Source organism: Mastacembelus armatus, chromosome 19 (genome assembly GCF_900324485.2).
Source record: "Mastacembelus armatus chromosome 19, fMasArm1.2, whole genome shotgun sequence".
NCBI lineage: Eukaryota > Metazoa > Chordata > Actinopteri > Synbranchiformes > Mastacembelidae > Mastacembelus > Mastacembelus armatus.
Window position 1 is genome coordinate 15,708,519 of NC_046651.1, and position 269,663 is coordinate 15,978,181.

At 39.9% G+C, this 269,663-nt stretch overlaps 2 protein-coding genes across 3 annotated transcripts; both read left to right on the forward strand.

The window, feature by feature from the left end:
- The first annotated feature begins 31,406 nt into the window (after positions 1–31,406).
- Positions 31,407–242,424, forward strand: sdk2b (sidekick cell adhesion molecule 2b). The gene is made up of 46 exons (XM_026316388.1): positions 31,407–32,367; positions 175,078–175,237; positions 187,508–187,614; positions 189,586–189,733; positions 197,985–198,118; positions 200,442–200,553; positions 200,815–201,005; positions 202,262–202,345; positions 202,524–202,718; positions 204,056–204,172; positions 204,558–204,725; positions 205,133–205,235; positions 206,951–207,127; positions 208,160–208,296; positions 208,582–208,729; positions 209,611–209,751; positions 210,590–210,771; positions 211,383–211,498; positions 212,632–212,827; positions 213,222–213,320; positions 214,434–214,625; positions 216,469–216,590; positions 216,746–216,855; positions 217,663–217,813; positions 217,924–218,161; positions 219,217–219,332; positions 219,542–219,731; positions 220,089–220,187; positions 220,423–220,617; positions 221,274–221,475; positions 221,902–222,005; positions 222,540–222,610; positions 223,190–223,322; positions 223,892–223,948; positions 224,451–224,552; positions 224,879–224,994; positions 225,321–225,507; positions 226,213–226,350; positions 226,736–226,945; positions 227,029–227,154; positions 228,097–228,261; positions 228,411–228,551; positions 230,288–230,426; positions 234,524–234,653; positions 239,632–239,688; positions 240,241–242,424. Exons 1-46 carry the CDS (start codon positions 32,280–32,282, stop codon positions 240,661–240,663), a joined length of 6,717 nt encoding a protein of 2,238 aa, XP_026172173.1. The 5' UTR covers positions 31,407–32,279; the 3' UTR covers positions 240,664–242,424.
- Positions 242,425–245,650: 3,226 nt separating this feature from the next.
- cdc42ep4b (CDC42 effector protein (Rho GTPase binding) 4b) lies at positions 245,651–263,511 on the forward strand. 2 transcript variants are annotated; one of them, XM_026316182.1, is made up of 2 exons: positions 245,651–245,838; positions 258,073–263,511. In XM_026316182.1, exon 2 carries the CDS (start codon positions 258,256–258,258, stop codon positions 259,258–259,260), a length of 1,005 nt encoding a protein of 334 aa, XP_026171967.1. In that variant the 5' UTR covers positions 245,651–245,838; positions 258,073–258,255; the 3' UTR covers positions 259,261–263,511. The 2 variants fall into 2 exon arrangements, with proteins under 2 accessions (XP_026171967.1, XP_026171968.1); XM_026316183.1 differs by lacking the exon at positions 245,651–245,838 and adding an exon at positions 250,311–250,446.
- Positions 263,512–269,663: the final 6,152 nt, after the last annotated feature.

Sequence of the window (269,663 nt, forward strand, 5' to 3'; positions counted from 1 at the left end):
TCTGTGGCTTGGAGTCATGCTGCTAATAATGCATGCACACCTACCCCATGGTTTAAAACATTTGGGTTGCTTTTTATTTCAAGGCCATTTCTAAGTCTAATTGATGCATGCATCTATGCACTGTTTGGTTAGCAGAGCAGAGAAATGTGATTTAATGGTCTCCTTGGGGCAGAAAAGTCAGTTAGAGCTCTGAAATCACTGTAATTATTAAAGTAAGTGAAGGTCACCAGGAATGTTCCCTTACCAGAACAATAAAAAACATGTTTTTAAGGTACTAAAAATGAGTGGTGACATTGATCTGACCAGAGACGCTCAGAAACAATTATATGGTGCAGTGTGGAAGACTGTCCACCTTTTAATTTTTTTTGCAGATTAGGGTCAATGATTTTATATGTCAATATTTTATTACACTTATCAGTTTGATTGTTCACGTAAAAATCAAAACATGGGTTTTTCTTGGCCCACAGACATTTGCTGAGTTGCAGCACTGACAGACAGTGGGACACTCAGCTCAGATTGTGCAACTTTCCAGTTAGTGTGTAATTGTTCAAGTTGCTCATGGGGAAGTTTTAGTCACGTTGTCTGCCACCACTCACTACATTAGACCTTAAAAGTTTCCACAGACAGTCAAGTGCAGAAAAACAACTTGACAGCTATTCAGTTACATATCAATGATAGTGATTTTACTGTTAATATATGATCATTGTTACTTTAATAAGCTATTCATCCTGACCAGCTTCTAAATACTCAGTGAGAGGAGAAGGAACAAAGCACCATTACATTACCTTTTAATTGCATTAGTTTAATTTAGCCTTTGAAAACTAACAGTATTTAGCAGCATACACTTCTTTCATGAATCGGTCTATTTTTTTTTTTCTTTTTAAGTGTGTTGATTGATTTGTTGTTCTCATCAGCAACTGCCTCTCCAATGAATGGGGTCAGTTGAGGGGGTGATCATTAAAAATCCATTGTCTGAGAGAACGCGCAACTTCAAAAGCTTGGCAAGACTGCGGGCCCCGTTCCCAACGAGTGCAATTAATGCTCCCAATGGCTCCTAATAATAACAGAGTGTTGTGCAGCAAATGAAAGTGTAGATTCAGAGAGAATCAAATCTTCGGCATGGGACCAGGGAGGGAGAGGGAAATTGCTCTTTATGGATTCCACTGTAATTGACTGCCTTATTATGAGTGATTTACAGCAGCCTTTTGGGAAAATCTTCCTGCAGTGCTTTATAAAGACCAAAGTTTGATTGCCTAAAGGGTCAAGAACCACAAGTGACATTAGTCCCAACGCCTGGATGTCTGTTAAGCTAAATAGGCAAATAAAGAAAGAAACTGCTATTTTGTACTTACAACTAGATGCCCGGGACTGAAGATGAAGCTCTGTTTGCTAATGTAACTGAAACACTGTTTTAAATGTCAGACTGAAATGTTTTGCTAATGGTTCGCTTCATCCAGTCAGAACCACAGGTCAGTCTTCTCAGGCAGGGGTCACAGGCACTGACCCAACTAAACTTTCCAGTGTTACTGTCTATGTGATGTTGCTTTCATTTTGAAATTTAATGAATGAATGAGCTCTGCGGGTAATACAAACCAGAAATTAAATTGTCTTGTGATGTGCAGTCATGTAGAACAGAAATAACACATGGAATGTAAAACATTTTAAATGCCAGTGCTATTGGAGGTTCCACAAATTATACAAAACAATTTGTTTGTCTGAATACAAAATCAATTTTACTCCACTGTCACATCTGACACATCCCCCACCACCACTACCAGATGTTGATGAGGAGGTGGTTCAGAGCTGGGCTGGGCAGAGGCACCCAGAGGACACGGGCATCCTCTTTAGTGAAGTATCTTTACATCTGCACTAAGACCAGTGAAAAGTAGAGTGATGATAAGCAGTAGGACAGGGTGGTCAGGAGAGCAGGCTGTGTGGATGGCTCGGAGCTGGACTCTGTCGTGTCAGCAGCAGAGAGGGCTGTTGTTTATTAACAACCATCCTGTGCACAGAGCCATCTCCTTTGTTCTCTGTAAGCTGTCAGATGCCTCAAATTTCCCCTTGGGGAATGATAAAGTAAATCTAATGAAGTCACTGAAACCATTTGCACACTTTGTTTCAGGACACGTATAAGCCCAAAGAAAACTAAATAAGGGATATGTGCCACTTTCTGATCAAGCAGACTATAAAATATATAAACGTAATAGCTTCTTACAGTTATAGTTACACATTTTATAAGTTTTAATGGATTGGGAAGGAGCTTCATTCACTCCCTCATCAAGCAGGTAATATGCTCTTTTATTAGTTTGGCTTAGTTTGAGATTTGTCTTTAATTATGTAATATGTAATTTCTGTCCACATATTGGTTCTGGTTTTCTTGATTTAGGATGTTATTATTCATATTTTTGCTCCATCATTTTTGCTTTTTCTTATCAGAGCTCTTGTGACTTTACACACATGAATGTTTCTAATGAAGACAAAGGGTTAAAAAATGTCATCATTCAAAATGCAGCACACCATCTAAATGGCAATCTAAAGGCTGTTCTTACTAATGCCTCCTTATGGATCTACAATAAATAACCTGTTAAATAATTTAGAATCTATAAACTATACGTTATTATAAAGTCTAGGTATATAAGGTGTCTGAGGTACAAGGCATAGGGTGGAGGGGGACAGGTCTGTAGAGACAGGATCAGGATGTATAGGTCAGTGAGAATACATATGTATAAGTGATTATTTGTCCAGGTGGACTGGTTTGCACAAATTAATTGGCTGAATTAACAAGATGCTTTGCAGGCAGGAGGGGAAATTCTGTAAAAGGTAAATAACACCTGAGGCATAACCGCAGGGATAAATGATGAGCACAAATGACTGGAATAATTGGTGCATAGTGACACATTCACTTAAGCAATAACACTAGTACTCCCTGATGACTCAAAACCAAAGTGAGCAATTCATTTTTTGGGAAAATCCTTGTATCTGTGACTTCTGTAACTATTGCAGGAAATTGGCACAGTGAGACATTTCACTGAGTGCTGCTCAAAAGAATGAACTGACTTTGTCATGTACCTCACTGTCGTTCATTATTGAACCCATTGTTTGCTCTTTGCCTCAGGGGTCAAGCTTTCTGTGCCTTTAATAACCTTTGGGCTGCTGCTCCAGGTCTCGCTGTTGTTTTGTTTTATCTAGTGGTGGAATCATGGTGGGAATGAACAAATGAAATGGAGCCCTGGCTGTTCTTCTCATTCCTGCACATTCCTCCAGATCTGGTCTAGTCCTGAGTGACTGATGGGGAAACGTATGAAAGAACAGAACAGGTAAAGGAATATAGAGATGAAGCTAGGAAGGAGCCATGAATGGAAGGAGAGAAGAGGATGAGAAAAAGAAGGACAGAGAAGAAATCCTTGTATTCCCATCTCTTTGTTCCTCTCTTCATCCTCTCAGGAACAGGGAAGCTGTGGTGATAATCTGTGCTCCCTTGGCTGAAGCATCCAGTACTAAATAGAACCTCTGCAAGGGGCCATTTGTTTTATACAGCCATTGTCTTTGCTCCCTGTCAGCTAATGTGGGATCACTGGCATCTTAGCACTGCTAATGCCAGGTTAGCTGTGTGAACTGTTAGCTTAGCAGCCCAGTATGTAAGTACAACAAGTGATTATTTGTAATAGTGCAGTTGTGGGTTAATGTAAGACAGCACTTATTTGTTTAGTCCATAAAATGTAAAAAATAAAATAATTCATTAGCCCAGGGTGATGTACTCATGCTGTATTTTTTTTCTTGGTGAACTAAGTATTGATTTTATGAAATGAAACAGAAAAAGCAGCACATGCTTGGGAGGCTTAACCCAGTAAATATTTGTTTTCTTGTTTGAAAAATGATGTAAAAATGGCTAAAAAATAGTTTGTGAAAAATATTCTGTCATCTGTCTCAGTTAATCAGTGAATCAGCTAATCACCTCTGTTAGTCCCTTTCATGTATAACAGAAAGACCCTCACACATTTTATCTGATCTGTTGTGTTTTACAGCATCAACAGACACACAAACAGCACTCCACCCGCACTCCTTCGTCTTTTCACCCTTCCTCAGTTGATGTTTATGGAAAACTGGGTGAACAGGCAGGAGGGACCCCATGGTGTGGAGACCAGCACTGGCTGCACCGATGCTCACTAAAACCAGCAGGTTAAACAAAGTCACCCGATGCGACTGTATTGCTTCGCTATAAATGTGGCCATGTTTTTTCACCTTTAGTTCATGTTTCGAAGCACAAACTGAACATTTTAAAGGGGTAGGAATAGCCCACAAATAAACCAGTCTTCAGAGAATGTTAAGAATGCAAGAGAGACACAAAGAACATTTTTAATAGAAAAATGTGCAAAAGTAAAGCGAACTCTGCTCTTTCAATGTATTTTTAAAGGTATTTGGTGTGTACAGGTTCTCAGAAAGAGAGGATCAGACAGTAAATGCTCAGTCATTCAGTTCCACTAAGTTCCATTTATCTTCTCATGATCAGGGGAATAATCAGAAAAGTGTTAGCTGGAAGGGCACTTTTGGAGCGTTTCATTTTAATTCACAGATGAGGCAATGAAAAAAGCGTGCACACAAAAAAGAGGCAGCTGCAAAACATTATGGTCTATTTTCATCATGATGATGGACATAATTGTGATAAGAAAATAGGATACAGCTGAAAAATCAGTATTCATTGGATTCTTAACATAAATGAATAATGTTATAGCTGCAACATTCTTAATAAATTTGCACAAAGGTTTTGTTTTGGTTCTGCCAAAAGCATAAATCTAGTTTTTTTTTTTTTTTATCACTTTCTTTTATACATGCCACAAATCAGTTACTTCACCTGCCCAGGGTTTAATAACACCTGTCCTTCAGTGTGATTCCATTCTGTGCCCCATTTCTCTTCTCACTCCTCTTCTCAGGTAAACTGGGTTGTCTTAAGGAACAGTAAGCATGCATTTATTTATATTCTGAGCAGCTGACATAGTATAAACATCTGTATGACTGTGTGTTTGCATGAAGAGTGACTCCTGTCTGGTGTACTAGCTATTCTCCAAACGCTCCATTTGTAGCCTGCATGAAAACGTCAGGCACAGTGGAGATAGACAAAGTGAGCTGTGTCCTTCAGAGGTTGTCTAATTAATGATAGACCTACTGCATGAGACACACCACTGCGTTTTGTGCCTTCACTTATGAAAAAAATGGAAATTAAGAGGATCATTAGGCTTAATGCATCATTAATGAAAGCGTTTTGTTGCGCTTATGCAAAACACCTATAAAAACAGAGCTGAGGTAAGCCCGAGGGCAAAAAAGAAGAGAAGAAGGGGCAGTGGGCTATTATTCACCCCGTCCTGCTATTTAACTATACACTGTTGTTTCTATGTGTTCCTTCTTACATAATACGAAACAGGTATTCTTTGAAGGGCTGTATACATTTCATAAAACAAGCTCTAGCTGAATGGTTATTAAAGAATTACATTTCAACATGAAAACGATTTGTGATTGCACTGCCTCAGGTGATCCCATATTATTTGTTTCTCAGAGGTTTTTTTACATTACATTTCTTGCTTCTATCGCACCACAGTAAGACCAGTAGGTCAGCACCACATCCATTTATAAAGGCTTCATCTCACTGAAGCTATTCTGCTTATAAAGTGTATATAGCAGAAGATGAATGCAGAACAGGGCTGCGACCACAAAAATCTTGTATTAAAACAATTCTATTCTGATTCTTCCCATGAAGGACAACGCTGTTTTTTGGTTTCTATGCCAACTGTACAGAAAACTTTTTCCTCATTGAGGAAACATCTTCTGGTAAACACTGCATGACAGCAGCCATGACAAACATTATGGTTTTATTGTAATTAGTAGCTTTCCAATGTTACAGGATGTAATTAGATTAAGAATAGCGTTGTCATTTTTACAAAGTAGGGTCATGTTTATAAAGTACTTGAAAGCACATTTTTGTGTCAGAAATTACAGAAGCTGTTCACAAGGTTTCCAGTTTGGTTCCATTAAACATCAGTGAGTGGGGGAGTCATGTCTTTGAAACAGTTGCTGCTTTAGTGAAGGAGAACATAGAAGGAAAAGACAAGATCACAGGCCCACAGACTTCTTTAATATTGCTTAACAAAATCACACTTTCCTGGAAAGTGATTAATAGATTTTCAGGAAACACTCAAACCTAAATCTAAACCTAAAGTCTATGCTGTTTAACACCTGGCTAGCAAATAGCAGTTTGAAACCTATGTCACTGGAGCATATGGAGAACAATAGTCTCATATCAAGCTTCATATCAAGACTAAGGCAAGGATGAGGTTGTGGGTTCAGTACTGTGGTTTGTGTGCTGCTGGAAGACAGTAAATCAGATTGCAGAAATATTTTTATTCGTGAGAAGGAGAGGGCCAAGAAGAGGTGAGCCACTGTCATAGACCCCTCTGTATCACAGCTGTCACAGACACCAGTGGTGGTGATTAATGAGATCCGGTGCGCAAATATGTTTAAGAGAAATAGTGTGCGGGTGTCTGTGTATGTGTGTGTAAGCATGGGCAATATATACATTCATATAAAATATACAATCAGAGACTATTATGCATGTTTTGTTGAATATGTTGTTGAATATGTGAAAGTTTTTGCTCATAGTGTCGAACTCACAGAGTATCTCTGGACTCCGCGGTTTCTGCTGAACATTTTAGTAAGTTTTTTGTTTTGGCTTTTTGGATTTCTGTACTGCTGGTTCGCTGCTCTCATCACTGTTGTTTCCAGATTCTGCAGGCAACTGTTTCATTGAAAAGTCACTAAAAACTCCAAGAACTCTAAGATTAGCAGCTTAATTGTCAGATCCTTTTCCATTTTGCAGAGTTAAAACAGAGCAAAAAGTTGAGTAAATATTAGACTTACATTTGCAGTCAACAGAAACATGTCTCCAAATGAATGCTAATGTTGTTCTGCTTCTGCTGGACACAACAAGGCAATTCTATTTTTTTCTAACAAGCTAACTAACAAGATAATGGTTGCATTTGCAGCTTGTTTTTATTGTCCCAAAGAGGGCAAAAAGACATTATTGAGCCATTATTTTGTAATATACATCAGGCAGACTTCTGCTAACATTAAGGAGCTTGGTCGAGAGAAAATGTAATGGCCTGCATCGTCTAAAAAATAAGGATGTTTTCACTGTAGTTGATGGGACTGAGAAGAGTTTTTCAGTGGTGATTATTGACAGTGATTATAATTTTTATATTTGTTGCATTGCTTTATAGCTTTCCACTTAAAGAACCAATAACTGGGAACAGAATGATTTAGGGACATGGTACAGATAAAGACACTGAGGCTGGTTTTCAAAATGTGGGTGATACTTGGGGACATAGTAATGGGTTTCAAACCCTGTGGAAAATACTTTTCAAATGCTTTATCTAATGCAGGTACAGGATGTACCTGGACTTCTTTTTTAAAGCTGAAGCTTCCAAACATATCTGCTACCACACTTTATGATGACTACATTCAAGAGAAGCTATTCAGCTGATGATTCACATTTGTGAACCGGTGGTCAGCTTGTAATCAAATGTTGCATGCCATTCTGTGATCACAATTCAGAATACTCTATTTTATGCTTGTGTGCATCTAGAGGTGTGTATTGTTACATTTAGTATGATAAAAATTCTGCTAAATCTGTTTATGCAGACTATTTACATTTCGAGCAGTTAAGCAATGATTTTGCATGTGTGTGAATCTGTATAATCACTGCCAGAGCCCCTGTTTAGCTTTGAAATGGTCTGATTTACTCGTACACTTTGCTCTGTTGCACTGCCAGATTATGTGTCGGAGGTGGTTTATTGGTACTTAGACAATCATTTTCACAAGCCTCCTGTATCTTCCTGCTATTAATGTAGCATCACTCATGCCTCACATTTGTTTTTATCATCTTGGTATTTTCTTGCGTCTGCAGCGAACCAGCTGAACAAATGTGAACACAAAGAAAGGAGAAAGACACAAATGAAAGTATGCATTTATCTTCCACACAAGGCCTCTTGGCATTGCTGCAGTTTCACACAGTTAAATCACTTTAGCCTCAGTGGCTTAAAAAAAAACAATAGGAACCATTAGCAATATTTTCACTATGTATGTTTACAATCTGATCATTCTAATAAACAAACAATAGTAAGTCCATAGGGGATCTTTTATAGCAATTGCTTTAATGTATGAAGCAACCTAATATCATAATTACCATAATACTAAACATAACCACTTGTGGTAATTAGATCATTACTTTGTTAATTAACAAATGTTTTCACTTAAAATATGTAATAAAACTATATACTATGTTTTTACAATTTAGCCATTCAAGATAAATCAGTCAGACTTACTAACCTTTGCCCCCACCCTATTTGTTGTTTGTATACGGGATATACATACAGTACCCAATACACTTTAACCCAGAATCCACTGGCACTGAAAATGAAGGCTAACCTTCTTCACAGAGAGGTGATGCTGTTCTGTCAGTCCCTGTGTCATTGTAGGAGTTGACACGCACCTGCCAGGTGTGATCAGCATAATGAGAACCTGCCTCTTGAGGGGCAAAGCTTTGTATGGGTTGGTGACAGGAACTCAATGTATGCACAGACACAGAAACATCTATACCATCAATTAGCATCAGACCTGTTTATCTTTATCAGTACTTCTCCAGACCTGTCTCTAGTGCTCCCCAAATCGTGCCATTAATTCATCTCACATCAACAGCAATCATATTATATTTTTTCATCCTAATCAAACTCCAAAGACTTTACAATAAGCTTCACGATTAAAAGAGACAATGAAACTAAACATGATATTAACATGATGCCTCAAACGTCAATAAAAAGAATCATAATGTTCAAGTTGTGTCAGACGTCACATGTTTTCCACTTCCAGTAGTGAAGGACTTCTGGTTGTTGTGTAAGGACTGCTATAAGTCCAAGTTTTGTTTTCAGAAAGTGCTAAGTGGAAATCTGGTGACACTTCTTAATAGATAGAGAAGTTCTTGATGCCCAGCCCTAACAATGAGAAGGCGTATTTGTGCAGTGGCTTCTTGTTGTTTTCTGCTTTTAGGTTTATTTTTCACCTTTTCACCCTTATTTCATTTTTGCTGGGTCTCCTTATTTTTCACTCTCTCCATCTTGCCTGACTTCCCCCTCATCTTTTGTTCTATTCCTCACACACTCTCTATCCATCTACATCGTTACCTTTATCTTCCTCACACTGCCTGTTCTATTTTTTTCACTCAAAGTGTACATTCCTGATGCAGATAAATGTAATGGTCCACTGGCTGCAGCTGAGACTTAGCAGACATTTTTCATATTGTATAAATCCTCCAGTCTTCTTTCCTTTTGCCTTTTCCCTTCATGCAGCTGTAGGATACAAATTCACAGGAGAATGGTCACCATCCACTGTGGCTCTATAAGTTTGAGTGACAGCTGTGGACCTGTAGGTTAGACTTTGATGAGAGGTAAGAGACTCAGACTGTCTCAGCCCCAGTGTCAAATATATAGAGACAGGATGTTTGAACAGAAAGTTGGAAATAGAAGGAAGTTATACTCAGTTTAAGGCTAAAACATCAGTGTCTCAGGCAGTTCCTGTATGGGCCTTACTGAGTTTTAAATTCAGTGTATGCGTGATATTTTGTTGGACTCCAATGTCCAATATTTTTTAGGTAATAACATCAGCAAGATGCAATTTCTTCTTCTTCTGCCTTGTTTATGAAATTAATTTAATCATTTATTTTTTATAAACTTGGCACCACCACTGTCACCTTTATGGACTTTTCATGAAGTGAGTAGGAGTAGTTCATATTGATCTTTAGCAGCCGATCGCTAGTGGGTGTGCACTGATAGCTGGCACCACACTTTATCTTAGTCTGCGACTGTCATGGCAAAAGAGTAGGAGGCACATTGGATACATCTATGTCCTCTTATTGACCTATAGGCTGCCAATGAAAATGCTCCTCATTACTTAATGCACATTGGTGGGGTGTAAATGTTCCTTTTACAATGCAGTTTTTATGCTGCAGCTTTTCTATGGTTTTTATTTAGTAAGAATAGATATAGTGCTGTTTAGCTGTATGAGAAGGTCCACATTATGGTCTACATTACCCCCAATTCAATGGGTCTGAGCTTTAACCAAAGTAAAAAAAAAAAACTTGCATAAAAACACTATTATAAGAGTCTCTCCTGTTTAAGTGCACAAGCATGACAAGTATTTAAAATCATTTCACACAGTTTATTATAAATTGACAGACACACACCCTTAATCAGCTGTTGCAGACCAGTGGTTCCATGTGCTTTGCCAGACATTTGATCTGTCTATAAAAAAGTCTAAGTGCAGTTTTTCTTTCTCAGCAGACAACACAGGAAAACCACTGTTTAGAAAGAATCAAGTATCCCAATAAGCTAAGGTAGTAAGTGAGCATAATACCAGCACCCTGAAACTGAAACACCTAAATGAAATGCAACAATTATTCATGCTACTAATTAGATTTGTCTTTTTCCTGCTGCACCAATCAAAAGGTGTGCTATGAAAATGGCCTATTGTGCCACATCAACCAGAGCAGCTATTTATAACATCTACTGCACATCAGTTACTCAGCACCTATACCTGTAAAGCAATATTGACTATGATATCGCGAGTCATCATTAAACATTAGAAAAATAATCAATTCTTTACTTTTACTTACTACAGATTTAACAAGGCACATCACAATAAAGGATCAAATGAGAAGAGCAACAACAGATGTCAGATGCCTCTTATATAAATAAAAAGAATGATAAAGTTATAAAAAATTCCTCAAGGAACTACTTTCCAGGGCTCAAAAAGAGGGAATAGAGTAACTTTGAAAGATACCAACTGGAAATAGTTTAGTGGCACAGCCAAAACTTCACTTGAGTCTCACATTAACTTTTTTTATGATTTCTTTGCACAGAAACACTAAGTTTCTTCTAGTCTACATCTTTTTGGAGCTTGATCACATCCAGCATTTATTAATTATTAAAGTCAAAAACAAGTATCTTATCACAAATTCTGCAAACTACATTTGTATTTAATCGAAAAACACTGACACTGAACAGATGGCAAATTAAGAAATTTGGAAGCAGAAGCAGTAGCATATGTAAGAAAAGCCATTAAATTTGAGCCTTATGCTGCAGTCACCCTGTAAGTGACCCCTCCTCTCACTGCCTCCCTTTCATCACACTCACCCAATCATAGTTATCACCTCGAATGATTTATTCCTGTCACCATGCCCAATAAATACAACAACAAAAGCACAAAGTGGCTTTGTTCCAGTAAATGAAATGTCTCGTTGATAGGAGGAAGAGAATCAATTGCTGTTAGTTTTACTGTGCGTAGGCATTGTGGAGACACTGTGACTGTGGCCATGGAAGAGCTATCAGCGTATGCTTCAGATCAATAGCACCGGGATTCAGACGAGCACTCCATCAGTGACAGACTGTAGATGGAATGGGAGCACGTGTCTTTGGGCATGTGTGTATGGTTGTGCCCGGGTGAACAAGATTTCTCATGATCTGCCTCCCAAAAGCACTTAGAGATGAGGTATGGCATTTTGTCTGTAGATGCTCAAGAATCTGTTTGTTTTTTTCTCTTTCCCTCTTTTTATATATCCTGAAATCTTGGTTTTATTTGCATTTAATTTTATTTGGTGAGGAAATTAGCTTCATGTGCCAACACAAGCTTTAGTCGTTTATCCCATGACCTTTAGGCTCTTTATCGACAAGCTGGTGAACTGAAACCCCATAGTGTTTGCATTTATATGTCAGCGTGGGACTTATCAAAACTGAAGTGTGCTGTGTGCATGTTTAGATTCACAGAAATGTGTGCACCCTGCTGATGATGCTGATAGAGATGTGACTTGAATCTTAGTTTGCCACTTTACATTCACATTATGCAGGATTTTCTGGGGCTCTTACACCCAGTTACTGCATCACTCTTTCAAATAAACATGTGGTGTCATGCATGAAAACACAGAAATCAAATGCAAGGCCAGCTTCTAAAAACAAGTGTTTTAAAAGCTCTTAAGGACAGGCACATGTGTGCATATACAAATGCACGTACACACACGCACAAAACTACATTTTAATTCTCAGTAGTTGAATATTTTACTAAACATGCTTCCTTTCCGCTCGCTGTTACTCCCAATTCCTCAAATGTTCTGCCCCACAGCACTTCAGCAGCTTCGCATCGTTCTGCTCCGCTCTGTCTACACCATTCATGCTTTAGTAGAATTAATAGAAGTCTCCCAGGCTCATCATGGTGAAATGGGTGCCATGTGCTGTGCTGTCTGCCAACCTGTAATTCATGTAAAATGCATCCTGTCTTCCCCTCGCTCTTATTCAGCAAAGGTGAAGAGGATGCCAAGTCTGGCTACACAGCAGAGATGCAGGGTTGGTCAGTTGGGGTGAGGCACATAATGTAGACTAAGAAAATGAAAAAGAAGTAGAAAGGAAAGATAGACGAGGATGAGGCAAACAACAGAGAATAATGTGGACTAAATATGAGAAGTCAAAAAAGCATATTAAGAGCTGAAATAAACAAAAAAACACTGAAAATGAGGGTTTTCTATGAGAACAAATTAAGTAAAAATATAAGGGGTAAAAAGTACATTTACTCATGTACTGAATTTAATAAACCTGGAGTACTTGTACTTTCATTGAGTATTTCTGTTAAAAGCTGGATTATTTTATATTTTTTATGTTATTGTATTTTAGTAATGGATTAAAGAACCATGAGTAATGTGAAAAAGAGAATTATCACTCAGTTGTCAGTGGTTTTACAAGGAGCTTTAGCACCTTTAGTTTAAGTTTTGCTTCATTCACATTTTTCTGTCCCTTTTGCAGCAAGTGCTTGTTTTGTTCCCAAGTCACCAAAACAAACAATCAAGCAAAAAAAAAAAAAATTAATGTGTAGTGAGCCCAATGTTTGTTAACAATTAAAAGAAGGGGAAATGCTTAAACATACCATACAGCAGCAAAGGGACTCTAAAAGTCTGTTATAAAAATATCTGTGTTCAGTTTGTTAAGTGTGGCTAGCATTAGTCATACCAGCCAAGGTAAGGTTGCAACCAACAAAACCCCGCAGCATGTTGAATTCAGCAGGGTTATGTTTTATTTCTTTAGAAATTGTCTGAAAAGGAAAGGTTATAAAGCCTCACAGTTTCAGTCACATTCCCCCTTCACATTTTGAGCATGAGACGTGTGAGTGAGCTGCTTATCATTTCACTAACCTAAACTATACCAACTAACCTACAGTCAGTGTTTCTGAAACCAAGTCGGCAGCAGTTTTGGCTGGAGGTTTGCTGTCTACAGAAGAACACAGTCACTGCCAGACAAGGATATTGTCAACTCCTCTGCACAGTCTGACCCTTACAAATGGTCTGTTCACACTGCAAAAACAGCACAGGTCCCAGGTGAATGCACACATGCAGCATGATATTTAATCCTTTGTTCTTAGTGTTTGTAAACACAGTATATTTTTCTGTTTGAGTAGACAACATTCAGAAACAGAAAGGATTGTTTGTGAGGGGAAGAATAAAAGGTCTATTGCATATATTAATAAAGTACAATGTTGATGTCAGTCCGGGGTCAAAGACTTGTTCTATCCAGATTGTTCAGCTTTGTCTGCTTTCACAAAGAGAATGGTACATGCTCCTATGTAATAATAATAAGAATAATTCAGCTAAATGACTATAATTATTCAGCAGTTAATCCACATAGAAATGAGTAAGACTGGTTTGTTTTGCCTGTATATGTAGGTGTATTGTGTATATGCTCTCTATATTTAATTGGACTAAAGAAACTCATGTTTCCACATGTCCAACACTGGACATTTAGCCTGAAGATGAACGTGCCTCATCAAAATGATGCAGTAATAAATTAGCTTTGGCAAATTAACATCACAGTCCATAGCAGCTACATCAGATCATTGCTGGTGATTTTACCCACACCAGTATTTTAAATTTTTTGAACACATCCTTCACACCCTGAAGACAGCCTCTGGTTTTTATTGATTTCAGGCACAATCGATGGCAGTTAGCAGCATGCTTGATTCTTAGACAATTATTCTATTAGTGCAGATGAAAATGTTTTTTTAGAGTTGGCGTATTCAAGTGCTTTTGTGTAATAGCACCCTCTCTTCACTACAAACACCCGTGGAATTTGAAATCCTGAAGGAAAAGTAATGAGCAGTACATGAACAATACAGAGGTTAAGCTATTTGTTTTACCTCTTACTTCCTCAGTACAGCTTAGACTCCAAAAGGAAGATTCTTTGGTAGTTTTACTTATAATGTCAGTTAAATGTACCTGTACATAAACATATAAGTTATCTTGATAAACTCCCAGTGATGGCAAACCCAGCAGAGTAGCCCCAAGCTATTGGATTGCAGAGCATCTAAACTCTTGGAGATTTTTGTGACCACCTTCATGTAAAATCAATAATTCTTGACTGTACGTCTACCAAAATTATTTTTTTTTTGCAACACATAGCTCACTTCAGCAGATGGCGCATGTAAACAGAAAACTGAAAATGTTGTTTTTTAGAAGAATGATTTTAATAAAGCAAGTCTCCTGTAATCACTTGTCTCAGGTGCCAATTAAAAAGAATTTCATTAGAGAAGACTTTCTGCCAAATAATTCTCCATGGTTTGGAGAAATCAATAACCCCAAGCAGTAATACTTCTTTCTTTTTTCTCCTCATTGTTTTGAAACCCTTAATGAAACCTTTCTTCAGAGGAGGGTGGTTTATGTGGCTGCCCATGTCTAAGTCGCACTCCATCTATAATTCCTAACAATTACAGTCTGTTTTCTGTGTCTCATTACAGAGTCAGGAGACGAGTTAGGTGGAAAAAGGCAGGAGTCTGAAGGTGCAGTGTGACTGGCCAATTTGATACAGACACTTCTGTAGCTGCGGCCTTTTCATGGCCTTCTCAGGGCATCAAATGTTTGTTTTCTATTTTTGCTCCTGTTATAATTTGCTGCAAGAGTTTGTCCTCCCATGTTAGAGAGAATCCAACCTTTAAGTTTCATTTCTCAGTTTCTCTGTTTCCCTTGTTAAAGGAATGCCAATTTCAGCCAATGCATTTCAACAATTTCATTTTATTAAGCCTCTAAAACACGTTTCTTGTTTATTCTTGTCCTTGAGTTAATTTATTATTCAACTTTGCACTTCTGAATTCACATTATTTGTTACTGGTAGACCCTGATTATATTAGATCACTAGATAAACCCATTCTCTTCAGTTTCTTCTTCCTACTCACCTCTCCTACTGCTGTTGTTGTTATCCCAAACTTTCCTCTATCTGGGGGTTTTCAGTCCTGTTTTGAGCAGCTCCACCACATTCCCCTGTCCACCGAGGAACGTCCTCCTTTTTCATCCTGTCTTTCCTCTTAGCTACTTTTAAGTGAGTATATTCCCTTCAGAGTATGTCAGCCTCCAACATGCATCTTCAACAAACTGTAGAAAAAAAACGACCATTATCTTGTCCTGAATTTACTTCAGCACTTTTCTCCCTAGATGTTCTTTCTTTCACCAAGATATATATCAAGGTAGCCCACGGTAGAGATTGTTTTTCAAATGATTTATGCGGTGGACTCTTTTTTTTTTTTTACAATACAGTCCTGATTGCAGCCTTGATAGAAAAGCAAAGGGACAGCTACAGTACATTGATTTTACCAAGCGTGTGTTCAATCTTAACGCAAAAAAAAGGAAAATGTTGCTTGACGTTTTGAAGTACCTGTGATTCCTGTATAGAAACTCGTGTCCTCATTGATTTCCACAGCATTTCATGTACAATTCTACATTTGGTGAATATTTTATATGTGGCATTGTCTCTACATGTTACTCTAACAGATAGATAGGCGTAAAGAATTAGGTGTGTAAACTGAGAGTGTGTAATTTGCCAGTAGCGGGGAATTATAATGGGAAATGTGAATAGAGTGTATATGAACCTACAGTATCAATGGAGGTGGACAAATTACTCCCACAGAATCCAATTTATTCCACCATGGAATAAATAATCAACCCAACAAAATCTCAAGAGGTGTGACGAAAGTGTCACATATCTACTCTGCCGAGCTCGGCTCTGAAATGTTGCAGAACTTTGTGGCCACAAGCAACAGATTTTAGCCCAAAGCAATGCTGTGACAAAGTATAGTCTCAGAGAGACGCTAGTGTTGTAGCTGTTTAACCTTTTTTTCCCTTAACACAAATCATAAATGTGAAAAAAGCACCTTTTCTAAGATATTCCAATATAAAAGCTACATGGGCATAGAGATGTGGTTGCACCTTGGTGAATTTTAAAATGACTCTTAGTTCTGCTCATTTAAAATGTTCAGTGTTTCTCAGATACTCATGTGTTGGCTCTTGTGCTGTGGTGAAACCCAAACATATATTGTCCATATAATTCCTGTCAGCCTTCTGCCAAATAAGGAGTAAGTGTGTATTGGAAGTGGATGCTTTATTCATGGTGTACAAAGGTTTCAGGGGATAGGTTCTTCAATACAAGGCTCTAGTGGTAATATTTGAAAAAGCTCTCTATAGTTTTGTCATTCACAGTTGTTTTTAACAGTACAGCTTAATGTCGTCTAGTCATACACACCGAAGTAAAGGGTTTAAAAGCACTTTTTAAACTTATACTGTTTTGATCACCCTGTGTGTTTTATAGAAACAATAATGTAAATTCGTGTAAAGAGAAAAACGAACTCCCGGCTCTGTCAGAATGTGTTTGCTGCAGGAGAAAACGGTACGTTCACGAGTTCCTCGTCTGTTTTCATCATCACCACCTTTCCTAACAAATTTACGTGCAGATCAACAGCAAATTTTTATCAGAGAGAAATACACAGAAGCTTGTGTTCTAATCAACTCGAGACATTAGCTGGGTAAACGTTTGTTGGCGGTGAATTAATTAGCATCCCTGGGAAAGTTTATGCTGACCTTGAGGTGTTTAAACTTCACAGCACACACCTACACGCGTATACACACACGGACATCCATACCCTGGCTGGCAGAAGTTACTTCTTTTCATATCCCTGTCATACAAATTCAAACGCTATTACTTAATCAGTTCCAGTGAGCATCTTGACTCAAACCTATGAAAAACTCAGGTTACAAAGTTCTTTATGAAGTGTCATTAACTGTACAAAACAAAACAAAGTAAAAGAAGAACTCAAGGTAGCAGCAAAAACAAGACCTTAAAACATCTCACAGAAGTGGGGCATGTCTGTTTTTCCAGTGGTGGTAGGAGAACAGACTCAGAGGAAACAATAACAGGGAAGAAACAACTGGGAAGTTATGGTGAGACAGTTTGGAGGTAGAAGATTTTGACACCTGAAGTCTATTTATTCTGCAATTGCAAGAGCAGAATTAGCTGAATGGAACACATCCACATCCAGCCATGTTTTTGTCAAGCAAGAAAAAAAGTCCATTTTAGTATATATTGCTTCTCTGTAAGACACAAGTGACTACAAAACTATGTCTTTTTACATATTTTTTGGTTGAATGCTTTATCATCTTGCCTGAAGTTTCACGTATTGTGTGGATTTGAGCTGTAGATTATAATTCAGTCAAATTCTGTCTATTCAAACAGGTACATACATTTTTCCTTTCTGTTTCCTGATTTGTTCTCAAAGGAGGTCCAAGCAGTTTAAATGTATGAAACCTGCACAGCCTAAATGACAATGTGAGCCTGTCTGTGTTCCTGTTGGGAGTCCAGCTGCTGCATTTTTGAACAAGCTGGACAGTTTTATGATGTGTACAGATATAAATGTTTCCATGGGAATGTTTCAGCTCAAAGCACAAAATAGAAATTGTTTTCTTTAGTTGTAGAAAGTTTAGATGACACTCCTGTTAGGAAGGTTAAGGTACATGTCATTGTATAAAATACAGTATATTGTGAATGTTTCTGGATGAATCAAGAACAAATAGGAAAATGTCAACAGTTGAGTTTTCCTCTGTTTTCCTGAAATGAAATCCAAAACAGAAATGAAAAGAAAAGGCGGATCAGAGAAGAAGAAAATAATAGTTGAACTTAAGGTTGAAGAAAAACCACCATTATCAAAAATAATATCAGCTGGTAATTATGAGGACGCCAGTGTTCTACTCACACAACTTGGGACAACTTGGGCAAATTGTTTCACACCCACACAGATAAGCAAACATTTACTGCTGGACTTCTCATCACATCTGTTTATATTAGAAATAACTAGTGATTAAAGGAAAGCCACATCGATTCAATTGTGATTCACCATTGTTTGAGAATGAAACTGCAATAATTGCACAAAAGAGACTGGACTGTTAAAAGTGATAAAAAATATGTATATATGTATATATCTGATTTCACAATCTGACTCTGCTGGTTGGAGTCCATCAGTGACTTACACCATCAGTCCAGCAGCTGCTTCTGGTTTTCTACACACACCAGGTGTTATTTAATGCATCTGCAGCAATATTCCTTTTTTAAAACTAAGAAGACATGGACTGAGAGCCGTCCTCCGACAGTCCAAACACATGCAGTTTGGGGTTAGGTTAATTGGCAACTCTAAATTTCCTGCAGGTGTGAATGTGTTTGTTACTATGTGTCTCTGACAGACTGGTGATCGGTCCAAAGTGTACCCTGCCCCTTGCCCAATGTCAGCTGTGTCCCTCGTGACCCTGGATGTTCCAGGATAAGGGCTGGATGATGGATGGACCATCACACAAGAGTGTGAGAGGGTGAATTCAGTCCCTCTGAACTTACTGTATCTTTACACCGTTTTTGTGAACAGGCCACCACAGAATCACTTTCACACACCTCGGCTAGTTCCCTAAAAAACTTTTGTTTAAACTGCGTGTGCGTTTGCTTCCCTGTCTTCTTTCACTTGAATTCTGTCTCTCATTTTCCTAACTGGTCATGTTATTGATGTCTGTAGCAATACACAAAAATGAATACATGTTTGAAGCTTATTCAAGAAATGGAAACATTTCATAGACCATAGACACTTGTCTCCAGAAGGTGCACTTCACTGTCAAAAAAAAAAAAAATCTCGGTGTGCCATCCTTAATTGAAAAGCTCTTTGCTAGAAATGATTTCTGCAAAATTCATGAATTATTGAAATGACTGAAGCGAAGAGATGGAAGTAAAGTGGGCCTAAATGTCACACATTTGATACTAGCAAAAACAAAAAAGACTAACATCACTTTGCAGTGGTTCAGAACTGAATGCACTCCTTTTCTCACTGTCAAGAAGTGGAAAAATACATCTAATAGGTGTTTTATTTCATTAAGCTTTGAGCCAAATGAACATCTCATATTGAAACCAGTTCACCTTGCGCCGATTCTCGTCATTCTCATCACTGCTAGTTTGCTGGCTTACCCAAGCAACTTGGCTACCGCACTGTGTCACGAGGGCCTCAGAGTCAGGTAATTGTGGATTACATTTAGCAGCTTGGAAACATTCAGCATCTTAGTACTTTCAGTTCCAGCAGCTCCTCCAGACAAAGGAAGTTGGAGCAGAGCGCTGGAGCAGAGAAGTGCAGGTGATGTGTTGTCAGATGGACCTATAACATGGCTATGGCAGATCAGAAGTGGAGAGGCAAGGAGGGAGAGGTAGCAGCAGAAGGAGGGTATGTCATGCACAGCACGGAGCCTTTTCTTCTCCTGTTGTCAATTAAAGCAGGCGGCTCTGCACCTGCATGTGGATGCCAGGCCGGCGCTTTTAGCCAGCATTCACCTCGGCACTGGGCCCGCTGTCCAACCAGCTCTTAATGAAGGGCTTTGTGTGGATAAAGGGGGCTGGCGCAGATACTCAGGCACCCATACATGGCAATTAGAGTGAACCATCAAGGACTCTTGCCTCTTTCCCCCTCTATCTCTCTTGCTTACTTTTCATGCCTTCCTTAAATAAGACTGATGGACAGACGTGTAGATATGGGATTGCGGGATATTTAAATGCGTGGGTTTGGAAATGACTAACTCTAATCCTCACAGAATGAATCATAGCTGATGTCTTCCTTATTGGAAATGTTAAAGCAAAATCCATTTGACTTTGGAATTTGCATATCATTTGTCATCAAAAGACAAAACTTTGAGCAGCATATTTAAACAGTTTCTAGGCCCACTTTGTCTTGACAGTTATGGGATTCAGCACTTTTATTAGGATGCATTTTACATCTGCACAACAGTGAAAAACATTTGGATCTCAAGGCCCAAACAAACATTGTAGGTGTTGATGAAATGAATTGGCAATAACTTGACAGTTGAGGCTGCGCCAAGATTTAAACTTGAGAAACCTTGACTATTTGATGTAAAGCTTTAGAGACAAGTACTGGGCACAAATGAAGACATATATAGTATTTAATGGGCTGTCATAAATTATAGTAAAATCAAATTTAGTTTAAGTGAGGCTTTTCTCTTCAAGCAGTATGCCACCCAAAAAAAATCTTATTTTGTTTCTTTCTACTGAACTTATTTAGTTTCAATAAGTTCAGTAAGGTGTGTGTTAGATATACTGGATTATGTGGAACAGAAAAGTCAAGGGTAACGTTCAGTGGTAAAGCTGACAAATGCAACCACAGGGAGTTTTTTTGTCATGAGATTAGCATTGAGTTCCCTTAACAAGGCTTCATATATCTTTATGTGAGTGTCTCTGCAGCTGGAGAAATGCAACAATAACTTTGTAGTTTTGGCAGTATTGGAAAGTGACAAGAACAGAGAGAGCCAGCGCTAAACTCTTTATATGAAGCAAAGATTTTGCTTTTCAACAGGTTTGAGGACAGTGCTTTGTGAGCACACACACTTGAAGAGAGTGTTGAAGAGAGCAGGAAAAGAACGTGTCACTGTGAAGTTACAGGGAAATTTTACGGAAAACTTTGAAAGATGAGTTTGCTCATCATTCACAGCTGAGTTGGAGGAGAGCTGGATAAAACTTTGTGTTTTAAAAGGAAATTTTTCTAGCTCAGGATATTTAGTTTCTTCATGTTTAAAGATCCTTTAGTACCGCTAAAGGGATTTTCTAAATTCATTCCTGAGATGTAGAAAAGTCAAACTAGATGTTTTATGTAAATGTGTCAGCTGCTGCTGAAAGCATCCCCCTTTACAGGATGGATTGTTTTAACATGCATACACTGTAATGTACAATATGTTTAAATCAGCTTTGCCCTATCTGCCAGGCTACAAAATAATGCCAGACATGTCTAATTAAGTGAGTGAAGTTAATCCATCACTGTGATTGAGAAGGTAACAAGCACATTTTGCCAAGTTGCATTAGAACACATAGTGTACTGGTGCCCAGCTTGTGGTTATCATGTTTCTAACCAGGCACGTAATGTGTGGCTGCTGCCAAGCTGCAATGACAAAGTCCTTTTTGCTCCTTCATTTCCTTCTTTCATGTAGGTTCATAGTATATGAAGATACGCTTCATGGCTCTTCTTGTGTCTAAATAGGCCCTAATTGTTACAATGGTTGTATCTATAGAAGAAAAAACATTTCTACAGTTATTAGTATTTGACAAAGATTTGCTGTGTTCAGAATTGATATGCCACGACACTCATGCTTCCACCCTATTTAGGGCTGGTAGTATTAGTATAATACTCCTGTATTGTTACCTTGATGAGCAAGGTCTAGTATGCTCCGGTGGTAGGGACAAAAGACCAACAGCATATAAGGGTGGAGGGCTTGTTGGTCTAGACTTCATTAGGAGCAGAGCAGTTCATGAGTTTCAAAGTCCAATTCTGGGCCACAAATAAAATCTTCAAGGTTGAGTCCAACCTAACATATCTATTCCAAGAGCATTTTGTCCTGTTAAATTTTGTCCAGTGTTTTAAGTGATTAGGGTTTATAGTTTAGGAAGCACATGGATTTCTTATCATTTCAGAATCCAAATATGTAGAATAAGATCAAATAAATTCTGTGATTTGGTCTTTGTTTAGAATACACAATGTCTTTGTTTAAAATACACATAATTACTGCATTTACCTACGAACAGCAAGGTGGAATCATGCAAGGGCACATAACAAAAATGCAATTATAAACTCAAATGTATTTTGGCATGAAGTCAAACACCATCTTATGTAAAATTAAAGCTTGGAGACAATAACAAATGTGAAAAATTAAACATAATGGAGGCACTCTGCAACTGCTGGGAGTACTTTAACTTCATTAGTGCCAACAATTGAAAAAAAGCATCATCTAATTTGTATTCATATCTTTCAAACTGTAAATCCCAGTTCCAGCACAAACTTTTTTCAGCTTAAAAGAGGTGTGGCATTATTTCGACAAGATATTTTTATATGAGCTTCATTCAACAGTTCTGTTGCATTTTAAGAGCATCGAATCTGAAAGTGTCTTTGCACTCAGTCTTCCATAATGTGGACACATGATTATTCCCCCATGACCAAATAGACTCTCAGCTGGTTCCAAGAATGCCCAAGACCCTCATGGCCATGTGACACATCTGTGGAAAATCCTTCAGCTGGCTCTTCAAAACTCTACAGTTCATCTCATCTGTCTCAGTTTCAGATGCTGCTTTGATGTAGGTATTTAGTTTTGAGAGCCCACTGGTGCCCACACACTTCCTCCCCTCACTTTTTTGTGTGTAGCTGTGATATCTTTAGGCTGAGCTCTTTCTTGTCTTTGCTGTTTCTCTCCATGTTGTATGATCTTAAAGAAGGTTTGACTGAAGATTCATAGACAGCAGATTAGATTCTGTGTTATATAAATTTGGTTAGATTCAAGTGTTCAATTAGATTATCATGTAATTTTAATTACAACTGTGCTGCAGAGGGCTATAACTTTATTATAGAATAATTATTAGGCCTGAGGAAAACTGTGTGATTTTCCAAAAGAAATGGCAGCTTCCACAAGTCGTAACGTCAAACTGAATCTGACTGACTTTGCTGAGGGGATACTATAGCTGGCACCAGGCCCTGCCTCAAAAACTTCTTTCATCATACAGGTGGAGAGAAGCAGACTGCAGAATAGTGACTTTAGCCATTGGGCTGTTCAGTGTGTTTTTCTTTTAGCCCATTATTATTTCATAATTATCACAGATGTGTTCAGGTTTATCACTTATTCCCTTACCAGTGTGAGATCAGGTGAATCTGTTACAGCTTGAGTTGAATTTTCTCTCATCATTGTAAAAGGAGCTGTTGTGAAAGTTTGGAAGAGACAAGGACAGGGGAAGGCTGCAAATAATGACGTGCTCTGCCACTATTACAGCTTTTTGCCTTGCATTACTCACGCTGTAAATCTGAACATTTTCGCCCCGTGCTGCCACACACCCTAACTTTGTATTTGTTGAATTCTGTGAACCTGTAGATAAATATTGAAACTAAATGAAAGTACAGTTACTTCCAGTGCAAACTTGAGGCAAACAGTACAAAACTGTTAGAAATGTCTCTTGGCCTTTTACAACCATCTGATACGACAGTGGTTAATTCTGCATCTTTTGATTAAATAACCTCGAACTAGAGGCAAGATGACCAAGAAAAGACTAGGTCTAGCTCAGTGTGGAGGATTGCAGAGAATATGTGGATCTGTGCCTTTGAAGACGGTGAAGGACGGTCACTACGTGAAAGGTCTCCATGTCCCTGACATTCAAAACATCAGTGTTGATGTCATGGCAGTTCATGGCTGCCAACAGGAAAATGATATCTGCACATCAGCACTATGAGCTTGACACACACTCACACTGGGTGGGTGGAAATGGATTTGTTTGCCTCAAATTGGAATAGTGACTGTAGCTCTCCTTCAGTCACCTCAATCCATCCCTGGATGGAAACATGGTGCTCATGCAACATAGCTAAATAAGGCTACATAATGTGCTTCTTTTCAGTTTGTCCACAACACAGTTAGTCTGTCACTGTAAGTAAAATGTAAAGTAGTGTAGAACAGATGCAGACGGAGGAAGGTGACGTGTATAGGAACACCAATATATTAGTAGATTTTAAATACATCAGGATTTATAGGATTGTCAGTTTTACAGTGACTGTACAACTTCTTTACACTCTTCTTCCAGTCATGCTGCAAATCAACGTATTCTCTCAAGCTAAAGTTTCATCCCGTGGAATTCATTGTTGTTATCATATTCTCCTTTAGAAAGAATTAATGCATCGTTTTCAGTAACCTGCAAGATGTCTAACAGAAAACAATCATTTCTTACCAGATTTTGATGAGCTGTTTCCAAAGAAACTGAAAGATTTGGTGACATTTAAGACCATTTAAGAAATATTGTGAATGAAGGTTAATTTAGAAATATTTTTACTGAATGGCAAGATGATCGACAAAACTCTATGGGCTAGAACATAATATACCAAAACCATACAAGGACAGATAGGATTGGAATAGTATTCCAAACTGAATGACGTGCCATGTGTACTAATGCACAAGTTCAGCACAGTCAGAAAATTCTAGAGGATGACACAAAAAAAAAGTAAATTTTTAAGAAAGCTCTCTGGCTAAAGGTGGCAACAGGTAGAATGGCTGGATACAGAAGTTCAACACTGAATCCATCATGTGTCCTTGTGCCTCCACGTCCTGACAGAGTGCCGTAATTTCCACTGAGGTGGACAGAAGAAAAAAAATCTTTGCACAAGTGATTCATTAGATATGACAGGGGCAGGTCTGAGGAGGAATTTGAAAAGATAATAGCTGTTTCTATGTGTAAGAGCTGACATGGATTGAGTATGTTGTGCAGACTTTATGTTCTTGATGAACAGATCCATAGAGGAGCTTATAGGATCACATTAGATATGGTTATCAACCATAATCAACAACCAATCAATAAGCAACCAAAAAGTTCAATTCCTAAGAGAGTAAAGAGCTTGGACCACCTGCTGACCACTCAACTGCTCACAGGTTTGAGCCGTGACAGTAAACAACAGAATTGGAAACGTCAAATGTTTATCAGCGGAATGCTAAGAGATAAAATACCTCTTTAAAATATTCCACCATCAGACAATCTCCAGCAGCTTAGCACCTTCCTGCGTCCTTCAACACAGCGGGGTCATGAAAGTCAGGACTTCAATATGGAGGCCGGAGTAGCATATTGCCATTGTAGCAGCAAGTTGAGCAGTGAATGCCTATTCTGGCTCCAGGCTCAATGACACATCCATTGACCTAAATGCACATCAGTGGGTGGAGGAACATTAATGCCTCATCTGATGTAGGTGCCCAAGGTTTTATGTTTCCACAAATTACAGCTCTATGTTGACTGACGTTTGATCTAAGGTGCCCCAAAGAAACGAACCCCATGGAGGCTGAGTATGTCCATGTTATTTATAGTCATTCTGGTGCACATGCCCTCATTTCCATTTGTAGATGACTTAATGTGTGTGTGCTGTATTCATATGCATGTATATTCAAGTGTCCATATAGTATACCAAAGGCAGAGCTCTAATGGCTTGCAAATGAGGGTCACAGTGGAACTACTACTAAATCAGATGATGTCAGCGTTTGGCATCTTTTCAGCACCAAGCAGGTTATAGAGCCACACAGAGTGACAGTTCAGATCTGTCAGTTGGGCTTATGGCCCACAGCTAAAAGAATAGAGCTCTATTTCAGCTCTGACATGGCCTTATATTCATTTTCCCTAACCAGTAATAAAAATGAAGGAAGTGGTGGCTGTGCCTCTGCAGGTAATCTCAGTGGCTGTCATGGTTTGTTTTTCCACATGTTTGTGTGAAACATGTGTGTACATCTGTTAATGCTCCAGTGTGTTGTACAGATATTTATCCATACCCTTCAAATATTTTTTATTTTCAAACTTCTTTGCCTTAAGCTGTTGCTAAGTTTGGATGATTTTCTAGTATTGACTTGGATGGTACCACCGAATCTCATACATCTTATATCTATATTAATGCCCCAGTTATCTGCAATAATGAATAACAAGTTATTCATAGATGGACTGTAAAAGCCAAGAGTAAAGCCATCATACAGTACCAGCTATAATTCAGATCTGATGGAGAAATGTATATGTGGTCTCAAAAAGGCCAAATCAGCCACTCACATTAAGTTATACTGTATGGTACATGTCGCCTGCATATATATTATGTACACACTATTTTTAGCACACACTGTGTCAGCATTTCTCCACTAGTCATTAAAATGCTGCCATAGTGTGAATGGCATCTTCAAATTATTGCACTGAAACATGACAACAAAAATAAAAGGTTCCTGCAACATGACATGTAGTTGTTACAAAAACAAAGACGCTAACACCTACAACAGAAACAAACTCTGCTTGAAATCTGGGAAAAGGTTTGGGAAACCGTTTTTCTACTTGTGTGCAGAAAACTGTGACTCAAAATAATTTGTCCAGGGATTTTTTAAATTACCCTCTTACCTTAAACTTAGCACATACTTTATACACACATCTCTTAATAAGACTTGTACACTACACTTTCAGTGGATAGTTTGGCCCACCTGAGAGAACTGGGTGGGTGCCTGGTGGGTGCCAACTAAGAGTTTAAGCTCTTGTCATAGTTGCTCAACATTCTTGTTGATATTACATAGATTTTGGCTCATGGTGGAGGAGCCCTGCTGTGTGATGCTGGGCAGCATGTTTCTCTCCAGAATCTTCTGAAATTTTTCACTCTGCCCTGAACAGATTCAAGACCTATGGTGCCAGATGCAGCAAAGCAAACCCAGAACATAATGGAGCCTCCTTCATGTTTGAAACCGCAGCTGGGGTTCTTTGTAAGCTTCATTGTTGCTTCTGAGAACAGAATTAATGTCATTTACCAGCAAACTCTCATTTGTTATTTCCAGAGGATATTCTCCCAGAAGCACTTTGACTTGTTGACATGCAGTTTAGCAAACTCCAATCAATTTTTATATTTATCTTTCCAAAACTAGAGTCTTCCATGGAGCCTGCTTCCATTTAAAAATCATTGCATGAGGTGACTGGAGGCACCTTGATATTGGAGGTGAGCTTTTATGTTTTTTCCTTCTGTTCTGTTTCGACCATTCCAACTATCATTTTGTTCAAGAGGGGGTCAAATGTCCTCCCTGCCACATCCATGGAGACTGACTATGGTCCTTCAGCTTCTTAGTACTAGCAGCTATGATCATAGGAAGAAATGACTTCAGGATGGTCTTTTAGCCTTTACCTTGACCATGCTTGGCAAACATTTCTTTCCCTCCAATATCTCCCTTATTTTGTTTCTATTGACCATAGTCAGTGTTGTCCGCACACTGATACCAGCACGTTTCTCCCTTTAAATAAGCCAAATCACACCAGTGATGCTAACTGAAGGCAATCGTTTGCTTGAAATACCACTCACATTTAGCAGTTTTAGTCTCTTTAAGGAAACTGTGTAAATTGTAAATCATTTTATAAATGTTATTCTTCAATATTGTGACTACATACAGTTTCCTTTAGCTCCATTGTTTTGGAATAGCAGCATCTCAAAGAAAACTCAAACTATCTGCATGGTGAAATACCACTTAGTAGTAAAATATCTGTTTGGGAACTTTGGGTGAACCGGCCCTTTAGGCAAAACTCTGATGTTGTTCAAAGCTTCATGATTTATTTGCGGTCTCTTGAATGTGTGAGAGAAGGAACGAGGTGCAAATGTGATTCAGAGGGAGTGATGCAGTCGGATGCAATTGATGCTCAGGTGCTGGATGATCATCTTCATGCTCTCAGCATTCATAAAAACATTGGGCATTTTAGCATAGATGTGTGTAAAGTGGGGCAAGTGGGAAATTTGGAACAGAGCTGTGAAATTGATTTATAGGCAAATCCAAAACAGCAAACAGAATGATGAGTTGTTAGTGCAATTCCCCTCTTTCTTGTGTTGCATTTCTAACCACTTTACTCTCTGAAACTGTTTTATTTTTCTCTTTCTTTCCAACACCTACACTTACCCTCTTTACCTTCCTTTCTGCATTATAGGGTCTCCTTTGCTAAGGATGGCACAAGTCTGCTTAACATATTTCTTTTCTGTTTTGACCATCTGTCTCACTTAAACAAACTGTTCTGCTCCTCTTTCCTCTCTCTGCCTTTTGACTAATCTCTCTCTCTCTCTCTGATGAATAATATTGGATTTTTCTTTACTTATCTCCATCTGTCAAAACGTCTATTATTAAAGATTTTTACATAAATTAGGCTGTCTATAAAATGTCACTTTTACAACTTAATGAAATTTAGTCTCTGTTATAAATATGACTGCAAAGTAAAATGACCTTGAATGATCTTTACCAAAGAAAACATTCCTCAAGGGTACCCAGTTTAGTTGTTAAGCACAGAGCCTTGGATGTCCTTATTTTGTGACCTGCGATTAAACCTTTATAGCTTGACTAGAAGGTTTTTTAAACTGAGTGGTCAATATGTGTTTTGCAGAATTTGCTGTAGTATATTTCAGTCTTTTTGTAAATATCAAACCTCCTATTTTATTTTCAGAGGGTGAAAACTAAAGTAGAAATAAGGTTCAAGAACAGATTGCTCCGAGTGAGCCCTGCTCATACCAATGCACTTATAAACTCCTGGCTTGTAATCAGACAATGCTGCACAAATATCCCACTAAATAAAGCTGTTTTCAAATGAATGTGTTTGTATTGACTGAGGTTGTGTAGATGGTCAGCAAAGCCCCATGGGAGACTATGCCTCTTTCTCTATCAGTGGGTGGCTATGACAGATCTTTATTGAAATTGGCCTTGGAAGTAATGAGCAATGCTCATCACCCCATCGGCCTCCCACTGAGCTCCCATTCCCACTATCCCCTGTTCGTTTCGATTCATTAAACCTTCACTGAGATTGGCCAGACCAGTGGAATAGAGAATGGAGAATTCATTTTGGTTAAAAGGATCCCTGTTCTTTTGATGCCTCTCCCTAACTGGAGACTAATTGACAGAGAAATGTTAATGGTGTGAGTAATGTTTGATAAATAGTGGTGAGCCTTTCATCTAATGACAAGACGTGTCTTCGTCTCCTCTACTTCTTCAGCTTTCTAAGGCAGATCATGACCATGCTGTCCTGTAATAAAATATAATTGGAGGTCAATGCAACCACCATTTCTCTTAAATTATCACTGGGGTCAGCTGTACAATGGGAGATGAGAGTGATGGGTGTGAGGAGGAGGAAGTGGTCCACAGATTTGTCTGATGCACTTGATCCCTTCTTGTGGTTTATCCTCCTGTTGGAGTTCTGACCTCTGTTAACACTGATTATTATTTCCATCTGACCAACTATTGTTCATGTTTGTTGTTATATCCACTCAGTCACTGAATATGTCACTGTAGGGACATGATAGACCCCACATAGATAATACAGTCTTCAGGCTAAGAATGAGTACTTTCACACTCCATCAAAGTCCACTGTTCATCTGTACACACTGCTATGGCAGCCAGTTACTGGACCACTGTCTGTTTGTGATCATACCTTATCTCAGGTAACAACCTCACAAGCAAACACTAGTGAAGGTCCAAGCTGTTGACTGAGACTTTGGTGATTTCATACACCGATGCCCTTTGTTGTTCAAAGACGCCTTTCTTCTCTTCCTATATGTTCCCCCGCTTGAGATCTCAGAGAACGCACAGGGAGTTTTACCTCTCCGAGTCTCTTTGACACTCACTGATAGAAATGAATTGAGAGCTGACTTTTGTTGTCAGTGCTGCACTTGATGTTATCCGATTCATTGAGTAAGGAGAGTCTCAATGAAAATGATGGTGTTTGGAAAGGTATGGATGAGCATTTATATTGGAAAGGCTAGTAGATGGCTTTTAGAGCCAGTACATTGGTTGCAAAATGTCACATTGTTTGCTTGAGGCACCATGTTAGCTTTTTTTTTTTTTTCACGTTTCTGCCAATTTATTCCAAACTGTGTGTACTTTAAATCACATCTAATCATTCTGCAAACCATGGCATTGTTTTAGAAACCTACAGCTCTCACCTGTTGATTTCTACTCGACCTGTGTAATGTTGGTCAGGAATAATGAGAAAAACGAACCTGTCTGAAATGCATTAGAAAACCAAGAGCAAAATAAAGTTATTTGAAGTTAGAGAGCTATAATAGTGCACCAAATCTGGTATGGTTATTTATGTGAGAAAGTACATATGTTTTTTCCAATTACTTTCACATTTCCTTGCCCTCCTTTCTGTCTCCTCTGCTCTGCCAAAAATGTGATCCAGTAGTCTGTTTTAAGGTGTTAAATATGGATGCTCAGGGCAAATGCTAGAATAACTTGAAGTAATTGCAGTCTGGTGCAGATAACTCAGTCATCGTTACCAGTTGGGCGGTTAATTCTAGGGCTGAATAAAGAGTGTGTTACAGGCTGAGGTGAACACAGTTCGCTGTACACCTGTGATCACAGCTAGCCATTGCTCAACAACACCAAGTGCTAACACCTGGTGGTGTTGGCACTCGCTTCGGAAAGGGTTTGGGAAACCGTTTTTCCACTTGTGTGCAGAAAGCTGTGACTCAAAATACTTTGTCCAGGGATTTTCTAAATTACCCTCTTGCTGAGTTCAGTCACAGTAAGTACTTTGAAAAATCATAATCGGGTCCCTGAGCAACCCTGGGGGTGGCCAAGAAAGCACTCTGTCTTAGTTTTCCTGATGTTAACTCTCCTGTTATTAACTTTTGTGCAAGGTATCACATTTTGGATAGAGGGAAGCTATTACCATGGTGCATTATTTCTTTGCTGCCCTGTGGTGGCTTAGATGAGACTTGTCATTCGCAAAAACATTACAAACATTAAGCACTGCTACTTTCTCCTGGCAAGGGACTGTCATTTTCAAGACAGGAACATTTGCTCACTCATGCTCTCTCATTCTCTCCCTCGGTCTCTACTTTAGTGATACTGTCATTTTGGAAATAGCATTTGTTCAGTCACTATCACCCTATCCTCTCTCTTTTTCTCTCTTCTTCCTTCCATCCCGCACTTATTCATTTCTCGGCCTCTCCTCCTCCCTGCCCTCCCTCTTCTCCAACAGAACACAGGCAAGATAGCATGCTGCAGTTTCAGTCCTGTCTGTGTAAAGATTTAGCCATTGTGCCAAAATCATTTGTGTCTTTGGGCTCATGCACCTTCAACAGCTTTGGGGAATTACACAGCCTCAAATAATAATAATAAAAACTAAACCAAAGAAAACAACCATGTATAGAAGGGTGTTACACAAACACACACTATGATTCCTGAAAGTATTAATAGGCAGCCAAAATATAAATCCCCATAATGTTGCCATGGGGGATAAAAAAATACTAGAAGGTCAATAAATACAGACACATTATAAATTCCCACATAATATATTATTACAGTGATTTTCCCTGAGCACCACTCCTCTCCAAATCCTTAAATCATTTTAACAAAGGACTATATTCCTTCTACCTTATTGTGGTGTGGAAAGCGATCAAATCCTCTCTTTAAAATCTTGTGCTTGGCTGTACTGTATTGTAATAGCGTGTGTTTTTGCGCTTGGCCGCATGGTGGCAACCTGCGCTGCGCTGCCACCACATCAAATCCTAATGTTTGCTCATGAAGAACCTGGGACTCGTCCTCATCCGACGCACACCGGCAGCCGGGCTCTCCTCCACGACAGGCTCCTATCATGGCTGTGTGACTCCGCGTTAAGTTTCCCTCCCCCTGTCGCTCTTCTCCTCTGCACTCCGAGGTGCTAAACTTCTTCCCGGTGCTCCTGCCAAACTGAACTGCCGACCTTGACAATGCGTTGTGGATAGGAACTTTACGGGCAGTGTGCTCCGTATCTGGCTGTCCTTTCCAAAGGGGATTCGAGGAAAAGTCCGGCCGCTGCTTTGGGAAAAGCTGGAAGTACCGGGTTGCTGGCAGGGATCAGGAAGCTTAAGTTTAAAGAAGAAAATCTCAAGGACAGAAGAAGTGTCGAAAAAGTATGAGGAGCCTCCTGCCTTCTTACAGGTGCAGCGAGAAATTGACTGTATTTGGACTTAACCTGGATTCATTTGACTGAGTTCAATCCAAAATTAAAATAAAGCGACTGAATCTGATTCGGCATTTATAGGGCCGTACATAACCGGGGCTTGTGGAACTAGATCTAATCTTAAGTGAGACAACTAAAGACCATTGTATCCGATTCTCTCCGGCCGCCACAGGCTGCAGCAGCGGCTCGGTGTTTGCGCTCCCCGGCCGGTGCGCACTGGCTGACTGGAGCCGCTTCAGCTTCCCGGACAGAGAGAGCCGACACCTGAGAGACAACAGCAGAACCACACCGGGACTCGGACACTGTAGCATCCTTCAGCCTCACCGGGCACTTGTTGTCCAGTCTGTTCGGTTTGGGACCATGTCTGAGGACTCCTGGAGCAGAGCGATGACGCACGCCATATGGATTTTATTTTTTTCCTTACTCATCCACTCCACACACGCTCAAGGTAAGAGGGGCAGCAGCTCGGCACGGTGCCGACCGCTCACCACACAGGACAACTGGTCTCTGTAGTTTGTGGCTGTGTTGATGTTGAAGCGTTTTCCCCTCTGGTATCGCATCCGTGATGTGTTCATTACTCTTTGCCTTTTGCACTCACAGTAGCCCTGACACACACACTCTTAATTGCAGGCTAGTGACACGCTCACACGTCCTCACTTGTTTTCACTAGTGTGTTCATTATAGCCCGAACTTCACCTACAACTGAACTTTAAGTTCCCATCATGTTTAAGGTCTCTGTAGTCAGTGTGTTATATTTTTAGCTTCTCGGGTTTTATTGCTGGTTATTATGATGATCCAGCTGGAGAAACATGAGAATATTCCAGTTAGACCATATGCATTGAACGTGTCATTTAGTACAGCTGTTTAAATGTTAAAGTGTATAAATATGTGCTAATTACACAATCAGCCCTCTTTTTCATAGAAATGAAACTTTGCCGGCTGTAAATAAATAGATACATATCGATATGCAGGAGTTAGTCCCAGCACATTGAGCATTAAATGCTGAAAATGAATTGGCTCTTGGAGAATTATGTTTCTGTTTCCCCCCGAGTATGAGGGGAGCAACAGGAAAATGTGACACAGAGGCAATGACAGTTTTCTGTTTCATGAGGAGTAGTCTGAGCCGGAGTACAACAAGAGTCCACACTGCAAAAATCCCACAAGATCTCTGTAATATTCCTGTGGAGACTGTGAGTGTGTCTCTGGTGCCCAGCAGAGAGTCTGCTATAACCTCAGGCCTTCTTCCATTTATTTTTACTTAACTATCATGTCCCTGGAGGATATTCGTTTTTTATGTGATATCTGTACAATAGTCTATTTCTTTCAAAGTGCTTTAACTAATGTCGGTTTATTTTTGTAAGTGAACAGCCAGTTGGTCTGGGGAGTGACTGTGTTGAAGGCATTATAAAATACATATAAAAGACACAAAGTGCTATATATTTCAACCCAAGCGTTGTGTAGAGTTAACACCATGGCTCCTAGAGGATGCTCCCTGGACTCCTCACCTGTATGCCCATTGCTTAATTGCTGCTTGAGTTGAAGTGAGGCAGTGAAAAATAATTGAAGAATGATCATCCTGATCAAAGGTTGTCCTCTGTGTAGTCTTCAGGCATTTATCATGGGGGGGTGCAACGTTGAATTCGTACGTGCTTCAGAGGTTTAAAATCTTCTAATTTAGACATATTCATATGTACAAACCTTGGAATTTATACATATTAAGATACCTAGTTTGAGATTTGCATGGTGAAATGTGGTTAAAAAAACACACTTGCTCTTTACTTTCCTCTGGGGTACCCTTTCCACTCAGGTAATTGGGATGCAGGTATTGCTGCCACAGTAAGGAGGGAGTATTACCTCTGAAGATAGATTCTAAGCCCATGGTGGCGCTCACTCAATAATAAAGTGTAGAGAGGGTGAAAAAAAACAAACAAAGCAGATATCCATCATTCATGAGGCCATATCCTCATGCCTGACATTTACAGGAGATTGATAACTCATGTGTCCTAGGGATTAGGAATCCTTACATTGCTGCTGCCTCTATCTATAACTGTATCTTTCCCTCCTGTCTGTATCTGATTCTGGATGCCTGGTTTCAGTTGTCCTTCTTTCCCTCTGAATTCTAATTTAACCAACCAAGTTAAACAAGAACGCATTATTTACAGAAGTGGACAGGAGAATGCTTAGCCTGTTTTTCATTTCTTTATTTTTGGATGTGCATGGCTGCATAAAGAGGTATGCATGTATTCATACAACTGTGCATGTGTGGAAGGGATATAGTCTGCCCATCACTCTCGCTGTATTTCTGCTCAGTCCATCCAGCATGGCCCTCAGATTTCATTATGTAGTCACTACTGGGTCAGAAAATGTCACATTTAATTGGACTCTCTTCAGACCGATCAGAGCACTGCTCGTTGTAAGTGACCCAAGTGTGGGCTGCTCTCTTTCCATCTGATGATTAAAGAACATGATGAGGCGAGTAGCTTCTGGATGGACATGTCTGCCATTGCTTTGCCACATTTTAACGACCAGTCTACTGAAATGGCTTTTTAACGATGGGAGAACAGCCTTCATCAGACCAAAGTGCTATGAAATCTTGCTTTAGGGCTTGCTGAGCAGCAAGAGATCATCTTCAGTTCTTGTGTTTTGTGTATGTCATTCATCATCATTGTGTAAAGCAGAAAAAAGAACCAAGTTTTAATATTAATAAATGTAGTTAACTCACTACATTTTACATTTAGTCTGCCAGTAGTTTTTTTTTTTTAGTGTTGTTATCAAACACTGAAGCATTGTGTACTTCAAACAAAGGCCCTCTAATGCTTAAACACCCTGTTTTTGGTGGCTGACATATACGCATCCTCTTGGTTCTTCCTTAAATCACGTAAAAACAGGCCATCCTCCCAACTCACCCTGGATATTTTGTTTAAAGTGACAGTTACAGAAGCTGTCTGATCTGGCCCACTGTTCACTGTCATTCATCTACTGAGGTCATGTTGAGACAATGCTTGGCTTGCCTGCTGGTTTTGTCATTTCTAACATGTCTATTTTGGAGTTTGGAGCAGTGGGGGAGGATTCTATTGGAATGTCATAGTTGGCATACATACGTCTGCATCACTCAAAGTCTGCAGATTAGTCTGAGTGGCTACAGCTCGACTTTAGGAGCTTTAGAGGGAGTAGAGGACTTCATTCTGTCAGAGTCATGGCACTCAGATTAACATCCATAAGGATGGATCTGACAGCATGGGGGTGCTGCTGGCACACTGCTGGCATAGGAATCAGCTACTTCATGCTGTTGGTTGGCAAGGATTCACAACATTTTTAGAGGGTTGGGGTCTGTTGTTACCTTTACTTTACTGGACATGCACCAGTAAAGTAAAGGTAACAGCACCATGCCTTGCACCATGCCCCATCAAGGATATCATCTCTGTTTTAAATCTGTTAGGACATTGGATTAAAATGGTATGTCTGGATATGAAATCGAGGATGTTTGGGAGCACCCCTTGACTGCTTCAGAATGGAGTTAAATTGGATGCATTCTTATCACAGGCAACAAAGTAGGACACAAAATCATACTGAGGTGCAGCAGAAAATTTTGGTGAGCTAGTCAATGGCTTTCAAAGGAAGATGTGTAAGCTGCAGTTGCACTCTACAGTAACAAACTGTTGTAATTTCAGAGATTTCATCCTTTGTTTCCTTGATGAGTGCCCTCTTCTCCAGTCAGTGGTCAGACACTTGTGTCCATAAGGTGTTGTGTGTTTTATATGTTTGTGTGAGCAGGCGTATTTATGTATATTCCTGAGACCTTGAGAAGCAAATCTTCAGTCCCATGAAGGTGTAACAGACAGCTGATATTTGAAGCACTGTATTCATTTAAAGGGATGTTTTTTATTTTAATCAAATGATTTGATCAGTGTTTGTTGTGGTACAAAACCACCTCAACACTTTTATTATTTGAAATTTACATGATGGATGTGGGCAAAGCTGCTGAAGAACTGATTGAGATTAGAGTGTGAGTGACTCATGAAGACAGTGGGGTTGAGAGAATATCTCCAGACTACAAATTCCTCTTGATTTGTCAGTCATTTTAATTGACAGACTGGGGATCTGTTTCCATGTAGCAGCTGTGCCCTGTGAAATGATTTATAAAAAAAAAAAAACTGTCCTAGATCCCTGCAGCCAGCACTTTGGCAAAAGGTCACAACATACTGCCTTTAGTATTCAGGGCTAGTGAGAAAACTCATGGTCAAAGTCCAGTGATAGATTTCTCAGAGGGATGTCTGGAGTCTCACTGTGCTACATTCAATAAAACAAAACTTCCCACCCAAGGTCTCTCGTAGTGGCAAGTCCAAGAAAGAGGTGTAACTGAGAGACTTTTTGTTTTTTTTCCTCCCTCTGGAAAACACCGCCAGACACCAGAGCTCTTCATAGTCAGGCTGTTTTCATTGATCTGGTCCGTTTCCTAATTCCAGTCAGGTGCAGAGGTTAAAATTGTTGCTGAGTGGGACCACGTTAGTGTTCTTAAGTTTTTACATACACATACACAAAAAAAAACATTAGTGAGCCAATGCTAAGGGCTTAAATATTAAAACACTAAATGCAAATAAAAATCCATCCACACTACACACTGTCAGTCTGGTAAAAAGTAATGTTACCTAAATAAGACTGAACACGTATTACAGCTGCTGTTTTTCAGAAGGAATAAGAACTGTCACGTAACAAGAGTGTCAGTCTTCTTTGTATATGTATGTAACCACACTGCTAATCTAAATTGTGTATTTTGTCTGGCTGTGGCAGAAGGTGAAGCACATTTACAGCTCAGCACTTTCCGCACTCCATACAGACCTACTGAATACAGTACACTAACAGGAACACTCTGCCTGTTGTTACTACAGGTACATTCTGTTATTATCACCCCCCCCCCCCCCCAACCTCACCAAAAAAAAAAAAAAAAGCCAGAGAAGAATGGCACTGTGCATGAATAGCATCATTTTTATTTGCATAAAGTCTCCTTTGTTCATTATTAATATGAGGATATGTGACAAGACTTTGTCGTCATTGCATCTTTTGAGCTTCACCACTTTGTCAGGGCCTGCTGTGTCCTCATTTTCACTGTGTGAATATGCTCGCTTTCATGTAAATCTGTGAAGAGGGAAGGGAGGCAAGTATAGAGATGTGTGAATATGTGTTGGGCATCTTTGTCTCAGGCTTTATCAAGGTTTAATCTACATTGCAACATGCTGCCAAAGTCTGTCTGATTTTTCTGTATTTATAACGCCGTCTGACATCATCTAAGCTGTCTAATTATATTGGCTAATGTATTTAAGGCACCTTGTTGCATGCCTAAATTCTGCTATAATTAAAGCTACCTCGCACTGCATTATAAGCATAAAGGATTCTTGGCTCTGACCCTTCTACCAAAACCTGCGAGTGCGGCAGGTTGCATAAAAAAAGACAACCCTCTCCTTGTCGTCATCACTAGGCAGTTTTTTGGTGTCTTAGAGCCATTCAGGTTCGTGACCTTGCTAAGGGACTATCATGTCTCAGCAGTACCTGAAGCAGCACAACCCTCTGACCCTCACTGATGCTGCTCCTTGCATTTGCTAATGTTGGGCTAATTTTGGTGTGAACACCTGCTACGTTAGTAGCTAACATCCTACCACTACTGGTTGTCCACTACATAATCAGTTTGATGCAGTGACAAGCAGCAGATTATACCCCTGTACCTACATATGACTCCAGATCTACACAAATCAGAAAGCAAATAATGTGCATCCACACCATGTATAAGATTGTGCCTTCATATGGATGAACATACAAGGCTAAAAAAATGCCACTGTAGGATGTGCATGCATTTTGGGAGACTATGAATTTTGTAACTCTAAAACTCCAAAATCCCAGCCTGGCTTTAATACTTTATCACAGCAGAAGATAAGGTCAGTCTAACTTGGGGCGAGATGACATAAAAATGGTGCCACCAGCAAAGATTCACTCCTCAAAGGTTGCTTCTGGCATAATCAATGCCATTTCACAGCTGTCTGTTCACAGAGTGCATCTGTTTCCAAATTCTCTCATTGGCATGCCAGCGACTTTTTATTTTTCTCATCTCATGGCGTACATTTGAAACTTTAATCCTAAAATTTCAGCCAGACCTGCTCTTTGAAATATCAGTTATGTAACTTTACCAATAAGACTTTTGGTTTGAAAAGAAAATGATTTAGGATTCTATTATTTCTTTTGAGACTAGACGTGTTCACCAGCACAAGAACTGAGGCAAAGATGCAGCAGTTTTACTCACAAATAGTCTCTTTTTAAGCCCCTGTCATCTTGCCCACTGTCTGGAACATGGCACAAAGGATGCTGGTTAGTGTTTGCCAGGGCTGTCCTATTTGTCTTTTTATGGTTATTAATTCGGGTTCTGTTCACAGTACTGGGTGGACGGGAAAAAGAGGCCACCCAGGCCAGCTGGGATTTGTCACTCTACGCTGAGTAAGACCAGGGTCAGTGTTGAATGACCTGTGAGAGAGAAAACTGTTGAGAGTTCTTGTCACTAAAAACAGAGGGCCCACTTGTCTATTGGCTTTAGTAGTGATTGGCTGGTGATTGTTGTTGATCCATATATCCCCTATTGCTAATTGTGGTTTTGAATGAGGTGGATCAAACTGGTGATTGTCTTTTTTCTCTGACATAGTTTCATTAGTTTCATTACTCCATATCTGGCTTGCTGTCTTGTGTTTTCATGTACAGTAGCTCTTACATGTATGGTGGTGGTTTGAAAAATGAAAGACAAAGCATTTTTGTTTCACCTTTATGTACCTTAGATGTACAGTAAGAAAAACGCTAATAGCTTACATGTGTATTGTACTTGGTTTTTCAGTAAAAGAATGACACCATTTTTCTTTTGAAGCTGCTGTTCCTTTTATTCTACTGTGTGTGAGTCAACAATAAAGCTTTGGACTGAACAAGGCTTTTGTATTAACAATGGATTGAAGGATTTATGGTTGGGCATTTCACCTTTTTTCACTGTGGTAAAAGTGTATCCTGTGTTTCTATAATTGCTGAGCCAAGCTATCCCACGGTTCTGCGCCTTTTAAATTAGCATCTGGCGGCCTCCTGCACGTTCACACCCCACATTAGATTCAGCTGCACAATATGCAGTAGTGAGTGATCTGCTCCAGCGCGTGTCCTTCAAGATGGGCTCCAAAATAACCTCTAAATAAAATAAGCCAGAGGTACGAATGTGATTATGGACTTGAACTTTTCCCTTGCTCTTTAAGAGGGCCATTATGCATGCGGTGAGAGGCAGAGGGGAGCCACAGTCAAGGCTTGTTTACCAGCATCATCACTTGTCTGGCTAGATGGAAATGAGCATGGACCTTAGAGTGACACTGGCTTCAGGTGACCCCCACGCTGAACTCACTTGTGCAGATCTTTGTGTGTTTATAATAGAAATGTGCTCAGATTGGCTGGGGGCTTAGGAAACCACCTCTTTAAGCCTGCAATTTCCTTTCCCTGGGGAAAAGTATTTTTGTGAGTGAGTGTCTGTATGTCTGGATGTATGTGTGTGTACAGTACAAATGGTGGACGGTCTCTGCCTACAGACCAGAGAGTGGTTCTTGACATGACACCACACACTGGGCTCTTCTGGGGCTTTAACGATCTCCCCGCAGTGCAAGATGAACAAAAAGTGGGGGAAAATCTGCTCTATTTCATTGATATTATAAAGGAACATTAAATTGGGAATGGCCAGAACCACATATTTTGTAAATGAAAATGGATATAGCCTAAATGGTTTTTAGTTTAGTTTTGTACCACTGTTATGTTTTTTTCTTGAAGAAGTCGGATGACAAACAAATCAATTTAACACCTTAGATAGGGACGGTAGAAGGCCTGATCGATTCTGACAATCATGCCATCTTTAACAGACATCTCATCAAAGGCCCATTCCCTTTTTGCCATCCCATTACCCATCTATCCAGCACTTGGATCTGATGCCTATTTACCCATCCTCTGTTGGAATGATGGGGCCTTCACCCCCAGTTGGATTAATCAGCCATAACCATATGCTACCGTGTGCAATTACACTGCAATTTTGACCAAGGGAAACAGCTGTTGCCATTTGAAAGGGTGGAATAAGATTGTAATTGCCTTAACTTTGATTTGTGAGATGCTTTGATTTGATGAGAGAACACATTTTTATGCTTTACATAATAATAATAATGAAGGGAACTATTAGAACATGAGACTTTTTCCGCTTCCAGCTTCCAGATGCAATCTGAGGATAACCTTGCTGTTATGAGTTGTTACTCACACATTATAGAAGGAATGAGTATGTTTATTCATTTGGGTTTGAATGGGCTTTCTATTTTCAGAGGCTATGTTTTAAATTCAATCATCCTAATTCCATTTGAATATGTTTATGCAGGGGGGAACCTTAAGGTTTCAATGCAGGAGGCTCTCACCCTCATCCTCCATATAAGGCAGTCACAAGGCACCTTAGTGCTGTTTGTTGGAGTCCTTTACATCTGGGCATCATAGGCATGTTACTGTTACTTTAACAGTTGGCTTCATTAAGTGGCAAAATCTACATACTGTCCTAAAATGTACCTTTAGGGTCTGTGATGCATTTGTGATCATGCACACTGTACAAGACATCTTTCACAAGACTGAGATGTTTGACCTGTCACTGTGTTTAGTGCAAATGATTTTGGGTGGTTTGGCAGTTTCTCTCATCTGGGCCTCCATTTTAGCTGTTAGAAACAAGAATTTCTAAGAGTCATGTAATAAAGTTATTGATAGACCTGTATTGATTTGGACTTACAGATGTATTGTCTTTGTGTCGCCTACATAGTCACTGAATGTTATGGCTCTGCTAACACTGATGGTTCTGTTTTCTTCAAGTTGGTATTTGTTTTAGAACAATTAGTCAAAACTTTTTTTCACCTGAACTCATTGCAGTTTTGTAGATTAATTGCCCAACAGACCATCCATAGCTGAAGTAAGATGAAGATGAAGGAAAGACATACTATTTATAATGCTAAATAAAATGTTCTGCCATTTCACTGGCATCGAGAAATGCAGCGTGAGACATGAAAAGATACAGTGAATTTAATTAAACAGTGATCAGACAGAATCACATTCATAGCTGAGGAGACAGCACATGAGGCCCGTGTGAATTTTTTTTATACGACTGACAATTACTGTGTTTCTTTTCTGGATGTTTTAAAGAAGAATATAATAAATAATAGAGTCCTTTCTCTGCAGTTGTTAGATTTTACATTTCTTTGTGTAATTAGCGAAATAATGAACTTTGCAGTGATTGAAAGCAACAAAGTCAGAATATAATAAGATCTCTACTCAACTGTACAAGGCCAATATCTGCTCTTCTTTTAACAATGCAGTAAATGACTGCTCCTTGGCACTGCTTTGAGAATTACTCATTCAAATTTCTGAAACATGTTCATATTTTTTTTTCTTTCTCCTTGTTTGAAGCTCAAGGGCCAGTCTTGAGGGATTTAGGGCATGGTTTCCTCAATAGAGAGTATTTCATATCTCCAAAAAAAGACTCTTCTCTGCTGGTTTTTGAGCAGTGATCATGGACGCCTATGATTTTGTTTTTGAAGAGTTCTTTTAGGACTCCTGCCAAATACCATGTACACAAAGCACTGTTCAAATGAATATTTTTGTAAGCAGATGTATCTAAGAATTGTCTTATGTGAGGAGGCAGACACACAGAGACGGAGTGAGGTAGAAAAAAAGAAAGGTGATAGCAGCATGACCAATTAACTGGAGACCAATCAGAAACTGTACTTGAAATTTTTGGAAGTGTCTGATGTTTTTGTCACTTGAAGACTGACAAGTTACCTGATTGTTTCAGCTTCTTCTCTATCACCACATCTAGTTTGACTAATATCTGCTTTGACATTATAGATCCCATATCACCTGCCAATAGAGATGCCTACTTCATCCCTGACTCTGGTGTGAACCTTCCTAAATTCATATATTCTCAGCTGTTCTTTACATTTTACACTTACAGTTTCTTAAAGATAGATTTGTTAGATTAACATCTTGATTAGCTTTTGCTTGGAAGCTCTTCACATATGACCAAGTCACCTGACATAGTTTAACCAACCATCTTCCCCAACAGTCAACTTAATGGGAATGACCTGATGATAATGGAAGGTGACAGAGTGAGATAGATGTTTGAACACAAGGGCTTTCATCCCCAGCATTTCTTGCACTTAACCTCAACAAAGCACACTAATTGGTGGCCGTGCCGACACACATGCCTGCATGCTACACTTACTCACACGAGCATGTATACCTTTGCATTTCTGCCCCTTGTGTGTGTTAGTCACACAAAGATAATCGCTCTCTCAGAGCTGAGCAGAACAGGCAGGAAGTGCTCCATCCATCTTGATTTGCCAATAGTTACAATTTTAATTACACCTGAGTGCTGTCAGCCTGCCAAGCTGGGCGGGGAATATTGATTTGCTCAGACTAATTGATTAATTGCTGTATTCAAGGGGGCAGTTTTTCCTACACCCCCATCTCTTATTGTGCCACACTCTTCATTTTCTCTTTCTGGATACTGTGTTTATGGAGTATTACGCACAGTACTGTAGTGTGGAATAAGTGGGGAGCATGTAAAGACAACCCACTGTATTTTAGCCTAGTGGGAGAGTGGCATAATAAGGAGAAGGCCTGCTCTTACTTCAGAGCAATAGGTAACAATTGAGAACAGGACAGACGATGCAGTACATCACTGCAACCATTATGTGACAGTTAAACGGGGGAAGAGATTTGGAGACACAGCTGCCAGAGACCTTTTACTAAAAACTGTATCTTAAATTTGTGTGGCTGTTTTTCACACCACTCAGCTGTCTGGTGGAGTGGGCTGCTACCTTTTTAATGTCATTTCAGAAGACAATATACACCAGTGATCAAAAAGTGTGGCAAGACCAGCGAATTGGTGTGCACCACATCCTTCTCTAAATATTCTTTTCTTCCTGGCAGGAGTTTTTAAGCTTCTCATAAAATGATAGAAGTCTGGAGCTGCTGTGTATCACAGCCAACCATACTACCTCTGCCTACCTCTCCTACATGAAATGGACCCACTTGAAAGGCCAATTTTACAATTGCTTGTTGATGAATCCTGAGAGAATTTTCTAAAAGTCTAAAACTGCAAACTTTAATTGTAGTGGTTTAATGTTAGTTGACACCATAAAAGAGCTGAATTCAGTTTGATCAACTCTTTTTGTTAGACTTTAAAGCACGCATGCTATATAATTTTGTATGTGACAAGCCTTATGAAAGATTTATTGACATTTGTTAAAAAAAGCTGAAAAGTCTGGTTATGGAAGTTGTACAGAACTAACCTCAGTGACTATATAATATGACTGTGTGTATGGTCATCTTGTAAATTTGAGCTTTAAATATTTATAGTCAGTGTGTGGTCTGTGTTTAAAGGGAAAAGTTAATGACTGTTTTGACAGTGTTTGTTTCTTCTACCCAGTGGGTGGGGCTTGTGTGGTTACAGCAAACGTGATGACTAATAGTGAGACTGGAAGTTATAGACAGTCAACCAGTCATGAGTCTTGAAGCATCACATGGTATACAAAGTCACAAACACATATTAGACCCTAACTAAATCTCTTTACCCTGCACAGATGTTGACTTTCTTTGTTAAAAGATGTGAGTCCATAGTGAGTAGTTATAAAACCTTGACTTCATTGGTTGTTTTTGCTTGGTTGACCCTCCATTAGTTCCCACTTTTAGTCGTTTTGAGTTTCTTTTTCTTTAGACATCCAGATTTTCTACCCAGATTCACCCGAATGGGTGCGCTTGATCTCCGACAGAAGCATGTTGATTCTTCGCATGGCATAGTTCAGAGATGTTGGGTTTTGTAACATGGCGTACATCTCACTGTAGACATCATACCAAGCCCATACTACAGGCTTTCAAATTTTGGATGTAAATTTCCAAATCCTATTATAACCTTTGTCAAACAATGGTTTTCTGAATGAATGTGACATGAATAATCACATCCGTCATGTGTAGTCAGAAGGAGATAACAAAGAGCACTTGTAGAGATTGACATTTTATAGCAGATAGAGAGATTATGTGGTAGCAGTGTGGAGTGATTGACTCAGGGCAAGCTGTAGGGGGCTTCATGGATGTATGTTTTTTGGAATAGCTAGGTAAGTTTAAACATTATGCAGGCAGTTTCTATGAAAAAATAACAAAACCGCAATAACATCAGTAGTAGAGTAGAGAAAATGTAAATTGTGCTCAGTTCCTGTTTGCACAGTGGTAATAAAATACAAAGTGGTGAAGAGATGTTTGTGATTGCAACAATGAAGAAAAGGTTTTCTGTGATGGCTAATTATTTACTTTCTTTTAACAATTCTGGAAGTCGCATGACACAACCTATGCACGTTTGTTATCCCTTGGTCCGTCGTGGTTCTCACTCAGGTCAATAAAACTCACACTTGTGCAAACACATACCCTCTCGCATGAAAAATGGCATTTTACACCATGGGGCTTATTCTTGTAAACACTATCTGAAAAAAAACACATACACAAAGACAGACTGCTGCATGCCTCAGACCCCCTTCGCATACACCCATCACACACACACACACACACACACACAGTTCCCTTATGGACCTCAGCACAGACGAGCAGCACTGTTTCATTCTGCATCTGTTTCTTTTCTTCTCCTGCGGGATCTGGTAAATGATAGTCTGACAAAGACCACTACAGTCTTTACGGGGGCAGAGAAAACTGAGAAACACAGAAAAAGCTGTTTCTCTGAGTTGTCAGCAAAGCTGAAAGTGTATAACTTGAGCTGCCTGGTGTCACACTCTTTCTGTTTGATTGTTTTTTGTATGCCTTAAATGAGTACTCTAAAATTTTGGGAAATAGATTTTTTTTTAAAATTAATTTATTTATTTTTGCCATTTTACAAACAGACAGATGAGAAGATTGAGATCTAGCACAGAGGGTTGGGTTTGTTACATAAATGTCCTACATAGACAAGGTGTTGTCTTCTGAAACATCACTGATATCTTTATATATTTAATAGAACTGAATAATTTAGAATCTATTTCTAATACAAAAGAAGCCAAACAGTGAGATGGAAACTAATTAGACTTTAAAGCAAAATCCTGTTGTCCAGTAAGTGATGTACACAACACTCTGCCTGACAGTGAGACTGTGTAACTTCAAAAATCAGAAGAGGACATTCTTCTCAGATGTGTAAAACTGAGTAATGCAGTACACAATTTCTCAATTCAGCTGTTTTGCTGCCACAGCCCTATTTGTTCTACTAGACCCAGTAGCTTATCACAAAAATGGGTGATTGATGTTACACCAGCTTTAGTAAACTAAAAAAAAAATAATATTCAAACGAAAGATGAAATAACATATCTAAAATTTGTTATGCAAAAATGATTATTTTAGTCAGAACTTTTGCCCTGGCTTCCTGTCTTTGTGCAATGTTACTGAAAACACCTTCGTGACAGACGAAGATAAAACTGGTAATAATCTTCTCATCTTATTTTGGCTTAGATCGCTAAAAGAATTGTCTCCTTGTTGTTTTAAGGTGACATTGTATAACTGCTGTCCCAAGAAGCTGTCTTTATTTTTGGATCATAACTATTTTTTATCTGCTCTTTTCAAACAATGCTGCTTATAGCTTTGTTCCTATGGTGAAAGGAGATTGAATTTTATTATGTTGTAGAAAAATATCTTTCAACCTCCATACTGAATATTTTTCACTGAACAGTGATTCCGTCTTCATAGTGCGTTCAGTACTTTGTATAGGTTTAGATGCTGTGTCCTGGTCAGATTTTCTCACAGTTTCTCTCAGCTGTCATCCCTTTGCCAGGTACCACCTTGCCTCTGGGTGCTGATAAACCAGGCCTTGATCTTTTGACCCACAAAGCCTGGTCAGATCCCCTAAAATAGACCTGTTCTCCCAATCCGTCATGACGAGTAAAGTCTAACGTGTTTGCCAGGCCGGAAGACACCGTCACGCCAAGGGATATGGTAGTTTGCTGTGGTGATGTACCAAGTCAGAAACACAAACAAGCTGTTTGATGTTGTACTAACAGAGCTCTTAGGGGACTTCTCTGTTTCATGGCGTTTTCTCCATGTCTGATTGACACTGCTTTCCTCTGTTATCACTGGGAGAGGAGGCTTTGAAATTTGATTGACAGCTGTGATCAGAAACTACCTCTTGGAGTCTGTTATGTGAGGAGGCAGATGTGGGTGATGTGCAGGGTTAATGCTGCCAGCTAGCAGTTGGACTGGCAGAGCAGACAGACACACTGTATTGTCTCTGGCTGCTCAGAAAGACAGTTTGACTGTGACGGCATCTACAGCCAAATCCAGCCGTGCTGTTCAGCGAGAGCTTGAAGGGCAGCTGTGAGAGCAGTGCACTGTCAACCATCCATTGCCTCCTCTGCAGGTACAGTCAGGCAGGAAGTGTAGTTTAGTAGTATGATTAGTAATATTTTTTGCTTGGAGACCTTCTCTCTCATTCCCTTTTTCTTGGTTTTTAATGGGGTGATGGCAATTCTTCCTTTCTCATTCTTTCTCTCCGTCTTTCCTGTTCTCTTACTGCACTGCTCAGCTTTTTTCTTTTTGGAAACAGGCTTTGAGTGACGAGGAGGGAAAGAGGGAAGATCAAAGGAAACCCACACACTCTGCCCTCCAATATCATTAGGCTATGTCTGATGGTATTATTAGAGTTTCTGCCGTGTGTGTGTGTATTTCTTTTTGTGTTTGCTTGAATGGTTGTGTGTTTTTGTGCCTGTATCTTGTGTGTGTGTGTGCACATGTATGTACTGTAGCAATTAGTTGCCTTGCCTTCCTCTGGCATGGGGCCCAGTGCTGCTGTTGGGCCACCCTGACATCAGGCTCTCCATACTGAGCAAGGCATCCAAGCTCCCCTCCAGTGCAGTGCATGAGGGAGCTACCCTCTGTTTGATGTCACTTCTGGTTTGCTGTGATGTTTCTCCACCAAAGCCTCACACAAGTGCAGTCATACACAGTGACTGAGATAATGCTGAAGCACAATAACAAAACAAAACCATTTAGCAAATGAAGGAAAAAGGTCTCAAATCACCTCCTCAATCAAAGCTCACTTCTGCTGCCTTTTCAGCCCCACTAAACATATATATTTTCTGCATTTAGGTATTTCATTATATTCATAGGGACCAGAATCAACAATGAATGTACCATATAATTACTTGTGAACCAGAAAACCTCCCTTAAAAACCGTTTTGACATACATTTCTTTGTTTTGATGAATTCAGCACTGATGCTTGCAGTGTCTGCCTTATGCACAGGTACTCTTTTGAGTTTTTCAAAATATAAGTACCTTGTCAGTAATAATAAAAATATGAAATAATGCAAGTATTATGTTTTCAATCAATTCAGGTAGCTTCTACCTCGTCAAAATCATCTGTTCGCATGCTTGTAAATGTTTGTTCGTATCCAAGTTACTATGCATCTACAGTACACTGTATATGCATGACCGAATCTGTCAGATGTCTAACCTTGCTTTGTGAGACTTTCACAATTTTGTATGAATTAAAATAAAAAGCCAGTATATTCAGGTGAACGTCATACGTGGTATTTTACTGAACTTGCGTGCTGGTGCTCGTGTGCTCCCCTTTTGATAACTGATGCTGAGTCTTCTTAGGAACATGCTGAGCCGTCACTTCCGCCCACACACAAGTGGGTTGTTCAGTGGTAGAGGAAGAGAGTAAGTTGCAAGATGGAGTACTGGTAGATGCCATATAAGGCAAATACTGGCAATAGCTGTCGGTAGGGCTACTGGTCCACACTTGAATGTTTAAATTGCTACTGAAGGTCCATTTTGCCAGAAACTGAATGTCCCTGCTGTGTGATTCTGGTCTTCTAGTTCATCATACATCGTCTGTTCTATTGCTCGTTTGGCCTGCAGTGGGTCCCAACTGAAAAGAGACTCATAAGATGTGTGCAGTTTGTCCAATGTATGTGTGTGCATGTACGTCTGAAATGCACAGCTGCTGCAACCCTGCAAGCACCACATAACTGGACTGTGTGAGAAAGGTGACCAAGCATGTAAGATGGAGGAATTGAAAGATTGAGAGGGACAGGATGAAAAGGGCAAAGGGAGATGGAGCCTGCACAGTTTCTGAATCCATAAAGGATGAAAAGGCCTTGGCAGGAGTCTTAAGGGGCTAATAAAATAAAGTTCTCTCAGATTAGTTAGCTAATAGAGCTGTAACATAGTGTTGCGTCTTAATGCTGCGGGGAACATGGCCTCCTGTGTGCTGCCTGTGATATAGGGGGAGTGATGAGGCAAGAGAGGGAGGGAGGGAGTGGGGGGTTAGGCATTAACAGAGCACATGCTGTGAAGAAGCCCTGTGGGTCTGGCTTTTCAGTCGGGGGTGAGCAAGGAGACAAGGAGAGGAGCAGAATCCTACCTGGCATGAAATTAGTCTCCCAGCAGCTTTAGCACTTGCGATCTATGCATAGACCATAGTAACTACATGTGTTTCTGTAAGCTCAAGAAAATGAATGCTGTCTCTAAGGCAGTCTGCTCTGTCACTGGGGCTCAAATTTCCAAGCTGGAAAGTTACATAATAATGTGTTAATATAAATATTAATGAATAATATTAAATATTATTTATTTATTTATTTTTGATGTGAGACATGTGACTGATTTATACAGAAGCAGCCTGGTGTCAAGACTGTTGCAGCTTCAGATCTATGGAGGCCATCCATCCATCCACCCACCCACCCATCCATCCACCCACCCACCCCCAGCCATCCATCCATCCACCCACCCATCCATCCCACCACCATCCATCCATCCATCCCACCCATCCATCACCCACCCACCCATCCATCAATCCACCCACCCATAATCATCCATCCATCCACCCACCACATCCATCCATCACCACCAAACCTCCAACCCCACCACATCCATCCATCCATCCACCCACCATCCATCCACCCCCACCTCATCACAAATCATCCATCCATCCATCCACCCACCCATCATCCATCCATCCATCCACCCACCATTCCATCCATCCATCCCACCCATCAGCCATCCCTCCATCCACCCCACCCTCATCCATCCATCCATCCACCCACCATCCATCCCTCCATCCACCCATCCATCCTCCATCCCCACCCACCCATCCATCCATCCATCACACCCACCACCTCATCCATCATCCATCACCCACCCATCCATCCATCCATCCACCACCACCCATCATCCAATCCATCCCCCACCCAACATCCCCTCCATCCATCAATCCATCCATCCATCCATCATCCATCCATCCATCCATCCCATCCATTCACCCATCCATCCATCCACCCACCCGCCATCCATCCATCCATCCACCCACCCATCCATCCATCCCACCCACCATCCATCCACCCACCCATCCATCCATCCATCCATCCACCCACCCATCATCCATCCATCCACCCACCCACCCATCCATCCATCCATCCATTCACCCATCCATCCACCCACCCAGCCATCCATCCATCCATCCATCCATCCATCCATCCATCCATCCATCCATCCACCCACCCATCCATCCATCCACCCACCCACCCATCCATCCATCCATCCATCCATCCATCCATTCACCCATCCATCCATCCACCCACCCAGCCATCCATCCATCCATCCACCCACCCATCCATCCATCCATCCACCCACCCATCCATCCACCCACCCATCCATCCATCCATCCACCCACCCATCCATCCATCCATCCACCCACCCATCCATCCATCCATCCATCCACCCATCCATCCATCCATCCATCCACCCACCCAGCCATCCATCCATCCATCCATCCATCCATCCATCCATTCAGATTTTACAATTAATGTGCCATATGTTGCATTATGTGTTGCACACTGTATGTATCAGTTATGACAATGATGTCAATGTCTACCTGAGACAAAGGTACTCAGGTACTGCAGAGATTAAGAATAAAATAACATAGTATGTTAAATAAAAACATAATCTAATACTGGTTTTATGTTTTGACAGTGCATTAATTCAGGTACCATGCATACACTGTAACTACCTTCTGAATGTGTACTTTTTGCTGAAGACTGCAGCTCTCTGTGGGTGATGTCCTAAGTTATTAAGAGTAACCATAGGAGGGACAGTAGCAGTTTAAGGTGGCCTTGCTCTTGAAAAATAAGTAGAGAGAGTGAAACATAGAGGAATATGAAGTTCTCTTCAGAGACTGAGGTATGGACAAAGAAAGTTGTAGAGATGTGCAGAGAGGAAAGCCCCTTGTCTCTAATAACAGAGTTTTAGTACAGCAGCTTCCTCAGTGCTGTCATTATCACGGGAATAGTTAACGAGAGGCCTCTCAGAGTGGAGACTGATTGAGTGCATCATCTTCATTCTCATCTCACCCCCTGCCTTACAGGTTCCCGTAGCCTAAACCCGTTTACTTCTTTCTCACATCTCAGTCTCTCCACATCTCCTCTGCCTTTTGATTTAAAAAAAAAAACCCTCATTGCTTTTACATTGATTTTACTAGTGTAAAACCGAGCCAGTTATCACTAGAGAAGCAGGACCATGTGTGTACTTGGTCAGATTGTGCATCAATGTATAGTATGTGCATGTATTTTGTGACTATAGAAGTGTTTGTGTTTGCAGGTATAGTACTTTACATATTCATTCTTTTGTGGTAATGAGAAAATGTATACAAATTTCCTAATCTCTATTCATGCACTGCAAAACCTTTAAGTGTGTATTTATATGTTTTGTATGATCATGCAGATCTGATTCACTGTTACTCAAAATCAACTTATGTTCCTTCAATGGGATCCACTTTTTTATATTAAGTGTACAACTTCTTGTATATGTCTTGCTCAATTTTCAGTAGCTGGACTTTTTATGCATAGCTTTGAGAGAGATGAAGTCTTTTCTCTGTACTGGAGGTGACTGCCGGGTCTTGACTGGAGACCAAATTAATCGATTAAACAGATAATGTAATTAAATCTAGGTGTATTACAGGGGCTATAGATCCTAGTTGAACTACTGCTGAAGCCATTCCTTGGGTTAAAAGTATGGCTAGAAGAATTCAACATCCTCTAAACTGCAGTGTTGTTCAAAAACACTACAAAATGATGTCCAAATTAGTGAAAGAGTTCAAAAGACACAGCACTGTGTTTTCCTACAGTTATAAGAATACTTCAGCTTTTCAAGGTCCTGAGCATTATTGCAAATCCCTGGTGCTATCAGAGGGACAGGCAGCTAAGAGCCACTCAATGGTTACGAACTCTTAGCAGAAACAGTAGCAGTTGTTTTATGTACCACACACACACACACACACACAAGTATTGTATGAGTGAAACAGCAGCAATTTCATCTCCACGCTCAAATCATTTTGTAATCACTCTGCTTCAGGCCACTCCTGGTTTTCTATTTTCCACTTCCCAATCGTCCTGTGTTCACAGTAAGAGGAGGCCCACTCTAGTTCACTCCATAGCAAATATGATAAATGTTGTCCCTTAGTTGAATTATACAACACAAAATAAAATTTGAAAAAAAGTGTGGTGGCGTACAAAGTCGGTGGAAAGCTATGAACGAAGGTGAGCAGACGCATATTTGCCCCAGGCAGCAAAGACGTGTTGGGCTTGGGTTGAAGATGTTTCAAAGTGAGTAAAGAAATTTTCTGTTATCTCCATGTTTTTTAATGTACAGAGACAGTCACAAAAAGTGCCTGCAGGAAAATCAGTAGTACCAACTGAGTAAAACCAGATCTTTTTCAGTTTATTTGGAGAGCTGCGGCCTCTGAAACACTACAGCAGTGCATATATTATATGATGTGGAAAGTAACTCAGGATAAAGTTACCAAATTCAATGCAAAGTATTTATTTAGGTGTTATTTTATTGTAGTCAGTAGAGCCCTGCGTGACCTGTCCAGGCTGTACCACTGCCTTTCACCCAAAGAGAGCTGAGATAGGCTCCAGCAGATCCCTGTGACACGGCTTCATTATAATGAGTTACTGAGCAAGTACATTCCCAAGACATTTGAAATTTCCTTATATTTAACTAATTCCTTATCTGAGAGATTGAGAGTGATATGGTTTTACTATAGTGGATTACCTGATGGCTGATTTGCAGCTCTAAAGCTGTTTTGTGCTTATTAAAATGGAGTTAATTGAGAGCATTTGAGTTCGGCAGTAGTCACTGTATTAGTCACCTGGGCTTAATTTACACCTCCTGGGTTATTCTGGAGATCACTTGTTTGCACTTAGTGCCTCTGGATTTCGACCTTTGCCATTTCGCAGCACTGCAGCTTGACCAGAAGTAGAAGGAGTTAAAGTGGGGTGCAATTAATAAAGATTAAAGCCATAAGCTGGTGCTATAGCTGATGCTGTAATGATTAATGAAGACCGGTCTTTAGCATCAGTAGTGGTATCTCTGTTGAATAGGCACTGATTACGCCTTGCTGGGTCACGCATGACTAATGGCTTTTCGGCCTAATTCATCCTTACTTGAGCCAGGCCACGTAGAATAACTACTGGATATAACTATCTGAGTTTGATTTGATGTCGAATATAAGAACTGGCATGTATATGTATTTACATGAATTTACACAATAAATATATCCTCCCTGTAATTTTATTTCCCTGATGATGGCTCCCATGCCCCATGAGGGTGCACCACTTCTCCATAATTAAGATTTCTCCATTATTTTTTTTTTGTTTTTTTTACTGTGGTGCCTTTTTAACTACAATATATTTCCTTTCCCTAAGGGCTGTTTTTTTTCCATTATGAGTTCATGAAATGGCTTTTTGTTTACTCATTATTGTTTGGTTTTCATGGCTGCATTGTAATTTGTTTGTCTTAGTAGGAAGAAAGATGCAGGGGCTGGTTGTATGACACTGTCGGAGATTATTGTCATGCACTCTGCCCTCAAATAGGCTCAAGAAATTGATTTACGAAGGTACATATAATGCTCAGGAAGGTAATCTGCACAGTGACTTTCACTATGCTACAGTGCATCTACCTCTGGTGATAATGGGACTCACACTGGCAGATTGATTTATTGGCTTGACTAGTTACCTGATGCTATGGGTGTGAAAACCTGAGCGGTGGACTTTTGTGCATGGAAACCATGGTGTGGGTTAAGTTTAGAAAAAATCATGGTTATGAGAATCCTATTGTTAAGGTTTGGTTATGGTTAGGCAGCTGAATTATACATTCAAGATTATGGGATGTTCTATTGAAACCTTTTAGCTTCTCTTTTGGGGTATATTAGTGTTGCTAAAACAAATCCTTCCTTCAAACTTAGCTAATATGACTAGTATACTGAGGTCATGTTTGTGTAAACTAGGGTTTCAGCTTTTTGCTTAACTTCAAACCAACAGACAATATTACTGTTTCATTACCCAGTGATCACCCACTCTCAGGCCTGTTGACTTGTCATTTTGGCTTCACTAGTCACCATTCTGCTTCATTTCGTGTGCTGCAGTCACTCTGTCAGTGTCTGAGATGGTGTTAAGCTGTGGCTCATTGCGCCATGGCTGTGCTTGCTGGGCACGAGCCATGTGGAAGCAGTGGGCATGCTTCTCAGGCCGGAGGGAGGCAGTGGCAGGGCGAAAGGAAGCAGTATGGAGAGTAGAGCCAGTGAAGGGATCCTTTACACTTCTTAACCCTGTATTTTTCCACTCAGGCAGACTTGTTGTTTACTGCTCAGCAGTGGCAGAATGGTTCTCTACTGGGATAATTTGTCACCCCATAAAACCAGGACAGCACAGGTACACACAGACAGTCATTGAGCTTGTTATGTTACAAGGATGGGGAAGTTAAGAGGGAAGAGAAAGATAGGCAGATATGTAGAAAGAAGGAAGAATCTGCAAATAACAGGTTTGTGCAACAAAAGACAAAAATGTAAGCCAAAAACAAAAGGAGATTAAGGATTTTAGAAGAAGTACTAGTGAATGGATGCCTGCATATCATGCTGGGAGATTAAAATGTTAAGATAGGAAACATTTATATGTATGTATGTATATGGATAAAAGAGTGGCTCTTCTTTTTTCATCTTCTTCTCTGCTGTAGTATTCAAGACTAAGCTTGCTTGCTATTTTGAGGGTCTGCTGCTCATTAGGGGCCCTGCACCCTTCTAACAGGGTGTGCTGTGCTGACCCGGATGACTGCCCGTGTGACAATGCATTCCAAAATATGCTACTGTCACTCTGTGATGAAATCGTCATAATGATGATATGCAACCATCTAAACATACCAAAACACAAAGTATTTTCTTTTTATCTGTTATCCTCTTTCTGTTTTTTGTTCTTTCCTCCTATACAGTGTGTTTTCAACTTTTACTTCCTCCATCCCCTTCCCTCTGTTTGCTTGGGTCAGTAATGAGCCGGTTTGGTTTCTTTTTCCTGCCACAGGCATATTTTTCTTCCCATCTCCATCATCCCCACATACCTTCCCAAGCATTCTCCAGGTTGCCTTTTCTGTTTTTCTCGTCTCCTCTACATTCACATTTGTTTTCCCTTCCAGTTTAATGAACATTAATTATATTCTCGTGGTACGGGGGAATGTAACCCCGAGTTGTCTACAGAAGTTGCTCATGCTCGGCCCATGTGGTCCTCATCTGTCTTGCAGGTGTGAAAAATGTATGAGAACTTGTATCATTGCCCTCAGGCTAGACATAGACAGTATCACCCACGGGTCTGTGGAGGAATGTTTAAATGAGAGGCATTCCCTCACACATGGGAGCGAAGGAGCAGGTATATAGGCCTAAATTCACTGTAGCATGGAAAGTTTCTGTTTGAGGAAGAAACATCTGGCCATGAGAGCATTTAGTTTGAGGTTGAATAAAGTATTGCCTCTGTCAGGCAAGGTGAGCTGTACTTGACACCTAAAAACGTTTCCTGATTTCACAATGAGATGAGATTACACTTAATTTCCTCTACTCTCTTGTCTTGAGGAAAAACCCCTCTGTTTTTAATGAGTTTGTAGTTGAGTGTATCTGGCACAGTTTTGCGTGAATATCATGAAACACCTAAAATTCTTGTTCTCAGGGGAAATACAGGAGAGTCTGTACAGTACAGTAGATTCACATCAAAGCTCTGCCTTTGGCCTTAAGACTAACATATTTTATTGTAACCTTTAACAAGCCTCTTCTCAACCACTAATGGAAAAATGACAGGTTTAAAAGAAATAGAACAGATAGATGGAGAACACAGGGAAATTAGATCAAATGACATGAGGGAGATGACTTTGGAAAATTGAAAGAAGAAGATAGACTTCCCATTAATCAATTCTTGCTCTTTTAACAATTGGGGCAAAGTGGCGAGAAGCTATGGCTTTACAGAGATACTTTTGGATAGACCCCCTCCTGCTAATTGAAACAAGAGCTGGGTAAAAGCTACGCCAGGGATATAGAGACAGTGTTATAATTCATGCCTCTTCACCCCAATCAAACTGAAGCTCTCCTCTCACTGTCATGCCCCTAGAAGATTCTCTCAAATCCTTTTAGTTTCCTAGTCTGATTCTGGCAGTGGTGGTTTGAAGTGACCCTGAGAAGTGCTTGCTCAAGAGAGGGGTTTGTACAATCCCCACACTGTGTGATTAAACCCTTGTTCTATGTTATATTGGAGTCAGATAAATTCATTTGCATGGTGGATGTGTCCGCAGTCAAAGATTTAGGGATGGTATTGTGTTGAATTGATAGAGGGGTCAGGTGAGCTAGCTGCATTTGTTCAGTATGCAGTGCAGAGGAACAAAGCCCTTACTGATTAACATTGTTATTCATTCATGAGAAGGAGCCCATCGAAGCAGAGCCATTTGTCTTAGATACATTTAACAAATGCAAAACCAGTGGGGAAGAAAAGAAACACAAATCTCCTTACGAGAAACAATTGAATAATTATGCCCCTTCAGCTCAAACCAGACCAGTGGAGTTCTAAAGCTGTCATCACCTTTTGTTTATATATAACCTTTTATTATGGCAGGATCAAGTTTAAGGGATTTTGGTGTAAATACTGTCGACCTGTTAGCCATACAACGTCTCAGAAGAATAGACAAGAATATATGTTTTTGTACATAAAAAACAGGTTGCCTATATATGTCAACAAGGGCCAGTTAAAGAGATGTATATGTCAATTGATCAATAACATCATTAAGCAAGGCAATCAATAAGACCTAGCAGACCGTCATCCAGGGGGACAGAGCAAAAGATGCATGGATTTGTAATGGGCTGTAATTATCACAGTATTTTTTCAGTATTGATGTATTACAGTATTCACCAACCTATTCAGCGTTACAGCATTTAAAAGGTCTTATATTCATCACATTAGGTCAGATGTTTTCATGGTAATTGGCTTTAACAAGTTTATTCCTTCATTTAGATATGAGAACTGACATGATAAAACTATATTAATTAATATTTTTAAAGTATATGAACTATGCTATAAAATTATCTTCCACATTGAAATTTTAATGTTGTAACTTCTGTAACTGTATATTCAGGCCAATAACATCCTGGAGTGCGCTTCTTAGATTAGTATGCATGTTTTCACCTGGGTCATTAGTATTGTAGTCATCAGATCTTTTTTTGGTGTCACTTAACTGTCTCCTTTTCTTAGTGTTTCACATCTAAACAGACTATCGCAAATAGCTCTGTGGACGTCCTGTTTTGTCTGTGTCCCTGGAGTTAAATAAACACTTGATAATAGATGGTCACCAAGCCCTGGACCACAGCGCTGTGTTTGCGGCTGGGGAATGTACACATGAAGTCCTCAGGATGGGGAGGGAAGTGGGAGGTTACACCATTGGTTTTGGTTCTGTTTTGTTTGGATGTTGTCAGTAATGTCCATTTCAGTTATTTTAACTCTGTTCAAGGTTCATTTCACTGAGGAGCATTGCCTTCTTTGTCTAAACCCTTTAAAACCTTACCACTCCATTGCAGTTTAGTACAATCAAACATGCACTGTTTTTATGCTGGAGCTATACATATATATATATATATATATATATATATATATATATATATAAAGTTTTCCATGTTACTGGTACTTTTACTGTTGAGTTTGGATAATTTCAAAGTTTTAGTATGTTATGTTAAATAGAATTTGAATCAGCAGGGATGGTGAATCTATCTAGCCTATAATGATAGGGACTCTAACCTGAGGCTTATTTGGAGTTGGATATTACCCTACTGGGTCAATGAGATGCATTGCCATGTATGGCATATTTGCAGGGCTTGGCACCTGTTCTGTCTGGGTGTGTTCTGCAGTTCTGCTGCCCCAGCCAGCCCCTTAATGAGAGCAGAGGAACAGCAGAAGCAGATGGAATTGCCTGTGGGATTGTGGGAAGACTTAGGAAGGGCTAGGACGACGGTTGTGGGAGGAAACTAGTGCCATGTGGTGGCGTGCCCACTCTGCCCTCTGGTCATATCTGCTAGTCTTTCTTGGTGGTCATCCAGGCACACATTGGCCTGCCAATTAAAGACGGGCCCACAGTCAACCCTGAAGGTTCCTTCAAGCCCATAGGCCCCTCTCTTCCTTCCTTCATCTTTTCTCTCTCCACTTCTCTTCGTAACAGTCTCCAGCCCACACCCTGCTGCACATTTTGCTTTGTTCTAGCTTTCTTACTCAAGGCGACTCACTACACAGGATTCATTAGGCTCTTTTCTCACCTTTCCTCCTCATCCAGACAACATACTTCCACTGAGGTGGCAGGTGCCTATGCTGTGATCTGTTCAACCATGAGATATAACAATGAAGAAATCCTCTTTGGCTCCGACATGCTTGCAGCACTGCATTAAAAGCAGAATTCAGATGCAGATGAGGATGAATGTAAGTTGGGCTCACCGGCAATATGACCCATCTTGTGCTCTGAAGAGTAGTTTTTCCACAGGAGGCTTATAATTCTTCACCCTGGGGTTTAAACAGTCCAGAGGTCACTGGTCTTGCTGGCTTCGTGTAAGTTTATAACTTCTGATAAAGAGATCCTAACGTAGAGAAGATAGAATACACAGAAATCAGCACAGTACAGCAGTTTGGCTGTCAGCAGAGCAAAGAAAAAAGCTCTGCTGAGGACAAAAGTGGGATGACAGGGATTAGTTAGGCTTGTTAGCAAGTTCTAGAGGTCTAACCTCGCCATCTACATGTACCACTACCTTGGGTCTGATATCTGTCTCTAAACTCGTATGTAGAACTTGGCTTATAAATTGTCCTGTCACACTCAGTAAAAAAGATATTTGTCTTTTCAACTACTGCTAAACATAAACTAAAAGGTGCAGCACCTTCCTCACTCTGCCACCACTTTCTGTCAGCTGAAGCAGGGTTGTACTCTTGTACTTTGCATAATGTCCGCAGAGACTTCAGATGGCAGAGAAATTCTCTGACTTCCATATGGAGTGGACAGATGTGAGAACCACATCGAGCATCTCCATGTTTTATTTTACAGGACGATTCCTCTCGGATCCTTTAGTTTCTGCAGTGCCTTTTCATTCTACCTTTACCAATTTGTTTTTATCCCTTAATGGAGGAGTGGCAAAGGACCACAGACTGAATGTCTGTTTCCAACATCGCAGGTATTGCAAAGTTCTCAAGCTTCAACTAGTAAACACAGTCTCCTTTGTGAGACGATGCTGAATTTTTTAGGTAATCAATGCAGCAGTGAAATAAAACTATCCAGTCTTTCAGCTCCATTTCAGGGGTCAAATATATTGATGTGGTGATGTTTGAATTACAGTGCCAGTCTTGAATAGTAGAAAAACTCTAGCAAAGACTTTTACAAATTTGGAAAACATAAAGTGTTTTTTTTTTTTTTTTTAAATCTGTTACTCATTGTAAGTTTGTTTGGTAAACAAGTGCTGTTTGTTCATTGATCATAGCCTAAAGATTTTCCTTGTATCAGGAGTGCTTATCACTAATCATCAACTACTGTCATTCTGTTATAAAAATGGTAAATCATATATATAATAGCAAACATCTAAAGCTTCTCTTTGGTAACATGTATCATTTTTCTGTACCTACTTTATTGTCAAAGCTTAGTTTGCTGCTGTAGAAAGACATAATGGTTTGATGGAGCAAACCCCTCACTCCAGAACACAGGTAGCAGCCACCTTCATAAAACTAGCTCTAGTCGTTCTCTGTATCCCTTTCCACCCCACGAGGTTATCTCATAGCAGAAACGATAAATGGCAGAGAACATATTCTTCAAATTAATGCAGCATGTTTGCTCTGTAATGTAGTAGTTCAGACAGTGGAAACATCCTCTGTCTGCGATTGTGCCATTTATATATGTCTGTTTCTCACTAAATCAGCAGAAATGTAGAGTATGTGACAAATGAACACACAGGGTGAGTTGGTATTCTGGCAAAGGTAATTAGGAATGGACCATATAATATTTCTCATGGCATATCACATAGTTTGGGATAAGTTGTCATTGAAAAATGTGTCAATTGACTTTCCTTTCAGTGGTAAATCTTTGGACCAGTGACAGAACTTTGGATGACTTTGGTTTTATGGCAAGTATTAGAATATGCAGTTTGATTTTAAACTCTAGCTTTATTTCTGATAAGTGTATAAACATTTATTTTGTCCTGTGTAAGTGAGGACCATCGTTACTACAAGACAATTCCATATGTGTTCCCTTACCCCGTCCCTAACCCAATCTTACCTATCACAACTATATGCCACATTCTAACCCTGAACCTAACTTAAGCCCAAAATCCAAATAGCCCTTTGAAAAAGTTAGGACAGAACTGAATTTGGTTCTCACAGAGACAGAAATACAACAAAATATCTCTTTTTGTGTGGGACCTTCTGATGTCATTCACGCTGACAAATATGTCTCACTGGAGCTGCCTTGAATCAAACGACATTTCATCATTTGTGAACCAGTGGGTGTAGGATGGATGGTTGTCAATAATGAGCTTGAGTGTCTGACATTTTAGTCAGAAAAATCAAAGGCCAGTCTAAAGCTGACAGAACAAGAAAATCCTTTTGAATGGTTCAGACCTCTGTAAACCTGATCAAACATGCTTGTGCAGTCAAACATTGTTTTCTAATTTTTTGGAAACCTCAGTTCTGACATATTTGCTTTTTCTGTCTCTATTGCAGAATCTAAATAATTACAAGTAGATTTGTGAAAGCACCCAACCTGTTTTTGCGCTTGATTAGAAATAGTTACTGCAAACAGTGATCCCTAGAACAGTGTTTTAAATGTAGCAAAGAATTGTATGTACTTAAGGCTCTTTTTAAACCTCACTTGTACAGCATGTGGGAGCAAACGCGCATTTTGAAAGTGAGAAAAGAAAGGGATTGTTCTCTGGAGACCATCTGAAGATCAGGCCTTTGATGCGATCTTCTCCCATTGTGCTCTGCACTCCAGCAGTTTCCCCTCACAAGACACTGATGCATCTTAAACTGGAGCACATATTTGTTTATGGATGAGGGGCCCAACATCATAGAGCAGCCTCTTAGCCAATCAGAAGGCACTCTGGCTTTCCTCCTCTGTCAAAAGTTCCTGTCATCTTAACTTGGTGCAGCTTTTTCTCCTGCAGCACTGTTGCCATGGTTAGAGCTGGTGTTTCGGTTCTAGTGTCATGCAGAATGACTGATTGATCTTGCAATGTCTTAAACTCAGTGAGATATCAGCAAAAAACATCTGTGCTAGTTGTCACAAAAGCAACCGCTATTGTTTCATCACAGTGAAGGTGACAAAACATTTTGAGAGCTAATTCAAGTTGTCAGGAGGATAAATTAAAATTAATGAATAACAAGCTCCCAGCTACTGATACTGCAGTTTTTAGGCCACATAACAACTCTTGGGATTTTCTTTCTACCATGTGGAAAATCTTTACATCTGCCGCTAACACTTCATTTGGTGAAACCATCCACCAGCATAGTAAAACCTTCTGTACCTGAGTACAGAGGTAGGTTGTGGTCCTGTGAACATGACATAAATAGACTGAAAACACTGGTGTGGGGGAAGGGGAAAGAAAATACCTGCATGTGCTTGTGCTAATGTGTTAATTTGCTATATATGTGAATATGAATTGCACAGGGTTGTGATGATAGAGCATCATGTAGCAGCGGCAGGGTATTGGCTGTAGCTGTAGATGCATTGAATGTAAAGAAAATCAATTTACTTGAACCGTTCAGGTCTCTGTGGTAGGTCATGCCCCTACAGATCACGCTAGGCTCCTGCAGTGTTGTCCCAGTAGCTGGCAGGATTTGTACACAAAACTTGAGATGCATTAAAGCAGGATTGAGGGAGTATCAGGAATGTGGTCTACTTGTGGACTCCTAAGCTGCAGTGGAGGTGCTGAGACTTCGGAAGAGGCTTTAAACTCAGAACAGTTTAATTAAAATGCAAACAAGATTATTCCACTGAAGAATGGGCAAGGTTGGATTTAATCCTGTAAATAAAAGGATATGGTATCATGATGATAGAGGGGCAAGCCCTTAACTTGTAAAACAGAGTGTGAGACAGTGGAAACAAATAACAATCTAAAATATTAATAAGAGAAGGCTTTTTTGCAGACCTAAAAGTTTGTATCAAATCATGAGGGGTGTATAATCCTTCAACTCAATCCCAGTTCATAGTTATATATGCCGTCACATTATTTTACCCTTATTTATCTTCTTCCTTTAAACCGAAGTTGCTCTCTTCATCCTTTTTACAGACCATGACCTTTGTTGACATAATACATGGGGTGAATGTCTCTCAATGCTCCATTTGTTTGTTACAGTTTTGAATATATCTGCCACCTCGCAAAGTTACCTGAAGATCGAGGATGGTTGCATATGGACAGTGGCATTTGATTTGAGGGACTGATTCATTGCAGCTATTAAATCCTGCACCTCCCTACACTCTTGTTGTCTTGACATCAGGTAGAGCACATGGAGGAGGTATTTCCAGCCCTCCAGTGCTAAACCAGTCAGCATTAAACCATATCTTTCAATTAGTGACTCTGCATCCGACGTAGTGATGATGGGACAGCTTCACACCCCAACAGCTGCAGTGATGAGCGATTAAGCACTGAGCTGGAATAAAAACTAGTGGACCTTGTAACATGAAAACAGTGTTACTGCATCTTACTTACTGCAACAGTGTTTGACAGAGGTGTGTAATGTATGTGTCAGATATTGTGTGTGGGCGATACTGTGTCTATGTTAGAGAGATGGTCAGAATAAGTGAAAAAAGACTGAGGAAGAGAGTGAGAACAAGTGTACCTTACTCAATATCTTGCTAAGTGGCTCTATTGATCTCAGATCCTCACCAAGGTGGTTTTATTGAATTGGGGAAGGGAAGAAGTGATTTTTTTTTCCTGGATTCTTGCATATGCTGTAAATTTTTAAATTAAACATATAACCTTATTTTCAAGAAGACAACTGTGATATTAAAACAGTGCTGTGGTTTTGTTAATTATGTGAAACCTCAGTGTCTGGAGGTTTTAATGACATTTCAGAGGCTAAAAAAACAAAGTATATCTCTTAATGGTGACCCATTGCTGTATCCTTTTATCCTGTTGCATGACATGACATGATATGTCCTGCTAACTGTACCATATCTTTACATTACCCACAAATAACTTCACAGAGTCACAATATTATGATTTATGTGGGCACATACTGGGTGATCAATTACATTTTCTCATGCTCTAAGAAACAGTTTATGAGCAAGGCGAATCTTTTGTTTCTGGTTGTATTTTAAACTGACAACAGTCCTCCATCTCTGTGTGGGCTGTGCTGCTATGCTATTCTGGAACAGTGTGAGAGCCCATTACTCAAATTGGAGGCACAGACAAAGACCCGCGCCACCGGTCCAGATGTCAAAGGCATTTATGAAAATCCCTAATGTGATTCAACCTGATCCAACCAACAAAGACCTGTTGTATTTCACACAAACACAATCGGAGTCTCTGTGATTGCGGCTGCGTAGCCCCTCATTATTGATAGATAAACAGCAGAGAGAAAATGCTGACTGCAGTGCGATTATCACAAAATGCCTTGTGATAAGTATCAGAAAACTGTGCTTTATAACTTGCGGTGTAGGCATAGTTCAGTCAAATGTACATGGTTGTTCAGTTGTGTTTTGGGTTTTTTTTTTATTTGTTTGCATGGGGGCTCTTAATGATCGGTGTAATCTCTCTCAGAGCTCAGAGTGTATCTTATTCTGGCTTGTAAAATTTAAGCTTTTTGTTAATGGAGGCTGACACAATGGTGACTTAGTGCATGGGGGGGTCGGGAGGCAGTTAAACTATCTTCCCTGGTGCGACCTTCAGGCTTGCACACATATTTCTGTGCCAAACTACCACTGTCCCATAAGGTATTTTTTAGACTGCAAGTGGGATGCTGACCATATGTAGTTATTTTTGTGTAGAACAATGTTTTGGCATCCCTTCACCTTTTGTTTCCCTTACAGCCCCTGACTGCTTCACCCATCATCTGCCTGGTAGAACCCAACCTTCTAACTATAGTGACAAATGCAAACACAGGACAGCACTTAGCACAGAACCAGCTGTAGAGCAAAATGAGGGCCATTCATCACTGAAAACTGATTTAAGGAGCTGAATGTATATGCTGACGTAGCTGATCTGCAGATTATCTTAGTAATACCTAATAACACTACAGCCCCTTTACTGAAACTTCTTTTATAGTTGTGATTTTGAAGGAATAGTATTAGGATTTTTTCATGTTGCAAATGGCTGTTAGTGTGCCTGTATAAAATATAAAAGATATTAAAAAAAAGTCATTGAGGAGTAGAACGTTGAAATGTGTCAGCCTCTAAGTATAGCACAAAACCCCTTCATTCCTGGTTTTTGATTCATTTTGCATTGTTGCGTTGTTCTGGACTATAATTATCTTGACTCAGAGGAAGTGGCTTTTACAAGCTGTTTTAAGGTTTCTGTTGGTTTTGAGGCTTCGGCCCCGAAGGCCTTACAAGGGGGTAAAGGCTCAACCCTACTATTTTATCTCCATATATAGTCAGGCAGCTAAACCACAAAGTCAGGGCAGACTGCCTGTCTGGCTCTGGACTGGGTGTGGCCCACCCTGCTAGCACACAGAGGGCAGAAAGAAAGATGGAGAGTGCTTCACGCTGCTGCACTTTCTCTTGTGTAAACTTTCATTGCTGCTTATTTGAAATGTCTTTGGAGCATGAACTTAACATGGAAATACATGAACATTTCAAACCCTCTCCACATGCCCAGACATTCATTTTATAACCTAGATGTTGTAGTATTACAATTCACTCTGTAGAATATCAAACAGCATTTTGTCAAACTCCCTGCTGTTTGTATTTTACAACCAGCCAATACAGCAGATTTGCAGCACACATCTGCTTAGATGCTCTTGCTGCATGTCATTGGCCCTGATTCTGCGACTGCCTGGTCAAAGGTATTTAAAGGAAGGAATTTAAGTACAACAGTTTATCAAAGAAAAGCAAGCTCCCCCTTGCTGGAAGTAGATAAGGAGTGACAGCCGCATTTGCTAGGCTCTGTTGAAGAGAGCAGGGGAGAGGGCAGAGCACATCCCCAGAGACTTGAAGCTCTTTGGGGCACATGAGATGTTTCAGTATATTTGCTGTATGAACGTACATGCGCATAAACCTGGCTCTCATCTCTTACCAATTATTTGCTTGCACAGAATCCATAAGATACACACAAACACAGTTGCATGCGAAACATTACACATACATACGCAGGCACCCAGTGGTGTACCAACTGCTCATCAGTGTGAGAGCATCACAGGGAATGCAAAGAGGAGGAAGAAAGAGAAAGATGGAGGGAACACATGAAAGTGACAGGTCAAGAAAAAACATTCTGAAGAGAAGTCAGAGAGATTGATGATGCAAAAAGAGAATTAAGCAGCATTTTCTCCAGCATGCTTATCCTAAACACTGCTTGACGTGAACTTCATTTTGCCTCTTTTTTTGACCCACCCTCTAGGGGCCTTTAGAAGTGAAGGCTCTGCGAAGACGGGTGTACACACAGCACCCAACAGGGAAGACAACTTTTCTAAACTAAGAAGAATTACTGTGTCGACTTTCTCTAGGCCACTGCTGATAGAAGTCTCTCATACTGTAACTTGACTTGTAAATACCATCCAGTTCCAAAAGTGGATTAACCGTGCTGACTTTAGGCATGTTTTGAAAGGAGAAAGAGGAACTGGCAGAGAGTGGTGGTTGTGTTGGGTGCGTGTGAGAAAAGGATAGGTAAAGATAGACTCTGTCTGCAGGAGGGTAGTACAGGCTGAAATTGGCTCAGTTATTTTCTCCTCACAGTCTTGACATCTAGAGGTGTACATGAAATGCATTATGAATTCGCTGGCTCCAGGGAGCCAAATGAGCACCCGTCACCTGGAATTTACACGAGACAGAAATCACTTATTCTCAGTGTATTCTTTTTCTGTGGCACTTCTATGATAGGTTGCCATTTCTTTCTGTGCCTGGTCCTTCTCTTCAGCTACCTTACTCCCGTGTAATCTTCTCCAATGGAGCACGATTTCTTTGGCAGCTTACCCACACATTTATTTAAGAAGTCCATATCCTCACTTTATTCAAAATTCAGTTTTTCTCTGCTGTCCTTTTCCTAAGTGAGTTGACTGTCTCTCCATTCAAATACCAGGGTTTGTACTGTAATAGAAGGCACTCAGATGGGGATGTGTCCGTAATTTTGGTGAAACAGTCTGAGCAGTTGGACCTCTGGGGACCTCACTGGCCCATTTTACGAGAGTCAACATTTGGCCTCATGTGGCATCAGTGCCAGCTGGGTATTAACACTGGATGGATGGCCTTGGGGTGGGATGGCGCCCTGCGAGAGGCACCATACAGACTTATCCGTCTCTGGCATGTTGTCAGGGCCAACTTGGAGCCCAGAGCAGCCTATGCACATCATCAACAGCCTATTCCTGTCACGACAGCTGGGGGCATTATTGTGGCTCTTATGTGTCTGACCTGCCCCCCTCCCCCAAGTGATCCCATAAGCCCAGTCACAACGGCCTTCTCATTTTACTTATAGTCTATATGACTTGTTTAATAGGCAAAAAATTCCAGACTCATGGCTGTCATCAGAAGCATGTAGTCCTTCCATTATACCAACAATCCATACTCAACATTAACCCAGTCATTCATTCCTCTGTTCTAATGTTCATTCCTCCATGGCTTCTTACTATTCCTCTTGTGCATTCTCTCCATCCTTTCATTCCTTTACACTTCAGTCACTTGATACCCTTGATGGAGGTTTTCCCTCAGGCCAAACAGCTCTCCACAAAGTCCCAAGGTCCTGTTAGCACCACATGGCCCTGAGATCCCGGCTGCACCACTGGGGCTGTGGACCTTCATGTTCGGGAGGTCATACCCACTGACACAGATGCTTCCTCTTGGTACATTAATGTTTTCTCTTCAAATATAGCTAATCCCTAAAGTACCTTCTCCTCTTGCAGGGTTCTTCTTTACCAAATTTACTCAGGTGTTCCTTCAGTTTATTCATTTACTGTGTGGAATGCAGCTGAAATCCCACCTTAGCACAGTGGCTGCATTTCATGAGGAAACAGCAAAGCTAGATTTCAGCTTAGATTGCTTTTTTTTTTGAGCCTCAGGGTTAAACATGGTTTGAAGAGACATGCTTAAGAAATGTAAAGCGCTGTGCTACTGCTGCCTGGGCACTGAGATGTGTACAAGTAAAAGCAATAATCAAGAAGGTCCCACTGTCTTGGGTGGAGATATAAATCAGCTGCTTCTGACTTTGTCCTGACCGGTGTAATTGGTTTGTTAAACCCACAAATGGAGAGACAAAGCCTAATGGTTTTCAACAATAGCAAGATAAATTATAATTTAAAGAACAATTAAATAACATTCAGAAACTGTTGGAGATTTCTTTGGCTTTATTAGACCTGCATGCGGCATTGTTAGGAATAGTTACACTAGTTTGACAGCAATAAAACACACAAGCTGTCAATAGCATTGACTGAAACAGTTCAAAACAGGTCTTACTGATACTCACTAATATGTATAATTTGAAACACTACAAAGCAGCTACTAATTACTCCTAACTGTCCATAAAAGAACATATTTATTTATACACAGTTTGATTTTGTTATTCAGTGTTTATAACCAATTGTTAATGTGTTTGTTTTGCCTCAGCTGTACTTTCAGTAAATATATTTCTCATCAACATTTCAGTTTTTTTTTTTTTTTTCCTCAGGTTACAGGGCTTTCATAATTGATGTGCTTAAGCCTGGATGATGAATCTATTAATATCCTCATGTAAATTACTCTTGTGTCAAGCAAGCCACATATATTTATCACGCTGACGCTTTTTTTAATGAGAGAAGTTAAATTAAAACATTTTATCAGTCAAAAATTGGGACGACATAGTTTTTATGTGAGCTGTCGCTTGTTGTCATTTCTCTGCTTTACTTGTGTAAACACATAAAATTTAAAAAAGTAAGGCACACAAAGAAACACAAAGAAAAATATTGTTTAATCATGTAAAGACTCAGAAAGGAATGAAATGAAATATCTGGGACAAATGAAAAAAATCAATCACAAAAGCTGTCAGTGGAGATGTTTGAGTATTTCCACAGTCGTTTTAAGACTTTGTAATCCACTTCAAATAGAGACCTCTGATCCACTCAAAGCGGTTGGAAACATACCCTCCATTTGGCTAATTTTTAGTCGAAGCAAAACGTGTAGTACCATTTTAAGGTTCCAATTACAACTACAAACCATCCTCTAGCACTGTGATGAGAGCGAGGTTTATTGGTTTTATACAGAACATCATGCATGAAAAAATTACAAGTTCTTAACAAACTGGCAGAATTGTAATGCCTTTTATAGTCATGTTAAATGATGTGTCACAGGAAGGTGTTTTTAGGAACTATTTTTTTTTACAAATTCTTTGTTCATGCAACTTTGTGGTTTATATATAGTCTGTCATTTACAGTTATTGATTCCTTTCTCAGGACGGTATGTGATCAGTGTGTATGTTTCATGTGGGCACCACCCTGAAAGTTTGACCCAGACCTTTTTATTAGGGATGTCTGACTTGCCTGTCCATGGGATTGCACAGGAATGTTGCTACTCTGGCCTCAACCCAATCAATTCCCAGCTGGAGCCCTCTTGACCTGCACTGCTCTTCAACCTCCACCTGAGAATCCCAACAGTTCATGTTGATATTGAGAAATTACATGCTGCTATTTAGCCTAGTATCATACTCCTAGTTATTATGCCTGTCTGTTCAATGTGTGTGTGGATGTAGGCATATGTATTTTAGGATCCAGGGCACTCAGATAACAGTATAATACTAGTTGCCTTTCAGTACATATAGTATGGCCCCAGTGTTAAAAACAGAAAGGTTTCTGTGTTTGGATGAGGATAATTCTTTTATCACATCAGCTTTAGGTAATCATTTTAACCAGCCTGATAATCCACTTAAACTTACAGCTTCCTACTAGGCTGTGAAGCTGACCACAATGTATGGGAGAAATTATACCCTTCATTAATTTTGTTCTTTGCTTAATTAACCAGAAAACACTGAACCACCAACTTTTCACTTCTGTATTCTTTTTTTTTTTTTTGCTTTCAATTAGACGCTTCACATGAAAAAAAGAGAAAGAAGTACGATAAGGAAGAAGCATAACTTTGGACACTTGGCTGGTTTAAACGCAGGTTTAAAACGTGTGCAGTTAGACACATAGTAATTACTCAGGGCTCTGCCATGTACAGCATCGGCAGTTTTGAACACGGATGCCTCAGGTTACTGTTGAGTATGACAGCAACACTATGAATATTAATTAGTACACCATATGTAATATAATACATAGCAGGATTCTTTAGGTGATTAGGCCCAAAAAGAAGCAAAACCTGGTTTGGGTCCAGCTTTACGGTGATTATGGCATGTTGTTAAGGGTCTAGGCAGGAAGATCTCTGTTAAGGGTGGCACATAAAAACTACTGTTCTGGCATGATATCTGAGTCTATGGGATATTTCTGGCATCCTTGGTCAATCTGTTTGGCAAGACATAAAGAACCAGAGGCAACAGAAAGAACAGGGAAAGCTTCAATCAAGTGCAGACCTCTGTGCCAAGGTCTAATAACCTCCCCAGGTACAGTAGCTGTTACTTTTATGGTCAACACTGAACTGGGTAGATGATAGGATAGTTATGTAAGGGGCAAGTTTGAGGTGACTGTGGCTGTGTGGGGAAGGGTGGCTGAAAATCAATAGGTTCTTTGTGAAGTTAGCACAGAAAATGTATGTAAATCCAGCCATTAGTTATCCACACTGGCTGGTCACAAACAAACAGAGTGACTCAGAGGGAGGTGGTAGAAAAACTTCAGTGAATTAGAAGAGAACGGAAAGAAGATACAGAGTCATAGAAAAATAGACACTGGTGAAAGATGAAAGAGAGACATGATCAATGCGAGAGGGAGACATTCAAAGAGAAACATCGCCAACACAAATCTGAGAGAAGGACACAATAGGAGTGAAGGAAGCAGTAAAAGAAGTGCCGATGGCTGTGCGGTGGGAACAAGAGCAACAGATGTGCTTTAAATTAGCCCGGCTCGAGGAATGCAGCCTGTGAAAGAGGCCAGAGATAGTGACCCTCAGCCTTGCAACCTGATCCCCCATGGCACAAGCATCTCTTTTGTAGGCTCTTTCCCCCCACCTTTCTACTTCTAGCCTCAACACAATGAGCTTGCTGGGTGCTTCAGACCACTCCAATCAGACCAGAATAGCAGGCGGCAGGATTGTGTCTGCCCTTGCTCACAGAAATCCTCAGTAAAGACTAGCTCAGCTCCCCAGTGCTCTGCTCTCTGCCCCAGTTCGCCCTTCATTAGCCAAGGCCTGCTAATGATCACTGTTTCCCCTTTCTTACTTTTCTTCCATCAGCTCAAGTACAGTGGTTCTGCTCTCTGCTAGCTGAAACTGGATGACCATGACTCTTTTTTACTTTTTCTTTACCTCCTGTCTCACCTTTTCTTTTATTCTGCATGGACTAATCATTCCACTCATATGTCTTTCATTCTGCATTAATTCACTTTAGTTTTAGTTTTAGTTCTTTTTTAAACACTCTCATATAGACCACATTCTTCATTAGTTACAGTCATGCAGCTGTTGTCTGTCCTTGTACTTTGCACCTGTTCTGTCTCTGGGGTCCCTTCTGTTCCCTCATCATGATCTCATCTCCTCACAGTGCTGTGGTTGTAGCTTAGTGGTGCTTAGTCTCCATGTTGGAGTTTCTGTCTTGCTGTCTGTTACGGGTTAGGCAGGTATGGCCCACATCCCCTCTTGAGCATGTTTGATGATCTGTGCTATGCAGTCACAATTTTACCCTTTTGTTCTCTTCAGTAAGAATGTCTCAGAACAGGGACACTAAAGCATTTGAGTTAAAATGTCCCTGCCACTCATCCACACATCCCTGTGCCTCAGCCCTGCTTGGCAAGGATGTGTTGCACACTGTTTAGCATAATGGTGAAGTGCAGAAATGTTCCAGGTAATTCAATCTATATGTAAAACACTGTTGCTGGTGAGGCAGGGGGCATGACAGCTCAGCTAACCCACGCTGCCTAGAGCACCTGTGTCGCCATAATTATATCCTGCAATCAGACTTAGTCCACAACCAAAAATCACACAGCGACGAGCTATTGATAATCTGTTGTGTTCTGCAATTGTCACCTTTCTAAACAGTCCGATTGGGTTACCTTAAGACATCAGCAAACAGTCAAAGTCTGCTCTACCCTGTTAGTAGACCTTTTCTTTTTTACCATGGTGATCAATTTAATGGATTCTGAAAAAGCTGAGATTACAGTACTGAGCCACAGTAGGTATTACTTCCTGTATTGTGCTATATAGAGGCAAGACATTGTGGCAGAGTGGATGGACAACCAACTGCTGGCCTACAAGTGTCCCTCAGTGTTCCTGACACACTCACATGCAGGCAATTTTACACACTAACACCATCTCTCTCACTTTTATTTTTTTGTTTGCCAATCACATTATCATCCTGTAACACTGCACTGACTGCTGATCCGTCATGCATGCAAGCCGTCCCCATAATGTTATCATTATAATAAGCCTTCTATTCATCCATGAATGACAGCCGACTCAATTTGAATTGACTGATTCATTCTGATTTGCCAAGTTCACGAGCTTCCACAAAACAGAAGCAACCCTGCCTGTTACAGAACATTTATTTCTTACTCCCTTTTTTCCATTTACAGTCCATTGTTTTATTTTCAACCCATTTTTTCCTCTTATTTGCCATCGTCTTCTTCCTCTCCCACTTCCTCTTTATGAATAATTCATTAAGTCATACATAATTTAGGGGAAGCAGCCAGAGATTTACACAGCTCTTTGTGTCACAGAGTTTTGTTTGGTGGCATATTCAATAATTGTTTAATATATCAAATTGACTGGGAGTTGGGAGCCCAGGCACCGGTGCATGCAGGCCCTGATATGTCTGATCACGGCAGGGTTGAGTGTCAAATACTTTCCAAGAGTAGGGAACTCCACATGACTGCCAGGGGAACTTCCTTCTTGCCTTCAACAACCATACTTCTTCATTTTCTCCCTGGCTGTAATGTTTCTTGGAATACTTCGCAGTGTGAAGTCTACACTAATGAAGTACAGTCAGTTTATTGTCAGTCACTGTGTAAAGGATTCTGCATTCACGCCATAATATGTCTGCTTCAGATTAGTGCCGCTGTGTGGTGTTTGTCTGCCAATGGGACTGGGAATGTCCTATCTAGTTCTATTATTCCGTACATTTGTATGTATGAAAGGAAAATTCCAATCTTAGAAAGATTGCTAACATGAATCATTTCTATCTCACTGAGGACCAGTTGGAGTTGCTGGAAGCTGATTTTTGCACCACTTCCATCATGTATTTCAAAAGGTTTAATACATGCTGTTTAATTTGTGAAGCAAGTTATTTTCTCTAATAAATCTGACTTTCAGAAGGTGTATTATTTTTGTTTTATTTGTCTGAGTAACGATTGCTTGAGATAATCCTGTATTTGGGCTTCTGGCGCTACATCTCCAACAACATTAACAACAATGACACATGCAGAAAAAAAAACAATGCAATAAAATCTGATCTTCCAGCAGCTTTACCTAACATCCAAACATCTATTGTTGTAACTCTTGGCTGTGTCTTTATGACTGAAGAGAATGTCTTTGCTAAATCCTGTTTAATGAACCACTCCTCTCAAGCAGTTCCCCTCTTTCATAAAGTGACGTGTCAGTTCAATGTGTAATTTTCCTGTGGAAGCAAACTTTTTTTATTTTGATTATTCGCTTGGGAATTGTACCGTTAATCTCCCTCCTCACAGTCGTATTGACACTCTGGATTGTTTTTTAAATTAAATTTCATAAAATGAATTTAGATGAGGACTGGGTCAATGACTTTCAAGTGGCCTGAGATTACAACTGAATACAGTGTAGTGACTGTGGAGCTTATCTGGTCTTTTCACTAATCTTTGAGTCTGGAGCTGTGCACTCACTCCTGGAAATCAGTGAGGGCCCAAAGGGACCCAGAGAAGCATTTCATGTCATTTGTTGCCAACCAATGATCCTTTCAGCTTTCTCTTAGTCCTAGTAGACTGATTGACAATCACCCAGGGTTTACACTTTAATATGTTGTATATATGCACATACATATGTTAATCTTTCATTTGGAACCACTTAAGAAAGAACTGAGGCTTAGATTCTACACTGATGTGAGTCTGATCCTTCCTCTGAACACAGAACCGTTTTTTGATCTTGAGCGGGGATCAGGCTACCAGGTCGTGCATTGTACTGACTTGGCCCCAAAGCCATGATGAGCGGCAGTGTTTATGTATCATTTTTATTGTGTTCAATTGATGCAGTACATGTAGGTAGGACCCTAATGAGCTTAATGCAGTTTAATGTCATTATTTCATCCTATATACAAGTATATAAGAAATCAAAGCAATGTTAGATCATGAGATTTAAATGCAGAAATTGATTATTAAATGAAACCAGTATTGACTATTTTGTTAGCCTGCTAACAGTTTGGCACACAGTGCGTGTGTCACACCACTGATAATTGTGCTTGTTCATTATTTTAGTCAGAAGTCTGTCTTTAAACTTTGCACTAATTACGATCTGATAAGATTGTTGGAGTTTCTTCCCCACTGCTCTGTAATAGGGCTTGTTTTCATTTCTACTGATGATGTGGAGATGAAGTATAGCTGTCTCTCCCATTTTACTCTTATGGTAATATTGTATGTATTCGGAGTAATCCAGAGGGAAAAAAACATACCAGATTTGATATCAGCTGCCCTTCGTAAGAAACGTCACAAGACATATCACTGTCAGCTGCCAGTGATATACCTCATACAGAAATATTATTTCTTCCCAAAAGTGTCATTCAACATCTGCTATTAGAAATCAAAATGAGAATTCATTGCTACAAGAAAATGCCATCCCTTGTTAGTTGCATGCTGCCGTCTTGAGTTCTTAAGCGACACGTTGCGAGCCAAGGCAGACGACACTACTCCGGTTCCAGGCGCCACAAGACAAATTGGACCCCAGGAGGAGCATGAAACACTTGGCCCAGGAAAACACTCGGACATTTGGAGACGTCTGCTGCTTCTTTGCTGTGTAACATTGGCGTAGGCAACTTCTGAGGGAAGGAGACAGGTGGAGGGATGGAGAACAGGGATGTGGATGGATCTTTCAAGCAGAAAACGCAGCAGGTGTGCAAACATGTCATTTTAGAAAGAGAGAGAGTGAAGGAATAATGTTTAGCTACATTGTTAGAGATCAACTAAACTCGCAGTTCTACATGGAATAAAAATGATCAAAAATGCCATGATAGGAGTAGGTCCAGGTTTTGCCTCATAAGAAGGGAAAAAATAAAGGAAATGTTACCTGAATGTGCTGAAAGGAAAGAAACACATGTCAAAATGTCAAATTAAATGAGAGTGTGGTGGGGAAAAAAAGAAGCAAAGAGGGAGGAGGGTCTGAGGAAAGATCAAAGGGTTGTGTCTTCATGCAGCAGTGGAAGGAGCTTGGAGAGTGAGGAATGATAAATCCATGACAGCTGCAGCATCATGAGTATTAGAATCAATCCTCAAGACCCTTGTTTGCAGCCTATGCCCATATTTGTATGGCCACACAGTTGCTTCAGCAGCTTAGAGGATAGCCCTTTACTTTTTCCACATCTGTGATCTCTCTCCCCTCTGCCTCCATATCTCACCATCAGCACCATGAGTGTTTCTCTCATGCCATTATCTGTGTGCATTTGTCTGATCTTGGCTTCACTGATCTAAAGCCAGAGGCTGCCTTTAATGATGTTGCTTTGTTCATCTGCTTTGAGTTCTTACATGTAAACATGAGAAATACAGAATTACTGGTTAGGTTTTCTCACCTACGATCCCTTCTTAGCTCCACCCAGGTGGTGTTGCCTTTGGCTCCCCTGTTGTCGTGGCTATTGGTTTATCAATTCCAGTCAGCAGGAAGTAATTTTGCAGGGACAGCAGGTGTGTGATTAAAGATCCCTTACCACCCTGAGCCAGGCAGCTGGTACACTGTGACAGCAGAGTGTGGTGGCAAGACGTAGGCATGCTGACAGATTTACACAAGTGCTCAGACACACACACGCATGCAAAAAAAAACTGTAGCAGACTTACTGTGTGCACACATTACTGACGATGCTGTTTGTTCCAGTTTTTGTGTGTGTTTGTGTGTGCCGCATGCATGTGCATGCTTACCCACCTACTACTGTGCAAATCTATCCTTGAATAAGGCTGTTTCTACTGGGAACTAGCTCATTTAAAAACAACTGTTTGGGCTGTGTTAAGGCCAATGAATGTGGGTAATAATATTCATGTTTGATTGCTTCAGTCATTATAGTAGCATGTACAGTATATTCCTCAGACATCACTGTGTGTATGCACCCATCCCTGGTACGCAGCCCTTTCTCAATGCACTCTGTTTGACTTTCTAATTTTGGACTTTAGACAATAATTGGAATGATGCTCATGTCAAAAGAGACATTTCATTCTCTGCGAGCGCACTCTGTTTTGAATCTAAATAGAGAAATAGCCTATGATGTCCTTATCAGGTTCTTCAATTAATTTGGGCTTCCCCTTTTGTTTGCATTTCCCGTCTTTAGAGTTATCTTCATTTTGGCTGCGGCAAGTTTGTGCAAGGCTGCGAGAGCTGTGCCACATTAACAGGAGAAGAAAGTCTTTGTATGTAATTACTTAATACTTATGCTGTCTTTGAAGGAAGTGAAAAGGGGAGAGAGAAAGAGAGGCAGATGACAATAGCCGAGCGTGCTTCGTCATTTACTAAATGAGGCCTTTAGCCTTTGTGTCTTGCCCAGAGAACTGTCCATTTTGGCATGGAGGCTCTCAGTGGTTCCCTTGTTTCAGGAGGTGGTCCTTTAACCTACTGAACCTAATTATAATAAACTGGTATTATAGCCATTGGCAGCATATTGTCACTGTGTTTTGTGCTGGCTTTGTTGGGGGGAGCGGGGTGGGGTTACACATTCTGCACATTTATATCATCATGTCTGTGTCACCTATAACACTAATGGTTCACCAGGAAAAAACCCCGTCGACCTCTTTTGGTTTTAAAAACAAAAAAAAAAAACCTTAGTAATAATTTGTTAGAAGTATAAAAAATGAATAAACATTCTCCACATCAACTTTGGCTTTAATCCTTTAGTCCATGTAATCACTGTTTCTATTTTTTCAGCATATACAGCACTTGCATATCTGTTGTGTCAGTGCATTTAAAACAAGTGGTAAAGCCTCAACTTGGTGGACAAACAGAAACCCTACTCATAGGTGACTCATTTCCCACAGGCACGTCTGAATCATTGTAATGGCCTTAGCAGCTGTGTCTGTGTCTGGTGCTTGTGCCTGTGCATTAGTATGTGGTGGCAAGGGTGTGTATGCGTTCAAAAAATCCCTGCTTTTCCCTTCATCTCTCCAACAGACATGTACAGCCCTCCATCCATCTCTAATTGCCTCCACCTCACATATCATTTGTGTTTCTGCCATAAAAAGAAACATCGAAACGCCACCACTGGGGATCCATAACCGTTTTTCAGCCTATATGCCTTTTATTGCTGTATTTAGAGCCTTAATAAATACAGAGCAAAGCATTAGGGAAAGTACTGAAGAATCACAGCCAAAACACCTGCTGCTTGTTCTTTAGATAATCTGGAAGACAGACCAATAGAATGGCAGGCAGATGGTCAGACAGGTAGGAGAAAACAAGGAAACTGAAAGTACATCATCCAGGAACATCCAGCAATACTTCTTCCAGAAAATACAAATCACAAGTTAGATCACATAGTAAGACTGATAATAGAGATGCAGAAAACTGCACCAAAACAAAACACATCAGTCCAGGGGTATGAATGTGTGTGTCTTAACCTGAAGGCTTTTTGAAAAAAATTGTCATTCTGCAAATATTCACGAACAGATACACATTCTGCCTTTTTCTTCCTCTTGCTGTACAGCTCTTCTAACCTTTGCTGATTATGCACAGCCAGGTTCATATACAACACACACACACACACACACCATACGCCTCCAGATTGTTTAGCATACAGCAGACATTTCCTCATTTTTCTTTGGGAGTAGCAAGGTCAACAAGTTCCCTCCCTGATAGACTCAACATGGAGAGGATGGAGGCTGAACAAAGCCAGCACTGCATACATAGCCATCACCTTCATGTGCACACAAAAGACACTTATACACAAAGGTGCACTCACATTTTTAGCTGTTTTTCCTTCCAAACAAAGACAAGATGATAACAACAAAGTAGGCATTTACCAGGGACATTCCCTGACCCCAGTAACAAGGTAACCAATAAAACATTTATAAAGCATTCTTAACCGTGCATGAGCCAGCTCCACACTTACAAACACCTGAATATTGCAACACTTCAGTCTAATTTACTACACAAGTTAGCAAAGTGTCTCCAACATAGCATGGGTTGCAAGTATAGGGTTTGAATTAGCTGAATGCTTTTGCGTGCTACTTCTAAAATATTTCAACATGATTTTGAGACAAAGTGACATCCATAATGTGTTCTGTGTGTCTAAAAATAGTTTTGAGATCGCGGTATCCTGTATATCCAGAAGTTCATTTTGGACGGCTTGGCATTAAGATTTGTGCCCAGAGTCAACAGCCAGTGCTGGCAGTGGTAAGCAGTGTGCCCTGTTTGTAATGAGGTGAAACGGGCTGTGAAACGGGTGAACGGTGTTGGACTTTCCCCAACACTGACAAAGTACTTAGCCAAACCTTACCGTACCTTTCACCTAACTCACATTTTGTGAAAAAAAAACCCACTTTGGCATTGAACCTACCTGGGATTTTGCAGAATTGTCCAAAATCAAGATTTTATCTGGCAGGTTGCTTAAAAAGAACAAGTGAGTATTGATTCCCAGGCATCTGTTTAGTTTTTTTGCTTCGAGTTGTTGTCAAATGATTGAAATGTTGTCTGTGACAGAGATCAGAACAAATCAATCAGTGAAGGATGGCGAATCTCACTTGCAGCTACAAAATATGACATTATTAAATATAGGGCCCAATCAGTATTGTATTATATGGCATATTGTTTTTTGATGGCTTTAATGAAAAGTTGATGTGTATCTCGCAGGCTCATTGAGCACTGCACTGGCTTTTAGCTCTTCAGCTGATTATGACTATCTTTCCACTTTAAGTTCAGCATGATGTTGTCCTCACTTATCGTCACTTAGCCAGACGGCAGAGTGAACCCTGTGAGGAGGAGACGGCAAAAATAAAGAGGAAGAGGAAGACAAACAGATGGCTTTTATCATGACTCAATTAAAAGGTTCTTGTCATCTACTGGCAACTTGGGAAGACTGGATTGTGTGTGTGTGTGTGTGTGTGTGTGTGTGTGTGTGTGTGTGTGTGTGTGTGTGTGTGTGTGTGAGTGAGAGTGTGTGAGTGTGAGTGAGACAGAGAGTGGAACTCTTAAAGTCTTATTTCTTTTCACTGTCATAAACAGTCAACCACAGTTTTGGTACACCTCACAGCAAACACATTTCACACACCCACAAGTGCTACTTTTTTTTTCTTCATATGAAAAAATCTTCCACATTCCACATCTGGCATTTTGTTTTGGATTGAGAGATGGACAGAATTTATCATTTAGCAGCAGGCCTGCTGAAAAAAATACATCAGTTGATTAATCTTGCAATCTATCAACGTTACATGATCAGTAAAATATTGAGCTTAAGCTACAGGTTTTTACTTTAAAAGCCTCAAGGGTCATGAGTTATTGGGACCTGCTTTTTTTTTCTGTTCTTGATGCTTTTCCTTTTCATTGTTTTTTTTGTTTTTTTACCTTATTTCACTTTCAGATCCTTCCCTTTTTCCTTCATGTCCCTTCCGTTGATTTCTTTCCCTGCAGCCTTCCATTGCCCTCCTATTTTCCTTTTTGTTCCTCATTCTCTCTCTCTCTCTCTCTCTCTCTCTCTCTCTCTCTCCCTCTCTCTCCCTTTACTTAATTCCCCCTTTGCTAATTCTAATTAAAGACAAGAAACGTCATCTTTTATTAATGACGCTGTTAATGAAACAGGGACTGCTTTTGTTAGGGACAAAAGTTTCCACCAATTAATTCTCTGCAATTAAAGTTGAAGAAAAAGACTCTCCCATTAGAGTGCTTTGCTCAAACTCCCCTGGTGCATTGTGTTTTTATATCCATATGCTAAAAGCCTAAAATCCTTGTGGTTTTATACACCTTCAGGTTATCTACAAAAGGCATGGAGGCAGAATGGAAGTCAGATTACAGTTCTCTTTGTGTTGGTATTAGTATTTCTATAGTCTAAATTATTTTAGAGGAACCAAACATTTTTTGTGGTAAGGTTAACAGCACAGTTTATTTATTCTTCATGGAATATTTAGAGTCATTTTACCTCAAGTAGCCCTTAAAATTTATATCTGCTCTCATGCCTCATGCAAAGCAACAAAGCCTCAGTATTGTTCAGTTTCTTGTTCAGTGTGAAGAACAAGGTCTACTTAAGAGAACTCAATCTGGCGGGAACACTTCCCTCCATCCTCAGTCTCTCTGATCCCGCCTCAAACACCTCAAGCAGATATTAGAAACGTTTTTGATACAGGTGCCAGTGCAGCACTTTTATTAATAATACCAAAGCATTTCCTTTGTAACGATTTATATTTTACAAAGGTATCCTTCATATATTTCTACAGGAGAAGTGTTTTTTAGTTGCTTTCAATCATGTCATATGATCTTTTTCAGCATGTGGAGTTCGCTCAGTTGTCAGATAGTCAGATGGTAGATGTTCCAATATCCATTTTTTTTTTTTTTTTTTTTTTTTTTTGTTATTAAACTGACCTTATTTTATAAATGTTCTCAGCTACTGCCACATTCTGGATTTTGCTGCAAAGGGATTTTCAGCCGTTGCAGGTGGAAAGCTAGCATTGCTTAGTCAGGTCATTTATAGACTTTGTTGTCATCACACCTGCAAAGAAGAACGATGGAGGACAAATCATTGCACTTACACATTCACAGGTAGTTAGAAAAGTGATAACAACCGTCTATACCAGTAATGCCCCAATTAGCTGGAGAGGCACTGACTGTTAAAGCCATCTTTCTCTCCCTTAAGTGGTGTGTTTTTGACAAAACTGCTTTTTGGCAATTTGTGAAAAATTGTGCTTCTTTTTTTAATGTGCAGGCTTGAGTGCGAGTGTGTTCTCATATGCCAGAATATAAAGAAACAAGCTATTAAAATGAGCACACACCATGCACGGCCCATAGACAAACACACACACACGAAAACATGTCACACGCTCTCACCTTTACTCTTCCACTCAGCATGTTGGTGCTTTTTCATCTGTCCCAGCAGTGTGCCGTAAAGTTCTGAGTGGCTGCTCAATCACGTCATGTGGAGAGAGAAGAATGGACAAACCCACAGAGAGCCTAATTAACCCTAATTAAAGACTAAAAAATTATCATAGAAAAATGAGTTGCTGTGCCTCCTTTTTTCTTTCAGTCTTTCTTTCTTCTTTCCTTCCTTATTTCATGCTAATTGATTTAAAAAATAATCCCCAAAACCTTTCACTGGTGGTCAAGTTTTGAATTGATTCAGCACAGTCAGGCCTTCACATGCATGAAGAGATGATGGGTGTATTTTCCACTATTATCATTTTTTTTGAATAATCAATTTCTTTGTCTATTAAAAATTATAAAATAATGTCACCTCACTGGGGGGGAAGGAGCCTGAGCTTGTGAGGGAGCTTGAGCGGTACCGACTAGAGATAGACGGGCTCGTCTCCACACACTCTGACTCTTCAATGCTAAACAAGTAAGATTCAATTATTGTTTGATTCTTCTCTGTAAGTTAACTAATTGTGACCTTTACTAATCATTTCAGTGCTTTGTGACATGTAGGTATGCCTACTCTTTCATTTCGTTAAGATACTGTGGCAACGTGTGTGTTATCAGTTGTATTTTTGCTTCTAAGCTATCAGCAGTACTGTGGAGGATCTGGCAGCCTCATTATTTAGCAGCCTTATAAGCCCTGATTAGGTTCTTTGCTTTGGGGCCAGTAGGAGAGGAGGCCAGTCTACATCTGTGATTCATAGAGCCTGTTCTCCACCTTGCTCCTCATCCTCTCCTCCATGTAGGAAGCAGATTATAGGGCAGACTAATGAATGTCACACTAAATGAATGACCGTAGCTGCCAATTGTGCTGTTGCCACCACCGCCCTGCAGGCCTATATCCCCTCACTAATGATTAAATACTCAACACTTGCGCCTTCCTTCCCTTCTCATTCACATGTGGCTCCACTTACCTTCTGCATTCATTCAAACTAGCTCTTTACTGTCCAAGCTAAGAATTAAAATGGGAAATGATATCCTATGCTGTCTCTGAATGGTGCTTTTTTTAATGTTTTCTTAAGCAGGCACAACACAGTACTGAGGAGCTGTGTAATGGCGTTCTCAGAGGTTTGACAAGGTGCATCTAGCTTCTGCATTGTGCTGATTGTGGGTTTGGGTAGTGGAGGTAATGTGATTTCTGACTGCAGTGTGGCAAGGGTAGGTTGAAAATTTGATGTCTACAGACTGTTGGGCATTTTTGAGTGTGTGGGTGACTGTGTGTGCAAAGGGAAGATGAAAGAAAGAGATGGCATTGCTCATGTGTCAATTTTCATGATTGCATTACATAGAGCAGTTGTGTACATGTGTGTCTGCCTCTCTGTGTATGTGGGCCTGTATAAGTGTGTATGTTTTTTTGTGAGTGTTTTACCAAAGACATCATGTTGTTCCTCGACCGTATCACTCCCTGAGGCTAGTTTTGATGTGCTGGTATCTGATTTGGCACCCTTCCACACTGCCTCATAACCCCCTTACCCTGAAGGAAACAGAAATCTTACAGCCTCTTCATTCTGTCTATCCATTGCCTTTTCCTCTGGGGTGCTGATCCGGTGGGTGTCCGTCCATCACAGTGCCTGAATGAATGTCCAGAGATGCTTTGTTTCATCCCCACAGGCAACAAGACGTATCTGATGAGTTGGGAGACAGCTACAGTGCACACATGCCCTTTTTGAAATTCTTGCAGCATATGGCTGCTGAATTGGGATCTTCCTGTTTTGTTGCAGCAATAAAGAAAGTTGTATTATTTTGATCTATGATTGCTTGACAGTGTTTGCAGTGATTTGATATGATAGAGCATGTCACTTCTGCTATCTTATATCTGTTTTTGCTATATTGTTGTCTGTGGTATAATAGACAGTTTTCATTCTCTATCTCTGCACAGGGAAAACCTCTGCTCAGGTCTAATCCTGTTAATGCTAAAATCTGATTATAGCACAAAGGCTGTGTGTGTGTTTGTGTGTGTGTGAGAGAGAGAGTGAGTAATAATAAAATACTGATAGAATATGATATTTGCTAGAAATACATTTAAAGAAATAAACGTATATGCGCAGCACGTTTGTCCCTAACTACAATTAAATCAAAATGTTAATCGTAATATAATACCTTAGCTTTCCTTTAAAATCTGTGTAGAATGCAGCAATCTCTAAACCAAATAGCAAAATGTATTTACATGCACATTTATCCTTTTTCTGTGCTAATTTTAAACTTTGTGGGGAGCAGGTCCCCATATCCAATTTATCAATAAAGCTATTTTCCAGTCATCAGATCAGAAACACATCTAAACATGTTTCCGCTGCTGAATTTGATAGTATACTGAAATACTGTCCAACCAGCCCCGGATATTGGGAAACATACAAAAAAACATAAAAAATACAGCGCCACTTGCATTTACTGAAATGACATACCACTGTGCTCACAGAATTTAATGTGCGAATTGTCCTTCTAGCATGTAGGTGACACTATTTTCTAAAATGTGCTTGACCTATTAGTGAAACTTTAAAACTATACTTAAAAACATTTCCTTTGAGGTTTACCAAAGTTTGTTTTTCCTTTTTCATCTGTGTCACAGCATAGCAAAAGCAAGATTGATGTGCTGCATTTCAACCAACGTGAATTTTGACATGTCAGTCTTTGTTTCTGTTCATCACAGAGGGAGTGACAAAGAGAACCACAGAGAAAATGATGAAACAACTGAGAGACACTGTATGGATTCTGGACTTTGTTCTCTTAAAACAAGACACATGAAAGCATTATGGTGACCTGGGTACCCCCCTGTGAGCATGTACAGTTTGTGTGTATGCCAGGGTGTATGTTTCACTAGTTGGATGGGCTGCACACAGTTGCTTCCATGTCTTTTATCAGTGTGGTAGGCATGCTGGAACAGAGGAATGAATGCAGAGGAACAAACTGATGAGCAACTAAGCAAAACATCTGTGGTAGTATTCAAAAAGCATTTTATCTTACCACTAGGAGTTCTTCTTAATGACACTAAAACTTCCTGATAGAGTTTCCTCTTGACATGTATGCACAAAGCTGTGCGAGCAACCTTTTGTTAAGGAACTGAGAGAATTGTTCAGCTTCAACAAAGAACCAGGCTGAACTCTTTGCTATGGATGACAAAGTCGTATGTTAATAGGGAACCAGTCTGTGTTGGTGAATCATAACAGCAGGAGGTGCAAATAATGTTGCCAGATCTGCAGTGACACTATATTCAAAGCCAACATAATAAACCTGTATCTTGTAATAAATTGTCTGTATGGACAGTAGTGACATCCAGTTGTGTGGTGAGTGAAAGTGAGATTTATTCCAAGAGAAAAACAAAACTCATCTTTCCATGTAGCTGTTATGTGGACACTGACACTGACTTATTATGAAGCTGGCTTTTTTAGAAAGTTTAGAAAAAAGTTTTAGCAACAGATGTAGCTCTGTTTGTATGAGACTCCCAAATTTCAAGGAATTGATGTTTAAAGAGGCTTTCCATTAGTCACACTGCTGTGGTTATGAGGTAGACTGCTGACAGTAGACAGTTCCTGTGGAAGACCCATGATTTTTCACAGTCTTGGACGTTAGCTGTTGAACTAAAATGATTGTGTTAGTAATAACCCTTGTCAGGGATTAAACTACCAATTTTGTCTAATTTTAGGCACATATACATATGAAATCAATGCAGCAGAATGGATATTTTTATTTAAATGCTTCATTATACATTCCTTATAATGCAGCTTGATTGCTGATAGCTCGCACCCTATTTTATAATTGTTTTTCAAAATCTATGCAACCAGTGTTCCTTCCCTAGTCCAGTGACTGGTTTGATAAAAGAAAAAAGGAGGCATTTTCATTTATTTAAAACTCTTAAAAGTTTTTCCCAAATTGTCCATTTAAGATTTAATCTTGAATCATAACATTTTCTGTGAATTTAGCCTTAAATGTAAAGGAGGAATTTAACGGGGTGAGGGTGGGAGAGAGCTATCAATTATACATGAATGGCAACCAGAGTGAAGGTTCCACTCTGTTTGTAATTGTGAATATTTGATAAGGCAGAAGATAACTCTCTTAGCACACAGCCATATGCTAACAATGGCATTATGAGTTGCTAAGCTTGTGAAAGGTGTGACAGGGCCTCCCTTAGGTTTCGACTGCAGGAGATGCTGGCAAGGCACACACACACACACACACACACACACACACACACACACACACACACACACACACCTGGTCGCATACTAGTGTTATGTCAGTGAAGTATAGCCCTGTGTAGGATTATACTTCTGTGCACGAAGCCAAAAAAACATCAAGCTGCCATGATACTAGCTGCTGGGATGAGACCCCTGTCTGCCCTGCTGCTCTCAGGAGGGACCACATACCAGGCCTGTGCATCACTCACACCTCACCTCACCGCCACCTGCTAACTAACGGGCTGGATGCCCTTCAATGTCCCTGTCCCTCTGTTTCCCTCTCTCTATTTTGGTTCTATTTCCCTTTCCAACAAAAAGAGAAATTCAGATTTATTACAGCTCACCTTCATGGCTCTTTTGACCGCGGTGCTGGTTGGTCGCTTAATTCATTGCTTTGGTTCAGACTCAAAAATCTAAACAATTAAATAAATTGCCCTGAAATTTTGTGTAGGCACCCTCTGTGCCCACAGGTTTTCAGGTAGAGCCACTAGCGGGTTGATATTTGGGGCTTTGACTGAAATGTGGAGAGATTGCTGTGACATTTAGTCATGGTCCTCACAGAATGAACTGAAATAACTTTGGTGATTTGTCTTTGTTTATTATATAGTGTTATTAGTATTATATTATGTAGTATCATTAGGTCAATTCTTTTACTTTTTCTTAATGAATGGATTTGACACTCCTGAGCCATAAATTCTGTTTTTTTAACCTTAATTTTTCAGTATTGTACACACCACATATAATGGTACTGGTGATGTGAGCTTGCTAGCATGCTGAGTCTAACTTGTAGCTCAGAGTATCATGACCTGATATTGTTAAAGTCAGACTCACTAAGGAACACAGGCAGACACTGAACAAACCACCATGCTATAACCTAAACTCTCCAGTATAAGCATTCAGACTTTTTACAGACTTCTGATTTGTCTTTGTTCAGATAATGTGGCTAAGCATGTTTGTCTACACCTGCCTCCTTGTTCCCAGACCACAGCTCTGGTATGTACAATTTCACTATAACAGATACGAATCACGGCAAAATAAAATGAAATGAAAATAAAGCTTAAAGTTGTGTTAAATGAGAATTTTCTTTGAAATCCTTTTTTAATTAATTCCTCTTTTATCATTTTCCCTCCTCTTTTCATGTCTTTCATTTCCTCACTCAACTTTCGTTTCACTCATTGTCGCTGTCTTTCTCTCCCGCTCTCTCTCTCCCCCCCTGGTATTTTTCTTCTCCCTTGTTGCCACTTGTCCCCGTCTTTTAAACCGCTTCTCACTAATTACTTCTTTCTCATGTCTCCTCTCTGTGACTAAATGACAGTAGATGCCTGGTCTTCTAATTCTCCTCCCCTACATACCTCTCACAGTTACAATGGCAACAGTGTCTGGCATTAAGCCGCTCTCTCTTACAGGGCCCCCAAGTTGAAAGTGTCACTTCATTTAAGGGGGAGTCAACTAAGGAGCTTCTTCCAGTGATGTCCTGGTTCCTGTTGTGTCCTTTTTATGTGACTTTGCCCAACAGACAAACAAAGAGTCAGTTTATAACAAAAAGGCATGGCTCGCTGGTAATTGGGACGTGGGGTGTGTGGTGGGGGTGGGGGAGGGCTCTTTAGCAGGACACAATTGGACATGTGAGGCATCTGCTGATTTTCCTGCGGATTATTGTTTTGTATTCAGAATTTCTTATTTAATGCTTGTCTAAGTGAGGTCTGTGTAAGCCTGATGTGTGTGTTTGTGTTTCTTTAATAGCCTTCCATGAATATTACATGTGTGGTGGGAGACGAAAGAGATCTTAACAGAGAGGCGAGGAGCGGCGAGGAAATACAAGAAAGAAAGAAGGGAAATAGAAGCAGAGAATAAAAAGGCTTGAATTGAAATGATTCGAACAGAAGCAAGTTAAAAAGGAGAACAGAACAGAGATGAGTGCGAAGAAGCGAATGAAAGATGACAATAGAACAAAACAACAGAAGAGAGGAGGAGAGTCGGAGAAGAAGAACTGGGAATAAAACGATTCTGTTGGACTGATTTGAGCTGAATTAAACTAAAGGAAAGGAAAGGATGGAGGCAGTGGAGAGGAGAGTCACTGACCAGTGTCTATGCAGCATGAATGTTGATCAGGCAACTTAGCAGGCTTACCTATGCATGCTCAAACGGGAGCAGAGACTGAGGGAGCCTTGTTTATGGAGAGAAAACCAAATCCTCCAATCAAACATGTATGAGGCAACACACTCGTACACTCTACTAGCACACTTTCACTTTTTTCTTTCTCATTTTGACATAAACACAAATACACGTCTGCCCATAACAACAGGCCACTCTGGAGATAACACAGTGGCCCACAAGACACGCACAAACACAAAGACAGTATCTCACAGACACACAAGGGGATCTAGATTATTTACTTACAGTATAGTACCTGCATTGTAGGGCCTTGGGGAGTCTCCAGTGTGCGTAGGTGTGTGCGTAATAACAGCACAGGCCACCTCTACGCTTCTCATTCTGCCATACACAAAACACACACACAATCCAATAGAGAGATGATGTACATCTCAGCAGACGCTTAAGCCTCATATTCCCACTGCTGGTCTGTTTGGTATTATCTGTAGCGTTTCTCTCTCCTGATGAAGTTTTGCAGTTGCCTGCCTTAGGAGACCTGCTGCTTTCAGCTTTAATTTAAAGAAGAAAAATGGCCTGCGCTAGGAAAAAAAAAAAACTCTTCAAGCTTACTTCTTCTCCAGAGTGATATTTTAATTATTTCATTATGCAGGAGATAGTATATGCGTTGAAGCTTTTATGTAGTCGATGAGTCAGCTCATGTGAGGACCCAGACTGCTGACAAAATGGATTCCAATATATTCCAAACAGCATCAACATCCAAGAAACAAAATGAGACTTATTCATATGATGCACAAGTGAGAAAAATTCATGCATTGATGTATGTGTAACTGAGAGGATGTGTAGTTTGTCTGTTTGTCGCATGTTTTTGTCAGACTGTGTGCAGATGTGTGTTGAAAGGTTCAGTTTGCTAAATATTGACTGCTACAGTGAAAATCCATCACTGTTCATTTTCTTTCTATTTACCTGATCTAAATTACAGTGATCTACAGTGATTTAAACTGTTGCCCGTGAGCGACACACTCCAATGAGGATGGCCACATAGGGGAAATTATGCTGAAGTTGATTTTTAATTTTTAAAACTTTGGAGCTAAAATCAGCCTGTACACAAATCCAATATTTGGATTCCTTGTGGTGTGCTGGTTTTGTCTGCTAATTTAATGCTTGATGAGTGTCTTGAGTATTTTTTTCCTGATAGCAAAAAACATTCCAGATTTTGAAGGAATTTATCCTGCACATGTTGCAGTTGCAGATGGGCGATGTACTGTATAGAATGAGAAATACTAGAGGAGGTCACTGTGTGACCAAAGGTTAATGTTCACTAAAAAGAAAAACAGATCTTCACCAGAATTGATGTCCCCATATCATCCAGATGTTGTGTTTACTTTTATTGCTACATAAACACACTTTACATTGCAGTTTACGCTAAATCAAGTCTTCCTGCAACACTCAGCTCAGCAAATACTTCCAATATTTGTAAGAGAAAACACAAATGATATTTATTTTTTGTGTTATTGGGTTGTTTTCCTAGTTTTTTACATAAATTGTCAATAATTTCAAGCATTTTTCATATAACAACAACTAAAAATAGTGAGCCAAGTATAACTCACACGTTATCATGAGGTGGATATGAAGGTCGCTCCTTTATTGCTCCCTCTATCAAGAGGAGCCTGACCTGGAATGTCTTATTGTTGCTCCTTACTATCAAATCCTGGTGCACTGCTGTGTGACAGAGCGATATCACAGCCTGTCACACTCCACAGTCACAACCAACACTGGCTCTTTGGTCCCTGTAGTGTGTGCGAGTATGTGTGTTTCAGATGGACTCTGGTGGTTTTATATGGTTTCATTTGAGCACCCTTGTGTGTACAGTGCCACTGAAGTGTCAAAAACAACTACTGCTCTCTGCTCTTTCTGTTTTTACTCTTCATCCATCCATCAATCAGCCTCTCCTCTTTGTCCCTGCACCCTTCACTCATCTCTGTGTTTTTCTGTGCCTGCCTAGCAGACAGTGGTTAAGCGTCTCAGCAGGTTTGTACAATATAAAGGATGTAGGCATACATAAGTTGTACTTCTGACCCCCTTGTGTGCCTGCCTTACTCCAGACTGGCAATTAAAACAAGTCATTCACTTAACAGGAGTGTCTCTTCCTACCCACTCAAATCAGATCACATCTGCTTCCCTCTACCAGTACCACAGTTTTGTGTGTCTGTGTGTAAGAAAGAGAGAGGGGGGGGGGGCACTTCTCAATCTGACACTTCATAGCGTGTGAAAATTAATTAAATACGCTTCACAACCATTCACACATACACATCTATACACATCCTCAAAATCTCATGCAAATATAATACGAAACCTCAGTACACATTTTTCATTATATGCATGTTTTCTCATGCATAGGCCCTTTTCTTTCCTATTATTACCTTTTTGGAGGCATTTAATATAGCTTTGCTAGTAAAAATATTTTATAGACCTCTCTGTATGAAATGTACAGCTGCAACAGTGGCTTTGCTAAAGACTAAAATATTGATCAGTTTTGTAAATAGTCTTGCTAAAAATATTTAAGCCCTCATGGCCACCTTGAGGTGCCTTTGAGCAAGGTTAGAGGCCATTATCTATTAATTGCATGTTCTTGGAGAATAACTGTTGACTCTGTTTGATTCTTTTTCTCTATAACCCAGTGATGCTCACTGAAGAATAACTGATTGGAAGATCTTGTACCATGTCTGTAAAAAAAAAAATGAAAAAAAAAACCCAGTTGAGTGCATCTTAAGACAATGTAGCTATGGTATTCTTCTTAAACACAGTATTTTGAGTTTGTTTTTGAAGTCTTACAGCTTTATTTTTTGTGCCAAGACTGCCATAACTGACATTTTGACACTACTTACCTGACCATGAAATGTGCTTTGCCCTCTGGTTTGGTATTTTTGTTCCTTAAGCAGTGTTCATGGCATGAAGGTGGGAGGAAACATGCACAAGGCAAAGGGTTGAAAATTTCACTTGCTAAAAATAGATGTTTACGGCTGGTCCTTTCATATCAATTTTCAACGGTAATTTGATTATTTGGATTCTACAAGTAGGTTTAAGAAAGAACAGGCAAACAGAACACAGGAAAATAGTTAATAGTCTATTAATACGCATATACAGTGTGATACTGAAAAAAAAAAAGTACAATCAGGTGCTGTATGGGTCTTTTAATGCTTTAATGTTTTTAACCACACATCCCTGACATGAATGAACACTATTCAGTGAAATGTCAAAGAATGACACAGAGACAGACAGGACGTATAATATAGTAAACTCTGACTTCATAGCACCAGTGAGAAATGACGCAAGATGGAAATGCATCATGTCCTATGTACTGATGCAAATGCCAACACTTTAGTTACATGTTGTCATTAAAGTGTTGATGAGCCTAATGTTGGCGTCCTTCAGTGTGAGAGGTCCCATTAGGCACTGTGAAATACTGTATTCTGGTAGTACTACTACTGAGGTACAGTATGTGGGTGTATATACTTCTAAATTAGGATGCAGTTTTTTTGTATTTCATGTTCTATCTAGCACCCACTTTTACCATTTCTCCTGCTCCGCACAAATACTGTCTGTCACCTACTTAATCGTTTCACTTAGGGTAGTTTTTTCTGACGGAGATTTTGGCATTCGTGTTTGATGTTACTTCTGGGTGACAGTTTCCTCACACAGTGGATCGAATCCCTTTCCCACAGGACATGATTTTAACCTATAACCTGGCTAGTCTTCTCTCAGGTTCAGATGTGAGTGCTGGTCTATCCCCTGGGATTATCTGCAGTGTAGTGTGTATGAGGAGATGGGAGGAGAAGGAAGAAAGAAACGAGTTCAGCTCAGGTTCTTCTAATTTGCAAGTTTTGCAAAGATTGCAAGAGAGACTGAGTGGTTTTGGGTGATAGCGGGCTTAACCTGCACACAACTTAAATCTGTTGTCCTGATTTTCAAAGAAAATGGTGACTGGTCTTTGACCCAGCAACCTTTCTTAGTCAGTGTGCCCTAAAACTGCCATTTCTGTCGAACCAGGATTGTTTCTGCACAGTATCAGTTTATCTCTTTGTCTTCTTTCCTGCTTTTTTTATTTCTAAATTGTTTTTTTTTTTTAATGTCACAGTTTCTTTTCTGTTCTATATGTTGCAACAATATAGGATTTAAGAGACTATAAAGAAAAAATGTATGACATAAGTAATTATAAATAAAGCTCTCTTCCTACAAGCTTAATTTAGCCCTGCCAGCACGTTCCCTCTCACCTATGACATTTTCACCAGGCACTCACTCATCATCCACTTGTCCAAAGTTCTGCGTTAAGCAGCCAGTTAGCTCTGACCTATTCACTGACAGCCCATGCCTATTGCCAATGGAGGGATACTAGATTAGGACTATTTAAGGGCTTCTAATTTCATCAGGCTTTTTCCCTTAAATTCCCCACTCACAATCACATCTCACACTTAGAGTCACGAATGGCAGGACAGGCTTTCGGTGGCTTATGTAACAGTCCATTAAGTTTGCTGTAGAAATGGCCTGTGTTGCCTGAGAGGCTGCAGCAGACACCTAGAGATAAGTAATGTCAGAAACAGACAGCGATACGGATGGGGCCTCTTACATCTTTTATGGAACATTAGACTGAGTGAAGAGATGACCTAATTTGAATTGATTTGGCGGATATTTGTGCTCAGGAGAGCACATACGGAGACAAGCAGACACAAAGAGACACACATATTTATGCATACACCCCCACATACACACACCAAGACGCACAGACACACACACTCAATCACAGCTAATCTAGGTCTCTCTGCTTGTACGCTTCCCAGCTGTAGCTGCATATCTTTGGCAAAATCTTAGATGTTTTCAGCTGAATAAGCTGCAGCTTGATTACACTGCTTTCTTCTCCCTCTCACCCCCATATGTATTAATGAGGCTGTTCCTTCTCGCTGAAATCTCCTTCCATATTGTTGTTGTGGAGTTCATGGTCCAGTGGGCTACTGGCCCGCAGATGTAATTGTTTTAATTTGCTAACTGTACGCTCACTCAATTAGGACAAAAGCAGAATTCTGGTTTATTTCGTCTGCCCAGTGCAGTATAGCAAAGCAGACATTTAATCTTGAAGCAGTACACACTGTGGCCTGCACAATGCATCATGAGCACACACACACACACACACACACACACACACACACACACACACACACACACACACACACACTATACCGCCATTGTGAGGACCATCACAACCCTAAAAGTTATCCCTAACCATGAATAATTCTAACTCTAATCCTAAAACCAACCCTTAACTTTCAGTCATTTATGGATGTGAGGATCAACCAAACTGTTGTCAGAGTGTGAAAAAATCCTCACATGTATGTCATTTGCCCACGGACAGACATCTACACACACTAAAAAAGACTTGAGAAATGTACTTTGGTATTTTTTCAATTCTTTATTTGCAGTGTTCAAGATGGCATGCTATGTTCATCTCTAATCCCATCTTTTTTCTTTTCATGAGGATTTTCTGCTCTCCTGCTTTGTCAAGGTTTCTCTGTATGCATTCTTTTTAATTAGAGTGCTTTAGTACTGGCCTTTGGCAGTGGACTGCTTATTACTGCACTGTTTGTGTGTGTGTGTGTGTGTGTGTGTGTGTGTGTGCGTGCGTGCCAGTGCGTGCACGTGTGTCTGTGTGGTGTGCTTTTTTTTAAACTCACTCATTTTGGTCTTCTGTTTACTCTGTATTTTAGGGTATTGGCAGCTCACACAATTATGTAAGGACAAATACACGTGATGTCAAAATAATTTTAAATTATCACAAGATTTACAAGATTTAAAAGGATATGAAGTTATTTCTGGTAATATCAACCAGCTTTATTCATGAGCATAGTTATTGGGGATCAGTAGTACTTCTGTAAAGGTTTCATGTGAAAGTTTTAAATGCAGTCATTTATTTAAAGAGCAGAATTGCAGTCCTGTTCTCCACTCTTGAAAATTTGCTGCAAGATAATTGGTTGGTTATACACATGTTAAACTACCATATGTCTTAATGATTCTCACTGTGGATTTTTGGATGGATTTATTTAGCAGAGGTGTGTCAGCTCACAGGAATTAGGAGAATAACAATGAGAGAAAATGACTTAAAGATTCCCACTACAAGCAGAATTTGACATTTTCAGGGTATTATTAACTTCAGAGTTCAACAGCATTCAGTGTTGGAGGCAGTTGTGTTGACAGACATAGTTGATTATTTCAAGTGAAACAAGATGTACAACGGTGTCATCCGCATATCAGTAAAGCTAAGAGGCTATGTACTGACAACAATAAAACTGGGACCAGTGCAGACACTTGTGGAAAAGAATTAACAATATCCTGCCAGTGTATGAAAGAATTGGACGAAATACGTCAAATCCTGCATTGAAAAACTAAAGATTAAACAACTATAAGGAATAATATGAAAAAGTGATCAGTTTAACTAATATTGATGTAAAAACAAACAGATTTTTGATATTGGTCTAATATTAATAGTCTTATGTCTACAAAAGACTTGTTAAAGACTATTATTTTTAATAGATACAGAACGATTGTTAATAACTGATGTGTGGCCAAATAGTCTTATACTTCTGTTGAATGTTTTGTGAGCAGTTTGTCGAGAGGACACAGAGAGAGATCTCCATTTGAATCTGTCTTAGTGAGGGTTTCAGTGGAAACTGAATCCAATGACTCCAGAGAGACCTGGGCTATCATCTCAACTGTTATAATGGTTGCCTGTGGAAGTTTGTCACTTTGTTAACAAAATCTGTGGAAGCCTTGCAAAGGCTCACTAAAACCTTGCTGTGTCTAACAGTGGTTTTACAGGGATTATGAGGATGTTTGTGGGTGAGGCCAGTGAAAAACTAGACTTGTAATATCTCTTTAGATTAATTTCTCTATTTATGTTCAGCAATTTGACAGTCCCTTTTAAAATTAGTTTTAGGTAACTAAGGCAAAGATAGTTGGCATATTGAAAGCTGCATTTGGACTACAAGGACAGATCATGTACCAGTGAAGCAATCTATTATTGCATCGGTATCAGGGAAAAGGCCCAAGTTTTACCTATTTCATTTGGAGCGGTGTGAAAAGTAAATGAAAAACTGCTTTAGCAAATTGTACTTAAAACCTATATTAAGTCCTTGGCTTTGTTCCCTTTCAATTACCTTTTCTTCTGCTTCCCCCTTAACCCCTACCTTTGCACTCCTTCCACTTTTTCTCCTTTTTCGCTATTGTGTATCATCAGCCTTTTCACTTTATAGCAGGATTAATTGTCCTTGAACGATTTTATAATTGAGAGATGCTGGTGTCCTGGGTGACAGTAAGGTAGACACAATAATAGCCCATGGAAGTCTTGAACTGAAAATAATGGAAGGTAGCAGAGCACCGCATCAGTCGATGTTAATGGTAGGAGGACGTGCAAGTTTGTATTTTGTGCAGCTGTGTGTTTGCCCACAGACAAATGTGCTGTAATTATAAATGAACTGATGAATGCACACACAAATTCCTTATGAAACCCATACAGCTTTGGACTCAGCTTTGTGCTGAGGCTCTCTCGTCCTTATACAGACCATCACGCACTACACGCATACACACACACACAAACATTGAGTAGCCACTGCACAAGCCGTGCACATAATCAGATGCTCACTTGAAATTTATAATTTTCACATGCAAAGTTCTTAAGTTCTTGTGAATGCTCTACAATATAGAATCATCAAACATGAATAATTGATGATGCATTTATAGATATGAGGTCAAGGAGGTCCCTCAGATTCATGCAGATGTTGGTTTGTTTGCATATGATTATAGCCAGGCTTGATAAATTCTCTTAACTGCAGTCACAATTTTTAGAATTTCTAGCTCAGGATTGGGAGCTGTGGGTTTAGCCTAATGTAAGTTATCCGGTGGTGTGAACAGACTTAAAACTTTGACTGTTCAGGTCTGTTTGGGTCTTTAATCCTGTGTGATTTCATGAGGCCCAGTCTGGCTGGCTGTGGGAAGACAAAAGCAATCGAGACTGGCCAAGAGTGAAATGAGGAAAACAATTGAAATTTGGGAGAAGACAAACAGGGACTAAACACAAAGGCTACATGCTCAGTTCTTTTGTAGGTTTCTTTCAATTTAGAAGAAGCTAAATGCTAAAAGGCAACATGCTTTATTCATTCTACAATGATAAATTCAATGACCATAACTCCAGTTCAAATTTGTGATTTGTAATGAAAATATGTTTGTTTCTTGTGTGTCTTTAGCCAAGAAATAAGGAAATACATTGCAGTTGTGTGTACATTTTGAGTGTGTTAACATTAATGTGATAACGTTGACGACTCTGTGGTGTCTTTGCTTGATAACCGAGTGTGACTAAATGTTTATTTATTTATACAGTCACGTGGACACATGAAGCGAAGGACTTTAAAAGAAACCATCTTCACACATCCATTCATTCTCTGTATAGCTTGTCCAGTCATTGATGTCCAGGTGCAAAAAAACTGCATGTTTGAGACAGGGTAGAAAATTAGCCTTTTTGTGGACAGCTAGGTGGAAATGGTAGTTATGAGCAACCTTAATAAAAATAGAAATGATAGGCTCAATAAAGCTGGATTGCCACCATGAGGGGTATTGGCAGGTACTTCATTGACTGGGCTTTAACTGAGTAACTGAGCTAAGTAAAGGCCTGTTTTACAGCCCAAGCTGTTCCAATTACTCTCTGATAGACTGGTGCTCCAGACCCAACCAGAGATGACACTGTTAAGATGAATACTGAGATTGTGCTGTGTCCAATGTGGCAAAAAGGGCAAATTATTTGGGAAATATACAGACAACTCATAGTAGTTAACTTAATGTTGTGAGAGCCTCACTTGGCAGGATTGTTTCTTTATTATCTGCATGACCGGCCCTAATGCAATGTCATCACTCTGGGTGACAGTAAAAGTTAAAAACAGTGGTGCATGCATTATGCATAAGGAACAAAGAAAATATGGTGTTTTTATTTGGGATTTTTTTTTTTTGTGCATTTGTGTAGCAGAGGAAAGGAGAAAATGAAATTCAGACTAGTTTTTAACCAAAAGAACAAAACATGTCATGATGTCTTGAGATGAAAATCTTTTTGAAATGGATATGAATGTACATTAGTATGTGTATGAACTTGACATTTTAATAAATGCATGTATAAATGGATGCTTATGTCTGCTGCGGTTCACTCTGACTCAGGTTTGCAAGAGTAGATGAACTGCAAATCAGTTCAGATCATTTGTCAGTGCAGTTGAACAGAGATAACATATCTGGAACACAGCTCACCTTTCACTTCCTTCTCAGTAGCTAAAAATTGAAAAGACCATATTTAGAGCTGTCAGTATTTTCTGATCATGTACTTTTCTTTGAGTTGTGCAGATGTTCTCCTCTCGCTTGTGTTTCCCCTTCTCCCTTTCCCCCACAGCCTAGCCCTCGTTCCCTTATTTTTCTCCCTCTTTAGCTTTCACTTGTTCCTTTTTCACATTGGCTCTCACTCCATGGGATGATGATAGTTATGAAGTATGGGCTGTGCTTGTTCTTTACGCTTTCAGTTTACAGAGCATGAGTCTTCCTGAAAGCTGACAAGATGAAAGAACCATTTTCCCCCTCTTTGTATGCTCTTCAGCTCATCATTTTCTAGCTCTCTCCACCCTCTCAACCTTCCCCGTTTCTTTCTCATCTTCAATTATCATCGTTCGGATTTTTATTCTCCCTCCCTCGCTCTTTTTTTTCCCTCTCGGCTAATGGAAATATAATGGAGTGATAAGTCTAGAGAGTTGGGTTGTTTAGCAAATGGCAGTGCAAGCCTCAGTCAGTCAAAAGGAATTCTGCAGCTTTCAGTTGCCTGCTAAACAGCTCAAACAGCCATGTAATATGCACAGCACCTTTTCCTTTTTGTCACCAGCAGATGCCATTGATGCACTTCGATTTTATAGAATCTAAAATGTGCTTAATTTTTTTTAAATGTGAGCTTTAATATTGGGATTCCTCTAAAGGTGTCAGAGAAAAAGCACAACATGGCTCATATGCACAAGTCTTTAATTCTAATGAGCTGGTTCACACAGACAGTCACTACATTCAGATGTGATGGGATCCAGTCACATATACAACAGGCCACACATATTTAATGCCCAGCTATATTAAATCATGCTATTTAAGCTGTCACACTCTTCACTTTCTTGCTGTCATTTCAGCTGTTTTATTGCTTGCGTTGCAACCACATCGGTCACTGGTCATTCCTGCTGCTTACTATGTTACTGCAATAATTGTTGTTGTTGTTCCCTAAAATACTACTACAATTACTGTTACTGCTACAGTCTCAGGAAAGAAACTGCTCTGTCTCTCTTCCACGGCCTGTGGCAACCACTTGCTGTCTGAAAGCTCCTTAACTGCTGCAGTCATTGCTGTTGCTGATCATTCTGACATTTCACCAGCTCCAACTCAGTGTCCTTATTTAAAAGCTCCATACCTGCAAGAAACTAAGCAAACAATGTTGACAGTACAATAACCCAATCAGTACAACAACCCAATCAATCCCAACAAAACCAAAATTAGAAATCTATACAACTCAAACTTTCATTGATTAGACTCTGGAGCAAGAACTTATCATGATTACACCTCTTATAAAATAGAATTTAACATACAAAGTCATAGTAAAGAGTAAAGTAAAGAGCCCAGACCATACTAAGACCATTTAATAAAATCTAGTTATTAACAAAGCATCTTCACTTTGTCCCTGCTCTCTCAGACTTACTGGTTCAGGGAGGTCAGTGTACGTATATACTCTATGTATACTTTTTTTGTTATATTAAATTGTTGGTTTAGTTATTAAAAGAGAAAAACATATAAATGAGGTTTGTTAATTTATTACTGTTCTGATCATTTCTCCCTCTCTCTCTTTTTCCCTTGGTGCTGTTCATTCCTAAATGGTTACAAATAAAGGTAAGAGCCCTTTATTAATATGCATGCATTTTTTGAATTGTGATGCTTGTGCAGAAGTTTTCATTTGGCTTTGGGGACTTAATAAGACCTCTTTGGATAATTACTTGAAGAAACCAATTAGCAAAACTCTTAAATTGGAAAGTGAGTAAACAACCTTGTGGCATATATCAAGGTAAATGAAGGAATATTTAGAATATTTTAAACATCTACAGAAAATGATTTATGCTGGCTATGATGTTACGTAGAGAAACAGAAAATATTCTGTAACTTGAAGACAAATTAATTAGACTGACTATACAGAAAACTTTTTTCTTCAACAAGTACAACTTTGGAAACAAGTCTCCAAATGCTCTGGTTTCCCAGTGTCATGCTTTTGAAAGAGCCCCTCCCACTGTAATGTTAGCTGACACATTGCAATTACAGAATAAAAGCATTACATTTCATTTAGCTCCGTTGTGAGGACTAATAAGAGCAATATAGTTGTTCCCATTCTCACAACATGTGAGTCCCTGAATTCACACAGCATATGATGCATGCAATGATTTCTCTTTGTCTTCAGTTCTGTTCTCTTTTCCTCTTTTTTGTTTATTCTTTCTCCCCATTCTATCTGAAAAGGATGTGGGTGGCATTAGCCTTGGATTTCATGCATCATGGTTATAGGCCCCTCGTGGCCCTGTCAATATACCTCCATGGTTATCTGTGTTATTATGTGAGGGAAATGCCTGACGAAGTGTGATTTTATTTCTTTGGAAAACATGACCTAAAGTTAAAATGACATGTGTTCTGTAAACCTTTTCCTGTGGTTACACATACACAGAAAGTCTTACTTTCAGGCTTTCAAGTTACTTCCTACCTACATATTATCTTTAGCTTATTTTACTTGTAGCCCAGCAAATCTTAGAACAGTACGTCATTTTGGCCATTACCAATACTGATAGGCTGTGCCATGATGCCTAGTCTCCATAATCTTTCACTCTGTGTTTTTCTTTATGTCGTTATGAAAGGAAATGAAAGTTACAGGCCTAGGGGTTGATCACAGTACGCATATTGCCATGAGTCAGTACAGGCTGGGCTTTAATAAAACCTTGCAAACATGGTGAGTGCGCGGCCAGACTTTGAGGATAAGCCCCCATACAAGCAAGGACGATCTGTCGCTGCACTGCCAGAGACAATAAGTCACTCTGGCACAATAAGAGAAGGGTCCCCAGCTCTCGATGAGGCGTTCCATATGGGATGAATAGCACCTCTAATGACCACCCCTCTGCTTATTACCGCTGTGATTACGAGCCATTTGTTTGCTTTATCATGGCCCTAAACCTCAGGAGATTTAATGAGTGTTGGGATGTAAAACCGTCTCCCTCAAGGATGGGAAGGTCACAGGGATTGTTTAATGTGTCACAGAAGATGGGCTTTTTTTCTTTTGCTTTTTGCCTTCCTCTTTGCTGTTTGTGAGTTTGTGCTCATGACATGCTCAACTACTGTCAGAATTATTCATGGCCTCAGTTGGGATGACAATTGGGCTTTTTAAAACAGGCACAGAAGAAAACATGGATGAATATACTTTTTAGTTTAGTGATGAAGGATTTTGGGTGAAGTGGTTTAGCTGATGATAAAAATGGTGTCTGGGACAAAGAAAAGGATGATCATAGAGAAATAGACTGAAACGGCAGAACGAGTTGTATTGTTGTGGCTGTCAAGGGTATACTCACATAATTGTTCTCATTACAGCACCATCATGACTTGTATTGTTATTATGTCTGACTGCATCAGTTTGCCATTTCCCCTTCATCTTTCGCTGCAGTCTCTGTGGGCTTCATTATCAATAATTAAGAAATGGCAGGCACACCCGCGTCTGTTGCAGCCACCTGATGGGATGCATGCATACACACACAAAGATGTACCAGAGGAATGGCAGGAGGTTTAGGCGGCCTTCGTATCTCACCATTTTTCATTAACCTTTTAGTAAGACTCACAAGGCAGCTGGTGATATGCAGTAAATAATGAGTGAGAGCCTAGTTGTGAATTGGTGTATGAGTAATTAATGTTTGTTTGGACGCACCCATCTCCAAAGAATCAGCAGATAATTTGCACTCTGTGTTTGCCACCTGCAGGTCAAACAATATGGCTGACATTTGAGTTGATGTATTCGTCAAGCAATCACCTAAAGGGATTAGGCCACATATCCAGTCCTGATTATCAGTATCAAAGTTGCATTATGGCTCCCTGTTGGAATGGACATGGACATGACATGCTTTTGACAGTGAAATTATAGCATCTACATAAGAGATGATCATAGAGAGAAGGTTTCTGTTTAGATTGAGGATCCTGAACTTAAATAGTAGTAAACAAGAGTTTAACATTTTCAAAATCAAATCATGACTACAGTTTTGTCATGAGTTCTCCTGGTTCTGTAAAGTTAATGGTTTAACCCTCTTCTTGGGGCTTCTTGGCCCACTCATTAAAATGACTAATTGATTATAGGCCGAGACCACAGCCAAAAAGGCAGTGTATCAATTATTAAGCTGCATTAATAGATTAAACTGGAAGAATCTTCAGAGCATTTAATTTCAGTAACCTACCAAAAGTGGGAGCAATTAGGAAATACCTCTTTGACCACTCAATAAAAAAAAAAAAAACCTCTGTAGTGAAATCAGCTATTCTCCCTGAGGTATCAGTCTGACCCTTCTAATGCCAGTTGACATAGTTGAACGTACTGGTCCAGGTTTTCCTGCCTTTTATGTTTTTAATTGTTGTTCTTTATATACATGTCTAATGATGACAGGCGAAGGCTGGAAAGAATGGGTGGAGCCCTTTCAAAGTGACGTATCTTTCTCCACATATTGAAGCACCAGCTAATCACCCATCTCATAAGTGAAATTATGAATATTGTCAAACTTAATGGTTGGTCTTTCAGTGGCCTTTCAAAGCAAAGTAGTATTTTGATCCATGTCACTGCTCTCAAAACATGAAGAATAGGATCAAATTAAAATTGCAATCATGCTTCTCTTTAAAACTTGCAAAGAGAATGTTGCCATTGTTATGCTATTGCTAAAATCATCAACGGTGATTGATGAAAGTCTTTGCATTTTCACCAAATGACTATGCATTTATCATGACTAAAGTCAACACAACTGAGCTGATTAGGTCTCTCACCGGAATGTATTTAGGCCATAATTTATCCTCAGAGTTACTTAGACCTTTGTATTGCTTACTTGGTAGAGTAGGACTCTACAGTAAGAATGAAATGCCAGAAAAAAAAAAAAACACACACACATCTTTAGCAGGTACAGAAAAGCGAGCAGGCTGTTATGACAAATGGCATGGCAGCCTATTGATTGGGCGGCCTCTGGCTGCGATTTATGCCTGCCATTCCTCTCCCATTTGAAGGGAGAGGTGTCAGGAAGTGACAGAATTATGTACAAGTCCTCCACATGATTGGTGATCCCAAGGTGGGCTCCTTACCAACCCTCCAGTCTGTCGTCTTGCAGAAAGCTACACGGGAAGAGATGGCATTTGACGTGAAACAATGGAGAGGAATACATTGTGCTGAACTGTAGGGCAAAAACAGCATGAATATAATAATAACCCTCTCAATTCTGATTAGGATTAAACTTCTACTTGCCATGCCATAGCCTTGATTAAATCTCACGTCTTAAAACAGCCCCTGTGGCATTGCGATCCTGAGATACATGATGAAATGAGAGTTTGCCATTTTTCAGCGATGATTGCTTTATTGAACCTGGCAATGATGACCAATGTGTGTTTGCTACTGTCGCTTACAAAATGAAAAAAAAATAATAATAATAATAATAATAAAAGAATGGAATGCGAAGAAAAAGAGCCTGCCACTCTCCATCAGAAGCTTAGCTGACGTGAATAAATCAGCAGAATGAATCCCAATAAATGTTTCGTCCTATTGCAGTAATCAGCACTCTTTCCCGTACAAACTATTAATGGATGCCAACAGTTTTTTTCCTTTCCCTTTCTCTCAATCCAATTTGTTTCAGGCTGTGTATAGCAGTTAAAGGTGGAAGTTGGGCAGAGGGAGAGTGGTCAGGGTTTAGACACATTTGGCAGACATTTACTGTAATTCAGCAGCTGATGGAGAGAACTGATAAGTGAATTGGTTTCCTGGTTCAGGCCGTAGAAGCTACTGAGTTCAGTTTGGTACCCTGGCATGAGAGCAGCTGGGTTGTTATGGCTAGGGTGGATTGCTGTTTTAAGAAGAATTGCAGTCAAGTTGAAAACATTTTACTCCGGTTCAGCAATGAGCCTAATAAAGCAGCACCACGGCTCTAAAAATGTAAAGTGTTTTGGACCAAAGTTGGAAGGAAGTTTGGCATCTAAACTGCATGGGCAACACTTTTTTTGTCTTATGGGAACCAAATCAAAGTACATCATGATCTATTTTGGTTCTGACCCAAACATAAGTATAAGAAATAAGATCTGGAGTTTTTGCTACATGTCTGATGAGACATATTGTTAGACGTCCTGTTTTCATCAGATAGAATAGACCACAGACTTAGTCAAGGTCACACATAAGAAGCCATTTCAGAAATTCTTTACAACAGTACTTGCAAAAATCCTGTCATGATGCAACATCACTAATTTGTGCTCCTTTTATCCTGGCTCCTGGACTCTTTGCTGAAGTGAGTACATTTGCAGCATTGTGGGTTTTACCTTAGAAATGATGATTTCTAAGTGTTGACAATAAATTTACATCAGATAAGAAAAATATTAGATCTCTGTGGTGAATAAAATTTATTGAATAGCCTGCACATAGACAGAGATGTTTATACTGTCCACACAAGATAGCGAACAAAGCTCCATCAATTAGTTGCCTTGTCTTTTTCAGTGACTGATGTTGCTTTTCAGAGAGCAGATCAGCAGAGTCCCACTCTCTCTGCCTTTTGAATAGGTTCCCCACGACTAAACCACTGTGTCATGGAGTGCACACCTTTATCCGCCCAATCAGGCGTGTCCACTTCAGACATTAAGGCAATTAGTGACATGTGGGCTGCAATATTTCAGTTCACCCATTGTCATAGGCCCCAGTCAAAGTAAATACATAGGCACTTGATCTGCTTGTGTTTGGTCACTTAGCATAAATATTCTCTCAGTGCCAATGACAAAACCCTGTCATCCTGGTGAGACTTGTCGACAGGCTTTGTCAGTACATGAAAAACTCCTACACACACACAAAGACACACACAGTGTCCTACTCACCTTCATTAGTCTGACTTTGTGATCCCAGGTCTTAATGGGAACTGAGAGAGCAAAACAATTCCAGTAAGACTTGCTAGGCATAGCACAAACTAGGTTACCTCTGCCCCTTCTCCCATTTCTCCTCTCCTCTTTCCCATTTTTACTAATGTAATTTATGCAAAAAGAAATTATAAATAGCATATCAATACTGCCACAGTTTTCCGGGCTGGGCATGCAACACCACTCCCGGCTGTCAGGGTAAGTAGGTCGGAGTGTATCTCTGAGAACACACTGACTAGTCAACCCCTCCAGTACTGTGTATGTGAGTGTGTGTACAGTATATGTGTGTGTTTGAAGAGAAGATTTAACAACAGTACACTCCAGGTCACATCCAAAGAGAGACAAAGACAGGGGAAGGCATGGCATGTGGTTTTAATCATGCCCTAGAAGTTTCTTTACTTAGTTTTTTCTTTGAGTTACTTTGGGTTTAAATGTGTTATAGTTTCCTGTATTTTGGCTATAGCTCAAATAAATTGGGCAAAACAAGTCTGGTGTCTTGCATCTTTTATTTAAAGATTTAGATACACAAGTTTCATCCTGTGGTTCTTTATATGTCCAAGAACACTTCAAAGTACATTGAGAGAGACGAATAGCTTAAAGCACTGTCGTCTCTACAATGACCTCAGCAAAGCAGTGTTCACATCTTCAAGTTACTGATGGCCGGTGAAACATTACAGCTGTCTTCCCACACGTATTGTTCTGCAGTAGACCTGTTGCTAATGAGCATGTGTCCTCTCTCTAGGTCTCTTGAGCCAGTGAAGTTTGTGTGCTTCTTCAAATTTGTCTCCCTTAATTAAAATTGTGTTGTGCTTCTGAGTGTGTTGATGCAGGCATCTTCTCATTCAAACATCCTTCCCCTGGTGTCCTGCACTCAATAGCCTGTGCCCCCATTTGCCCCACCTGTGCTCCACTCCATATATTAATACCTAGATGAATATTAATGTCCTTACAGCTGCTGTGCTGTTTACTAAGCCACACCGCTGCCTCTAATCTTTTAGTGTTATTAGTTTGGAAGCGCACGGAGAGACACGGGGTAACTGTTAAAGAAGTACAAGGAGCATGCACTTAAAAAAGAAGAGAATGAATGTTTAAAAAAACAGTAGGTGGCAGAAGGTGAGGGCAGTGGTGGGGCAGGACATGCGAGCCTTGCAGGCCTTTATAATTAAGTGGTTTTCAAAAGAGGATCAGTAAGGGAACACAGTGGTGTGTAAATAAGCTTGTATATATATGAGAGAGAGAGGGGTGAAAGGAGGAAAGAAGACAGCGAGTGAGTGAGGAGAAACAGATGTAAACAAGCTGCCGTGTAAGAGAGAAATGCAAATAAATCTGTGTAAGAAAAAGAAAGGATGAGAGAGAGAAATCTGTGTGTGTGCATGTGTGTGTTTGTTTGTGTGTGTGTGTTTGTGTGCGAGGGAACAAAATGGAGAGTAAACAGTTGGTTTTCCAAGTGGCTCACGCATACGCTCACGCTCACTGCTGATTGCAGATTCTAGGTAATCAAGAAATTAAGAGAAATACAGGGAGGAAAAAGTGAAGACCTTATTTTCATCCTTTTACTGTCCTATCTCACAAAGAGAAAATGTCTTTCTTTAATTCGAATACACACGTTTTATGTAGTTTCAGGGTTAATAAAGAGAAGTAAACTTCTGCCCCAACTCGTATTTTCTTTTTTTCTATGTTTAAAGGCGAAATCTGAGACAGCATTGCCCAACATCAAAATTCAATAGAAAGGACTGGAGCATTCTATCATTCTCAGACTGACTGACAGGTCTGTTATTACAGGAGCAAATGGAGCTAAAACTTGCGCACAGTAACAGTTTGTTTACATCAGTAATGTCTACAGCTATAAAAAACAAACCGATATTTCCCACATTTCACACAAAATGCTGAGTTGTTTTGTTTGTTTTACAGTAATATTTCTATTGTGGCTTTAGCTCAAACCTTTATTGCAAAAAAAAATAACGTTCCCTTTAAATATGTGTCATCCTTAGTGCGAAGACTGCAAACCATGCACATGCAGGCAATAAACGTTAATTACTGTCAAGCTGTAGTATTTCAACTGAGTCTCATATGTTTTGGTCACTTGAGCATGACTAAAGCAAAGCAATAGCCTGGTCAATGATAATGCTGACGCTCTGTCTGTTTGTGTGTATACTGTATACTGTATGTGTGTGTGTGTGTGTGTGTTGTATTCTTTTATTCAGTGCCAGCCACGATAGATGAGAGCAGAGGAACATTGCTTGTCATTGCTGGATGACTGAGCCCTTTCAGGCCCCCTCCTGAATGCAGAGATCAAACCACAGATGGTAGTCAGTGCTGTGTGATGGAGGTCAGGGATGTTACAGTGGGCTGGGCCAGTGGGCTGTGGGTATTTTTTTTTTTTTCTTTCTTTTTTTTTACTTGTTTTCACCCCCGGGTCTGGAATCTGTCAACTCAGGACAAATGGTGACATTTCGTGGGGTAAAAACTGGCTGTGTGCCAGGCAGGATTGTTATCAACAACAGGGCTGGTTGAGTTTTAGAGGACACAAGCAGAACTCTGTGTGTCCCCACAACAATATGGAGTTAAATATAAGGCTTCTTGCCCTTACTGCAGTATAGTAGTCACACTGTACTCTTGTCATTTTCAAAGTGGAATTTACAATCTTGCCCTCTTGTTTACATTTTGCAAACCACAGTGGAAAGTTATTAACTCTTCAGTAATTGTTTTCTGGGCCATTTATGCAACGTACAGCTCATTCCATTGAGCCTATTTTTCCTCATGTGTCTGCTGAATTAAGATGAATCGCGCTAAGGTCAGGCAGCTATTTAACTGAATCCATCGTTTATTTTAGGATTTGCTTGATGCAGCACTGAGTTCCAATAAATGCCTCAGTTAAATTCTTCCTCTCCTTAGCGTTCTTCAGTGGTCTGGAACAAGACCCCACTGTGTTCATTTCCAGCACTTGAAATACAGAAAATTACCCGTTGCCAAAAATACATCTGAACTCAGCTGTCCCCACTCTTTTTGTTTGTTCATCTTGAATAAGGGACAGGGGACTGAGGTTAAGAGACTCTGGTTTGCCAGGCATCTCAGCTGTGGGCAGACAACTGTGCAAATCCACCAGATGCAGGCAGACCCTGAAAGGAAGAAGGAATGAAACAGACTTTGCTGGATAAAGGGAGTAAGACAATAGTAGATTAAGAGGGCAACAGGAGTCAGGGGAGAAGGAGATGATGGGAGTTTCTCTGCTGAGTGATGGCCAACATCACTGTCAAAGCAGCAGATATCAGTGCTGCCCTACTCAGTCCCCTCTCCTCCCTATCCTTAAGCTTAACCAAAGAGGAACACTGGGCATGCTGTGAGAAGGCAGCGTGAAGGGAACCATGGTGGTAGTGGGGTCAGACAGAGGGTCTAACCTCGTCACAAGGCCTGAACGCTGCAGTCAGTCATTGTTGACCCAGGCCCACCCCTGCAGCCATTGTTATCCCCAAATTTCATCTCTCAGGGAGGTGAAAGAGATGACGGTTAACAAACTGCTGTGTGAGTTTGATGTATGAGCCTACACTGAGGATTGACGTGGGGGAGATGGCGAATAGCAGGTTCCATCAGAGGCAGTAGGAGTCTGGAAGTCTGAACTGTCAGATGGCTTTTTTGTTTTATGGACTAGTCGTGTCTGGCCATTTGGGTCAGAAAGTCCCAGACTAAAAAATGTGGGTGTGTTTTGTCTGCTTGGGCCTGCCTGTTTTTCTGTTGGTGACATTTTAAACTCCTTAATGCCATGTCTTAATTTAAGCCAAAGACAGAAGGTTTGCATGTTTTATTCTTGTGGCCTCAGGGCTTTATACCATACACTCTTTGGCTTGTTTCAGTTCCTCTTGCCCAATGGCTAGACAGCAGTATTAACTGGAGATAGACCATCTTTATCACTTACTCAGCCTACAGTTAAAACACCAGATAATATTTCCTCCCATATACTTTAGTTGGGTCTTGACTATTCATTATTTATGATCTATTCCAAATTACATTATCTTTCACCAGGCTTCAATTACACCCTTCCCTGAGGCTGGGAAAATGACTCATGGTCTGTGCAGAGGGCTGTACGCAAGAGTAAGAGAAAAAAATCTGATCATTTGCGTGGACTCATATCCAGCACAGTGAAGTGGAGCCTTTTTTTTTTTTTTCTAATTTCAGACGTGTGATCTGACAAGTTAATTGATTGGACATAACAAATTAAATATCTATACAGCGGTGTAAAAATATATTCTGCAAATTGTGATTGTTATTAATGACCTGTAGTGAGGAGGATGATAACACACTATAATCAACCAGAATCTGTTCAATCTGTGCCATTATGTCTATAATTAGGAGCAGAGGGGACTAGTAAGCTATTATCACTGAAGGAAGGAAGCAAAATATGGTATGTTACATTAAATGTCTCCTTGGGAAGACATTTTATTTATTAATATTACTTTACCACTACCAATTCAATTATTCATTCTTTAGTCCGTATATTTCACCAGATGCAGACAGACACCGCAAGGAAAAACCTAAATCTAAACTATAATGAAATTAATACAATTGCAAATGACTAACAATATCAGCCATTCAAATAATTTTGTTCAATAGTAATTTTGTAAAGATGATCCCTACTAATCCCTATTGCTCTTAAAACATTACAGGAGGTGTACTTTTTATGTCTTCCTGTTATGGTAACAAAATTGCTGTTTTTAAAATTATAATTGGTTCTAAGTTCAGCATCTCCCAGTGTGATAACTGCAGAAATGGCATAGACATGGAGTTATCTGCCAAGCAGTCTCACACCATGTTATGTAATGGTGACCTCAAAAAAACAGTGTGAAAAATGCAATCCCAAAACTGACTGCCTCGTAGAGATCGAGGAGGAGAATAAACGAATGATTGACTGAAAAAACACATGAAGGAATGCCCATTATTATTTAGCCATCTGAGACAGAGGCTGGGAGCTGACAGAGAGAGAACTGACGGGAATGATAAGGAGGTAGAGTGGGAAAAAGCGGAGAGACGGGGAGCATGTTTAACATGACATCTAAGTATCTAATTACCTCTGTGGCTATATGAGCCTCCCAGACCAGGCTGCTGTTTTCACACATATACCAGCCCCGGGTCTCTGAGTCTGCCCCAGTATCCTCTTGTCCTCCTCTCTGTGCCCTCTTGGAACTGATAGCACATTTAATGTGGTACAGCAGAAAGTACTACATATGGATAACAACTGCATCATGAAAACCAGTGTAGGAAGTCAGAAAGAGGAGGTGACAACTGCTACTTGTTAGAAAAGGTTTGTCCTTGCTAACATGACATTGTCTCATGAATACAGCATATCGGGTTAAAGGTTATGAAGCAAGATGTCATATTTGCAGAGTAAATATTAATAACCTGGAATTTGTAGCTCAGTGCCATAAGATGCTGCTCTTCAGACTTGAAGAAGCAATATAAATATTTGACTTCATGCTATTGGTATCACTGATGGAGTGCTCACTAAAGAGTGTTCCCATTCTTGTCTCCATTGTCTGTTTTTTCAGCATACCCCTTTTGTCGAGCTTATTTTTGGAGAATGATAAATGAAGGGGAACAATAACCTCTTGCATGAGCATGCTTGAAGACGCGCCGCAAAATGTACGTAGGTGATTGCAGCAGAGGGTGGTGTCTGTTGGGACGGAGTTCAACAAAGGGAATCGTTAATACACAGCTGACAATTTTATGGATGTGCAGCCTGATGTCTTCCCATATAGTCATGTATAATTCATTCCTCTCTTTAACTTTTTATTAAGTCGAAAGAGCCGCATATTGTCCATTGTCATCAACTTTTTCTGGCTCGGTCCTTTCTTTATATTCATGTTTTTTATTTATTTATTTGCATGACTGTCCTTACATTTTAGTGAAAAGAAGAAGTGGGAAGACCTGGACCCAGAAAAGTACTTTCCAGAAAATAGCACTCTATGATACCCAAGAGTGCCCACACTGGTTAATGTTGGTGAATATGAGTTTCTGTGATTTCATGCTGTGTCCACTTTTCTCAGTCATCACACTGTCTTCACTTCCTTTCAGCCCACCTGCTATCTGTCAGGGTCGGCTCAGATATGAGGGATGTTAGGATAAAAAAAGAAAACAGTCTTGTTCTGAAGTGTTTCTTTGTGCAACTCTCACCTTCTTCCTGTCAGGTTTTTGCTGTATACCACATTGTGTTTGTTGTAATCTGCTCTACAATATCACAGAGATCCTTGCCATAGTAACTACTGCGTGCTGTATGTCACCATGTTCCCCCCTTCACTGACTTTGTGTCTGGCTTTGTTTGTCCCAGTGGTGACATTTCATGCCTGTCATAGCCTTGTCTCAGTGGTAGGGCAGTGTAGAGGTGTAACTGTTAGCATAGTCACCAGCAGAGTCTATTAAAGGCAAAATGCTGTAATTCATCTTTTCATGCCGAGGGCCTGCCTTCACTTTCAATGACACGCACAGTGATATGTGGCGAGAACCCAGCAGCATGTGGCAGCATCCGATTTACCACTTTAAGGTTGAGGAGCCCAATTTAGAGCATTCTAATTTTCCAGTCTGCAGCGTAGGATGCACTGTTTCAAGTTGTGTAATGGAATGGCTTACAATGTGTAGTGACTTTTTTGTACATTTACAATTCTACTTATTCAAGTTTAATTCTGTTGGTTGTAGCTTTTCAAGTGCTGTGCATAGCTCCAAGCAATTTTGACAGAAGCATCTGAAGGCACTGCAGTGCCTTCAGATTTTACAGTGTGCACACAATAAGTCGACGTTTCATCTCTGTGGTATTCCTTCTGATTGATTCATGCAGAGATGAATTGCTACATCACACCTTAACCCCCTCCCCCACCCTTTCCATTTCTCCTCACTGCTCGTTATTGCAGCAACAAAGGCGAGTGTACACTATGTCCAGCGTGTACTTCAGTTCTTCAAGCATTCTGTCAGAAAAGCCCCAAATGAAAACAAAAAAGCTCCTGTGTATGTTTATTATGTAGGTTTTTTTCCTTATACCAGAAATGATATCCTTTGGGAAGTGAGTGAGATGGATAGTGGATTGTGCATATTTGCAGAATGACAGAGGAGGAGGCCATTTTCTGACGTTTCAGCTAGATGCATTACTTTCATGGGATTACATTGCAATCCCTTTGCCCCCATGTTGTTTTTTCCTCACATTATTGTGTGAATGAGGTAATACAGAGTTTGGATTAAAAATAAGCTGGACTGAAACGTTTCACCTAAGGATAAAATACTTTCTTTGGCCTTTATTCACCTTAGAAGACCAACTCTTATACAAAGACAATAACCTGTTTATGTTTTATGCTTTTATTGCAAGCTGCCAAGGCTGCTCTTGTTGTGGGTGGTGTAATTGAGTCTGGGCCTCCCATTGTGGGAGTTGAGTACAGTGTGGCTGGAAACTATCACGTTTTGGTAAATGTGTGAATATTGCTATTGTATGTCTGCCTATAGATTTTCAGGAGTGCTTACCTCATGACTCTTGTCATTATCTTTGTGTGTGATACAAATGCAAAATTACTTTGTGCCCTTTTTGCTTAAAATGAGAAGCTTAAGATCTCAGCACTTACACTGACTAGCTTTGCCCTTTTCCTCAATTGCACTTTTAACTCAACCTCATACCAGCAGCATGGCTTATCATGAAAAACTGAGCTAGTTGCTTAGAGAAGGCAAGTGGCTCATTTTGACATGATAAGTGAGCCAGTTGCTAATTTCTGTAAGAAATGCATAATCTCTGCTTTTCTCCCCTCTTTAACACTTTTATGCTAATGATATGTCTATTTGCTTTGTAGCTGCTGGGAGTGGTTTTCTAATTCTCTATTTCCCTTTTAATGCAGCACACACTCAGATTCTTATATGGGTATGAAAGAGGGGTATGACATGTATTGTAAAAAGGGAATAGATTTCTTGTTCCTAGGGTAGGGTAGCAGCAGTGGGAGAGTAATAGCAGGAGGTGTGTAGGAAGAGAAGTATGGCACTGCCTCAGTTTGTGGTTTCATGGAGATTTTGAAGCATGTGTGGCTCAAAGAAAAGGTCCTATGTCGTTTGTGTAATTCCATCCCGCTGTAAAAATGACTTGAAGTGGGAACTCAGTGTGAGTGTGTGTGTTTTTTTTCACATGCATGTGCACTGCATGTTATTGTAGGTATTAAGTCTGAAAGTTGATAAATTCCTGCATCTGTGGACAGAGTGGCTCATTCTGAACACACAAAGCCACACACATAAGCACTGCCTGTTTTTAGTCATATTTACACCTACATCCCGGCAGAGCCATGGATCTTTGTAGAAAATCCTGCATCTGGCTTACAGTATCACATTCGGTCTGGAATTAACTATTATGGCATCAACAGGTGCCCAGGATGCTGCTGTAGCAGCATAAGTAAGATCTTTTACAGCACAGAATTATTAGCTTATCTGATCGAGTGCTGCTGGACAAGACAGACAATCAATTTAACCAATTTCACTTTCCTTCCTCGGCTTTGTTTTTTGAGTTTCACACCTTGGATGGAACACAGAGCAAGGAATTAAGAAGAATAGCATCAAAGTATTTCTGTAATTGGCTTCTAATTAAATTTTGTGTGCGTTTGTGTGTTGTCTCTCCTTGTATTTGCATATGAGGGGGAAAGGCACCCTAAATCAAAGAGGAGGGGAGTAAGGAGACAAAGAATTAAAACAAAAATCATTATAGTGCAGTGGAAACTAAAAGAAGAGATGGAAGCTTATTAATTATTAACCAACCTTCTCTTATCTTTTAATCAAGTCGATAAATGTGAGGCAGAAAATGAATTAAGAAAAAAGAAAGGAGGGATGAGTGTAATGAGAATGGTCTCTTGTGGCTTGCCTATTATTCTTCCATGGTTTTGATGATAGATGGCATTCTCAAAATGCTCTTGTACTATGACGCATTGGTAGATGCAGGATAGATGAGCTGAAGAAGATTAATTTAGAGGCTGATTTTTCAAGTTGTAGTTATTATATATCTATTATTCCACATATCCTTACCACATACACCTAGGGTCTTGGCAACATCCAGTGTAGTGCAACATGTACTAAATTCATCATCTTGCTAAAGCTTTATGCAGCAGTATTTACACTGCAAATCTAGTTTCAGCTATAGCTGGACTAAGCCCTTATGTCAGTGCCAAAGGCAGAAGCAGAAACCCGTGTAGGCTTGTAGCTTTTCTTCCTTTGAACTACCCTGCACATCTTGAGTAAGAATTCTTTAGCTTGGTCTCTGTTCTGTTTCCACCTTTGTCTTACAGAATGCAAATGTCTCTTCTGCAAACATCTGCCCTTTTTCTTTTTACTTTAACTGACAGCTGGCATTTTCAGCCATGTGTAGCTGTGTTTTATGGTCTATGTGCACCTAAACCTTTTCTTGGAAAAGGTTAAAAACTTGTTTGAGAACCAACTAGCTTGTCCAATTTCCTAAAAAGTTTGCTTTTGACACTTTTCTGTCCAGGATAATAGCAATATATTTAACCCTATATCTGAGTGTTTGATCAGATCAGTGTTTGGTATCACTTTGAGTCATTTTTCACCAAATGAATGAAGCTGAAAGCTTCTGTTCCCAGCCACATCAGGCTCACAGCTACAATTTTAGTTTTATTAGTTTAAAGATTTTTCCTCACATGGTGTGACTGTAATTTTATTGAACTACTGGGATTGCTCAACTCTGGTGTAGTACATTTTTCAGTGTAAAGTAGTGGCTTACATTGCCATGTTTATCAACATTCAATATTAAAAAGAGCATTTGTGTTAACCAGTGTGGTGCTTCCAATGTAGCAGGTAATTATGCCCATGGTTCCTACAGATCTCATGTGTTTTGACATTCTTATCTCTGAGCTCACTGCACTAAACATTAGACTGTGTTTTCTCTTCCTCTTCTCTTTGTCTTTTCTCCTTCCATTTTCCTCTCTCATCCCATTTGTTCTTCTCTTGGTCCATGCAGCTTTATGCCATGACAGCCATTTAATCAGAGTGATTATCTTACCACCAGACACTGAAATATTTATGCTTTCTAACCACAACCTGGCATTAAACAGGAACGACAATAGAGCTGATCTCAGATGTACACAAATGCTTCTGCACCACTACTTGTGAGTCTAATGCATATGTGTAACTGTTACAGCTGTTAACCTTACAAGAAATGGATACCTGTTTATCTAACCACAGTGGCACCTTTCTCACTTCCATATAGCTGGCTGCTTTCAGAATTCACACAGTGCCACACACACAGTTAGTGCCCATCCAGCCAGCTTATAGCTGACGTCTTTACAGTTCCATCAACACATATTTGTGTGACCAGTATACTACACGTGATAATTTGCTTTGCTCTTTGTCTGAACACATTTTCAATCAGACATCCAAGAAGCTCCACAGGCTTAAATGATTAATGCAAAAAAAATCCACAGCGGTATTAGAACATATCTGGTTCTTTCACCACAGGATCAAGGTTTGGTACATAAAAATTCAAAGTCAACTCAAGAACCTTAGAAACCTTTAATTATCAAGTTTAAAATTGTGTTGCATATGCTGCTAAATGCTGGTGCAAGCTGAAAATTACACTTTGTAGTAATCTGATAAACTCAGTTTACTTTCAGATGCCACATGCATGAATTTAGCAGCTGAGATTTACTAAATTGTAGATCTTAGAACCGTTTGCCACACCCACCTCAGAAAACTGATAGCATAACATAAATCTATCATATTGTTAAATTATCCAGGAGACATTAATGTTTCTATCTTAACCAAGAGAATATAAGGACAGTTACATGACACAACAATCTCTGTCCGGTACACAGGGCAGCTTCCTGACTTTCCAATTTCCTGTTACCTTCTCCAACATGAGTACAACCGCGTGTGTGCAGTGTTCATCTTGTGTGTGTGTGTGTGTGTGTGTGTGTGTGTGCAGTGTTCATCTTGTGTGTGTGTGTGTGTGTGTGTGTGTGTGTGTGTGTGTGTGTGCGTGCATGTACATGTTTGTGTCCTTGTGCATGCATGTTTGTGTGTGAGGTTTGCCAGCTTTTCTCTCATTTCCTCTTTACCTGCACCCGCCTGAATTGCTTCCTGTATATGATTGATTTACGCTTAATGGGGACACCTTTTCTGTCTCTCTATCTCGTCCGCCCTTGTGTATGTGTCTGACAGTAGAAACAAAATATAATAATATGATATGATAAGGGGGCTGAGGTCTGACACCTTAACTTATCAAAACCTGTTATTACAGAAGGAAATGAAGAGCTAATGGCTGTATTCACTTCAGCAAAAAATAGTCATCAATGGGTCAGAATAAAACTCAGCACCATTAGTCAGGTAGTTTTGTCTCTGATCTATGCACATGCTCTGACATTAATTGCACCCATCAGTTACAGCTGAACTACACACTTGCTTATGAACTGGACTCTATGGCCCAGAATGTATCAGGGCTTTTTTAAAAAAAAAAAAAAAAGCAAAAGCAATACAATTCTTTCAGGCTCTACATGAATGTCTAAATGGGGCGCAAATAGGGAACACAAATCAGACACCTAAGTGTATGTAGAGGAAATAAAATACCGTCTATCAACAATTGACTCAATTTCAGTTATGTCTTACAAATTTACCTTTCTAATTTAGATTTCCTTTTATAATGGCACTGGCCATAAAAATAGGCTAACTTAGAGTAACATTAGAAGTAAAAGATCCAGCTGACAGTAACTTTCTCTCTAATCAGCAACTTAATTTTTCAAGGTTACACAAGCTTAAGTTAAAAGTTTTAGTTAAAAAAAACATGTTGTAAAGTTTATAAGTGCATTTTTAGTAAATGCTAAAAACATTTTCTCTTGTTTATACAGAATGTTCCAGAGCATCCCAAACTACTGCAGGACTTAGTCTCTGCAAGTAAGAGAGCTCTGGGCCCACACTCAGAGGAACTCCAGTTGAAAGGCTGCACTATTTCAAAGATCTTAGACTTTTGCCCCAAAACCAGGGGCTTGGGAGAGCTGCTAAACTAGAGTTCCAGACAGGTTTTCCTTATGAAAAGTCTTCAAAAATTCATTACTACTTTCCACTTGATTCTGATTATTTCATTCTGTCCCCATTTTTCTGTTTCTATCTTTCTACCCATCCAGTCTCTATTTGCCGCTTTCTCCCTCTCCTGCTGCAGCCAGAAGTGCTAGTCCGCTCTGACTCTGCCTACATGTAGTCAGCAGAGCCAGTCTCAAAGGACTTCTAAAAGCAGGCTGCGAACAGTATGACGAATGTGTTGCTTGCCGTTCCTGTCACTGTCACTTTCACTGACGTATAATTTGAAAGGTTTGTAAAAAAAGAAAAGAAGTCTAGGCTCCATGGGGAGCCTGTGACATCAGAGGAAGCAAGTCACCCCTCCCTGCTCCTCTATTTGTCGTCTCATCTCTTCCTCTGTCACTCCCTTCTTCCTATCGGCCTTTGAGCTCACCCTTTTAAACTGGGTCTGGCGTTCAGCTGCTGACCTATAAAATGTGGAGCCTGTCAACATCTGTTGAAAGATACAGCTAGTGTTGGTGATTGGTGATGATGGGATTTACATACTATTAATGATTTGATGAAGGAGAAGAGTGTGCTGAGAGAGACCGGGTTTGGTTAATGGATGATGCGTGGATGTGTTCCAAATGTTAATGTGCCATTTTAGGACCAAAGGAAAGGTCTGTGAATGCAGAGGAAGAAAGAAATAGTTTTAGTGGCCAAGCCCCGACATATGTATGTGTGGACCGACATGGACCCTTTGGCCTATTACCTTGGCATGAAGAATAGAACTTTGGCTCACAGTCCTTGTGTTGGAGGGGTTGGAGATGCCCACGTCTTGTACCTGCTCATCTTATAACCATCCTCTTCACACGAGAACTTGACGCTAATCTGTTCATCGACACTAAATAAATAAAGTTCGAATTTTACATTCTACATTCACATGATAATTACAGGATGCTTGAGGTTAGGAAAAAATCTTGTGGTAAAACAAAACATATATAGTGAATGTATGGGAAGGATTAGGTGACTGAAACACTTGATTGGGGAAAGATTGTAGTTCTAGTTTAAAACAAACAAACACATTAAATGTTGGTCTGTGACAGGAAGCAAACTCAAGTCCCAGGCGTGTCTTGGATACACAACCCGTCCTGTTTCTGCTTTGCTGCAAAACACGCGGCTTTCTGCACTGGCACTAAACATCGTCATTGGACTGAAATTTTGCTTTGCAGAATTACGTATCATCAACTTACAGTAGTTCCTGGGGATATTTGACTGATTTCACTCTTAATAGCACACACAGTAGGACATTTTTCATCAATTACCCACATTATTTACACCTCCACTGATTATGAATTGTTCCACCTTCAAGAGTTCTGACACTCAGAATTACAATCATGTTTTGATATTCAACAGCTCAGCTCAGCTGTGCAGTCAAAACACAAAAGGCTTTGCACTAGTGTGAGTGCTGCGTTTTACTTGTATGTTGTTGTTTCATGTTAGGGGTGACATTAACAGCCAGAGAGGCTGGAATAGACAAAAGAGTTGTGAAAATCAAATATATACATGTCTTTCCCCTTGTCTCTCTTCACTTCAGTCTCTCATTCTGTATAAAACCATGACTGTGATCGAAGGCTTGAACTGGATGTGATTTCAAGACTGTTGTCTAGTAGTCTCGACACTGCAGATGTGCTGAGCGAAATGTGGGGATGCATATTGTGACAAATGTTTCCTTACTGGAGCAATTGATCACTGACATTTGTTCCTTTTACTTTGCAAAGTACATGGTAGCATTGTATTACACCACTCATGGAACTTTATACTTTATACACACATATACTTTATACTGTGTGTAAATGTGTGTACATGTGCAGTATGTTTGATGGTGAGTGTGGCTCTGTGAGAAGTCATTTCAAATATGACTCGGCATATCAGATGGTCTACAGTGATAAAAGAAAACTACGTTTCTGTATATGGTAGAACGCATGTGTGTTGTTCTGCAGCTTGAAAAAAAAACAAACCTCCTTCACCTCCTGGTCATCAGAGTGAGGCAGAGAAGACATCCTGGTGGAATGACACAGCCATTTTTCACCTGACTCCAACATATTACCTCATTCCCAGTGGTACAGACACCCCTTCTCCCCATTGGCCTCAACACTCTGACCTCTAGACCTAACCTGCCAAATTTGCTGCGATCCACCTCCATCCTGCTTTCCAACACATTATCCGCCCTTTTCTCCTCCCTCAGTCCGTCTGGGGTCAGCAGCTGATGGATGGCCCCTCAGGAGAGGGTTACTGGAAGGGTCAGGTCTGCTCTCTGGAATCTTTCAGAGCTACAGCACAGGGATAGAGAGATACATTGCGGCAAGATTGACACACATTTGACGGAAGAGAGAAATAAAGGAAAAATATATTAAGGGCAAAAGAATTCCTAAAGAAAATACTAAGAATTGTCAGTCTGTTCAAACAATTCCTTCCTAGCGTTGCAACTGCAGTCTCCACCCCCTCCTCCCATTTCTCCCTTGTCGACTTCCACATCCTTATTTTTCATCACCTGCGTCTTCCCAAGCCCCATTCTGGCTGTGTTGTCTGCTGTCAGTAAACTCGACTGGGGACTTCTGTGTATTCTGGTACATGATGGTATGGTTGCTGGAGTGCGCTCACTAAGTATTTGTTTGGGCTGTCAAGGTGTCTCCTGAGTACCTGCTTGCCTTCTGTTGAATATTTATCACTTATTTAATGCCGTCACCCCCACCACCCCAGAGAGTTGGACTTTGCTTCTAATACCTCCCACCGTCTTTCTTTCTTTCTCTTTTTTCCTTATACACCTTTCTGCCGATGTCCTTGCTTTTTCATGCCTTTTTCCTGTTTATCTCTGCTGCTCAGCATGCAGTACTACCTAGTACTCTTCCTGCATCACACTTGTCTCAGTCTCTCCCGACCCGCATATCTAAACACACACACACACACATGTATATTCTCAAGTGTGTCTCCACATCTGTTATTACCTTTTTGCTTCAATCAATCCTGAGCATGCAGACGAAGAGTGTTCCAGCAAATCCATCCTTTTTTTTTTTTTGCCTGCCTGACAGTTTTTAAAAATCTTTCTTCATTTATCACCATCAGCAGACGATTGCTGGAAAGATTGGTGGAGAACAAAAGCAAGAACAAGATGTCGAGGGAGAAGGTGTACCTGAAAAGAGAAAGGAAAGGAGTCAGAAAAATTGAAACTTGGTAGATAAAGTAGTCCCCTGTGTGTGTTTCTCTTTCCCCTCCAGTCCCACTATTTATTCTCATCAGTCTCACAAACTGGGGAGAGATAGAAGAAAGGGACAGTGGTGTACAGGAAAAAAATGTCTTGCTTTAAAGTGCGATTCATTGCAAAAAGAGTTCGATTTTGCACAGGAACTACGCATCAGTAGCGTCTTATGTTTCTCAGCGGAAATGTCACCTCACAAAATGTGTTATGGGCAATAAGAAGGAGGGGAAAAGAAGAGGAACCTTGGAAAGAGAATATAGGTGATAGTGTAAAGAAAGAAAGAATTTGGGGAAATTGTTTTAATTTTAAAAATGGCAGGCACACAACACTCACCAGTACAGAGCTATTTCTTTCATCTCACTTGTTCTTTCTGTCAGTGGTCACTCGTGTCTTCTTGCCCACACTGTTTCTAGATCAAAGTTTCATATTCATCATTCTGTTGTTGTTGTTACATTATTCTAGTCATATCACATTCACTGTGTTGAGCTGCATATAATACTTGTGGCAGCACTTGGTCATAGCAGTAGCTAAGAAACAGCCATCGAAGCCCTGGTTCATGTAAAGCTGACAGTTTCCCACATTAGCCCATGTGTCCGGGCAAACAGGTTGTGACTATTGAGTGAAATATAAAATTAAAAGAGCCACGTGTTTTTAACAGTCTTAAGTCTTTAACAGTTTCTTGCTTTGTTAACAATATCTTTACATGATGCAAGCTGAAAGTGAGAAAGGCAATTGCATAGTTTTCTCAGATTGCTTGGTCTTAGAGCGTTTCAGTGTGGGTACTGTATCATGCACGCACACTCCCGTTGAACCCCATACTGTGTGGCAGCTCACACCCCAGCCCCCTGCAGTCTGAAGTTCTCTGATCCCCATCAGCTCTGTTAGAAGTCACAACGGTAGCGCTGTCCCCCATCTTGAAGCCATTTTGCCAGGAAATGGTATAATTCTCTCATCTGGATCCTATTACAGCCAGGCTGGCTGCTATTCCTGTGATGCCTGTACAGTGTAATTAAGGGCTTTGTGTCTCACAGCCAGCCACAAGTCAGGTTTCTTTCCCTCACTATCTCCCTGCCCTCTATTGCTTTTCTCCCCACTTAACCCTATGCCACATCTCAGGAGACTTGCTTACATGCCCACTGGCAGATACAGTATATGCTGTACACACCACCCCACACACACTCATACTAATATGCATTTCTTTATCATTTATTCAGAGTATATATATATATATATATATACAGAGACAGTATGGTGAAGCCCTTCATCACAGTGTTCTGCTTGGCCTGGCAGGGTGTTGTGTTAAAAACACCTGACCCAGGATTTGCTGCAGGTAGCTACCACTCGGGTATTTACAGCCACACTTGTTCTCTCTGTACCACTGAACTTTTTTGGCAACATAGATTTTGGATGTGCTGTTTCGTACAATGTGGGCACAAGTCCTTAAACCCAGGACAGACAGATATTTAATACCTTAAAGAACAACTCATGAGCAGTTACAAATCTGCTGCCTTGATTGTTAAAAGAAAGTAACACTGCCAAAGGAAATTGTATGTCCCTAGGAAATACACTCTGCTTAAAGAGTTATTATTTATTGTTACTTTTTGGTGGTATCTGTCACCACTACTGTTACTATACTGCACAAATGGCTGCACTGCGAGTGCGAGTGCCCAATAGCGTCTGCTCTTGGAAGCTAGGGCCTGCTTAGTACTTGGATGGGAGACCAACTTGAAAGACCAGGGGCCGCTATCCTCAGACACTGAGTTTGCGTCAGGAAGGGCATCCGGTGTAAAACTTGTGCCAAATCCGCAATGTGGATCAATTGATCTGCTGTGGTGATCCCGAATGGGAGTAAAGGGAAAGAAGAAGACTGCTACTATACTGCACATTTACTTGTGAGAGAGAAGGCAGTCACTATTGGTATGACCATCAAAGCTTGCTTGTTAGAGAACACTATACATGGGCCTGAACAAACTGTTTGAACAAAGAATTTTTCTCTGGTGAGAACAGTTTAAATCATAATCAATAAATGACAAAGGAGAAAGTGCAGCATAAAAGTATAAATACATCAAGTATTATTGTTTACAAATGTGTGAATGGCACACATGACTGTGATTTCCAGGTGCTCTTTCACTTTATCCCACATCACTGCTTTGCCAAAGAATGATAAGAGGGAGCCAGTTTTAAAACAAACGTCATGGAATCTCATTAAAATACCTCAGTGGCTAGACCTCCCCTCCACTTCAGATCTCAAAGTGGAACAATCTGCTTTGTAAAACAGAGAGACCGGATGGCATCATTCATAAAACACGTGTGAGGGAGGTCGGTTTATGGCTATAACACTGCATCATAAAAGCCTGCTTTCCAAGAGCCCAAACATGGTCAAGTAAGGTGGTTGTCCCAGATAACACACACGTACTGTACACATCACTGTGCATACACAAACAAACACACATATATACTCACACACAAGCTGAGTATACACACAAACACACACACACACAGAGTTGTACTGTGATCTTGAAACCCTGAGTCCATGTCATTGGAAAATCAATATGCCTTGCTTTTCCATCCAATTAATTAGTGACTGGTGGATGGAGCCGTGTGTGTGTGTGTGTGTGTGTGGGTGTGGGTGTGTGTGTGCATGTGTGTGTGCTACAGTATCTGTGTATTTATCTAGCATTTAGATGTTCTATGTATAATTTCTTTTCCCTTGTACCGTGTTTTCACAATTACACAACATTAAGCTGTTGTGTATTTACTTTCAACACCATAAATAAGCTGCATAGTAATCCTGCGAACACTGGACAGCTTGTCATGATGTCACTAATACCTCTTTGAGCTAGCTGCACTTAAACAAACAATAGTGCCGTTGTATAACCAGATTAGTCCAAAGCCCTGTGTCCTACAGGCCCACTTCTGGCACCTCCGTAGAGTGTAATCCTTCAGGTTTTGTACACCTGCTTGGTGACAATACAATGCAATGAAATATAATGAATCACTGTTCAAGACAACACATTAAAAACACACTGAAACAAGGCACAATGCCTTTTGAGGCACAGCACTACATAATACAAAAAAAGCATGACAAAATGACATGCAATGTACTGTAACATATTACAGCCGAGCTCAGTGCAGTGCAGTAATGTATAAAACATTAAATAAATCAGTGCAATCCTCTGAAATAAAACCCAAGAAATACAAGCGACACCATAATAGCAAAACAGAATATACAACTGCAATGCTACAAAGACAACAGAGAATTGTTTGGAAAGCAGAATGGTAAGTAATGAAAGGCAGTACAATGCACATTCAGGATAACCCTTTTTTCTCAGTTTGAATCCCTGCCTTTATTTGTATTTTTCCATTTTTACATGTATACTTCATCCAGTCCACTCCAACCTCCATTATTCATTACCATCTTGACTTATCCAGATTCGGCCCATCGTGATGTACATGTATGTCTAAAACCAACATTTAGTGCCAATGTAGAAACTCCTTTATGGAATTTATGTAACAAGATGGAGAATAAACGTTGATATCTGGTTCTGATTGTGCATCAGACTCCATACAGGGCACTGGAGTCCTGTCAGAGGTCTGCAATAGAGGTTCGTTAACTGAGATCTTTTCCTAACCCTAACCCTGAGATCCAAACTTAGCTTCTTCTTTAACCCTGAGATCTAACCTTAGCCTCTTCTTTAACCATAATCAAGTGTTTTAGTGTAGCCATAATGGATTTCACTTGCACAGGAAGATGATTCACATGGATGACGTTTGGCATTCTGGCATAGATAATCTAACACGATGGGATCTATCATCACTCACTGCAGAGAAGAACATGCAGTCCCCTTGACTTCATACACATTTTTTTCCCTGGAGGGTTAGTGAAAGATGGGTTCTTAATTTTACATCTTTGCAGCCCAGTTCAGTCAAAGTCACGCAGCTTTCCTGAGCTACACTGATTGCATAGTAACATTCTTTGTTGTTCCTACATACTGTCTGTCAAATCTAGGTTTCAAGCAGTGGTGTTTAAATGCTGTTAAAAAGGTATTATGGAAGTGGACTGTAATTCAAGCCCAGAGTGAAAACATTCTTCTTGCCATCTCTTCTAGCCTCAAAGGCCCTATATTCTGTCTCGAACGTTCATCTAATACAAGCAAAAGGTCAGCCTTCAGCTGGATGGAGAATTACACCAATGAAATTCCCAGCTTACAGAATATAGTATGACCTGGTCCACAAAGGTTCACTGCTCTAATGTAGGCTTCCGTTCAAATACTGAATGGAAATCAATGTTAAGCCTTTGATGATGGAGGGATTATTAGTTATTAGGAGCATCCTAAGGTCAGGAGGTGTTGATGTGGGGCTGTCTGACTGATGTCAACTGTGGGGCAAAGGGCAAGGAAAGGTTACAGTACATCACTGAGGAAGAAATAGACATGGCTGACTAAGTGACATCAGAAGCTTCAGGTTTTAATTAGTGTATGCTCCTGCTTCTCCAGATATCTTTGCCCTTGCTCCTGGGTAGAAGACTACTTCTTAATTTTTTATTTTTTTTTACTTTTCCATCTTTAATATTTAAATGTATACAGTCTTATTTCTAACTGAAATGTGGAATTTAAGGACTAGTTTAAGTAAACTCTATAGCACATTTTACCAGGTACTTTCTTGATACATTACTTGGGGATCCCACATGATGGTCATTCACATTTTCAACTTATTTTTCTTCTGTCATCAGTAATGTCATCCTCCTGAAAGCCGCTGCTGTATTGCATGCTAGTTGAGCCAGTGCTGGCCAGTGATGAAGATAATGTAAAATTTTCAATCAGTTCCACTGCCATCCAGAGTGGGCAGCCTCCATAGCCCCAAAGTATATGAAATTAATTTATAATAACTTCAAATATTAGATGAAGTCTGAGCATGCAGAATGAGTACACATGGCAGGGGAACTTAGAAGTCCAAATATTTTCCCTTCATGTGAGAAAACGGCAGTTAACATAGTATTTCATCCCTTGTAAAATATAATTAAGTTCACAATGAGAGAATCATGGCAAATTTCAAGCAAAGTTGAGCAAAGAATTAATCACATCTCCCTGTTCAGACTGTGTTTCGTCTTATGTGTGCATTTTTGACTGTGTAATACTTGTTATACTGTTATGTAGTTAGAAGTCAAAGATGTTTTTATGCTACCAGTTTTAAGCAATGCATTTGATGTTTACAGTGAAACATGTATAAAGCTTCTTCCTTTTACTTATAGGACAGCACAGGCATTACAGCCTGTCTACATCTGTATAAGTGAGTGACAGACCTACACTATTTATCTGTATCTGGTGATATGTGCATCTCCAAACAGTATCACCTTACCCCTGGCTCCTCTATCAGATTACTATCGGCCTATTACTGAAGTAGCACCATCAGAGTCTGCTTTTGAAAGGTGTTCACACTTCATTTGTGGGGTTCTGTGTTGTCAGAACCTTCACATGAGCCGACTGTGACACACTGACACACTCATTTCCCTTGTCTGTCAATACAGGGATCCATTTTTATCTCCCTGTTTACCCCATGCCAGTATTTGAAAACTGCAGCTAATGGTGGATGGGGCCTGGGTGAAGTGTGTCCCTAGCTCACATTACTGTGAGCCTGTTCTCCTGTTCTCTGAAAATGGCATATTAGAGCTAGAAAATCAATGGAAGTCTGGGAATATAGAGCACAGTTTGCACAGTGTGCATAGCCACTCCCTGTCCTGGTTAAGTGTGTCACTGTGTTACTGGATGGTGACTACACTTGGGGCTCACAATATGCTGAATGAGATTTTTGCCTTTTACTGTAAACATGCAATGTTAATTCAACAACAGGAAACAAGCTAATGCAACATACTATAATTACTTGTTGTAGATTTTGTCAGACCACAATAACAGTCTGTGTACCTGACGTCATGCTGAATGCCACTGGTGACATTTTTAGATTTGACAGGTATCTTGTCAAAATTGTAGCTTCAGATATTTGTACAATTTATCCTTCCTGTCTGTGCTTTTTCTTTTTAGTCAGTGACCTTCTCAAAACCTGCCATTGTGTTCCTCACTGTCCTCAGCCCATCGCCCACTTTCTCTGTCCCCAATTTCTACACATTTATGTGGTTCTGCAAGAAATTATTGGAAGAACATCATAAGAATTCTCAAAACTTTCACCTTTCTCTGGGACTAAAACATTTAATATGCTCAAATATGCTTGTGTCCTTAGGAAAGAGGGATTTAAAAAGCAGAGCAGTTCAACAAGTCAGCTTGTTCACGCCTTCACTCTCCTGTAATGTCTCTTTCCTTTCCATTGACTGCTTTTCCCCTCTCTAATCATGCAACCACTCCTCTCCATCAGAAGCATCCAAGTGGTGCCAAAGTGACTATGGGTGTCTTGGGGCACTTTTATATTGTTAATTACACTTAAGACATTTAGGGTCCTGACAGTAGTTCCATTTCTTACATCCTCTGAAGAGAACCATTCAGTCCTTGGCCTGTGCAGGCCAGTATAGAGACTATGCACACTGTATATTACTCATCTTACAACTAATGAATGTATTTATTGAAATGCTAAATTCAAATTTTATCATTGCCCCAGCTAATATTGACAGATGTCATTAAAAGAAGTAGCTGTGTTGATGTAGCTGAATAACAAAGGGTGTACAACTATAAACCTCTGTCAGCACTTACAGTCGACCCTGTTCTTAGACCTGATTCACTGTAGGTGTATACTTCTTTACACAAGTAGAATAAGACTTTGGATTATTTTATTTGGTTTATTATTTTATTTGATTATTATTTTATTTGGATTATCCATAGAATAGAGAAATTATGAAATAAATTGGTGTTTAATTTTTGTCAGACAGCATTTTTAAGGGCTGTCAGTGGCATTTTTCTTATTTAATGCATCTCACTTTCCACTCAAATGTACTGGGCCACTACTGTATTGGAGCTCAAGACATTTCAGTGTATCCTCCACTCACTCCTGCTCACTGTTGGACAGTGTGTTGGATCGCTCTCAGAACAAACTATACTGTTGCTCAAACAGTTGCTGTGGTTTGTTTTTTAATTTTGACTTTTTCTAATATACCAAACCAAATGGAAATACGGGAATAAAATCAGTATCGCAGATTCTATAAATATAATGTCAACAGCTTTCTTCCCAGGCTGCCAGTTAAAATGAGCTTACAGATTTATCTTCACTATCAGGTATTTAAAAGCCAATAGTTATTATCCTGACTGTTATTACTGGCTTAAGTTTGACAGCTGGAATATGTGTTACAGGAGAAAATAACAGCATACATTAGCTTAGGGAAACAATCACACACACGCATACTGTATACAGAAAAGTACTGGCAGATGTTAACTCGTTCCCTTGAGAGAATAGAAATTGATATTTCCGCCTTAGAGGAATGCCATTTTGTCTCACTACATTTAATTTGCAGCCACACTATTACCAAGCCCACACAGTTAAGCATAAAGTCTGATTTTGTAACTTTTAAATGTGATTCAGTAGCACATCTCACACAAAATGAAAAATTTCTTATTCTCTGTGTTGAATACTTCTGCCTGCTCCCCTTCAGCTTTTCTTTCAGATGTCTTAAGAATTTCCATCAGCTATGGCTTGTGAAAATCTTTAGTCAGGCTGTCAGTGTTCTGAGCCATGCTTGCCAGACAGCAACCTTTGATTCAGACTATAACACTTGGGAATACCTACAGTGTGTGAATTTGTGTCTCTCATGGGGGTGCCATTTCATTACTTCCTTCAGCCATCATATAGACTCCGGTTTATTTCCCTCCCTCAGGCAGAGTAAATCTGGTCCAGGGCCAGGCAGCCACACCATGGAACAGTGCTATAAAATGAAGCCTAATCGTCCCGGCCCCTGTAAGTGGTTTTACCTTCAGGGAGCCATTTTGCTCTGGACAGACATGATCAGGTGCTACGGCCGTGACCAATAGTAGCTCTGCAGTGCCATCCAAGAGCAATAGTAGTCTGCCAGTGACCCCCATGCCTTTCAAGCCACATTTCCCACCCCACCAAACCCTGGCCCATAAAAGGAAAATTGTAAATACATAACTCTTTATAGGGACAAGTCACTTAGTGCATGACATGTAGTTATACTGTATTTCTTCATGGAAGGTAACCTTTGGCTCTTTTATAGTGTGCCAAAGAGAAAATCTTTATTTATACTATTACTTGTTGCAGCATTGTTGTGCACTACTGTACTAATAGTGGCTGAAAGAAATAAACTGAGCTTTATTAGAAAGGAGATATTTTAGGGACTGACCTCTTTCTGCCAATTTATTTTATTGAAAATGTAATTGTCTTGTTGATGATGACCTGTTAAAATCTTTAATAGTTTTTACTAGATACTGTTAGATACTGTTTGAAAAATCTGCTTATCTGGTGCCAACATAATACCAGAGTATCAGTGCAAAAACAAAATGATTCCTTTTTTAACACTGAGGAATATAAACAAAATTTTAACACAGTCCATTTTGAGGCAGCTTCTCAAATACATCTGTTTTAATTTTGTCAGTTATCATCAGGTAAGAAATACATAAGCAAAGAGCAAACAAGGCTTTCTTTGAAATCTTTCAGTTCCAGGAAGGTTTCAGCACTCAGTACTACGGACACTTTAAACTCAGCACCTTTGATTCTACATACCATGGCTATGTATTATGTTGCGCATGCAAACTGTAGTCTGTTCATTTACTATGCATAGATCTTGTTTAACCTTGCTGTGGAAGGTATCTGGGATAATGAAGTGTATTAGAAGCCAACCTATGTGTTGCACCTGAATGTCGGTGTTAATTACGCCTTTAATGGACTTTAAGGTGTTCCTGTGGCTTTGTCTCTGATGGTAACCTTCACACCATTAATTGAAACTCCCCCACCTTTCGCAAGAGGGAACGTCTCAGTTAACCTCTCCCAGTGGCTATAACTGGTCAATTACACCCACCCCTGTTCATTCTGCATGTCAGCAAACACAGTCACAGTTCACACGGTGTGTCATCCAAAGGCCACACTTCTGAAGACATGTGGTCTTTAATCAAAGGCCGTGAAGTACACAGCGCTGTGTATGGCTCTGTGTTTGTTCCTTTATGTTCTTCATGGATCCATCTGAGCATTTGTTTTTACATGGGTGTATATTACGCTCTGTGAGTGTGGGTATATTCAACCACACAACTGAATAATTGTGGCCTTCCGAAAGGAGCTTTCATTTCCTATACAGTACGACACTGATCTCGATTGGCATTCTGACATTAAGTGCCAGTCGATTTCAATTCCCTTTGCATCTCACCCTCCCTCCCTCTTCTCGTGCCCACTTATGCAGCAAAGTTTGATTTGACTCCAGTTCTTCAAACTGAAGCAAACCAATTGTCCTTCAGAGGGAGACTGAGGGAGAGAAAGACAGAGGGAGAGGAGAAGAAAAGAAGAGAAGCTGAAAGCAAATTGGACAGAGAGAACTAAGCAGTTGGAGAGGGGAATCAGACAAGCAGAATAGACATGGGTCATTCTTCTGTCCTGTCACACAGTCGGACTTTCAGAAAGTACAGAGTAAAGGGAGAAGTCAGATGTGAATGTTCCTTTCCTTCTTTTCTTGTCAGTCTTCTTTCTTGTCTTTTGTTCTTTGTTCTTGGATCCTCATGTTTGTCCTTCTGTCCATAGTGCTGTATGGGCTTGTTATCAGTTAGCAGAGCACTGCTACGTCCATCCCATATGGCTGCACAGACAGGACAGGCACACAAACACTTACAGTACATGTACACATTCCCGCATAAAGACACACAACCTGGCCGGCTGCCAGAAAGGGAGTGTCCTGCCAGAGTCAAGAGAGTGGAGAAAAAAAAAAACTCAGCACCTCATCTCAAAATGCTCCACAGATAATTCAGAACACTTGCAAGTAGTAGGTCTGGGAAGATAATGATTACTGGAAAAAAAAGTGTGTGTGTGTCTGTGTCTGTGTCTGTAAAGTCCAGTGTACAGGAAGGGAAACTGAAATAGCAAGGGCAGATAAGAAAGACAAGACAGACCATCACAGCCTTCCACCTACAAGCTACTGCAAGGTTTTGTTTTTTTTTACTCTATTTTTGCTCAGGTTAGAACTCAACAAACAGCATCTGCACATTTGTCATTAACATCTTTAAGTATTTTTTATTTAAATCCTTAAAGTGCAAGAAAATAATGTAAAATGCTCATAAAAATTTCCCACTGCCCAAAGTTACAGGTTTGGTTTATTTTACCAACAATGGAAAACTTTAGGATATTTAATTTGTGAGAGAAAAGCAGAATATTTATACAGATGGCCACTAATAGCTTTTCTGGTGATTGCTAATCTGCTAATCAGAACCGCTACCATTGAAGCTTACATATTTATAGTTTAAGAATATGCGATAGTTTGTCCTCAGAGTGTCCATGTCAGTGTGGATTGTTGTGAGTTTACATGGGATTTGATCTGATATTAGCTCAGCTGGTTCCTGATAGTGCAGGGTGAGAAAGAGAAGTATCAGGGAGAGTTATCTGAGCACTCTGGCTGGGCAGTGGATGTAGGCTGGATATCTAGAGGACATCTTGGTGATCTATGAAAGGAACAGTTCAACCTGGGAAAGCCAATTTTCAACCATTTTCCACAATGCAGAGCTTTAAGACAAATGTGTTGCAGAGAGACACTTTATAGAGAAGTTAAATGAACTTTTTTGGTCTGAAGCAAAGAGTGATTATCTGGCTAATCTGCAAAGCCTCTTGACTTATGGGGACAGATGGAGGGAGACAACCACAGGAAAGATTCATGGAGGGACAGATAAGTGCAAAGGGGAAGAAGAACTAATGTTGATGTGTAAAAACTCTCCCTGAGTTTTTTTTTTGTTTTTTTTTTTTTGTTATTGCAGTGAAACTCACAAAATGGAATTCAAAAGTTAGCATTACATCTTCTTACCCATTTGCTGAAATTGTTATTCATAATATGAGTTGGTCCAAATTGTTGTAGTTTCAACTTGATGTGTTGTTTTACATTTTATTGGCCTGGAACTCAGTAGGTGGCTATTGGAATATCAATGTGTTCCATTTCAAGGTCTGCTAAGCTAAGAAACCTGCAGACAAAGCACAGTTCACACAAAACACAACCAAATGTCTTCTGTTTTCGAAGAATGTGCCAGTCGACTTTTAGAGTGCATTTTGCTCTGACAGTCAATATTAATACAGGTTTACCTTTATTTTCCAATATGCATATATATTTGTTCTAACCCATTGTTCCGCTTTTATTTTTTTTTAGCTCAATACAACTGGGAAAATTTAATGAACATTGTAATCATCATACTTTATTTTCATACTGTCGTCTCTTTCACATTCACTGTTGTGGTTGAGTCTTGGTGCCAAATTCCCACCAAGCTGAAGTGAGTTTAACATATCCCCACAGCCACAAATTATTGTCCATGAATCACAGCTCTGGAGACTTTACAGACTGTAATTATTCTAACTTTAAAATAAATTATTTTACAGAGCTGACTACCTGTCCCAGTTTTATTCCTGCAATGTTTCAAACTAATGTGATTTCTTGCCAGTCTTTATGGCACGCAGGGAATCCAAACTGGACTCACACTGAGATGAAACACTGCACAAGCAGTGCTTACTGGAAGCAAAATTCAGTGTGTTGGTGTTGTTTTTACTTTGTTTTGAAACTGAAGCTGTTTGCAAAATTACATATGCAGGGTTGTGATACTTACTCTTCGTGAGTGATTGTGCGTAGGAAAATAAATTGTGATGTGAACCTTGGTGCCTCTGTGCCTGATAAACAGTTGCTTTGGTCTCAAACTGTACTTTTTCTAAATGTGATAACATAAAAAAATATTTTTAAAGGGAGCATTCTGCAGTGTGCAAGGTTTGTTGTAAAATGGAAAGAATCTGCAGTGTTTGTGTGTGTGCGATTTGTCCACAGATTGCAAAGAAAATAAAATGCAAGATTTTTAGAGAAGATTATTCTGCTTTTCTATCAAATCAAAAGTATTTTGGTGTCAAAATGTTCATTTTTAATGTTTTTGTAATCTGTTTTATTCTGATAAATTCATCTGTTTTGATGAATGTATTGCTTTTCTCTTCCTCTCCTCCTGCTACTGGCCCTGACCCACACTAACAGGTAATAAACTTTTTTCGGTATCCATCCTGATTTAATGGCTTTGAATGATGGGTTTCTCACTCTGGTGTCTACATCCAGTACTTTAAAACATTTATGTTTGTTGCAATATCTATTTTTTCTAAGCATTAACAGATACTGTACCAGTATATTTATCCCTGTATCATTGATACTTCAAGCTACCCACACCTGCAAAAATACAAACATGCAACACGCCTGGAGTGATAATGAATTTTTTGCTATTTAGCAATTAGAGCCAGCAGCTTAACTGCTAGAGTAAGGCACACCAACAGCAGGCAGTTATCAGAGCTTTTGACCTCTGCCTCTTGCTTCCTCTCTGTTTCATTCCTCTCACTTGCCTGTCCTCCCTGTGAGGTGTTGGCTCACCTCTCTGTCAGCTCTCTTCAACCCTATCATTTGCTCTGTTTGCTGCCTGACCAGTATTGCCCCAGACCTCTAACTGCTGGGCAAAGCAGTTAGAGGTACTGCTGTGTAGAGACAAAGATATTTCACATTTGGAAGCAAATCATTATCTTAGGTGAGAACATTTCAGGTTTGAAAAAGGTCTGAAAAACCTGGGGTCATGTCTCACTGAAAAGAGAAAAATAAAATTCCTTAATTCACATAAAAGCAGTACAGTACATGGTGCTGATAAAATGCCATCCATTTTGCGAACTTCACTGTAATAATTTAACAACTACAATATTTAGCAGAAAAATAAAACATGTCTCAAATGTTAAAACACAAGTGGAAGACAAGCTACAGTTCTGTTTTTGTTGAATGCAGGGTGGATCTGTAGCTGGAATTACATGTTTTAGACTGGCAGGTTGAATGTGGCATGGACATAGCCAGGATTAGGGACCACCCATAGTAAAAACACTGAGGCTTAATCTCCTCCCACAATGCACATATATACATGATCTTTGGGACCCTGGTTTGAAATTGGATTAAAACTCTGTTTATTTTCCTAGAACACACTGTGTCCACCAACAGTGACAACGTGTTAACAAACCCACTTGCTCTCAGACTCAACAGTTCACCAAACAGTGGCATTTGTCTCAGCCAAGTTAGTGAACATCAGTGTTTGTTCCACTCTCTTACTGTCTCGGTAACCTTTGTGTCAGCTCTGATGACTATTTATTTGGAAAGAGAAGACAACGGACTTAAGGTTTTGTTCCAATTACCCACTGTGACAACTTTACAGTTAGTAGGTCAGAAAAAGAGACAAGAAAATTTCTTTGTAAGGAAATGTCACTGATGTCACTTTTAGATATTTAAATTCTCACTAAATGTTGAGACACAGATCTGTCAGCAGGGCTGGCAGGGAGAGAGGCATTGTTGTGAGCTCTTCCTCCAACCCAGTGAGCTCTATACGGCCGACAGCAGCAACATTCGACAGTGATGTGTGAGACTCCCAATGGCCAAGCCCAGCACCCAGACATGCAGCCACGAAAACAGACTGTTAAGATCCAGATTACACCAAAGTAAAGGTGACTATGACTGTACTAAAAATATTTACATCAAACATCCTGAAGTTGCATTTTTCATCATAAGTGCCTTGCTTTGCAAGTTAGTTGTGGTATAGTGCTGATATAGAGCTGTAAATAATTGTTTTCATTATGTCGGCACTTAGGAATAAGTCCCAAAGGTATAGTTCCAGAAAATATTCTTTCACTTTGTTGCTGAGCATGAGATGATAAGATGGATATCAGTAATCAAATCCTTGTGCACTGTACTTAATATAAAGTCAGTGGAGGTAGAGTTAAGCAGAGAAACTTGAAACTTTTTGAGAATCTAAATCTTTTCTGTCAGTGTGTAGAGGAGGTGGGAGCTGTGACTCCATCAACCTGCTGAGTATGACTTTGTTGTGCTTGTTTTGTGGAAATTAGCAGTGTTTCCCAGGAGTGAAAATAAAGGTAGATTACTTATGCTTCACTCCAAGAACTATGAAGAGCATTACACCCTGTTTCTTGTTGTAAGCACAGCTGTAGTGCAGTGTTGCCTTAAATCCCATTACCGCAGCATGTCTTGGAAGTGATTCTGACCGTGGCTGTGAGTCTCTGTTTTGTGTTCTGGGTTGGTACAGCTGTTGTTATCGTTATGGTGGCAGATGAACTTTGCTTTGTATCCTCTGACGGCAGGCTCCTGTTTGCATCTGCAATGGCTGAGTTTACTCAGCAGTGTGTTAAGAGAGCGGAGTTACTGTTTCTTCTGTACTGCTTTTTTTCCCCCTCCCTTCGCTTCCCATTCTTCGCCGTTTCAACAAGGATTGTGTTGTGCAAGCTAAATGGAAACGGAGAAAAACGTAATGTAGCTTGACTACTAGCACCATTTCATATCAGGGCTGAGGAATCAAGATGACAGCCTGCACAAGGAGAAGGAGAGAAGAGGCAGATGACAAAAGAGAGACAGAGAAGGTGTAGGAAGGGGGAAAAAAATCATCTGTGATTGGTCACACTTTGCATTCATTGGGTCGCCAGAGAGAAATACAGATTTGATTCTCATAAGTTGTGGGACCTTAGCCAGAGATAAGAGAGGAAATTTCAACCAGCCTGAATGGAGGGAAGCTGCATGTGAAACAGAATAACTGCCATTATTCAAATTGGGGATTATTAGTTGGCTGAGTGGCCTTTTGCTCACTGTGGGCCTGACAAATGTAAGGATTACCACCAACCTGGCACCGTTCCATTACTCTTGTATTATTTTGTGTTTGGCCTTTTTGTTGAGATTGAGACTTCAGAGAAAAGAGGGAGGGGGCTGCTTTGAAGATCTTTACCCCCACATCATCTGTACTCCCACCACATTTCAATCAGATTACAATAAGCGTTGATGATGGGACATATGGCTGCAACGGACCTCCTTCTGTGGAGACTTAATAAGGAGAGAGTGGAGTAATCCCCCATTTTTCATCTGCTTGTCTTTGTTAACCCCACAGGGATCTAAAGCATCATCAGATTTCTGCCCCTTTTTTATCTGATGTAATGGATTTGCAACAGCCACAACCTGGAGCAAAGACTCAGACAGATCGGCTTTCTAGAGGAAGATGGCTGAGCCTGAGAAAAGTGTGGGAGAGAGTCAGGAAGAGTATCATGGTCACTGAAGGGCCAAGATGGGAGACAGGGAGTCTCCTTTTATTGTACAAATGTAAATGTGAGCAGCCAGGTGGGAAAAAAATTCAGGTCAGTATTGTAGTTTCAGTCAAGAGGAGATCTGAGAAAACATCTGGCTTTTTCACATTTGGCAAAATTCATACAGAGGTGTCCATGAATTGGTGCCAAAACCACAGCCATGCTAGAACTAAAACAATAAATCCATCAACTACTCAAAGGACAGCATTGTTATATTTAGTAACTGTTTAATTTCACATCTGGACATTTCCCTTTCTTACCACTGTGTTGACATGGCAACACGTGTATGTTGTAAAATGTAAGATTAAGTCAAAAAAAAAAAGTTGTGATTGACAGAGAAAAAGATAAATTGCTGCACTGGCAGGACAGAGATCTAAGGAGATGGAGTGATTAGTGAGCTGTGGAAATAATGACACTGTGGGGGGAGATTACACCAGAATTGCTTTTTGTCTGTCCTCTTGTCACTTTACCATCACAAAGGAAGGGATTGGCTTGCTAGACAGAAAAACTTGTGAAGGGACAAGAAGTCAAGTGAAAAAAGAATCACAAAAAGAATAAAAGAACAACACAGGCTGACTGAAGATGTAACAGGAGAGCTGATTGCTTATATGTGTACGGTAACTATTAGGTCAAACATATTCCAATATTTCAGCACTGTCATCCAAAATGCCCCCATAGTGAGTTGACCTTGCAGCAGGTGCACTAGCTCATTCTGCTGTCTGGCCTGGCGAGATCTGTTTGAGCAGCAGTTAGCCCAGATGTGTATCAGTCTCATCTGATGGCAAAGGGCCATAAGTCTTAAAAACACACACTTTGCTAATCTCCCTGTGGCAACTTTAAATATCCTACTCCCTCTCTGTTTTTCTCTGTGTAAATATTCGTTGGTAGTGTTGTGTCATTATTTATCATTGTGCTGCTCTTTCATCTGTAGTCTTATCTACAGAGCCAGCTCCGTCTGAAAGCTGCACCAGGACTATGGCCAGCTACATAAACATTTTACTGACAAGGACGGTCAACTGTTTACTGACGAAGCAAAAGTCTTACTGGCAGCAGCCACAATGTGGGTGTGGATGTGTGAGTGGTAATGTACGTGTGTGTATATGTGTGTGTGTGTGTGTGTGTGTGTGAGACAGAGAGAGAGAGAGGATTACAAAAAGAGCACCTAATGTACGGCTACTTTTGGTTTGGACACCTACTGGTCCCTCTGCAGGGACCCATTTGTCCAATACACTTAATGCTGACTGCAACCTTGGACTCTGCTCTGTGCCTGATCACTACATAGCATAGAGTGGAAAGAATAAGGAAGTCTCGCTTTCTTTTATCAAACACTAGCACATTCATTTCCGACTATCCTGCATCTTTCTCTCCCGTCGCATCGTGTGTTACTCCCTCCTCCCTACTATGGGCCCTCAGTGCAGTTCCTCTCCTTCTTTTAATTCTCCACCTTAACTGCTGTCACCGCCATTGTAAAAGGTGGATGAGTCTGACCAAGCACTGGCAAAAGCAGATGTTGCCGCTGAAATTCCCCAATTCATTTTAAAGCCCACATCACCTATTTCTTTTCCATTTTAAGAGAAGCAGTGGGGAGTGCTTTAAGCTAAATGCTGACGTCAGCATGCTAACATGCTTTCAAGTAACACGATGTTTCCCATAATATAACATTTTAGTTCACTGGTTTAGCACCTAGTTGGTGCAGTGATAAGCACTGTGACCACACAGCAAGATGGTTCTGGGTTCAAACCTAGAGTCTTTCTGTGGAGTTTGCATGTTGTCTATGTGGGTTGTTTTCAGGTTCACACAAATTGGGGTTAGGCTAATTGGTGAGTCTAAATTGCTTCTAGATGTGAATGTGAGTGTGACTGTTTGACACGCACACCCTCATTCACATCTATGGGTAATTTAGACTCACCAATTAGCCTGCATGTCTTTGGGTTATGGAAGGAAGCTGGAGCACCCAGAGAAAACCCAAAGAAGCACAGGAAGAACATGGAAACTCGACCCAGAAAGGCCCCAAGGTCAAAAGGGATGTGCATACACTATGTTGTAGCTTTAAAGTGCGGACACAAACAAGGATCAGACATAGAATCATGAGGCCTAACCAGTGGAGTAGCTGCTCAATAAACCTGTACTCCCATTTAACCCACTCATTCACTTGCAACCAGTACAGTCCTTATTTCAATTTAACACAGAAGTCAATAGTTGGAGACATTTCAGAATGAATTGTTCCACACTACCAGCGTCATCTGATTCACTGGAGAAGGAGGTGGGACACAAAGTGGAGAGATTACTTTGAAAAATCGCTGACTTCTGAAGCTGAGTGCTGTAACCCTGGGGGCAGCGGGGATAGATGCCCTGGTTGAATGCTGAAAGGACTCCTGTTTTATTGTTCTTTTATTGTATGTGATGTCTTTGATTAAGCTTAGAAGCGTGGTGGTTTGAAGACTTTTTGAAGACAAATGATTCTCAGCCTGCAGTGGTATGCTGACTAGGGCAAAGAGTGGAAAAGCTATTAATGTGCCAGATGCCAGCTCCAAACGGCACTTCATATTTCTCTACAGGTGTGTCTGTGGGAGATGGGAAAATGGTGTGTCGACACCAGCTGCTGGCATTTGAAAACACATAGCCATGCCCACACAGACACACAGTACACAAGGCTGTCCAGTGCCAGCAAGTCTGTAGAGACCAGCTGCCTTTGTCATCGTGTGTTCAGGGCATCATCAAATGTAGTCAGACCAAAGCCACTGGCCCTGAACTCTGAACATGCCCCCATGCCAGGGTCAAGTAACAGGGGAAACCGGCTTGACTTTGGGTTTACACACATATTCTCAAACAGTGTTTACACACTCATATTCAAACACTTGGAGCATGTCATGTGGAGAATATGGGGAATGTGAGTTTAGTGGTATTGTCCGAATGTTTCAAGTTAACTTGAATGGTAGAGTATCACATACAGAGCCTTAAAGGGCTTTACAGGTGCACCGCATTAACTGTTCCCAAACCAGCCCAGGCTTTGTAAAGGGAGATTTCACACCTATTCTGTTTTGTATTGTGAGAACAAAACAAAGAGGGACTCAGTCCACATACAAACCTACTAGACTATTTGTTTGTGCTGCAAATACAAAGTAGGTCAACTGTGGCACCGTGTAACAGCAGAGTCGTTATAGTTTGAATTCAAAAGCTAAAGTGACATTACATTTACATGAACCATCTGCTGTGTATGACAGCTGTCAGGCACATCCCCCTAATATATCAGAAAATAAAGAATAATAGAGATTTTCTTTTTAAGAACTGGGATGAAGTGTGAACCAGAAGCAAAGAGAGAATAATTGTCTCAGCCAGTGTAACACTAGCCCGCCCTGTTGTGGATGCATTAAGCAATGAAACACACAACTGCTCAAACGACTGTTTGCAGAGCTTGAGCAGTTAGCCTCAGTTGTAAGCTGACCACACGGTCAAGTGACAAACAATCATGTTAACATGTGAACTTTTGTTTTCCCAGACTGTTTGCATCCATGGGAAGAAATAATCAGTTTGCTTCACTTTCTCTAGTTCGGCCATGATTGCAACAGAAGTAGTTGTCTGTGTGAACTATATGATTTTTTTAATAATAAGCTACTGTAATCAGAACTGTCCCTCTTTGAAATCATGGGACCATTCTCAAAGTCAAATTTCATATTGTCTGACAATTGCTTGCTGTCTGATTGAGCCTGTCTGCTGAGTGGAGAACAAAAGTTGGACAACAAGGCTTTGGAAAGTTTAGTAGAAACTGTAAAAAACAAAGGATGACATGTAAGAGATAAAAAGGAAGACACAGGAACAATCATATCGTCAGTGTAACAAGGACAACAGTGATATCAGGCACATAGTTATTGTTATTATAACCACTCTATTTCAGATGTGCTTCCTTTTATCTTGACTTAAAATGAATAAATCCAGAACATTTGTAAAATTGCACAAGAAAACAGGTAGAAGTTGTAATAATAACAGTAAAAATTATACATTTTTCTAAGAATGCAGTTTCATTTGAAAGGTTAAATGCAATGTTATTCACAAACACCTAGCTGCTAAGTGCTAAATAGGTAGCATTTATTGCAACAAAAACCCCTCCACAACAATTTCTGGAGTCTTTTAAATAAAAGTAGAAAGACAAGCTTTAAATAACTAAAGGAATTTATTATCCATTTAGAACAGGGCAGGAAGCACCAGGACCACCAACAAGAAAACTAACACAGATATTTAATATTTTTGTCCACAAACCACATTTTTAGGCAGTAGCCAACTACCACAGGTAGACCTTTTTATGAGTTTCCTTTTTCTCTGTATGAAATGAGTCTCTTGACTCTTGCTTCTTGCAGTCAGAATGTCCAGTTACGCATAAGTAGAGTGCAGAGACACAACACCATGCACACATTTTCTTACACATACGTTCACTCAGCTAATCTCAGCCGCTTACTACAAACACATGTAAACACACACACAAAAACACACAAGCACAATCCACTCTCTTATGTGACTCATACGCTACTGCCCCCTCATTCATCAATAGTGCCAGAACAACTGGGCCAGAGGTCAGCGTGCCGCTGCAGCAAGCGGGAAGCAGAGGTAGAGAGGGATTTAACAACAGGCACTGTGCCCTGGAGAAACACCTCCTGCCTCCCTGCTAGATTAGTGCTCCAGTCCATCAGTATCCTAAAATTGCAGCACCACTATGTGTTGGGCTTTGATATCCCTGTCAGGTGACACCATACCACATGGCAACACATCCGGTCAGACAGCCCAAGCACCATGATGGCATGTGTGTGTCTATGTTGGATATATTACAGGAATGGTGCTAGTTTTACTACTGTGTCAATCTGGCCATGTGCACCAGGTGCCCAGACTATATGTGTGTGTGTGTGTGTGTGTGTGTGTGTGTGTGTGTGTGTGGGGCAGTGCTATCTGTGTGCCAGGCTAGCCACAATGGTGGATGTTCTGTGTGTGTGTGTGTGTGTGTGTGTGTGGGTGCGGGATGGGGGGAGGGAGGGGTGTCTGTGCATGTGTGAATCCATCTGGTAATGACTCGGAGATGACTGGGCCAGTTGGCAATGTGCAACAGTGCCATTTCCAAGTCCCTGTGTCGACTTTTATGCTTAGACTCTCTCTCTCTCTCTCTCTCTCACACTCTCTCTCTCTCTCTTTCTCTCTCTGCGCTCTGTCTTTGTTTCACACCAACACACAGACAGTCACAGCTGTGTGGTGGTATAGTAAAATCCATAGACATCCCTTCTGGTGCCTGTTACTGATGTATTCCCCTAAAAGGATAACTCTCATAAGCACACTACAGCCATGCAGAATAAATACCACCCACATTCAGAGGTACAACAGATGAATAGGGACTCTTTGTTCTGCTTTTGATGGTTTCTGCTTTATTTTTGAAAGCCAGTGCCAGTGTGATTTATTTTTGCCTGTAATTTGAGTCTCAGCATTCTTTAATAGCACAAATGCTTCATTTTCTTTCATTTTTTCTGCTCTGAACTAAGCATGCAACAAATGGTTCTTTTCATTTTTTTATTTTTTTGGATTAAATGTTTGGTCTACAAACTGAGGATGTGAAAAAAAAAATCACACAAGTGCTAAGTGTGTGTCCAACTTTTCTTTCATTCATCATACTTGCTTTATGATCTAGGGAGATTCCAGTGTGTTGTAATCTCAGCAGGATCGTCAATAGTTGTCAGTCACTCAGACGCACAAAACAGACATTCAGCAACAGAGATAGGATGACAGCATGATGTGACAGCTGGACACAGGTCCAGTGCAGCCTACATCTGAAAGCTTTATTACTCCACCATGGAGAAATACTTGAAAGATGGATGAGTGTGTAAACAGATGAAACCTGAGGACAACTTTTTTTCTGGATCGATATGGGCCAACGCATATCCCGCGTATTGTTATCACAGAGCTGCAAAATCCTGGGAACTGAGCCTGGTGTGCATGTCTATTTTTAGCTGAAGTATAGCCTTGGAGGTGGTAGAGAGTGGAGTGTGTGTATTGCCTTCCTCTAGATAACTGACATACTGAGGGAAGTGGGTCAGCAAAGATTTTCTTTCAGGGGTGCATCTCATTCAGCCAGAGCCAGCAAACTTCAACTAGGATTTAATAGAGGTGCTCAAGTAAAAGGATAAAACAAAGTACATTAAAAAATACCCTCTCCTCAAAGTCTCATTAAGCAAGTGCTATACTCTAGAACTGTGTGTGTATTTGAGCACTGGTTCTATCATCTCTTTCTAAATGTCCTTTGCACGGTTTCTTTTTTCCTGCCTTTCCTTCTCTTCTGTTTCTCTTTCTTTCCTCCTCACTCCAGCTCAGATCTTTCTTCCCTTTGCACCCTGCACTTTGCTAACAGCGGTGACACTCCGTCTGAGCTATCTCTTCCTGGCAGACCTCAGTACTGTGGGATCACTTTGTCTGGACAAGCCCCGTGTCGTCTGCATGTCCTTAGAATGAGAGCGGAACAGGCGTTTGGAGAGGGACAAATAGAAAAAAAACTATGGGAGACAGGAACATACACAAATGGAAGGATGCGAATGGAAGGTGAAAGTAGAAAGTAGAACAGATATTGCAGTAAACATCTTTTTGACATTTAGATGTATTCCTGTGAGCAACACAAGCAAAGGCCCATTCACCTCTGTTCTACTGAGGTAAAGCAATAAAATGTTCTTTGTTTGGTATTTGTTTTATGTAAAATGGATCATTTGACCCAAGTGCAAATCCTCATAGAAAAGACTCCTTATTCAAATTTAGTTTTCAGGGTCTTCCAGCATACCACTGTCTATGTTTGCTACTGTTGGTGTGGTAGAAAATATTTTCTGGGATTCATTGTTGAATCTGATTGAGTAAGTATATCCTAACAAATGTAATTGTTTCTAGATACATATCAAACCATCTGAGAGGGAGAGACATTACACCCTTTGAAAACAGCGAGGCTCTAAATAACGTTTATCAGTTTCTTGTCTGTTTTCAACATGCCAGGAAGTTTTCTTGCTCCAAGAACCTAATCACGTCAGCAAGAAGGCTATCACGAAAATTAAATTTGCTCTTGATGACTAGGGACCCCACAGATTAAACATGCTTCCCAGTTCCATGGGCACAGAAGTAAAAACAAATATATTTTTAACATTTTTAGTTTCTGGTTCAAGTACAAGGCTGCCATCTCAAGGCTACTCATTCAGACAAAATGACCCATGTTTTAACCCTATCCATAGCTGGTAATGTGTGATTTCATTGTGAGCCCTCACTATGACACTCTCTTTCTTGTTCCCACTGTGGACTCAAATCAGAGCTCTCAAAGCCAGACTTCAGCTCTGTTGTCAGAAAAGAGAAACAGAAAGTGAGAGAATGGGATTTGAGAGTATAGTTACTTGTCCCTTTTGATTAATTTTTGTTTTAATTCTTGTACAGATCCATTCTGTCTGGCTTAGCAGCTGTAGGCTCTATGTCTCCAGAGGCTTGCCTTGGAAGCAGGTGTAATTTACTCTCTTCTTTCTCTCAGTTATCATTTTTATCATGTTTCTGATGTTGATTCTGTGTTTGATTCGTCTTTGACTGTGTATCCTCTTAGTCATTTTGCCAGTAGAAGGGGTAATACCAAAGGCAGAGGAAATGGAGGAGGAGTTGAATTGAAGATCAGTAGCAGCAGGCAAAAAAACAACTTTTTGTCTTTTCCTATAGCTGTATATCCAAGAGCGTGGCATTTAAAAACAAGATTCTCAATATCCTCTTGCCTCATTCTGGGGGGGGGGGGGTAATTTTCAGTAAACAGTAATTTTCAGTAAACAGAAAATGCAGACCAGAGTATTAGACTTGTTTCAGTCAGTGCTAGAAGTTAGAAAGATAGAAAGATTATCATTGTGTTATTATTATTAATAAACAGTTTTGTAAGAATCAAGTTAAATATCTATTTTAACCTGGCCTTGATCTTCCTTGTTCTGTTTAAACTGTGTGCAGTTTAACCAAAGTGATCTATGTAGACACATAATGATAACACAACAACATCACTAACCGTAATGCATTTTTTTACTAGTTGTAGTTTAATGGTCTTTTATTTTCCAGCTACTATCTTCACTGACCTTAAAACAGCTCCAGCCCGGCAGCGCAGCTGAAGCTGGTTTTCTCTTTGGAAACAAGGATTGTATTACACTAGAACAAAACACAGTTATTCACATTTTTTCTGTCAAATGGCTTCTAGTCAATTCAAAAACTTTAGTAAACCTTCTGAAGGATAACCAGTTTACGAATGTATGCGACTCAAATTCTCACCATTAATGTCTTCTTCAATGGATGTCACATGTGCCCTCCAACTCCTACCCTCAAAAGTATTATCTATTGAATATCTGTCTGTTCTGGCCTGCAGAGAAAATGAGATGGAGTCTTTATACTCTGAAGAAATGTTCATACTGAGCTGGTTAATAAGCTACTGAGGACATAAACTAAAAAGGAGCCTTATTAAATGCCTGTAAAGGCAGTGATCATGCTGATTGCTCACATTAGAGTAAATACATCCCTCACTTAAAATATTTGCATTGCATTTGCAATTTTCGTTGAAACCCTCTATTTAAGATTCTACTGTAAACACATCCAGTCTTCACAGCAATTGTGTTGTTGTTGAGATGAACATCAGTAGCTGCTGTGGTGATGTGGAGCACAGCATATCTCTCCATCCTTCCACATTGCCTTGCACAATGCCTTCATTCCCACCAGTGCAGCAAACGCGGTATTTTGTCTCTGGAATTGAGATGTTCTTGGCTCTGAAAACTGCCTATAAATATAACTAGAATATTAGTGTCCCTGCTGAACAATCAAGTGTACACTACAGCTAATAACCAAAAGAAAAATAAATCAAAATTTAGCAATAAATATTGCATATGGTACTCATTAAACAAAAGATGTGATCAAACTGACAGTGACTTCCACAATAAGCTGCAGTGTACTGAAAAGGCAAATCAAAAGGTGTCATTAGTCAGGATGAGATAGTGGCAGCACCTCTCCTCTTCATCCAGCCTTCACCCAGTCATTTTGTCTTTTATTGAGTCCTAACATTAATACATGTTTAAATCACAAAGAAAATCTTCCAGTGGGATAGATTTGTCAATCTAAACTCTCAATAAAATCAAGTTATTTTCAAAAAGCTTTTATAGTTTTCCTAATATTGCTTCAGTAGTTTGAGTACCTCATTATTTTTTTGATAAAAAGGTATTGAAGGCTGGATATGGGACAAAATTACTTATTTTGATGGATGCGTGTTGTGGTGTAGCACCATGGATAGCGGCCGTTACCGCATGATCATAGCTTGCACCTGAGCACCAGCAGGACAAGGACATGAGTTTCCTTGAGTTATTATGATATTTATTGCCTCCCTTTGTGTGGCCCTGCATATGCTAGAATTACATTTTATTTTGAAAGTATCATTTCAAGTATTGAGTTCTCAATCATATTATACCCAGTCCCCCTGTTTTTTCCAGCCTGCTTTACCTGCTTTACTCTCCCTCTCTCATCCCATCATGGTTGCTTCCAGCTTTAGTTAGATTGATTCAAACTTCCATGGCTGTCCCTATAGCAGCATATCGATCAACTAAGAGGTAGAGAGGTGGAGAGAAGTAAAAGGGACGCTGTTGGAGGAGTTTACAACAGCTTCTTTACAACAATCATTGACTCAAAACAAGGCAGATGAAGGAACTGGGATGTTAGCTCCTCTGGCAGCACTCGTGAGCTAAACACAGACACAGACAGGCAGGAAGACTCCATCAGTGAAGCATGATGGCTCAAGTACTTTATTATGGCAGGTGTGAAGAGGAAGGAGTACAGCCAAGCATATTATGAAATGTTGTGTATTTTTCCATAGTTTGGGTCATTATGCCTGTAGGTAATGACACCACTAGTTAAAGATGGATGTATATCCTTATGTTGAAACTACGGGTAAATTAGTTTGATATTTAATGGCACAACATTGGCAACATGGCATTAATTTTTAGCATAGCTTGTTCATTGATGGTTGACAAAACTTTGTGCATAATTTTTCATTCATATTCTATGAATACAATACCTAGAAAATGCTGACTCTTATCATCCTGGGTTCCACAAAAACAAGCTGGCTGACCTATTTTGGGTCCCCACCTGCAATTCAAGCAACACTGCATTTTGCAGCGGCTGCATAAGTCAGTGCAGTTCGCAGCAGAGATGGTGGAGAAGAACGTATTTATTTAAGTGGATTTTATGTCGGAATATATGCTGGAAGGCATGCAGACAACTGCAGACCCACTTCTCAAATTCCAACTTTGTTTTTATCACCTAGGAAATTAGGAGCCAGACAAATATGCTGGATGAATGTTCCAGCACCTTTTGACAGAACTACAGTAGATTTATTAAGTATTGAATCCTCAGCTGCCTCAACTTTTGGGCACACCGAAACTGCATTGCCGATTTTTTTAAATATAAAGTACTCCTCCATCAAAATGAATCAATAGAAGTTTCCTCCCACATCCATACAAACACACATACTTTGACAGTATTTCCCACTTGTCTTTTGATAATAAATTCAAATGGACTTTGTAGAGGCATTCAGTCTTCCTTGTTCTCTTTCTCCTCTTTTTTCTGTCTCTTAGTAGAAGCTTACATATCCAAAGGCAGATGTCAAATAACAAACAATGCAAAGTCTGTGTCCTTGACCTCTTACCCCCAGGTGGGAGGTAAACTGCTGTCAGCAGAGCAAACTTGTTTGGATTGAAGCTGTCGACTGAATGCAGGCAGCCTCTTCCTGGAGAATTGATGCTGATCCATCGCCTTGGGCCAGCTAGCCATTCGTCCCTCCCCTTTCTTTTTATTGTCTCTCTCCTTGTTGCTTCCTCACTTGCTGTGTACCTCTGCCAGTCATGCGGGGGATCTGGCACCTTGGAAAGGTGTGAAGCAAAATGAGGAAAAGGAAAAGAGGGAGGTATCTTAGACTAAACCAAATATTTTTCTCTTCTTTTCATCATTTAATATTTCATTAGTAATGTCCTTCACTAAGTTGTTAAGGGGCCATAGTCTCACGTTAGGGGGCACCTACTGTAACAGAGTTGAACCCCTAAAAGAAGGTGGCAGTGCAGGTATAGGGAAGAGATTGAGGTGCAATTGATTTGTAGCATTGGGGAGACAGTGATAGCCAGTTTGTTCATATGTGCTTATTTTATATAATCAGGTTGCTGGCAGCTTACAGGAGTAACCTGATTTCTTAAACGTCATGTAAATGGGAAACCTGGCTTCTCGGAATATGGTAGGGAATTAGAGAAACCTAAACTGCCCAGTTAGCTTTCTTCAGAATCAAGGTACATTTTTGGCCCAGTGTATGTTTACCTGTTTTTAATTAGTATGAGATCAGTTGCGAAAATAAACTGTTCAGATACATTTGTGCTCCATCAAAAAAGGACTCTCCATCGACATGTGATCAGGGCGTATAAATAAATTTAAAACTGTCTCATATTTAGAGGTCTATGTTTTACATGTTTTCTCGATTGCATCCTAAAGCTGTAATGCCATTACAGCTACAGCTCTTTTCCATTATGCTAATAACAAAACACACTGCTGCTGTTTATTTCTGCAGCTGCATTTGTTTTAATACAGGCACAGTTTGTGTACATATCCCCTTGTAGCATAACGCTGGGTTCATCTGTCTGTTACAGTAATAGCTTTTTGGTCTTCAAACATAGGTCTCTTTTATGTTGACTCTGTTCAAACAGGAAAGACCATTACGGATAGAAACACATGATAAGAGAGATCAGCAGCCTTTTTTCCCCCTCACCATGATGAGAGTACTGCTGGAGAACAGTAGTGACTTGAGAAATATTACCAAAGAAGAGGCACATTCTATTATTTATTTAGTATTTATTTATTTCCTTTGTGGCTCCATATTGCAAATTACAAATATTCTCAATGAAAACACTTTAAAAAAACACCTGGCAGATGTTTTTCCATAACTCAGAACTGAAACTATTACAGTTTTAAAGCCCGTAACCTATAGGCCCATAGTCTGTAGGTTAAGGGCTAAGGTGTTTTCACATCATTCATAATGTTATTTAATTACACTTCTTAAGACTACACAGGTGTGTACAAACTCTGCTTGACTGATATTTCCTTTATGCTTTTGTTGCACCTGTTTAGGTGGAGCAACTCACACCACGGGCCTGGTCACTTCAGAGACTGGCGCAACAAAATTAATTGATGCCTTGTGAAATAGGGACTCTCAGGACTGGTTTTTGAATTGCTCCATTTTACCTAGAGCTATGGGCTCAGGAGCAGTTCATACTCCAAGAGACAAGTTTAGGTAAAAATGGATGGAGCACTACAGCAAATAAGCAAAGCAGTACCAAAGTACATTTGTCTACTTGTACAAATTTGTAAGTCAGATTTCCCCAAAGCTGAAAAAAAAATGTGTTCCTCCACGTGTGGTGTCTACTACACTGGAATGAGTTTGCTGTAAAAAAAATATATATATGTATTGATAATACAAAGAGTTTCGTGACCTCACATCACTTTCAACTTTGCCTCAGATAACTTTAACCTTAGGAGAGTTTTTCTTTGCAGAGGTGACTGAATCACCTGTAAGGAAGTGCAGCATCTTTAAAATCGGTATTTAAAGTTGGGACTGAACGATCAATCTTGACCCTGGAAACAGCAATTAACACAAAAATCTTATTACAAGGTCCATACTGTTTCAGAGCCTTGGGTAATAGTAGATTATAGTACAGTCTTAACTCTTAAGTCAAAGTGAATTCTCATTGTGCTTCGTGTGTGATGCAGTTGAAAGCTTCAGAACAGCTGCTAAAATCTGCCTTTATGTGGTTTTGACAGTATTTAAGTCTGATGTCCTGTTATTATAGTCTCACATGAAATTTATAATACTACTATCCTCAGCATTGTTCATTTACTGCAAATTTTATGTAGTTATTTTTAATCCATTTCAATTAGACACTGATATGCTCAACTGTATTGTATTAAATGTACAAAGTGAATGTATGTACAGGGACAATACAGCATATAATGTGTGTTGTTATTAACTCAGCTATAGTGTGTCTTTCTATGGCAACTACTCCATTACCTTGTGCTTTCATATGAGAAAGCATCCTGGCAGTCCGATCCATACTATGTAAAAGCAAAAGCTTAGATGTGCTGAGAAGCTGCTGGCATTAAGCCCCTGGGCGATCAACTGTCTGCATTACTGCTTCATTGTTTTTAGATGCTACATGTTTTATTGCTTGTCAAATCATCGTATTTTAAAGGTTTAAGGTCAGCAGCAACACAAGAAGATCTTTTTATGTGGGGAAGCAATATTGTATTAATTCTCTGGACTTCCTTACTAATATGTCAAAAATTACATGGTCATTTGGCAAAAAGCCTGTTCTCGCTCCTCTATTGGTGACATTCATACCCATGAGAACACCTGTAGGAAGAAGATGAAATAGACAAATCCCTGCAGACATACCCTTGGGTGAACTAAATGGTATGCCAGTGGAGTAGTGAGCCTGCAGGGAGACCTCATTGTTGGAGGTTGTCAGGTCCACTTATCCAGACAAACCTCTACTAGCTTAGTCTAGGGACGGATGGTAGTCAGATCTGAGCTGGAATCTCAGGCTTTTAGAGGCCTCTCCACCCAACCCCGTCAGGATAATGGCGTCTCTCTCCCCAGAGGTCACAATCTATAGGCATTAGCCCTTCATCTACCTCTCTACTTCCATCACTCCATCTCTAGATGTCACCATCAACCCATTACCTCGTCCTTACACCTTCAGAGAGAGGCAGAGGGATCGCCATCGGGCTCACAATAGCTCTGCCCTGTCACTATTAATATCTTTCCTCCTTCCATCTCTTTCTTTCTTGGTCTCAGCCTTGTTTCCTCTCATCCTGCTCATCCTCAGCTTATTTTGAAAATATATTTGACAAAATAGAAAAGCAGGGGGATAGAAGGGTGAGTAAAGGAAGGGCATTTTTAAGAACTATACAGGGGTCAGTCAATGCTTTAGAGAGGTGACATCCATCTTAGACCCATTTAGAGAGCATTATTTTGAAAAATACCCAGAAAAGGGACACACTGACTGCCTTTGTGGTTTCTCCACAAAATTTTCATTAACAAACAATGTTGTGTACATGAACAGCACATTGACCCATGCATTTAGAACACACCTAGAAACTGTCACCTCAGCTGTGAGGCACTTACAGTAAAAAACAGAAGAGAATTTCATGTATGTCTTTTTATGTTCCTTTTTTTATTTGTGCACAAAAAGCTCTCAGTAGAAATGTCAGGATTTTTTTTTTTTTTCAAAAAGGGCTTACATTTTGAAGAAAAGGTTGTACTGAAGTGGAAGAGCAGACACATTGAAAAGTAAAGTCCAAAAAATAAAGATAACATTTTTAGGTATGTACAAAACTGATTCTTCACTGACATTTATTGATTCTCATTGGTCATTTGTCAATCTAATGAAGATTTATTCTTCATGTAGAGTTTGCCAACAATGACTTGTGAAAAATCTAAGTGATTAATCAGAAATATAAGCTCTGATTGTCACACAAAAAATTGCATATTGCAGTTGTCCAAACTGGGCCCTGAAGAGATTTAAAAGGACAGATTTATTATTTCTGTGACGCGTGTCAAAAAAGTTTTTTTTTGTTGTTTTTTTTTTAAAGAGTAAATATAAGAAAAACAAAATACTGAATTTGATATTCTGTAGTTTGGATTTCACAATATATACTGACCAGTTTTCTTTCCTGACCTTATGCTGTATGAGTGCTCGTGGATAAGACCCATTTCAGCTCCCATTTCAGAGTATTTATGAAGCCCATTTATCCTGTGTGGTGGGACAAGCCATTGTCTGAGTCACAGAGTACAACAGGACCAAAGCTCAGGCCCATATTGGATCTTTTCACACCACAGTGGGAGATCAGACGGAAGATTAAAAGTGGGCCTATTGTGCTTGGAAGGAGAGAAGGGGCGATGAGAAGGACACTGACCTTCTCTGATTTTCTTTCTTCCTCACACACAGATACACACACAAATCAAGACTTGTATTCACACTCTCTCCTATGACCAGAGCGTGCACAGCATTGCTTTAGTAAGAATTGCTTAAGTTTTATAGCCCCGAGCAAGCCCCTAGCATGGCCCAAGGGGGGTTATGGGTAGTGTCTACCATTGAATCCAAGCGCAGCCATCCACTTCCACTATTCAATTAAACCTCTGGCCTAAGTGGTGTGGTGGATTCACAGGGGAGAACTGCACACATAAATATACAAATACTGAAAACATGCACACACATACATCACAGTTGAAAGCAGAGGCTAGCATTCTTCCCTTCACACACAGGCTGATGCACACACACAACACACAGACCTGCTTGCATTCATATCTGCAGTGGTCACAAGCATACTTGAAAACACACACACACCTACATTTGCCCTTTGTTTTAGAAACAACAAAAGCTATCTTCAGGAATTCAATACACAGTGGATTGCCAGAAGAGTAGAGGGAAGGAAATTGAAGCCATTAGAAGCCTTATTACTTTTTTATCAGAAACTGGAGGATAAGCTTGTAGAATATAGAGAGAAGGAAAGAGAAGAGAGGAGGAGATATAAAGATGGGAAGGATTTGGGGGGATAATAAAAAGAAAAGAGCAAGTAAGACAGACTAAGTGAAAAGGAAGGGGATAAGCAACCAAATAGCAAGTTACTTCACCAAAGGAAAAAATGAAAAGAGTTAATGAGAGAGACTATGAAGAAATAATCAAATTCTTGCACATTAGCTCGGTTCCATCAGAACAAGCTTGAGTCAGTTGCTCAAAAGTAGACTACTTGGCAAGAAACTGCAGAGCAGCTCTATGTCCCTTGCTCCTCATTTACTTGGCTCACATAGAGGAAGCTGCAAAGTAATTGTGAGGATAGTAAGTGTGTGTGTGCGTGCTGCTCCGCTGTCCGGTTTAGGCTGAAAAAGTGTGTGTGTGTGTGGAGTGCTGATATTGATGAATGAGAGTGCAGTGGATGACTCATGGGACAAAGGGTCGATGAGGGTTTTGCAACACGTGTGTGTATTTCTTTGTACATTGAGCTTGTGTTTATGTATGAAAGTGTGAGTGATTTGCATTTGGAACACATTTGCATTTTTTCAGACCATGTGTGTCCGTGGTTGCGTTAATATCATACAGCCAAACCTGTCCGGCTTGTACCTTACTATTTGTTATCTCACACTGTAGATTGAGAAGCGACAGGCACATTTTTACATCAGGGTCAAGGTTGTGCTTAACGTTGCAATTCAAAGCCTTGAACATGAAGGAATACTGCATATTCAGCTCGCCTCTTTCAACCCTGCAACATAAACTGAGCGTCTCTCGACCATCTCCCTCTCACTCTCTGACACTCACACAAGCTTGAGGGGATGTATCATCTTCAAATAAGGAGACATCTCATAGGAGACCAGGGGAACTGACTGGAATGCTAATTGTCCTGTGCAACTGCTGGAAAAAGCAATAAGAAATGAAATTAGCCCGCAGACATGCATGCAAACACACGCATGCATGCAATGTGCAATACGTAAACACAGTATACTAGGAAATTGTGTGCTAATATTTTGTATAGTTGTAGTTACTGTGCACAGTGATAATAGCAATACAAATTGTTAAGGAGTCTGCAGAAAATATACAGACATGCACAATAAATACTCTCACACACACTCTTGTATGCAAACACAAAAACCCTTTGATCCACACTGTAATTTCCATGCTGCGTCAAACACTGTCGTGGTTTTACACTGCTGACTGAGAACAAATAATGATACCATAATGATACCATAACCTGTGTGTATGTGTGTGTGTGTGTGTCTCAGCCCATTATCTGTGACTTAGAGCGCACTGCCAACACTGACGGGCCCCATGGTTAAGTGCCTGTAATAAAGGTCTTAAGTGTTTTGGGCAAGCCTGAAGCTCAGAGGTCATTTGCTGTAAAAATCGCTCAGGATACCCCTTTTGCCTCAGCGTCATCCTGTGCATGGAAATAATTCAGTCTGAGATGCCTCAATCTCACCATCATAGAACTGCAGGAAGGATTAGAGACACACAGATTCATGAAATGTAAATAGTTGCCTGTAGGAGACTTATTACCTCTTGCAGATGATGTGATATGATTAATGTGAGGAAATAAAAGGAGGTGGAAGCTGACACAGGTAAAGCCTTCTCATCCTATTTATTTGACATTTCGTGTGATTTTCTGTACATTTATCGGTATCCAGAAGTGTGAAACACAACATGAATGTGTGTGAAAGATGAATTTGTTACCTGAAGCTGAATTTGCATGAAGCGATCATGTGCTGATCAGACTTCATTGATGTGATTTAAGTGGAGTTTTAGCACAAAAGCCCACACAAACAACTTTGCTTTTGTGACTAGAGTGTAGAAACCAGAGCATTAACAGCGTTGATTAGACACAACCACAGAGAGGGCAAATCTCCCCCAGGCATTTTTTTCTGTATTTTCATTTAGTCTCTTATCCTAGTGTGTTAATTTGACTGTTACACCTCAGGGCACTCCCTGGTGTTTGGATAAGGTGGAGAGGCCCGGCATATTACGGCAAAGATTATTGGGATGCAAATTCATTAAGCCAAGTGGGAAGAGGAGCACTGGTTGTTGGTTCTTGTGTTGTCGGTTGTGGTGCCAAAATCTCTTTTTGGGCTTGCCAAGGCTTCAGCAGCGTGGGATGAAAAAACTGTGAGAGGTTATTGACCCTCACTAACAAGACTCATATAAGAGGTCATTTATTATTTTTTTATTATTTTTTATTACTTGTACACTTCCTGTTTCCCTTTCAATGTTTCTGTATCTATTCCACACATCCCCAAGTGGCAGAGGATTTAAATTTATATTACAGCATGTACTCACATCTTTCTTTTGTATTAATGTTAAAAAGGAACGGGTTATATTTTTCATTTAAATACTTTTGAAACCTGGAAATCAGACCTAATAGATAAACTGTATGTACTGACCATAGGGATTATTATGTGGTTTTATAAATAAAACCTCACAGTCGTTGGCTTCTTTGCAGCATCATTAACATCTATAATGTATTTTGTGTGCCGTTTTCAAAGTGAAGCCTTGAGCCGCAAAATGGCTTAAGGAGAATTATGAAAATATGCTTGTCCGGGGGGTGACCTCTAGGAAACCCCCTCATAACTACCACATTCTAAGTCAGAGAATTTGGTATCAGTAAAAACCCTGATTTTCCCAATATTCCCTCAGTATTCCTGAAGTGTTCTGATTCTTGACTTTAGGCTCGAATCAATCAAAACCACCTGCAGCGTTACAAACTAAGGAATCATCACCTCAAGCCAAAGGAAATGGCATGTGCATGAATTCTGTGTCATCTGCTGATGGATATACATGGTTAGTTCTGTAGTTTAGTGTTTGAAATGAATCACCATGCTGGAAGGATGAGTGAACAAAATGTTTTTCCAGCCAAAGATGATGGCAGACCTGTGTAGACCTGTGTATTGAATTTTCTCTACGCTTCTGGAGAAGTTAGGTTTAGTTTTATCTCCTGAAGCAGAACCTTCCTCATTCTGTGTCTGGGAAGTAATGAAAAGGCAGGAACAGAAATTTGCAGCAAAATTGGCTTTATTATCAAAAATCGGTTTACAAATGGAAGCCATCGCTGTTATATGTCAGCCTATGGGACAGAGTAAATAGCCAAACTAAGTGCCTGACTCAGACATTAATGCCCTTGCATGTTCAGAGTTGCGTTGAGGAATAGCAAAGCCAAAGGAAAAAGGGGATTAAAAGGAACGTGCAGTGTTTCTGGCAGGTCTTTAGTCTGTGTCGGGGCTTTGAGCTAGGCCTGTGGACAGCATAGAGCATAGATTTTCAGGTCATCCACTTTGTCGAAGTGAAACAGAGCAAAATTGGCTGTAAGCTTACCAGTGCTCCCGAAGAACACAGTGAGATTACTGTCCACTGAGGATGGGAGCAGTCATTTTGTTTTCTCTCTCTGATTAATGTTGTTTTCTCATCCGTGGTATTGGCCTTGTTAAATTATTAACAATTTACTATTTATGAATTATGTTTGTCTTGGCATACAAATAGATGTGGTTCATCACTACTTTTTTACGCGCTGGATGGAGGACAGCTGTTTGTGTGTTGTGAGACGTCTTTATTCTATCAACTATGTGCAGTGGATTGTCCTTGTTCACAGTGATTCTCTTGATGGGGCTTTTCTTGCCTTATGGGACAGGATGGAAGACGCGGTTAAGAAAGAAGTAGGGGATGAGAAAATGACAGCAGGTAATGCAGAAAGAAAAATGAAAGCCACAAAGAAATGCTGACAGTGGACACTACAAAGAAGACAATTCTAGAGTTAAGATGTTTGCTGTAGTTATACTATAGCCATACTCTACTGCATGTATACACTGTATTGGATGTCACTAGAAGTTTATTTGCAAAATGACATTTGAAAAACCCACCAACCATGTGTCTTTTCACAATGCTCTTGTTTTCTAAGTGTTTTCTCAGTCTAGCTTCATATTTAGCAAACAGGCTGGAGAATAATATCAAGAAATCAACCTGTTCCTAAAATAAGTTGCTTTGCTTTTTAGGTATAGGTCAGAAGTGACCCCTTTAATTCCCTGTACAGGGGATTTTGGAAGTCTGTTAAACATTTGCAGAACTTTATCCCCAGTCTCATCAATACATGTCAGGCTGTGATGAGTTTTGAATAATGAGACCTTGGAGAGACCTTGAACAAAACACTCATTTCGTAGCATACTGCCTTCCTCACTTCATTCCTCTCCAAACCGCTTTCTCTCCAACTTCGTCCCCGCAGTCTATAAAAGGGAGAAGAAAAACTGAATCATAGTGCTGCTGGTTTTGGAGCCTGGGGTTCAGATAAACAGTGAAACAATAGCCTGGCCTAGAAGGTTGTCACTGGAGATAAACATAGCAGCAGAGTGAGATATGGTATGCCCCAGCACGACAGGCTTCCCCCTCTGTGTGTATGCATTTGTGTGTGTGTGTGTGTGTGTGTGTGTGTGTGAAAGGGTGGGCTGCTGTGGTTTACAGAGCGTCTCCATCTGGAAACACTCTGTTTTGGTTTGCTGTTTTAACTGGGGATGTGTAGGTTGTCTAAACAGTCGCAAAACACAAAGAACCAGACAGAGCCACACACACTGTGCCGCACGTACTCACAGACACATACTGTACACACAGGCAGATTTTGTTTCCCTTTGTTGTGTGGAGAACCTGCAGATGGACCGTGAGATCGAATGGAGCAACTCCATTTTACCTGGAAGATCTTTCTATTAGCTGCTGGAAAGCAGCATGAGTGGGGACACACTGGAAATGGATCATTTGTCTGCCGTATGTGTATGTGGAGTTTTTGTACATGTGACTGTGATGTCGATCTACTGATAGACTGGAATGGAATAGTCTGGGTCAAAAGCTTTGGCAGTAATATGGCCAAGTCACCATCTTGTCATCTAGCATGCAGTGTATTTGGACTCTCCCGGTGTGCACAGTACTGGAGAGCAGCAACAGCAGATATACATTTATTTGGATTCATTTGTAGACTTATCCAAGCCGCTGTCACCAAAGTGGCATCTCACTTGTGTAGTCGTGTAAAGTTACTACATGTAAACAAATTGTTTAAGTGGAATTGTAGCCCACATGCTGATAGTCATTGCCACTGACACAACTGTATAAAAGTTGGGTGTTTTAGTGAAACTGAGCCATAGCCTCAGTCTTGATAGGGACTAAGATGTATTTTCATATGCACGTCACCAGAGCCACTCTCACTGCACTGTTATCAGCTGTGCCAAAAACTGGAACAAAACTTTTGAGGAAAAAGATGGAATTCTGTGAGTTCATGCTTCATAAAATCTCCATGGATTGAATTTCATCTCGATAAAGCCCTCGTCTTCTCGCTGAATCTAAAAACTGTCTTTACAGGTTTCACGATAACAAAGATAATTACAAGTGACTCCTTTTTTTTTTTTTTTTTTTTTACACTATAGAGTATTTTCACATGTCTTGGAGGTCGGTCAAATTTGTTTTCTCCTCAAGACAGTGTTGAGGTCTATTTTGAGACTGTGTTTTAAGACTGAGAACCATCTGCCTTGACTTACCTTGTTCACAATGTGAGATTGCAGCCTGAGATCTTTGCAGTCATAGTTTTGCTGTCAGTGAAACTGGATTGTATTCAAATATGCCAGCACAGTAATGACAGCATTGCTACACAGAACAACACATACGTTAGGTGACAGATTAGTTTGGATGGATAAATAGACAACTACCACTCACATATGCATGTCATGTTTTGACACCTTGTCAAGTCTGTATGCACACGTTAGGCAGTGGCACTTCTATTCAGACACATTGTGATAAACTTACATCTGCTCTTGTATGATATAAACTTGATTTTCCTCATGCACATCAATTCAAAAAGAAAGGAGAGTAATCCTACAGCTTGTGTGTAGCTGTAATAACAGCTGATCTTGCTTGCCTAATTCACAGTCGCTCTCACAGAACCCAAAAACCTTGAAGGCCAGTGTCTTACACATACACACAAAAACACTCACAAGCAGAACCCTTCTCAGCCAGCGGTCCACGGTCCATTAAATGGGCATTAATGCTACTTTCCTCTGCAAGCTTCACCTAGCCTGTTAGCATTTTTATTCTACTCACCCCCTCTCATGAAATTTCATTCTGCTCTGCATCAGTCCCTCCCCCTGATCAGAGACTCTGACCTTTCCCTGCCCAACTGGAAATGAGACACATAATCTTTACTTGTAGTTATCTCTTTTCTTGTTATAGTTATCTGTAGATGGCAGATGAGCGATGATCCATTTTAGCACCACACTAACACTGTTAATAACACATATTCTGCCCCCCCCCAGTCAGTATGATTAATTCTGTTAAACGGACATTGACTGTCAGAAGCTTCACACTGGGCGCCATATAATTTATTGTAATTGTTATGGACATTAATACTGTGGCCAGGCCATTACAATTACTATCATTGTTATTATTTTGATTAAGCCTATGATGGGAGCTCCAGTGGGCAACTATTGATCTACACAATGTGTCAGTGACCATGTTTCACAGTGGGAAGACAGTTTCCGCAACACGGGGTCTTATTACATTACTGTTTTGTCCTTGGCAGGCATAATTGCTCTCGCTTCTCTTTTTCTGTCTTCTCTTTTCTCTTCCTACATTGTGCTCCTGCAACTTGAAACGCAGGGGCTTAGCCAACAGTATTGTAAAAGATTTTTCCGTCTTTTGTGTGCGCCTGTGTCCTGTCTCAGCATAATTGGGTAGTGAGTTTTGTGTAATTGTGGACTTTTAAACATAGTCGAATTAGTTCTGCGGTGTCACCCAGATGTTACATTTAGCTGGACTGGCTTTTTTCACACTGAAGCGAGCTGAGATAAAGCAGTGCAGGCATTAACTATAGAGATAAGAGTCAGGAATTATTGCATCACTTGATTGTTTTACCAAATTTATACAGTTTTGGTGTTTGAACATGTACATATGTTTCACTGTGTGTCTGTACATATCGCCAGTCAAGCCATTTCATTTCTAATTTCTTTGCATTAAGCAGTAAAATTACTGTTTCTATTGACTGATGATGACATTGACTCACAGCTGATTATCTGGAAATGTCAAACATTCATGTAATGAAATGGTTCAGCATTTTTAGCTTGAATTACTTTTTAACCTTCCTGTGTTAAGAAACTAAAACTGAACATTAGCAGTACCTTGCAAAAAGTTTTACATAAAGTAATAACTGGTCCTTTTTATATATCATGGCCAGAACAGCAACAGCATTTCTCTTCTATTCAGGCACCTCTGCAAGACCTCTCACTTGCATAGCCCCGGTGCCCTTTTCTTTCTATCTGACACTTGTGCGGCCTTGTTCATCGTCTTTACATTTCTCCTCAGGATAAAACATTGGCCTCTTTGATATGCAAAGCAAAGTTAAAAGAGCACACAAGGAGGCGTGGAGTAAGAGAAGAGCTGAAGGAAATGTTTGCTCCAAACGACGAGCCCTGGGCTGTGGGTGTAAACGTTCTCCAGTCATGGTGAGCGTCAAAAACGTTTGACCTTTTCGGCTTCAGTTAAATTTATTACATCTGAATACAATGGCTCCAATTGTGTGTCGACTGGCTAAGGCAGCAGAGCCAAATTTTCTCTGTGCCTTACCCCACATAGTTAACATTGTTGCACTGTGAAAACTATGATTTTCTAAAGAGAAAAAAAATATTTGAGACAGAAGTGTAGAGTGCTAGAACAGAGAGGCATTGGATGCAGTGGACAGAGTTTATTTTTGAACAGTGATTCTTTGATCTGGAAAAAACATAAATATTGATCTTCTTCCCAATCTCAGTCCAGAGGAGATCATGGAGGCCAATAACATCTTTGAACTGTGAACAGTGCTGGCTAGAACCTCTAGGGGGCCCCAGGCAAGAATTTATTCTCAACTCCTTCCCAAAATCACATCTTTTACTTTTCAGTGAAGTGATACACACTGCCTTGCATTGCTACATGGACATATTTATGACATTTGGCACAGGAGCGCTATCTGTATGACATATTTCCAAATTGCTAAAAGAATAAACACTTTCATTTTTATTTTTCCAAATTGAAATGGGAGGAAGAAAGACTTTTTCATTGTTGTCCTCTCAGTTTTCAAGCCTCTTATCAACAATACAAGGGCTGAATTATCATCTGCCATCTGCCAGGGACTCTGTACACAAAGAACTGCATTACCTAAGATGAATGATTAGTGTGGCGCTGATTCCATTTCTGTGGCATACCAGTGCTGTACAGTGTGCTGTTTTGCTGGGTTTATTGAGCTCAATACTGTTAGCATCTCCCTCTTAAACTACGCAGTTTAAGAGGGAGAGGGAGCACGAGAAGTCAGAATATTGACATGTAGCATTTGACACTGAATATGTATCCACTGGTTTTCTAAAAGTCAACACTTCATTAGTTTGTGAATAAAGAAAAATAGTGAAACATGCTGTCAAAGAGTAATCTGAGCAATACATCTGGATGAAGAACTGGCCCTGTCACAGAAGGTCACAACTTAAGCTGTTTAATGGAAACAGAACACGCTCTTTTGCTGGATCTGACAGTGTTGAGTTCAGGTTATGCCCTTGTCATCTGTTACACCATACCCACATGATAATCAGCATTGCAGGTCTGTTTTTTTCTTAGCTCCTGCTCTTCCATGCCCATGTCTTTCACATCTTATCTCACATGAAAAAGAAGCAAACAGCCCCAGCTTCATCTTTTCATATGGCTCCAGGCTACACTTCAAATGTGGCAACAAATGCCCAAACACTAAGGAAGCGTTTGGTCTCTGATCCCCCTCCAGTCCTTATTTTGTAACAAAGGCATGCATTGTGTTTTCTGCACATATGATTTAAAGGCTTGTTGGTGCACCTAGATTACAGTTACATTTGTTGTAATATGCTGGGGCTGGAAAACCAGCAAAATGACCTCTGACCTGCTCTCCAAAAAGCACAATATTGGGTTGAAGTAGCTACACTAACTTTTTTCATGCATGGATTGCATGGTTTGCACCCATTAACTGAATCTGCAGCCCCACCATATAAATTGAACTATCCTTTCCCCTCACATAACAACTGCTCAACCAGGACACATTATATCCTCTGTGATACCATTCAAAGGACTTGTGGATTATAGTACATCACTGGATTAGGGCCATCTCCCTCTATGACATCTGTTTTACTATAAAGGCTCACTGAGATTATAGGAGAAACGGCGTGCTCTGTTACAAACACATGGGCACAAGATGTAATCTCATCAAGTGATTAGAATCTGTGTTCTCTCTCAATACGAACTGAAAGAGAAGAACAAAGAGGCAAAGCAGAAGGGGAAATTATTGATGGGGAATTGCTGAGAAGGCACAGTCAGTAAATTGTGTCTCTTTGGATTTAGGCGCCAGACTGTGGTTTTTCTTCCCTTTTAATTAAAGTGCCACAGCTTCACTACATACATGTGCAGTGTGTTTGTGGTCTTGCCACACCACGTTTTTCTTCCACAGGAAGCAGCTTCTTTAAGAGAATGCCATTAAAATGTCGGTTCACCAGAGTTCCAAAAAATAATATACTTTTATGTCTAGTGGCATTAAGACAGACTGTATATGGGCAGTTTTGTTTTTTTGTTTTTTTTACATATCTCTTACTGTCAGGAGAGCATAACAGAACTGAATGGAATTTCAGTGTTGCTCAATGCAGATTATGTCTTTAAAACTGTGTAAAATAAAGTCATATTAATTTAAGAGCAAATGTTTGGTACTACAAGTATTTCATTAGAATAGTTTTGAGATCTGTAGCAGTATTATTTGTATTGCATGCCAGATGTTTGGAGGTCAAATGTAAATCGATTGAAATCAGAACTTTTTGCATTACAAACAGAAACATTCACATTTTTATCTGTATCGAGGTTCTCAGTCTTCCTCTCTCTGTACAGCTCTTTGCCTTTTTTCACAAATTCTTTTAGCCATGTGTGACAGAGACAGTTGGATGGAATATGGTGTAGATTGTGTGTCTGGACTTGCCACCCTATTTTGGAATATGTGAAAAGTAGATGACTTTGGGACTAGAGATTCGTTCAGAGCTGTGGATGTGGTTGCAAGTCGCCAGCAACTGGCACTGGTGGCCTTCTCTAACTGACATTTATGTGGACAGCTTTCCTCGACTGTGTCTTTGTTATGACATGGAATGACATGCATCCTGCTTATTTTAGGGTAACATTCCTTTTATTACTTCTGAGTGAGGTTACAGTGCTGTACAATACTGCAGCTTAATGCCCTGTGCACAAGGATGCACACAAGGCATCTCTCTCTACAGCTCTATAGCGCTATAATTGCTCAGGTCAACCTGCCCCCTTAATAACAATCATATATTTGCCAAAAACAAACACACACATACACGCTTCATCTCTTAAACACACACAAACATGTCTGCACTTACACACACGCAGACAGAACATATACTCCCCACCATCCACTACTAATTAGAAGCTAATTATCTAGGCAAGTGTAAACAATCTCAGCAGATGGCAAAACCCGTGGCATTAGCACTAATGACCTTGAGCAGTGTGAGACCAGGGGCTTCCATTCAGGAACAGCCTCTCCTGTTATGATATGCTGCATTACCATTAAATGCCACACATGCACACACACACCGCCAATCAAGATTACCATTAAACCAGTTGTCATTAAGCTCAAAATGTTGTTTTGTTGTAGTTTTCATAGAATGTTTTGCTCAACAGTTTGGGAATTTTATTTTTAGGGTCATTACTTGGGTTTAAAGATGGTGTTTAAAACCTGTGTGGACTTACTTTTATTTTATGGATGCATATATAAGTTTTCTGCCTTTGTTGCATGGTTTGACTTGCTGATGGTGCTGTTGTGGTGTCTGAACATCAGGACCTGAAGTGTGTAAAATAATTACTTTGGAGCATTGTTGAAAATGTACAGAGTGTATATACTCTATAGCAGTCTCTGATTATGTTTGAGTGCTGTTTCCCATCCCACTGTACATGCATAACAGCTGATGCATGATAATGATAATGTTCCTCATTTATATTTGTAATTTCTCTGCTTATTGTATTAAGAAGATAAACTTTATTGATCCCATGCAAGGAATTTATAGCATAGAATAGACCAAATGTGTGAATCATCAAAGCACAGTTCTCTCTGGTATGTTTAGTTATTTTTTTTCACACATTTCATCTATGGGTGTTCCCAAAATGTGTCTGCAACATACTGCAGGTCCAACTGGTGGATCTCACATTTGTTCTCAACTTATTCAAAAATGTGTTGTTTGACTCCATAATGCTAAAAGGCTCCACTGACAAGCTGCTGTGAGATTGTTTTCTTGCTCAGTGACTGCATATTTGTAAATATAAGGGTTTATTCTGAATCTGCTACAACTGTTCAAGATGCAGGCTATATAAGACAGAGCATAATGTACATAATGTACAACTAGAATAAGATATGAGGTTGAGCCAAAGAGCATTGTAAAGCAAAGCGCCTAATCTAAAACTATCCATCTTGGAAGTTTGCTGCTCATAGACGTAATGTCTTTGCACACTATTGTGTCCATAAGACATGTGGCATCAGCAATAATCAACAAACTCTGAATGTCTTTTGACAATCCTAGTTTTAATGTGATTTAGTCCACAAAAGAGGTAAAATGTGAAACGAATATAGTATAAAGGAAAATATTACTGTCCACCTTACAGTACAGTACTGTAATACAGCCTGCAAGGATGCTGTTCTTCCAGGTGTAAGTCTCTGTTGAACTTTACCTCAGAGCATATTCTCACACCTGTAGCCTCCACTCAACACAGCATTATGGAGTTTTCCTCAGAGAAATTAATTCAGTGACAGGGAGAAGAGTCCCAGTTGATATGCCATAAATCTTTTTAAGGTTAGCCTTTGAATCCACGCTGTTTCCTTCTGTCCTCCTAACTAACTAAAACACTTCAAAAAATGTATTTAATTCTTCATCGTTTCGAAGTGATGCTGCATGTATTAATCATGGTCTCAGGCCCAGCCACTCTGAGAGAGCTCTGCTTGCTCTCTTGCCCTAGTGAATTTAAAAGGGAATTTGAAGATGGGTGTGGGAGATGCTCACAAAAAAGAACAAAGTGATGGAGTGAAAAGGATGTGAGTGGGTGAGGGCACAAAGAAAGCGGAAGCAAGGAGGCTGCATTGTGTGACCCCCATCTAGGATATAAATGAAGCCAAGCTCTTTCTGGTGCCTTGCTTTTGAAGGACCTTAGCCCTTCATCTCATCCTGCCAGCTTGGCAAAGGCCATTCTGCCCTTTTCCTTACAATGACAGTACTCTTCTTTCCAGGACAATGCATCATAGGACTTTGTTTGGATCTGATCTGCATTAGAAAAGAAGCCTGATGCAGTAGGTAAGAATAGGATAGGCAGGGCTAATTGTAGCAGGGGCACTAACCTGATTTTCTTACCATTAGATGTGTGGAGACAGGTAGAGGGCACAGAGAAAAACAGAGCTTGTCCTCACAAGAGTTTTAGTTTGGAGCTGAATTAGTTGTTTTTCATTGTCTTGGAACCAATAGGGCAAATCATGACTAACAAATGAATCACAAACATGTACAGCTCAGTAGTTCCTGTATAGCTTGGTAAAATACACTTGTGACGTGAACATGTTAAAGTATTAAGTCTGGTTTATTACAGCTTGCTTCCAATGTTTGTAGTTATTTTTCCCCTAATAATAACACTACACTGTTAAATATCTCACTTTTATTTGCTGAGATTTGGGAATCAGTGTCATTGATTGAAAACATGTCCAGCAGAGAAAGAAAGTCAAGCCTTCAAAGTTAATTGGAACAGAAAACTAAAAAGAAAAATGTTAATCCAATCATTAGTATCTAGAGAAAACTGCTGACCTATACTACTGTTTGACTTATGTTCTATGCAGTGTGGGGTTTTTGATGGCTCCTTCCACAAAAATCATCTGGCTAATCTGTTTTTGCTTTTTTATCATCTGAAGATTTGTGTATCTTGTACCACTGAAAATGGAGTGTGTCCTGTCAGCACCTTATGGGGAGATGATGACAATGAATCAAGACCCATCTAATATATGAAGGTGATGCTTGATAGGTGGAGTGTGTATGAGGCAGGAGGCTGGGAAATGAGAGAGTGTGTGTAGTAGTGATACTTTCCAGCATACTGAAATACTGTGCAGATTGCATACATGCAGAAATATATAATTACAGTGTACTGTACATGTGTGGATTCTTGCATAGAAGGATGTAAACTGACAGCTGACAAGATGCCAGTCACAATTACTTGACCTGTCATGGCAGTGCTGCTGGTGACAGAGTGAGGGATGGCTCTGACCATCAGCAGTGACAAGGTAGTGAGGTGGCACAATTTAACAACACCTCATCATCTTTCCTCCCTCCCTCTCTAACTTCCGCTTGCCATTTTGAGACAACGGGCTGGACGCTCCTGCTCCTAATGCTCAGAGTTCAATGTCACCTGATGAGCATATTGTTTCCTCAGTGACAGGGAGGAATCAAACAGGGACATGACACCTACTTCAAATCAGAGATGTAGAACAGAAAGGTGACTGAAGGGATGCAAGGCAGCGGACAAAGAAACTGAAGAAATAAGAGATAAAGAAGTGGTTGTAAACATTTCTGCTGGCCACAGTGATAATAATACTTAAAGGGATAAGTTAAGGGTAAGTTAAATACAGAGGTAAAAGGAAGGATAATGAACAAACAGACAAGAGTGAGGACAACAGGTAACAGAAAAAAGAAAATGGAGAGCAGGTATAGGATGGGTAACAGACAGGAGAAGTCTTACATTGCATAGCTGTGGTGTGATCTTCCCATAGACAGTGATGAGTGCAGGACTGCTGATGGATGGTTCAACAGCGGCCCTCTTTGCAGCATCATTAGGCAGGGAGGTTTGCAGGACTTGTCTAAACGCAGCCTGCAGTGCTACTGCCCATTCATCACCATGCTGCTGTGTCTGCTGAAGCTATCAAGAATGAATGGTTCTGATGATGTGTTTTCTGGAGCTGTGGGAAGTGAGTTCAACATGTAATGTCTGAAAGTCGTAATATCTGACAACGGTCCTGATTAATTTTACTGTGGCATTGGTCCTAAGAAGACTTTTTGATTAATTGTAATCACAGTATAGTTATGATGTACTTGTTTGTTTTCTACCCATGTGAAAATTTAAATTCCATCTTTTGGTTGGATTAAGTGGTTTTACACAAATATCTCTAAATTTAGGATTCACACTCTCATTTGGTCTCTACAAACCTAAGCTGGCCTCTAGCATTGGCCTGATCTCAGCTCTTTTTCTCCGGCAAGAATTGGATGCAACTATAACGCACAAATACAGAGCAAAAGGGCAAACTAATTTTCTCAGTGCAGTGCAGCTACACTGGCCCAGCGATAGCTTCACAGGGCACTGTAAATGCACACATATGCCTCTGATGACATGAAATTTTATTTTTTTATTTCTTTCATCAACTGGCAGTAACTAGTAAAACACAATATTATTATGCTTTGTTTGATTTTTAGGATTGTAGAATTTGCAATAAGTTCCATTAACGATAAGCTCTAGATTTTGAACATTGAACATGCAGTGTTTTGTTGATGATCATTTTAACATACAAGAAATAACACAGGTATGGCCACTAAAATATGGCTCAGGTCAGCATTTCACCAGACATGCCCAGTGTGTATGAGGATTCCTCCTGCTGTGCTGTTGTGCAGTGTGATGGACAATGGGTGCTGCAAACTGGAGTGCAGCTAATGGAGCAAACTATTTTTTATTCTACAGTGTGGTAGAGGAGAGTAGCTCACTAAGAGTGCTGGAGTGATTGAGTGTGTGTTTTGAGTGTCCACTCTTAGACAGATGCTCATCAAACAATAGGTGACATGGTTACAGTGATGGGGGGCAGACCTGTCAGTCAAAGCTCAGCCAATACACATCTGTTTGAGGAAGCTTGGTGACACGTTTGTCACCTGAGAGAGACAGAGAGAAACTGGGCAGGAAGTCTGGAGGAAATGAAACAATAGAAAATGATTTGGTAAACTCAAAGGAGAAGAGCTGCCACTTGTCTAAGACTGTTCCTGAAATCACTACCCACAGCTGTGGAGATAATTATTGTGTAGCTTCAGGGAATGTTATTGAATTAAATGCCTCCATGCAGCAAGATGTATATTTGTGAGCTATTCATATTTAAAGGAATAATTTATAGTTTATATTGTATATATTATATAGTTTATATAATTTACAGGAACATTTTGCAGCTGACAGTCAGTTGTGAAACTTGGCATCGCCACCATTTGTGATTGCCCAATGAGCAGTACTCACAAACTGCTTTGGGGAATTCAGCTAACAGCCAATCAATGCTTAAACTGTATGTGATGGTTTAGTCTATGATTGTTGTTCTTGGGGTTAGTTGCCCTTGCAACCAAATTCAGTATTATTTTTGATTACTCAGAAGCATTTCATATTAAACAGGACATCAACCAAAAAGAATTTCATTTTACAATCTCTCTTTCACTCCAATCACAGAAGTTCACAAAAAAACAAGATTAAACTCTCCACATGCCCTTTTGACACCTCTCTTTTTTTCACCACGAACCAGCCATACTAGTCTGTTGATAAAAATGTTCTAGTTCAACCTCTACTGAATAAAAAACAACACAGAATCCCAATAAAAATGTTTTCTTGCAGACTTCAAAACTCTTTATGGTTGAGCTTTAGCTATAGCTGACCTTGTGCCATGTATGAATGGAAAGACTGTGTTTAGGAAGTTCAGAACAGGTTTTACTCAGAGTTAGTGAGAAAACTAAAGTTATACTCCTTGAGTGAATGAAAAACCATTATCAGCTCAAAACCTCCCCTGGACCTCCTAAATCTCTGTGCAGTTTTAGATGCAATGCATCATTCATTGGTCACGGCCATTAAATTTTGTCTTTTGACACAGTGTCCATCTACCCTCTAGAACTGTCTAAGAACTGTCCTGCCTCTCACCCACTGTTGGTGGATTAGCTGATGTAGATGTTCCTAGATCCTCACTAGGTTTCTTTGACTACCACATTTCCAACCATCTCATTTATCCCAGTTTGTTAATGAGCATTGTAGAAATCTTGGCGTTGTTTCTGTAAGCAGCCTTAGTCTGGATAAGAACCTTTAAATTAACACACTCCTACAAAGAAAAAGTTCAATTGATAAGCATAACCATATCTACGCTTCTGAACTTTCTCTAGGCGCCATTTGTGGCCACTGTTCGGCAAAGTTTACTTAGCTTAAAGGTTTTGTTTCATTCACACCTACAGCAAATTTAGGGTCACCAATTAACCTAAAGCTGGCTACACCCTAGATGATTTTCTGCCCAATTTTGAAGTATCCAGAGAAAACCCACGCATAAACAAGTTGAACATGACAACTCAACAAAAAAGGTACTGGGATCAAACCCAGAACCTTGTTGCTGTGAGATGAACCACCGTTCCACCCTGTGTGGAAAATCCAATTACAGTTTCTGAGGGATGTGTTTTGTCCTTAGAAGCTGGGAAGCCAGTGATATTCTGTATTCAGATCTTAGACACAGACATTTGTACTCCCAGTGTAAAAAAAAAAACTGTTGTCTTCCACTGTTGTGTTATTTCCTATATATCTTCTCTTTGTCTCTTTAATCTTGATGAGAATTATTCTGTTAATGACTATGGATGCAGTTAATGTGCTACTTGCTGCTAGTTTGCCACCTTGACATGCACTGACAGAGATTTCAGACTGTAGCACATAATTTGACAGTGATGTCACATGAGCAAACTGTATTGAACCCCATTTACTGGCTGTTTCCTGCCAGCCTCTTTGCAAAAAAACAATAAATCCAATCCTAATACCCATCCAATAAGGCTTCTGGCTTAAGAGTTTCTGTGTGTGCAGTGATGTAAATAAAACCTTTGTTTTGCCTCATAACCTAATCCTTGGATTTTATTATGCAGTATAGCTTTTACAAAATGTTTTTGGACCCCCAGCCTTATAACCAGCCTGCTCCTCCAGGCTGTTTTCTTGTTGTCATCCTCCTCTTGTATGTTTATTTTTTCTATCACTCTTTTCTGTGACCTGGGTGTACTGGCCTGATCACCTGATCAATTGAAAGCTCATTAATGAAAGATTATGGTCCCACTGAAAAGTTGCAGTGGATTTTTCTTGTTCCCATATATAGTCCAGAGAAGCAACCAAAACAGCAGCATCAATTCCGGCAGGAGTATGAAACACCACATTCAAACATGTACCACTAATTCAAACTTTAAACTCCCACAAAGTAAAGATTAAAACGTTGTTTTTTTCAATAAGAAAATATATAAAAGTCAAACCTAGCTTGGCATACTACAACATTTAGTCCACTTAGTCCTCCTTGCTGCTGCTCCATTTTGGATCTTCCATTATAAATAGGTAGTCAGTGAATGCGATTGGAGGAAAAAGGAAAGCAAGGGGCAAACCAACCATGATGCCTGTAAGAGAACACGACAGGAGGTCAAAGAAAATGTATGGCAGAAGGTAAGAAGGAGCTAATTGGCCGCTGAGCAGTGAAAGTAGCACCATTCATTCCCTTGGCTTTATTTAGATATGCCCTTCATTAGGTGAGTACAAAGGGGACAGAGCAGTGATCACATTTATCTGTGTGTGTGTGTGCGTGTGTGTGTGTTTGCATGTGTTGCAAAGGGACAGAGGGGGGTCTCTTTGTTTATATGCTTTTGTCTCAGTATGAGCTTCACAGAATGAGCAGAAAGCTTAAAGAGACAAGGGTGAGATGGATGAGGTGGAGGGTGTGTGTATGCGTGTGTGTGTGTGTGTGTGTGTGTGTGTGTGTGTGCGCGTGCTGCTGTTTGTGTAGACACTTGGCCTGTTGTGTAGGTGTGTGTGTGTGTTTGTGTATGCACTCAAGAAAAACATTCACTAGTGAGTATTCACCCACTGTTTGCATTAGAACATGCATGACTATACACAGATAAACAGTGACATACACTTATGCATGTAAGAATGATAATACATGGACACACAGAGACATTCAGCAACCACACACATTTTGAATGAATGCATGACATTCACCATCCAGCATTTTGAATAATATGTGATTGAGTAGAGGATGGATGATGGGAAAAAAGGAACCAATGTTAAAGTGACAGTCCCCTTTTATCCAGCGAAGAGCTACTATGTAGCAAAGACTGACTAAAAAACCCATTGAGGTACATTAAAAGCCTTCTAACAAGGCCATGAAGTGCAATTGTTTCCTGCCGTACTCCAAAGTGAAAAGGCGTTGAATTGGTAGAAATGTTGGATAATGGCCTCTCCTTCAAACTACCTCAGCTATCAAATGCTCTGAATATTGACCTCCACTAATCATTTTTGCTAAGTGCAGTTTATACAATTATCCCCCAAATTCCTCTTCTGAAGCAAGTGCTCTTAAATAAATTCATATTACCCAGCACAATGTGCCCACTGTCATCTTGGGGAGATTTTAAAAGGCTTAAAGGCCAAATCTGTAACTTTTTTGACCATATTAATTACAGGACTGACATTTAGTTTTAAAAAAAATGGTAATGAGTGTTTCACCACTGATGATAACTGAAAGCATGGACCTGTCTTTGCACCTATTCTCTGAAGTAGATTACATCAATGTTATAGTCCATTTTTGACCTTGGAAACAGTTACTTAACAAAAGGTTTACTTTCTGATTTGCAAAGACAAACAGCAGCTGCACATTTCATTGTAAGTTCTTGTATTTGATTTGACTGATTTCATTTTTCATATTTTCATTTCTGGGTGATTGGTTAATGCTGTATTACTCCTTCTATCGAGAGTCTTATTTAATGATGTATGTTGTGGCATAGCCTCATAATGAAAAATCTTTGTTCCTTTTCTTTTCTGACATAGTGTGGTAGTAGTGTGTTGTGAGTAACACATTAGTTGGACTGCAGCCATGGACACTTTGTCTTTTGAGTCATTTCCAGGGTTGTGTTCTGATTTTTCTGAGATGTCTTTTTTGAGTAAACAAAACTGAGCTGTGGGTTGAGGAATCAGGGATGTTGGATGGAGAACAAACCAGCTGAGTTTTTCAATCAGAGAACTGCAACTTGCACAAACTCATAACATTGTGTAGAACTTAGTTGTGTACTTCTGCATGTATACATTCATTGGCCTGTCAGTCTCCAATGATTAAATCTCAGCAAATAATTGAGTATTGTATTTTTATGCACTTTGAGCCTCATAAAGAGAAGTACAATAGTTGTACTACATTATTGTATACACAGTACTAGTGTTTATGCCTCAAGTTTAGTATTTATGTTAGAAATTCCATACTTTAAACTTCGGTGGAAAGCCTATGAGGCATTTCAGACAGCTTGAGTTGTCTCGGCAGTATAAATCAAACGCGCCCTCTGCAACAAGGCAGCTCCTCTCACTCCTGCTCTGCCTGTGCTGCTGCTGCAACTCTACATCCACCTGTAGACTGAATAAGTCCTGCTCCTGAGGGAATTTCTATTTGGGCATCACTGATTGGTACACAAGTATCTGTGATATTTGCACAGGATATTACATTTGTGCAAAGTACTCACTGATAATACTTTGTTCCGAGAATCATAAATCCACTCCATGTGATTTGGCTGACTGAAATGTAATGAATGGTGGCCAAGAAAAGTGTGAAATGTGTTATTTTGTGGCTGACATGTCATCATCACTCTCGTCAGTTCATTCTCACTTTGAACTATAAACTTGATTAACAGTAGTGCACACATGGAAGCAGTTGGCAAACGCCTCACACACAGCACCTGTGTTGGGCATGTGTACTGGTGTGTGTGCTTGCGTGCATAACCACTTACTTTCCACCCTCTGTAGTCTACAGTGGAGGTGAGCCGCAGGAAGACTAGACTCCTCTGTTTTCTTTTGGTCTGTGAATCCCCTGCTGTAACCTGCATATACATTATTGAACGCTGAAGAACATTGTTCCATGGCGTTAATCTTTCAGCAGGCCAGGGGTGGAGAGCAGACACACCCCATCCCAGACATGGACTAGTAAGGCCAGCGATGTGTAGTGTCTCATGTAGTTGCATGTGTGTGCTTACTGTTCATTCTTTTATTCCAACTCTCTTATCCTTCTTCTGACTACACTTATTGTATAAAGCGCTAGAGTCACATCTGAATCACATTCTTTACATGCTTTTAGCTTTGTAAAATGACCCAAATCTTTGTTTTACCTTAAATAAAAAATCTCTTCTGACAGACAATTGTCTTGCCGTGCATGGAATTATAAGTAGAAGATTGAGGGTGTAAATCCTAGCTGTTTTAGTTGCACATGGACCACAGTGCAGCATAGCAAAGGTTGTCCGTGGGGATGCTTCATGCATGATTTTGTAAAAGTATGATCCTGACACACGGAAAGCTTCTCTACATTATTGTGTCCCATAATACAAGAATTGATTTGCCTCCATAAACATAACAACATAATATGCTCAGTGTACTGTGCTCCACACTCCACCACTAAGGAGCTTTTTCTCTCTGGATCTTGAGGGAAATTAAACCAGCTTTCTCCTGAGCAAGCACACACACACATCCATAAACACGCAGATTTGCATGTGAAGGAAACAGGGACTAAAACAAAAGGAACAGGAATGGAAATGTACACACATATTGTACATACACATACGTTAAATCATATTTTCTTTCATTCGGGTAAACAGTCTAGCCCACACCTTTGTATTAAAACTTTTTTTGTGTGGCTGTGTTTCACTGCATTGGCTGCTTAGTCTAGCTTTGCAAGTCATTATTGGAGGTCGGCAAGGACTGCTGTGGGCTAAGTGATAAAGGTGTGCATGCAAGCTGAGAGCTTAGCCTGTCACGGCTAAAGGTTAGCTCATAGATTTACAACTGCCATCCCTCTTTGCTCAGGCTGTTTAAAGAGGCAGACACTTTTAAAGTTTGAGCTGCTCTGATTGACTGTGGCCAGATGCTGCTGTCTTATCTGAAGGAGATGAAAGAAATGTAAGTGAGCTTTCAAACTTTAGACAATTCAGATTTGATTCCTGTGCCAACCTTTTTTTTTTAGCTTGTATGTTGTCCACATTGACTTATTGCATATTGTCATTCTCTATGCTGTTTAGTCTTACTGGGGTCGTGGCGGGAGCTGGAGGCGGGGTATACCCTGAACATTTAGTCTATCACAGGGCTATGAATATCACTAATGAACATTTAACCTTGGTCAGCCATCTTCTCCTGCTCTCTGAGACTCTGTCTCATGGACAGACCAGGGGTCTGTGGACCTGTAGCACTGCCAGCTGAAGTAAAGTCATGAAAGACAGCAGACCAGCAAGAGTAAAGATTGGTAGCCAGGAACATGGTCTCATGGGAAATGCAGTTCTATAGGCAAAGAGGTGGAGGTGTCACTGAACCATGAGTGAAATAAAAAAGGGCCAAGAGTAATACACTGGAGATGTGCCAAAAAGCTGTGTCTATGGATGGACATGATGTGTGTGTTGGTACACATATATGTATGTACAGTATATGGTAATGATGTGCATGTTTGTGTGTGTGTGAACAGAATAGTGAACAGCTGATTGGTAGGAATCTGAGCTAGTAGAAATCAGCAGCTGGCCTTGGTTTGAGTGTCTCTTAGGGAGTAAAACATCAGTCAGCACACACACGTCTGCCAAATCACTCTCACACACACTTACACAGAGACACACAAAATGTACTGTTCTGCACTGACAAACTTACTGGCACATTCTGGTGCATCTCCACACCCTCAGCAAGAGGTCGAGACCAGTGTGCTAAATAAAGACAGACAGTACAACAGATTTTCACACCCAGTGGGGCCATTAGCAGCTCAGTTAGACCACCAGCGAAATTTCATCCTCATCAGCATCACAAACACACACATCCAGACACCTGCCCTCAAAGAATGACACATACACACAAATTATGGCAACATAAACAGATCACCTCACCATAAAGTCACTCATTCAGAATTTTTTTTATTTTTCTTTTCTAACTTCTAAAATTGTAAGTTTTCAATATGCAAGTGTAAAATGTATAAGCATTCCCCTGTGTGCAAGTGTGTGTATGTCTGCATGTGTGGGGCCCCCAGGCTGCAGCTGAAATATGTATGCCGTATCCAGGAGCACTGGGCTCCCGAGGATTGAGCCAGGAGGGAGGTTGCTACTCATGGCTGCCACTGCAGCACCACAGCCTTCTGGGACCTGGAAAGTAGCCCGAGCGTGCTTCGAGCGTCTGACTTGTCTGTGGTGTGTTTTGCACTAGGCTCACAAAAGCTGCGAAAATGTTTCCCCAACAAAAGACACGCATGTGATTAAACTGGCAAGATAAATGCAGTGCATCTACCTTGCATCACCTTAAAGTCAATGCTTTTTTTATTTAAAAAAACAACAACAAAAAAAACTGATGATCCTCAGTACAGAGAAAAACAACCTTTGTCTGAGGTCACAGAGTCATTGTCGTGCAAAAATGGCATAAATCATTTATTTGAATTCTGAAACGTTCTTACCTAAGTAAGAAAAGAACAGTGAACAAAAACAAATGAAGAGAAATGCAAGAGAAACATTAATTTAGTTGAAGTAATTTTAATAAAAAGGTTTTGTTTTAATAATGTTCTAATTATTTAGAATTAAAAAATGTTAAGTAAATGAAAAAAATATGCTTACATATTATATATTTTCCATCAGTACTGTGTGACATTAGTGCCCAGACCCTGATGATGAAAAGGAGAATTTAAAGGGTTGTTTTGACCTTTTTAAGCATAAGTACCAAATTTTTGGAGGGAAATAGAAGAAATGTCCCTGACTATAGCTCTTGTTATTTTAAAAATGAATTCTCCAAGTTCTTCTCAATTATGAATTCTCACCCCGGGGCAGGCATTTGTACCTGGCACTGTTCTCATTAATGAGATAGCTGATTTAATTGACTGTGTGCTGCAGACTGGGTTCTGAGCGTCCGCTTGACATACTAGCCTGCATGCACACACACACTCTCTCAAATGCCCCAGCCTTGAGTCGACCTGGGCCGTGGCCCTAGGGAGCATCCTCTTGGCATGAGCTGGGCTGTATGCAAATGAGGGGCCTTTATCACACAATAATTGCTTTGTATTGCACAGGAAGCACAAAGATGCTTAGCTGAAGCACAAAGTTGGTCGGGTTCTGTCAGTGACTGGATATTCAGGACTTTTCACATTCATTAAAAGTGTATAAGAACTCAATAGTCATTGCGCATGTGACTCTGCATTTATTGTCATGGAGGTGCCGTAAAAGAGGCAATACAATATGTTACCCTCAGCCTCATTTGTCTGTGGTTGCAGTAGTGTAGTGTATGCACTGCACGTCACAGTATAATCTCCAGTGGCTTGTATGTTAGTAATGTCAGACAATTTTTTGGCCACTTGAAAATAGCACAAGATGTAAACACACTGATATAACAAACAGCTGATTACTGACACATTCAGCAGACACAGAGTGGTATTACCATTCATTTAGAGTTGTGTTTCAGGCTACTTGGTAAGTCCAAGTCCAATATGTTTACCCTGCAAAAATCAAGCTGTTTAGTGGTAAATGCTCCACTGTCTTCAGCAGCAAGTCGCTAACTGACTGATCCTCCCACTGATTTGGGACTGAGCAGGTGTAATCCAGTGAGTTTGTCAGAGCTTCTGACTATGTGAAAACAGCTTCATGCTGTGGCTGCAAATGAGACCAATGAGAGTGGACCATTCAGTAAAGCTGCGGTTGTTAAACCGAAACAATGAGCTTGAAGACACTAAAGAGTGAGATACGATTTTGGTGATCATTTTCAACTGAGTCACCAATTGATCAATTGTTGCATGGATAAACAGTTTAAGCATTTATGAAAATAATCATTAGTTGCAGATAACAGCCATTGTGTCAGTACGTGTTCCCAGAGTGTGTTACTCCTGCTGCTTAATGATTCCACAGGTAGATATCACAGTTGAGCTCTCATGGACTTCCTAATGAGAGGGACTACTGGAGATACCCATCAGTGATCAATGTTTTCTTTGGCATCACACTTTTCTGTGGGTGAATGAGTGTCTCTGTGTGGGCGATAGCATATGCATGCTCTCTTTTTACTCACCATCCCACTGCATTGCTGTCTGTTTCTTTCCTCTTTTCCCTGCTTCCCTCCTCTGCTGCCTCTCCCCTCATTCTCTTTTATCTCCCTATCGTAGATAAAAGCTAAGCGTGCATCGCCAGGGAACAATTAGTCTCAAATCACTATTGAACATCTCAATCTCCCTCATTTTTGCTGCCTATCTTCCTCTGTGCCTGGCATGGCATTAACCCAGAATGCTTTGGGAGATGCCCAGGCACTCCAGTTCTAAGACACCTCAGGGTCTTTTAGACTTTATCTTTGTTTTGCATCTGTTAAGCCCTGTTTCTGCCTTTGCTGCTCACTCATATATCAGTTTTATTTCTCTTATATCACTTAACCTAGGTTTTCCTTTTTCTTCTGGTTCATTGTTATTCTTTATTTGCACTGACAGAGACTCCACTCCACAGTGCAACTTTCTGATTACTTGTGTGTCTGTTTTGCTTTTTATGCTTCTGGTGTGTGGAGGCTTTTTCCTTGTTTGACTAGCATTAAGGATCAGATTTTTAACAGTGCAGTCATGAAGGCAAGGGGCACAGTTTCAAACGGAAGATGGTAGGTAGTAATGTGAGTTGAATCTTACAGATCAATACTGAGTGCTGCTTTATTGAGTCTCCTCTGTCTTCTTCTATTTGTTATAAATATTTATTCTTGACAGGCCGTCTACAGGCTGGTGCTGTACTGAGTTTATCAAAAGTCAGAAGTCAGACCAAAGTATGGTTTATAAATATGCATCATTTATGAATATTCATTATTGACTTATGGAGATATGTCATGCACTTTTGAACTGTAAACTGTTTCATACATATATGTTTGTAATTTCTCTTAATTTTCTTCATCATTCATTATGATTTTTTCTTTTTCTAATAGTAAAAGTATTTCAAGTTATACATGTGAGAATTTATCAAGAAAGTAAGTTAAAGTATATGTGTTTTGCCGTGTAGTTTTCTAGTATGTGCTTGCTGCCTCACTCTGCCTCCTTCATAACCTTTCTGTCAAATACACATGGTTGTGAGTTCATTAGGTGCATCTACTGAAGCTACAACTAGAACAACACTCCTACAAATCCTAATTTCATAAAAGCATGTTATAGATAGATGTTGACTCAGGTTTATGGTTATTTTAGACGCTGTAGTTTGAAGTGCTTCTAAGCTCTGTTGCATTATATGGAGATTACTGAGGTTCTCCACCCTATTTATATCAGTGAGGGTAGACTAGACATTACTACAAGAAGTAAATAAGAATTGCCTTGTTGTTCTCCAATATTTTTAAATGAAAATACTTAACAAAAACAATGCCATGTTGATAAGCCTGTAACCGAACAAATTTAATAATCTGAACAAATTAAACATGTACTGTATGTTCAAAGGCCCCGGTATTAAGTTTTAATGCAAGACAAAGTGAAAAGCTTGTAAATCATATTTGGTTTCTCATTCTGTTTTACTTTCCCCTTTTCCTGACTAATCCTTCACTCTTGTCAATCTACCCATAGTGGATTTGTCAAGCTGAAATAGAACACAATATCAGCACAATAGATCATTTCGACACTTTAATTTAAATGCCTGATTATCAGTCAATCTAATAATTGTATTATCCAACCATCCAATTAATGTGTTCTATATTTACACTGATGATCAAGTAAGCTCTCAATGTTTGCATCATTTATCAAGTGCGAGATATTAAAATCATAAGGGTCCTTGACAGTTTGTCTGTCAAGCTTCCTGATTGAGATATAAAACTCAATTTGTGTCTTTTTCCATGTTCAGTGCACACATCACCCTGTAGAGAGGTTCTCGCTGGTTTTCTTCAACCTGTTCCTTCACACTCAACAGATCATGTTCCAGAAACACAGAAAGAGCGAAACACAGAGTGTGACGGAGTGGAGGCAAACAAATGATGAAAGGATTTCATGCCTCCTCCTCGACTTTACTGCTCTCCTGTCTGGTTGTCTAGCTCAGAAGAAAGCGATGAACTCTGCCAATGAGTGCATCGCACAAATACACAGAGCAGGGGATGCTGGAACAATCCTTCATGAGTTGATGCCTCTGTCTCATCTTTCCTAGCCAGACATCTCTGACACAGAGGAAGTTAAGATCACCTAATGCAAGCAACAGCGCTTTGTATAAGAGATTTGATCGCTTCGAATGGGACAAATTGAGATAGAGTTTTCCATCTGGACTGTGGCAGTTTTGTGTTAATGTGCTAGTGGTAATCAAATATACCAGCATTAGTGTCTTAGGTAAGACCTTAATTATAGTTAGATAGATCTAAGCATCTACTACTGTATATGTAGTTTTTCTGGTATTTTTTTTTTCCCATTTTCTTGCTGTTCACTTGTTTCAGAAAAAAACAACCAAACTTATGTTGCCAACTCTGCTTTTTATTGCAGATGATGTGCCTCCCTATTTCAAGACAGAGCCAGTGCGTAGTCAGCTTCATCTGGAACGCAACAGGCTGGTGCTGACCTGTATGGCTGAAGGGAGCTGGCCACTGGAGTTTAAGTGGATCCACAACAACACAGAATTAACACGCTTTTCACTGGAGTACAGGTGAGTAACTCAGATTAAGAGAGAGGTTTTACTGACTTTACCGATGAGAGATTAATTGAATACAACAAATGGGGCAGAAAATGTAATTTGGCCAGAATGCTACTGTACTTTTCATCTTTTACATTTCTGTAGTTTGTGCGTCTGTGTAGTATGCTGTGTATATATTTTTATAACACAACCACTTCCATTCTAGGATAGCCTACTAAACATAGAAATTACTCTTGCTGTTTTGATTTTTCTTCCTTCTTCACTTCTGACTCTCTACCTTCCCCTTGTGGCTCAGTAACCTCCATCACTCTCTCTGGAGAGGCAGTGAACAAGCGAAAGGCATGAATGAGGGTTAGAGCTGGAGATAAACCGTCTTTAATGGTAACTGGAAGATCCTAATCATGTGGCAAACATTGCTCTTATCTCGGGGAGCAGTGTGTCTGGACCAAGTCTTTCTCTGTGTGTATATGTGTGTGCAGACAGGGGTGCAAATGAAGCACTAGAGGACTGAATAAAAGCTTACTGACACACACTCTGCTGAAATTAGCTGAACTGTTATGTTCATATATAAGAAAGTGAGTGTGTGAAAGTAACAGGGTGCATGTTGAAACAAAATTGACCTTGTTTATAGAACTTTCTTCTGACGATGTCTGGAGACCGATAAGACTAGAGTGGCAACGGTGGAATAGGAAAGGCAAAAGTGACACAGACAGTGGAACAATTGATCAGAATGGACTGTATTTGAGACTAATGCTGTCTGATGGTGCTTCAGGGCCCCTTTGACTGTATTATTGGGTGAGTGATTGAGTGATAGAGTGGTTTTAAACAAGTAGTCAGCCACAGCGTCCATTCTGTATTAAAGTAAATCAAACTGACACTTCAGAATTAGAAAAAAATTCCAATTTTCTCAGAAATCAGAGGCTGCACTTGTTTTTAACCCCACAGCGCTCAGACGTGATGTAGGTGGCGTTAACTGCTTCAGTAGTGATAAAGACACCCACAGTATCGGAGCCATGCAGAAAATTATGCATCTATTACAGTATATTTATCTAGCCGGTGAACCATTAATTGTAAAACTCCTCCTGCAGCAAGGCATAGGCTAACCATCAATAAATAAGGCAATAACTATTTCCCTCAAATCCCTGTTATCAGATCAATCTTTCTGTTCCTAATTAACATTCACTCTCGCAGAGCAGAAGTGCAACATGTGAGCTCTCATAGATTGATAGCTTTTCCATTCATTTCCATGTGTATTTGGCAACTTTCTGCATGTGAAAGGGTATTGTGTTTGTGTGTGTGTGTGTGTGTGTGTGTGTGTGTGTGCGCGCGCATGTGTGTGTGTGTGTGTGTGTGTTATCGTTCTTCGAGTCGGCCTTTCACTGTGCTGAGAGAGTATTTGAGGAGAGCGGGTCCCCATATTAATGAGGTCATGGTAGAGGTCCCCAGTGCTGAATGCTGTTTTAAATATTGACACCTTGTGACTTGACCTTGTGTCCTCTGGCAACAGATCAATATTGCAAGATGTGCGTGTGTGTGCTGGTATTTCTATTCAACATGTAGGTGTGAGTGTGCGTGTGCGTGTGTTTGACGGAGAGTGCTGGAAGAGGTAAGAGAGTGGCACAGTTATAGTGATCTGCTGTGGGGAGTGCCACTCTTGGGAGAGAACAGGCTTGGCATTGACTGCTGTCAGATAACAGAAACATCACCTACATACCAAGTGCTAGCCAGCCTCACACACATGTATTCACACCACTTGACAACATTTCTGCATTCTCTGGACAAAAATCTTCTAAATGATTATCTGGGAAAAAATAATAAATAAAAAAAAAAAAAAAATACAATTTAAGATTGAAGATTTTATTTAAATACAGCTAAGCATTTTTAAATCCATCAGCCAAAGACTTCTCCCATACATGATGCTAGTAGTAGATAAGTGGCCTATTAAAACACAGCGTAGCACCACAGCATTCTGTCACACTCAAAACCTCAGGGGTGATTACCTGGAATGTCACCAGTCTTTATGATGCCAGTTAATCTGGAAACTTAATTAAGAAAGTTTATTAAACAAACCTCAAGAGTCATTTTTGTTTGTGAATTTTCTTTCTGGGATTTCCATGTAGTGAACAAATTTTATATTGTTAAGAGATGAGCAGACAAAAATTTTAAAAAGTCTAAAGCACTTCACAGAGGAAAAAGCAGTAGTACAAATCAAGCAAGTAGATATAAACAAATTAACAATCACTCACAGACGAAAGTGAAATGGCATAATGGAGAAGACGTGACAGCCCCATCACAAGTTCATGCTGACTTCATCACTATGTACTAACTGTCCCTTGTTGTCATTTTTTTTTTGAGAAGTGAAAATTAGTTTCCCTGCATTACAATCAGAACAAAAGATGTCTTGGTCAACTCTGCTTTCACAATCAAGACAGAAAATGAGATTAACATTTTGACAGCCAGCATAATAGAGTGTCACTTTGATGTCCAGTAATGACTGGTCTTGGCAAAATGTGTGCAGAAATAGGCTACTGATGCATTGCAGTGAGTAGAACAAGAAGAAACATTTTTTTTCTCAACCAGCTGGATAGCTCAGTGGTTAAGGCCACTGATTTCGGTGCAGGGAGATCAAAGGTTCAGGGTTTCGAATCATCACCAGTATGGGCCCTTAGGCAAGGTCCTTAACGCTACTAGCGATAAGGAGAATATTGATCTGAATGAGCGATAGAACTGGGTCCATGTCAGGTGCTAGGGAACCAGGGCAACCTGATGAGAAATGGGCTACTGGAACGTGACATTCATGGGCGAGGGCTGAGAATAGAGAACTGTTGGAATGTTACTACATGAGTAACCTCAGCGATAGAGGATGTGGGACCTATGGAAACTTCGAAACTCACCATCAAGACTAGGGCGAAAACAACTAGTAGCTCAGTGTTCCAAGATCCGCAAACAGCAACTGCTATCACATCTGGAGATTGAAGGGATACAACACAAATGCTACGTCAAGGGGGAGCCAGGACGCAAGGTCAGGGGGGATTGGGTATTAATAACAAGCTCAACACAAGAGCAGCTGACCTGAGATTGAAAATCGTGAGTAAGATGGACACCTGGAACCTCTGTAGCCGGTTACCAAGACTAAGTGAAGTACCCTCTGTGTGGAAGTCTACTGGAAGATGTGAATGCAGCATTACAAACAATCCCTACTGTGACCGAGTCAAGACAAGGAAGCTTCTGACAATGCATGGAGGGTTTCACCCCAAATCCAGCACCCTGAGACTGTACACTAAGAGGAAGGAAGGAGGCCGAGGACTGGTGAGGGCCAGAGCCACCATCTGAGATGAAACAGCGAAGATCCATGAAGATGAAAGATGGAAGATGGAAGCCCCAAGCAATGGAATACTTAGCGAATATCTCAGGCAACAGAAGCCCGATGTAGTGGAAGTGGCGCAAGAACCTCCATGGCAGGACAAACCACTGCACGTTATGTACCACCAACAGTTAGAAGAAGTGGCTGATATCAAAAAGTCCTACCAGTGGCTGGAAAAAGCTGGACTGAAAAACAACACAGAGGCACTAATCATAGCAGCACAAGAACAGGCCCTGAGCACAAGATTGATAGAGGCTCGGGGCTACCACACCAGGCAGGACCCAAGATGCGCCTGAGACAATCCAGCACATAACAGCAGGTTGTAAGATGCTAGCAGGCAGTGGCCGGCATAGTGTACAGTGTATAGGAACATCTGTGCCGAGTATGGGCTGGAGGTCCCAAGGTCAAAATGGGGCACACCTCCAAAGGTGGTGGAGAATGACCAAGCTAAGATCCTGTGGGACTTCCAGATACAGACCAACAAACAGGTGATGGCTAACCAACCGGGCATAGTAGTGGTGGACAAACCTCAGAAGAAAGCCGTAGTGATAGATGTAGCGATCCCAAGTGACAGCAACATCAGAAAGAAGGAACACGAGAAGCTGGAAAAATACCAGGGGCTGAAAGAAGAGCTAGAAAAGATGTGGAAGGTGAAGGCAACAGTGGTCCCTGTGGTAAGTGGCTCCAACAGATCCCAGGAACAACATCAGAGCTCTCAGTTCAGAAGAGCACAGTGCTAGGAACTGCTACGATACTGCGAAGAACCCTCAAACTCCCAGGCCTCTGGTAGAGGACCCGAGACTGAGGAAGACACACAGACCACCCACAGGGGTGAGAAGGGAATTTTTTTTATATATATTATATATATATATTTATATTAGGCAGTATATTACTGCTAAATCAGCAATAAATTCTTTCTTTATAAAGGTTGTTGTCATAATGTTGATTTAGAGAGGTGTTGATTTAATTTAGTTTGCATTATACTGACAGTTTTTCCTGTAATTTTCTTCACACCACATATTTCAGTGACACTGGGCGAACTTAATAACAGAAACACCTCTCTGTATTATGCAGTTCACATCAACAGCAGCACAAGCTCCAGCCTCCAAAATGATCGTACAGGTGAATCAACCTCTCTGAAATAGGTATGAACAAAAACATGATCACGTAATGAAGGAAAGGTGCATTGCAGGACTGCATTAGTTTTAGCAAAACTGCCAACTAGGTGTATATGCATTATCTACCTGCAGTCTCTGTCTCATCCTGTGTACTTCAATTGAATCCAGTCATACGTGAACTACACGAGCATCAATGTTTTCTTACAGATATAATTTCATGGTGGCTCTGAACAAATTAACACAAGTTCAGTACAATATTATTCCACGTCTGGAGGGAAGAGATGATGAGCCCAGCTTGCTAACTAGAAGGAGACGAAGGAAAAGGAGGTGGCAGAGTAGCAGCAGATGACAGTAGATGTTTTCTGTGTATGTGTAAAATGATGTCTGCCTTTGGAATTGAATTATGTGACACACATGACTGAAATTAAAGCCATCTAACTTAGTAAACTGTTAATTCCCAACTTTACCTAAAACAGAATTACATATTGTTCAGTTCCTCCTTGTTCAGTTTGATTCTTTTTACTGGTTTCATGTTTTAGCACATAATCTCAGCAGAATATAAATCCAAGAAAAAAACCTTTATTCTCAGCTGATTTTAGCTGTCATAAGCAGTAATTCATCATAAACTTTCCCAAAATCCCCAAAGAGCGGAGGTTATCAAAACCAGGCAAATTGGGGACTGCAGAAACATCCTGTTTTTATAGTTTTCTTCTTGCAGTTTCCATGAATAAACTTTAACCCAAAAAACAGTGTGCTTGTTTACTGCAACCAGTTTTGAGTGTCCCATGTGTTTGTGTGCACATCAGGATGAGGGTTAAGGTGCCTGTGTGGGAAAGCAAGATATTTAAAAAAAAAAAAGAGCAGAGATTCATTCACTTTCATTGTTATTTTCAATCTGACAAACTCTGTATTTAGCTTGGAATCATTCAGCACATCTCACAAATCCTGCTGTCGCTCTCTTCCAGACGCCATTGATTCTCCCAGTCAAGTTAAATTTAAATCCATTTTTGTTCAGCCCGTTTGTGATACTCTGTTCTTGCTCTAAATGCATTTCCTTCGCATCTGTTCTGATTTCCACTCTTTAGGGCTTCGCAATAAGGCTATTAAGAGCCCTTACACTGTCATAAAAGTAATAAATGAAAAGTAAATTAAATAAATGATAAAACATGTAGAGCCACTTCACTGGATGAAATGACAGTATCCTTGAAAATAATACCTCCTTGTATGTACTCATCTAACATGAATTAGAAAAAAAAGGCACATTGGTATCTTTAAAACAAATGTGAAATAAAAGAATGTCCCATTTGTAAGCAGCAGAAATTGATCATGTATAGTTTACCTGAGTGAATGTTATGATATGATATAATTGGATTTTGCTATCCTTGTCCATTTTGTCACCATGTTAGTTTTAATGAGATACATGATATTCTTGTTATGGAGAAAGAGTAGCAGTAACACCCAATTACAGGCAGAAAACTTGCCTACACTTGGGTTTGTACTTGAATCACTTCATGACAGGGACTGGCAGGCCTGGGAGAGAACCAGCCATCCAGCATCTCTCACTGGATGACCTTAATGGATTCCCCTCTGTACCTAAAAACATCCATTTTCTGTCTTGCTGGCATTCTCCACCCACACCCTGCGGATACAATACAATTTTTTATCTTTCCATCTTTCTCTTCGCTATGTACTGTTCTTTTTTTTTCTGTTGTGGAGTGGAGTGAGTGAGTCATAAGGTGCAGATGAGAGAGCAGGAGAGAAAAGAACAGGCAGCATTTGTTTTATTATACACATGTACAGTGTTTGTGTATGTGTGTCTGAATGAGTTTCATTGTCAGTGCACTGTCAGCAAGTATGGCTGCTTTGCTAATGGACAATCCACAGCCAGCATTATCAAATATTCTGTAGAAACTGTGTTCAACTGTTCACATTCAAATCTTCTCTGATGCCCTGAATACTTACTACTCATACTACAAAAACACATACTGTATTTATATTTCCTTGAAATATTATACCTCATGATTTTGATAATGAATTAACTATTTTAGTCATTTTTTTATACAAAAGTGAAATTTTCACAGGTTTCAGCAATAGTTGTTTGACATTACAGTAAATATTTTTTGATGCTGGACTGTTAATCAATAAGGCAAAGCTTTTAAATACATATCCTTGGGCTGTGAAAAATTATAATGGCGTTTTTTTTTTTTACTATTCCTGATAATATATCAATAAAATCATTAACTGATTAATTGAGAAAACAATTGTTAGGTTATTTGAATATGTGGATAATCACTTGCAGCCTTAGTTTGAACAGTATGGTACAATTTTGCATAATGTTTTATTTACAATTTGATATGGTATGATAGAAATGCACTGGTGCGTTTCCCAAACGATTAGTGCTGACCTACATTCAAATAGCACTGGCAGTGGTGCTGGTGTCTGCGGGCTTCTCTCTGATTTTAACAGGCCCACAGAATATTCCAAGAGAAAATGAAACGCTGCTGCTGTATCATACAGTTAAAAAATACCACAAGCATCACAGATGGGACAGAGAAATGCTGATGTGAAAACCTAAAGATTTACATCAGGGAATAGAAAATGATATAAAATAGAGCACGAGTTCATAAATGAAGTAATTTACAGCCAAATCAGACTGATCCTCACCTGATCGAATTGAGCACCCACTCACAAAGCAGAGTTGCTGATTACATGGCTGGCAGTCAAATGTTCACAGTATCAGCTTCTTCGCTCACGGTAAAGAAAGTAGGATTAAACATTTTTTATGGCTGTGTTTGGGCACTTAGAGCACTTGGTTGAGGTCAGTGAAACATCATGGTCTTGGTTAAAAATTGAAAAGGTCAAAACTGACTCGAAGGAGTGAACCTTTTGAAAATCCAGCTGAAATCACATCTTTGCTGTCAAAAATAATGTCAAACATGTGCACTTTTCTCCGACGAATGTGTGGTGGCTTGTTCAACAGGTTATGATGCAGAACAAGGTGCGTCATGTTTTATAAGGACAGAGAAACAGAACAAAATACAAACATTCTTACATAAACCACGAGTTTTATCATTAGTCTGTAATCCAAGAATGTTTTAGTTTGATGCCCAGCGCTCCACTGACATGCACTGCATTTGTGTCTGTATTTCTGTCAGTTTTTATAATGTCATATGAATGTGCAACACTGAGCTAGTGGTGACCATCAGAGGTTCATCGCAGCTTTAAGACTGTATAATAATCTAGAAGCTGGAGACTAGAATCTTCACAGACACTGCATAATGATGCCTGTCCAACTCAGGAGCGATTGACTTTTACAGGGATCACAGCTGATAAGGTAAACAGACCATAGTTTGTGTAAATTACCTCAAACAGTTGTGCATCTGTTTTATCCCTAGAAAAGATAGGACATGTGGAGACTCTCATCTGTGCCTGTAGATGAATTGCCCACTATTGATTTCCAGTAGCTTAAGCCAGAAGCCCTATTACTTGTCATGTGTTGATTGTCATAGGCATTAAAAAGAGAAAACAAGCTCAGATTGAAGACTCTCATCCTGCAAAATTTAGAAGAAATCTCAATATGTGATTCAAAGCATCTCTCCTCAAAAATATGTAGCACAGAGGCGATGAGGAGCTGCTTTCAGATATCACCTGTAGCTCAATTAGGAACTGTACAAGTTAACATTTTGACTTGTTGCTTTGTGTGATTGATATTTTAAGTCACAGCACAAATAGATAATGATCCTATTAAAATAATGACACATCGATCCATCATGATGCCTAAAACAAAGTAATATTTCACCAACACTGTTGCTGACTGAATGTATTACAGGCTGTTGAAGTTTTACAAGTATGCCCCAGTGTTGTGAGTGTCATTAACATAAGTAAAGTTGTAAGAGAGTGATGGCCTTTTCATAAACTCCAAACAATAACATGAGAGGAGAAAACATCATTTCAAGTGAGCCGTGACCATGCATCTGCTTTTATTATAAGTTGTAAAATAACTGGTATTTTTTTATGGGATGCCACACAGGCTTCAAATCATTTGGCCTGCATTAGCAGAGAAATTACATGACTCCAAATGATGGGAAGTATCAGATAAATGTGTTGACGTCAGGGATGAATGATGTCAGTGTCTTCTCCACCTCATCCCAGATTTATGTTTCTTTACTATGTATCATGTTCAACTTTTTAATCTAAGTGTATAACTTAAGTCAAACATTAAGGCTAAACTTTGGTACATGTATGATGTTAATATTCAAACACTCGCTATAAAAGACTCTACCATAGTCTTTAATCAAGGATTACAATTGTCCCCATCATCCTTTTATTATCATTGTCTTTTTGTTCTTACGCCTTTTCCAACCTCCCTGTTTCTCATGTCCATCTCCCCGCCACTCCTCCATCTAATCATTTCTCCTGAGTGGGGCTAATTAAAGGGGATCTGACGGAGTGTGCTGACCACAGGAACATCAATCAATCTCTGTCTAACACAGCGAGCCCCCACTGACTCCCCCAACCTGCTGCCAGCACGCACAGCTCCACAAAGGTTAATTGTATTCATTATATAAGGGACAGAGCGAATGAGGGAGACAGAGAGAAAGAGGATACTGTCTAATGTCACCCTGAAGGTTCTGGCTCTGGAGTGAATTCTCCGTAGGCCTCTGCGAGGTTAAAGTTGGAGTACTGACACCGCCTGTCAGCTACTGCTCTCTTAATGTCTGCTTCTTCTCCACCCGAACTCTGATGCAACTATCATTTTTACTTTTTTGTCGCTTTCTTGCCTAACACACTGTTACACTGTCTATTCACCTCATCTCCCTTCCATCTATGCATAAGACAAATACGTAATTGTATTAATTTAGTAGATGGAACATATGAAAGGAGTCACACATCATTAATAGAGACTCCTGATTAGTTGATTAAGCCTTACCAGACTTTGGGCTAAAACTCATTTAGTCCTTTGGGTTGAACTGACGCTGCTGCTAATGAGGTTTGATATCGCTTCATTTTTTTGTTCTAGATATTAACAGCCTTCCAACCCACCCAACCATTTGTTATTGCAGCACTATTTCCTTTTATTAGCAGCTGTTCTCAAATCTCAGAGGCAACTTCATAGACAGTTTTCAAGCCATCAAAACAACAAATAAAACTTTGCTTTGTACTGGTGTTAATAATATGCCACATTAGATGATAATCAGACTGAATTACAGTTTTGTTTCACTTTAATCATTGAGCCTGATATCATGCCCATGTTAGCCCATTTTAGCTTGGGACAGGGGACTATTTTATTTTTCATTAACCAATTAGTGGTGAGTAATGTAGTGTCATTTACTGCAGACATGGAAGCTGTTATTGTCTGAAGCAGTTATCTCTTCACAATGAGTGTAAGCAATATGCAGATTTAAGAGTTGCTGTTTCTGTCAGTGAGCATACTGGGCCTATTTGAGTCTGTGTTTCAGAGAGCCGGAACCAGCCTACTAGCAAAGTATGCACTGATGTCCCTTTTAATCTGAATGGGAAAGCAAACCAACAGGTGGCTGCTGTGAATGGGTCAGTAGTCTTGCCTTTGGAAATGTGGCCACGAATCGAGTTCCCTGACACATACAGTCTGGTGACAAATTTTTTAAAAAGCTGAGTGGGTAAATAGAACAAATGCAGATGTTCTCACACGGGGCAGCGGTGGTGACTGAATGGTTTAATTATTATGAGCTGTGGTTCCCCTCACCACCATCACTGAAAGGAGAGAATATCCTTTTGAAGAATGATCCTCCATCAAATTCATAGATAATTCATTTTCACCACAGCAAATTAGAGTATTTCTAGCAGCTTCTGGTTGGAAGTCTTGTTTGTCACCCATCTGATTATTTGATCAGTGTAACTTTAAGTGATGTTATTTTAAAGAAGCTTAAAGGAATATGGATTGGTTTGTTTAAATATGTACATTTATAGATTTGTTTTTATTTGGCGAAGATTGTGATTCGAAAGCTAATTTTTCACAGTCTCTCAAAGTATCATTTTATTTTGCTACTACTCTTGTTAACCTTTGGTAGTTTTTAAAACATGTGCTTGTGAATTCTTTTTTAGCTGAGCAGGATTATGTTTGGTTGCACAACATCACATACAAAATTAATGCAGATTTTGGAAGATCCATTTGTATGATTGCTTCTACTACGACTGTCTAGTCCTGGATTTTAGCTTTATTTTTGCAAGTATCCACACTTTCCTGCAAACAGCTTGTTGCAAGTGCTTCTGAACTCTTGAATGACCACTCCTTGGTTCATTTACCCTCTTCAAAGTAAAATCATGCATTTAAACAAAAACCACAAAAAAGTCAAACAAACTGCATGTGGTTACCGTAGAAACCAGGAACTCTCATCACTAAGGGTTACACTCAGACATCCGGCTTGGCAGTGTCCTAAGCACGCTTTTGCACATATCATGCAGGAATGTAACAGCAAAGATGGTAAACGCACTCACTTCCCACTAAAAGCACTTATTTCGCGATGTGCCAGTGTGGCTCAAATTAAATCTATATCTACATGTTCTGCTGCCATCTAACATGGCTTTAGAGACTGCATCCACTTTAACAGTTGTCCGCTCTGTGCATCTCCCACTGCACCACTACCACCGCTGTGTTAGCTATTGGAAGGCTGTTCACAAGGTGATGGTTGCTGCTCTGAGCACTTCAGATGCCTGATCCCTAAAACACATTACTTGAATGACTAAAAACAGACAAAATTCATTCTGTATCCTGGTGCTTTTGAGGTTATTTCTCATAGATATACTCTGGAGTGTTAGAGACACTCATGCACACTAATAGTTGCACATGCCCACAAAGGACAATTAGGATGAATTAGTTCATGCAATATGTCGTTTAGAACTGCCACTTAAAATCTTCATATCCTCCTCCTGACTGTATCACACTCCCTGATCTCTCTTCAAGTGCTTTGGGTCTTATTCATGCCTTTGTAATCTCCACACAATAAATCATCCAACTGGGAATAATGGTGATCGCATTTGAGATATGCAGTATTTATGAAAAAGAAAATATGAAGGAATGAAAAAAGAGAGTTGAAGAGGCAAGTTCTTCGTGAAGTGGGTGTCATTGTGGGATCGTCAGTTTCTACTGAGCTATACTGTATCTGTGGCAACATTCAAGGGGCATTTCAACTATAGTATTAGTGTAGTATGCAAATGAATGAAAGCCAGCATTTTCACCACGCACATTTACCTTTTTTTTTTTTTTTTTTGGCATCAGCTGTGTCACCAGATGTGGCTCAGTACACAACATACATCAGTCAGGGTTTAGTCTGCAGTCTAGTGCAGTCTATGCACCTGTATATAAAGTATATGTTACGGTGCCTCCACATGGCAGGGAGGCAGTACTGCTGTCACAGCTGGGCACTGAAGTCAAGGTCAGAGGGAGATGTCAACTGCTGAAGACACACAGCTTCAACCCTGGTCCCTGGGGGTTTTATGCTTGCATTTATGTGTATACATGAAAGACATTTTAATACATGTGTTTGTTGTCGATGCCTGTCTGCGTAAGTGTGTGTGTCTTAGGGGAGATCTTCGCTGTAGTAGCTGAGTTAGCCTCTCGAGCATCATTATCATTGAAATAAACAACAGCTAAGCTCCAATGTCCTCTGTGTCCTTCCTCTATTAGATGGTCTTATGTTTGTGTCTATGTGTGTGTGCACATATAAGTACCCTTTTGATTTGTCTTAAGTAGTTTTACAGTTTTTTGTGATTGAAGAGAATTCTTATCTGTATGTCTGTGTGTGTGTGTGCTTATTAAAGGTACCTAATCCCATCTTTGGACCGCTCCCATGCTGGCTTCTACCGTTGCATCGTCAGGAATCGGGTTGGAGCCCTTCTGCAGAGGCGCACAGAAGTACAGGTGGCCTGTAAGTATTCACATGAGATGCAGGAGCAACACAGATGAAGGGACCAAATAGAAAAATAGGTGTATGAATGATAGATAGATACAGAGGGAAAGAGTGTGTGTGTGTTTGCCTGCAGAGTACACAGTATGCCCACACTCTGTTTGGTTGCCTTTGTATCAAGGACTGACTAGGGAGGGACAGATGCTGGCAGGGTGAAAGATCTACCTGCATCTCATTCGGAGCGTTATCAACCCAGACAGCTGTTCCACTCAGCATTCTCATCAGATTGATATTGTTGCCGTGGTTGTTTTTAATGTTGCTTCATTTCAGTATGACCGGCGCTTATTTCATTCTCTCTCTTTTGTCAACAACATCTGTCGTTTCTTGGCGACAATGGGGCTCAGATGCACTGTGTTTCTCTAAATTTTCAGCACCACTTTCAGGCTGCTCAGTTCCCTTGTCTTGTTAACGGGTTATTACAGATGCAGCGTAGTGATGTCTGGAGTGTCGCCACATTGAATCCACCCCCAATAGGCAGAACTGGCCTACATCCATTATCCAGCCAACCCCAGCATACTCCAGGTTCACTGGCTTCCCCTTGTTCTAGTGATGTTTCACCTGACTCAACAATGCAGCCAACCAGGCACAAGAGACAAGGAGATGGGTGTTGGACAAAGAGGGCCTAACAGTCCCACTGGTCCACTCCCAATATTGGGCAAACATACTAGTGCTGTAGTCAACACCTTCTTTCTGCATCTGCTCTTTCATTTAACTATCAGACTTTTCATTTTTTCCATCACTTTCTATTATTGCTTTTCTCCCTCTATCTTGTCTATATCTGTTGTCTGGCCACCACTGCTTTCTATTTATTTCTTGGCTTCTACCCCACTGTTTTATGGTTTCTCTTTATTCCCATTTCCTATTTCCATAATTCTCTTCATCCCCCTCATCAGTTGCTCATGAAGAGGTGCGGATAGTCAGGCAGAGCAAAAAAGGAGAATTAAGGCCACCTGCAGAAGAAATGGATGAAATGGACAGGGGAGGGTAAGGGAGGAAAAGATGGAAAGGGAGAGATGGGGAGATCTTTTGCAAGCTGTTCTATTGAGGAAGCACATTTAGGATTGCAGAGACACACCTCAGAGAAAGGGATACATGCAGAGGCATTAGAGATTAGGGAAGGGGAGGAGGACATCACATCGCCAAAACTGCAGATCCAAGTCAGAGGATTTGCACACTTCCCAGATTTTCATTTAAGCTAAGCGCCACAGCTGCACCACAAAGCCAGATTACCTTTTTATTCTCTTTGAAAAAGAGTGAGGGAGAGAAAAATAAGATTGCCATCGATGCTCAACCACTCTACCATCCCTAGTTCAAAGCCCCGTACCTCAATCCCCACGTTTCAAAGATACTATTTCTAAACTAAAATTGATTGATGTAATGTTCTAATGATCTCAATGGATTTTTCGTTGTTTCCCTTGAACTGAAGAGGCAAATACATGATGTTAAGGTATTCACTGAATTACTAGCAGAGTATTTTTGTCAGCTTTTAAGACAGAATGAGGCAGGGAGGAATAAAAACCCTGTAACAAATGAAATGTATCAAGAGATAATAAAATAGCGACAGCACTGGTCATCTACTATGTTGAGTAATGCGCACATTTAGAGTGTGATCAAGATTAATTGCCCTGCATGCATCCACACAGGAGGAAGTAGAATATGAATATGAGTCAATTTAGCGTCCCCTCTGTGTCCCTGTGTGAGTCATTACATCTTGGTTCCCTCTAGCCTTCCTTGATGTGCTTTGGAAACCATGGCAACAACGCCACGCTGTCCATCAAAGCAGCTCAACTTAACATTTCAGAACAGGAAGCAGATGGCAAAAGCTCTGTGGGCACTAAAAGTCACATTCTTGAAAGACTTTACGTACCCGTTTCCTTTCTCACACTCTTGTTTTTCTGTTTGTGCATGTTTTGTTTGTGTATTTTCTTCCAGTTATGGGCAGTTTTGAAGAGGGTGAACGTGCCCAGTCTGTCTCTCAGGGAGAGGGTGCTGTCATCCCGGCACCACGCATCCGCAGCTTCCCTCAGCCACAAGTCACCTGGTTTAGAGATGGGCGTAAGATTCCACCCAGCAGTCGCATGTAAGTACTACTTTTTAATACAAATGTTTGTTCCTGTGGAGGCTTTTTTGTGCTTTACTTCTGTGTCTGATTCTTTGAATACTTTTTGGTGCTTTGTTGTTCTTTGTGGTCTTTGAGTGCTTCAGTTTGAAAGCGTCTGTTCCTACCTGTCATTTGTCATCCATCTTGCTACAATTTGTCCTAGAAGCGAGTTTGGATTTGTCCTGCCGAACAAGGGCCAGTACAAGAGCAGTTTTGGCACTATTTGAAATGGAATCACCTCTTTGTTCCTCATTTTTATTTTAAAAGAAAACATCAACCAAACACTTTTAGGTTATCTGTGTCTCTCTGTATGCCTCTCTTCATTTTGGTTTCAAAATTGGAGGCTGTGTTTCCTCTGGTCAGCTATCACCGTTTGCCAGCCGGCAGCAGTGGTGTTCATACAATGCCATCAGTGCCCAAAGGCTAGTGAGCAATGGAACTGCAGCCAGCCTCAAATGGGATTGTTATTTTGCTTTCCTATTTTGTTCATCACAATGGAAAAGTGTGTAAATGGAGATGTGGATTGGGAAAGAGGTGTTCTCTCTCTGTTTCCTCTGTGCCCAAAGAAAAGAGCTGTCACCAGTTTTGTTACTTGAATTGGATGGATGTTGTTCATATGTGCTTCAATTTTAACAACCTGAAAAATAAGAATGAATTTTATTTAGATATTTTGCATTGCTCACCTGTGAAATTGTTGAACCGATAATGGATACAGAAGAGTCAGAATTGCTCTAAATGAATAAGCGATCTTCTCTTCTATCCCTGTTGATATCATAGCTTATATAATGTACATTTACAGTCAAGGTGAAAGAGCTTCAGTTTCTCTTTCAGTGATTGGATTTTTCTTTTGTATTGCATGTGTATGCTTTTTTTTTTTTCAGCACACTAAATATATCTAGGTTCCTGTCTTTGTGTAGTAATACTTTGTGTGTGTACCCACACAAGGCACTTATCCCCATCTCATCACATCTGCATTTCTTCTCAGTGGGAGGTTACCTTGCCCTTGGTTAGAGTGAGTCTTTCTTATCAGCTCTTCATCATCAGTAATCATACCATGACCTAGAAAGACAATGAAGCAAGCGCCCAGCCCGACACACTGAGAAGCTGAAGGCCGTGGATGGCCATGGGTAGGCCGCTGACTTAGTTTATTTTCTGTCTTGCAGGTATCTGGATTACTTTTGAGAAGTCATGATGAAAAAGGTGAAACAGGAGTGACATGTAGAGCTCAGTGTCGTATTAAGACTCCCAGAAGCTGGTATTTGAGGAGATTATTATTATGAAAGTTTAATAAATGATGACACTTGAAGGGTCCCTGAAAGAATTTACACACTCAACTTTCAACCCTTTATCAATTTCTGTCATGCAGTTCTTTCTCTTCTCTCTCTTCTTGTTTTGTTGATTTCTTGTCATTGTCTCTTCCTCTGTCCCTCTTACCTTCACTCTCTCACTCCTTTTGTTTCTATTAATGGCCACCCACTGTGTATATACTCTGTAGCCTGAGAAGGTTAATTCCATGCACATTACCAAGGTCATTATGGGCAGATGAGCACCACTGATAACAGGCAGCCTTTTTTATTGAAAATCATTTAATTGAATTTGATTTGTGTCACCAGCGTTGATTCTGTAGAGCCGTCAAAGTCTCACTAGTGAGAGAGGTTGGAGGCAGAGGCTGAAAACAGATATCTGCACCAAACCACATTCAGCTTCTGTGTATACTGGTTATAATTGTTGTCAGGGTGCTGGGTCCAGTTTCAAGGTCTGTACATGTCAGGTGCTCCACCGTGGCCCAGGTTAAAACAGGGAATAACAATGAAATGAGGAAAATGGCAAAAGATGCCAGGTATATAACAGACTACAACCATGGTGACCATTTTCATTTTCAATATCTCCTACTTTCCCACTCTGTGCTTTTTACTCTTTTTCCTATCTCTTCTCATTGCCCCCTGCTCCTGCTATTCCTCCTCAGGTGTCATAACTTTAATTTGCAGGCTCTCCAGGGGTTCGTCTTGCCACTTCTGTCTGTGCTCTGCTTAATCACACCTCTGCAATAGAGGAGAGGGGGAAAACAGCCAGACCCAGAATAACTGTGGTAATCACCTCCAACCAATCTAGCAGCTAATAAAATTCACACTTCCTATGCAGGCTGTTGTACTTCAGCTGTATCTCTCATTGCACTGTGTTTACATTGACATTATGATCATGGTAGATTGGCCTACAGTGATCCAAAAATGGTGGCCAGGGTTTTTCCACAAACAAAACCAAATGTCATCATTTGAAGATGGTGAAGAAAGATGAAATTCTCATTGTGGGTGTGTTGTCACTAGCATCTCTTTAAACTTGTTATAACTGTTATAGCTGTTGATGTTCAACAATTTCATGTTATGTCAAATTATATCTAACTTTATTTTTGAGCATAAGAACTAAAACTTAAGTTTTTATATTTATTTATTTTTTTTTTATTATTGTGCTAAATTACCAATCAAGTCTTTTGTATTTTGTCGCCTTTAAAAGTGATCCAAAATTGAATAGTCTGCTGGAACTCTGATCTCAGGGTCCAGGAAGCATGTAAACACATATATTTAGTACAGTGTGAATACAACGCTCCACCAAGGCCCTGATTGTGTAAAGGAAACCCACAGAAACTTAGTAAAGACTGCGTTTTTGGTTCCCTGCTGCCAGTTTCCCCTGGCAAGACAGCGTCTCACTGTGGCACCGTGACTGCTCTCTCTTTGCCATGTGGCTTCTGCAGCTGTTGTTCTTGGCGTCGGGAAAGACTCCTGTGCTGCCGCTCACACTACACCCATAAACTTGCTGATTCACTTATTGCAGTGTTTCTTTTTCATGCCTTTTGGTGTGTTCTCCTCCTTCACTGTCTACGTTCAAGAAAATGTGTCCTTGTTTGACTTGATGCTGAAAAGTGCTACTAGGCACTGGTCTAACAGTGCTGCCCTTGTGTCAACCTCCTCACATCTTTGTTGTGTGATATAGAGCAGGATGCAAGGAGAAAAAGAACTTATTTAGCACTAAGTCATTATTCTTCCTTTATTGAATGGGAACGCACTGGCAGAGTCTTTTCCATTCAGCTAGCATGATTTGTTGTGTTATTTTGGAGACTTAATGTGGTGTATAATCAGAGGCTCCTTCAGTAAACACATTGGCCAGGAATTGTAGAGCTGCTGGCTCTTAGGCGAGTCTGCTGCTGGACGTAATGGTGGAGCCTGTCCTATCACTATTTCACCTCTGACAACAACTTACTACCTGCTACCAGGTTTTCTCTCCTAGAAACTTTTCATTGACACTAAGGCATGGATTTATCTGCATTACACTGAAAACAACCTTGTAGAGGTGTCTGTTAAGACAGAACATGGAGGAGCCTGACCGGGAGAAGTCAGTGGGAGGGCATCCCTGACACACACGCACACACACACATACTGCACTTCCCTTTAGTAATCTGCTGTAGCTACTGATCAATTAATGGCCCCTGCCTGTAATGCACAGGTCCTGTCAGTCTGCTATAGATTCTCCATTAGTCACAAGGACCAGTGAATAGCCAAGCCCTTTCTCTGCATTACCCTACGACCAACTGCCCAGAATTAGTCATGAACACAACAGTCTGCAGGTATAATAGTAAAGGGACGTCACAGAGACAGGACAACACAGAATGAATCTGTAAAATAATAATTTATCCAGAGTTGCAACAAATGACTATTTTGCTGATTAGTGTTTGGTCTATAAAATTGCTTCTTTTGTCTGAACAGTACAAAACCAAAGAATTGTGTTATTTAGCAGTTATATTTCATCATTTTGCTTAATACATCACTTAAAAGATTCATTGAGTTATAATTGTGGGTGTCCACTCAATACCTTGTGAGTGTAGACCAGCCATGTATCCATGCATGTGTCAGCTATTCAAATTTGGCACTGAAAGTTTGTTGCTCAGTTATTCAGATTTTTACTGAACTAAATAAGGAAACGTGATTTAGGTTTGTCTGTTCGTCTGTTTCGCTAAAAAACAAAACATTGAAACATCTTTATGTTCAGTGGTATATGTAACAAAACTAATAAAAAGGAGTTTACCTGGTCTGTGATCAAAATATTCAATTAATGATATAAAACAGAGAAAAACAAGCAAAATATTCCACTGAACTGAAAAAGGGTAACTTTTGGCATTTTGCTTGAAAAGAATGACAGAACTGTTAACAGTAGTTTCCAATCATCAAAGAATTGTTTCAGTTCTGGTGTTGATAGATTATCAGTGGATTGAGTTGGTGATGGATTCAGGAATAGCCTGTTTTGATGGGTGTTGTAAACCCTCTGGTTACTCAGCAAATCAAGGCTCATCATAAATGGCTGTGTATTTTAGATGTCACAGGTTGACCTTGCAGGGTATTTGAGCCATCAATTTTTCTTCACTGACATAGGTTTTCTGAATACTCACTCAACCATGCGCAGGCGCACAGCAGAATTGGAACAGTGAGCCACAAATCTCGAGTTCATGCCCCCGGTGAGAAAACAAGTGGCTGTTTTCATGAGCAACACTCTCTCCCCTCTTCTCATCTCTCTCACTCCTCCATCTCTCCATCCCCAGGAGCTGAGGCTTTTTCATCACAGGTCTGTTGAGCAGTAGGGCATACAGCCTGCTGCTTGCTCTCACTCCTTTTTCTGTCCCTAGCTTGCTTTTGCCTTCATCTGTCTACTGGCTGTGGTTTGACTCATACCTTAGCCAGCCATGTGAGCCGCTTGATCCCGCCATCCCCTCTGTCTCTCCTGGGGGAGGCCATCAGCCAACCGGGGCCATTTGTCTGCATGTAATGGAGGTCTGAGGCTGTGGAGCGAGGTTAGTCCCCTCACGGCCCAGCGGAGAGGGACAGCCACAACAGATGCCAAAACACTCCCGAGTGTGTGTGAGTGTGTGTTAGAACAGGCCCTGTCAAACAGTGTCAGTACTGGATTAACACGATACGATATGCATACATTAAGTAGTTACAAAATATGCTTTTAAGCTTGTGTTTCAGAATACAGAGTCCAGAGTTGTGTTTTTAATTAAAGAGAGCAACCCTGGATCATTGTTTATTTAATTTTGTAGTAATGTAATTTATTAGAAATAATCGAAATTAGAGAAGGAAAGGAGTTAGAGGCTACATTTAAACCTCCATCTCTCTATTTCAATCAAACATAAATCCTCATCATCATTATTGATTGAAGAGCTACAGAATCATTAAAATGCTGGTGTTCACTGAAAACCCACCCTTGATGCTAAGCATAAACAGATTGATCCACATGAAAGTAATTGCATTTAAGACTTCTTCTTGCTGCAAGCAAAACTGGAGTTGAACATAAAGCTATACAGTTGGCCGAGATGTTGCACAGCAGCTGTTAGACTCTCTTGTGGACTATAGCTCTTTCTGGAGAATTAGAATGGAAATAGAAGTTGGGTTTAAATAAAAAGAAAAAGTGTTCAAAGATACAGGAATAAACATAAGAACCGGGCAGAGACAGAGGCATGTTCACACATATCTGATTTGTCCAAATTTCTCAGCTCTGTGGCTTGACAAATCCCTGCACCGTGCAAGATACGTGGTAAGCCATCATTACAAGCAAGCCTTAGACAGCTGCTCACAACACCACTGAGAGATGGGGGGAGTTGAATAAGAATGACCAAAATGCATTTAGACAGAGAATGAGATGGATAAGAAAAAAACAACATGCTAAAACAAGATATTACTTCAGGACGCTGATCAAAAAAGTGAACATTTTCATTTTTTGTTTAACCAAATTCTTATCTCCCTCTTCCTGCTCCTTTGATATACATGTAGAACCATTCAGGATAATTGGCTTACTTTTAATTTGGTCCTGCATCATGTGGTCTTTGATCCCTGAGGTCTGGTGAGCACGGGGAGCTGCTGAACATGCTGTGTAACAAAGTTTTGTGTGACCCCCACTGCAGTAGCCCTGATTACAGGCTGAGAGGAGGGAATGCTCAGCAGGTGAGCATATTAAAATCAACTCACAAGGGAAAAAATTGTCCTTTGCTCCCAGTAACATTGATTAAACCAGGACTTGCTGTGTATGATGGTGAAATAGTAGTTACAATTTAGTTTTGCGGGTGTTTGGATGGGGTTATTGTGTAGAGATTGGTCTTAGGACAAAGAAATTAAAAAAGAGGAAAAAGATTGTAAGTTCACCTCACATAGTTCTTGGCACTATCACAGAGAGAACAGACTGTCTGCCTTTATAACTTAACATTATTAGCCTCTATATTCATCTTCTAGAGTTTCTGAAGCTACAGGTAAAGAAGTTAAGCCCTGGATTGTGTCCTCATTTTAGAAAGGTCCTGGGAAGTCACACAAGATTCATTCTGCGCTTAGGACACTTCCGCTCTGCCCACATCCCCGAAGGGATCCATTATTCATGACTGTGCGTCCAGGATGTCACCACTCCAGCGAGTTAGCATTAAATATTTACCACAGATCATAAGCTGCAGCTATTGAGGCCTGCCAGCCCCTTTAAGAAGACTGTTTTCAGTTTCAGCATGCACAGGGAATCCCAAGTGAGCTCAGTGACTGGGGTTGCTTTCACATATTTGAAAATCAATCACTCCAGAGATGGATATCATAAGTCATCGTACTGTAAATTCTAATAGCACAGGTACCTTTATGCAGCCTACACAGCATATCACACTCTGCTGTGTCAAATGTTTTTCTGCATGCCTCTCCGGAGCTGCAGTGTAAGTTTGAAAAGGTTTGGCCACAGCTTTATGTATTTTCCTGTACAGACCTGCGAATATTTTTCTCTATTTGAATCTCTTTTTCTCAGTTTGTCATCAGCTCTCTTGCGTCCTTGATAAGGCACAGCAGGTCCAATTACATTATGGTGGAAGGGGTGGAAGAAGAAGTGGATTGGGTTAGAATGAAGGAAGACAGAAAGTGGAGGTTATCAGCCATGAAGCAGCAAAAATGACAGAAATAGCCATTAGAAGATGTTTCATTTCAAATTTAGTTTTACCAGTGGTTTTGTTGATTTTATAGATTATATCTAAGAAAAACTAAAAGGTGGGAGCCACAAACATTTGAATGATACAGATTTGTTTTTCTGAAAATAGCGTTCAGAAAGACCACCCTTCCTGATCTTTCTCTAACTGGTTTATATTTTGTTGTTGAAAAGTACATGTATGTTCATCTGTGTCTCAAATCTTTTTTTTTTGTTTGTTGAATACGAGTTTATTCCCAAATGTGTGCAATATGTGCATGTTAATTCCTTTTTTGGTTTGGTAGTTGTGTGTCAGTTAAGACAGATGACCAGATATTACTTCTACACATTCAGCATCTTGTGGAATAGAGGTAGGAGTGGGAGGAAATGGTAGATGGAGGGATAAGACTAGAGGAAAAGATATATGTGGAGGAAGGCACCCAGTTGGAACGCGCTGTCTACCTCCAGATTGTTGAACAGGCACAGATAATAAGAAAATATTGATTGTAAACATAGTCAGAGGTCTGTAACGCCAGGTGGCAGGGAGGAGGGAGCAGGATTTCTCCCTCACTGGTTGCTACACTGATGAGGGAGGACTTGATAGAGACAACACGACACTAGGTATCAGCCCCTATAGGGCACCTGTTAAAAAATGGATCAGTGTTTATTTATTCTTGCATCATTTCAGCAGCTGACAAAGAAGATGCTATTGTTTTCTGCCAAAAGTGGTTGGTTGCCAAAATGCAGTCCACAGGAATCAGAGGGGTACAAATAGCCAATTAAATGTTCTGGGTTATTATGCAGGGCTATCATATTTTAAAATGGACCGTAAGGAGAAGTATGAACAGGGGAGGTTGTCAATATTTCTGCCTTGCTCAGTCAGCACCGGACATTGTTTACACATTGTAAATCGATATACCTAATGCTGCTTGAACTGTGTAATTAAAATGTAAAAATGTTTATTGCCCTTTTCTGCCATGCAATCAAGTGTGACCACACAACGAGACTTCGACCATCTTTAGCTGTAATTAGGCTACTTTTGAACTCTAAAAATGTACTATTGTTCCTAAGAAGCTTTCTTTGAACTCCTCGATCTTGAAAACGCACAGCAAAGAGTTTTTAAATTGCTGTATGTCAGTCAGTCTCACTGGACTCTGGTTCCCTATTGCGACTTCTCCTGCTCATTATTTCCCATATACAAAATGTCTTAACAGTACTTTTTAAAGATGCTAACAGTGTCATGTGCTTCTTCCCTCTGTAGTGCCATTACACTGGACAACACACTGGTCATCCTGTCCACAGTGGCACCAGATGCTGGGCGCTACTATGTCCAAGCCGTAAATGACAAAAATGGAGAGAACAAGACCAGTCAGCCAGTCACACTGTCAGTAGAGAGTGAGTAACCTCATACTGCAGTCGCCTGATTTTACCAGAAAAGGGGGCAGTGCTGGATGCACAGTGACCTCTCACAACATCAATTCACAACATCAACTTTTTTACTATTCCGCTTATTATTACAATTTCATATTATTTTTACAAAAGTAAATATTTCAATGCTGATTTTTACATTTCATTTTTACATTGATTTTCTTTTTGCTAAATCAACGAATCTAAGCAGCTCTGCTAATGTTGTCGGACATGTAAGAAGTTCAGCCTTTATGATCAGATTTCTTTTTGTGTGTGTGTGTGTGTGTGTGTGTGTGAAGACAGACAGGAGAAGGAAGCTAAAGCGGCATAGAGAGACTGTACTGCTGCCAAGTAGTTCTTAATATTCACCAGCTTTCTTAGCTGCCACAACAAAAAACACAAGATACACAAATCAAACAAATTCAGTTGGCTCCAGCTCAGCAGAGTGAAATATAAGAAGAGACCTAACAGACAGCATCTTATGACATGGTAGACTGGAGTTCAGTATGGAAGTGAATAAGGAGAGTGAGGGTAAGATATTACAGTTGACAACACAAGGGAGCAGAAATAGCCTGTGGCACATATGGAGAACAGTGACAGAGTTTATTATACTAGTGCTAGGACACACACACGCGCACACACACACACACACACACACACACACTCTCTCTCTCTCTCTCTGGTTCAGGTTAGATAGACAGCCTCACAGGAGGTCTCTACTCTGCAGGTCTCAGGAAATCATGCATTGCATTTACATGAACATTTTTGTGCACACATTTCACAAACACTGACACACAACTTTACTTAAACACATGGCTGTTCATGCTGCTGGGAGTGCCAGTACTGAGAGTTGGTTTGTGTTTGAGTCAGTGCGTGCTTTTCTCTGTATGTTTGCATGTATTTGTCAGTATCTGCTACAGCAGCTGTTCCTGCAGCAACACCTCTGACACTGTATTTCCCATGAGCTTTCTTGGCTCTAACAGCACATGTTTAAGACTTGGCTGCAGTGAAGGACAAGAAGAACTCTGAGGACATTAGTGTTGCTGGTGTTATCACCCAACCACACGGTAGACGAAATTTTAAAACTTGATTTGAACTTCAACAACACTAATCCCTCAAACTGGATTTTATGTTAAGGAACAGTTCAACATTTTCAGATGTATGCATATTTGCTCTCTTCTCAAGAGTGAGATGAAAGATTGATTTCAGGACTTTAGCTGTGTGTTAATTGTTGAACTGCATTCAGGATATGTTTAATTTAGCTTAAAAACATTTAGATATGTTTTTTTTGTAAAGCTTAAAAAAATACACATACTGTTCTGAAACTGAACACGTTGTACCTTAATGCACAAATTAACAGTTTCCTTAGATCCAGTCTTTATGCATGAGATTAATATTGATATTCTTATTGTGTTATTTCAAAATGTTTCATATTTCTTTATCTATACAATATCTCATTCAAGCGCCTATAGGTATGTCTGTCTAAAATATGCAGCAGAGTTTTCCTGGCACCTAGCGGTCAAACCTTGGCCTTGTTTAGGGTGTGTGTGTGTGTGTGTGTGTGAGGGTGTGTGTGTGTGTGTGTGTGTTTGTGTGTTTGTGTTTATGACTGCACACATGGCCTGTGTACAGCATTTAATGACCCAGGGTTGGTAAGATTGAGTCATGACAGCCCCTGTAGCTAATTCTGACGTGCAGCCACAAGCACACTCTTAGGGCATGATGGGATTGATGGATCAGTGTGAATATATCAGAGACATGACACATCTCAAGCAGCACACACACGCTTTGCTCTCACTGCCACAGGCTGTATGTCTCTGAAGCTCACAAAGCACACACACACGCAAGCAAACACACACAGGCATAAACTAGATTGCACATACAGAGTTTTATACACATATGAAAACTAGTGGATGTACACACACATGCACACATAGCAAGCGATTCACCCCTTCAGCTTCACGTTGGTCAGGAAGTATTTTTCTAACCTTGTTTCTGATTCTCCAACAGACATCTTATTATACACAGTCAGTGCACTGTCTCGTCCTGTTGAGCCCATCTCTCTGTCAGAACTCAGATACAGTGTGTGCAGTGGTCAGTTTCAATATTTCATGTTGATGAGGGCCCACATTGTGCACTGGGTGGAAATGAAATGTATAGGACACAACTGTCTAGACAACCCCACTAAATCTGCCAGTGGCCTCACCGCATTCTGTCTCTATTAAATATATCTAGGTCTGCCTATCTATATCAAGATCCCTGCTCCCTGTTTAGCTTCTGCATGTGTGGTAATGTCTGTTTATCCGTTTAGATGTGGGAGGTCCAGCAGATCCCATTGCTCCCACCATCGTCATCCCTCCCAAGAACACTAGTGTGGTTACAGGCACATCAGAGGTCACGATGGAGTGTGTGGCCAATGCCAGGTAAACGTCCTGCAGAGCCATAGAGCAGTTTGTTAAGGGTTAGGCCACTGAACTCACTGAGGATAGTCCAGAACAGGAGATTTTATAGGGAGTATTAAAATTCCAACACAAACTGTTCACATCAGGCCGTGGATGTTATACTTAGTATAAGTTGAACATTAGACAATCACAAATGTTGATGATTGGTTGTTTTGTGATCGATATAAAGGCCAGTAAGATGTGTGTGAGGACACTTGTGACACACTGCTTTTCCCTCTGTAGACCTCTTATCAAGCTGATTATCTCTTGGCGTAAAAATGGTGTGAAGGTGAACAGCGGTCTGAGTGACTTCAGCCGCAGGCTGACCATCCTCAGTCCTATGGTGACCGATTCTGGCTACTACGAGTGTGAGGCCGTTCTCCACAGCAGCAGTGTGCCCTCAGTCAGCGCTGGGGCTTATCTGCATGTACTTGGTAAGTACTATAAGCTCAAATTAATCTTTTACTTTTCTTCCCCGTTATCATTTAGTACTTATAGCAGGGCCACTGAAATCTTGCCACAAATATGCACATTTGTTGCCGACAGTATCTTCCTGCTACACTCGATAATAATTACAGACCAATTCACACATATTTTTTTTTTAGAGAACAACGGTAGTATTTCAGACACTTAGCATTCACAGATAAGTGAATGTCTACTTATCCATTCAGCTTTAATCAGACATTGTATTGCAAGTATTATTTGAGCCATTTTCATGGTGGTACCTGTGGGCAAATGCACATATAGGAAAAAAAGTACAAGCATTAAAGAAATTTACTCCTAATCCAAATGAACCTCAATGGAAAAGCTTCAGTCTTCTTCTGCCAAGTCAAAATAAAGTTCAGTTATCCCTTTTTATCACCCAGACTTCGTTTGCATTTTGATATTTCCTTGAAATACTTCTCCTTTTGTATAATATGTGTTTTTCTAGTTTCACAATTTTAGAATTTGGAGCACTTTTCCTGACTTGCTTTTATTATCTCATTTTTCTTTAATGTTTACCTTACCTTGGGTATAAAGAGAGAATCATTTGAATAGTTATAATGCATAATTGCTCCACTTAGCATCGGCATGACAATATAAATGAAAAAGCAGTGTTTCTACATTTAGCTACATATATCAGGCACATGTGTGGGATTAAACATAGCATTGAGGTTTGTGCAAAAGAACTGCTATGAAATCGATATAATTATTACCAGCTTTACTGTATGAATGCATGAAGGTATAGCTGTGAAGTCATAAGGCAGTGAGGGTAAAGTGTTATTGATTTAAAAGGGAGAAAGCTAATGGTTGGCCTCAAGAAACTGTTTAATAGCATTGCTTGAGTCACTTTCATTCCATCGCAGTGAAACACTTTGATGTGATTCAAAGCACAAGGTGTGGTGAACTTTTCCCTTGATATGGCTAACTGAGGTTTTCCTCTCCCCATGAGCCAAAGGGACACATTTAAACCACTGCAGAATACCAAATAGTCATTTCTTTAATCAAGCCACTGTATAATCTCATTATTTTCATGTGTCCTATGAAATGCAAAATGAATACAGTTTTAAGACCACACAAGTTATAACTTTTTTAACATACTTTGTGAGCTGTGGTGATTACAACTGTAAATCTGCAAACTTGCTTCTTATTTTATCTCTTCATCCTCCTGTTTTTTTTTTCGTTTTTTTTTTGTCACTCTTTCCCTCAGAGCCACCGCAGTTTATAAAGGAACCAGAAAAACACATTACTGCTGAGATGGAGAAAGTAGTGGATATTCCCTGTCAGGCACGAGGTGAGCAGTGTGTGTGTATGAAAGTCTCTATTTTAGTACAAGAAAGTCGGAGCATATTATGCAGTCCCTGTCACAATAATCTTATTATAGCATCATTGAAACATTTTTGAATTTAAGTTATTACTGACAAAAGAGAAGTATGACTTCCTGTCAGTAATCCTTCACCCATCCTCTGCAGGGGTACCCCAGCCAGACATTGTGTGGTACAAGGATGCTTTCCCCATTGATCCAGTAAAGATGCCCAGGTACAGGGTCTTGGTGGGAGGCAGTCTGCAGGTCAATGGCCTCTTGCCTGATGACACCGGGATGTTCCAGTGCTTTGCCAGAAATTTGGCCGGAGAAGTTCAGACCAACACTTACTTGGCTGTTACAAGTGAGTGCCCAAGCAGCTCCTGCAGAATTAATTTTGCACATATTATTACTGCTATTAAAATCCTGTGTTCTGTTAAATTTTAGCGTTAACTGTTTTTACGGGCTAGTGGTAAACCCTTATACAGCTCTTTCAAAGCTCTTGTCAGATTCAGGAAAGACTAGGTATAATTGCTTTACAAACAGAAAGCAATTCCAACCTGGACAAAAGCAGAGGCAAGTTAATGCTTTAAACTGACTTCTGTTGATTTGCCTCTATTTTTATATCTATCAGATATCCATCCATCCATCCATCCATCCATCCATCCATCCATCCATCCATCCATTATCTATACCGGCTTAGTCCTATTTAGGCTCACAGGGATCTACAGGATTTGTAGTCTGATGACAATATTGACAGAGGTGGGACTAATCAGTAACCATGTCAAACATCACTAAGTGAGTGAACATATCTAGGAGACGTGTATAGTAGTGTTTGTTTTTCTCAGAGCTTTTCTTATATAAACTGACAACCAGCCCTACAATGTGGTTTGCATTAGAACAAAAATGCTCAGCCATAACATGTTTACTGCCTGACTCTGATCACTCCATGAGCTCATGCCACTGCTGGAATTTGAAAATCACTGGTAATTTTACTCTCACTGTGCATCTCTTTGGAAAGTTTGTGACATCTAATTTTCTTGACTTTGTCTCAGTTCCTGCTGCCTTCACTGTACGCTGCACCACGTTATCAGAATTCATGATATTCTCTCTCTCACTAACTCACCTCTTCATCCCTATCTCTCTCTTTCTCTCCTTGACACTGTCTGCTCTTCTTCTCTCCCCTCCTTCCAGATCTCATCTTATCATCTGCCTTGTCCTCAACATGTTCACGTCCCCACTTCTCCCTCTGACCTGAGATCAGCACTGCACCTATGACAAACTCCCTGTTCGTCCTCTGGGGAGTGATACACTTTTCTGTCATCCTGAAAAAGCTTTGATTTATTGCATATCACAAATAGGGATTTTCGTTATCTACATTTTGCCTACTCTTTCTGTCTATTCTTCTTCCTCAATCTTTTTCCTTCTTCCTCCCAGTATATCTGCTATCTCTCTGGGTGCAAAAAATAGACCAGCAGCAGGCAGTTGTGACACTAAGGTGAAAGCTGTGTCAATCCGTAAAGAATTAATGGGACAATGCATTGAATAAACGCTGAGATGCAGCAGGCTGCTGCTTACCAAAAATACATTTGAAGTGGGGTTTTGCCGCAGATGGTTATTTTCTCACCTCTATAACCAGCTTACCTTCTCTTATTACTGTACTGAGCTATCTCTTTATTCTCTGTGTTTGTCTCCCCTCAGGCATTGCTCCAAATATCACAGCCGGACCCTCTGACAGCACCGTGATCGACGGCATGTCAGTCATCCTGCACTGTGAGACCTCTGGAGCTCCGAGACCAGCTATCACCTGGCAAAAAGGTCTCTGTTACACACACGCACACACACACACCCTCACACACACACACACACACACACACACACACACACACACACACACACACACACACATGTACATACCTAGGGATTACGATGTCTGTTTTCTATTACATGTGGCACCAGTTTGCCATGGCTTAACAAATAAAGCCTGATTGGATTCCTTTGCCAGGATTTACTTAGCATTGGGCTTTTCATGTTTGCATCCCAATAGCAGATCAGGAAAACATTGCCCTTGTTGTTCTTCACGATCTGCCTTCCTCTCTGTCTCTGAATGCCTCATTTTTTCTCCCCCCTCCATTGTGTCTGCCTTTTTAATGTATCTCCTTTCTCATCTGTTTCTTTTTTTGTACCTATTCACACTCCTAAGGTGTGCGTGTGTTGGCCAGTGGCTCAGTCCAACTGCCCCGATTCACACTGCTCGAATCAGGAAGCCTGCTCATCTCTCCCTCACACATCTCAGATGCTGGGACCTACACTTGCATGGCGAGCAACTCTAGGGGCATCGACGAGGCGTCTGCTGATCTTGTGGTCTGGGGTGAGTGTGCAGGCGTTGGATTGAAAAGGTCTTTGACATTCTTTTAAAAACTCACACGCACACACCTTGTGTTGTAAATGCCCAAGTGATCCCTCACATTCATTCCTGTGAGACAAAAACAGGAACTTAACAGTGGTGGGGTTTTATTTTGAGAAATGTCTGTTTAGCAGAGGTTGAGAAATCCTTTCAGATACAAAACCACTTTTCGCCAGACGCCATCACAGAACAAAATACAGAACAGCAGCATGTCATTTCAGCTGGAATTAGTTTTCAAAAATTTGTTTGTCTTTTTTCTGATATTGTTCTTCTCAGAGATAGCATTTTATATGCAGTTTTCTCTTTTTTCTTTTTCTTCACTTTCTATATCTAACTGTTGCTTTTTCTCTGTCTGCGTTTTGTCTCCACAGCTCGCACCCGAATTACCACCCCCCCACAGGACCAGAGTGTTATCAAAGGAACTAAAGCCATTATGACCTGTGGAGTCACACATGACCCCAGTGTAACTGTCAGGTAGGGATACATTCACAAAGTATTATTTAAATTAGTTGTATTTATATAGCATGATTTATACTGTTTATTACTTTGCTAGAAGAAATGTCATGAAGTGCTATAAATAAAGACAATAAAAGACAAAAGCAATAGAGATCAAATAGAGGTGCAATAAAAAAGTAATAAAAAAAAGTAAAATAAAAATAAAGCAGTCTCAGCAGTAGGTCTTGTGCTGCTTTTTAAAGGTTAAGGCTGTTAATATTCTACATTTTTCATATTGCCAACAAATGAAAAGACTAAACAATGTGTTAGTCTGGCTCAGTAATTTATGGCTTCCTTTTTAACTGTTATTTCTTAAATCGGCTGAGCAAAAACATTTAGCAAATGTTGCTAAGGAAAGTGTATTTTCTGAGCCATGTGTTAATACACGTTTGATGCACTGTTAAGTATTTACAGCAGCAGGACAGTTCATATAAGATCAACTCACCACCCAGTGTGTGTCATGGATGTTTTCATGGTTTCAGTTTGATTGTTTGATTTTTACTGTAGATATGTTACTAAAGATGCTTCATCATTTGCTAATACTTGCTGTTTTAATAGTTTTTGTTAAGTAGTCATTTACAGTCTGAGCACAAAGTGTTAATGCTGTAGGTCCCCCACAGGAATGTTATGGGTACATGCATAGAAATACTGGCACCACTGCTCAAACACAAAACGCTGTGCTAGACTTGTGACCTGGACATGCAGTTTGTACGAAACACTGAGATATGTTGAACATGTATACATATATGCATAACATAAACATATATACATGCAGTGCAGCTCTGATGGTGAGTTTGAAGAATCAGAGGGTCGAAGGATTAAATACCTCACTAACAACACATCACAGTTCACATTACAGCAGGTAGTCACTAAATTATGAAAGCCAGTTTTTGGACATCTGGGAGGACCCCACTACTTATGCGTTTGGTTATATTCTGAATAACTTCATTATATTTCAAATACAATATTATATATATAGTGTTCAGAGTGAGTCTGTGTTGTCAAATGGTGGTTATAAGTTTAGATGCTCAGTATCAACCAGCTCATGTTGATCTTCAGGTGTTATTGATGGTAAACAGTGTTTGTTTGTTTTTTTTTTTTTGATATATTGTGATTATGTCTCACTTTTATTATGAAGAATATATTCTTGGTCACACATGCTGTGCTGCCAAGTCTGGGTACAGTGAGGGTGCTGCAGTTCTGCAGGGTGCAGTGAATGGAGACATTTCCAGATTTCCCCAAAATGTCCTAAGCCTTATTTAATACTGCTTAGAGCAAATGTGGGTTGGTTCACACTACCTCATTACCAGTTAGGTCAAGTCTAATCCTTCCTTTGTGGTCTTTTTGAAAAAGAATAAGTCTGTCAACCTGAGCCTGATTCTGTCCATTATGACGCCTGGTTTCTGTGTTTTCTTTGGGTTAGATTGTCAAAATTGAAACTAGAGGAAGCTTTCACTGTTTGATTTTGTTTGCTGGGTGCACATTTTTAAAATCTGTAAAACAAAAATTGTGAGTAAAATTAGATTTTCACTTACAGTCATTAATGTCATACGTCTGTCAAACATCTGAATAACACCCAGATTGACAAATACCACACTATCCTTTTAAAAAGTAATATTGTCCATGTGATGTTGATAGCGGTAGTGATGAAGATGATAACAACAGCCCAGCTGACTGATGACTTTGTGTTACAGGCATGTCTGGGAGAAAGATGGCTCAATGATCAACGTCCAGTCTATTCCTCGCATCCGACTGGATTCCGATGGGACCCTCCACATCTCCCAGACCTGGTCAGGTGACATAGGCACATACACGTGCAGAGTCACATCTGTTGGCGGCAATGACTCCCGCAGCGCACACCTCCGCGTCAGGTAACCCTGCTTACTTTAATCACCTGCTATTTTCTTCTTCTCCTTTTTCTCTAACACAATCTTGCAGAGCAGATACACGGAAGAAGAAGTTCCTTTGCAGCAAACAGGGCACACATAGACCCACACATACATGTACGCACACACACACACACACACACACACACACACACACACAGAAGGACCAGACATGCACCTAATTCCACCAACCTTTCACCACTATTCTGTCTGTTCTTATTGACACCTCTGACTCATTTCCACTTAATGACACCTGTTATTCCTCACCTCCCCTGTCCTCATTCTCACCCAGCACACTTCCAGCCCCAGGGGAACCCCTTCTCTATTGTCTATGTGCGACACACACACACACACACACACACACACTTACACTCTTACAAACACCTTTTGATTGTTTTTGTCATGTCAAACTGTCTCTTTCCCTAAAACATTGCTTGCTAGTGTTGTACTTCGGTACTCAGTGAGTCACTGCACCAAGGGTAAAGTGAATAGGAATGACAACTTGTTTTCCAAACTGACTGACTGACTGATTATCTTTGTCTTCCTTTGTCCCCCTATCAGTGATCACATTGCCTGACTGCCTTTTGACAGTTACTGCCTATATCTGTTCACTGCTATAAGATTTATCTATTAATCAGTCTTATCTGTGCTTATCTGAATTTATGACTAAATGAATTAATGATCCACAGCTTTGGCCTCATTTATTCATGTCTTTGTCTGCATTTTCTCCCTATTTGTCTCCTTATGCCTTTCAATTCATTTCCCCCTCTGGTGATACCTATCTCATTTTGTTTGCCTGTATGTCCGTCTTGACAAGGAACCATCTTTGCTGTCTTGTCTCAACACATTTCATCACCCGTCTAACTGATCTCTCTGTTATAAAACATTCAGCTTTACTTTAGATTTGAACAGCAGGGAGAGGAACAAAATGCCCAGCAACTTTCTGGCTCTGCAGAGGATTTGCTGTGGTAAAAGAGATTCTTTTATTTATCAAAGTTGTCCCGCTGTTCCCTGCAGGCAGCTGCCCCATGCCCCAGAAAACCCTACAGCCGTGCTGAGCACATCTGAGAAAAGAGCCATCGACCTAGCCTGGGCCAAGCCTTTTGATGGCAACAGTCCTCTCATACGCTACATCCTGGAGGTTTCTGAGAACAGTACGTCACGTTATATCTAGTCTTTTAAAGCCACGCATCCACCTATTGCATCCTTCTTTACTGTCTGTGTTTCATATCCTTTCTGCCAGTTGACAGCACCTTTCTTCTTTTTTTCTCAGCGTGACTTAATGACTTTGAATTTTAAAAGGTGACCTACAAATATAATCTGATTCCTCACAAGAATGTTTCTTTTTAAGGGGTGTTCAGGTGAATGTTTAGCATACCGATGCTCAAGAAGCATGTCCATGTGTGACAAGTTGTAAAACTTGATCGTATTTGTTGCAGATGCTCCTTGGGCCATCCTGTTGGCCAATATTGAGCCAGAGTCCACTGCAGTGACCGTCAATGGCTTGATCCCAGCGCGCTCCTATCAGTTCCGACTTTGTGCTGTCAATGATGTGGGGAAGGGACAGTTCAGCAAAGAGACAGACCGGTAAGCTACAGACAGATATTTAGGATTGGGACATCCCTACTTTTCAATATGGAAAAGCAAGGTTTTTTCCATGGTTTCAATTCACTCCTGTCATTGTAAGGTTCGTTCAGCACATTGTTTAACTGCAGTAGCAGCGTGCATTGGTAGAAATGTCCAACATTAAGAATCACGTGGAACTGAACTTAGTGTATAGTACACAGTGCTCTTAAAATCTGTTTCCTAGACAACCAGTTTGACTGATCCTTTCAGTCAAGAGTCGGTGAAGAGGGATATACAAGTAAGCCTACCAAAGCGGATACACACACAAACATGCATAGTCACATGTAAACACACATTCACACACACAAACAGCCGCTTGCTCTCACATTCTGAAAGCTTCAGGAGGGATTTAGGGTTTAGGCGAGCTCAGGTTTGGCCTCTCTGTTGCCTGACACAACTTCAGGCACTTGTTCCCCCCACCCTCCCCGTCCAACCCGCCTCCCTCCACCACTAGTCACTCACGCTGCAAGCTCCCTAGCCAGAGGAGCGCCACAGGGGGCTCACTTTGTGTGTTGCAGGGGGCCTGGCACCAAATGCTCTGCTACACCATTTGGTACTAAGTCACCGCCATTGATCTCACTCTCATATGCACCTTCTCCTTATGCAATCAGGGTGTTCTGTCAGGGCAAAAATAGTATTTAAGTGGTGGAATACCAAAGAGACTCTATGGTGGGCACTACACATATTTTAGGAGGCAAAAACACACAAGAAATGGTCAGAATATTTAAGGAAGGAAGTGGAATGGGTAGAAACAGAAACAGTGTTTGTACTTACTGCTTCAGTTGAAATTGTACATTTTCATTTTACATGCATGCATGTGTGTCTTTGTGTGTGTTCTGCAGTGTCTCTCTCCCAGAGGAGCCCCCCAGTGCTCCTCCTCAGAACGTCATTGCTAGTGGTCGGACAAATCAGTCCATCATGATCCAGTGGCAGCCACCACCAGAAAGTCACCAGAATGGCATCCTCAGGGGCTACACTGTCCGGTAAGATCCCTGCTCACTGAGGCTCATTTAGCATGAGGAAAAATAATTTAACAGAATAATGCAATATGTTGATATTAGGGAAAATTATGTAAATGTGCACATCTATGTAACATCTGGTGTTATCTAATATTTGTCAGTGGTTGAATGGTTTTATTTTTAAAATGTGACCTTGAAAATGCATTTTTTTTAAACTTTCTATATGAAACAAAGAAATATAAAGCCATTGTGCAATAAAGTTGTAACCTTATTACACAGTACTCCTTCACATAGTACTGTATGATACCCACCCCCCAAGTGTTCTTCATCCATCTGCTTCTGTTTTTCACTTAAAGTTTAATCCATTATATTACTATGGAAAACTACTGAAATAAAATCACACACACTTTGCTTCACTTAAGAACCCTCACAGTGTCCATTTATAATTTAGTCAGAGAAAATTAAAATATAATGACTGGTTTCACTTCAAAAACTTTAGCTGGGCAGAGTCAGCAATATGCTAAACTGACTGTAAATCCTGTAAACATGTAATTAGTTAGGTTTTCTGTCAGCCTTTTATTCATTACATCCAAATGAAACAGCAGGTGTTTTTCAGGCAACAGTCAGTGCCATCAATGGGTTTTAATTGATTGTTTGCTGGTGCTTTGTGTCCCCCTAGCAGGAAGCAAAGTGTACTGCAGGTTTTGGCTCAAATAATGTCCTGCACTGTAGCCACTTTGAAAAAGAACCATCTAAATTCCAAATTCAGATTAGAAACATCCACATGTTGCTATTGATTTTAATTTCTGGCAAAGTCCTTCAAAAAATCATTTAAAATTCCTATACTGGATCTGTATCTTAGGTACCGTCTCACTGGGCTACCTGTGGACTACCAAATCAAGAACATTTCCAGCCCAGATGTGACCAACCTGCTGCTGGAGGACCTCATCATCTGGACTAACTATGAGATTGAGGTGGCTGCCTACAATGGGGCCGGTCTGGGCACTTTTAGCCATAAAGTCACTGAGTGGACTCTGCAGGGAGGTGAGCATTCATATCATCATGTTATTAAGAAATCTGAGCTGATATGCTGAGTGTTTTCTGTTTTTAATTAAATGTGTCATTTTAAATGAATCTGCTTTTAAATGTGTTAAATCTAATCAAACTGTACTTTAAAGTATCATGAATATGCATTTTGAATAAATTTGGGAAGCGATACTCTGCAGTGTTGCAATGCAATGTTGTTATTACACACTAACATAATTCTTCCATAAAGCATCCGGTTTTATGGATCTGAACAAAATAATCTCTAAAAGCGAATGCTGACCCCTGTACAACAATATTACCTTTAGCTCTTTGTCGTAAGGACCACACAAAGGTGTAACATCCTCTAAGATCCATAAGAAGCTCACACAGACAGCCCCACAGAGAGCCCTGGTATTAGGTGTTAGTGTCATCAGACAGAGAGTGATGGCAGTATCTGCCCTGACCTGTGCAGCAGCGATCAATACTCACATCAAAATAGATTCACGGAGACTTCTAGCCGTCAACTGAAAGGCGCGCTGACGCCTTTGTTTTTTGCCTTTCTACTTCATTCTTTTCTTTCTTTTCCTTTCCCTTGTTCCACTTTTTCTTCTTCTCATCATCCATCCCAGTACCCACTATCGCCCCCGGGAACGTGCAGGCCGAGTCGGTCAACTCTACAGCTATCCGTTTTACGTGGACAGCCCCAAACCCTCAGTTCATCAACGGCATCAACCAGGGCTACAAGGTCAGTAACTGCCGCAGAGCTATCACCACCAGCCATCACGTCCATTGACAGAACTGTCAGAGCTGAAGTTGTAGTATTGCATATCCTGTGTAGCAGGAGGGAGAGAAAAGCCAAGGGGCAAAACATATTTGGTGCCACTGTGAACAATAGACTGGGTTCACCCATTTGTCAGTCGGAGGTCATTCTATTTATCTTTGCAACCATTTTTCATATGTTTTATTGTGAAGCTGCGTGCACATAATGATGAATGTCTTCATTATTTTGTCATGGGGTCTTGAAAGTAGTCCATCTCTGTCTATTGTGTATACTTCACTGAAAAGAAGGGTATCATAAAGCCACCTCCATAGGGTAGTTCTCTTTTTTCCGTTGACTCTATTGAGGCTTAATTATGCCATTGGTTTTTTTTTTCTCTCATGCTTTTGTCTGTCTCTTTTTGTCTTTTTCAGTGGCGCTCCACAGGCCTTACTCAGCTGGGTGGAGGGGCCACTGTACAAACTCAATCTGAATTTTAAATATCAGGTTTCCTCTGGGGACATACTTAAGTGTCAGTAAGGAAAAGAGAAACAGACAAAGTGAAAAGTGATAGAATCTGAGGTAAATGATGAAATTCAGGGATTAAGTGGAAAAAAGTGGCACACAGTCAAGCATCTATCTGTCTGACATCCTTTTGCCAACTTCCCTGGAAGCTTTCTCAGCACTCTATAAACTGGAAACGAACCCAATAGATATGCCGTTGAGACTCATTACCTAAGGACCCACTTGATCAAACCAGGTCCCATTTGTAGTTGCTGTATGGTCTGCAGTCAACATGCATGATGGGATGCGATCATTCCTCGCTTGTGCCTTGGCTCTCGCTTACTCTCTCAGACTTAGTGTATCTATTTAGCCATTCCCTCCCAGTCAAAACCTCTTCAGGGCATCTTTCTAAATATATCTGCAAGAACTGTGATGCCAAATAACTCCCCAGAGTTGCTCAGCACTACTGGAGAGAGACACTACAGTTAGTTTAGTGAGAATAAATGTGTGAGAATTATTGCATGTAAATGATTAGCGGCTTTATTTTGGGCTGTCTGGTACTTTTTTTCACACTTTTTTTCACGCTTACTTTCTTCTTTTTGTTTGTCTTGTTTTAGTTGCTGGCCTGGGAGCCTGGAAGAGACAAAGATGTTTCTATAGTAACAGTACGACCCAACTTCCAGGACAGCGTCCATGTGGGATATGTGACAGGTCTGAAGAAGTTCACTGAGTATTACACCTCTGTGCTGTGTTTCACTACACCCGGAGACGGACCCCGCAGCCCGCCCAAAGCAATAAGGACACATGAGGATAGTAAGTGACATTCCTTCCACAGTCTTCTCTCTCCCGTGGTGGCGATGGGACACAAGCATCTCACTCTAACACATCCTCTGGGCAAGATCTATTATTCATGCAGAACGAAGTTGTAGAGAAGTGCTAATGAATGAGTATATTATGCACCCAGCCAGGATCATCATAATTGGAACTTAGTTTCCTTAGAGATTATTGGTTAAGCTTTAAAAACTCTTAATTTTCCACAGTTTATCATCAGTTTTTTTCAACAATTATCCTTTTCACTAATTTGGTTATTTAAAAATGCAAATGCTGTCACCAGTTTCCAATATACCAGCTGATTAGCACTGAGCTCAGACTGTAAAGTGGATCATTTGCCCATTGGCCCTCATTATCCTCACTTGTCTCCATCCAGCCCCCGGTGCCGTGGGTCACCTGAGCTTCACTGAGATCCTGGACACGTCACTCAAAGTCAGCTGGAGTGAGCCCAGTGAGAAGAATGGAGTTCTCACAGGTAGATTCACTCACTCCCAGTTTATATTGGTAGTGATGCAAGAAAAGTGAGAAATAGCAGTTTGTCAGACATTTAGTGAGCCCAACACATGCATCTTGTAAGAAAGGTTATTTTGCTGTTTGTTCTGTTTGTTGTTTATTTTTATTGAATCATGGAGATTGTCATCAAACACAAATATTTTGTAATCACAGAAAAACATTTTACTAAAAATTGTATAGCCCACGAATCATCACACTATATAAAGAGCAAAATATCAAATACAGATGTTTGCATTTTCATCTACATTAAATAACAAAAAGTTGTTACTCCTCAGGGGCACACACCGTTTAATCTGTTTCTGTTGCTAAAAGCAGTGTAACTGAATGGAACTGTGCACAAATAGATCTGTAGCTTTTGGATTAATTTACAATATGTTTGTAAATTGAGTTTGTGTCCCACTTCAAGACACAGTGTTTTTGAGTGTCTCAAATGCCATATTGTGACCGGTTTTAGTAAAGAAGCTAAATTAGCAAAATCTCCAGCATGAATATTTCATTCACCAGTCCAGGGATGCACATGCAAAATGTTCTAATTAAAGATCTTTCTAGGGAGTCAGTGTTACGTCTGTTGCAGTTTACGAAGTGCTCTTTCTTCGTTCTGTGCAAACTTTAAGTAAAGATCAAATGCCCACCAGTGACATTAATATCTAAATGTTTACTAAGGTTGAGATTTAGCAGCATATTGTAAAGTGTTTTTGTAAAAAAAAAAAAAGTAATGTGGTGCACATCCTCAGGAGACAAACACGGACATGCCATGTGAAATTATTGATTTGGCAAGAAATGCTATCTAATGACTTATGCAATCACATGAAAAGAGCTGCTGGCCAAGGAGCAAATTGCATTAACTTTGGTAGAGAGAGTGGATGAGAGTGGGCGGAGATTTTGTGTGTAAGGGGGTATAATCACAGGCTGATTTAATTTGCTATATTCAATTTTTGATGAAGTTAATTTAATATTTCTGCTAGCTCGCCCTGTAGCATGCAAGCAGAGTCACTATTATAGTCAAACTGATGTTGAATATTCCCTGAGAGGATTCTCTGTCTACTGCTGTTAACCCATCTCTTCTGCTCTTCAGGTTATCGCATTTCGTGGGAGGAGTACAACCGAACAAACACCAGAGTTACCCATTACTTGCCAAATGTCACCTTAGAGTACAGGGTTACTGGACTCACTGCTCTCACCACCTACACAATTGAAGTGGCAGGGATGACCTCCAAAGGCCAGGGCCAGCTTTCCTCCTCCACCATCTCCTCTGGGGTCCCACCAGGTCAGCTACCTATCAGTACAGATACTTCAGGGTCAATACAGCCAAATTACAAATAATACAGATTTTCTCACTTCCTCCTAGTACTATCAAGCCACATTATTACTTTCCAAGGTTAAGGGATCTGTGGCTCTGAGGCACCCATCTGGTATCTGAAACTTTGCTCATGAAAAACAACTATTTTGACATCTCTTTCCAGGCATTATGCTCAGTTACTCTGCCTGGATCACTCACAGACTTCACTCTCAACACATTTGAATAAGAGATTTAGTATTGCACATCCATAAACTTGAGAGACATTAGAGATTAAGGCAATTGGGAACAAGACATCCTGTCTTTTCGTTCCTAGCATGAATTAGGTTCCAAGAACTTGATATTCATGTCCCAGAATGCAACTCAGTAACATTTTTTATTAGAGACTCTGCTGAAGTATAATTGCTGATGTCTCAAATCCAAGCCAAGATAACCCTGATGACATTATCGATGCTATTTTGTCAATAGTTGGGAACCTTCGCTGAACCTTCCTTCCTGCGTTTTTTACTGCTTCACATTGCACACGCTCCATGTTGTCTGGCGCCAGACAGAATGAAATCAGACCCCAGTCACCTCAGCTGGGACAAAACCAAAAAAAAAAAAAAAACACCAGTACACATATCTGCTCCACATCCACAAAATAATAGCTCTCAGGAGAGCATTAAGTGCAATTACAATGTTAAATGATTTCATATCGGCAAATTTGTGTAATAGAAAAGCAATGCTCGCGTCAATCACTAGAACAGCATTCATAGCCTGAACATCTGTGAAACCTGTGAAATGACAAGCTATTAAATTGAGAGCAGGCTTCATAGCAGAATGGTCATTAATCCCGTTGTATATGTGTAAAGAAAGCACGTCTGCGCCTGCAACTATACTGTAACAATCCAACGAAATGCCGCCTCTGTAATTATTCATGCAAATATTAAGAGGCAGTAATTTTACCACATGTATATTCTGCGTTCGATTACTGTTGAACACACCTGCATTTAAGCAGTCTTTGAAAAAATTGCTGAGTATGCCCATGGGAGGGATTATATCTTATTAATATTAGGCCTCTCTCCACACTCCAGTATGCCCTAGTTTAACTTCAACTAGGATTTATGTAAACTATATCGTGGTTTGGAATGGGAATACGTTATGGTCGATTTAATGTTTATCTCAAGGGAAGCATGATGGATAAAAAAAAAAGAAAGAAAAGAAGCAATTACTTTATGCACTTGCACTTTCCCATGCCTACCTTCATAGACACACAGGTACAAAACACAGGTACAAAAACATCCTTACGTACACATACACACACAAACAATTATATTCATACAAACAAAAATGAGTTCCCACTGTTCTTTGAATTTACCATTTTCAGATTTGTTTCCCCTCCAGGATTTTCAGGGAATAATCCATTCTTATTGTTTACTCAGCTCAAGTGTAAACAGCAGGATATCAGATTGAATCATATCTCTAGATAACTGCAATGTAATTGACATTCATGGCATTGTCCCTGCCTGTGTACTGTGTCTAAGCATCTTTTCCAAAGCTCATCTACTTTTGCTGTCTTAGCTGAAGTTGAGAGCTCAAGGGAGGGAATTAAGTCAAATTGCAGAGAAATTTAGGTGTGTGCAGTATCTGTACAGCCACCGGAGGGTGCTGTAGTAAAATCATTTTCCAAAGTAAAGCCTACAGACCAGAGGCACCAAGTGTGTGATGTGGTCAGAGAAAATACCCTGAAGAACAGTATCATTAATATGTTCTCCTCTGACATTTTATGCCTAAATCTGTCTTTTCAAGTTTGACTCTTTCTGCCTCTTGTTAGAGCTTCCTGGCCCTCCCACCAACATAGCAATTTCCAACATTGGCCCACGCTCTGTCACCCTGCAGTTCAAACCTGGCTATGATGGCAAAACCTCAATTTCTCGTTGGCAGGTAGAGGCCCAGGTAAGCAAAGGTCCTGGTTTTCTTAATCATTGCTTCTGAAGTAATCATTCATATTTTGGTTTGTTTCAAGATTCATGGTTAAATACAGATCTCCTTTTGGATGAAGAGTTCTGCAGTGCATGCTTTTTATTCATGGCCTGTTGTGCTGGTGTTAGGTTGGTGTTGTAGGAGAAAATGAGGATTGGATGATGGTTCACCAGGTGTCCAATGAACCTGAGGCTCGCTCCTTAGAAGTCCCAGGTCTCAACCCATACACCTTCTACAGGTAGCCAACTGTATATGTGTCACAACAATAAAAGACCACATCGATAAATAGTACACATGAAACTAATTGGATAACAGGACTACAACACATTCAGGCTTGACTTGCTATCACAGCCAATGCATGCACAGCCTTTATTGTAGTAAACAAATATTCTTATCAGTAAGAACCTGCTCGATATTTTCCCAGTATATTCTTAGACAATACCAGATTACCTGGAAATCATGCAGATCGTGCAGATTGTGACAAACAACAGATGAAGTGTATGCGTGCTTCAGTATCTCGGCTAATTTCAGCATATCCTCAGAGCTTATCTTATTCTGTTTTGATTTGGATAGAAGCTTGTTATGGTTAGTGTTGTAAAATTATTTTTACACTCTGAGCATAATCTTTATCTTGGTGCAGCCTGCTTGTTTTCCATGATCACATTCAATATAACCAATTAACATTTCACAGAGCCAATCCCTAAAGACCCACAACAACTATAGTTCTCAGCATTCCAGCATCAGTGCTGCCACTTTACATTTCAGTAGAGTGAAACACTTGCACTGGATAAAAAATTCGTTTTTTTGCATATTCACGCCATAACACAAATGAGCTCTCCCCTCAGCATAGTCATACCGTATTCTAATTGAGTGCTGTGATCACAGTTCAAATGCAATAAGCCTCATGTAAGAGGATGCACACTGCCAGTACTACATTAATGCTGGTAGTTTTTTTTTGAGTTGTCAGATTCTGATTCTGTAGTAGATTCTGTATCTTCATATGAGCAGGAATTGCATTATAGTCATTTTTGACTCCAAACACCAGGTTCCGTATGCGTCAAGTGAACATAGTGGGCACCAGTCCTCCAAGCCAGCCCTCCAGGAAGATCCAGACCCTACCAGCTCCTCCTGACATGGCGCCCGCCAACGTCACCCTGCGCACTGCCAGTGAGACCAGCCTCTGGTTACGATGGATGGTGAGCAGGAAACTGTTTGTCCTTGTTTGTCCACAAATAACTCATTCGGATGTATCTGGATTGTTTTAACCCACATTTTCTCTTTTTTCTGTCATGATGCTTATGCCCAGCCTTTGCCTGAATGGGAATACAATGGAAACGCAGAGCAGGTGGGCTATAGAGTTCAGTACTCCCGTGCAGGCTCACAGGGCCGGGCGCTGACCCACGTTATTGCTGACCGCCTGGAAAGAGAATTTACCATTGAGGACCTGGAGGAATGGACAGAATACGAGGTCAGAGTCCAAGCTATCAATGGCATCGGGATGGGACCCTGGAGCCAGCCTGTCAGAGGCAGGACGAGGGAGTCTGGTGAGTTACTGCTTCATCGGTCATCCTCTGAAAAACATGTATTCCTAATGTATGGAGATTAGATGAACAGTGATCCCAGAATAATGGCCTTGTTTATTTAATTACTCTAAAGCAGCTTTGTGTTTTCATCCTACGTACCAAGTTTTTGTTAAGAAACACCTAATAAAATTAAGATTTATTATAACCACTGTGTTTTTTTTATTTATTCTACACTGTTCAATAAAAAATATATGAAAGTAAAAGATAGACAAAATGTGTATACATGATATAAATAAGTAATATGACAAATATAACAGTTTAAAGTCGTCCAACAGTTTTGTCCAGTGCTTTTTAAAACATGAGATGTCTCTATAGCTTTTTAATTTTTCCTAAGTCTAAATGTTTAAGATGTTTCCAAGCCCACAGCAACAGGCACATGTATGTGCACCATATGTTCATTGACTTTCTCAAAATAAAAACACCTCCAATGTTATGTTTTTGCAAAGTCTGTGCAGTATCTGCATCATTAGTCATTACAGAAGGACCAACACACACAGTTTACACTTTGCCATATGTTAGATATGTGTGTGAGCAGACTGTTTCCTCCTCATATTCCCTGCTAAAGTCTGTTAGCGGCCTAATTCTTTATAAGCAAAGAAAGTTCCTTTCCCTCCTCTCCAGACACTGGCTAGTGAGGAATGGCAGGAGTCTGAGGAAATTGAGAACACATGGACCTGAATGTGGAATTCATGCGCTGTGTTTTCCACTCACTCCAGCAAATTCTTAGGAATCAGCATATTTTGTCCAGGAATGGGTGCCAAGAAAGAGAAAAGGCCTATTCCTGAGTTGTTTTTTTTTTTCAGCAGGCCTGAAGGGTGTACCAGGATATCAGAGGCTATGTGCAAACACAAATACCAAGTGTATAACCATAGCTCATCACTCAAACCGTCTGTCTGTTGTACATTCACCTATTAAATATGTAAATACACACAAGGACTATGACTATGATTTTTCAGAATATATGGAAAACAATGGACTATTCAACCATAATGTGTTCACCTCTATTTGTTTTCCAGTCCCCTCCTGTGGACCCACCAATGTGTCTGCTTTTGCCACCACCTCTAGCAGTATCCTGGTGCGCTGGTTTGAAGTTCCTGAGCCAGACAGAAACGGGCTCATTCTAGGCTACAAGGTATGTTTGTGCTTATTATGTTTTACAGCTATTCACTATTTATTTACTAAGCAGTTGAAGACCTCTAATTAGTTTTTAGAAATGTCATCTTTTTTAGGCTGTATTCAAAGCAGCAGGATGACACTGTGTGAGCCCATTTCTCTCTTATTTCACTACCAAATTCTCCTTTCCCTGCCTTCTCTTTATGCCCTGTCCTGTCACTGGATTAGGTGGTGTACAAAGAGAAGGACTCTGACAGTCCAGTCCACTTCTGGACAGTGGAGGGAAACACCACTCACAGTGTCCAGTTAACCGGTCTAGGGAAATATGTGCTTTATGAGATCCAGGTTCTGGCTTTCACAAGAATTGGAGATGGACGGCCCAGTTCTCCAACCATCCTGGAGAGGACCTTGGATGATGGTAGGGACATGGGACTAACACTGAGCAGTAAAATACTGTAGCAGTATTACACTAGGGAAAATGAATACACTTGGATGCCAGTCATCATTTATCCAATGAAATTAAATAAAAGAAAAACATAAAACTGTGTATTTTTTTAGACCCGTAATAAGTCATTGCTTTATGGAAAGTGGATTTTTGTTTTATGCTGGTGACCTTTGTGTTTTGTTGGGGAAATTTACAGTGTTTTTATTTACATAGTGTTGTAAATGTTGAATAAGACAAGTAGGGAATATGCTGTGTCTTTAGTTTGATTTTGTTCTTTGTGACCAAATTGTGACTTGATTAAGTTCTGAGATGTGTTTTACTTTGCTGCAGTGCCAGGACCTCCAGTGGGTATCCTGTTCCCAGAAGTGCGGCCCACCTCAGTCCGACTTATATGGCAGTCGCCGTCACAGCCCAATGGAATTATACTTGGTTAGTAATATACAAGATTCATTTTATTTATTGAAATTATGCCAAATTTAGAATTTACTGTGATATTAGTAAATGATCTAGAAACTACCAAATACTGCACACCTAAGCTTCTTTATTTAGATTTGATGGGGCATCTTGCTCACAATACGAACAACAAATGCCTCAAATACCTAAAATACATTTTTCAGCCTAGATTTAATTTATCACTGAACTCCTTGTGACAACTTCTCACCAGCGTACCAGATCACATACCACCTCAACTCCACCAATAGCAATGCAGCCACAGTAGACGTGCTGAGCCCCAGCGCTCGTCAGTACACAGTGACGAGCCTCAAGCCGGAGTCCGTGTACGTGTTCCGCATCACAGCGCAGACGAGGAAGGGCTGGGGAGAGGCCGCTGAGGCACTGGTAGTCACCACAGAGAAAAGAGGTAACGTTGCTCAGTATGTTTATTGTAATACTAAAATTACAGTGCTACGAATGTGGCAAATGATTCTGCAATAATTTGAATGAGTATATGAAAACAAACATTATCTCTAATAGTGTTTATGAAGTGATATTTTGAAGAATAACATTAACTTGATTTGTTGTTTACTAGCAAACAGGAAGCACAGTACCAGTTGTATACATGAATGGAAGCGCAGACACAGGTGTGAGATCTCAGTAATGATACAACTTGTAGAGAGCTGTGTTAAACCTTCATGGCACTTCCACTTAACAGTCCAGTAAGCAGATGCGTTTTCTAAAGGAGTGTTTTTGCCCTGTGGGTGTTTATCAGAAGCTCTCTGATGCAGTTGTAAGAATGAATCAGTCCATCTGCTTCCCTCAAGCCATGTTGTGGATTGTTTACTCTGCAACTTTCATTTCTCAGCTACTTTTTATTCATCAGAATTGTGCATTTTCTCCTTGTCTGTGCAGCATAACCCATATCAGCAAGTGTTTTTTATAGATGCACTACATTCTCCCTCATTTTTCATTCACTTCCCACTCATTCCCTCAAATCCTTTTTCTCTCATTGAACCCCTCTATTACCAAATGTCTCCTTTCCCTCATGTATGTCTCCTGTCTGTGTGTACGTTCTTCCAGCTCGTCCCCAGCCCACCAGCCGCCCCATGGTTCTTCAGAAAGACGTTCATGCCCGCCAGGTTTTGCTGTCTTGGGAGCCAGGTAGTGACGGCCTGTCACCCGTACGTTACTACACTGTGCAGCTCAGAGAGCTTCCGGAAAGCAACTGGACGGTCCATTCTGCCTCTGTCAACCATGAGGCCACCTCCTACATAGTATCCAGGTAGGGAGTACCAAAGGTTTCTGATTAATTTTATTTCTAATGTTGTTTTTTGCTGGACAATACTAAATGAAACAATGCTTTATCTTTTCACAGTGCCCACTGCTACATTCCCTCAGCTGTAGTATAGTTGACAAATCAATAATATCTTATTAATAATAATAATGTGGAGTAATGTCTCTAGAGTATTTAGAACTAGATAGAATATAAGCAATGGTATAAGATGGTCAAAAACATTTTATGTATTAGGAAAGGAATTCAGTAAATGCAGCAGTCAGCTTTTGGTTTAAGCTATGCCTCACAGTTTGCTAATGGCTCCCACAAGGAGACTACATTTCTCTTTTGGTGTCTGAGGCTTAAAAGGTTTAAGATCCATTGCTGTAGTTTTTCTTGAAGATTGATGTGCTTCCCTATTCTTCCTTCCTTAAGGCTGAAGCCCTTCACATCCTACCAGTTCAGAGTAAAAGCCACCAACGACATAGGGGACAGTGAGTACAGTGAAGAAAGCGAAGCCATCACGACTCTACAGGATGGTAAGAGTGACATCATGAGGTCACAGAGGTCACATCCTTGATCCAAGTCTCTGTACTGAAGAAAAATCCTGCACCCTTACACTTACTGTGCCTTTTAAAGTTGAGGCTTCAGTTTAATGTGGTAATAATTTAAATATACTATATCCACATGCACTTTCTTTTAGGTATTCATAACATAACACTACATATTTCTGTTTCCCTATGAGATGAATAGGCCTATTGTTGTGATGCAGACACTATTGGCAAAGGCAGCAGATGATGTCATGTGCACACCATCTGCAGTTTCCATGAGACAAAAGGACAGCATTAAAACCTTGGCAAAGTTTTGCCCTGTGGTGCTTTAACAAACTAAACAAATGTTCGCCCCACTGGTGTTGAACTGCTATTTTTGACTCATCTGTCAATGGCTGTTCTGTTTTAGCTGTTGCGTGCTTATGCTCCTTGAATGCCACTGCACATGGATAGATTTAGCATCTTGAATTGTGCACATTTTCAGGTCAATTTAACTCATTTATCTCACTTTTATCGCTTCAGCGCCTGACGAAGCACCCACAATTCTCTCTGTCACACCGCACACAACGACATCAGTGCTGATCCGCTGGCAGGTAAGAGAAAACTGGTTTTATATGTCATTGTTGCCAAACTCAACAGAAGTCTGAGAAAATGGCCAGTAATAAGAGTACATGGCAGTATACAGGATAGGGCTCTATTTACTGTACAGACTGGTAAGTCTGCTCACATTTACACACACCCTTTACTCTCTGTGTGTGTGTAATAAAAACTCCTCTCCCACATTCACACCTGAATTAACAGGTCATAAAGTGAGAAACAGGAGGCTGCAATCCACAATTTTACTTTTATAGGAAACACTTGTAGAGTTTATGAGGATAGAGAAGTACTTATTTTCTCTCTCAGCTTTGCCCCCTCTGGGCCTGCTCCCACATGTTCAACGATGGGGGATTTCTGTGTTACTCACCTGTGGATGAGCTCAGTCTGAGTACAGAAAATAAATAGTGTAAGTCTCCTCAGTGAGTAAGTTAGAGACAAAAAAACATAGTGATGAAGTGAATTTTTACAGTGAAGATAGATGAGTAAAGTGGCTGTTAAAATTACCTATTTATATGACCTCATTATAAGTGAAGAACTGGCTCACATGCTATCACTCGCCATCTTTTGCCTTATAGCCCCCACCCGAGGAGAAGATCAATGGGATCTTACTGGGATTTCGTATTCGATATCGTGAGCTGCTGTATGACCGTCTCCGTGGTTACTCTGTTCATACTATCAACAGTGTGTCCACCTGGGCTGAGCTCAATGGTGAGACCTAACAGCAAAACAAACAAGCATTTTGTAGTATTACAGTTTCATTTAGAAGAACAGGCTGTGTGTTGCATTTACTTTAAATAAGCAAATAATTAAGTAAGTAACCAAAGACATTTTGCTTTACTTCAGGAACACTTTCACACAATTACAAGACTGCATCACAGTTGATTATTCCTATGCAGCCGTCATTTGTCAGCAGCTAGAGGAAAACATTCACACGTCTGTTCTGTTCCTAAAATCTCCCCCGTGGTCTTGACATTTCACAGCAAAACATTTCATCTTGTGATCAGTAGCTATCAGCTGAACACTATTATTAACTTTACTCAGGGACTGCTCTATTTCTAGCACTTAGTGCCTGTAATTTTACTCTCATTGAATCATTCTGGGGCTTGCTCAGAGCTAAGATCACTGTGATTGTGTGTTTTTTTTATGACAATAGTGGGGCCCTTCTCGACAATGAAAATATTAGCCTTTAGAGACTAACACTATTGTCCCTCCACCACAGCCCTCTGAATGTACCTCCTTTTTTTAAAATTTGCTTTTTCTTTCTCTCTCCATCTCAGCCCCCTATAGCATCCGGAATCTAAGTGATTCAACTCTGACCCAGTATGAGTTAGACAGTAAGTGTCGTCATATCTCTTTATTACAGAAAGGCACACATGCCCACATGTACTCAGTGATTCAATCCCCAGACTAATCCAGTAATAAAAGCAAATGTCTCTGCTGCCTGTGTTGCTTTAAACAGTGATACAGGAAAAGCAAAGCATTACAAGCTCACACAATATTTGGCTGCTTATATTTACATCACATTGGTAAAAAGACTTCCACAGAGGCCAAAGGAAACACAACTCTGCTGAGTCCAACAGGCTCCTCGGTTTGCACAGGTCCACTAATTTGGATAAGCACTGCAAAGCTATCATTTGTATTTATCCAGTACTGTAAAAATCTCTACACTTCACAGTAAAAGTGGGGAGACAGTGAGGGATCATGTCCTTGTTAGTGCACTACCAACTCCTGCTGGTTTGGGGATATGGAGCAAAAAAGACTTAAATAGTGCATTTCACAATTTGGTGTTTTGTGTACAGTATAATTCCTAATGTTATATTTCCACTTCCACTACAGAGCTAAGTAAACACAAGCGCTATGAGATACGTATGAGTGTCTACAACGCTGTGGGCGAGGGGCCAACCAGCCCACCACAGGAGGTGTTTGTGGGAGAAGCAGGTATGTGCATTTCCTGTCATTTTTTTCAACACGTCTCAAGCACAAAACTGTTTGACCGCCCTTAGTGCAAGTGGATTAGTCTTTTCCATACAACAGCTGCTCCTGCCCGTCTGTGTGTTGAGGTAATCTTCTCTGTAGATATATGGAGAGTTTTCAGGTATAATTTGTCATTTTTAAATCCCAGAGTTTTACTAACAAGGTACTTAGGTAGATTAAAGCTGTAATGTTCTTTACACAATGAATAGAAACTTAAACAAATACTTATCCTGCAGTAAAAAGTCCTCAATTTTTAATTTATGTTTAATGTGTGTGGTGGCCTTCAACAGTGCCTACGGCCCCACCCCAGAATGTGGTCATTCAGTCTGCAACAGCCACCCAGCTGGATGTCACGTGGGATCCTCCACCTGTGGATGCTCAGAATGGAGACATCCAGGGCTACAAGGTTAAAATCTTCAGCAAACTGCCAAGTCTCATATTGGGCCCCAGAGCCACACATTTTGTGGGCCTATTTCTGTTTATATCATTATATAAATATTTAAATGCTTCTGTGGTCCACAGGAGACCATATCCGTTTGATGGTAATCACTATTAAATGCACTTTTTTACACTTTACCAGGATAGCTTACAATGAAAGGTTTAGTCTGTTGCTCAAGACATTAGGAATAAATGTTTCCCTTAAGGGATTTCAAAGTGGTACTGAGTTTTATAGACACAGGTATCTGTAGTCCCTCAACAGCACTGTAGACATGGAGTACATTTTTTTTATAGGTTTACTTTTGGGAGTTCCAGCGCAAGAATGAAACAGAACGACTGCGGACTCTGTTCATGCCTGAAGGAGGGGTGAAGCTGAAAAACCTGACTGGTTACACCACCTACATGATCAGTGTAGCCCCTTTCAATGCCGCTGGGGATGGTCCCCGCAGCCCACCAACAAGGGGACGCACTCAGCAAGCTGGTAAATCATATATTTTTTATTCACTTTGAATGAGTTTGACAGTCAGGACTGCTGCAATTAAATAATAGGACAAAACAAATATTTCTCTGTATAATGAATGATGGAGAGATATTGCGAAAAAGAAGACAAGCTGTAGACAAATGAGATGATGGGATTATATGACTAAAGCAGATAAATTAAGTTCGTACAGCCACTTTCATGTTTATGTGCTGCTGTTGTTAGTTTGGAGAACTGTTAAGTGAATGAGTCGACCATGGGGAAATAATTTGATGTGAAGCTGATGCTAATTGTTGCTGTCAGCATGCCAAACATTGTTAGGGGAACCGCGCTCTGAACATAAGTTCATAATCAACAAACTCACTGTTTTGTCTGAAAAGTAGATAGTATGAAAACTGTTTGTACAAGATTTGTCTGCACAGGCATACTATGTCTCAGAAACCTTCCCCATGTGCTTACTCATATTGTTCTTTTTCATTTTTGTAAAAAAAAAACATTTTCATTATTTTGGTGCTGTTGAATTCTGGATCTCAAACTTGCAAAAAAGAAGAAAAATGAGGTCTTGGTTTTTTACTTACAGTCTGTAACAAAGCCCCTTCTTTCACATATGCACACAGTTTTACTGCCATATGTCCAAGGATTTGCCTTTACACAGTGTTTTGACTTTTACCCATGCATGATTTGATCCTTAACCTCTATTTGTTCCAGCTCCCAGCGCTCCCAGCTTCATCCACTTTAGTGAGCTGACCACCACCTCAGTCAATGTGTCCTGGGGTGAGCCCACCTTCCCTAATGGCATCATTGAGGGTTACCGTCTGGTCTATGAACCTTGCACACCAGTAGATGGTAAGCTGTCCTTCTAATCCATTGCTCTTTTCTGTGCTCAAAATGGCTGCTGGCTTCTGTAAATACTTCATGCACACTTCAAGATCTTAGGATTATAAATTCAGACATTCAAATTTGTTTAGAGTAACTTTACTCAAACTGGTCAAAATCTTGTGGTGTGCATTTATCTTAAGCTACAAGCTAACCATCATTTTTACTTAAACAGCTCACGTCATTGCATATAAGCATTTATAAGCATCAACGCTGTGACTATAATGCCCAAATGCAAACATATTTCCCACTACTAATTCCATTACTGCGTTTGTGTGTCTTTGCCTGTGATGAGTGTGCTCCCTCATTGCCTGGCCTGTGTAAGACCCGATCTAAATGTGGTGTGTTTGTCTAGAGTCTTCAGTGGCCTGTGCCGACTGTCTTCACTCCCCCTCCCCCCCAGGCGTAAGTAAGACAGTGACGGTGGACGTGAAGGGGAGCGGTCCCCTTTGGTTGAAGCTGAAAGATCTGGCCGATGGTATCACGTACAACTTCCGCATCCGGGCCAAGACCTTCATCTATGGTCCCGAGGTGGAGGCCAACATCACCACTGGCCCAGGAGAAGGTACTGGCAGTGACGTTTGTTTAAGAAAATGTTTTTAATTTGTTTTAAATGTTTTATTTTAAAACATCATTGTTCTTCCTCAGGAGCCCCAGGGCCCCCTGGAGAGCCCTTCATCACACGCTACGGTTCAGCTCTGACCATCCACTGGAACAGCGGGGACCCAGGACGTGCTCCCATCACACGCTACGTCATTGAGGCCAGACCTTCAGGTGGGTGCCTCCACAGGACACACCCAGAAGATCACTTTATGAGGCATCAGTTTGTAGACCTTGCCTTATGCTAGCCTCCTTGATGGTTTGATTAGGGAAAGTGATGTAAAATGTCAACATCTGCTGCCCCAGAGTCTGTGTCCCTGGTATTTTTAATGGATTATTGATCGAAGTGCTGCAGTTGACACAACCAACATCTAGTTTCACTTGTGATTGACAGGCCTTGGCAGGGTTAAGAGGGTGATGGATGGTAGGTTAAGAGGGTGATGGATGGTAGGTGACTCAGACGGAGGGATACGTTTGGCCATTCTTACATGAAAAGTGATGGGGGTCTTTCTAGATTCTAGAGCAGGTTAGCCAGAACTGTTAGCTAACATTTAACAGAGAATGGTGAAGATAGTTAAACCAATCGCACAGTCGCTCCTGCTCATTTTCTCTCATTTTTATGTGCCAAGGGCCATGATTGTCCAGTGTGATATAACGTGATGATTATATAACTTGTCTTCATCACATTACATCAGCTTTTCTAACTTTTGCCAAAGTTCAACATGACAGATGTAGTCTGGTGCGTGTTTATGTTTGTGTACCTCATTAAAAAGAGTCAAACTTCCATTGATGTTTACAAGCACCAATGTGTAATAAATGGGCTCTGGCAGGATTTCCAAAGCAAGCAAAAAGCCATCTAACATTGCTTCATTTGAAATATGGCTACACCACTATTTATGATGTAGATTTGGTTGCTGTAAATTTTATGGGAGCAGTGAAATTGATGGATTGTGTAATATTTGTACAAATTATGAATTACCCTGAGAGCTGCCAGCCCGGCAGGAGCCTTATATCTAACAAACAACCTGTTAACAAAGACATATTGACATTATTTAAATGTTTTGGAACTTTTATAGTCCCCTCTGACCCAAAGTTACAACTTAAACTCAATTACAGATGAGGGATTGTGGGATATTTTAATCAAGGACATCCCTAAGGAAGCGACATCACACACTTTCAACATGGATATCCTGAAACAGGGGGTCAGTTATGACTTCCGGGTAATTGGTGTGAATGACTATGGCTATGGCTCTCCAAGTCTACCCTCTCCATCTATATCAGGTAAGTTTTATGTGTTTTTGTGTTGATACAAATTTAAATCACATTTATTTTCAAACTAAATTAAATTCCCTTAGGTCATTGAGACATCACAGTAATATGTCCAGATGCTGTTAGCAACTGTGACTTCCAATTTTCTGTGTTTTATTTAGCCCAAAAAGTGGCACCTTTCTATGAGGAGTGGTGGTTCCTGGTTGTGGTGGCTCTGGTGGGGCTCATCTTCATCCTGCTACTAGTTTTCATCCTCATTATCAGAGGACAGAGCAAGAAGTATGCCAAGAAATCAGAATCCGGTGAGTACACACAACTGCACAATTAAATGGAAAATTTTACTTTTGTTTAAACTTACATTGCTTCTAACCCAGTGGCATCCAGGCATTCACCATGGAAAGAATCTCTAAATATTACTTTCTTTATAAAACAGTAACGCTTCAGCAAGGATATTTAATGATTTCAAGTACCAAGCAGTAAACTTGCTGTAACTTTTATGAGTGTGGTGTATTCTGATTTTGAATGAATCAGATAATTGCCTGAGTCGCATGGGAATAAAAAGGCTGAGATACAGAGAAGTAATGAAGTAGGAGTGGGAGGTTTGCTTGTCCAGTCAGCGTAGCTCTGACATCAGTGGGTATTTCTCTCAGCTCAGCACTTCTGCCATGGCTGTTTAGCTGCCAGGCCTGGGAGGGGAGGGGTCCCTGCGGGTCACTGCCCATCTTTCTGACTGACAGAGGAAAAACAAGAGGTTCCTTCTCACTCCAACACAAAGGCGCTCTCAAAGCCTCCATATCCCCCTTTAGGAATTTGGCTCAGGCTGCTGGACCTACCCAGTGCATTTTCTTTTTCTATGTGTTTGTGTAACCATCAATTGACCTCAAGTGGCCCTGTGAGCCCCCATAAGTCATAAGATGTCTGAAAGTGTTTTTAACCTGTAACTCAGGCCCCATAGTGTCTCCAAACACTGATTGATTGTATAACAGCTGGAGTGACACTTAGAGAAGAGGCAAAAATAGTTTTGGTATTGCCTGTTCATGTGGGATCAACAGTGTTTATACAGAGAAGCACACTCATGTATCATTCCTACTCATTCATTCCCAATCATATATCCCCTAAGAATAGATCTGTTTTTATTACACCTTTGATAACGTCTCTCTATTCTGTGTTTAATATACTGAATAACTGCTAAAATTGTTCACTGCAGTCTGTGATTTATCTGAAACTTTAAAAATATGAATTGTTTGTGACTTGTATGTTATTGTCACAGCTTATTTTCAGCCATTATTGACCTGAAAATTCCCCTCGGTTTAAGTAGGTTTTTATGAAAACATACGCTATAAGAAAAAAAGCCTTGACTTTGACTTGAGTCAATTTAAAAGCAATAGTTTTAACATTTGGGGAATTTGTGTTTATTGACTTTCTTGTTGAGAATTAGATGTGAGGATCAATACAGCTCTCATATCTTTATGTTCAAAATAAAGCTCAGCCAGTAACCAATTAGCTTAACTCACAAACACTGGAAACCTGGGAACACTCACCCTTGCTCTGTCTGCAGGTCGAAAAATCCACCTACCAATACTAAAGAAAACGCCAGACTAAGTGTTCCCTTTGTTTCCAGGCTTTATTCTAAACTAAACTATCCAGCTACTGAGATTTGACCTGAATTCCTGGAATCATAGTTTTTTTATATATCACTTGGCCTGTGCATTTAAAACTACATAAATAATTACACAGCTTTGAAAGTCATATGTCTAAATGCCTTGTTATTGTAATGGTCAACATTTTTGACCAGAAAACATGCATTTGATATAATTTCCTCTAGAGACTATAGAATTCAGTCATTGTTTTTCTTCTTCCACTCATGTAGGTATTTAGCAGCATTTCAATTTAATGATTTGTGTATTTTACATCCTTTATTTCTGAATTTTGTTCACTCACTCATGAAATCACTGATCAGTTCCATCCATGCCCCCAGACACTAACCTGTCTGTTCATCTGGCCTGTGGTCACACAGTGTCTCTCTACGTGTGTCCAGGTAACAACTCCAACTGTAACGCTCTGACCCATGGAGACATGGTCAGCCTGGATGAAGGACGTTTCCCTGCTCTGGAACTTAACAACCGGCGTCTGTCGGTGAAAAACTCCTTCTGCCGGAAGAACGGCATGTACACCAGGTTAGTGAGCCACACTGGCAGCTCATGAACCAGAAAATTTAAAGTACAGATGGCTTCAACTAGAAGCTTAATTTAAAGTCATAATTAAATAACCATATGGTAAAATAATTGAGTTCTCCACAGAAACCCTACTTGTGCCTGAAAGCATTTTCATTTCTGAAATTGCCTCCTAACAACTCAGACTTAAATCCAGCAGCACATAAACCAACTTACAGATTCTATTAAATTGAACTTCTCTATTTCAGTGAATTCCCAGCTTTAAGACGTGCAGCATGCTGAAACCATGACCTTGTATAAAGCCAATCACTCTGACTGACACCTGCACTGAAAACACAGTCTAACTTCGGGTCTGACTGCATGTTTTGCATTAAATCATTAAAACCTGTTTAGGTAAAGGTGGAAAGAAAGATGCAGACAACTGAGAGGGTTGTAGCAGTTCCAGTGATTACTATATTTCATATGGATATCATATAATTCAGTAGCGTTACTGACTGGATTCTATAATTAGCCGACAGGAGACAGGTGCACTGCGATGTTACACCAAAAGGATTTAGCTTTTTCTCTGTGTATGTGTATGTGCACAGATCTGCGTGTTCATATTGTTAGGAGTGTTGTTTAGTATATGAGAATGTGAGGGAAGTTTTATTTGAGTGTGACCACGAGGCCAGATCAAAGCAGGTCTGGGTCTTTGAGGAGCTTCCAGGCAGCTTCCTATTATGTCTTCGGGTTGAAGGGAGAAGCTGGGGCTGAAAGAATGCACAGATGTACTTTCAGAATCAGCACTCTTTGAACTCAGCCCACAGCAGAGGAACCCAAATCCCAGCACCTGAGCCCCCAATTATAGATTAATGCTTCATCTTGATCTCCAGTCTCAGCGCACCAAAGACAGGATGAAGTCTTCTGCCTGATACCAGGATCAAAAATCAGACACATCCTTAATCCCACTTATTCATTCTAATTCAAGCTGCGGCGAATAGCAAATGCCGTTCACGGTTGATATTGGACAGAAATTTTCTCTTCGTGGGGATCGTGTGTGCAGAGTTTAACACAAAGGCCAATGTGCATGACAGTGAATTCAGTCAGTATCACAGGGAAGTCAATGCAGTTCAAGTATGGCTAACCTATTGTAATCAATGACTACTTAAAATGTTAGAATGCTCCATAAATTCATGCTGACAGTAGCAGCAAAGTCACAATTACATACAGTAACTATCCGACGCACTGCACCTCACTGATTGTGGCAATAAGAACATAAATACTTCTGATTGTTTATGTAAGACATTAGCCGTCTTTTAAGGATCAACAACATCATCTCTATGTGGCTTTAGATTATTTCCTTCTTTAAGTTCAAACCCTTCTTGGACACACTAGTTTGGAGTTTAAGGAGATCTTGGGGAAGTAATTTAGCACAGATAAATGTGGTGTTAAACGCTCTTGAGTGACAAAGCTCTTGAACACTTCAGACATGTTAATGAGTCCCTACAGGCGACTGAGGCAAGAGGAGAGGCTGATAATGAGTAAAGACCACGGGTAGATTTGATTTCACCCCCTGGTTCGCATTTCTTACCCAATATACTGCTGACTGAATATTACAGCAACAGGATTAAGTGGACCCTTCTTTATCAAAGAGAAGAACTGATAAATAATTTAGGCCTCACTCGACAGTATACCAGAGTCAAGGAGAAGGGCTGTATGTGGGTTGAGCTTCCTCAATGTTTTTAAACAGGCAGTTTATCATAATGTCCCAGTGGGTTAACAATAGCATTTCTTCACTTTGGCTCCAGCTCTTTGTTTGGCTGTGTTCGTAAGGGGCCTCGCTGCAAGGACTGCTGAGGAATGCAAGTTGCTAAAGGTTATGGTGGAGAGTCCTCTCAGGAATAAGTGCAGATAGGAATTTAGAGGCGTGATTAAGACTCTGTTGTGCTTTTTTCTGAGTTGGGCTTCATCTGAAAAAATTGTAAAAAAAAAAAATTATTTAGCCATTATTTTAAAAAGTCATTTGAAATCATACGTTTGAACTGATGAAAAGGATTATGCTATTTTACCTATCTTGTTTTGGAATAGTCGATGCGGCTTCAGATTTTCTTCATTCATTTGCTCCACTAGTTCTTTTCTCAGTTGTCTATACTCGGGCTTTGGCTTCTAGTTTATCCAGTATCCAAAGTAAATCAGAAACGTTTTTTCCATTAATAAAGTAGATACTATAGTTTGTAAGAAAAGTAATTAATATTTTTTTTTTTTTTTTCTATGCAAAATGTAGTTGTTCTGCATCATTTGTTGCAGGAGTTGTGGAGAGATCTATGTAAACTTCACCAATATATTCTTAGTTTTTGTGAAATGTTAGACTCATATTAGAATGGCGTTAAAGCAAAATATAGTATATTTAAAAAAATATTTCTTCCATGCATTTTCATTTAATAGGTGTTAAGCTGATATTTTATTGCACAGATACAAATTACCTTCCATTGATCATTTCACATTAGCCATTTCAAATACTTACTGGCTTCATCTTCTCAGACATGAGAATTCACTTTTGTACCCTTTAATTTGGTTGTAGACATTTTGAACTGAGTACACAACCAATTTGGCATAACCCTGAGCTCTTACTCCACTGGGGAGAAAGATCTGCTCTGTTTAATGTGAGAATTTTATACTTGTACTTTGCACTTTATACTGCACCTCTCATTGCAGTCCTCCATTCCTTATCAGGAAAGCAGTGTCCATAAAGTGGGTTGTCAGAACAGCCAGATAATATGTTTGCATAGACAGAGATAGCTGAGGTCCACTGAACATCCTCAAACATGCAGGTATATTACACAAATTAGCAAAACTGGAGTACATTGTATGTAAGTAGAGCTCGATTGTATGTTTTTCTCCTTTACTCAAGTGAATTAACTCTAATCTAGATTAATAAACTCATCAAGGGTAATTGAACTATAGCTTGCTTTCTGACTTCCCTGTGGAGTTTTCCATTTGACCACATCACTCTCAAAATATCACCCCCACACCCCTTGTGAAAACTGCTGGAATTTACCCACAGCATTTTTGAAATGCTTTTGAAATATATTTATTTGGAAAATAGTTATGTGAGTGTGGTTTTGACATGTAGAGCAGTTGTGTGTGCCTCAGCAGCTCCACAGGCAGCGACTGGCGGCCGATTCACTGTGGCCTGGAAAGTCACTGGGAGTCAGTGTGTCCTAGTCGTCTCAGCCAAACCAGCACCGATCAGCAGAAACAGATGGGTGTTTGTTTAGCAGGACCAGGGACAGTGGAAAGTATGGAGGAGCTTAGGCACTGAGAGCTTTTTTCCTCTCATATTTACTTAAGGAACCCCTGATGAGAGCACACCATTTTAGGAAATGTTTTTCCAGTATTTCTTCTTTCTCTGTCCTCAACTTTCGGGTTTACTCAGCACCTCTCCTTGACCCCATTCTCACTTCCAACTCTCTTCCAAGTTTCTTGCTTTCCTTATTCCCACCACTTACACCCTTAAACTCGCACCTGAATGACATATTTAAGCACCACAGCGTGCCACTGACAATTTAATCCGAGCCATCATTCATGTAGGCTGTGATAACATTTGCCAGAGCAGAGCCTGAGGCTGCCATTTGTTTGATGACCCCTTGAGCACCGCAAGAGTTCAGTTTATAACAAGAGTCCAGTGGTTTGAAATTCCTCAGCCCACGGTGAGGACTGAATCAGGGGGATTATTCATTCCAGGAGAGACTGGCTGTAGGCAGCTATCTCATGAGTGTCCCATGATTCTCCTCAAGCTGCACACACAGACAGTAAGACACAGTGACACATGAACTTGACAAGAAGCATTTGCTGTAGTGTGTGAGACAGTGAAACTGAATGAGACCTACAGAGTCACTGCATAGCTTAGTCTGCTTATCTATCAGTCCACTTTAAAAAACCCAACCTTATTTTAATAAGTTTGGACATTTTTTGTACTCACCAAAGTAATTGCAACATACAATACATACTGACATGTGTGTACCAGAAATATCTGCAATAATCTGTAACATGAGCGTATTGATTGGAAGGTTGGGAAGCACCTAAATTATTCTGATTGTTTGCCTCACTCTTTTGCTCAGGTCTCCTCCCAGGCCCAGTCCAGGTAGTCTTCACTATTCGGATGAAGATGTCAGCACAAAGTACAATGACCTGATCCCTGCAGAGAGCAGCAGCCTGACTGAAAAACCCTCTGAAATCTCAGACTCACAGGTACAGTTGCAACACTTTGTCTGCAACACTATCTTGGTTGGTCCCTATGCATAAGATGTTCACTATCTGTCTGCATCATGTGTGTGTTTGTTATGTTTGTACCCATCTCCTGTATGTGAGCACACTGTCATCTCTTTGAATTCCTCAGGAATTCAGCTTTGTGTCGTGGTACAGTTCATGCAGTGTCGGTTCATATTACTGTCTGTGTGTTGTCTTTTCTCTGTCAGTCACCTGAATGCACTTGGCCTGCAGAGGTCATAAGATATAGCTACAGTAATGCACATGGAGGGATGAGAGAATAATAACTCGGCTCACTGGCAGCAAAACAGTTTTTAGACCAGGCAGTGACCTGTGGAGTATGTTGCTCTGCAAACATCCACCTGAGATCCAGGCCACCGCACTCAGCCACAGCACTTGTTATGTCACACAGCGAGGCCAGATGCACTGTGCAAAATTTATTTTAGAGCTCGTTACACATTGGAAGATGCCAGCTAGGTGACCCAGGGAATTTTCAATAAGTCAGATCAGATTCTGTAAAAATGATCTCTGAGCAAAAACTAGACAAGGATTTTCATTCTGGCCTTATTATTATTATCAGCAGTCAAAAAATTATAGTCTTGAAGCTGAATTTTTTTAGGTCTTTGAAGCAAACAGTGTCAGGATGAATAGGTGACAGGTGTTGCTAGAATACGTGACTTGTGGCATTTGCTATGTGCTCAGCCAAACTGCCTTTGCCCAGTTAGTGTAATCGATAGATTGTGCCTCCTCTCTCCCTCTCTCTATATTTTCATTTATCAGTCTGAGTTCCACCCACTCATGTCCTAGATTTTCTAAGTTTGATCTTTTTTAATTTACTCTACTTTGTTCTTGTATCTGAATTCCTTCTTTCCCGGTGAGCATATACTCTATGTTATTTATGTTTCTTCTGACGTCACTTGCCTCCGTGGCCCTGTGGTTCGGCTGAAACATCCTGTTTTGATCGTGTCCAGATGAAAACGTCATGGGGGGAGTGGTCCTGAATTCCCTTTCTTTAGCTTCATTCAGTGTCTTCTTTAATATAGGAGTTCTTTACACCAGGTTTTTCCCAAATGATCTGGGAACATCTCTCAACTAAACACGTCCCTAATGTGAATTCCTCAGGCAGAGATCTCTCTTCGCTCGGCCTTATCAAGACCTAAGTCCTATTTCCAGATCAAATGAAAATCTTCCTACAATGAATCACCGCAGACAGGACCTTTCGCAGCACGATAACATCCCCCCAAATGAAGCATTTTGACATTTCATCACCTGTCTGTCATATCTACCGTTTACACTTGTGTATTGTCAAACATGGCCCTAATGCAGTAACAACACCTGACAACACCTGCCTGCTGTAACAAAACGCGTTCTAAGGCCTGATGTTAGCTATGATGGGCTAAAACACACAGAGCTCTACCTGTTACCCCAGGACTCCATGGTCATATCTCTGACAGGCCTCCACATCAGCATCCAGCGGTCCTTCAGAATCCAGGAATGCACTTTGAAGTTTTATTGAGCGGATAACTCTGAGCTATCAGTATGACATTGTCTGTTCTCTTTAATCCCCAGGCCTCCACTAGCAAGTATAAGTTGACTTTTGTATTCCTCCTCAAAGGCAGGTTTGGAGGGAGCTAACACTGACTTGGCAGAACAACAAGGAAACTATTACTGCTCAATAGGGCTCTACCTGCTCCCCTCCGGGTAGAGCCCTATTAACAGTTCCCCTTTAGAGTATAGGCTTTCTCATTTTCCAAGGTTCTTTCTTTGGCAGTGTCTTTGTGTGTCATTTAGGGCTGAAACCAGTCGAAGACAGATGATCTCATCCCTGAGTCAGAGATGGATTGTAGGTTATGCTCTCGCTGCAGAGTGGCATTCTGGGGGAAAGAAATGAGTGTCTGCTTTCTCTCACTTGCCTTCTTTTTCTTCTCTGCCTCTGTCATCTTTGCTTCTTGACTCTCTCACTTCCTGTCTCAAAGGGTACTGGAGTTTTTTTGGGTTAGATTCAGCTGATAGTACTGCCTGTAATGTCTCTAGAGATGACACACACTTCTGTTTTGGCTGCCTCAGTTTGAAGTCTGATGTCAAAACACAGAATAAGGGAAAATTATGACCGAAAATAAATTAGAATTTATTTTTTAACAGTTTTATGACAGGTGTATAAACAGGGTAGCGGAGAGAGACAGAAATTCTGGGCAAAAACAAGACACATAGTCCCCAAAGCTATAGATGGATGACATGTTAAAGGCAAAACCAGAATAAATACATGTTTCCATTACTCTCATTGAAGTCTGTCATTCTGGGACCATACTAATGCTCAGCAAAGTCTTAAATCCCTTTAAATATAATTGCTCTGATAAAGTAACATATATTAGTGGTAGAAAGAAGGAACTGGTGCTGAGACCTATATGGATTTCTTAATGATGACAAAATACAGCTTAACTTTGATGCAGCAGGCATTTCACTATGCTGCAAAAACACATTTTCATCTTCCCATTTCTATTTTTCTCCCCATAATCTGTTACAAAGACAGAAATAATGTATGTATAGTGAATGGCCTCAGACTTTTAAGCCCCCTTAAGCCCCATATATACTATTATTGTCTCTCTGGACCCCTGCTGTCTTCACTTCATCAATGAGAGTGACATAAACAACCCCCACCCTCTTTTCTCCCCCCCTCCTTTTTGTAGTAATCCATAACTAGAGGACAAAGAACTGACCCACTCTGTGGTATTGGGGTATGCATAACATTCTGGGGGATGGGAACTATCCAGGAGATCGTTGCTTCAGTTCCATGCAATAATATAAACCACAGGACAGTGAAATTCATGTGCGGCATTTTTAATCATCGTTGAATTGTTTGGTGCTTAATGGAGCAAAGTTAACCACAATTGCAGATAAAAACACCAAAAAATTAAAGACAATCTGAGATGCATATGTTCAGCATATGCTGAGGTCAAAGTTCATTGAGATAGATTGTCTCCTCACCAAACCTGTTCACTGATATTGATTTAGCTTATCGTCAAAAAACATTTGGCCCATATTTGACTCCTTTATTCCATCTCCAGTGTTGTTTTCCTTCTTATGTTAGCAATTGTAAACAAGAACATAAGGCAACTTTATTATGCTGATGATAATATAACCTACTGTCAAGAGGTTTTGCCAGTTAATTGGATAGATTTTGTAATCTCTTTCTCTGCCTAATTTAACACTATAATGATGAAAAACAATTTTAATAATTGACATTGGCAGGCTGGTATGTGTCTTTCTTACACATATCCTTGCATAAACAAGATGGTGATTCCCTTGAGGCTGAGGTGCAGTGCTGCATGTCATGCTTCAACTTTCCTTCTCAGCATTCAGCTCTGGTAATTAGCTTGTAATGAGTAAAAGTATGGAGCTACTTTACAGGCCATGCTGCCCTAGAGACAAATTTTCAAGCATCCTCACTGTAGGTTCCTCAATTGGATCCTTGTTATTAATGTTAAAAGCTGGTGATGAACTAAAAGCAAAAGGAGATCAGATTGGAGTGGTGTATATATTTGTACGTTGAACACTGCAAGACTCAGAACATCTGTTGTAGACACTCCATGGTCAAGGCGGGACAGGCAGGAGTAGGATTCAATCCACTGCCATTGCCCGGTCTGCACTCACTCTTTACCACACATGCAACTTGAGTGGTGTTTCATCTCACAGCGCTGGGTTAATTCTTTGAGAGTGAGGTAATACCACTTGAAGTCCCTCAGTATGTCTTGTTGGTCCACTGTGAATGGATCTTGTTATTGAGTCGTGTTGCTAAACACACTGGCATGACTGCTATGCTTTTCAACACTTGTTGGCCCCAAGTGTTTACAACTGGGTAACAATATTAGATTACAAATAGACACAACCACTCATGCATCACAGTCTGACTCTCCTTATTCAGAGGAACAACAATGTAAACAAAATATAATATAATCACAGTGAACAGTTTCAGAAAGTTGAGGGAAGATATTGCTTTGCTTTTGCTCTGCCTTTGATTAATGATTAATTGGAGTAGGATGGGAAGGGTGATCACTTATTTGTTTAGAATCAAGAAGGATCAAAAGTATTTCTGTTTGGGCAGTTATAAGCTCTGCAGCACTGTAAAAAAAAGAACCTCCTTTATATACTGTAAGGCTTTTGCATTGGAGGTATGAATCACGTTGAAGCAGAGGGAAATCTGAGCCCACTGCCATATGTATCGCATATGTGCTGCGCAATATGCAACAAGAGATCTGTGCTCTGGGTTGTATCCTTCAAGTGCATGACAGCAGCCATGGTTCTGGGTCATGATGATTTGACCAGTGAAAGAGCAAAGAAGCTTTGAAAGAGTCACAATTATCACCATCCTCTTTGCAGTATGCAGTTTTGAAAATAATTTGTTCTTTTAATTTTTTTATTCACCTAATGCATATTCCAGGCAGTCTTTTTGCAGCATTGTCCTATAATAAGTTTGATAAAGATGACTGTGCATCAGTTCATTGTAGCCAGGTGATTATTCACGAGCCAGCTGGCCATTTGGCAGCTTGCTTTCATGGCAATTATTTGACCATGAGTAGTCCCCACTGAGCATTCAGTGATCATGTTGCCTTTTGTTTGACACATGGAATGTTATTTGACATGAATACAATAGGGTTTCTAGGTCAGCCTGCTGTAAGGTGAAGGGTCAGTGACGAAAATGGACTGAGGATTATCATTTCAGCAGAAATCGCTTGAGTGGAATTCAAATTTACTTAAAACCTGAAGAATTCTGCTTCCTTAAATTGAGAAATTGTGTTTTCTTTGCACAAATCTTTGTTTTTCACACTATTCACATAGAATGGCACAAAAGGTTTTTACATATATATGTATACATATTTATGATATCGTCATGACTGGGCTATTATAGTCATAATCTGTTATGGTGATTTACTGTAAAACCCGTTGTTTTGTTCACCCATAGGAGGCGCTGGTGTTTTCATATGGGACAGGTGGCCTACATACACTTCCACTGCATTTGGTGAGGTTCCTGTGGCTGCCTGCTTTGAATGTTTGTAGCCTGGTACAGTAGGTGATACTGTAGGTGACAGGTCCCTTTTCATCCAGTCCTCTTCCTCAAATTCCCATTCTAGGTTTTATGTGGTAGACTGATATGCAACACTGAACCATGTCTTGCTGGAGTGTTGTGGAAACTAGATCTTATATTCTAAACATGATCCAGTGACTGATTAGTTAAAGTAATGAGGATAAATTGACCTTTGCCGTCTTGTGTTGATGGTCTGTTTACAGTGCACGCTTCAGTAAAAAGTCATCATTCTGTGATCACACTATGACCATCTTTGACCATTTTTGGTGTCCATATGTACCTGTGCTGTGTTGTAAATGTAGATATGTGTGCATGTGTGTATTGTTCAGACAAGGATGATTGTGAATTGATGACTTTGCTGTGAATAATTAAATAACTTCATGTTCATTTACATTTTTAGCCTCACCTCTCTAACTCCGCCACACGGAAACACTGCTGAATATTCCCATCCTAACTCCATGTCTCTTCTTCTACTGTCTCTCACAGGGCAGTGACAGTGAGTATGAGGTGGACCCCAATCGACAGAAGACCCACTCCTTCGTCAACCACTACATAAGTGACCCCACTTATTACAACTCCTGGCGCCGCCAGCAGAAGGGCATATCCCGGGCACAGGCCTACAGCTACACTGAGTCCGAGTCAGGCGACCCGGACCACTGTGCCCCACCACCACTGCCTCCTCTACCGCCGCTGCCACCACAGCTCAGTTCACCCAGCCCCCAGCCTCAGCAGGCCCAGGGCCAGCCCCAGGGCCAGGGGAGCCTGTTTAGACCTAAGGGTAGCCGGACTCCGACCCCATCACAGCAGAGCTCCAACCCCCCTAGCCAGCACAGCACCCTCTACAGGCCCCCCAGCAGCCTAGCTCCTGGTTCACGGGCCCCCATTGCTGGCTTCTCTTCTTTTGTGTGAAATATGCTGAAAAGGACATCAAAATTTCTGGAAATATCTCTCCAACCTGTCTTGAAGGAGAGCACAGCATTCAACCCTATCAAGTGATTTACACCTGTCTTTTTCTTTTCTTGTTCTTACATGTTATTTTCTTCAGGCAGCCTGGATACATGTGGAACACCACTATGATACTTTTTAGAGCACTCTTTTTTTTGACCATTTCGTGGAAGTGTGCCAGTGTAGACTTCGATTTTTCTCACCAGTTGATAAAATACACTCTGTAACGTCAATTCACCTTTATTTTGCTATTTGAACTGTTTGCATGACCTTTTCTTATCATTTATTTCCTCTTTGTTATGTTTTTGGAAGAGTCAAAAGGTAATCTCTTTGATTCTGTACAAAGTCATAAGAATCTTTGAAAATATACACATATAAATATATATACATATATATATAATAGATGTACCTAGAAGACAAAATCAATTCAGTGCATACTCTGCATTGATGGAGACTGATATATAACATTGCGATGGAGCCATATTGTGAAAGTGAAAGGACATGTGTTTGTTTGGACCTGTTGACCTGGATGTAAAAACAAAAAAAACAACAAAAAAAAAGAGAAATGCTAAAAGACATGGATGTGAAATTCATGCTAAATCAAACAAGTTTTAATGTGTTTACCAGAAGAGCTTTAAGTGGACATTAGAGAAACAATCATGTGTTTCCATTGAAACAGCTCTCTGGCCTTTGAACACAAATACATTGAAAAGATGGACAACATGTCAGTGACTGTTCTGTGCCTGAAGGATACTGCAGATATATATTTGAGTGTATATCGGTTTAAGTCAGTGTTAAATCTTTTTGTGAGTGTGTAACAGCGGATCAAAGATGCCTTGATAGAGAAACACTTATTTATGATATCTGGCACCAGTTATGACTGAACTGCTGACGGTGCCCTTGACTGTGGCATCATAATGGCAGGCCTCATGCTACAAGAGCATTTCTTTTAATCCTGACAGATGTGGGCTGTGAATTCATTTGTGGTACACGTCCCATAGTTTTGCTCCTTTTGCTGGCTCAGACATCAGTCTCACTCTGCACATGTCTGCTGAAATGCTTGGAAGTGCAACCTAAGAGTGTCAGAACTGTCTGAAGTACTCAGTGACTGTCGCATATGGGCACAGCTGCCGGTCCTGCTCAAATGTTAACAGTGTGATTTTGATAAGAAACAATGAGGATTTTTTTTCCTGTTTCCTCCCCTGCTGGCATAACTCTTCTCTGTCACTGATCACTATCACGGAGCAGCGCTGAGCCTGCGCCAAGAGATGATGTCATTGAATTGCCTCACCTCTTTCGCTTTTGTGTAATCAACCATTGTGTACTATTCGGGTGTGACTGTACTGTCCAAAATGCTAATGTGTGTGAGTGTGTGTGTGTGTGTGTGTGTGTGTGAGAGAGATTACACTTCTTGTGTACACTTTACAGATCATTCACTGTGTGTCTGGTTATAAAGAGACTGTCCTGCAGCAACTGTAAACCTGCCTGGAGTAACGCCACAGAAGGTTGGCCCCATCCAGCCGTCTGCCAGGCGCACTCACAACGCTATAGTGAAGACTCAGTGGTGTGTTCCTAGTTTCCATAGTTTTAAAAAAAAGGAAAAAAATCTCATCTACTTATTTTCTGTGGGGTGATTTCATTGTACGCAACAAAAGCTTATCATGCAGAATCTGAATGAATATATGATCACAGTACATTTCTGAAATAAATTATTTTTCAATGTTAGAGGTTCTGGTACTATATTTGGGAAGAGTGTAAATGCTGGGGTAAAAAAATATTGATGTGAATGCATTTAGGAATGAAGGGTGTGATGATTTCTGATAATTACTGGTGGGAAAATTCAAATCACTTATTGTAATTTAGTCTGAAGCTACATTCAAACCAGCCATACATCTCAAAATGTCTTTTGCCCCAAATACACCCCAAAGCTACATGACCTCTTTAACTACAAGCTGTCATTACATTCTCAATGCCAATGCTGAGTAGCGTTATGTTTATTGTGTTTGTCTCACAGTGGTTGAGATAGTAAGTAAAATAACTACTGCCGTGATAGACAAGATTTTTTCCTCACAGGATTATAATATCGCAGCAGAGCAATAGTTTAATGCCTGGTTAGCCTTCAAACTTAAACTTGTTCTAACTGGACTTCCTAGTACAGATTTTTGAACAAACTTCTTCTGGCACAAGGCAATTCTCAGTCTTTCATTAGTGTTCCCACAAAAGTAGTGAATGTCTTAAACACCCTGAGCATATCATGTCACAAAAACATCACAAAAAACATAAAACTTAAAGAAATGTGAGAGTGCTTATTGCCAGCAATGCTTTGTCTAGAAATGATTTTTGTAAGCCAGTAGATAGGGTCTGTTGATGGCTAATTAGTTGATGAAATTCCACCTAACCTTAGTGTTACACATGGCAGCAATAAATTGGATCAGTGCAGATGCTGTGAAATCCTGTTATCAGGTTACAAATGTCCCCTCCTGACTTACTCTGTGCTCCCAGATATCCACAGTTCATTAGCTCATCATTTGTTCCTCACTTGGCTAAACTGCATTACTTGGCCCTTTAAACTCATCAGACTGCACATTAGGTGATACCTATATGTATCTAGGGCATAGTTAATGTGTGAAATATATTTTTAAGTAGCTGAACTAATACCTATAGTTGCATGACAGAAGTACATGCACAGTGTCAGATGGTGTTAGATGCTAATTGGATAACAGTCAACTTGATCCACTGCTAACCTATTAACCACATAGGCATGAGAAGAGAGGAGATTAGATGGGATAGGACGAAACAGGGAATTGGAACGAGTGCGTCCAGAGTGCTAATCCCCTTTTTGAAAACATGGGAAATTTTCCTCCAACAGAAGAATCACAGACAGGAGGCATTTTAGTTGCTGTAATGTTCATTTCCTTCTGTCTCTCTTTCTCTTTCCCTCAGGAAATGAATGACAGAGAAAAGAGTGAGCTGGTGGTCCCTGTTAAAAAGAGAAACCAAAGTACTAAATAACCCTGATGAGCTTTGGGAACCCACAGTTGGAATATTAAAGGATTCAGACAGAAGGTGTAGTTCAAAGGAGTTTGAAACTCTGAATTTAATTGCCTCGTTTGTGAGCTTCACTGAGGGTGGTTTGGGGATTTGAAGAGGATATACTGGCAGTTGGAGAAAGGATACTAATTTGAGAAAGGGGATGGTTCCTACATGCCATTCATGAATGCCTTCCTAATGTTCTGTTTGCTGGATGCTGAAATTGGTTTCTGACTTAATGTGCAGTATGGGGAAAAGCACAGAAATGACCCTAGCCATTTTGCTAAGTCCCTTTGCCCCAGCCAACCTTAGTCTCATTCTTCTTGTACTTTCCACAGTGTGTGGCTCAAGCAAGCTCTACTGACTGATGTGAAGTAATTTAAAAATGTGACATAAATTGCTGAAATTGTTAGATGAAGTCGTATTTGGTCAAAAAATGTTTTAACATTGGGCTCGTTTATTTAGTTGACAGGTCTCCACTAGAAAAGAGAGTCTCTGGTGTCCCAATTTTTAACTGTAGCCTCTTCAGACTGTATGCATTATATAACATATAACACTAAACCACACAGTGAGGCAATAATTGAGTAAGGGACCCACTTCAGGGTAAGACATCAAAGTTTTGTATTCCTGAACAAACTTACTGAAGTTCTGATGGACCCAAGCAAAGCTGCTCATAAAACTCTACACCACTAATTGGCCCACTGTGTAATAATATAAGACCTGAAGATGAGATGGCTATTGTAACCACACAGGCACAAACTCATTTCTACATGACCTGAATGTGTTTCACTTCAAAGGTTGTAAATTTGCTTTGTGTGTAAAATTAAAGGTCATTTTTAATGTAGTCTGAAATTGGTCAAAAATAATTGGCATAAAGGGCACATCATCTAGTCTAATTAACTTTATGGATATTAGTTATAATATGAATTAGTGTGTCTGGACCTTTAATTATATTAATGCACACCAGAATCAAGTGGGACGAACATTAATTGTTGTTGAGTTTTATGATATTTAGTTCATGTTTTGAATCAAGATGCCATAAGCAGGATATACTATTACACTGTAAAAGTTTGTGTTTGTGTATTGTTGCATGCAGGAGAATAAGAAGAAACTAATGAACATCATTAAGGCAAAATTCACAGTTGCAGGTTTAATTATTTCACAAAGACATAATGGAGCAATAATATACTAAATGGATTCATTTCTAAAGTAATAACAGAGGAGATTAAAAAGAAGATGTTTTAATGTTTCAGAGATCATTGTCTGAAAACATAATTGTGACAAATTGAAACAACAGTTTTATCAGTGACATTTGTCTTTATAGCTATTAGGTATAATTTCACATGGCAAACGTCATCGTAATGTTCACTTTTTCCTTCAAAATGACACGTAACATTCACAAATATTTACTTCTACCAGTCGCATTTGTGCTAATTGTGTAATTCATCACCGACCGCTGGTGGCGTTGTCCTCGATTTTCGTCCAAAGGAAGCGTCGCCATGTTGGATTGGTGGAGGAACCACGGTCACACCTGAGATTAGGATTAAAATGTTTGTCATTTTTCTGCACTGGACTCTTAATTTTTTTTTTTTAAGTTTTTCAATCTGGATCGTTTAAGAGGTTATGAAGATTCGGGAAGTACCTTCAGAATTTGGGTGAGTGTTATTAAGCGTTTTTTCTGTATTTCCACCATTACTAGCTTTTGCTAAGTGGCGTTTATTTCTGTGATTGGGGTGTAGGTAACGTTAATGCTAACCAGGTAGCTGTAGTTAAGATTCCATAGCTGGTTAAATGTTGAAAACGTCAAATATTATGTGTTGTGGCTACAAAGGCCTCTGTCTCTTTAAGCTGCAGCCGGAGGTGGTGCTCTCCGACACAGGAGAGGGTAGGGCAGCCAGGGCAGGGTAGGGGGGTGGCTGCTTTGTGCGCCACACAGATCCAAACTAAACGGACCCGGGAGCTGTTGTGCCTCAACTCACCGTCTTCTCTTGTTGGGGAAACTAAAGTGAAGTTGTAGGGACAGTCGCTTCATCTCTGGTTTTGTTGCTCTCTGGATTCTTGAGTGGAATATTAACTTAAACTTCCCTTTCGCTTGGACCGAGAAGAAAGGTATGTTTGTTTGTATGTGCTACTGTTGTTGTGGACTTGTAGTTATTTAGCCCTGGTTGAGCGAGTGACGGACTTTGTAGTTAGTGTGTGAAATATAGTTTTCAGGTTTTGTGGGGCGCAGAATAAACGTAGGTTGAAGTAAATCTGCATCTCATCTGAATGTCAAATCAGCGCCTAGTCCCATATGGAGCTGTAACAATGAGCCCTCTGGCGTCTTCTGTGTCCTCCATCAGCTTTGTGAAGTCTAGAAAGCAAACAGCCAACATAACATTGTGTTTTTAAAGGAAACATCCTCTTGGGTCCATTTTTTTTTTTTTTTTTTACAATTGATTCTTTGTTTCCAGAGACTTTGGCAAGCTTGGCTTGTTTATCTGTATAAGTTTCCTATTTGGTTTTACATTAGACCAAGTTGTTTTTTCTCAGGCGGTCACTCTGGATCATAACCATGAAGTTGTGCAAAGCTCCTCAAACTTTTTATGCTATGGATCTCCAGTTTAAAGAAGGACAATGTACAGAGCCGATTAGATTTTGGCATAGATCAGCCATTTTTGGAACAATTCCTGCTTTGTACCGTAGTGACATAACATAAATATTTGTTGTAAGGTCAAAGTACAATAAAGTCCTTAAGTAAGTTGAATAACAGTAAAAGTAAGCTGTTCCACATTTCGGTTTTGCATTAGGGGTCCCCAAGGCTCCGCAGACATCTGGACTCGTATTACAAATAACTAATAACTCGCTTATTCAGTTTGTAGATCCCTGGTGGTGAGAACTAGGTTGCGGAGTCTGAAATAAGTGACCCAAATAACTATTTTCAGTTACAGGACCAGATATGGTTTAATCTGAGCAGGCAGATGGATTTAGAAGCATCAGTTCTCTTTGCTGAGAGTTGCGTAACATTAATACTGTGCAGTGGAGACCTAAACTGAAATCTCTGGGAATCTACTAAGAGCTGAACAAACTACACAGCTACTTTTATTTCATCCCACCCTTCCAAATATGTCCAGCTTCTCGCTTCATTAGTGAGACAGTCCTGTTGGTGTTTACAGACCTGGCAGTTGCATCTCATGGTCATCATGCCTGATGAACTGGATAATTTACTTTAGAATTGCCACCGTGGCTGTATACCTGCCCAGCCTCATTCATCATGCTTTAATTAAAGGCCATATAGTGTGTGCTTGACTTTAACTACGCTGACCATAAAATCTGCAGGTCCATTTTATAACATTTGGTTTCATTATTGCTTGCTGATCATGAGTAATCAAAGCTTCATTCTTGTTAAACTGTCAGTCTAGACAAAATGAGCAGGACATATGACTTGACTTTGGTGTTGTCTTTGTGTAACTGTTGCACTCAGACCTCCTTGTGCCCAGCGCACACACATGCACAAAACCACTCCCAACAACCGTAAGGTCTATCAGTCATTATTTGCCATTTTTCTCAATGCTTGATGAATCATTTACCCAGAACTGTATTTCTGTGTGTGTGTGTGTGTGTGTGTGTGTGTCAGTCATGTCTGACTGTGCTGTTTTTCGGCAATGGAGGCTATTTCAGTTTGCTCTGGAGGATTCTGCTGCTGTGAAACAAGGACGCTGGCTACCTGCCCGACTCTGACTGTGCTGAGGTCATTATAGTTTTGCACTGTAAAGAGGGCGTGCAGGAGTGGGGGTTAGAGAGAAACGGTTAGACTCATCTGCTGCCATGAAAACACTAACTTCAGGCAGTTTGAAATGCAGTTTGTTAAAGCGGAGGGCAGCTAATTTCCATGTGAATCAACAGTGAGTCATTATTGCTTTAGCATGTGTCTGGATTCTATAGTGTGTGGAGTTTTACAGAACCTTGAATGTTGTTGTTGCCTTTGTAAATTGTTTGTGGTCTCAGTCATCCACCTATATTTGTCCAAAGTCTCATAGGAGGTTGACAGAGAATAATGGGGAAAATTACTTTACAAAAACAACAACAAATGTTTTTATGTGTTATTGTTGCATGTTTTGAGAATGTTAGACATAACTTTAATTTGATTGTGGTGTAAAAAAGGTGGCTGTAACATAAAAGAACATCTCATCTTGAAATATTATCACTTTATTGTAAATGTGTAGTGATGCACACCTGACCTCTGAAGTGGTGAAAGACTCCAAATTTCAGTGAAGTATTTATCGCAGAAAATAAAGGATATGTAATATTTTTTCAGGTGTTGATACTGGAAAGCGTTGAGGCTGATGTTGGACTCCCCAAGTAAAGTTGCTTTGTTTCAGACAATTGCAGGATTTATCCTACCTGCAGAGAGCGCAGCACGGTTTTTGAACTTTAAAGAGAAATCATGCTGAGGAGTCTGTTTGTACAGTCTTATTTTAAAGCAAAGTCCACCACTATGTCAGTGCTCTGAGGCAACTTAACCTTGAATTTTAAATAGGAGAAACAAATTAGCCAGAGTTCCATCTGTTAGTTTCTGTTAGTTTCTGTTTCTGTTAAAGTTTCTGTTAATCATTTAGAGGTAAAATTATTAATTGGGATATTGCCAACATTGATTCTGCTCTTTACTTATGCTATTTATCGTCTTGTATCCCCAGATTGATTTCATGACCTCTTTCAAATTCCCAACCTCGTAGTTAGGAGCCACTGATTTAGAGCCTTAAGCTCATTTCTGTTCTGTAGAAAGTTTGTACTGAGTATTCGATAGTTCGAGGTCACTAATGTGTTTTGGGGCCAAACTCAGCTGCAGGGTTTAGTACCCTGTTACTCATGACAGACACCTTAGCTGATTTTGACACAGGGACATTAGAGGCCCTTTACCCACCCATTTCACAGCAATATGTCACGGCTTTTCCCAGAAATTGGGCGTACTTTTACTTGTTTTTTTTTTTTTTGTATAATCCCATATGCACCTGACAATCGGTCAGTTGGATCTGTGGCTGTTTTGGTTACTATCAGTGTAGCGTGAGTGTTGGGGAGGAAAATATCCAGTTCAACAGGAATTAGTTAGTCGGATGGGTGTAATGCCACTTCACGTTGAAGCAATCGCACTCCTGTCTTACAAGCTCCAGTGACAGTTTGACTCAATGACTCATTCGCACCAAACATGTGTTTCAAAATTACATATAATACCATCCACTATTTATTTCGTAGCACTTGTCACTCGCATAGCACCTGGAATGGTTTGTTTCCTAAAGGGCTTTGTTTAAAGCTGTTAAACCAGTTTGGATAATTACCGTATCTGAGGTAAATGCGGTTCCAGTAAAGTTGAACCTTGCCAGTTTAGTGGGTTCTTTCTTTTCTACAAAGGTTTTAGAACATATTGTTTGTTTGATTTTTTTTTTTTTTTTTTTTTTTTTTTTTAGTACTTTTGCAATCATATTTTGGAGTATGTGTCATTAGACTTTTCTAAGACTTTGTTTCTAAAGACCCCATGTGTAAATTTTAATTGAAAGAACAAGAATATAGAAATTTGATCCACATAGACAAATGCCATAATTTGTTAATGACAAACTGTTGGCTTGGAAATTGTCGAGAATAACATCTTAAGTGGTATAAATCATGATTTTCCACATGTAATTTTACTAATTACAAAATCTCTTAATAATGTAGCAGTTAATGTGTATTTATTTAACAGATTTACCAGCTAATTTGTGTTAATGAAACAGTTTATGAAGAAAAGCATTGCCTTTCTAAGCCTCTATCACCACTGTTATCTGCAGCAGCACCAATGCAGGCCTCTGTTGGAAACACAGTAAAGCATTAACCATGTATGATTGCATTAAGTTCCCTCATTCATTCTTGGTCACTGACACAATTGTTTTAACAGCAGGACTTTGGTTGTGCAATATGTGTTGACTCAACCGAGTCATATATTGAAAACGCACATGACTAGTGGTGTGCAGCTGGTCGTTCTGGTCTGGGCTTTGACCTGTTTACAGTCCAGTGAGCCCTCATTGTTATATGGCTCTGTATGGACACAGGAACAGGTGGTTTCTCTGTCAAGCATATTGAAATGACAAAGGAGGGCTGTTGGTGTAAATGTGGTCACTTCTCTGCCCACTAGATGACAAACTCATGTGGTGAAACTAGTTCAGGAAGATAGTTACAGGCATGTGAATTAGGGTGGACTCTTGCCATGGCTGTTGTGATGACCTTGTGTGAATATCTGGTTTCTTTATGAAAAAAAAAAAAACTCACACATCTTCCTGTCTAACCTTTTAGAGAACATTTCCAGGTCAGCGATTCAGTCATGTGAATGGAGTGTGGTGAAAGGTGATGATAGATTAACATCTTAGGCCTTTGTATCTTTGTATTAAATGAACAAAAATCACTGTAAATAGTGGGTGTTGTTGGTGTGAGCCACTTTTGGGATCAATCTTTTGTGAGTGTGTGTGAGAGCTTGTGCATACATACGTTTATCTGTTGTCCTTTACTGATATGTGCGTGTGGTTTTGGGTGTGCCAGAAGGGTTTGGCTTCCATCTTCCTCAGTGCTGCTTTGTTTTTTGTTCTTTCTCTTCTGTTGTGATTAGTGCGACATTGTCGGTTCCTCAGTTACAGAGCAATGTCATCTGCTATTTGGAAACCAGCTTTGGCTGAGAGCAGTTGATGGACTTCAAACCTCTAGGTGTTTTCTGTAAGTAAAAAAGTGGCTTATGTTTTTATCTTGTCTGATATGATCTTTTTTCCGTACCATTTTATAGTTCTACAACTAGTGAATACTTTCTTTACTGATGTTTTTCCAAATAATATTACACTGGAATTATCTTGGAAAAAACGTTAGACTCTAGCATGCACGATGATGATTTATATGTCAGTGAGTGTAGCTGTTCAGATATAATCAGTCCTTGTGTGCTTAGTTTGACATTCCTGAGGAGACTCTTTGAGAAAACTTAACACACTCGCAGCATGTCTCTGTCATTAGAAGTACTAACCAATTCACAGTGGATGTAGGTAAATCAAGCAAGGGTGCAATTACGTTAACAATGTGCTCTACAAGTGCAGGAGCTATGTCTGTGCTCCAGTCTTTATCTCTGTCCTGTTCTGGGAATTTTCAGCTTGTCAGCTGTTGTGAATTGCTATTATCAAGTTGAAGTGACCATGTTTGTGGGGCCTGTTCTCTTTTGTCAGCGAATGCTTTGTTGTCTGCTGCTGGTGTCGTTAATGTTAACACCATGGGGGTTTATTAACTCACCTTGTCAGTGAGGGCTGAGTTCCTGAGGCCTTTATAACTGGTTTGTGTGTTCACTTCAGCAGGGAAGCTGCTGATAAAAAGGCCAGGAGCCGTTGAGAAGTTGACTGAGTGCACAAAACATTCACTTATCTTCCAGTCACACTGAGAAGCCTCTGACTGATTACACCATGCTTTGTGTGCATGAGCGCATTTGTCCTAAAGTTTGTTCCGTTGGCATCAGCTCATCCCTTTGATAATTAAGAATATTTTAGGTCTCATTTCAAGCAGCTTGTTATTCCTTCTGATCCTTTTTTTTTTTTTTTGGAGAAACAGTAACCAGCAATAACCAGTAGACCATTAAAATGTATTAATACTACTGTAAGCCAACTGTGATGTTGGCATCCCTGCTGTAACAGAGCATCAAGTATTCCTTCCCTCTTTTTTTTAAAGCAGTCAGTACGAATTCTGCTTTGTTTTCTTGTCCAGATATTGGATGGTTAATTCAACGGCTTGGCTTAGATCCTACACTGTGCTACCAGGCATGAATGCTGTCTACTTGTCAGAAACTGATGGGGTGGATTTCAGTGATTAATTAGACATACTCTCATGTGCATGCCCACACACAGTACAGTACAGTCCATCCGCTGTAGGCGAAATGAGGGTTTTGGTTGCATTTCATGCAGGACACTGAAAGAACGTCTGTCACTGTGTTGGCATGACTGAGTGAATCCAATGTGGTGACACCCTCCACTGCCCCTTTGAGGGTGTGTTCTTCTTCAGTGCCTCCATCTGTACCTCACTTTTTGCAAAAAATCTGGTGATAATGTTTCTCCACAGAGGGAAGGTTGTGTGCCTTCATATTTTTGCCCAGGATATTATTCATATATTGAGAGGAGGGTCATTTTTTTTTCCTTCTAAAACAATGTCTCTGCAGACATGTTTTTCAGAGAGATTACTCTTGTTTTGGGCAGTGGCTTATTTTATCATCAAGAAACATGTTCATTATCTCTGTGCTTTAGCCAATAGTCCTCTCTTCCCTCCCTGGCTAGAGCACAGCATGGCAGCCCAACCGGTATCTGACCAAGTGCTTTGTCCAGCCAGTCAGGAGTAACTGCTTTATAAAGGGCCGGCTTGACTAGAAACAGTAATTGTTTGAAAGTTTATCCTGTGCTTCTGGATATCAGGATCTCTCTCTCTGTGTTTTTTTTCTGTTTTTTTTAAAAAAAATCATTTAGCATGATTGTGTTACAACACTGGGGTCATAACAGGAGCTTGTGCAACACTGCAAATGATGCAAGGTGGATGTTGGAGTCAGGTTGCCTGGTGGGGCAGTGATTGTGTGTTTCTGGGTGGACAGAGGTGTGCTGTTTGCTGCCCTGAGCTACTCTCACAGAGTTGCAGAGGGCTGGCCCAGGCATGCTGGTTTTATTTGTTAAAGTTGAACACTCTGCTCTTAATCCTCTCGTGGTTTTGTTTCTGCCTGTGCGGCACTGGGGCCCTGAAGGCTGATACACTAAAGTTTACACACAAATGCACACAGACGTCCTGTAGTAACCTACTTGGGAAACAGTCCTGCTGAGTTAGATATATTTTCCTGGCTGATGTCTGTACTCATCTCCTAAATTCTCTTTAAACATAGATGAGGAGTGTTGTCAGTCTTTGTCAGAACCCCTCACCTCTGACCTCTGTTCAGGTTGACCTTGTTGCATGTTTTTCTTTAAGCAGCTGTAGCACCTTTAAATGTCAATAAGTCAACTTTTGCCATATATGCATTTTGTGCATTTACTCTCATTTGTGTATATCTGGTCTAATCGTTTGAAAGCCTTAATGCACATTAGTGACTGCAAACCAACATTTGCTTCTCTTGCTTTATTAGAATAACCTTGCATGGCATAATGTGTCAGTATGCTGTCAATTCCCATATGCTTTAAGTTTTATTTTTGAACATCTACTCTCTAATTAAGTTAAGCATTTTCGTATATTATAGAGGACAATCTGGTGTTATAAATTATATAACTCTGGAACGCTACAGGGTGTAAAGTTTAATTTAATGCTTCCTGTGTGTCATGTGAATACAAGCCTGTTCACATTTTGCTAGCTTAGGTTTCAAAAACTCCCTGAGGTGACTTTATTATAATCAAATTAGGCTTTGTTTACAATGTTTGTTTGTTTTTTTTTTGTATTTATCGTTAAAGTCTAACAAGCATGTATTTCTAAGACTTATTAAGTATGTCAAAAAAAATCTTACCTCAAAATTGTTATGTCAGTATATGTTGACATTTGATGAGTTATAATAATAATAGTATGCTCTGCTGAGGAAGGATGCAATTTGTGGAAGCAGTGGTGAACCAAGATAGTTAATTTAAAAAGTATTTCTAATGATTTTTGTCTTTACGTTGTTTTCCCCTCTTTTTTCTCTGGTTAGTTGCATTAGTCCATCGTGTACTGTTACATGCATTTCTCTCTGCGTCTTGAATGGTGCATTTACATGCGCTGGATTTTTTTACCGTGGGACGATATTTTTCTTACGCCCAGACGAACACTTGTGTGAAATGGATATGTTCCTTGACACATGGCTGGTGAGGCTGTGCACCCTCTGTTTATGACCATTCACATCCCTTTGTCATTTGTCATCTAGGGTTAGCCTTTGAGCTGTGTGACAAGTTATGAAGTTGAACAGGGAGAACTGGTTACTTCTGTAGCAGGCAGTAATATAGTCTATGAAAAAACAACAAATAGTTAGGTTCACAGAGTTATGTGTTGGTGTAGGTTGGTGCACTTTGACAGCTTGAGACCTTCTGATTTAGTTTTCATGCGTTACAAAGACATAACATGAAGCAGGGTTGATATGCTACATAGCATATTTCCCTGGACATGCAGTGTGTTAGGTGTGTAGGTAGATGCTGGGCTAGAGGGGTCTTTGAGGCATGTGGTTAAAAACAGTGAAGTGAGATCAAGTGAGGCTGTGCTAATGGGCTTATGCCAAGGCTACAGCTACAAGATGTGAGACAGAATCAGATTCAAAATTGAAATGGGTTAGTATGTAGTTGTCTGACAATCGTTGTAAAACCCTATTCTATTGCACCTTTAAGCTGTCTTTCATGTTACTTTGATGCTCAAAGATAAGGATTTCAAGGACAGACTGTGCTGTAATTCTGGTACTTCTGACACTACCAGCCTCCCCCCCGTGGGAATCAGATGTTTGGGGTTGCAGTTGTTAGCCTGCTGAAAGTCCAGGCAAATGAAGTTTGCTGACCCTTTTTGTCAGGGTGTAGGACTTTCTATTCTTATGCAGCCACATTGATTATTTGATTAGCAATGTCATAGACGGTGTTGGCTAACTCGTAAATTCATTTGCACATCAATGTTGCAAACAATAAGGTTAAACAATGGAGGAGATTCTGGCTCATTCAAGGTCAAACAAAGCAAGGTTTCCTTTATGCTGAGTGTCTGTATTGAATAATATATATTTAAAATGGAAAACTGAGGACTTGAAGCTAGACTCGGCAAGGTTTTATATACACTTATTATATCTATTATATATTTTAAATCATAATGTGAGTAGTAAAACTGCATAGAAAAACACCATTCAGCAATTGACCATGTAAAAATTCCTTTGACAGAATGTTGAGTTCATAGTAAAAATACAAGCTGAGAGTAGTAGTCCTGGCAGGGTTAGTAAATATGTTCAGGTCTGATGCAATTTACTGACTTCATTGTTTTTTATAAATTTTAGGGCCTCCATAGTGTTGCCAAGAGAAACTACTGTATTAAGGTGCTTCTTGCACTTAAAGTTGTTCATCTTGAAATGGAGAGGCATATCCGTCTATATTATATTCATATTTTATTCTGCTGACAATTTATAGGGTCATATCTGTTGTGCAATTGTCTTTTACCTGACTTGTAATATTTGCACGGGGACTTCCACCTTGTAAATACGTAATAGATTTTTTTTCTCTCTTTTTAAAAAGATATAAATACAAAAATAAATTTCTTGTCACCATATGTCAGATGGCAGTGGCTGTGATTGGATGAGCAAGTGATGCCTCTTTGCACTGTTTACTGAGTGGAAGGAGAGAAAGTGGCAGGGGAGAGCTGAGGACTGTACGGCGCCTGTGAGCCACGGGATTACAAGAATGAGACTGAACGATAATGAGCATGGTGGTTGTTGTGATGTCATTCTGTGTACACCAGAGTCTGCCAGCGACATAAGATGCTCTGAATCATACATGGCCCTGTCACCACTTGTCTTTGTTTGAGCTGAAGTCATGTGGCACTTTGTGTACTTGGTTATATAAAGGCTTCGTCACCGGCTGGCACAATGACTGAAGCAAAAAAATCTCAGTTAAAGCAAACATACATAATTATACATATTGTTGGTGCAAAGTTAGCGCTCTAACAGACATGTTCAGCTAATGTGTGTGCTGTCTGTATTGGTTGCTATGCAGCAATAATCTGTTTAGCCATGTTAAAGCCTGCAATAGTGCTGAGATGGAATTTTGCCCGTAGCTGAATTGAAAGTATATGCATGGTGCAAGCTTCTCCCTGGTTATCATGTTAAATTTAAAAACTCTGCTATAAATTTTCAAAATATAAAAGGAAATTAAATCAGAAATCAAATTTGCTTATAGTTGTAAATACTGTGACAATTGACCAATAGCCTAAATGTTGGATGTGAGATTTCTTAAGAAGACATGACCTGGAATATCGTCAGGCTTTTTATTTAGAGGATATAAACTACAGAGATTAAATTTAACCTCAGTGCTGATATGTGAACTATATTTTTATATGCAGAACATAAAGTAGTTCTTAGTCTTTTAAAATGTCTGCAATGTTTTGAAATAACAGTATGCACATGACCCTGCCTTTCTTCATCATTTATCTTTTTAAAAAGTACTGAAAGGCTAGAACTGAATATGACAGGACTGCCTGCAGGTCATACTTAATCTTTTGTCATGCCCACAATAATGGGGTCCTCATCAAACACCAAGGGATCTCCCCCCTGAAGACATAAAATGGGCCATTTCCTAGAATGCCTTAAAGTGTGAGGTTTGCACCTTTTGATATTTGAGCACCCAGTGACATCTTTTATGCCGAGGTTGAATGTCTTCTAGTGACTTGGCACATCAAAAGCTTTCCCCTTCAGCTAGATAGCACTGTAGCAATGGTCTTATTGCCCTGCATGTGGTCACCAGGAGGGGTTAATCTATCTGAATGAGCTGATCTCTGCATGTAGAGATCAAGTCTCTCTCTCTCTCTCTCTGACTCCAGCCAGTTTAGAGACAAGAAGCTTGTTTGGTAGCCAACACTATGCTCTGATGTTGCCATAGAGAAATACAAAATCATGGGCAGCAGGGAGGAACATATCAATTGAAGAGTTGTCCTGAGTGGTCAGTCATAAATTCAACAGCCTTTTGTGCAGTGGATACAAATTGGCTACTGCAAAAGGCAAGAAGTAATAAAGGATTTTGTTTTGTTAATGACAGATCATGCTGCATTGATCTAACCAATGTATTTGTTTACTTAAGCTATAATCTTACATTTGGTATCTAGTTGCTGTATAAATAGTTTTTGTAACAGTAAGCCCATTCAAGTGGATAAAGGGGTGTGAACTTGTCTTTCACAATAGAATTGGGGGAATAAGCTTTTCAGATGCTCTTGTGATTGCATTTGCTCTTTGTTCCTTTTACGTTGTATTTTTTGTTTTGGAGACAGTGTGTCCCCTTCCTTAATGAAGTTCCTGAATGTAGAAGATAAAATCTTGGCAGTGGATCAAGGCAACTTCTCTTTAGGGATGATCTCTTTATTTGAAAGAGGAGTGAAAAAAAAAAACCTAGCTTTTTTCATCTATCAAATCCCCTCTGTTAGCCCTAGTGGTACAGTTGCCTTTTCATTTGAATGGGTTCTTGTTAGAGATGCAAATGTTTTCATGGATGACGTTGCATGGTGTGGGTTGAGCTAGGATTGCTGTCTGGCTAAAACAATTGAAGCCCTTGTTAATGTAAGTATTAGCACATAAGTGGGCATTTTGAGATCATGTTGAAATGGTTGAGTCACTAGTGATTTTTGGGCTATGTGCTGGAACTTGCAGACTTGGGTAGATGACAATATTTATGTCACAATGACAGTGAAATCATGAATTTGTCTGAAGTGCTTGAACAAGTATATTATCAGTTTATTGGGTTAAAGATATGTAAGTGCATAATGAATTAACTTATGTTAGCTCAAGAACATTTTCTTTATTGGCAATGAGCTGCCCATTGTGAAACTGCTGCAGCAATAGACAAAATATTCTGCTGGTGGTGTTCGAATGTCAAAAGGCTAAAGCGACAAAAAGACCAAAAGTGAGAAAGAAACACAAAGTGGTAGTGGCAGAAACATTTTATTTCTTGATGATAGGAGGTTTAAAACAGAACAGAGAAGAGTTGGACTTTTGGGCTGTGCAGTAAGTTGATGCTAAAGAAGTGCTGTTCCACTTCATTCTTTTATTTTTGCCAGCTTGAACTGTTCCAGCTCTCAGTATCCTGTGTCTTGCTGGTTATGTAACAATGAGGGGCCTAAATGGGAACTAAAGCACAGCAGTGATAGCGGACATTGCAGTCACTTGAAAAACTGAATGTGACAGCAGCCTGTTAAAATTTCTTTTAGGAGCTCAAAAATGTACCAGATATGTGGTACCAGCACAGGAACTTATTTTGCCATGATAATCTTCACTGCTTTGAAGTAAGATGAAGGTGCTGTGAACTTTGTGCCACAAAGCGTTTCCTCAGCATTACATAACACCCTTATAGACTTATGCATATAAATGCTTCTGCTAGTTTAGAACCACTTAAATGTTGTTTCATTTTGATGTCATGGCAAAAAAGGTTTCCATACTTGATATGAGGTGTAGCTGATACTGGGTGATGACAAATGAATACACATAGTTCTTTACAGAATCTTTTAAACTGGTATTTTGCTCTTTCTAAAATAAAATGGTGCCTAATGTCATTGACTGCATGTTTCCACACTCCCTGCCAAAAGTCATAGCTGGTCTTGGTTTATATAAAGAGCTGATTTGTTTCTAATGCTCTATATTCTTCTTCACAGGCTGATCCAACTGTGAGATGAAACCTGAGCTTAAAGACCAAGATGGCTGAACACATTAAATGCCTGGAATTCTGCTTGCTTTGACAAGACCTCATACCATAGCCAAAAAACTGAAAGGACCTCTCCTGAACTCCAGCACATCCTAGTTAAATTTCCATCTGTGGATTATAAGTGACTGCCATCATGCCTATTCTCAAACAGCTGGTGAACAACTCTACCCAGTCGAAACGGCGGTCTCGGGTTGACCTGACTGCGGAGATGATCAGCGCTCCACTGGGGGACTTCCGCCACACCATGCACGTGGGTCGAGGGGGTGATGCCTTTGGGGACACTTCATTTCTTAGCACCAGATCAGGAGAACCTCCCACGGAGCCGGACACAAAGCGGGGCTCCCCGGGCCCCAAACCTGGGCTGCTGTCCCGCACCTTCAGAAGCAGCAAACGCTCTCAGTCAGTTAACCGTGCAGACAAATATGAGTATAATGTGATGGCACCTGGTGGATCGTCCAACTTTGTGAAAAATGCCATATCCTTACCTTATCTAAACGATGAGGATACTAACAGAAGCAACCAACTCTCAAAGAGTGTTTCCTCCAGTCCCATGAAGACGCTGACGGAGATTGAAAGCAAGCCGATAAATGGAGCTGCAGCGATAGCGACACTTGATGCAGAGTTTGATGAGCGTAACTTTGGCGAACTGACAGATTTGCCCCCATCCATGCCTAAGGGAGGTGGGATGAAGCACGCAGAGTCTATGATGTCCTTCCACATTGACTTGGGGCCCTCTATGCTTGGGGATATCTTGAGTGTGATGGAAAAGAAAGGCCTGGAGGAGGACGACCTTGGCTATGAAGAAGGCAAGAGTAGTGAGGGCCGCGCGTCGCCATCGCACATTCCACACATCGATGACGATGATGTGGAAGATCAGGCCCCTGCAAGGCCACCTCGTAGCATGTACCAGCAGAAGGCCATGGTGGATCCCTATACCCCAGAGCTATACACCAGGAACAGCCATCACAACTTGGATAGCTGCTCTGTGTCCAGCTCTGGCTCTGTCACCGAGGAGAAGCCTCCGTACCACCTCCATGATGGCGACACAGACAGTGCAAAGTACAGTTCGCCACGTGGGGAGGATGACAGAGATTTCACCTTCATGGATGAGGATGATGATGATGAGATTCGAGTATAGACAATCCTGGTATCACTGCCGTGAACAGTCTTCTGCAGAAGACGAGGCTTTGGAAGGCCATCACAAACTGTGAAAGACAGGAGAGAGATTAAGAGACACATCTGCTCTAAGCTTTTGTAAATCAGTCTAATTTCTCGACACTTCCAACATCAAACAGAAAACCACTTAAGCCTTATTCACTGTGCTGCAGCGAGGAGATGTAAGCTGAGTGCATGCTAGAGTGCAAAAAGACTAATAAACAAAGGGGCACTCAAACAGTTTTGGTTTGTTGCACATCTGCAGCAACTCAAATTATTCATCAAAATAGTTATTTTCAAATACTACTCACACTATCAAACACTGTCCTTCTCATAGCAGCATTAACTAAAAGGAAAAACAAGGAGCCTATTGTTTATGAGCATTGCATAAAGGTAAACATGAGGTTAGAGAAGTGTACCTCAGTTGTTGATCACATGAATATCCCATTCAGATAGGTGTCAGGTGAGGACGTGAGGTCACAAACGTCATGTGCATGTGTACTACAGATTCTGAGGAAGGAAGAGGAAAAAGACAAGTGAAACTAAGATAGCTTTGTAATTGCAGTGTGTGAGGGTGATCAATGTTATGGCATAGACACTAAATAGAAAGAGTAGTTATTACTTCTATTCTCATCTCTGGTCATTTTTTTACTTTATTTACAGAATATCTGAAAGTTAGTCTATGTAGCCTGTTGTATTTTAGTTGGGTAGTTTACCGTTTTGTCATTTCTCTTCCTTTGACAAATGTCTTTGTTCTTTAAATTTGCATACAGTTGTAGTATTTATGAGCTTGGATCGTTTTGATTTGGGGTTTTTCTTATTAATGGTACTACAGAGGGAGCCAGCACCGTTCAATAGTAGATGTCTACATTGCACTTAAATATTGGACTTAAGTAGACGTGTCTAACTCACATCACTCCTGCTATCATTATCAGAGTAAGACTGTATCAGTTGATAATGACTTAAAAATTGCTTGCTCTAAGTGGGTTTTTTAAACTGCAACAAATGTGAATTGTGAAAAAGAGGTCTTATGTATGTGTTCTATACTTTAAAGCAACAGGATAAGGGTAGTGGTTGTCACTAATTGTGTTTTTCTCTATTGTCACATTTCCTTTCACATCGTTACTGAGGTTGATAGAATTTAGCAGGTCAGCAGACAGATGTAAGAAATGTTTGAAAGGGAGTTGTTGCTACAGTAGGAAAATGGTTGTATCAGATTTAATAGTTATGGCTCTATCAAAACAAATCTCCTCTCTAGGCATGTGTCTCGACTCTAGGGGCAGAGAAAGGATGTAAAAAAACATACAACGTGTGGAATTAATTAATAGTTGGGCATCAGGCATGTCCTGGGGCAGTGAGAGTGAGACACATTTACTCAACTGGCCCCACAAGTGATAATACCCATCTCCTCTTCCCAACCTGAATAACACAGTAGGAACAGATTATTAAATCAACCAATCATCTGGCCTTTCCCAGGCTACTCATTAAATGTGCTGGATTATTGTCTCTCAGCTGGAACTGTTCCAGGAACAGGCAGGTGGGCTGTTTCTCTTTGGCTTTTGTGCTTAGTTGGTTTGACAATGCAGGCTCACTCAGTAGGCTCCTCCAGGTGACTTTCAGTTAGAAATTGGTCAGAAAGAGGTGTATTTCCTTTCTCGTGTCCATGATTAATGTCTGACCTTTTTTTAATTTAGTATTAGAAAAAGAATTGCCACATTTGACAAATGGGAGCTTTCTTTTGCTGTTACGGCACTGATGCAGGGGTGTGTAAATAGATTCAGGATGCTGTGCCATTCTGCCTTGGGTTAATGTAATGTTTTTGGAACCCTGTCTACATGAACAGGTTGCAAGAAGTTCTGAAAGGAAAAGTGATCTGGAGGAACTTGCCAAGTTAATCATATTATTGGATAATGTTAGCAAGATGTTGGATTTAATTTTTTTTTCTGTTTAGATACATAGTATGATTTGAGTCAGATCTCACTTACCTTTTGTTGTAAATGGGTCAAACTTCTCTTAATCCATTGTGAAGTCTGTGGTTTGTAGATTGTTTCGGGCAACCAAACAAAGACTGGACCCTTTAAAAGAAAACAAAAATACACCTTATCTGCCATCATTTTAATCAAGTAATGTAAATATAATTAGTGCCATTGTGATTACAGTAAACAATCTTTATCAGCAGTGTGACTATGTGGTGCTAGTTTGGGAACCATGAGAATGTTAATAGCTCTAACCCTAAGTAGCACATTTGTGGCAAAATTGTATTTGCAAGTTCTACAGTCTAACTCCAGCAAGCTACATTGCCAGACTTTTGGAGTTAAGAGTCTGGAATCAGTAAATAGAGAATTAAGGAAAAGTATACAAAATTACTGAAGTACTTTATTCTAATTGTCTTAACTTTCTGGCATTTGCCATGTTTCTCTGCAGAAAACTCCTAAGTAGGCCAGAATAAACCATATAAAGGAATTTGCAAATACTTTCTGCCCCAGGTCTGCTTAAAGGTTTTCCATGCCCTGACAGCTGTGGTTTGGTGAGTGGTAAAAAAAGATAAGACTACGAAAACAGCTGTCGACTGTTATGTCTAGTGTTATGACATGTATGTACTATTTTCTCCTGCTACTTCTTATTCTGGTTTCACAGTATATTAATATATTTACCTTCCTCACTTTCCTTTCTTTGAAATAATAGCTGTATTTTTCAATAAAAGAGAAAGCTGGTAATCAAACTATGGCTGTATTTGTTTATTTTAAAGGTCTGCAGGTGTCTGTAACTTTCAAAAACTCTTTAGGAAGTTGACATTGTACTGCAAAAAGGAGTGAACATTCATTGAAAACTAACCTTGAGGGATTTGAGTTCCATTGACATCCAGTTTAACACGCAGCAGATCATTCTGGAGAAATAACCCTAAAATGAAAGAAGACTTTTTTTTAAACAGATCTCACATCATAGTCAAAATGTCTTTACCTAATTTGGGTCTAGAGCCACATAACAGGATTTAGAGCTTGTTTGATAAAACAAAGATGCTTAAAATATGTTTCTTGACAGATCCATAAACAAAGTATTGTGTTAAGTTAAAGACAACATCTCTGTATTTTTAAATGATGCAATTTATTTTGTGAGGACGATGAGTAAACATAGCTTAAATGGTGCATTAATGATGAATCGAGTAATGAGTAAATTAACTGTACAGATGGAGCACATCACATCTTTTTTCAAGCATAAATCTAATTTCTGCAGTTGATGGCCATCTGGTTATGTGGTAGCACACAGTATTATCTTCATTATTCCCACATTTAACCTACATGGATGTTATCTCAAAATTGAAGTAAGATACATGGCAACTGATACAGGGTTTTCCAGATTCATTGCTGTTTGATTAAAAATTATATTTCTCTTTCACTCCTAGGTTGTCTTATATAACTTATACAAATATGACCATAACTGTTAATCTGTTTCAGTATGTAATTAAGAAAATAAAAAGAACAGGTGGATGTACGTAGCTGTGTTAATACTGCCCTCTAGTGCCACTTTTTTGTAAATGCAGTTTAAGACTTTTCTACAGAACTTTATCTTTAAAATGAGCATATGAGGAATATTATTATTATTATTATCAATATGTAATGTAATTCCCATGGTTCATGTTGTCTTCACTACTTGGGTCATACAGGTTTTTCTGAAAAATCCCTATAGCCATAGAAGCATTACAAAGGTCACTTTCAGTCGCACATCAGTTGTGTGTTGCTGACATAAAGCTCATGCTGATCCCAGACAGGACAAACTATTCATGGATTTTCAATCCTAATTCTAACCAAATATAAAAACAAAAAGCTTCCACAGAGTGAAAGTGTTTTGGGAAATCCCTTTTTTCACCACATACTACACTAAGGCCTCGTTTTTCACCAGATAGTAAGGCCTTATTTTTACCACATATTATAATAAGACCTATTTTTTCACCACATACTATACTAAGGTCACATATACTAAGATATATACCTTTGGAACATTCTCCCTCATCGCATCCAGTCATCTCCGGACTTAACTTTTAAATCATCACTCAAAACGTATCTGTTCCGTATAGCGTTTTCCACCTAACTCTCAACTTCTCAGAGCAGCCTGTGATGTTCTACCACCCTCAACCTTTTTCATATTGTTTCATATTGTTTCATATTTGTTGTTCTGTCATCTGATTTTCTGTGTTTCAGTTTACTTTTACTGTACATCGCCCACTTCCTAGATAATCTACACTTTTGCCTTTACATTTTGGCCCTCTGTTTATGTATTGTTGTTATCGTTGTTTTAATGCACTATGTATTTCATGCTGTATGCTTCCTTTTTCTGTCTGTAAGGTGACCTTGAGACTTTGAAAGGCTCCATGAAATAAAATGTATAATTATAATTGAGGCCTATTTTTTCACCACGTACTATACTAACACCTATTTTTTCACCACATACTATACTAAGGCCTATTTTTTCACAACATACTATAATAAGACCTATTTTTTCACCATATACTATACTATGGCATCATTTTCACCACATACTACACTAAGGCCTCGTTTTTCACCAGATAGTAAGGCCTTATTTTTACCACATATTATAATAAGACCTATTTTTTCACCACATACTATACTAAGGTCACATATACTAAGATATATACCTTTGGAACATTCTCCCTCATCGCATCCAGTCATCTCCGGACTTAACTTTTAAATCATCACTCAAAACGTATCTGTTCCGTATAGCGTTTTCCACCTAACTCTCAACTTCTCAGAGCAGCCTGTGATGTTCTACCACCCTCAACCTTTTTCATATTGTTTCATATTGTTTCATATTTGTTGTTCTGTCATCTGATTTTCTGTGTTTCAGTTTACTTTTACTGTACATCGCCCACTTCCTAGATAATCTACACTTTTGCCTTTACATTTTGGCCCTCTGTTTATGTATTGTTGTTATCGTTGTTTTAATGCACTATGTATTTCATGCTGTATGCTTCCTTTTTCTGTCTGTAAGGTGACCTTGAGACTTTGAAAGGCTCCATGAAATAAAATGTATAATTATAATTGAGGCCTATTTTTTCACCACGTACTATACTAACACCTATTTTTTCACCACATACTATACTAAGGCCTATTTTTTCACAACATACTATAATAAGACCTATTTTTTCACCATATACTATACTATGGCATCATTTTCACCACATACTATGCTAAGGCCTATTTTTTCACCACATACTATACTAACACCTATTTTTTCACCACGTACTATGCTAAGGCCTATTTTTTCATCACATACTATACTAAGGCATCATTTTCATCACATACTATGCTAAGACCTATTTTTTCACCACATACTATACTAAGGCATCATTTTTACCACATACTATACTAAGACCTATTTTTTTACAACACTATACTAAGGCCTATTTTTTCACCATATACTATACTAAGGCATCATTTTCACCACATACTATACTAACACCTATTTTTTCACCACATACTATACTAACACCTATTTTTTCACCACGTACTATGCTAAGGCCTATTTTTTCATCACATACTATACTAAGGCATCATTTTCATCACATACTATGCTAAGACCTATTTTTTCACCACATACTATACTAAGGCATCATTTTTACCACATACTATACTAAGACCTATTTTTTTACAACACTATACTAAGGCCTATTTTTTCACCATATACTATACTAAGGCATCATTTTCATCACATACTATACTAAGGCATCATTTTCACCACATACTATACTAAGGCATCATTTTTACCACATAATATACTAAGGCCTATTTTTTCACAACATACTATAATAAGACCTATTTTTTCACCACATACTATACTAAGGCCTATTTTTTCACCACATACTATACTAAGGCATCATTTTCACCACATACTATGCTAAGGCCTATTTTTTCACCACGTACTATACTAACACCTATTTTTTCACCACGTACTATACTAACACCTATTTTTTCACCACATACTATACTAAGGCATCATTTTCACCACATACTATACTAAGGCCTATTTTTTCATCACATACTATACTAAGGCATCATTTTTACCACATAATATACTAAGACCTATTTTTTCACCATATACTATACTAAGGCATCATTTTTACCACATACTATACTAAGACCTATTTTTTTACAACACTATACTAAGGCCTATTTTTTCACCATATACTATACTAAGGCATCATTTTCATCACATACTATACTAAGGCCTATTTTTTCATCACATACTATACTAAGACCTATTTTTTACCACATACTATAATAAGACCTATTTTTTCATCACATACTATACTAACACCTATTTTTTCACCACATACTATACTAAGGCATCATTTTTACCACATAATATACTAAGACCTATTTTTTCACCATATACTATACTAAGGCATCATTTTTACCACATAATATACTAAGACCTATTTTTTCACCATATATTATACTAAGGCATCAATTTCACCATATACTATACTAAGGCATCATTTTCACCACATACTATACTAAGGCATCATTTTTACCACATAATATACTAAGGCCTATTTTTTCACAACATACTAAACTAAGACCTATTTTTTCACCACATACTATACTAAGACCTATTTTTTCACCACATACTATACTAAGGCATCATTTTCACCACATACTATGCTAAGGCCTATTTTTTCACCACGTACTATACTAACACCTATTTTTTCACCACGTACTATACTAACACCTATTTTTTCACCACATACTATACTAAGGCATCATTTTCACCACATACTATACTAAGGCCTATTTTTTCACCACATACTATACTAAGGCATCATTTTTACCACATACTATACTAAGACCTATTTTTTCACCATATACTATACTAAGGCATCATTTTCACCACATACTATACTAAGGCCTATTTTTTACCACATACTATAATAAGACCTATTTTTTCATCACATACTATACTAACACCTATTTTTTCACCACATACTATACTAAGACCTATTTTTTCACCACATACTATACTAAGGCATCATTTTCACCACATACTATACTAAGGCCTATTTTTTCATCACATACTATAATAAGGCCTATTTTTTTACAACACTATACTAAGGCCTATTTTTTCACCACATACTATACTAAGGCATCATTTTCACCACATACTATACTAAGACCTATTTTTTCACCACATACTATACTAAGGCCTCGTTTTTCACCAGATAGTAAGGCCTTATTTTTACCACATATTATAATAAGACCTATTTTTTCACCACATACTATACTAAGGTCACATATACTAAGATATATACCTTTGGAACATTCTCCCTCATCGCATCCAGTCATCTCCGGACTTAACTTTTAAATCATCACTCAAAACGTATCTGTTCCGTATAGCGTTTTCCACCTAACTCTCAACTTCTCAGAGCAGCCTGTGATGTTCTACCACCCTCAACCTTTTTCATATTGTTTCATATTGTTTCATATTTGTTGTTCTGTCATCTGATTTTCTGTGTTTCAGTTTACTTTTACTGTACATCGCCCACTTCCTAGATAATCTACACTTTTGCCTTTACATTTTGGCCCTCTGTTTATGTATTGTTGTTATCGTTGTTTTAATGCACTATGTATTTCATGCTGTATGCTTCCTTTTTCTGTCTGTAAGGTGACCTTGAGACTTTGAAAGGCTCCATGAAATAAAATGTATAATTATAATTGAGGCCTATTTTTTCACCACGTACTATACTAACACCTATTTTTTCACCACATACTATACTAAGGCCTATTTTTTCACCACATACTATACTAAGACCTATTTTTTCACCACATACTATACTAAGGCATCATTTTCACCACATACTATACTAAGGCCTCGTTTTTCACCAGATAGTAAGGCCTTATTTTTACCACATATTATAATAAGACCTATTTTTTCACCACATACTATACTAAGGTCACATATACTAAGATATATACCTTTGGAACATTCTCCCTCATCGCATCCAGTCATCTCCGGACTTAACTTTTAAATCATCACTCAAACGTATCTGTTCCGTATAGCGTTTTCCACCTAACTCTCAACTTCTCAGAGCAGCCTGTGATGTTCTACCACCCTCAACCTTTTTCATATTGTTTCATATTGTTTCATATTTGTTGTTCTGTCATCTGATTTTCTGTGTTTCAGTTTACTTTTACTGTACATCGCCCACTTCCTAGATAATCTACACTTTTGCCTTTACATTTTGGCCCTCTGTTTATGTATTGTTGTTATCGTTGTTTTAATGCACTATGTATTTCATGCTGTATGCTTCCTTTTTCTGTCTGTAAGGTGACCTTGAGACTTTGAAAGGCTCCATGAAATAAAATGTATAATTATAATTGAGGCCTATTTTTTCACCACGTACTATACTAACACCTATTTTTTCACCACATACTATACTAAGGCCTATTTTTTCACAACATACTATAATAAGACCTATTTTTTCACCATATACTATACTAAGGCATCATTTTCACCACATACTATGCTAAGGCCTATTTTTTCACCACATACTATACTAACACCTATTTTTTCACCACGTACTATGCTAAGGCCTATTTTTTCATCACATACTATACTAAGGCATCATTTTCACCACATACTATACTAAGACCTATTTTTTCACCACATACTATACTAAGGCATCATTTTTACCACATACTATACTAAGACCTATTTTTTTACAACACTATACTAAGGCCTATTTTTTCACCATATACTATACTAAGGCATCATTTTCACCACATACTATACTAACACCTATTTTTTCACCACATACTATACTAACACCTATTTTTTCACCACGTACTATGCTAAGGCCTATTTTTTCATCACATACTATACTAAGGCATCATTTTCATCACATACTATGCTAAGACCTATTTTTTCACCACATACTATACTAAGGCATCATTTTTACCACATACTATACTAAGACCTATTTTTTTACAACACTATACTAAGGCCTATTTTTTCACCACATACTATACTAAGGCCTATTTTTTCACCACATACTATACTAAGGCATCATTTTCACCACATACTATACTAAGGCATCATTTTTACCACATAATATACTAAGGCCTATTTTTTCACAACATACTATAATAAGACCTATTTTTTCACCACATACTATACTAAGGCCTATTTTTTCACCATATACTATACTATGGCATCATTTTCACCACATACTATGCTAAGGCCTATTTTTTCACCACGTACTATACTAACACCTATTTTTTCACCACATACTATACTAACACCTATTTTTTCACCACATACTATACTAAGGCATCATTTTCACCACATACTATGCTAAGGCCTATTTTTTCATCACATACTATACTAAGGCATCATTTTTACCACATAATATACTAAGACCTATTTTTTCACCATATACTATACTAAGGCATCATTTTTACCACATACTATACTAAGACCTATTTTTTTACAACACTATACTAAGGCCTATTTTTTCACCATATACTATACTAAGGCATCATTTTCATCACATACTATACTAAGGCCTATTTTTTTACAACACTATACTAAGGCCTATTTTTTCACCACATACTATACTAAGGCATCATTTTTACCACATAATATACTAAGACCTATTTTTTCACCATATACTATACTAAGGCATCATTTTTACCACATACTATACTAAGACCTATTTTTTTACAACACTATACTAAGGCCTATTTTTTCACCATATACTATACTAAGGCATCATTTTCATCACATACTATACTAAGGCCTATTTTTTCATCACATACCATACTAAGACCTATTTTTTACCACATACTATAATAAGACCTATTTTTTCATCACATACTATACTAACACCTATTTTTTCACCACATACTATACTAAGGCATCATTTTTACCACATAATATACTAAGACCTATTTTTTCACCATATACTATACTAAGGCATCATTTTTACCACATAATATACTAAGACCTATTTTTTCACCATATATTATACTAAGGCATCAATTTTCACCATATACTATACTAAGGCATCATTTTCACCACATACTATACTAAGGCATCATTTTTACCACATAATATACTAAGGCCTATTTTTTCATCACATACTATAATAAGACCTATTTTTTCACCACATAACTATATCTAACCTATTTTTTCACATAACTAGACATGGCATCATTTTCACCACATACTATGCTAAGGCCTATTTTTTCACCACGTACTATACTAACACCTATTTTTTTCACCACGTACTATACTAAACCCTATTTTTTCACCACATACTATACTAAGGCACAATGTTCAACCACATATATACGAAGGCATCATGTCCCACAT

Coding starts and splice junctions, on each gene's coding strand:
- cdc42ep4b (XM_026316182.1), top strand. CDS start 258,256: ATGCCTATTCTCAAACAGCTGGTGAACAACTCTACCCAGTCGAAACGG.
- sdk2b (XM_026316388.1), top strand. CDS start 32,280: ATGTCTGAGGACTCCTGGAGCAGAGCGATGACGCACGCCATATGGATT. Junction 227,155..228,096: donor CATTGAGGCCAGACCTTCAG/GTGGGTGCCTCC, acceptor ACTCAATTACAG/ATGAGGGATTGTGGGATATT. Junction 234,654..239,631: donor CTGAAATCTCAGACTCACAG/GTACAGTTGCAA, acceptor GTTCACCCATAG/GAGGCGCTGGTGTTTTCATA.